Source organism: Echiichthys vipera (genome assembly GCF_963691815.1).
Source record: "Echiichthys vipera genome assembly, chromosome: 7".
NCBI lineage: Eukaryota > Metazoa > Chordata > Actinopteri > Perciformes > Trachinidae > Echiichthys > Echiichthys vipera.
In genome coordinates this window covers 2,576,187-2,823,066 of record NC_139832.1, presented here as the reverse complement: position 1 = coordinate 2,823,066, position 246,880 = coordinate 2,576,187, and the positions used below count along the sequence as shown (strand labels likewise).

At 46.5% G+C, this 246,880-nt stretch overlaps 8 protein-coding genes across 10 annotated transcripts; 3 read left to right on the top strand and 5 right to left on the bottom strand.

Annotated features, from left to right (window-relative positions):
- The first annotated feature begins 16,156 nt into the window (after positions 1–16,156).
- Positions 16,157–109,716, top strand: pot1 (protection of telomeres 1 homolog). Of its 2 annotated transcripts, XM_083916127.1 has the most exons (20): positions 16,157–16,189; positions 33,580–33,707; positions 35,546–35,618; positions 38,716–38,816; positions 46,044–46,148; positions 48,631–48,705; positions 49,845–49,971; positions 52,237–52,367; positions 56,241–56,537; positions 58,608–58,763; positions 86,780–86,976; positions 87,067–87,155; positions 90,027–90,053; positions 91,786–91,942; positions 93,080–93,288; positions 93,410–93,545; positions 93,909–93,994; positions 94,907–95,001; positions 96,502–96,607; positions 97,494–97,811. In XM_083916127.1, exons 2-20 carry the CDS (start codon positions 33,588–33,590, stop codon positions 97,628–97,630), a joined length of 2,424 nt encoding a protein of 807 aa, XP_083772253.1. In that variant the 5' UTR covers positions 16,157–16,189; positions 33,580–33,587; the 3' UTR covers positions 97,631–97,811. The 2 variants fall into 2 exon arrangements, with proteins under 2 accessions (XP_083772253.1, XP_083772254.1); XM_083916128.1 differs by lacking the exons at positions 96,502–96,607; positions 97,494–97,811 and adding an exon at positions 108,625–109,716.
- A 3,501-nt stretch (positions 109,717–113,217) lies between these two features.
- On the bottom strand, positions 113,218–142,410 carry LOC310949045 (uncharacterized protein; the record flags this gene model as incomplete). Its single annotated transcript, XM_083916377.1, has 9 exons — positions 142,243–142,410; positions 138,606–139,569; positions 138,302–138,391; positions 137,812–138,221; positions 124,561–124,718; positions 121,299–122,251; positions 120,860–120,949; positions 120,436–120,770; positions 113,218–113,419 (listed from the first exon to the last, which is right to left on the bottom strand). The coding sequence occupies exons 2-9, from the start codon at positions 139,548–139,550 to the stop codon at positions 113,218–113,220; spliced, it is 3,183 nt and encodes a 1,060-aa protein (XP_083772503.1). The 5' UTR covers positions 139,551–139,569; positions 142,243–142,410.
- On the top strand, positions 134,683–137,470 carry LOC310949912 (CXADR-like membrane protein). The gene is made up of 5 exons (XM_083917523.1): positions 134,683–134,813; positions 135,076–135,342; positions 136,131–136,373; positions 136,673–136,789; positions 137,002–137,470. Exons 2-5 carry the CDS (start codon positions 135,204–135,206, stop codon positions 137,091–137,093), a joined length of 591 nt encoding a protein of 196 aa, XP_083773649.1. The 5' UTR covers positions 134,683–134,813; positions 135,076–135,203; the 3' UTR covers positions 137,094–137,470.
- A 2,439-nt stretch (positions 142,411–144,849) lies between the features above and the next one.
- LOC310949911 (hyaluronidase PH-20-like) lies at positions 144,850–148,839 on the bottom strand. The gene is made up of 4 exons (XM_083917522.1): positions 148,803–148,839; positions 147,499–148,417; positions 146,862–146,951; positions 144,850–145,374 (listed from the first exon to the last, which is right to left on the bottom strand). Exons 2-4 carry the CDS (start codon positions 148,405–148,407, stop codon positions 145,045–145,047), a joined length of 1,329 nt encoding a protein of 442 aa, XP_083773648.1. The 5' UTR covers positions 148,408–148,417; positions 148,803–148,839; the 3' UTR covers positions 144,850–145,044.
- A 4,771-nt stretch (positions 148,840–153,610) lies between these two features.
- Positions 153,611–167,562, bottom strand: hyal4 (hyaluronidase 4). Of its 2 annotated transcripts, none has more exons than XM_083917519.1 (4): positions 167,435–167,562; positions 157,479–158,468; positions 155,965–156,054; positions 153,611–155,528 (listed from the first exon to the last, which is right to left on the bottom strand). In XM_083917519.1, exons 2-4 carry the CDS (start codon positions 158,433–158,435, stop codon positions 155,031–155,033), a joined length of 1,545 nt encoding a protein of 514 aa, XP_083773645.1. In that variant the 5' UTR covers positions 158,436–158,468; positions 167,435–167,562; the 3' UTR covers positions 153,611–155,030. The 2 variants fall into 2 exon arrangements, with proteins under 2 accessions (XP_083773645.1, XP_083773646.1); XM_083917520.1 differs by lacking the exon at positions 167,435–167,562 and adding an exon at positions 163,624–163,646.
- Positions 167,563–188,307: 20,745 nt separating this feature from the next.
- Positions 188,308–191,585, bottom strand: hyal6 (hyaluronoglucosaminidase 6; the record flags this gene model as incomplete). The annotated part of the gene is made up of 3 exons (XM_083917521.1): positions 188,308–188,799; positions 190,330–190,419; positions 190,650–191,585. The coding sequence occupies 3 exons, from the start codon at positions 191,583–191,585 to the stop codon at positions 188,308–188,310; spliced, it is 1,518 nt and encodes a 505-aa protein (XP_083773647.1).
- Positions 191,586–207,537: 15,952 nt separating this feature from the next.
- On the top strand, positions 207,538–228,721 carry wasla (WASP like actin nucleation promoting factor a). Its single transcript, XM_083916177.1, has 11 exons — positions 207,538–207,924; positions 212,631–212,765; positions 213,265–213,351; positions 214,207–214,303; positions 215,472–215,495; positions 222,349–222,550; positions 222,977–223,019; positions 225,658–225,811; positions 226,943–227,586; positions 227,704–227,812; positions 228,593–228,721. Exons 1-11 carry the CDS (start codon positions 207,820–207,822, stop codon positions 228,652–228,654), a joined length of 1,662 nt encoding a protein of 553 aa, XP_083772303.1. The 5' UTR covers positions 207,538–207,819; the 3' UTR covers positions 228,655–228,721.
- A 173-nt stretch (positions 228,722–228,894) lies between these two features.
- Positions 228,895–244,273, bottom strand: lmod2a (leiomodin 2 (cardiac) a; the record flags this gene model as incomplete). The annotated part of the gene is made up of 3 exons (XM_083916376.1): positions 243,867–244,273; positions 239,096–240,313; positions 228,895–229,452 (listed from the first exon to the last, which is right to left on the bottom strand). The coding sequence occupies exons 1-3, from the start codon at positions 244,134–244,136 to the stop codon at positions 228,895–228,897; spliced, it is 2,046 nt and encodes a 681-aa protein (XP_083772502.1). The 5' UTR covers positions 244,137–244,273.
- Between the last annotated feature and the right edge of the window lie 2,607 nt (positions 244,274–246,880).

Sequence of the window (246,880 nt, the reverse complement as noted above, 5' to 3'; positions counted from 1 at the left end):
CACATTTTTTCTGCCCCGCTGGAGGAAAAAACAGCGACTTCCGCCGATACTTTAAACACCTCTGGAGCTTCGCCAGTGATTTTACAGAGCGCAGAAACTTACTCTTACATTAGAGAGGATGCAGCTTTAAGTGGAGTCTCCCCCTGCTGGACATTAGAGAGAATGCAGCTTTAAGTGGAGTCTCCTCCTGCTGGACATTAGAGAGAGTGCAGCTTTAAGTGGAGTCTCCTCCTGCTGGACATTAGAGAGAATGCAGCTTTAAGTGGAGTCTCCTCCTGCTGGACATTAGAGAGAATGCAGCTTTAAGTGGAGTCTCCCCCTGCTGGTGATTAGAGAGAATGCAGCTTTAAGTGGAGTCTCCTCCTGCGGGACATTAGAGAGAATGCAGCTTTAAGTGGAGTCTCCTCCTGCTGGACATTAGAGAGAATGCAGCTTTAAGTGGAGTCTCCTCCTGCTGGACATTAGAGAGAATGCAGCTTTAAGTGGAGTCTCCTCCTGCTGGACATTAGAGAGATTGCAGCTTTAAGTGGAGTCTCCTCCTGCTGGACATTAGAGAGAATGCAGCTTTAAGTGGAGTCTCCTCCTGCTGGACATTAGAGAGAATGCAGCTTTAAGTGGAGTCTCCCCCTGCTGGACATTAGAGAGAATGCAGCTTTAAGTGGAGTCTCCTCCTGCTGGACATTAGAGAGAATGCAGCTTTAAGTGGAGTCTCCTCCTGCTGGACATTAGAGAGAATGCAGCTTTAAGTGGAGTCTCCCCCTGCTGGACATTAGAGAGAATGCAACTTTAAGTGGAGTCTCCTCCTGCTGGACATTAGAGAGAATGCAGCTTTAAGTGGAGTCTCCTCCTGCTGGACATCAGAGAGAATGCAGCTTTAAGTGGAGTCTCCTCCTGCTGGACATTAGAGAGAATGCAGCTTTAAGTGGAGTCTCCTCCTGCTGGACATTAGAGAGAACGCAGCTTTAAGTGGAGTTTGCTTCACTTTTCAGGCTTGTAAACGACGTCCGTCTCTTTTATAACGTCTTTTCGACTTGAATCAACGAAGTCATTTTCTAATCAGAGTGTAGAAGTAGAAGATCAGTGCGGTGGCGAAGAACACCAGGAGCAAATGGCAGGAGTTGAGTTTTCATTAAAACTAAATTATGACTGGTGTGTGAACTGCAGGCCAAAGTAATCAGAGCAAAATCAACGCCAAATTGCCTCCAAAGTTACAATATGACCAGCTGCTGTCCTCTCTCCACTCAAGAACAATGTTTTCCTCTAAAATGTCTGACGCTGACTAAAGTGACTTTCAAAGTTTGTCACTAGTTTGGTGTTTTTACATTCCTCTCCTTAAGGAGGAGACGTCTGTGCACTTCTCTGATTCAAATGAACCCAGGACATCTTTAGTTATGTACGTCACCAATCCATAAACCATCTAATAGGGGAAAATATTAATGCGGAAAATATTAATTACATTCTCTACAATGTAAACAGAGCAGTGCCGCTGCTCCCCTGTGGGCATTTACTATAGACTACACGCTGGTGTGGTGGTGAGCACTGTCGCCTCACAGCAAGAGGCGTGTCTGCGTGGGTTTTCTCCGGGTTCTCCGGTTTCCTCCCACAGTCCAAAGACGTGCAGGTGTTGGGTTCATTGATGACTCTAAATCACCCGTAGGTGTGAATGGTTGTCTGTCTCTGTTCGTCTCTATGTGTCCTGTGATAGACTGGCGTCCTGTCCAGGGTGGACCCCGCCTCACGCCCCATGTCAGCTGGGATCAGCTCCAGCCCCCCGTGACCCCGACAGGGACAAGCGGTTGAAGATGAATGATCCTAGCGTCCCACAGACAGCTCGGTTATAACACAACTCAGCCAGGCTCTGTGTGATTTGAAGATATAGAACGTCAAAATAATGTAAAAATGTGCTTTTGTATTGAATTTGTTTCTGTTGCAATGTTGAAAAACTTGCAGCTGAACTGCGTTACGCCCATAGACTGTATAAAAAATAGGTCCATCAAGGTCCGTTCTCTCAACTTATCCAAACTGTGCTGCTGTTGTTTCAGATGTGAACTAAAGACCTGCAGAACATGTCTCGTTCATGGACTCACAGCGGTGCAGCGCTGCAGAATGCAACTTGGATAAATGTACTTATTAATCGATCCTTGCCTGTTGTTTTACTCTTTTAAGGTGACAGAACTTTACAGAAACGTTGTTTTAATGTGGAAAAAGTTCCACATTACACCTGAAATCAGTCTTGACAACCGTTGACTGATAAACTCTTAGTTCTGGGAGCTGCAGCAGCCGAGTTGAGTGTTGCGGCTCTGTTTTCCACTCTGCGGAAACAGACGGAGGGTTTGTTTGGGCAGCTCCATCATCGGCACCATTATGGAAGTTGCAATATTTGTTTAGTAGTTTAATTAAAGTTGTGCGTATGACAGGGACGCTCCTCTCAGTCTGATGCCGCTGTGATGAGCTGTGTTGTTCGTTCCAACACGCTGATTGGGTTTCATGTGAAAGATGAAAGTCATCCACCTCACACAGGATCTCAATTATCATACTTCAACAGTGGAGCTGAGCTAAGAGAGAAAAATGGCTCATTATTGGAATTATTCTGGTGTAAACATTTGATTAAAGACGCTGCGTTACGCTCCGCTGCCCAGGAACTCGCATTTATAAAGAATTTCTGAATTAATTGAATGAATCCAGGAGGACAGCTTCGCACCAGTTCGATTTAAATAATCTCACAAGCTGGTTTGTCAATCACAACTGAAGAGGCTTGTGAATGTTCTCATTCGTCCAGGTCATCGTTATCCTCAAAGCAATTTCAGTCAAAAACAACTGGACTGGTTGTTTGTCTAGGAAGACGTTTCACCTCTCATCCAAGAGGCTTCATCAGTTCATGTACGCATCTGACCAGGCTGGGACTGGTCCAACTAACTGGTGTGGAGATCCAAGTATTTAACCTCTCACAAGGCCGATGATGTCACTGAAACCCTTTGTGCTCCAAGTGCCCACGCCCGTCGTTAGAGTGAGAAGAGGTTTCTCTGGATTTCAACAGTTCGTCATCCTGAAATATTTGTGCAATCACAGCAGTGGCGCTGCACGCAGATCTGTTGTTTGTCGTTTTGCATAACCACTACAAAATGTGCTGAATCCAGAGGGAGACGTGCTCTTCTCCTCCTGTTAGATCACAGAGTTGCAAACAGAGAGTGAAGACGTTTGCACACTTTGAAACCTGTGGAGCTCATGTTTAAGTCAGACTGTCAGTTAACACGTTCATCTCCCCACGCAGGAGAACTCTGGAGGTGAAAAACATCATGACACGTGTAGATTTTGAGCTTTGTTCAGACGGGAATGTCACGCGGGTTTTCTGCATGAGTGAAGTGCGACACAATCTGACCTAACACAGCGCGGAGACACTTAAACGCAGCGCGTACCTGACGCAACACAAGTGTGGAAGTGTTGGAAGTGTTGATCTGGAAGTGCATGTGATAAAATTGATGCTTTTCGCAATGAAAGCACTGACATTCGATGGTCGGAAAGCTCTGTTCAGTGAACGCCAGGAACCAAAGTGTTGCAGTGCGGGTAAAGCTCGGGTCAAGTTGTGAAGGAGCAACATTTTTCTGCAGATTTGAGCCCTGCAGTAAATGTTCCCAGACCTCAGATTATTATTCACAAACACAGGTAGAAGCTGCCGTGAGTCATGCTAACAGGAATGGGATCTCTCAACCAACCTTGAAACTTCAACGCCAATTGATTTTCTTGGGTATTTTCACCTCGGTTGAAGGTTTCCAGGCTCCTGTGTGGGTTCAGAGAGCTGTCAAGCTTGTGTCAGATTACCTCTCTGCAGCATTAAGCCACACTCCAGTTAAATATGAGTTGGTTGTTTTGAAAAAAAAAAATCAGAACGGTAAAGAGATTTCATTGCTTACTCCAGGTAGGGAATGAGTCCTTACCCCAAGTGAAGGAGTTCAAGTACCTCGGGATCATGTTCACGAGTGAGGGGACGATGGAGCGTGAGTTTGGCCGGAGAATCGGAGCAGCGGGGGCGGAGCTGCAGTCGCTCTACTGCACCGTTGTGACGAAAAGAGAGCTGAGGAAGGCAAAGCTCTGGATCTACCGGTCAATCTTGGTTCCTACCCTCACCTGTGGTCATGAAAGCTGGGTCAGGACAGAAAGAACGAGGTCGTGGGTACAAGCGGCCGAAATGTGTTTCCTCAGGAGGGGGTCTGGAGTCTCCCTTAGAGAGAGGGGGAGAAGTTCAGCATCCGTGAGGAACTCGGAGTAGAGCCGCTGCTCCTTTGTGTTGAAAGGAGCCAGTTGAGGTGGTTCAGGATCATCTGGTAAGGATGAACCCTGGGCGCCTCCCTAGGGAGGTGTTCCAGGCACGTCCAGCTGGGAGGAGGCCTTGGGGAAGACCCAGGACCAGGTGGAGAGATTAGATCTCCCCACTGGCCTGGGAACGCCTCGGGATCCCCCAGTTAGAGCTGGTTAATGTGGCCTGGGAAAGGGAAGTTTGGGGTCCCTGCTAAAGCTGCTGCCCCCGCGACCCGACCCCGGAAAAGAAGCTGAAGATGAGATGAAATGAGATGAAATTTCTCTGAGCCTGAATGAGTGTCACAACTCAGCCCTACTGCAGAGAAAACAGTGCAGGTGATCTCCAGGAGAGAGTTTATCAGCGCCATACAGATGTTTGTGCTCGGTTTGATGCCTTTTACATGCTTGTTTACCCTTTAGCTCTTCAGCCCACGGTACACTGGTATCCTTTACTTCTGCAGTGACCGCGTCTCAACTGCATTAATATTTAACGTCGCCTAAAAACTTTAAATGGGAGCTAAGCGGGCCAATCTTTAATTCCAAGGTAAATAATTGATGCTGTTGGAATCTGATGCAGCGCAGAGTTTCAGTAGCTTCTCCATTGGAGGAAATTTACATCCGCTTACCCACTGATCTACATTTCCCATCAGGCCTGGAGAGTGCCTGCCAAATCCTTCACTAAACAGAGAGAGAGTGGAGCGGTGTGGAGTTAATTCATTGTTTAAGTATTGCACTTCTGTGTCTGACTCATGGTGATAGTTTCCTTTTTTTCAGCAGTGAATAAGCACAGACAAACATTTATCTCCAGATGGACAAACCTTTTATTTGAAATAGCTCCCAAAAAAAGGTTAGCTCAGATGCAGTGGCGGCTGCTGGTCGTTCAAAGAGGGGAAGCTCATTATTCCGGCCTACATTATAAATGTGTTTGTTTATTTATATGTAAATTCTACCCTTCCGTGACCTTGTCGTACCAACTAGGCGTCTACTCCAGGGACTCGACCAGTGTCCTCTCAATGGCAGCAGAGCTAGGCTGTTTAAACAGCCTTGGCCCAGCTGGAGCTGCTGCGCCAGGCTACTGTGAAGTGAAGAAACCGCAGAGTGACAGAACAGAGTCGCTAAACACAACGCTAGTGGTTTTTAACAAAGACAAAGTCTCTGGGGATCGGTCAAGTCTCCGGATCAGTTCAGAACAACGGATGAAAAACTTGGAAAATGCTCCGATGGATGTTTACTCTTCAAGGTCGCTGATTCGCTCATTTAGCTGTCATTAAAAAAAGGATTCCGCCTCAGAAAGCTCATCCAATCATCATGCAGAAGCTGAGTGTCTGGGCTAGGCCACTGTCCCATAGACCCCCAGAGACGCTGAACGTCCGATGGGCGGGACAAAGCCCAGCATTTATCCAATGAGCGTCTACTTTGGCTGCAGTGGAGCAACCCGCTCTACGCTTCCCCATTGAAGTCAGTAGAAGCTGAAATTACTTTGGGGACATTAGAGAGAATGCAGCTTTAAGTGGAGTATCCTCCTGCTGGACATTAGAGAGAATGCAGCTTTAAGTGGAGTCTCCCCCTGCTGGACATTAGAGAGAATGCAGCTTTAAGTGGAGTCTCCCCCTGCTGGACATTAGAGAGAATGCAGCTTTAAGTGGCGTCTCCTCCTGCTAGACATTAGAGAGAGTGCAGCTTTAAGTGGAGTCTCCCCCTGCTGGACATTAGAGAGAATGCAGCTTTAAGTGGAGTCTCCCCCTGCTGGACATTAGAGAGAATGCAGCTTTAAGTGGAGTCTCCTCCTGCTGGACATTAGAGAGAAAGCAGCTTTAAGTGGAGTCTCCCCCTGCTGGACATTAGAGAGAATGCAGCTTTAAGTGGAGCCTCCCCCTGCTGGACATTAGAGAGAATGCAGCTTTAAGTGGAGTCTCCTCCTGCTGGACATTAGAGAGAATGCAGCTTTAAGTGGAGTCTCCTCCTGCTGGACATTAGAGAGAATGCAGCTTTACGTGGAGTCTCCCCCTGCTGGACATTAGAGAGAATGCAGCTTTAAGTGGAGTCTCCCCCTGCTGGACATTAGGGAGAATGCAGCTTTATGTTGAGTCTCCTCCTGCTGGACATTAGAGAGGACGCAGCTTTAAGGGGAGTCTCCTCCTGCTGGACATTAGAGAGAATGCAGCTTTAAGTGGAGTCTCCTCCTACTGGACATTAGAGAGAATGCAGCTTTAAGGGGAGTCTCCTCCTGCTGGACATTAGAGAGAATGCAGCTTTAAGTGGAGTCTCCTCCTGCTGGACATTAGAGAGAATGCAGCTTTAAGTGGAGTCTCCTCCTGCTGGACATTAGAGAGAATGCAGCTTTAAGTGGAGTCTCCCCCTGCTGGACATTAGAGAGAATGCAGCTTTAAGTGGAGTCTCCTCCTGCTGGACATTAGAGAGAATGCAGCTTTAAGTGGAGTCTCCCCCTGCTGGACATTAGAGCTGTGAACTGTGTTTAAACAGCATATTACAGCTGAAGACTCACATCGACGCGAGAATCATCTGGGCTCTTCGGCTCTAAATCTCTGATTGGCCGACTCCCCGGAGACTTAAAGACGTCTAACTAACCACCTCTGTCCGTCCAAATGCCTTGACATGACACTCCACTGCTGTCAAACACCCACTCACGTCTCACACTCTCCTGCACCCGGCTCCATAATGATGCCTCTCCTCTGTCTCGTTATATATCTGCACCTCTGGTCCAGCGGCAGCTCATAAAGAACAACGCTTGTTTCAGTCCGGGCCCTTCTGCCGCTCAGAATAATGATTCTCTGAGGACGAGGTGTCGACACCTGGAGCCACGGGAGAGCAGCTGCGAGTGTGTACGGTCAGCGTTCTGCTGTAAAACCTCAATATTATCAAAGAAGAGCACATTATACTGTGTGTGTTTGCTGAAAAAGGTTTAAGGGTGAGAGCTGCAGGTGTTAAATTAAATACAGATTTTTAATTTTTGGATTGTTACTCCAGGTAGGGAATGAGTCCTGACCCCAAGTGAAGGAGTTCAAGTGCCTCTGGATCTTGTTCACGAGTGAGGGGACGATGGAGCGTGAGTTTGGCCGGAGAATCGGAGCAGCGGGGGCGGAGCTGCAGTCGCTCTACCGCACCGTTGTGACGAAAAGAGAGCTGAGGAAGGCAAAGCTCTGGATCTACCGCTCAGTCCTGGTTCCTACCCTCACCTGTGGTCATGAAAGCTGGGTCAGGACCCAAAGAACCAGGTCGCGGGTACAAGGGTCTGAAATGTGTTTCCTCAGGAGGGGGGCTGGAGTCTCCCTTAGAGAGAGGGGGAGAAGTTCAGCATCCGTGAGGAACTCGGAGTAGAGCCGCTGCTCCTTTGCGTTGAAAGGAGCCAGTTGAGGTGGTTCAGGATCATCTGGTAAGGATGAACCCTGGGCGCCTCCCTAGGGAGGTGTTCCAGGCACGTCCAGCTGGGAGGAGGCCTCGGGGAAGACCCAGGACCAGGTGGAGAGATTAGATCTCCACACTGGTCTGGGAACGCCTCAGAATCCCCCAGTTAGAGCTGGTTAATGTGGCCCGGGAAAGGGAAGTTTGGGGTCCCCTGCTGGAGCTGCTGCCCCCAAGACCCGACCCCGGATAAGAGGCTGGAGATGAGAATAAAAGGACCAGAAAAGGAACTATATCATGATACATATCATTATCGAGGTATGAAATTACCTCTATTGGGATATTTATTTCAGCCATACTGTTTAAGTGAGATAAAAAGTGCAAGCCAAACTGAGACAAAGGATATATTAGAAGTGCAACTACCTCAAAATTGTACTTTGGCTCCAGTACAACGTTTCCCCTTTTGAACCCTGAAACAAAATAACAGGTTCAGAAACTGTATCCTAAAAGTTTTCTCCGAGTTTTCCTCTCAGTCACGAGTCACGACTGACATCCATCAGTGAAACGAGTCTGGAAAAGCTGTAGTGGAGGTAATTGATCGCAGAATTAATACATGAGTTAATACTAAAATTGCAAATAACATTTTTATGGCGTTAATTGCCGCGGGCTGATACTAGTGTGTGTGTGTGTGTGTGTGTGTGTGTGTGTGAGAGAGAGAGAGAGAGACTTCAGCGGTGGATCGTTTCCTTGATCAATGACAATGTGAAGGAGCGTGATAACAGCGACATTAATGAGGAGAGAAGGTCCGGATCATTACAGACACGAAGCCACGGAGAAGCCCTCACATCCAATCAGGCAGACAGACGCACCAACACACCAACAACGGGAGTATTCATTCTGAAAAACGTCCTCGGCGTCCGAAACCACAATCAACAATAACCCGCCACACGATTGTTCATGCGATGTGCAGAAGATATTAACACTCTCCCGCTCTGATCAACGTCATATATCAGCGGTTTGCTGGATGTTAGCGTAGGAAACGTACAGTAAATCAGCTCTGATGGTGAAATCCAAATACTTCAGAGGGACATAATGAAGATGCGGATGGTCGTGATATTTGGTACAAACAATAAACAGTATGTAAATGGTAAATGGACTTATAGAGCGCCTTTCTAGACTTCTGACTACTCAAGGCGCTTTCACACTTCTGTCACATTCACACTGTTGGCAGTGGACATCTACAGACCATCTAATCTGACCATTCACACCACATTCACACAACCATGCACAGCACAGGGGGCAATTCAGGGTTCAGGGCGCATTCCCACTGTGCCTCTGTCCCGTGCTCCGTGCTTTAGGGTCCTTGTCCCCCCCTCCAGGCCCGTTTGTACTCACACTACCTGGGCCTCGGAGAATGCTTCTTGCTGCCTATACGTCATCACGCCGTAACACGTCACACGCATTGATGACGTCATGGCGATGCGTGGCTTGGTTTCCAGATCTTTCCATAGACCTCGGAGTTTTTGTGCGTCTTGTCGACTGTTTTTGAATCTTTTCATCGACCAAATCTGCAGTAAACACTCCACCTCCGCATCACACCAACGTGAACCTTTCACCGCCATTGTTTTAAATGTCCGCGCATGGTCCCTCCTTCTTTTCTCTACGTCCCAACAGGCGCACAGGAAATGACCTCAGAACCGCCGTAGGCCTCGTGGATGGAACGTCTTTATTTTGTACTTTGTTCTGTGCCACGTTTCTCGTCGATGAGTTAGGGCGGCAGTAGCTCAGTCCATAGGTGACTTGGCTGGGAACTGTTTGGTTGCTGGTTCAAGTCCCTGTGTGGACTGTGAATGGAGTGTGGACAGATGGCTGGAGAGGTGCCAGTTCATCTCCTGGGCACTGCTGAGGTGCTGCTGAGCAAGGCACCGAACCCCCAACTGCTCAGGGCGCCGGTCACTAGCAGCCCCCTCGCTCTGACATCTCTCCTTAACTGCATGTATATAGGTTCTGTCTGTGCATGTGTGTGTATTTCGTGCCTGTGTGTAACATGAATAATAATAAGAGTGAAAAAATACAATTATATAAAGTAATTCTTCTTCTTCTTTAATAAGTTCAGTTTTTGATCCGCGAACCTCCGCATCTGAGTCCTCATTCCCGCCTGGGCCTGACCGTACGACTCTAAAAGTTGTGAGTACAACTTTAATTTCTACGAATGCGAAGTCTCCCCTGTGAACACGAGCTCACTTTGTGGGTACGAGTACAGAAAGGGTTGAAATGACGTCACATAGGTCAATCTTAACTGATTGTATTCTGTTATTAACTGATTTTATTCTAATACCTTCCTTCCCCTATGTAAAACCCGTTGGATTGCCTCTTTTAAAGCTTCCAACTTGCCACCGTTTGTGTGAAAGTACGGCCTCACAGCATTGCTGCGGACTCATGTTTAACACTGAATTACGAGCATCATAAAGACTTTGTCCCACAAGTTAACACCCTGATCTCACATAAACGACGCTGTCATAAATCATCAAATGTATCCTGCAAACGCATGAAAAGAAGAGAGAGAGAGAGGCACAGGCGGGATAAATCATATTTCTCATGTAGAGACCTGCTGACATGAAGGTGGAGCAGACTGCAGTTTTTTTTTTTTTTACACTGGGCTGCTGTCGGTTTAATGAACAGCTGTGACCGCAGAGAGGGGGCTCAGGTTGTCTGGATCACAGGTCGACGCGCCCTCGGCTCTGTCTCTGCGGTGATAACACCAAATCCCACCACCGCTCCTCGGGGCCCGGCCTGAAACTCAAAAGGATGATGGAGCTCATCTGTGGGGTGGACAGGGCGAGTAAATCACCACCTCCTCTTGCTCCTCCCCCTCCTCCTGGCCCCCTCAGCTGCCGGGAGGTGGGCGTCAGGAGTTATGGACTTATTTTTGTGTATTCTGTGTTGGTGCCGGGTGATCCTGGTTATGTTCATGGGATTATTTATGAGAGTTGGGAAATGTTTTTTGGGTTAGTTTCCCTGAGAGAGAAGTGATTAGAATAAATTTGAGGATACTTTAAATTATATTGGAGCAGACACAAGAATAGACAAGACTATAGACCAGGGGAGGGCAATCCCGGTCCTGGAGGGCCACTGTCCTGCATGTTTTTAGGTTTCTCTCTGCTCTAACACACCTGATTGGGATATTAGGGTAGGGACAAACCTAAAACATGCAGGACAGTGGCCCTCCAGGACCGGAATAGCCCACCCCTGCCATAGACCGTATATAAATTACAAAAGGTACAGTGTACAATTTAAAGTTACATTATCATGAACATAGGGTGAGAAGTTCAGCATCCGTGAGGAACTCGGAGTAGAGCCGCTGCTCCTTTGCGTTGAAAGGTGCCAGTTGAGGTGGTTCAGGATCATCTCGTAAGGATGAACCCTGGGCGCCTCCCTAGGGAGGTGTTCCAGGCACGTCCAGCTGGGAGGAGGCCTCGGGGAAGACCCAGGACCAGGTGGAGAGATTAGATCTCCACACTGGCCTGGGAACGCCTCAGGATCCCCCAGTTAGAGCTGGTTAATGTGGCCCAGGAAAGGGAAGTTTGGGGTCCCCTGCTAAAGCTGCTGCCCCCGGCGACCCGACCCCGGATAAGAGGTTGAAGATGGGATGACATGAGATGAGATTATCATGAACAGGTAAATTAGCTCTTGAGACCAAAACTGTTATCCTGCAGGCTGTAAATCTGTCTGGGGCAGGGTCGGTCGTCCTCAATTGGGCGGTTGGATCCCGCTAGTTTTAAGTCTTCTTTAATAGAGATAGCATTAGCAGTAGCTCAGTCCATAGGTGACTCGGCTGGGAACGAGTCCCTCAGCCGGCTCGAGTCCCTGTGTGGACCATGAATGGAGTGTGGACTGATGGCTGGAGAGGTGCTGTTGAGCAAGGCAACGAACACCCAACTGCTCAGGGCGCCAGCAGCCCCACTGGCTGCCCCCTCGCTCTGACATCTCTCCATTAATTGCATGTATATAGGTCCTGTCTGTGCATGTGTGTGTATTTCAGGCCTGTGTGTGTAACATGAATAATAACAGAGTGAAATAATCAAATTTCCCATTGCGGGATTAATAAAAGTTGTAATTTTTCAACCGGGTCTGTGTCACATTAGCAAAGGGCACCACTGACCCGAGCTCCCAGCCCACCCGCCGGCAAAAAGCCACCAGATGACTCATGGAAATGAGTTTTTCTGAGCACTATAAAGACTTCTTGTCCGTGTTGGTTGCTGTGTTTCGTGTGTTTCTGTTGTTTCTGACAATCAGACAATCTCACATGCATGCCTTCATTAGTGATGGGCCAGTGGTGCGTGCGGAGGTGTGAATGCACAGTAGGTAGAGTTTCTGTCACTTCTCCTTTGAACAAGCGACTGCAGCACCACGAATGTCTTCAAGGACAGGCTGAGAGTCTGCTGTGTTATCCGTTGGTACGATTTAAAGGCGTCACGACTGCAAAGACACACAAAAGGACACAAAGCCGTTGGAGAGAGATCAGGGCGGCAGTGGAATTCAGCCCACCTACAATTCAGAACAGGTAGAAGCCCTTTGACTTTAGACGTGGTCGGGTGACACAACGAGTTTCTTCAGTGCAGACTGAGACCTTACAGAGATAAGAGCCGTACACTATGTAAGTACGGAGGAACAGAAATTGTGTTTATCTTGTCCCCGGTGCCGAACGAAAAAGTACAAAAGGTTCTGGAAAGATCAGCGAGATGTTTTCAGAAACTTGTGAGCACTAGGAGATTATGGAAATGCGTTTAGCCCAGGTTTAAGGTGAGTCTTGTGGAAGGTTTTGAGAGTTTCTAAAGCTAATGTTTCAATATAAGTGACTAACAGATTGGTGTGAACTTGAACTACTTCTCTAAAAAGCTCTACAAATTATAGTTTGATGTTTAAGAACTCACTCAAGGCTCTACCATGTTTGTCTGCATGTTTCTTGGTGCAAATAAAAAGGGTCTATGTAAACCTAAATGTCATCTCAGGTTCCATGTCCTAACAGGAAGTACTTAAAAGACCTGTGTCCGTGGGGTTTCATGCAGGCGAAGGTTGCGTTCCTGTAAGCAACAGGTTCCAATAGGCTTACAACAAAGTTCTTGAGTTCTTCCAAGACCTGTTTCCTTGACGAGTTCCTGTAAATTGTGGTTTCTAAATTAGTTCTTAGGTTACAACTAAAGGTTCTGTCATGAACGGTCCAGAGATAACGCACTAAAAGGGTACGAAGACACGGACACGAAGTAAAAGTACAAACAAAAGTTTAATAACGCTAACAAACTGAAAACACTACAGGGGAAAACAGGCGATACAAACAACGAGACGGTCGTGTCAAGATCTGGTTCTGTCAGTACCCTCCTCTCTTCCGTTCTGTGTGAGTTTGTCTCCCTCTGTCTGTGTTTCCCTGCATGTGTCTCTCCCTTTACTTGTGTGTAGGTCCGGTAGGCGTTTCCCCCAAAGCTGCAGCCTGTTATGCTGATTACCTCTACACCTTAAATACCTGAAGCTGACAGGCATGCAGCACCGCACCGTCGTCGACCCTGTATTGGTACAACTATTCCCCCCGGACTGGCGTCCCTCTTTCTCGTTGTGGTTTTCACGCTCCCCGTAGTAAGTTGATTAATCGTGTTTGTTTTCCGTTTCTCCGTAGTTCCCGTTTCCCGTCCGTCTCCCTGATCTTCCGTCGTCTTCCTGTTCCTGTTATTCCCGTGTTCGTGTAGTTAGTCTTTGTGTTTGTATTCTCTGTGTGGTTTTTACGTTTGTCCGTCTATTATATTAAACGTTTATTTTGTAACTTTACCTTTTTGTCTGTGTCTGAATCGGGTCCACTTTTTGTGTTATACCTGAACTGTTCATGACAGGTCGAGGGAGAACAGGAACGAGGAGACGACGGACGAATCAGGGAGACGGACGAGGAAACAACAACACGGGAAACTACGGAGAAACAGAAACAAACACGATTAGATTAACTCAGCGACAGGAAGCGTGATAACCACAACGAGAAAGGGAATGCAGGTCCGGGGGGGGGGGTAGTTACCAAAGAATGGATACAACGGTCCGGCGCTGCATGCCTGTCCGCTCAGGGTATAAATAGTGATCCAGGTGATCAGCGTAACAGGCTTTGTTTTGTGTGTAGGGACTCTTCTCATGCTGCTGCAGAGGTTTGCTGTTATTTTCAGCAGCATTAGAGGTTAAAAAAGACCTTTGAATGCCTTCACCGTGCTGCCCCGAGCTAATCACTGTTAGCCACGTCCGGCTGTTAGCGACTCCCATGACAAATTGGGTTGAAACTTGAAGCTCAAGCTTTACCCTTTACACCAAGTGTCATGGAACTTCTTTTTCCGTAATCCTGATGAGAAATAGTCAAACAAAGCTCCTCTCCTCTGCAGCGGTAATGAATAATGCAACATTCAGACTACACATAATCTGCAAACAACAAGATACAAAACAAGGTACACGGTAGAACGGTGCAATAACAAAGGTATAGTGCAAAAAAGAGAAAATCTTTACCGTTCCCTGTTGATGTAAGAGACACAAAACTCCGTAACATGCATCACAGTATGCTTCAGGTGGATCTGTGGAGACGCAGCACCTCATCTGGTGGACATCCGAGGGTCAGATAACCTGCAGCGTGATCCGGAGGTCAGCGTGTACAGTATCCATCAGGACCAGCTAATGACACCCACACCTCCTCCTCCTCCTCTTCCACCCCCGGGCAGCAACAGGGCAAAATAGAACAATGTCAAAGTTGTTGTTTACCATCGGGAAGAAAGCTTCATGTATGCAGTTTATTGGGGATATTCTTCACAGAGCGGGACGGTTGATTAGAAACATAAAGCAGGAACAGAACCTCGGGCCCGCTTCTGTGATGTGTCTCTGCAGGAGAAACTCATTAGTGCTGAGTAATGAGCCTCCTGCTAATACAGCAGCAGAATTATGCTCTCTATCACAGGCTCGCTGAGTGTTTGGCATTTTTCAATTTAATTAAACAGTCAGTAATCTGGTTGTAAAAGCTTCTGAGGTTTCCATCTATAATGTAACACGGATATGACACCCGTGATAGCTCAGAGTCGAGCGGCTGTTTGATGAGAGGGAAGTTGTCGTTTCTGCCCCTCGCATAATGATGCGGAGTGATCCAGATGTCCGCAGAGATATCTCAATAATTACAGGACAGATTGATATGGAATTTAGTCTAGTTATTCGTGCTCACCAGAGGACGACTCCCTGGCTTGTCTTCTATCTCATCTTCAGCCTCTTATCTGGGGTCGGGTCATGGCGCAGCAGCTCCAGGAGGGGACCCCAAACTTCCCTTTCCCGGGCCACATTAACCAGCTCTAACTGGGGGATCCTGAGGCGTTCCCAGGCCAGTGTGGAGATCTAATCTCTCCACCTGGTCCTGAGTCTTCCCCGAGGCCTCCTCCCAGCTGGACGTGCCTGGAACACCTCGCCCAGGGTTCATCCTTACCAGATGATCCTGAACCACCTCAACTGGCTCCTTTCAACGCAAAGGAGCAGCGGCTCTACTCCGAGTTCCTCACGGATGCTGAACTTCTCCCCCTCTCTCTAAGGGAGACTCCAGCCCCCCTCCTGAGGAAACACATTTCGTCCACTTGTACCCGCGACCTGGTTCTTTGGGTCCTGACCCAGCTTTCAGGACCACAGGTGAGGGTAGGAACCAGGACTGACCGGTAGATCGAGAGCTTTGCCTTCCTCAGCTCTCTTTTTGTCACAACGGTGCGGTAGAGCGACTTGTCTTCTAGTGCCACTGAATACAATTTAGATGCACTCCGCATAGTTGCTCAAAGTACGGACGAGGTCTTTCCCAAGGCATTTTGTTCGGGCTAGAGGTTACGGTCAGGGGCAGGGTTAGGGGGTAGTACTAGGGTCCAAATAGACCTATTTGCCGGGGAATTCGGCACTGATTGTGAAAAAAATCGAATCCCAACTGGGGCCCTTCTGTGTGGAGTTTGCATGTTCTCCACGTGCCTGCGTGGGTTTTCTCCGGGTTCTCCGGTTTCCTCCCACAGTCCAAAGACGTGCAGGTGTTTGGTTCATTGATGACTCTAAATCACCCGTAGGTGTGAATGGTTGTCTGTCTCTGTTCGTCTCTATGTGTCCTGTGATAGACTGGCGTCCTGTCCAGGGTGGACCCCGCCTCACGCCCGATGTCAGCTGGGATCGGCTCCAGCCCCCCCGCGACCCCGACAGGGACAAAAGGTTGAGGGTAAATGATGAATGATGATGAATTATGTATAGCCATTTTGGGGATTTATTATCATTTATTACTGATACAACTTAAAATGTATCTATTTATTTATATTTATATTTATTCTATCTATTCTATTTCTTATATGTGTTCCTTGTTTTACATTAGATTATCTATTGTTTATGTCTTTATTTCTGTTTTATTGCTGATATAAATAAAGCTCTCCTGGGTCCCTACGCGCATGCGCACTACAGCGGCGTGTCAATTCGAAACCAAGCGAGGGAAAACGGAACTCCTGCAACCGTAAGTTTTTATCTCTTATTTCCATTTAATGTCGTGTTTAATCCCACACAATGACTGCTAAAGATGGACTTTTAACCACGATGGCCCCTTCTATCACCTGCATTCTTCTAAATGCAGTAAATTAGTTTGTAAAAGCTTGTTTAGTGACAGTTTGAAGCCTCTCAAAGCTGCTAAACCAGACCCAATGTAGATATTCGCATGTTTTCGGTTGGATTACCGATTTGCACAATAACACACTTCTTACAGTATGATTTTATACTTTTATACAAATCTGTACATTACATTTAAAAATTCGGCTTACACTTGGTTCACATTCTGAACTGAATAAACTTAGTTTTTGTTGTGTTTCTTCTCAGTCGTACGTGCCCCCCAGCATCATGCTACGTTACCACCGCTTGACAACCGAGGGGAAAATTGATATATTATTAAATTTAACGTTTGGTTTTATGAATTTTACAACTGCCGAATTTACCATTAAAGTCCGTTTATTCACGAGGAATTGTACATAATCTTCTATTTTCGGTGTATGGTTGGTGAGAGTCGATACAAGTTTAAATTGAAGGTCTTTTGAATGGGGTTCGTGCTAATCTGCGGTTGTTGCTAGCAGGCTAACTAGCTAACAGGTTAACGGTTAGCAAACTTAGCTTGTTGTAGCCGAACTTAAGACACCTTAAGTATCTTTAACTGTACAAATAACAAAGGTAAGAGGTCACTTTACATGTTAGCATTAGCTTAGTTGTTTATTAGCTTAAAAAAACAAAGGTATGAGGTCATTTTTCGTGTTAGCATTAGCTTAGTTGTGTATTAGCTTAGAGTGCATCACTTGACTTGTGACAGGTGGATCCCAGGTTACTGATGTGGTGGCTGATGCTAACAGCAGAGCTTTTCTGTGTGGACTGTGCTGTAAGCTTTTGTATATTTGTATTTATTTGTTCCTTTCATTAAAATGCTTATTCATTACATTATACACACAATGATACATTTATAATTCATAATTAAGTTCACTTTCTACATCAACTAGTTCAAAGTTTAGTTCACACATTTGAAATTAACTAGTTCATAGTTCATAATCCAACTTTTAAAACTGAATTCACAGTAGCAAAAATTAAAGAAGAATAGAATTAGAATTGTCTTTATTGTCTTTGATCCAGTACAACAAAATGTACAGCACAATCCCTTAAAAGTGCAGAAATAATTTCACATTAAAAGCATCAAAAAGAAAAGACTCGACCTTTAAAGACACATTTAAAACGACAAGCTTACACACCCACGCACCAACACACGCACCAACACACCCACCAACACACGCACCACCAACACACGCACATACACACACACACACACACACACACACACACACACACACACACACACACACACACACACACACACAGCTTAAGGAGACAAAACAAAAAGCAGAAGAATTATTACTTTATTAATCCCGCAAGGGGAAATTCAATTCACAATTCACACACACAGGCTTCGAAATACACAGACATGCACACTCAACAGGACCTATATATATAGATGTCAGAGTGAGGGGGCTGGCGCCTCGAGCGGTTCGGTGCCTTGCGCACTAGCACCTGGGCGGTGCCCAGGAGATGAACTGGCACCTCTCCAGCCACTAGTACACACTCCATTCACGGTCCACACAGGGACTCGAACTGGGGACCCTCCGGTTTCCCAGTCCAGTAGATTGCAGAGACCCTGTGCACCATGTAGCATCATAGGTAAAGGTATTTGCGGTAAAGGTATTTGCGGTGTTCAGCACTGTTGTAGCTTTTGGATAAAAACTGTTCTTAAGTCTGTTAGTCCGAGCATTCAGAGATCTGAACCGTCGAGGCAATGACTCAAAGTATTGGTGACCCGGCATCAAAGCATCAAATAGAGTCATAAATAGTTCAAGTTATTATTTCAATATGTTGCTGCAAGTCATTATTTGCAGCAACATATTGTCCATGGCTCTCAGCAGGAAACTGGTGGATTGTTACTCCAGGTAGGGAATGAGTGCTTAACCCAAGTGAACGAGTTCAAGGACCTCGGGATCTTGTTCACGAGTGAGGGGACGATGGAGCGGGTTCTCCGGTTTCCTCCCACAGTCCAAAGACGTGCAGGTGTTGGGTTCATTGATGACTCTAAATCACCCGTAGGTGTGAATGGTTGTCTGTCTCTGTTCGTCTCTATGTGTCCTGTGATAGACTGGCGTCCTGTCCAGGGTGGGCCTCGCCTCACGCCCGATGTCGGGGTGTACCTCGCCCCCCGCGACCCCGACAGGGACAAGCAGTTGAAGAAATAGTTATATGACTTTACTCCAAGCATTGTTTTCTGCATTAAATGTTCTTTAAAGTTTGGAAACATACAGTATATGCAGATAGATACAGATGTGTCTGTGATGGGACATTATCGGTGATGCTCAAACAGCTTTTATCTAAACTCTTAAAATAAAGTAAACACTCTTTGAGCAGCAGGAGCAAAAGAAGACATCACTGCGCCATAATGGGCCACTTTAAAGCTTATTCTCCTCTTATTTCTTCCACGTCCTCCGTTCAAATAGGTTGTGATTGTGTTAGGAAACAGCTCCGCCGGTTCTTTACCGCTGGCGTTTTATTGAGGCGCTGCTTGGTTAATCAGATGGAGGGATGACAGCGTGGAGCCTAACGACTCAGAAAATGGACTTTTGCTGTTTTACAATGTCTTATTTTGGAGCATGTGATTGGAAAGTGCATTACAACTTACTTTACCTTCTGAAAGGAGAGAGGCTGCAGACTGTGTTTCGTAAAAGTGACAGCTGCAAAAGAAGTCATTAAGATGATTTTCTGTGGGAGTTTATATTTGAGTGCTAACGCCTCGTTCATGTCATGTTGAAGTCACCTTAATTACTAGTTTATGACGTGTAAAATGCCATTTTTGGTATAAACAATGTGCCACTAACTTATATAAGTGCCTGAAAACAAAACAAATGGGTGCTTTACATCAGGCGAGACAGTGGTTCAATGTAAATGAATCCAGATTTAATGGTTATGGTGTTAAATTGTCGGTGCGCAGTATTTTAATCCTCACTAGACCAACTCTGTAATTACACAACCATCTTGAGGACCCGAACACTCACAAGTCATTAAAATGGGAATCTTTCCCATATCCACTGTTGGCTGCACACACAGCCGGGTGACAGCCCATTACACCTGCACTCTGTCGGCTCCTGCCTCCTGCAGTCACCTGTACTTTGGTTTAACACAGTCAAAGTCAGGACCTAGTGTCAGTGTGGACTGAAAGCTGGAGAAGTACCAGTTTGCTTCCTGGCCACTACACCTACCGAGCCTCGAGCAGGGCACCGAACCCCCACCGACTCAGGTTTAGTTTACTCCTGTTTCTCTTTTTGCGATCTTTGTGTGCAAACTGTAAAATGTATTCAGGAGCACGTTTGCTAATAACCTCACACAGGGTGTTAGCTCCAAGTCCCAACCAACCACCACAGCGACTTCCTGGTTGATCCAAACAGGAAGTGCCAAAAACGTCAGTTCTCTGAGTGTCCACTAGGGGCAGGTTTCATAACATAGCAGTTTCTCATTGAGCCCCATGTTAAACAGGCCGTTTACACAGCATCATTAAACCTGTTTAAGGACAAAAGAACATTCTAGTCTGTGTGTTTAGCTCAGATCTCCATGACAACACTGAGGGGGAGGGGCTAGTTTTTATTTTATTGGAGGTTAAAGTTTATGAATAATTAGGGGCGTGGCCTCTTGAGTGACAGCTAGCCTCTGGCCCTCACTTCTAAACGTCAGCCAGATGGATGTACCTCCCTCCCCCCAGAGTCACATACATGCCCTTTTTTGGTCAGAGGAAATGAGGTGGAGTCAAAGTCTGCCAAGATGGCGACTCCCGTAGGCGAGGACAGTTGGATCAAGCTGAGAGAACGGACCTCGACGGAGATGCTACGTCCATTTTTATACAGTCTATGGTTAGCTCCCATGATTTTTGATTGCTGGAGCCGATCCCAGATGCCATCTGGGATCGCCGTGAGGCGGGGTCCACCCTGGACAGGACGCCAGTCTATCACAGGACACATAGAGACGAACAGAGACAGACAAACATTCACACCTACGGGTGATTTAGAGTCATCAATGAACCGAACACCTGCACGTCTTTGGACTGTGCGAGGAAACCGGAGAACCCGGAGAAAACCCACGCAGACACGGGGACAACATGCAAACTGCACACAGAAGGAACCCAGCCGGGATTCAAACCAGGATCCCTCTCGCTTTGAGGAGACAGTGCTTACCACCACCCCACGTGCCGCCCTTCGTCCAGCCTTAGATGAACGAGTGAAATCCAAAATGTGTCCGTAACAGAAGTAAGGCCAGGTGACAGGTGACCAGAACAGGAAGTGGCTGTGTTGTCGTGGTTATTCATCAGAAACACAAACACAGCTCACGCTCACTGGGGACAATCCTCTCTCCAGATCTATTCCTGGAGTTGGTTTTCTTTCTGCTTCTGTTGAGCCTCGCTCTCTCTCTCTCTCTCTCTCTCTCTCTCTCTCTCTCTCTCTCTCTCTCTCTCTCTCTCTCTCTCTATCTCTCTCATCCCCACAAAAAGAAGAGAAAGATTATGCAAATGCGTCGGCTGAGCGAACACACAGAGTACGGCGTGTGATTTTTGACGCACAGTGGCTGTTTGTCACGGAGGCAGCGTCTCATCACTGCTGTCACACTCCGTCTGACATGTTTGTCTTCCCCTCCGCCGCCTCGCTCCGGCCTGATTGGCGGAGGTCTTTTTTTGGCAGGATGGATTAATTTGCACCTTCTTCTGCTGTCTCGCTTGATTTCTGGCACAGAGGCGTTGCGGAGAAAAACATGGCAGCTCACAGTGATAAAGGAGGTTCGGTTTCACTCACTCACTGTTGTAGTAGTCGCATTTCATCGCTCTTGATGTGTGCCTTGCTTTACTTCCTCAGCGGGATCAGCTTATCATCTTAATGTCTCACCCCATGCACAGAGGTTGAGTTAACTGAATATTTCCCGTCATTTTTAACGCTGGCAGAAATATCTTAAGGACACCGAGGGGGATCTAACGTCACTTTAACTCACCCCCTGTCCAGTTAACCAAAAGTGTGTCACAGGAGAGTTTAACAACAACATGATGGTGAAGGATTCGGTATCAGAGCTAAAAGCAAAAGCGCCTGTATGAACTCGGTGCTTATAGGGAACCTGATAACATTAATGAGGCAATCTGTGAACTGTAAACTCCGGTGTCGGCCTCGCAGCCAGGAGCCGCACCTGCTCCCCTTTGGAAGCTCAGCCGGAGAAACCAGAGATAAACAGAAAGCACTGATTGCTGTTAGTGGCACAAGACTACTTTAAAATATAAAAAAGAGGGACAGCAACAGCAAAATGTGCACATGTACAATAAAAACATGTACATATTTCTGTTACGTTCAGAACCGGGACGAGTTTCAATGGTCACAAAACGAACAAAACCATAAAGAATTATAAAACAAATGTAAAAAATTAAATGAAATAAAGATTGACAAGAAAGCAAACAACAAATGTGAAATAATAATAAAATAAAAAGAGAAATAAAGAAGTAAAATGGACGTTAATTTGTAGAAAAGGTTTGTAGTTGTTGCGCCTGGTTGCTGGCAGAAGCAACGGGGGCTGTCTACCTCTAATGCACCTGTAGTGTATTCGTTTGCGTGACGCGCAGACAGTGATGTAAGTACCCATACAGACATGCACCAAGTGGGCCAATGGCGAAGCAGTTTATGTTGTTTAACTGCGGGGGCGTTGCTGCAGTCGCTCTACCGCACCGTTGTGACCAAAAGAGAGCTGAGGAAGGCAAAGCTCTGGATCTACCAGTCAATCTTGGTTCCTACCCTCACCTGTGGTCATGAAAGCTGGGTCAGGACCGAAGGAATGAGGTCGTGGGTCCAAGCGTCTGAAATGTGTTTCCTCAGGAGGGGGTCTGGAGTCTCCCTTAGAGAGAGGGGGAGAAGTTCAGCATCCGTGAGGAACTCGGAGTAGAGCCGCTGCTCCTTTGTGTTGAAAGGAGCCAGTTGAGGTGGTTCAGGATCATCTGGTAAGGATGAACCCTGGGCGCCTCCCTAGGGAGGTGTTCCAGGCACGTCCAGCTGGGAGGAGGCCTCGGGGAAGACCCAGGACCAGGTGGAGAGATTAGATCTCCACACTGGCCTGGGAACGCCTCAGGATCCCCCAATTAGAGCTGGTTAATGTGGCCCGGGAAAGGGAAGTTTGGGGTCTTAGTCTGGTGATGCGAGGCTAAAGAACCGGATGAATGTGTTCTGGGGTCTTTTATGTCACATTTTCATTATAAGGCTGATGTGTTACAACCGTACCGCGTCTAGGAGCGGTACACTTGCAGTCCATGGGCCGTTGAGGAGAGGTGGGCTTTTGTAAAGTACGAGCATGTGCACAAACACGAGGCCTACGGCAGTTCAGAGGTCATTTCCTGTGCGCCTGTTGGGACATAGAAAAAAGAAGGAGGGACCATGCGCGGACATTTCAAACAATGGCGGTGAAAGGTTCACGTTGGTGTGAGGTGGAGTGTTTACTGCAGATTTGGTCGATGAAAAGATTCAAAAACAGTCGACAAGACGCACAAAAACTCAGAGGTCTACGGAAAGATCTGGAAACAAAGCCACGCATCGCCATGACGTCATCAATGCGTGTGACGTGTTATGGCGTGATGACGTATAGGCAGCAAGAAACATTCGCCGAGGCCCAGGTAGTGTGAGTACAAACGGGCCTGGAGGGGGGGACAAGGACCCTAAAGCACGGGGCACGGGACGGAGGCACAGTGGGATTGCGCCCTTAATGACTCAAAATATAAGGTGACTAAAAATGTCATTCAGTTTTGGCAACCAAAAGCAGAAACCTGGCTGCAGCCTGGTTTTAAAAGCTAGTGTTGAACCCTTGTCGTATGTAAAAGATGAATGACTGGAAATTAAATTCTATCAAATTTATCTGTATAATGGTTAAAAAATGAAAATGACTGGTAATAAAAGATTATGATAGAATTTTTAAGGCCCACAGTCCAATGCAACCGCTGCTCCTGCAATACTTTTACTGACATTCGACATTGCTGGAAGGTATGTTTAATGCAAAATACCTCTGTGCATTTAAATGGCATTATTAAGTTGTCATCTTCCGTGATCCGGTAATTACAGAGCTGCTGATGCTGTCGTCTCCTCTGACAGCTTCGGCCCTTTGAGTGTTTCCCGGCCAAAAAGCGAGATGAAATTTTAGTAGGAAATAAATTTTTCAGCGAGGTGGAGCTCATTAAAACCCCAAACCATCTCCATTAATCCAATAAAGCCAGCGACTGTGGGCCCTGCAGTCAGCAACTCACCAGCGTTTCAGTTTTGGGGGGAAAATCTGCTTCGCAGCGCAGAAACGTACATCATCGGTGTGTTGTTTTCTTTCTTTTAGTCTTGAGGTGAACTTGTTGTAAGTCAGCAGCAGCAGCAGTGACCTGATGTGCCCAAAAATCTAGTCTTCTTTTCCAGGTAAAGTGTTAAAACTTACGTCTGAGGGCGCACTCACACTGTCCTTCCGCACCGCGTGCTTTAGGGTACTTGTCCCCCCTCCCTCTCCCCCCGCACCCCAGCCCCGTTTGTACTCACACTGCCAGGGCCTCGCGCAAATGCTTCTTGCTGTCCATACGTCATCACGCCGTAACACGTCACACGCATTGATCGCGTGTCATCCGACCAAATCTGCAGTAAACACTCCAACTCCGCATCACACCAACGTGAACCTTTCGGCGCCATTGTTGTTGTTGTTAAATGTCCGTGCATGGTCCGTCCTTCTTTTTTCTATGTCCGAACAAGCGCACATACTGCTACCACCGTAGGGCTCGTGCTCGTGCTCGTACACGTGCGCACGCTCGTGATCGTACATGTTCAAACGGCTCTAAAAATGCCAACCTCTTTCAAGCCGTGGACGCCCCGCTGTCCGCAGTTATGCGCGGAACGGGTGCACTCGCACTGCTTAAACGTAATAGGCTTTAGCTAAAAAAGCGGTTTTGGCCCGGTACAGAAGGACAGTGTAAGTGCGCCCTTACAGGGGAAACACGTGCACACTTAATTCTCCTTTAGACGGATGTCGTGAATAAAAGATTTCTCATAATAGTGAGGTTGTATAAAACAAAAGATGCCTGCACAGAGGAGGTGGGCCTCAAAACCACCTCCTGGTAACGTCAGAAGAAATGAACTTGGACTTATAAAGCGCCTTTCTAGTCTTCTGACTACTCAAGGCGCTTTCACAGTGTTTGTCACATTCACACTGATGGCAGTGGACATCTACAGACCATCTAATCTAACCATTCACGCCACCTTTACACACCCATGCGCAGAGTTGATTGGTGGAGCAACCCTGTAACGCCGTCTCTCTTTTGCCGTTGTGGCAAAGGACCCTGCAGACGGGGTCTTCCAGCTCCGGTGTTTCTCTTGCTCTCGCCGTAGTGTGACTGACTCCCACACCGATCAGCTCGTTGTGCTAACCTTAGTACGATTACAGAAACCGCTACAGCCGTTGTTGTTGCTCTAAGCACAATGTCGTGTTCATACTGTGGCTTTAATAAACAGCTGACTTCTGTCCTCCTCCTTCCCTGTGCGTGTGCATGTGTGTGTGTGTGTGTGTGTGTGTGTGTGTGTGTGTGTGTGGTGATGTTTGTATTCCTGAGCCTGTGTCAGCTTCTTCTTATCAGCTGCTGCTGGTGAAAGTAGGTTCATCTCTCGCCGCCCCCTGGGAGGATTACTCCGATGCCTACTGCAGAGGGAGCACCTCCAGTCTGCATGGAAAAATACTTTTTTTAGATCTGTGTTTTCTACCCGGGGGGCGCGGAGATAAGACAGGCGATTTGTGGGGATGCAGAAAAACATATCTCTACTTCACAGAAGTGGCGATACCATTGTGCGTACCATTGTACCTCCTCCAGTTGTTATGAAACGCTGAATATTTAAAGCCTCTTCTGATGATGAAGCAGAGGAAACAACATGAAAAAGAAGAGTATTATTTCGAATAACAGCCGATTCTGGTCAGGACTAATGCTGTCAGGATTAGCATTAGCGTCGGCCAGCCACATCCATCCGTCGCATTTGTGTCAACTTGATATGCTCCATTTTTTTAGCTCTTGATCTCCACCAACTCCAGTAAAATATCTGGTTTACTGAGCGACAGTAGAAATTTACGACCAGCAAAGCGAGTGAGGCAGCAAGTGACACACAGACTGATCTGATCAGTTAATGAAGTTATGTTCATACACCGCCTTGAGTTCTGTAGGCTACACGGCGGCTAACACAAGTACTATGCTAAGACACCACAGCTCTCAGTTGTGCCTCGTTATCGTGGACTCGTAGATTGTCTCGTCACAACCCTTATTCTGAATGTATATTTTCTAACGCTCTCGATCTACCGGTCAGTCTTCGTTCCTACCCTCACCTATGGTCATGAAAGCTGGGTCAGGACCCAAAGAACCAGGTCGAGAAGTTCAGCCATCTGTGAGGAACTCGGAGTAGAGCCGCTGCTCCTTTGCGTTGAAAGGAGCCAGTTGAGGTGGTTCAGGATCATCTGGTAAGGATGAACCCTGGGCGCCTCCCTAGGGAGGTGTTCCAGGCACGTCCAGCTGGGAGGAGGCCTCGGGGAAGACCCAGGACCAGGTGGAGAGATTAGATCTCCACACTGGCCTGGGAACGCCTCGGGATCCCCCAGTTAGAGCTGGTTAATGTGGCCCGGGAAAGGGAAGTTTGGGGTCCCCTGCTGGAGCTGCTGCCCCTGCGACCCGACCCCGGATAAGCGGATGAAGATGAAACCATGAGATGAGATGACAGTGATGGTGCTGTCCATTTACCTTCTGTGTGACACTGAATTGGAAACAGCACATTGTAATTTCTGCATCTATCATTGATTTAACATGTGTTCCCCTAAAATTTGGTCTGGTTGTGCCGCTCCGTTGGGGCCCACAGTGGTCCTGGTGAAAACCTTAGTCTGGAGCCCTGGAGACACTAAGCGGCTTAAAAAAACCCTGTAACCTTTTGTTTTCATGGAGGAACTGTAATGCAGAGACAATTTCACAGTGTCAGTGTCCAGGGTCTGTCCGCCTCGTCCACAGAGAGCCTGTGACTCGGTGCTGAAGTGTGGTTTTAAATGTTTTTTTAATAAATGGGGTTCTTTGAGCGCTGCAGAGCTGCTCCCTCGACACGCTTCCCCTCCGCTCTGCACTCGCAGGCTGCTCCCGACCTGATAAAACCCCCCTGAAATCACCTGCTGAGCTTGTGTGACTTATTTATTTTTATTTATTCAAAAGGTGAAGCTGCTGGAGCGTGCGTCTTTGGCAGCTGGAGGTTTTATGGCGTAGGAAATGAACCCTCAGTTTGCAGCCAAACACACTGAGAGCACTGAGAGTTCACCTCTGTGCATAATTAATGAAAGTGCTCAGAAATATGGGAGATTGTAAAATAGCAATTAAATATACATATTTATGTTTTAGCTTGAGTCCCAGTGGATGGTTTGTGTTTATAACTGCAGATTCAGGTAACTGCTCTGCGTCGGTTCATCACTATGAGCCTAAATGACGACACCGGGTGCTACGGTGTGACCACACGGACCTACAGACTGCTCGTTGATACATGACTCAGTCAGACTTTGGGTGATATAAAGATAAAGAACTTCAAAGTAAGATAAAAATGTGCTTTTGTATGGATTTTGTTTCCATTGCGATGTTGAAAAACTCGCAGCTGAACTGCGTTACGCCCACAGACTGTATAAAAAATGGACGTAGCGTCCCCGTCGAGGTCCGATCTCTCAACTTGATCCACTCGTCCTCGCATACGGGAGTCGCCATCTTGTCAGACTTTGCCTTATTTCCTCTTACCAAAAAAGGGCATGTATGTGACGCTGAGGGGCTAGCTGTCACTCAAGAGGCCACGCCCCTAATTATTCATAAACTTTAAAGCTATGGTCCAAGATAAAGAACGTCAAAGTGATATAAAAATGTGCGCTTGTATTGATTTTGTTTCTATTGTGATGCTGAAAAACTCGCAGCTGAACCGCGTTACGCCAAAAGACTTAGCCTTGAGGTCCGTTCTCTCAACTTGTTAAGTAAAAGTGCAATGAAACGTTAACGTTCAAGTCTGAATCCTGAGTCCCAAAATTGAAAATGAATACTCACCCAACAAACGAATATCTAAATATAAAGATAAAGAACGTCAAAGTGATATAAAAATGTGCTCTTGTATCGTTTTTGTTTTTATTGCGATGCTGAAAAACTCGCAGCTTAACTGCGTTACGCCCATAGACCGTATAAATAATGGACGTAGCGTCTCCGTCGAGGTCCGATCTCTCAACTTGATCCACTCGTCCTCGCATACGGGAGTCGCCATCTTGTCAGACTTTGACTCCGCCTCATTTCCTCTGACCAAAAAAGGGCACGTATGTGACGCTGAGGGGCAAGCTGTCACTCAAGAGGCCGCGCCCCTAATTATTCATAAACTTTAAAGCTATGGTCCAAGATAAAGAACGTCAAAGTGATATAAAAATGTGCTTTTGTATTGATGTTGTTTCTATTGCGATGTTGAAAAACTCGCAGCTGAACTGCGTTACGCCCATAGACTGTATAAAAAATGGACTTAGCCTCGAGGTCCGTTCTCTCAACTTGATAAGTAAAAGTGCAATGAAACGTAAACGTTCAAGTCTGAATCCCGAGTCCCAAAATTGAAAATGAATACTCATCCAACAAACGAATATTTAAATATAAAGATAAAGAACGTCAAAGTAAGATAAAAATGTGCTTTTGTATGGATTTTGTTTCTATTGCGATGTTGAAAAACTCACAGCTGAACTGCGTTACGCTCACAGACTGTATAAAAAATGGACGTAGCGTCTCCGTCGAGGTCAGATCTCTCAACTTGATCCGATCGTCCTCGCCTACTGGAGTCGCCATCTTGTCAGACTTGCCTTATTTCCTCTTACCAAAAAAGGGCATGTATGTGACGCTGAGGGGCTAGCTGTCACTCAAGAGGCCGCGCCCCTAATTATTCATAAACTTTAAAGCTATGGTCCAAGATAAAGAACGTCAAAGTGATATAAAAATGTGCTTTTGTATCGAGTTTGTTTCTTTTGCGATGTTGAATAACTGAACCGCGTTACGCCCATAGACTGTGTAGAAAACAGACATAGCATCTCCGTCGAGATCCGTTCTCTCAACTTGATCTACTCGTCCTCGCCTACTGGAGCCGCCATCTTGTCAGACTTGCCTTATTTCCTCTTACCAAAAAAGGGCATGTATGTGACGCTGAGGGGCTAGCTGTCACTCAAGAGGCCGCGCCCCTAATTATTCATAAACTTTAAAGTTATGGTCCAAGATAAAGAACGTCAAAGTGATATAAAAATGTGCTTTTGTATTGATTTTGTTTCTATTGCGATGTTGAATAACTGAACCGCGTTACGCCCATAGACTGTATAAAAAATGGACTTAGCCTCGAGGTCCGTTCTCTCAACTTGATAAGTAAAAGTGCAATGAAACGTAAACGTTCAAGTCTGAATCCCGAGTCCCAAAATTGAAAATGAATACTCACCCAACAAACGAATATCTAATTATAAAGATAAAGAACGTCAAAGTGATGTAAAAATGTGCTCTTGTATTGATGTTGTTTCTATTGCGATGTTGAAAAACTCGCAGCTGAACTGCGTTACGCCCACAGACTGTAAAAAAAATGGACGCAGCGTCTCCGTCGAGGTCCGATCTCTCAACTTGATCCAATCGTCCTCGCCTACGGGAGTCGCCATCTTGTCAGACTTTGCCTTATTTCCTCTTACCAAAAAAGGGCATGTATGTGACACTGAGGGGCTAGCTGTCACTAAAGAGGCCACGCCCCTAATTATTCATAAACTTTAAAGCTATGGTCCAAGATAAAGAACGTCAAAGTGATATAAAAATGTGCTTTTGTACTGATGTTGTTTCTATTGCGATGCTGAAAAACTCGCAGCTGAACCGCGTTACGCCAAAAGACTTAGCCTTGAGGTCCGTTCTCTCAACTTGATAAGTAAAAGTGCAATGAAACGTAAACATTCAAGGCTGAATCCCGAGTCCCAAAATTGAAAATGAATACTCACCCAACAAACGAATATCTAAATATAAAGATAAAGAACGTAAAAGTAAGATAAAAAAAGTGCTTTTGTATTGTTTTGTTTCTATTGCGATGTTGAAAAACTCGCAGCTGAACTGCGTTACGCCCATAGACCGTATAAAAAATGGACGTAGCGTCTCCGTCGAGGTCCGATCTCTCAACTTGATCCAATCGTCCTCGCCTACGGTAGTCGCCATCTTGTCAGACTTTGCCTTATTTCCTCTTACCAAAAAAGGGCATGTATGTGACGCTGAGGACCGTATAAAAAATGGACTTAGCCTCAAGGTTCGTTCTCTCAACTTCATCCAATCGTCCTCGCCTACGGGAGCCGCCATCTTGTCAGACCTTGCCTTATTTCCTCTTACCAAAAAAGGGCATGTATGTGACGCTGAGGGGCTAGCTGTCACTCGAGAGGCTGCGCCCCTAATTATTCATTAACATTAAAGCTATTGTGTATGATTTGGAATATTGGTAATTATTATTAACAGCGTTTATACGGTGATTATGGTCCTGTAGACACATCTACACAGTAGGATTAGCAAAAAGAACCAAAAAAACAGCCGTAGGCCTGCATAGAAATAAACCAAAGAGAGCCACCCGGTCTGCGATGCTCCCTCCATCCAATCTTCTCCTCTCCCCTCGTCTTAGCTGCTCCTCGCCCCCCCCCCCCCCCCCTCTCTGTAAACTCTGTGGAGATCCAGGTATTTAACCTTTCACAAGGCCGATGATGTCACTGGAACCCTTTGTGCCAACGACCGCCATTGGAGTGACAGTCATTTCTGGGAAGTTGGTTCTGACTTCGTGATGACCCAGTAGAGCAATAACGACTGTGTACATCTGTAAAAATATGTATAAATGACTTATATTAAATACATTTTACTATATTAATCACCGTATATTTTGCTGACTGATGTGTCACTTAAAGTCGAAGCCCAGGTGTTTGTTACCGTGCTCCATCCTCGTTCAGGTTGTTTTCTAGCTTGTTCCCAAAGCTCTGAAGCTAATAAATCTCTTATCGAATCAGTAATTTCTCTTGGTTTTTATTATTATTATAAAACAACGCTGGCAGCAGATCATATCAGTGTAAAGTCACTGTTAGTTTTTGTCCAAAATGAAACTTTTCAGCCCATCATATCATCGTTTTGATCGTATTTATCGACTCAGGGGCGTTCCTGTCCGTGTGAGAAATGAACGTCAGCTTAAACAGCTGAGGCGCAGAGCTTTCACCAGCAGCATCCGTCCGACAAAACATCTCGCAAACACATTACCACAACAACAAATGTAATAATGGTCGTTTAATAGGTGCATACTATGACTTTTCATCAGGGGAACCTCATGATTGATGATTACCCCATTTAAGATGGTTTGTTTTTCACTGAAGAAAGTTTCCTCGGATAACGTCTGTTATGATTTTGATTTATAAATAAAATGGGGGTGGTTAGCACTGTCGCCTCACAACAAGAGGGTTCCTGGTTTGAATCCCTGCTGGGGCCCTTCTGTGTGGAGTTTGCATGTTCTCCCCGTGTCTGCGTGGGTTTTCTCCGGGTTCTCCGGTTTCCTCCCACAGTCCAAAGACGTGCAGGTGTTGGGTTCAGTGATGACTCTAAATCACCCGTAGGTGTGAATGGTTGTCTGTCTCTGTTCGTCTCTATGTGTCCTGTGATAGACTGGCGTCCTGTCCAGGGTGGACCCCGCCTCACGCCCGATGTCAGCTGGGATCGGCTCCAGCCCCCCACGACCCCGACAGGAACAAAAGGCTGAAGATGAATGAATAAATTAATGAATTATAAATGATGTTCACTTTTTCCTTCTTAACACTGTCAGGTGACGTCACTCCAGTGTGTTTCAGTGCCGTTTTAAGACTTTTAGGCATCATTTTATCACCGAGTTAACATCGTGAATCACACTTTACTTTGGCCAGGACAGTGGTTACGTTACATTTTCATACTGTCCCACTTCTACTCCCTAAATTGGACTTTGTTCATTAAAACAATAAAGTCAAGTCAGTTTTATTGTCAATACTTCACATGTGTTATACATACAAAGGAATCGAAATTACGTTCCCCGCTATCCCATGCGTAGACATACATCCAGACAAGAAAGAACATGACACCACCAGGGCAGACAGGACATGACAACAGTAAAGTGCAAAGACATACAATAAAGTGCAGAGAGCTTAAGGGGCGGCAGTAGCTCAGTCCGTAGGTGACTTGGCTGGGAACCGTAGGGTCGCTGGTTCAAGTCCCTGTGTGGACCATGTATGGTGGCTGGAGAGGTGCCAGTTCATCTCCTGGGCACTGCCAAGGTGCTGTTGAGCAAGGCACCGAACCCCCAACTGCTCGGGGCGCTGGTCACTGGCAGCCCTTGCTCTAATATCTCTCCTTAATTGTATGTATAGGTCCTGGTTGTGCATGTGTGTATTTTTCGGGCCTGTGTGTGTAACATATATAATAATAATAAGAGTGAAAAAATTAAATTTCCCCGTGCGGGATAAATAAAGTAAGAAGTACTTTATTTTATTCTTCTTCTTCTAAGGCTTGTTCCTTAGAATAGCAGGGTACACATATTATAAATAAAATAACAAGAAAATGACAAGACACAGTAACAGGGTAAGAGGTAATATGAATACTTTGCTTTGTTGTCAGTGCAATTTCTGTAGTGCAAAAACAGTCATTTGGTGTGGGGGGGTCAGATCTCTAGACTCCAGCCAGTCTGAGGTTTCTGGTGGCTGGGGCCGGGGCTGAGGGAGTGAGAGAGTTCAGCAGTCTCACAGCCTGATGGTTGATGGTTAAAGAACCCTTGATCTAAATCAGCAAGCTTTTGAACAGATCTGAACAACAACAACAACAACCGTTATTTCTACCATGTGTGGATCCACTGAAGAGAATCACTCTGGTGTCACTGTCCCAAATAAAAACAGTCTAAAATCTCAGACTAATGTTGGTGTACGAGCTTTTTAACTAGCTGATTAGCTGCAGGTGCGGGAGAGTCTCTGAACGTGCAGCTCTGTTAGGGTTAGTGGTGGTGGTTGGGGGCAGACAGACTGACTGTAGCAACGTATAGCAGCTGTAGGGCAAATCCAAAAATTTGTCCCTGGTACCTTTTGCACCGAGCAACTTTGAACTCATGAATGAATCACTCATCGTGCTGTAACTCAGGCCGTGGGCTCCTCCCCTCTGGTCGAAATCAGGAGGTTTATTTGATTAGACTTTCCTTTTTTTTCCTGGCTGTGTTTTCCGCCTGACTGAGCGGCTGACTGCACGGCCGAGTGAACAGCTCGTTGTACCTCGCAGGCTGTTCCCGCTCCGCCGTCCTCGGTCCACGAGGTACCACCGAGGGACTCGCCGGTCGAATCTGCAGGATATCAAGCTAACGGGCTCTGACAGGAAGCAACTACCTGCTGGGAACGCGGCCAACACTTTCCCGGGTGCCTCTAAAACCCCTCGCAGACTTTAACTCTCCTGCCACGCTGTCGACACGGATCTGGTGTTTGCTGTCAGAGGGTTTATCCGGGTAATGAGTCGTCTGTGTGCGGAGGACAGTGGAAACCAAAGAACCTTCAAACCGGAGATCACAGGCCGCATCAGTGTCTGTCAGCAGCTGTGCATCCTGTCTTCTCTCCGACGGACGACAGATTGAAGCCTGAAACCACTGACATTCACTTCTGTCCAGAGAACCAGAAAAACATGAACGGTTTTCAGATGAAATCATTTTTAACAAACATGAAATTACACCAGAGTCTGAAGTCCAACCCAGGCTGTTGGTAGAGCTGTTCGGACACGGATACCAGGTCATTTAGGCCCCATAACAACACTCGCGGGGGAAAACAACAGCTTTCTCAGATGTGCCTTTCGTTTAGACGACCACTGTGTTTTAGGGGCTTGAAAACGCAAAACCCTGAGACCACCCTCCACCCTCCAGAGTGGAATTTCACACTTTTGCGTCACCGTATGCACGCAGATTTCCCCCCAAAGACGCTCGTCTAAACGCGCAATAAAAAGTGAGAACGCAACGCCACTTTTGTGTTCCCTTTGTAGACCGTCTCCGTCTAAACAAGGCCTTAGCCCCCTCAGTTGTGACCAAATGTCAAACTAGAAGAATAAAAGAAAAGCCATACGATATTTCATTTAATGCACTGGTGTCAAATCCATTCAGGCATCCGTCGTAGTACCGGGAAAGAAAGAAACGCTACTGGAACATCTCTATTTTGTTGGTGCAGTAATACATTTGTCCTTTTCTCCTCCCTCAGGTGACCTCATGCCTGTCGTCGTGCTGTCGGAGGGGGGCGGGCCGGGTGCTCAGGTACCGACATGCCTGACCACGATTCCCATCTCGCTCATCACCACCTGCACCGACTGCTCCAACAAAACAGTCAAGGTTCGTTTCTACATTTACTCAGAACATGTACAGTACAAGATCTGAGTACTTATTCCACCTGTGCTGTATCTACACTACTCTCTTATTACCTGCAGCAAAAAGTCTGTATAACACATTTGACTCTGATCAAACAATTCAGCCACAAATAAGGAAAAGGGAACACCTCCTTTTCCCCGCAGACATTGCAGGGAAGCACCTGCACGCTTGTCTTACAGGTAGGTTTGATGACTGCAGGCAGGAAAGCGTATGGATCTGTCACAGTTCATTCAGAACGCTGCTGCTGATTTAACCGGAGTTCACATCGACCCCAGTTGCATCACTCGCTGCTGCTCACTCAACCAGCAACTAAAGACAAAGACCTGCTGTGAAGCTGCTTTCCGTAGTCCCGAACACGTCCTGTGGATTTGTCTGCCTGTGAATTCTGACCTGCTTCTCAAAATGTCTTCTCTGCACCACAACGGTGCCGTGTGTGTGTGAGGTATAATTTACAACAACCTCCCGCCTGTGTGCCGAGTGGCTGCGCTGGAATAACACAACACAACACCACAACGACGGCCACAGAAATGGAGCCCTCAGTGTTTTGGTTGTTATGGGTGTTAATTGCTAAATTAGAGGGGGAAACATTACAATTTTAAATTTCAGAACGTCGCTTTTAGGTCTGCAAATGGATACTTTTGATTTTTTAAAGTGTAGTTGTATGAGGAGCTTATCCTACCTACACTTTATGATATTATATTACCTACGGTAGATAAGAGATGCACCGAGCCGAGACCCAGATCGTGTATTGGCTCTTATGTTTTTGTGCGTCTTGTCGACTGTTTTTGAATCTTTTCATCGACCAAATCTGCAGTAAACACTCCACCTCCGCATCACACCAACGTGAACCTTTCACCGCCATTGTTTTAAATGTCCGCGCATGGTCCCTCCTTCTTTTTTCTATGTCCCAACAGGCGCACAGGAAATTACCTCAGAACCGCCGTAGGCCTCGTGCTCGTACACGTGCGCACGCTCGTGCTCATACATGTGCAAACGTGCTTTACAAAAGCCCACCTCTCCCAAACCGGCTGTGGACGGCAACCATGCCACTCCTAGGCGCGGTACGGTTGCACTCACACTGGTCAAAGGAACCTGACTTTAGCCGTGAAACCTGTTTGGGCACGGTACGGATGGACAGTGTGAGTGCGCCCTCAGTAACCGCTTGAGGCTGCGGTAGAACAGCAACTTGCATTGTTCTGGCCTTGAAGCGAACAAAGAGAGGCTTCAATTCTCTCTGCGTCAACTAAAGCGTACACTTTAAATATTGTAACATACATTTAGCGGTCGCCCCCGTCCACATCAGTACTTGTCTTAATGTCTGTGTTGGGACTCCTGAGTGCTTCTTTAAACGGGGCACTCTCCGACCTCCATCTACTGTAGGTAACACACAGACTACGGTTAAGTTCCTCATCCAACCGCACTTCAAAATATCTGAACTTCCTCTTTAAGGAATAAATTTAAGAGTTCCAGTTCAAGAGTGTTTTCCTGCACTGATATCCATGTTTGCCTCTGTGTACCCTTCCCATTCCCATCACCTGTCACTACCTGTTCATTAGTTTCTCCTTTTCTTTTATCTCGTTTTAGAGAAGTGCGCCGCTGGAATATATTTATGAAAACCGAGGCAGCGGAATAATCTACCTTCTGTCTCGCAGCTCCTTTTCCCCCGAGGCGCTCATCAACGCCGCTCACTTCTCTGAAGTGGCTTTGATCAGCTGACAATGACTTTGTGCAGAGCTTCAGTGAGACCTAAACGCTTTTCAATTTGTCCCTAAGTTACAGTCGCTGTTTTTTTATTCCTCCAGGGGAAAGTGGTTCGGAAATGCCCGCTGGTGTGTTTAGCGTCTGACAACGTCATCCTGAAGACTGTCATCCAAGGTAACACTGGTGTGTGTGTGTGTGTGTGTGTGTGTGTGTGTGTGTGTGTGTGTGTGTGTGTGTGTGTGTGTGTGTGTGTGTGTGTGTGTGTGTGTGTGTGTGTGTGTGTGTGTGTGTGTGTGTGTGTGTGTGTGTGTGTGTGTGTGTGTGTGTGTGTGTGTGTGTGTGTGTGTGTGTGTGTGTGTGTGTGTGTGTGTGTGTGTGTGTGTGTGTGTGTGTGTCAGCTGTCCATTTGTAGCCAAGCAGCTGCCTGCAGGGTTCTGTGTAGGGCTGCATCTATCAAATGTATTTGTAATGGAGCGTTCTACCCATTATTCCATCGATTACTCAGGTAACAGGATAAAAAATAAATATATAATATAATAAATATATAAATATAATTTAAAAAAGTATAATTTTGTGTGCAAATTTGTTATAAATTGAGTTATTTTGCAAAAAAATATATTCTGTGTGGGGTAGACCTATTTAGTGTGCTGACCTAATAGGGGTGTGTGTGTTTGTGTTTGAGGGCGCACTCACACTGTCCTTCCACACTGGGCCAAAACAGGTATTTTTTTTTTGAGTGCAACCGCTCCGCGCATAACTGCGGCCAGCTGGCCGTCCACGGCCCGTCTGAGAGAGGTGGGCTTTAGTAGAGCGCGTTTGCACGTGTACGAGCACGAGGCCTACGGCGGTTCTAAGGTCATTTCCTGTGCGCCTGTTGGGACATAGAAAAAAGAAGGAGGGACCATGCGCGGACATTTAAAACAATGGCGGTGAAAGGTTCATGTTGGTGTGATGCGGAGGTGGAGTGTTTACTGCAGATTTGGTCGATGAAAAGATTCAAAAACAGTCGACAAGACGCACAAAAACTCCGAGGTCTACGGAAAGATCTGGAAACAAAGCCACGCATCGCCATGACGTCATCAATGCGCGTGACGTGTTACGGCGTGATGACGTATAGGCAGCAAGAAGCATTCGCCGAGGCCCAGGTAGTGTGAGTACAAACGGGCCTGGAGGGGGGGACAAGGACCCTAAAGGGCGCGGTGCGGAAGGACAGTGTGAGTGCGCCCTGAGTGTGCAGGTGTGCGTGAGGGGGAGAGGGAGTGAGAGAGAGAGAGACATGAAAGTGTCTCGATGGCTTATTTGATGTGTGCAAGTGTCCAAAAAATGGGATGATTTTGAGCCACAGTTACACTTTAAGCGTAGATTTGCCGTCTTACACTACGGCCCCTTCATTCAATATGTGGAAGACACACAAAATATATATATGAGACACACACAACTTACAGTGTATTTGTTTCTTCGCTAATAAATATGTGAAATACACAAAGGTTTGATTGCGTGCAGCAGGTAAATGAGCGCTTGTGCTGCTGGAAAAATCGGACTGAATCAGTCCGTAAACAAAAATAGGAGCCCAAAGTTGTGCATTGTAGTCCAGGGTTGATGGTGCATGTGTGTGCGTGCGTGTGAATGTTTGTGTGTAAAGCTGTTTGGATTGTAGTACAAGCACACAGAGGCCAGCATGTCCCATTGTTGCCTTGTCTGTGGCCTTCTTATCTCTGGGCAGCCTGATTAAAGAGCCGCAGAGAGCTGAGGCTCTTATTGTGGCGGCGCACATTCTTTCTTTTATTCATTTAAACGCTCTGACACCCCGCCTGTGTCTCCAGCTGCAGGATGAGCAGGGCCACCTCCCCCAGTATTGTATGGTTTATAGACAGCCTGACAGTTTTGCTACAGTGTTTGACCCGCTGGTGCATTGTGGGGCTGATTTGTGATGGTGTCACTATTGTTTCTCCTATTTCAGTTTCTTTTGTCGTCCTGTTTTTAGACATTCGTAAAATCCACTGTCATTCCGATGTGTTATTGTCCCATCAATAAACTAGACTGTTGTTGTTCTCTGTTTCCTGCACGATGCAGAGAACCAGTGAGCCGTGCTGAACAGATGAGCGTGACACGGAGCCATCTGAGAAGCAATATGGGGAAGCATTTTAAATTCAACTCTGCAGATGCCGTCGAATGCAACTGTCTGCCTTACTGTTCTGCTCATCTGTCACTCAACTGTTGCACTGGAGGCTCCACCAGTGAACAAAACTACATAATATAAAGAGTCTGCCACTCTTTGCAGTGCACTCACAGAGAGAGTGTGCACCTGATGGCAGGGCAAGATGCATTTGGAGGTCACCTGCACAGTTATTATAAGTGATTGTATTGTTTCTCTATAATTTGGCCAAAATATAAAACAATAAAGACCCTTGGGGATCCATAACCATTTTTAGTTACCAAGTGAGAAGGGTTCACCCCGGGTTCAACTCCACTACGCCGTGAAGACGGGTGCCCGGGCTTAGGGACCTCGGTGTGAGACTCAGGGACCTCCATCAGGACCCTGCCCCGCACTCTGCGGATCTACGGAGGTTTCCAGCCTCTTTTATATCTAAGGCTCTAATTTGACGGATTAGTGATAAAATCATAGTACCGTATTTTCCGCACTATAAGGCGCACCACATTATAAGGAGCATAGAACAGACGCTACAGTGGAGGCTGGGGTTACGTTCTGCATCCATTAGATGGAGCTGCTCTAAAGGGAACGTCAACACAACAGTCAGGGGAGGTCGTCTTGTTGCTTCCTCCACTTCGGCACCATTGATTGGTTCATGTTCAACTCTCTGGCTGCTGCTCTATTCCCGTGTTCTGCTGCGTGACTAATGGCCTTGAGTGTAAACTCTGCGTCGTAAGCGTGTCTCTTAATAGGAGCCATTTTGGGCTCTTTACACAAACACACACATGGAAATGAAACGGCACGCTTCACGCAGTCGTATATCTCAACATGCACCGCGCGTTACTTCTTCTACGGTGGAAAATAGAGTCGGCGGCTGCTCACCGTAGTTGGAGACCTGTTGTGGCTCAATATTGGTCCATATATAAGGAGCACCGCATTATAAGGCGCACTTGAGACATATGAAGGTTTTTAGGTGCAACTTATAGTGAGGAAAACACGGTAAATTGTGACTTATTGTCTATAGATTCTCCACCTGAACGCCGAACGTCAATCCGAATGCTAAATCTACGCTGTTGCTTTGCGTGAGTTTAAAACTTGTGCTGCGTTTGTTTTTTGCAGAAGAAGTTTCTCCGCCAAACTCCTCGTCTCAGAACCCGTCGATCAACGTCATCCTGTTCGGAGAGTTGGCCGAGGACTTCAATCAAGCCGTCGATCAAGGGGTAGGTTTGCCGTTTTTGGGTTCTTTTTCCTCTTGAAATGATGTTATTTATAAATAAAAAGGCAAAAACCTATTTATTATCAATATATTATGGATATCCACAACATTATATAAGAGAAAACCTCCTCATGGTCTCTTACGTTCCTGGAAAAACTGAATACCTCTCTTTTTAAAACTACATTTGTAGCAGATTTCTCAGCCCTGAAATGTGAATCACACGTTAAATGTGGATCCAAAGTATATTTAGTGCGTGCAGACGTGCTTTTATGACAGAGTGTGAATGGAGATGATGGTGGTGACGATGAATCTAATTAACAGTTTGACTTATTTCATTTTCCCTTTGCTTTGTGTCACCTGAGTGTTAACGAGGCCTCCCGGTGCAGTTGTTCCTCTCAACCTTCCCCTGACAACCCCACCTTTATCTGGAAGTCCCATGATGCTTTGCAGAGAATATTTAGGGATGCATTCGTTTTTTTGGGTGTAGTTGTTGTGATAAATGGAAATTCTCAGATACTAAACACAGCTTTTTTTTACCTAATTTCTAAAATGATCGACTCTCTGAAAACAGGACTGAACGGGGACATTTGGGACGGGACCTGGAGCTCGATGCAGGGTTTGTACGGGTGTTCAAAATCCTTAAACGCTTGAATTAAAGTACATTTTCAAGGTTTGAACAGTGGTTGGATTCTGGGTGATTATTATTATATGATGATTTACCACAAGGAACATACGATCTCCATATCTGAGTGACTGAAAACAGCATTTTCTGGCATTTTTGCATGAAATAGAACTTTTCTCAGATTCTCAGATGATCAGAATAGTTTCTGATTATATTTCTTTGGAGTTAGTTTTCCTTTCATTTGTCGTCCATCTGGAGAAAGCTGTCTCAAACATCATGTTGGTTGTTTACAGGACAATAACATCTAATTTAATGTGATGAACAAGTGCAATAATGAGTTTACTGAAGACTGAGGATTGTTCTGGATACAAATCTGGATGTTACCGCAGCTGTTTGGTGCTGGAAAAGCGTGAAAAAGCAGCTTGCAATGCGTGAGAACTGCTGTGATTGTACTTTGGAAAAGGTGCAAGAACCCCGTATGTGGTATTATCGGGGTGTTAATTATGCTAATTTACAATTATCATAAATCAGTCAGTCAGTCAGTCAGTCAGTCAGTCAGTCAGTCAGTCCCATCATTACATCAATCTATCCATCCATCCATCAATCATCCATCAATCAATCCATCCATCCATCAATCATCCATCCATCAATCATCCATCCATCCAACCATCAATCAACCAACGAACAAACCATCAATCAATCCATCCGTCCGTCCGTCCGTCCGTCCGTCCGTCCATCCATCCATCCATCCATCAATCCATCAATCTGTCCGTCCATCCATCCATCCATCAATCCATCCATCAATCCATCCATTAATCCATCCATCAATCAATCTATCAATCCGTCCATCCGTCCATCCAACAATCAATCCATCCATCCGTCCATCCATCCATCCATCAATCCATCAATCAATCCATCAATCAATCCGTCCATCCATCAATCAATCAATCCATCCATCAATTGACCAATCAATCCATCCATCAATCAATCAATCCATCCATCCGTCCATCCGTCCATCCATCAATCAATCCATCAATCTATCAATCCATCAATCCGTCCGTCCATCCATCCATCAATCAATCCATCCATCCGTCCATCCATTAATCCATCAATCAATCCATCAATCTATCAATCCATCAATCCGTCCGTCCATCCATCTTTCAATCAATCCATCCATCCAACACCCAGAAACAATAGTTTTCTCTCTATTGTCGTTTTGATGCCTGAATAAACACAGATGGTCCTTTGAGAAAGCGTTCAATGTTTCATCTAAAAAATAAATTTAAAAAAGTGTCCAATGTTTCCCTGGAGAGAGAAATAAATTACCGTTTGATCAAAACCGTCCTGTTTCTCATTTTAAATGTCGTTAACGCTTCATATTAATCTGAATATGAAACAACTTTACAATTTCATTCTTCCTTATGAGAAAGTGATCCTTCCCGTGAGACGAAAACAACCAAACAAACTTCTTTTTGTGGTTATTTTTTCCTCTAAATTAACTTTGTATGTTTCACTCAGAGTTTGTATTATTATTGTTTTAGTCTTTGGTTGATTAATCCGACTTTTTATTGTTGCTGTTGAGCTTCTTCTACTATTAAACCACGTTTTAGCAACTGGCTCTGTTTTCTACCCCAAACCCGTCACTCTGCCTGAAATAACATGTATTTTACTACAGTACATTTACTATATTTAACTGATTTAGGTCAGTTATCAGGCCCTACGATAGACTTGCGTCCTGTCCAGGGTGGACCCCGCCTCACGCCCAATGTCAGCTGGGATCGGCTCCAGCCCCCCGCGACCCCGACAGGGACAAGCGGTTGAAGATGAATGAATGAATGTCAGTGATCAGGGGGCGACACGGTGGTGTGTGTGGTGGTTAGCACTGTAGCCTCACAGCGAGAGGGTTCCAGGTTTGAATCCCGGCTGGGGCCCTTCTGTGTGGGGTTTGCGTGTTCTCACCGTGTCTGCGTGGGTTTTCTCCGGGTTCTCCGGTTTCCTCCCACAGTCCAAAGACGTGCAGGTGTTCGGTTCATTGATGACTCTAAATCACCCGTAGGTGTGAATGGTTGTCTGTCTCTGTTCGTCTCTATGTGTCCTGTGATAGACTGGCGTCCTGTCCAGGGTGGACCCCGACTCATGTCCAATGTCAGCTGGGATCGGCTCCAGCCCCCCAGCGACCGCGATAGGGACAAGAGGTTGAAGATGAATGAATGAATGATGTCAGTTATCAGGGGGCGACACAGTGGTGTGGTGGTTAGCACTGTCACCTCACAGCGAGAGGGTTCCTATGTGTCCTGTGATAGACTGGCGTCCTGTCCAGGGTGTACCCGACCTCACGCCCTATGTCAGCTGGGATCGGCTCCAGCCCCCCGCGACCCCGACTGGGACAAGCGGTTGAAGATGAATGAATGAATGTCAGTGATCAGGGGCGACACAGTGGTGTGTGTGGTGGTTAGCACTGTAGCCTCACAGCGAGAGGGTTCCCAGTTTGAATCCCGGCTGGGGCCCTTCTGTGTGGAGTTTGCATGTTGTCCCCGTGTCTGCGTGGGTTTTCTCCGGGTTCTCCGGTTTCCTCCCACAGTCCAAAGACGTGCAGGTGTTCGGTTCATTGATGACTCTAAATCACCCGTAGGTGTGAATGGTTGTCTGTCTCTGTTCGTCTCTATGTGTCCTGTGATAGACTGGCGTCCTGTCCAGGGTGGACCCCGCCTCACGCCCGATGTCAGCTGGGATCGGCTCCAGCCCCCCAGCGACCGCGATAGGGACAAGAGGTTGAAGATGAATGAATGAATGATGTCAGTTATCAGGGGGCGACACAGTGGTGTGGTGGTTAGCACTGTCACCTCACAGCGAGAGGGTTCCTATGTGCCCTGTGATAGACTGGCGTCCTGTCCAGGGTGGACCCCGCCTCACGCCCGATGTCAGCTGGGATCAGCTCAAGCCCCCCAGCGACCGCGATAGGGACAAGAGGATGAAGATCTATGAATGGATGTCAGTTATCAGTGCCCTTGTGAGTTTGGAGAAGCCCCTCATTGAAGCCGGCTCCTTTAAGCCTGAGACGGTTGAATGCAGAACCGTTTTTTATAACATGAATATTCATGTCGTGCTGATGAGATTGCATTATGTTGTTTTCATAAAAAAACGAGGCTGTTTGGAAGGCGTGTCTGTGGAAATCGCTTCTTTCTGCATCACAAAGCACATGATGCGGGTGAGCTAATGAGCCGGGAGATTTGTGTGATTTGTTGATGAGTATGACTTTATTCCGTCGGGTGAGAGGAAATCATTTACATATGGTGCGTTCTGAGGAAGTGTGCGCTGCGTGGTGAATTAATATTCTGTGCTTTGACAAAAATAAACGGTGAAACAGACCTAAACACAGCGGTGGAGAGTCATTTAGTATTTTGTACTTCACTTTATTGTTCTACTCTACTACATATCAGAGGGAAATATTGTAGTTTTTACTCCACTGCATTTATTTAATAGCTACTTTACAGATTAATAATTTAATTCAACATGGCTCTCAGCAAGAAACCGGTGGATTGTGACTCCAGGTAGAGAATGAGTCCTGACCCCAAGTGAAGGAGTTCAAGGACCTCGGGATCATGTTCACGAGTGAGGGGACGATGGAGCGTGAGTTTGGCCGGAGAATCGGAGCAGCGGGGGCGGAGCTGCAGTCGCTCTACCGCACCGTTGTGACGAAAAGAGAGCTGAGGAAGGCAAAGCTCTGGATCTACCGCTCAGTCTTGGTTCCTACCCTCACCTGTGGTCATGAAAGCTGGGTCAGGACCCAAAGAACCAGGTCCAGGTCCAAGCGGCCGAATGGGTTTACCTACCACCACCTAGAAATCTGAATCTAGAAATGTATTTTCCTGTACTGTGCATTTTGTTTCTTTTGCTGTGGTATTGAAAGAAGTGTCGAACGTTGTTTTTTAATACTAGTACAGTATCAACCTGACTGAGTACTTCTTCTACCTCTGAACCTTTTTGTTTTCATAGGTAGATATTGACAAAAGTACGACAATAACACCCAAGTCGTAATAAACCGATACAATTTCTGGTCAGTACTGCTTCTGCGATGCCTTTTCATGTATTTGCATCAAGTGATTACCACTCTAACAGTTTTCATCGTCAGTGGCAGAGTCCGCCATTCCTGAGCTAGACTCAGGCTGCATCTGCACATTAAGGCTTCACCGGAAACAATGCATGGATATCAGCCTCATTATTTTACCGTCTCCTGCAGCTACACTGAGTTCTCCCAGAGCTGCAGTGCGGTCTGACTGCCAGAGTTAATGTTCCGGTATAAGTGGAGGCAAAAATGCTCAGGGCCGTTTGTATTTCTTTTAAACCAATCTCAATCGTCTTTGGGCGACGCTGAGCATCAACGGTGCCCTTGCAAAACAAATAGCTGGGATAGTGGAAGGGCCTGACATCCAGTGTGGTGTCGTATATCAGGTGTTATAAAGCTGCTTCATTTTAAAGGAGCAGCAGAGGCCTTCAGGTAGTGTAAACATGTGAAAGGCCCTCTCCAGAGCCAGTGTTGGGTTCGTTTGCTCTGGGCTACTGTAGAGACATGACTGAGGACGGGGACAAGGACCTGCCCTGTACGGAGATACAGCGGGTCATCAGAAGGAAACAAAAACACTTTTTCATGTGAAACCTTTTCAAATCACTCCTTAGAACCCGTTAGTATAGACTTGTATTATGTGTTTATTTACCATCATTGTGTCTTGCTTTTGTCTGGGGCATACTCTTTAGCTCTCTGTTGTTTTGAACTCTGAGAATCCTGCTTTTGCTTTACTTTGGCTTAAAATTCTCTATAAATGGGTTTTTATTATTACCATTATCCTTCCATGGCTCTCTGGAAACCGGCTGATTGCTTACACCACGTAGGGAATGAGTCCTTACCCCAAGTGAAGGAGCTCAAGTACCTCGGGATCATGTTCACGAGTGAGGGGACGATGGAGCGTGAGTTTGGCCGGAGAATCGGAGCAGCGGGGGCGGTGCTGCAGTCGCTCTACCGCACCGTTGTGATGAAAAGAGAGCTGAGGAAGGCAAAGCTCTGGATCTACCGGTCAGTCCTGGTTCCTACCCTCACCTGTGGTCATGAAAGCTGGGTCAGGACCCAAAGAACCAGGTCGTGGGTACAAGCAGCTGAAATGTGTTTTCTCATGAGGGGGGCTGGAGTCTCCCTTAGAGAGAGGGGGAGAAGTTGCATGTACACTGGTGAAGCAGCCACAGGAAACACAAACCAATGCATTTGTCACCAGTAGGTCCTCTGTGGTTTCTGCTCCAGACCTTTAATATAAGACCGCTCTTCAAGTCAAATTCAAAGTCAGCTTTATTGTCAATTCTTAACATGAACAAGACATACAAGGAATCAAAATGTTCATATGCGTAGACTAGACGAGACAAAGACAAGACACAATTTGTAAAGTGCTGTAAACAAGCTAACTGCAGGTGTGGCACATTGTGTTGTTATTTTAACCTGATTTGATCATTTTTGTTTGTGTTGGCGACACGGTGGTGTGGTGGTTGGCACTGTCGCCTCACAGCTGGGGCCCTTCTGTGTGGAGATGCATGTTCTCCCCGTGTCTGCGTGGGTTTTCTCCGGGTTCTCCGGTTTCCTCCCACAGTCCAAAGACGTGCAGGTGTTCGGTTCATTGATGACTCTAAATCACCCGTAGGTGTGAATGGTTGTCTGTCTCTGTTCGTCTCTATGTGTCCTGTGATAGACTGGCGTCCTGTCCAGGGTGGACCCCGCCTCACGCCCGATGTTAGCTGGGATCGGCTTCAGCCCCCCCACGACCCCGACAGGGACAAGAGGATGAAGATGAAAGATTGAATGAATGTATTTAACAAATGTACAGTGTCCTAGAGTGCATAGAAAGGTGCCTATAAATAAAATGTATTATTATCAACCAGAACCGAAATGTCACGGTTTACAACACTGTCGTCTGCTTTAAAGAATAGACGACCCACAAATCCTTAATGTACCAGGGCTCTTGGTGGGACGGCTCGCCTCGTGCGGCTCCCTTGAACTTTACAAACAAAGTGACTCATCGTCTGCTCTCAGTCCTCTCTGATACGGTCACATGTGATGTTGTTTACGGAGCTGCGAGTCTGTTTTTGACCTGGAAGAGGACAGCAAACACATCAGGGATAATCCTCCCGTCGGCAGCATCTCCCTGTGTTTTCCGTCTCCCCACAGCGGCATCTTGATGGAAGTCAAATCGCCGTAAAGCTGGTTTGAAGGCAGGGAGTCATCGCAGGCTGAGCTGCCGCGCTCGCCTGTAGATCACAGAGGTCTTGTCAAGCTGCGTGTCTCTCTAACGTGATTATTGAGACTATCTGCTGTCCCTTTTGTCAGCCCTGAGCACGGGCGTTAAAGCTGTCTCAGGGGGCAGCTGACACGCCGAACAAAAGACAATCTCCCCTTTTCACACCAGCTTATCATCGGCGGCTTGTTGTGACGTCTTACTTACCGTCTCCCAACGAGGCAACATCTGCTGCTTCAATCTGTCCTCCCTCTGGGAAGAAGGATGCATATTTATCTCTCCTCACTCTCCGTTTTTTAATCCCAGATTCCTCTGCTTGTTGTTTCCCCTGCAGGACGTGGTCGTGGCCTCTGGCTTCACTGTTGGCAAATCTCCCACAGCTCACAAGGACAAGCTGCACCCCTGTAACCTGCTGCTGTCGGGAGACGCCTGCGTTTACGTGAGCACTTTCAGAAATCTGAGTAATATGCACCGTTTATATGTATGCATACAAAATAGGCTGTTTCCCACTGTACGGTTCATTTGCACCCTGGGGGCTCTCAATCTCGGGCGGCTGTAGCTCAGGAGGTAGAGCAGGTTGTCCCCTGATTACAGGATCGGCGGTTTGAACCCTCCTGTCAACATGTGGAAGAGCAATATAATGAACCTTAAATTGCTCCCCAACGGTCACCCCGCACCTTGCATCGGTGTCTTTGTGTGTGAATGAAAGGCCCATTTATGCACCTTTAACATATGATGTAACCACCAACTTCGCATGCCTCCATGTGGCTTTACGTTGGCACCAGATGGCAGCGTCACAAGTAACAACAAGCATGTATGGATAGAACTGGCCCACCAGGGGCCCATAAAGACAGAGGCCCTGACTCATAAAATGATGCAAAACAATTACAAAGACATATAAAACAACAAAAAACTGACTAAAAATGACCACAAAGTGAAATGAAATGACTCCAAAACGACTAAAAGTCGACTCTTCCTCTGACATGTCGAAGAGCAAGACACTGAACCTTAAACGGTCGACCCGCGCCTTGCATCGGTGTCTTTGTGTGTGAATGAAAGGCACGTTTATGCACCAATGAAAGAAGATGCGTTCATTTCAAACGATGTAACCACCAACCTCGCATGCCTCCATGTGGCTTTACGTTCGCACCAGATGGCAGTGCAAAAGTAACAGCGAGCAGGGACACGCCCAGGGGCCCATAAAGACAGAAGCCCTGACTCATAAAATGATGCAAAACAATTACAAAGACATATAAAACAACAAAAAATGGACGTAAACTGACCACAAAGTGAAATGAAATGACTCCAAAACGACTAAAAGTCTTTGAATTTGAATTCTTGTTCCTCTGACATGTCTGAGCCCAGGGGCCCATTGTCTCAGAATATGTCCAAGCATGCATGTCATTGTCATTTTGTACCTCCTTAAGAAAGTGTTGTTTAACTCGGGTTGGAGGGTTATAGGTAGTGATGCACCGATCCAGTTGTTTCCAATCCAATCCGATACCTGGGCTGAGCGTAACGCCCGATACCCAACACCTGACCCGATCCTCCTGTTGAATGAATAAAGCGTACACCTGTCCATGTGAGTGAAGGCATCAGGCTTGACGTAAACATTTAGCCTTGTTAAAAACTGTACTGCTGTGTGATATTCATAAAAAAGAAACGACCGGATCAGTATACTGGATCCGCCTCAATCATCTGATATCCGATCCTGCTGATCTGTCAGCGTCAGAGCCGATATCAGACCCGGGTCTCTGTTTACCTGCTGATGAATCTCATTCGCTTCTCGTGTTTCTTTACCCGCGGGCTCAGTCATCACTACCTTAACCACTACAACAAGACTCCCCAGACTCACAGCTGTTCATTTCACACGTTGTGTTATTCTGCAGAAAACCGAGGCCGGCCGTGCTCGCAGTTTTAACGAGGCACTTCTTTCATTATGTCGAGAGAAAGAGCTTTGTTGTCTTGAGATTGAGAAGATTATTAGAGTGTTTTTGTGCACGCACCGTGAGGGTTGGTGTTTAATTTAGCCGTACTCATTAAAGGAATTCTATTTAACTTCTTATCACAAGGAAACAAAAGATGGTTTCCTCTTAAAATGTTGGTTGGTACAAATGTGGTGCACCCATGTGATGATGTGTATCCATCGATCTGGGCCAAACATTCTTAGGGCGCAATCACACTGTCCATCCGTACCGTGCCCGCACAGGTTTTACGGGTAAAGTCTAGTTCGTTTGACCGGTGTGAGTGCAACCGTACCGCGTCTAGGAGCGGCACGCTTGCCGTCCACGTCCCGTTTGGGAGAGGTGGGCTTTTGTAAAGCACTTGTACGAGCACAAGCGTGCGCACGTGTACGAGCACGAGGCCTACGGCGGTTCTGAGGTCATTTCCTGTGCGCCTGTTGGGACATAGAAAAAAGAAGGAGGGACCATGCGCGGACATTCAAAACAATGGCGGTGAAAGGTTCACGTTGGTGTGATGCGGAGGTGGAGTGTTTACTGCAGATTTGGTCGATGAAAAGATTCAAAAACAGTCGACAAGACGCACAAAAACTCTGAGGTCTACGGAAAGATCTGGAAACAAAGCCACGCATCGCCATTACGTCATCAATGCGTGTGACAGGTTACGGCGTGCAAGAAGCATTCGCCGAGGCCCAGGTGGTGTGAGTACAAACGGGCCTGGAGGGGGGGACAAGTACCCTAAAGCACGGGGCACGGGACGGACGCACAGTGGGAGTGCGCCCTTAAACTTGGAACATAAGTAATAAGAGGAAACGACCTCTTGATAAAGATAAGTTTCTCTTTTTCTCAGGATAACAAAGCATGTTTTCTCTTTGTTCTTTTCTCGATCTTGCATTTAAAAAAAAAAAGAAGAGCCTGTAGTCACACCACTGTAACCGCCTCTCTGTCTTCATCCTTCAGGTGTCCCGCATGCCGCCATCTCCTAACCCCAGATCCCCGGTGGCCGTCAAGAGGCAGGCTGCGCTCTCCGCTGAGGTCAGAGTTCAAGGCCTTGCTTAGCTGAAGAGGCTTCTGGAGTGTGTGTGTGGGTGTGGGAGGTCTTGTATCTGTCAGGATGCTTTATGTCAGCTGCAGGCTGTCCCAGAGACACCGTGGCTGGATCCCCAGACCTCTGTGTCTGTGTGTGGTGGTGAGGACGTGTCACCGTTTGATACCAGAAGTCTTTAAAGCTTTATACTTCGTAGGGCCCGACAGATAATGGGATTTTTAAGAGTGATACTGATTTTTTTGAGGGGGAAATTTCACTCAATATGGCAACTGATAAACTGTGACCTGTTGAACTGAAATGAAAATAGACATTTTCTATGTGGATTTTGCACTGATACGACTAAAATAATATCTCTCATATGCTTCGATCAGTCGTTTCTGAAGCTTTGAATACTTATTAGCGACACAGTGGTGTGGTGGTTAGCACTGTCACCTCACAGCGAGAGGGTTCCTGGTTCCCTGTGTCTGCGTGGGTTTTCTCCGGGTTCTCCGGTTTCCTCCCACAGTCCAAAGACGTGCAGGTGTTCGGTTCATTGATGACTCTAAATCACCCGTAGGTGTGAATGGTTGTCCGTCTCTGTTCGTCTCTATGTGTCCTGTGATAGACTGGCGTCCTGTCCAGGGTGGACCCCGCCTCACGCCTGATGTCAGCTGGGGTCGGCTCCAGCCCCCCGCGACCCCGATAAACCTGATTATTAATTGTTTGAAACATCAGTTGTGTCTCAGTTTGCCTTCATCACAGCCTGAGGTGATGTCGAGATCAGGATGCTACACATTCACCTCACTGTTTGCACTGCTAGCGTGTTAGCATGTTAGCCTGCATGGCTGGCAGCTGTTATAAGTTTACATTGTCTTGTGATGTTGTGATGATGAATGGGACATGAGACGTCACATCATGTACCACCAGCAACGCTAATGTTTTACCTTAGATATTTCGCCCCTCTGCAGTCCCTTAAAACACGACGTCATCCTAATGCTAGCACGTTAGCATAGTTCAGCTGTTTGAAAGTGTGGCTGTATGAAGTGCTTATCGATAGTTAGTGCGTTACCTGCAAGACATGGAGGTTAGCACGCAGATATCCACACTGAACTGTCCCATTTTTAACCCGACTTCTGTTTCTCCTCAGGTTTCCAAGACGACCAAGATTCCAAAATACACTTACAACCGACTGGACGAGCTGAAGCCCGGCTCCGTGGTCAACGTGTACGGAGTGGTGGTCTTCTTCAAACAGCCGTTCAAGAGCCGCGGCACAGGTACATACGTTCACTTTGTTGTGTTTGTGCAATCATGTGTCATTTTTTACCATGGTCCCCATATTAGTTTAACATGTTAGCATGCTAACAGTTGCTAATTAGCACCGAATACAAATCACAGCCAATAGAAATGTCAATCGTTTTTTAAAGAAAAGAAAGAAAGAACACGACGTTACAGTTAATCCTGTCCGTATGTTTTGAGTTGAGTGAACTGCTGAGATTCTTACAACAAAGTCAAAGTAATATAAGGAACATAAATTAGAGCTTAATGAAAATAAGGTTCCCACATTAGAAATAAGAAAAGTCTTAATTTAAATAGAATAAACGTTACATTGACCAGCTCTAACTGGGGGATCCTGAGGCGTTCCCAGGCCAGTGTGGAGATCTAATCTCTCCACCTGGTCCTGGGTCTTCCCCGAGGCCTCCTCCCAGCTGGACGTGCCTGGAACACCTCCCTAGGGAGGCGCCCAGGGTTCATCCTTACCAGATGATCCTGAACCACCTCAACTGGCTCCTTTCAACACAAAGGAGCAGCAGCTCTACTCCGAGTTCCTCACGGATGCTGAACTTCTCCCCCTCTCTCTAAGGGAGACTCCAGCCCCCCTCCTGAGGAAACACATTTCGGCCGCTTGTACTCGCGACCTGGTTCTTTGGGTCCTGACCCAGCTTTCATGACCACAGGTGAGGGTAGGAACCAGGACTGAGGGTAGATCCAGAGCTTTGTCTTCCTCAGCTCTCTTTTGGTCACAACGGTGCGGTAGAGCGACTGCAGCACCGCCCCCGTTGCTCTGATTCTCCGGCCAAACTCACGCTCCATCGTCCCCTCACTCGTGAACATGATCCCGAGGTCCTTGAACTCCTTCACTTTGGGTGTATTTGGATAGAATTCAGATTAGTTTGATTTATTATTACGACTCGTGTTTTCACATCAGTTTGAACCTGAAGCGGCAGGAAACAGTTAAAATGTTTGATCCTCTTCAGCACCACGGACAGCGACACAGAGCACTCGTGTTTCAAAATGTGGGGGAAGATTGATAGTTATTGGTAAACAGAGACCCAAACACATAAAGCACATCTGCTCCTCTGAGACCGAAACGAGCTGACGGACGGAAAGGAGGAGAAATCGCTCATGAAGTGATAAAAGCTGCATCATCGCTGAGAGAGAGAGAGAGAGAGAGAGAACACACAGTTCTGTCTCGCAGTATTCATAAAACACACTCAGAGAGGCAAAGTGTTTGTATTCAGTTCATGTGTTAATGATCCGATAATAGATGTCTGAGTTCAAACAATGCATTCATCTAATCCACTAAACCTCAGGAACGTTTGTTCCTTTGTTAACACACACATTCACACACACACACACACACACACACACACACACACACACACACACACACACACGAGGAAGTGCAGGCAAAGCTGTTCACCTGAGGAGCAGGCGAGGTTGAACACGCAAGAAGAGTGTCAGAAGTCTGAAGGAAGAGAAATGGAAATGATCGAATACTAAGTCTGAGTCAACCCGCAGCCGTGCAGCACAGGATGATGAAGTGTGTGTGTGTGCTTTGGTGTGTGTGTGTGTGTGTGTGTGTGTGTGTGTGTGGGGGGGGTTATTGTGTTTTTGGGATGATAAAGAAAAAGCAGCATCCGGGGCTGGAAACGGTCCAGACTTCTTCATCACTGTGGATCCTTCAGGCGACTTTGGAAGTAAACCCAGATATTAGACGAATCCATCTGATCAGACACCGAAGAAACACACACACACACACACAAATCAGATGGTAACACAGCAAACCTTTTCACCCACCTCAAGAAACTACATCCTAGCGTGTCCTAACAGCGTCATCGTGTCACATCGACGCTGTCTGTCCGCACTTATTCACTGAACGTGTGGAACAAACTGTAAAATATGCGCCTAAAAAACAGAGAAATGTCTCATGCAACCGCTGACTACACACACACACACACACACACACACACACACACACACACACAAACCTTTTCCCCCACCTAAAGAAACTGCATCCTAACACTTGTGTGTGCTGAGAGTGAAACAGTGAAAATGTCCTTCTGTGTAAATCACACTGGAAATATATAATTATTTTTATGTATTATTATTATTATTACAGGCTGTAAAACGAAAAAATTTACTATTTCAAAACGGTATCATGACTTTCTATAAGCACTGAACAGCTCCTACTTTTTATTTTTATTTTTTAAACGCGTGTCTGTCAGAGTTGTGACCTTAGGACGTTCTTCTCCCCGCAGACTTCTGCTCCAGCTTAAAGATCACCGATCAGTCCGACCAGAAAATCGGCTGCACCATCTTCTGCGAGAAGCTGGAGGATCATCCCAGGATCTTTCAGATCGGAGACATCGTCCGCATGCACAGAGTCAAGGTTCGGACTTTTTAGCTTCAGACTGTTCTTTTTGGGCCGCGCTCACATTAACCCTCCTGTTGTCCTCGGGTCAAAATGACGCCACTGTGTTAAAAACCCCCAAAAAATCCCCTAAACGATATTTTTTTAACTTGAAATTTTACGACTTTTCCTCGATCGGCACCAACAGTAGAAAAAGTGAAATGTAGCTTTTATTCACATTTCCATGTGAGCTACAAAAAAAGGTACAAAGGTCGTCCTGGGGTCAAAATGACCCGGGAGGCACAAAGAGTTGAAATCAAGGTCAAAGAGTTATTTACAAACCACAGAATGTAACAATGTTTGAGTTGTTTTAATCAGTCGCAGACGTAACAAGACAGATCATGGGGTCTTCTCTCGGACTGCTGTGCCTTTGATCAGTCTCAGATCAATGAGGAGCAGACGTGAACGAGACAGTAGCAGACGTAAACAACACACAGGTGTTATCGCAGACTGCAGAGATTATAAAGGTGCTGCAGACGACAGGGCCCCGAACTCTGTCTGTGCTGGAGCCGTGAGTGTGCGTTACAACGCTGAAGAGGCTCTAGAGCGAGACAACTGTGATTCAGAAGAGGAAGTGGAGGATGCATCAGAAGAAGAAGATGGTTAGGACCCAGAGCATGATGAATCATATTCAGAAGAAGAAGAAAACCCTGAAGCTGGAAGAGACTTGGCAACATAACATGGTCCTCAGCAGCGTGTGACCAACACGGCAGGCATGCAGAACAGAACGTCATAAAGATGACCCCAGGACCCACAAGGTATGCCGTTTCTCATGCCCATGACATTGTCTCTACACTCTACCTGTTTATCACACCAGCAACAGAAAAAATAATCCTGGAGATGACAAATCTGGAGGGTTTTCGCAAATACGGAGACAGCTGGAGAAAGATGGATGAGACTGACCTGCAGGCCAACTCAGGGCTGCTACTCTTAGCCGGTGTGTACAGGTCCTGAGGTGAGGCTGCAGCTAGTCTGTGGGATGCACAGAGTGGAAGGCCAATTTTCCGAGTCACAATGCCACTCAAACTCTTTCTCACCCACCCAAGTCTTCTGTCCAAAGGTCGTTGTCCTTTCCATTTCAATGTAAGCTGAACAAAAAAAGGTACAAAGGTCGTCTTGGGGTCAAAATGACCCGTGAGACAAAAAGAGTTGAAATCAAGGTCACAGAGTTATTTACAAACCACAGAATGTTTCAATGTTTAGTTGTTTTAATCAGTCGCAGACGTAAACAAGACAGATCATGGGGTCTTCTCACGGACGGCTGTGCCTTTGATCAGTCTTAGATCAATGAGTAGCAGACGTGAACGAGACAGTAGCAGACGTAAACAACACACAGGTGTTATCGCAGACTGCAGAGATTATAAAGGTGCTGCAGACGACAGGGCCCTGAACTCTGTCTGTGCTGAAGCCGTGAGTGTGCGTTACAACGCTGAAGAGGCTCTAGAGCGAGACAACTGTGATTCAGAAGAGAGGAAGTGGAGGATGCATCAGAAGAAGAAGATGGGGAGGACCCAGAGCATGAGGAATCATCTTCAGAAGAAGAAGAAAACCCTGAAGCTGAAAGAGAGACTTGGCAGGATAACATGGTCCTCAGCAGCGTGTGACCAACACGGCAGGCACGCAGAACAAAACGTCGTAAACATGACCCCAGGACCCACAAGGTACGCAGTTTCTCATGCCCATGACATTGTCTCTACGTTCTACCTGTATATCACACCAGCAACAGAAAAAATAATCCTGGAGATGACAAATCTGGAGGGTTTTTGCAAATACGGAGACAGCTGGAGAAAGATGGATGAGACTGACCTGCAGGCCTACTCAGGGCTGCTAATCTTAGCCGGTGTGCACAGGTCCTGAGGTGAGGCTGCAGCTAGTCTGTGGTGGCTTGCGATGCCAAATCAAGCTACGCTTGGAAAATGCAAGTCTATACCGGGAAGCCGACCAGTGGATGCCCAGAGAAGAACCAGGGGATGCGAGTTGTGCTTGATGTGACAGAGGGACTGAGGGGTCACAATCTGACATGTGACAATTTCCTCACATCTTATGAACTCGGACAGCAGCTCCTGGAGAGGAAGATCACCATGGTTGGTACAGTTCCAAAGAACAAGCCTGAGCTCCCACCTGCACTGCTTGCGTCCACCACTCTAGTTTCTCACCTCCCAAAGAAAAACAAGAATGTAGTTCTTCTGAGCACACTGCACACAGACGTCCACGTTAGCGATCGTGAGGACAGGAAGCCGGTCATCATCCTAGACTACAACCGCAACAAGGGAGGTGTGGACAACCTGGATAAGGTGATTGGAACAAACAGCTGCAGAAGGATGACTGCCCGCTGGCCCCTGGTCATCTTCTACAACATCATTGATGTTTCCTCCTACAATGCCTTTGTGATTTGGAGACAGATCAACCGGACCTGGATGTCTTGTAAGCAGAACAAGAGGAGGGTGATCCTGGAGCAGCTGGGAAAGGCACTTGTAATTCCACTCATTGATAGAAGGAAGCATGTCCCCTGCACAGAAGCCTCAGCAGCAGTAGTCAAAGCTATTCGGAGTGCAGGAGCTCCTGATCAACCTGAGGATCCAGCTACCACAGCCACTTCCCCAGCCAGGGCAAATAAGAGGAAGAGATGTCAGTTCTGCCCTCAAAAGAAGGACTGTGAAACACAGACTGTGTGCTGCAGGTGTAAGAAATACATCTGCAAAGGCTGCACACTTGCATTAGTTGAATGGGTTATGTTGTTGTTCATGTCTTGTATTGTACATTGTCTTCAATTGTTCAAACTGAGTCATTGGGATGAATGAAAATGCATTCAAAACTCCGCTTTTGCACATTTTTCTTTTCTTAAGCTATAGAAATGAAGTGAAGAGGTAAAACTCAGTTATTCACACATTTTAAATGACAAGTTGTTTCTTCAAGCAAGATGAAATTTGGTGTTTAAATTCAATTAAGCTGCTTATAATAGGGGTTTAGTGAAGACGGGACCCGGAGGACAAAGGGTGTTTACAGAAAATGAGGACAACAGGAGGGTTAAAGGATATGTGGACAAAAATCAGGCTTATTTTAGGGCAACTTTCATGTGTGGTCCTAAATCTGATCAACAGTTCGATCATGTCATTGGTAACACAGAGTCACTGTCCACTACAGTCTGGTGAAAGATCATTGTGCATCGTGCATATACACACTGCACGATGATCAGCTGTATCAGTCAGGCTGTTTTCGGGGACACGGGACACGGCAGATCAAAGTTAACCACGTACACTTTAAGTTTTTGTCCCACACCTCCTCTGCTGCTCCTAAAAGATGCTGTCGGGTCTCATCATCGTTGCAGTTGTCGAGAGTCGTTGTAATTGGTTCTCCACATCCTGCCTTACTGTGCTGTGATTGGCTAATACTCGTTGCCTGGGCACGTCGTTCTGATTGGATGCTATGAGGATATGATTGGCAACATTTATGTTTGGCTACTTCCTGAGGGCGTAGGCACATTATGCACATTATTACAGTGCTTTTGATCTGTAGATATTACTATTGTGAATATATATATATATTTCTGTTTTCCCAAATATCTTTGTTATCTGTATAATATTGTTGATGTTAAATATGTTGATTGTAAAGCTGCAGCTGTCCAGAGATGGACCACCAGCCGCCACATGCCTGTGTGACGTTATTGTGACGTATTGATGTCAGATACAGGTCACTTTAAACCTTAATGTGAACGTAAAAAATCAGAATAGAGCATTTAGCCTTGTAACAATAACTTGTGTTGCCAGATTAAAATGTTATTTTGTAAGATAGGAACTAAAACATCCTCCGGTATTTAACGAAATCCTTGTATAAACTGTTTTCTCTTGACAGACTCAGTTCTTCAATAACTCGATGACGCTGATCAACACGTTCGGTTTCTCCGCGTTGACGTTCGACGGGGCGGAGGGCGGCAGCTTGGATCCACGGACCTCCAGCCGCTCCTTCCACCTCGACGAGGAGGACCGACGGACGGTGGAGGAGCTGCGATCCTGGGCCTCCTCCAGCCAGGCTCTCCTCCCTCCAGTTCCCACAGTCCCTCTGTCCGCCGTCAAACCCAAAGCCTACTTCGACCTGACCTGCCAGCTGCTCGCCAAAGCGCCCATCGACACCACCTGCACCCTGCTGAGGGTAAGTAAAGCTACAGGCGCATGAACCCCAGAAGTAAATATGTATACTCCTGAATATAAGACGTGTTTTTTTCCTGGTAATTCTCCTGAAAAGGGGGTGTTGCGTGTTTTTTGGGTCTGGATTTTAAAGGTTGAGTAAGTTCTTCTATCGACACAGTCACTGAGTCACAGTGTGAGCGTTACAGATAATATTCAGTCGCAACCGCGGGTACAAGCAGCAGAAATGTGTTTCCTCAGGAGGGGGGCTGGAGTCTCCCTTAGAGAGAGGGGGAGAAGTTCAGCATCCGTGAGGAACTCGGAGTAGAGCCGCTGCTCCTTTGCGTTGAAAGGAGCCAGTTGAGGTGGTTCAGGATCATCTGGTAAGGATGAACCCTGGGCGCCTCCCTAGGGAGGTGTTCCAGGCACGTCCAGCTGGGAGGAGGCCTCGGGGAAGACCCAGGACCAGGTGGAGAGATTAGATCTCCACACTGGCCTGGGAACGCCTCAGGATCCCCCAGTTAGAGCTGGTTAATGTGGCCCGGGAAAGGGAAGTTTTGGGGTCCCCTACGTCCCTACGTGCTCACACCGCGGCGTCACCGTCACCAGGAAGCTTCCCTGGAGGCTGTTTACCGTCCGCCTGTATCCATTTGTTCTTCCCGTCTTGTTTTTATCACCTGTTCTTTGTCTCGTCGCCGATGTTAACTCGACAACTCGTCGTGTCAGGAAGCTTCATTTCCGTCTCGTCTCCTTTTGAACCTGCTTTCATGTGGAGACCGAAGCAGTTGATGTTGTTCCCCGTTCTCCTTCAGTCTTCGTCTGTGTCGTAGTTAAAGAAATCCACTTCACAGTCAGGCGGTCTGGTGTGTTTCATCCCCGTCCCGAGCTGTTTTACCAGCCACCTCCGTTTTTTTCAGGACAGAAATGAGGCTGTAAGTGCCGGCTGGTTTCCTGCCAGTGCGGCTGATAGAGGAGATAAATTTGAACAGGATTTGGCAGCCGGTGAGCGCTGGTCTGCCGCCAGTCTGCTCCCACTGATTTCTAAAGCTGCTCCGAAGGGTGCTGCCTGCTGTTACGTAACAACACATTCAGACCGGGAGAGGATGTTCTCCAACCACAACAGTTTATGTGAAGAAGAATACATGTTTATACTTGTACGCAAGCACCTGAGATCATCGTCAACCAAGAGTTTGGGTCTTTGCCCTCAAATGAATCGCTGTGCAGTGAACAGTGAGATGCTTCAGAATCACTTCAAGTCATGATTAAAGGCCTTTGTGCAGCAAGTCCGTAAAATTCGTCCACATTTAAAGATAAATACGACCTCTGTTGTAAATCAGAGTGTTGCCGACGTCCGAGTACCGTATTTTCCGCACTATAAGGCGCATAGAACAGACGCTACAGTGGAGGCTGGGGTCACGTTCTGCATCCATTAGATGGAGCTGCGCTAAAGGGAACGTCAACAACACAGTCAGGGGAGGTCGTCTTGTTGCTTCCTCCACTTCGGCACCATTGATTGGTTCATGTTCAACTCTCTGGCTGCTGCTCTATTACCGTGTTCTACTGCGTGACTAATGGCCTTGAGTGGAAACTCTGCGTCACCACGCGTTACTTCTTCTACGGGGGAAAAAAGAGTCGGCGGCTGCTCACCGTAGTTGGAGACCTGTTGTGTCTCAATATTGGTCCATATATAAGGAGCACCGGGTTATAAGGCGCACTGTCGGCTTTGGAGACATTTGGAGGTTTTTAGGTGCAACTTATAGTGCGGAGAATACGGTGGTTATTAGTGTTGACATGTTCTAAAATGTAATTCAAGATTCAAGAAACTTTAATTATCCCGAGGGAAATTATTGTGCAACAGTTTCAATACAAAGATGGGAAAGGATCAGAGTAATGAGATAAAACGCCTCAGGATCCCCCAGTTAGAGCTGGTTAATGTGGCCCGGGAAAGGGAAGTTTGGGGTCCCCTGCTGGAGCTGCTGCCCCCGCGACCCGACCCCGGATAAGAGGCTGAAGATGAGTTGAGATGCAATCATCCTCTGGTCATTTCCATTACTCCTATTTTGTACTTCTGACACTCTTCTACTTTTTTTTCCAGGTGTGGGACGGGACCAAGTGTCCTCACACTCTGCTGAAGGTGATGGTCGAGCCGAACGTCACAGAGGGACGCTCCTCCTTCTGCAAAGAGACGGAGAACCTCATCGCCAACATCCTCGTCTACGACAACCACGTCGAGTCCGCCCGGCAGCTCAAGGTCAGAGCAAAAACAAAGAAAGCCGACAGATGAATTATTGTGTTCAATCTCAGGAGCTCAGTGATGCACTTTGAGTTAAATCTGAACCCACAGACGTCATATACGCCTACCTCTGGGACGGCAGAGGACTTGTTTACAGGTTATAAATAAATACTTGTCACTTCATATCTTGACTCTTAATCATCAGGTTTCAGGAACAAAGTAATCCAGTGATTAGTGCTAATCAATTTAGTCTTGCTCCTGTGTCAAATGTCCTTGTTAGTTTTTATCATATTTAATCAACCTCATCCTTCATGTAGAGTGATGGAGAATGCATAAAGTGTCTGCTCTCAGTTTCTTTGTAGTGAGCCAAATTCATGGTAAATGGACTTATAGAGCGCCTCTCTAGTCTTCTGACTACTAAAGGAGCTTTCACAGTGTTTGTCACATTCCCCCGTTCACACAGACATTCACACTGATGGCAGTGGACATCTACAGACCATCTAATCTAACCATTCAAACCACATTCACACACCCATGCACAGCACGGGGAGCAATTCAGGGTTCAGTATCTTGCCCAAAGACACTTCGACATGTGGACCTGGGGAGGTGGGGATCGAACCACCGATGTCTCAAATGGAGGACAACCCACTCTCTCACTGAGACACAGTGTCGCCCACTGTGACCCCGAAACAACCCCAGAACATCTTCAGTAAGAGCTTCAGGTTATATACATTAACCCGTGTATATGTGGCCTCAAGAGCACGCCAAACCTGTGGGTGTCAGTGTATAGAGAAGCTCAATGATCCACCATCACCGCACCTTTGACGCAGGTGCAACTTCGGGAGCAGACTGCGACGTCGGCTGCTGGAAACTTTATTTCTCTGTTGCAGACGTGCAACCGCAGTTTTTCAAACTCTCCACTCTGGCCTATGGGCGGGCGGTACGGCAAAAAATACCATATCACGACTTTGTTACCGTAAAATCATGACTTTATAATTTTTCTACATTGATTTTGAATCATTTTGCATCCAAAGTTTTTCCCTGTGTAAAAATGTGGCCCTAAAAGAGAGAAAGTGTAACGGAGCATTTAGGAAACAAAGAACCTTTCTGAACAGATTTGAATCCGTTTGTGCAACTTTGTAAACTTGTGCCAAAGGAGATTTAAGACCAAACTCTGCCTGAAGCTGCTGTTTCCTCTGCTGCTGTGGTGTGACTGATCTCCTCACTGCGTCACTCTCAGCACACTGGTTAGGATGCAGTTTCTTTAGGTGTGTGTGTGTGTGTGTGTGTGTGTGTGTGTGTGTGTGTGTGTGTGTGTGTGTGTGTGTGTGTGTGTGTGTGTGTGTGTGTGTGTGTGTGTGTGTGTGTGTGTGTGTGTGTGTGTGTGTGTGTGTGTGTGTGTGTGTGTGTGTGTGTGTGTGTGTGTGTGTGTGTGTGTGTGTGTGTGTGTGTGTGTGTGTGTGTGTGTGTGTGTGTGTGTGATTAGACATTTCTCTGTTTTTAGCCGCATATTTTACAGTTTGTTCCACACGTTCAGTGAATAAGTGCGGACAGACAGCGTGGATGCGACACGTTAGTCTGACGCTGTTAGGACACGCTAGTTTCCTTTTCCTTTTTTCAGCCATGTCTTCCCAAACAAACATGATCACATACATCACTGCCTGTAGTCCGCTAGGATTGGTCGATGGGCGCGTCTTTAGGGAGGTGCATGAGGCGGACGAGCCAATAGTGTGATTTGAGTCAGTGCTCGGTGCAGAGCAGAGATCAGCAGTGGACAGAATGAGCCCTACAGACGAGACTACGATCTCTCTTTGCTGTGGCAGATCGTCAACACGTCCTGATTAGGGATGTCCGATATTATCGGCGGATATTGAGTGAAAAATGTAATATCAGGAATTATTGGTATCAGGTTTTTAGAACCGGTGTTTGTTCTGTAGGCTTCAGCGTTTCCGAGTCTTCCTTGTTTCGATATTGTCTGTATTGTTGTTTGAGGCAAAATATTCTCCCTAAAAACACAAACAAATAAATGAATGGCACTTTTTTGGCACTTTTTTCACGAACTTGTTTTGCACAGACTGTGTTTACATGTGAAAAGCCATGTTGCATCTATGTATGTATCCAGTGGGTCATCACAATAAGATTAGGCATAATGTGTTAGTTCCATAATAGGTGGTATATCATGTTGTTATCTAACAATTTTGGTGTAAAAAGACTTCATATATCGGTATCGGAAATTAAGAGTTGGACAATATCGGAATATCGGCTATCGGCAGAAAAGCCAATATTGAGCATCCCTAGTCCTGATTCTTCACCATCAGATATCGTCAGATCGCCCACCCCTACTTTGGCCAGAGGGGCAAACGCAGGGAGATGTCTCTGTTTGAAAAATACCCGTGTACGTGTAAACTGAGTCTTAGGGCGCACTCACACTGTCCTTCTGTACCGGGCCAAAACTGTTTTTTCAGCTAAAGCCTAGTACGTTTAAGCAGTGTGAGTGCACCCGTTCCGCGCATAACTGCGGACAGCGGGCCCGCTTGAAAGAGGTGGGCTTTTGTAGAGCCGTTTGCACGTGTACGAGCACAAGCACAAGCCCTACGGCGGTAGCAGTATGTGCGCCTGTTCGGACATAGTAAATAGAAGGACGGACCACGCGCGGACATTTAACAACAACAACAATGGCGGTGAAAGGTTCACGTTGGTGTGATGCGGAGGTGGAGTGTTTACTGCAGATTTGGTCGATGAAAAGATTCAAAAACAGACAAAAAAAACCAAAACAAAATAACACGCATCGCCATGACGTCATCAATGCGTGTGTCGTGTTACGGCGTGATGACGTATAGGCAGCAAGAAGCATTCTCCGAGGCCCAGGTAGTGTGAGTACAAACAGGCCTGGAGGGGGGGACAAGGACCCTAAAGCACGGGGCACGGTGCGGAAGGACAGTGTGAGTGCGCCCTTACTTTCTATGCGTTTATGTGCAGACTGTATCTGCTTCTGTGTGCCATCTGTTCCCTTAGTTACGCAGAAGCCTTCATACCATTGTAGCAGGTTCAGTTAATGTTGTGTGTATTGTGTTTTGAGTCCTTATGTATGTGAATGAATAGAAGTCTCTTTCCAGTTCTGTCATTGGTTATCTGACAGTTTTTGGTTGTTACCATGAACCTCAGCCTCTTCTGTTGACTCCAATGCTTCGATGGTGATGTGGTGAGGTGACAGACTCATCTTCGGTTTGCACGAAGCAGCAGCAGCAGAAGATTTAACTACCTGCTTGGTTCGCTGTGAGTACCTGGCACCTAAATTGGTTTGACATGCTGTGGAAGTACTCTTCAAATGCAGACGCGCCGTAAGCTCTTAAATCAAGTGCGTGACAACAAACAAATGAAATGAAAGTATCAGAAAGTGTTTGAGAAAGAAAGCTCTCAGCCTCAGTCAACACTTCTGGCAAATACAGGATAAAAACAGGTTGTGTGTCTGTGGAGCTCTCTCAGATTGCGGAGGAAGGCGGAGGGACTGTTCCTCGTGTTACCTGCTGCCTGCACACGGATTTATCAGGAAAAGGAATCAGTGAGGAACACCACAGTGTTTCTGTTGGATGTTCGTTTGAATGAATTATTATTAATTCAAATAATTCATCAAATAAGCCATTAAGGGCGCACTCACACTGTCCATCCGTACCATGCCCGAACAGGTTTTACAGGTAAAGTCTGGTTCCTTTGACCAGTGTGAGTGCAACCGTACCGCGCCTAGCTGCAGCACGCTTGCCGACCACGGCCCGTTTGGGAGAGGTGGGCTTTTGTAGAGCACGTTTGCACATGTACGAGCACGAGCACGAGGCCTACAGTGGCTCTGAAGTCATTTCCTGTGCGCCTGTTGGGACATAGAAAATATACTCTGGCTTCACTAACTACGCTGTTGCTGCTTTGTTGTGTGTGTAGGGACTCTTCTCATGCTGCTGCAGAGGTTTGCTGTTATTTTCAGCAGCATTAGTGGTTAAAGAAGACCTTTGAATGCCTTCACCGTGCTGCCCCGAGCTAATCACTGTTAGCCACGTCTGGCTTTTAGTGACTCCGCGGAATATCTCTGTTACTAGTTGTTCCATCAAATTGGCTCTCAATGGCCTATTTGATGTGTGTAAGTGCTGAAAAAGACCATGGGGGGGATTTTTGCGCCGTAATTTCACTTAAAGACGTAATAAACTAGAAAACCAAGTAAATTCAAATCCGCAGATCCGTCGTTAAAGTTCACCCTGGACCTGCAGAACCCTGTATGTGAGAGAGTTTCTCTTCACCTCGTCCCTCCTGACTGCTCAGTGCAGCGTTGACCTTTGTCATTGTGTTAATATTTATTTCACTCTCTGTGCAGAACAAACCCGGTTGAGCTCCGCAGCTCGTTGAGCCCGAGGCTTCAACTGCACACACAGTAATCGCTGTGGATTTTTGAAAAGGATGCAATCTGATATCGCTGTTCGCTCTTATCCATCCCTCTCTCTCTCTCTCTCTCTCTCTCTCTCTCTCTCTCTCTCTCTCTCTCTCTCTCTCTCTCTCTCTCTCTCTCCTGCGTTATAGCAGCTTTGATCCCCTCAGCGCTGCAGACGGAGACTCATTAACATACAGCTGTGGATCTCTGACACAGATCTTTTACTTCAACATCTACACAGTGTCACTTTTACGTTTAGGTTTAATAGTGTTGTCATTCAGCACCTGTGACGGCTGCCGTGTGATCGGTGAGGTTGGAAACAAACAAACCTCTTTATTCGGAGGTCAAACTGAAAGTGAGCACACCTTAAATGTCAGTTCTGATCCCACGCTGCACAGGAAACACGTGCTCTCACCTCTATGTTCAGTACAGCAGGGCAAAGTTGAAGTGTATATATTATCAAGGCACAATAACAGACCATAATAGGAATATAATAATGCAATATGACAATGAAATCACTCATCATCATAGACAATAGATGAACCATCTTGTTGCTCGCTTGCTTGCACTCGATAGTCAAAACAAGGAGACTGAACGTGACGGACCGGCATCATGTTTAGCCAGAGAATCTGAGCAGCGGGGGAGGTGCTGCAGTCGCTCTACCGCACCGTTGTGACAAAAGAGAGCTGAGGAAGGCAAAGCTCTCAATCTACCGGTCAATCTTAGTTCCTACCCTCACCTGTGGTCATGAAAGCTGGGTCAGGACCCAAAGAGCGAGGTCACGGGTACAAGCGTCTGAAATGTGTTTCCTCAGGAGGGGGGCTGGAGTCTCCCTTAGAGAGAGGGGGAGAAGTTCAGCATCCGTGAGGAACTTGGAGTAGAGCCGCTGCTCCTTTGCGTTGAAAGGAGTCAGTTGAGGTGGTTCAGGATCATCTAGTAAGGATGAACCCTGGGCGCCTCCCTAGGGAGGTGTTCCAGGCACGTCCAGCTGGGAGGAGGCCTCGGGGAAGACCCAGGACCAGGTGGAGAGATTAGATCTCCACACTGGCCTGGGAACGCCTCAGGATCCCCCAGTTAGAGCTGGTTAATGTGGCCCGGGAAAGGGAAGTTTGGGGTCCCCTGCTGGAGCTGTTGTCCCTGCGACCCGACCCCGGATAAGAGGCTGAAGATGAGAGAGAGAGAGAGAGAGTTACCTGTTACTAATGGGAAGCCAGTGTGCTCGGTGTGTTCACTGCAGTTTTCAGCGCTCAAGGAAAATTCGGCACTACTGTCAGACTCGTTTCCTTTTCCTCCCTGAACAGAAGAAAGGTTTCTTTTCTCAGGCTGCATCATCTGTTTTATAGCTAGATTGCAATAAAGGGACAAATTCTCATCTTATTCAGTGGTTTTACTGGTTCACTTGAGATCAAATTGGACTGTATGTGACCCACAAACTAAAATGACTTTGACATCCCTGATTTAACTCCTTAGATTGGATCTGACTTTGGACAAATCCATGCAAGTCTTTCTAGAATGATTTATCTATGTCTGCTGGGAAGAGTGTGTGTGTGTGTGTGTGTGTGGTCGTGTGTGTGTTGACTGTAACAGGGAAATACATCCATCTTTATACAGGTCTCTGAGACGTAAATTACATCATGTCGGTCGCAAAGTCACATTGAATTACAAGACAAATCACACACACACACACACACACACACACACACACACTGTTGTGTAGTTGCAGGTTCTCTGATGTCGGTCCTGTTTATTTCAGATGATTTTTTTAGTACAATTATACACAAATTTGTAAGCAATTCTAGAAAATGAACATCAGGCAGTTCTTTATGTGGGGCGCCTGTGGATCAGTAGAAGAGTGGGTCGTCTTCCATTCAAGAGTTTGGCGGTTCGATTCCCACCTCCCCCGATCCACACGTCAAAGTGTCCTCGGGCAAGACACTGAATGTGACAAACACTGTGAAAGGCGCTATATAAGTACAAGTCCATTTACTATTTATGAAATAAAATGCTATATGACATAACTTCTAATGCTTTCTGCATTATACATCCTGTGAAAAAGGTTTTCTTATTGTAAAAACATAAACGCCCGTACAGGTAGATACCGAGGTCCTGCCAGACCAGAAATGGTTGTTTCACAGAACACAGAGTCAGTAGAAACTGATTGTTAAAGGGTATGGGCCTTAAAAACATACCTGGGTTACAGTCAGTCCTCTCCCAGAGAGTCCCATTCAAGGTGCATTAAAGGCAGGACAAAGGTCACGCACTACATCACAGATCTCACACTACACACACCGGAACATCCCATCTCCACACTGGCCTGGGAACGCCTCAGGATCCCCCAGTTAGAGCTGGTTAATGTGGCCCAGGAAAGGGGAGTTTGGGGTCCCCTGCTGGAGCTGCTGCGCCCCCGACCCCAGATAAGAGGCTGAAGATGAGATGAGAGACCATAATGGATGAACCATCAGTCAATCAAACTCTCACTTAAGTCAATCAGGAGAAGAAAGAAAACGTCTTCAGAGTCGTTCTCGTGTCGCAACGAAGAAAAACTCTCCAGTTCTGATGAAGCCGATGCTATTGCAGCATCTAAGGGCGCACTCACACTGTCCTTCTGCACTGCGACCCGGGGTTTAGGGTATTTGTCCCCCCCTCCCTCTCCCCCACGCCCCAGCCCTGTTTGTACTCACACTGCCAGGGCCGGCCAATGCTTCTTGCTGTCCATACGCCATCATGCCGTAACACGCATTGATCGCGCGTGTGTGGCTTTGTTTCCAAATCATTCCGTAGACCTCGGAGTTTTTGTGCGTCTTGTCGACTGTTTTTGAATCTTTTCATCGACCAAATCTGCAGTAAACACTCCACCTCCGCATCACACCAACGTGAACCTTTCACCGCCATTGTTGTTGTTGTTAAATGATGCTGGCCGCAGTTATGCGCGGAGCGGTTGCACTCACACTGCTTGAACGTACTAGGCTTTAGCTGAAAAAACGGTTTTGGCCCGGTACAGAACGACAGTGTGAGTGCGCCCTAAGCTTACCTCTTTAGGAGCCGCCATTGTTGTTGCCTCAACTGCCAGTAGCACCTCACAGCACGCCGATTGGCGGTTAGCTCTTCATCTGAACACAAACAAATAACTTGGAGCGTGACGAGATGTATTTTTTAAAGTTGTTTCTCTGGATCATTTCAGAAGTTTTGATACTGTTTGTTTTGGGTTTGTCGTCTTTTCAAAGTCGAGTCCTTTGTTGTCTTTTCCTCAGATGAAGAGAACAGGAAGTTTGAACGATTCTCTCACCATTTCTTTCATCGGTTAAATGTTTTTTAAAGCTTCCACTCGAGTGTGAAAGCTCTTTTTCCTTAAATAACAGAAATCTTAGATCTTTCAGTCACAGCCATAAATGCCCCTTTCTTTCTTTTCATGTGATTCACGGGGTTCCAGCACCTTGAGTTCTTTGTACTTTTCCGTTTTTAAACATGGGTAATCAGAATAGAGTGGCCTGTGGAGCTGTACATTGGCTGAATCAGCAGGGGAAATCTGTCCTTTTCACTGTTCAGGACACCAGCCTGTAATAATCACAAATAACTGTACTCTAAGAGGGGAAATCACTGAATCATAGCTGTGGAAACCACACTCCCTGACCTCCTGCTGCACAGCTACAAGCCCACACAACCACAGCCGCAACCGCTGTTTGACTTCACTCACTCCGGATATGTTTAAGGATAATTGAGTTTGCACTTTTTTTACTTGCTCTTCGTCTTTTATGCTAGAGTCGTCTTGAGGGCCACCACGCACCTGCCAGGCTTTTATTCATAGTGTTTACTTACAGAGGAACTTCTTCTTTGTTGACCTGGACCTTGACTTTAGCATCGCTGAAAGTTTAAAACCGCTTCAGATCTTTTAAAGCCTCAACGCCTCGGATGTTCGAGTGCTGGAGGTTTGGTGTTTGCTCTCAGCTCCATAACAGCAGTGTGTAATGGATGCGCTCAGTAGCTGAGATGATGGAAATGATACATGTGAAAAAGACAAACGTACACCTTCTGTTCTTCCGAGGTGGACCATTAAATTAACTAAATGAAATGGTAACAACCGCCCACGAAATCTTCCCAAAAAACAACGACCGGCGATTTACTCAGCCTTCGACAAACGATATAACTAATCACCGGTGAATCTTGGTTCCTACCCTCACCTGTGGTCATGAAAGCTGGGTCAGGACCCAAAGAACCAGGTTGCGGGTACAAGCGTCTGAAATGTATTTCCTCAGTAGGGGGGCTGGAGTCTCCCTTAGAGAGAGGGGGAGAAGTTCAGCATCCGTGAGGAACTCGGAGTAGAGCCGCTGCTCCTTTGCGTTGAAAGGAGCCAGTTGAGGTGGTTCAGGATCATCTGGTAAGGATGAACCCTGGGCGCCTCCCTAGGTAGGTGTTCCAGGCACGTCCAGCTGGGAGGAGGCCTCGGGGAAGACAGGGACCAGGTGGAGAGATTAGATCTCCACACTGGCCTGGGAACGCCTCAGGATCCCCCAGTTAGAGCTGGTTAATGTGGCCCGGGAAAGGGAAGTTTGGGGTCCCCTGCTGGAGCTGCTGCCCCCGCGACCCGACCCCGGATAAGAGGCTGAAGATGAGATGAGATAACTAATCATTGGGGATTTTTAACACAGTTTATCATTAAACCGGTAACTGTTTCATCCCTCACAGTCAGGATATTAGAATAAATGTAATTCTAACTATTTATCCAAACTTTTGTGTTGAAAATAAAAATGAATTTACGGCTGGAAATCTTGAGAATCTCTATAATTCAGACTCAACCACAGACAATCTGTCCTTTTGCACATTAGTCTGGTATTGTTGATCTTGTATATATTTCACTACTGTAAATATTAACTTTTGTACATTTCAATGCACATAGTTCTACCATGGAACGGTGGTTAGCACTGTCGCCTCACAGCAAAAGGGTTCCTGGTTCGAATCCCGTCTGGGGTCCTTCTGTGTGGAGTTTGCATGTTGTCCCCGTGTCTGCGTGGGTTTTCTCCGGGTTCTCCGGTTTCCTCCCACAGTCCAAAGACGTGCAGGTGTTGGGTTCATTGATGACTCTAAATCACCCGTAGGTGTGAATGGTTGTCTGTCTCTGTTCGTCTCTATGTGTCCTGTGATAGACTGGCGTCCTGTCCAGGGTGGACCCCGCCTCACACCCAATGTCAGCTGGGATCGGCTCCAGCCCCCCGTGCGCCCCCGATAGGGACAAGCGGTTGTAGATGAAGATGAATGAATGAGTTATATATGTACAGTATATAATTATATGTATTCATATTCTGATTTTGTAATATACTGTATGTTGTCGGTATAATATTTGTTATTTGTATATCTGGAGTTTTAAACTGTGATTCTGAATCCACCAAAGAGAGAGATATTTTCCACGTTAGTCGTATTTATTAGACTCATGGCTTCATCTCGGCACATCTTGGGCTTAACATCCCTTTAGTGAAGCTGATGAATGCCATAAAAATGTTTCCATATCTATGTAAGTCCGTCTCATAAACCAATACAATCAAAAGGCAATCTGACGTGATTCTACGTTTGTTTAGCACAGTGGGAGCTGGAGAATTAATCAGTGAAAATTCACTTTTAATGGTGAAAGAAAACGGCTCAGATTTGCTTGATTTACCAGTTGTTTGCCGAAGTGAAGTGAATTCCTTCTCAGTAATTTCCCAAATTATTGCCGTGCAAAGTAGTCGTATGACAGTTGCTATGGAGTCAGTTAAACGCGGAGCCGACGAGGCTAAGTGGGGTTTATTTTAAAGCTCTGCACTTTGTTCTAATGACGCGCATCTACACTCGACCCTGGAGGCGTTAAAGAGCTCTTCACAGTCAAAACGGAGCCGGTTCATTACCCAGACTATCTTTAACCACAATGCAATGCTGTAAATACGCGAACCCATTATTCATCGTAAAGCAACAGTCGAGCTAACGAGTTTGAAGATGCGTGCAGAATATCATCATTTAGAGGTTTGAGTACAGCATGGTGAGAAATGTGACCACAACCTGAAGCCTCAGAGGTGCAGGAGAGCTTACTGTCTCATAATGAGGTTCACATTTAAGGCACACTTCAATATATGAGTGTTTACGCGCAAGTTCACAGTCGCTCAAACTCACCATCCTCTCATTACCGCGCCAAAACCAGGAAGCAGTTGAGCAGAAATGACATTTTCCTGTAAAAAAACAACAACAGAAGACTGTATACACAACAATTAGCTCAAAGTAAGTAGAACCGAGTCATCAGTTACTGTCATCAGTTACTGTGCAATGAGGCAAATTAATGCATTTTTAAGTAGTTGCATGTGCAGCGGCGCCTTCCATCACTTCAAAGATTCACTGGTGTTAATTAAGACGCAACAGCGATTCATATTGATGATCAACTTCCAGTGGAATTATTTTTCGCATATACAATCAGTGGGTAACAGCTGTTCATTGAACACCAATGTGAATATGTTTTATAATCATGCATCTTTTCTGATGCTGTCAGATATTTTATTGATATTGTGATAACTGTGTAATACACAGATCTAGTTTTTAGAGGGTTTTGTTGAGGATCGGGTTCTTGGAGGTTGGGTTTTTTGAGTTGTAGCTGGGATCGGCTCCACCCCCCCCCCCCCCCCGCGACCCCGACCCCGGGATAAGCGGTTGAAGATGAATGAATGAATGTTAAACATCAGGCTTTTGGAGTGCTGAAGAATCCTATTTAAGACCGGGTTTTAGTTGTATCCTGGTAATGACCAGGTTTGGGTTTTTGGATTTTGCAGTATCCAGGATACGATTGGGTTTTTGGAGTGTCCCTGATACGATTGGGTTTTGGAGTGTCCCTGATACGATTGGGTTTTGGAGTGTCCCTGATACAATTGGGTTTATGGAGTGTCTCTGATACGATTGGGTTTTGGACTGTCCCTGATACGATTGGGTTTTGGACTGTCCCTGATACGATTGGGTTTTGGAGTGTCCCTGATACGATTGGGATTTTGGAGTGTCCCTGATACGATTGGGTTTTGGACTGTCCCTGATACGATTGGGTTTTTGGAGTGTCCCTGATACGATTGGGTTTTTGGAGTGTCCCTGATATGATTGGGTTTTTGGAGTATCCAGGGTACAATTGGGTTTTTGGAGGATCCAGTATGCCATTGGGTTTTTGGAGTGTCCAATTAAACAGGAGATCTGTGGAGTTCAGGTTTTTTATTTTTGGCATACGGACCAGGTTCTGGACATGCTTTTGGCCGTATAGTGTTTCCTCTTCCTCTTTTCTGTACAATCCTTGGAGCCATAGCAGGTTTCTGTCCTTTCAGACATCAGAATCTTTGGAAACACTTGAGCCGTCTGGACATGAGGCGTAAATGTAGCAAAAGATATGTGTTTTTATATGTAAACAAACTAAGAAGTGTGGATGTTGCCTTTTCTGCAAATATACACAAAGTAACTTTCTACTTAAGATTACAGGAATGTAGTAAAAAGGGAAATGGGCTTGTTACCGGTTTCAAGGTATACCACAGCTCGAAAAGTTTCAAAACCACTAAACAAACACACTCTGTCTCTGTATGTGTGCAACAACATTAAAAATAGAATCAATATTGTAGCATTATTTAATATTGCTCATTGTAGCGAGATATAAAAAATTAAATGCTTTGTGTTCAGTTGGGAAAAAGTTGTTTTTTTACACAGACATTTCAAAATAATACATTTTAGAGCTGTAATCACAATACTGCAATACCGTGAAACTGTGATATTTTTGCTGAAGGTTATTACACCGTCATATTTGTGAATTCCACCATACCAGACCATCTCTGAATATTGTCTGAGCAATCAAATCTCAATGCCTCGTGTGTGCATTCACACATGTACTTAGAAGTGTCTACTTGTAAATGCACTTGTATTTGTGCCTTTCTAGTCTTCTGACTACTCAAGGAGCTTTCACTGTGTTTGTAACATTCACCCAATCACACAGACATTCACACTGATGGCGGTGAACATCTACAGACCATCTAATCTAACCATGCACACCACATTTAGTAATTCGGGGTTCAGTGTCTTGCCCAAGGCCACTTCCACATGTGGACCAGGGGAGATGGGGATCGGACCGCCAATCTCAAATGGAGGACGACCCACTCTTCCACTGAACCACAGTCGCCCCTCACCTGTGATTGTATCATCCAAGATGCACGTTATTACCAGGTCACAACAGGGCCAAACAAACACAGCCTGAAGAAAAGGGGAATACACTCCCCATGAAGTGAGAGTCGTAGGAGAAGAAGACTGTTGGGTGTGGAAACTCTCAGCTGAGTCGTATAAATTTAACCAGTTAACAAATGTTTTTGCTCATGTTGAGTAAAACTCTGATTTTGAGTTGGTAATTGAAGAGGAGTGGTGTAGTTTGTCTCATCAGAAATTGCCTCTCGGTTCCCAGAGTGCCACAGTAAAATGATTGTGATCATTCGCGGGGTTCGGGGGATTGCAAAATGACATTAAGGATCGGGATTTAATGCTAATAAAGCACGCTGCCATGGCAACACACACAAACACTGGAAAACAAGTTAAAAATCCAATTTTCCAACAGTATTCTCTCCCTGTCATGTGTGCGCTCTGCGGTGACATCGACTAAACTATTTCACATGTAAATAATACATTCGGTGACGACGTTAAACTGTTTTTACCTCTATTGCAATATTTATTATTGAAGGAAAGAAGATAAACATCAATATTACAGCGGACTCTAAGCACATTCGACTGACAGGAGGATCCACACAATCAAACAAACCTCAATCTGAACTCTAGGCGGTGAAGAGGAGTGCACTGGAAACACATTGTGAAGCTCAGAGTGATGTATCATGGGTAAAATGTCCCTTTGATTGGATTTCTTTTGACAGATGACTCTTAACACCCGTCAATCAATTTCGCCTCGCACTCTCAGCGCGACTAACACTGATAGCCTTTCCACTAAAGAAGTGTTTGATAAGGAATATTTCCCCCAATTACCTCCGCTGAATCATCCGCGGCATTGTGTAAAATTGACTGAGGCGTTTGCTGTGAGGAGAAGGCCATTTGGAGAGAAAGGAGCCCGTTATGATGAAAAGAGCGACTGAGAGCAAGAAAGCGGGGAGGAGGATTGCTTTAGTGGCTGTGGTGTTGCCTCCTCAGTCACTGATTCACACACGCAAACACACACAAACACACACACATTGATGATCCTTTGAGTAGTACTTGTTTAAGAAGGGAAGAAACCTTCCGCGGAGGTAATCAACGCAGCGAAATGTCACATTTCATTGTCCGTTTGTTAACACCTGCATCTGCAGAAACACTCAGTAATCTGTGAGTACAGGGGGATGAAGAGCACGTAAATTACAGTGTGCTAATTATTTCTTTACGTACGTTAACACATTTTGTTCCTCGTGTTTTTTTACACATGACACTTTGACATTGTCACATTTAAAGGTAATCTAATAAAAGCTTCTAAATGCTTCTGTTACGTCTGAGCAGATACAATACTTTGCATGTTTGCGAGGGTCCACTTTCGTCATCTGGGATCAATGCAGACGAACAGATGCCCCACATTTAATGCTGGTGCAGAGTAGATGTGCCTAAAAATGGTCCATCTGCACATAAACTCAGAGGAAGTTAATTCGTACTGAAGTAGAGATCGTGCTCGTACTAAATATTTATACCACAGATTTTCTTTCCCGTTTATTTGAAAATCTGATTAAAGATCTACTTTTTTTTTTATAGCTTCATACTTTCAATACAATTGAATGTGGATATTTTACCATTTTTGAAACAATCTGTAATGAAAAGTATCAATAACTTTGACAACCTTAGAGCGCACTCCCACTGTGCCTCCGTCCCGCGCCCCGTGCTTTAGGGTCCTTGTCCCCCCCTCCAGGCCCGTTTGTGCTCACACTACCTGGGCCTCGGAGAATGCTTCTTGCTGCCTATACGTCATCACGCCGTAACACGTCACACGCATTGATGACGTCATGGCGATGCGTGGCTTTGTTTCCAGATCTTTCCGTAGACCTCGGAGTTTTTGTGCGTCTTGTCGACTGTTTTTGAATCTTTTCATCGACCAAATCTGCAGTAAACACTCCACCTCCGCATCACACCAACGTGAACCTTTCACCGCCATTGTTTTAAATGTCCGCGCATGGTCCCTCCTTCTTTTTTCTATGTCCCAACAGGCGCACAGGAAATGACCTCAGAACCGGCGTAGGCCTCGTGCTCGTACACGTGCGCACGCTCGTGCTCGTACATGTGCAAACGTGCTTTACAAAAGCCCACCTCTCCCAAACGGGCCGTGGCCGGCAAGCTGGCCGCAGCTAGACGCAGTACGGTTGCACTCACACTGGTCAAAGGAACTAGGCTTTACCCATAAAACCAGTTTGGGCACGGTACGGATGGTCAGTGTGAGTGCGCCCTTAATCTGAATTAAATGGACGGGCCAACTGATCGTTAGCCTCTCTAGAACTACTCGCCAGTATGGCTAAAAACATCCCCTGCGGTTTACTCTGGTGTAAGATTTTGTTTGTCAAGATGCATTTACTTTCCTCGACCAGAACAAAGCTGGCAGCGGACGGCGTAGGCATCCATCATTTCTTCTCCAGGATAAAAGATGTTCTCAGGGTCTCCAGGAGGATGATCTTCCTCTGAAGGTGCTGACACTTCTGCTAACACTGATAAGTTCGCGGTGGTGCCCTGAACGCTTCCAAAGCGGCTTTCTTTAACCACTAAAGCTGCTCAAGATGGCACTAAACCTCTGCAGCAGCTTGAATGCATAGAAGGAAGCACCAACAACTCAGTGGGAGAACCAGGAATTTATTAAAAAAGACTGTTTTACAAGTCTGGGCCTTACCAGTAGGTTCATGTTGACCGTACAAGACGATTACCGAATGCACTGAAGATCAGTTAGGGCTGTGCCTCAGTGGTGGAGTGGGTCGTCCTCCATTCGCGAGATTGGCGATTTGATCCCCAACTCCCCAGTCCACATGTTGAAGTGTCCTTGGGCTAAACCCTGAATTGCTCCCCGTGCTGCACATGGGTGTGTAAATGTGGTGTGAATGGTCAGATTAGATGGTCTGTAGATGTCCACTGCATCAGTGTGAATGTCTGTGTGAATGGGTGAATGTGTCAAACACTGTGAAAGCGCCTTGAGTAGGCAGAAGACTAGAAATGCTGCTGCAGAGGTTTGCTCAGACCTCACCCTTCCTTGTCGGGGGTGCTAAACATCACCTTTAGCTGTCCGGGTAATAGGAGCTTCATTCAGAGTGTTTTTGAGGTCACAGCCAGACTTTTCTTGGTGCATTCAGAGCCCAGACAGTCTCTCAGTCTCTCTCCCTTCCCTGACGGCTGAATGCTGAATTCAGCAAAATTGGATTTTAAACTAAACGCTGGTGAAACTCATAGTTTTTGTGTGTCTTGTTTCCGTTCTCAGAGTCACCCCTCATTATTCACACACACACACACACACACACACACACACACACACACACACACACACACACACACACACACACACACACACACACACACACACTCCTGTCTCTTCCATCTCTTAGTTTCACTTTCTCCTGACTCTACCATTCTTCTATTTATCTATTTATCTCCTTCTCTCCCCCCTGCAGTCCTTCTCTCTCTCTCTCTCTGCCTCAGCAGAATCTCTAGCACAGATGTTTACCTGGTTACCTCTGCAGGTGCCTCATTTTCTCTTCCTGCTGAACCTGAACCTGTCTCCAGTCTGAATCCCCGTCCCTCCACCTCACCCAAGAATAAAAAATATATATATTTATGCGATACAGAGTCTGGGCACCAGTGTCAGAGTCAATGTGGGCAGGATCAGCCGCTTCACACTGACTCCTTTATAACGTTTGTAACAAGTCTGTTTCCTCTGCTGCTGTGCACATGTGCCAAGACCCTTGTGATGTCACACATGTGCCAAGACCCTTGTGATGGTACACATGTGCCGAGACCCTTGTGATGGTACATTAACTTGCAATAAGTTTAATGGCACATCAGTATCTGTATCTCTTTCACCGGCACAATGCAACTTTCGGATTTCGGGTCGACACCTGTGCACAAAAAACTACCTAAAAATCGTCTGCTGTCACCTTCCCCCCTCCAGAGCCCAGCTGTCTAGCGTAGCGCATGTAAGCCTGTCTGTTGGCTGCTACAGCGTGTGTATAATGTGTATAATGTGTTGATGTCATGGCCCGAAAAGAAACTAAAACCAAGAAAGCAAATGTTTTGTCGGAGGAGACCAATGAAATAAAAAGGGATAGTGACAGAATCTGAGGGCAGATGTTCACTCGCTGGCGTGAGCTAAAGGAGGAAGAGGGATTGGATTCACCACCGGTGGACACTTGGTTCCCATGTTGTTGGACTACGCAAACGATTGCACTTTGATGTTTTGGCATCGGAAATAAAATAATAGCAGGAAACCGGTGGATTTCTTACTCCAGGTAGGGAATGAGTCCTTACCCCAAGTGAAGGAGTTCAAGTACCTCAGGATCTTGTTCACGAGTGAGGGGACGGTGGAGTGTGAGTTTGGCCGGAGAATCGGAGCAGCGGGGGCGGAGCTGCAGTCGCTCTACCGCACCGTTGTGACAAAAAGAGAGCTGAGGAAGGCAAAGCTCTGGATCTACCGCTCAGTCCTGGTTCCTACCCTCACCTGTGGTCATGAAAGCTGGGTCAGGACCCAAAGAACCAGGTCGCGGGTCCAAGCGTCTGAAATGTGTTTCCTCAGGAGGGGGTCTGGAGTCTCCCTTAGAGAGAGGGGGAGAAGTTCAGCATCCGTGAGGAACTCGGAGTAGAGCCGCTGCTCCTTTGTGTTGAAAGGAGCCAGTTGAGGTGGTTCAGGATCATCTGGTAAGGATGAACCCTGGGCGCCTCCCTAGGGAGGTGTTCCAGGCACGTCCAGCTGGGAGGAGGCCTCGAGGAAAGCCCAGGACTGGGTGGAGAGATTAGATCTCCACACTGGCCTGGGAACGCCTCAGGATCCCCCAGTTAGAGCTGGTTAAGGTGGCCCGGGAAAGGGAAGTTTGGGGTCCCCTGCTAAAGCTGCTGCCCCCGAGACCCGACCCCGGATAAGAGGCTGAAGATGAGATGAGTTGTTTCACTCTAAAGACTGATTTGAGCGTGCCACTTCTTTTGTTTACACTAAATGTAATAAATAATGTTTGCACAGATTACTAATGTCAATCCTCTTGGACTCGATGTAATGATTAAAGTCTGCAGAGCTTCATCCAGCAGGAGGGACATTTGTATTCAGCCGCTGTATTTGAGAACGGCTTCTTCTGTTTGCGTTAATGACCGCACCCTGAAACACTGTGTAGAAAGTTTGATTGTTGTCTTCATGTTGTCTTTGCGATCTCCTCAGTCTGCGTTCAGCTCCGACAGCTTCTGCTCATTATCTCATTTTTAGCATTCACAGTCGACCGAGTGCACATTTCCATATGATCGAATGTGTTTTTGGGGGGGTCATGCGCTAATGCGGCGCGCTCTTTACTCCCACACTGTCCACATTCACACTGACGCTTCATTACACAGCTCTTGTCTGCGTGGAGCGTCATCCCATGTACAGATCATTTATTTAGAGATTACAGCTTTGGACAGATTTATATGTGTGTGAGCGTGAGTGGGTGTAATGGCTACTTTGAGGAAACAGAGGTTTTTTTGCTCGACTGACTTCTCTTTGCTCTTCTTTCAACTTTTTAATCAGAAATAAAAACACATTTCATGAGTAAAGAGGTCTTCAGTCAACAGTTAGAATAATATCTTATGCTGCTGAAGGTTTTTTTAAATGTTGTGGGGGACAGGACTTTCCTGGCGCCCTCGAGGACGTCTTTCTATTATTCATGAAGGTTGATAAGGAACCAGAGAAGGTCTTGAACACTTTGAGAGAGACAGTAAATTAAATGGTGGTTTGTTTAGTGGTTTAGTCACAGCGTAGTTATTTAGCTTCCCACTAAACATTGGGCATCGGATAGACGTGCAGATCGCGTCTATGTTGGGTCCGTCGGTCCATGACCAATTCTGGACATCTATTCGACGTCCAAACTAAAGGTCGGAAAGCGACCAAAATGTGTTTCCTCAGGAGGGGGTCTGGAGTCTCCCTTAGAGAGAGGGGGAGAAGTTCAGCATCCGTGAGGAACTCGGAGTAGAGCCGCTGCTCCTTTGCGTTGAAAGGAGCCAGTTGAGGTGGTTCAGGATCACCTGGTAAGGATGAACCCTGGGCGCCTCCCTAGGGAGGTGTTCCAGGCACGTCCAGCTGGGAGGCGGCCTCGGGGAAGACCCAGGACCAGGTGGAGAGATTAGATCTCCACACTGGCCTGGGAACGCCTCAGGATCCCCCAGTTAGAGCTATGTTGATATCATACGGACTTATACAGAAGCACAAACTATCACTTCACCTCGTAACGTTTTCAAGCTTCAAAGGTCAATAATTGATTTTGAAACTCAACTTTTTAAAACCAACGCGGACAAGAAGTCCTTAAAGTGAAACTCTCTCTCTGGCTGGTCTTCTGCCGTGTTCAAACAGGAAGCGATAGAAGCAGCACAAATACATACAAAGTTAATCTACATAATTTTAAGACGGGCGGTGCTTTACTCGCGTTACTTGCAACGCGATAGACGCGGAAATCATTCGATATTCGCGTTTATCAAGCCATGGCTCCAACGTGCGAGTTGAAAATATTGAACCTTTTGGCTTTTTCTTGTGACGCTGTGGCGAGTCAGCGTATCACTTTACACTTCACTTATTAAGCTTCATGGAAACGAATAATTTAAGCCACATCACAAAGTGAAGATGACGTAATTAAATTAAATGAGTGAGGGGATTGTTTAAATCGTCCGCTCGTGACCACATGAAGTTGAGACGCACTAACATCCGTGTGATTCAGCTCTTCTAACCGATTTCCCCACAGATCGTTATGAAGACATCGTCTCTAAATGACCTCAAACATATCTGACATTTCTTTAATTGAATGAATTAACTACTGTAAACGCTGATACTGATATCAGCCGTGACGTGACACACGCCGTGCCGAGACATCAGTTGGACTCTTGTCGCTATAAATGCATTTAAACACGATGGTTATGTTCTGTTCTTGTTTTACTTAAGGCTCCGAGTGCAGTCGAGGTTTATAATCTGAAATAAGTCGTTCCTCAGTCGTTCACGTCCCCGTATCCCCATCAAGTTGACTCTCCAGCACAAAGGGCCTCTCTGTCGAGTTAGGCTGTATCCGTCTGGCTCTTAAAACCCCATTTCCTGCTGCTCCATAAAGAAGCCAGTGTGAAATGAACGGCTTCTTCTTCTCAGCGAGGGCACGAGTTTCTTGGCTGCTTTATTGAGCCTCGGCTTGACGAGAAGCCGTAGAAGCCCCAAAGCAATCTTTTGAATTTTAAGGAATCCCTTTTTTTACCGAGCAGCCGAGCAGCACTAATGCCGTGAGACAGCGGCAGCGGCGTCTTGGCTGTCGGGCAGTGGGCGGACGGTGGAGTGTTTAGTTTTCTCATACAGATCAAGTACTTACAGAAGCCACCACAGGCTGCTCCACTCTTCCTCTCTTCCCTCAGCCTTAAAGAAGAAAATGTTTGCAGGGGGAAGCTGCAGGGAGCCATTCTCTGTCAGACTGGCCGATCGTTCACAGAGCCGTGGACCGTTGTGTGTCCTACGGCCCCCGAACGCCCCCCCACCCCCGTGCACATGCTGATGGCGATAATGTGCTCATTATACTAAATGTGTTCTCTTCTCAATGATCCGTTCGGTCAAAACACGAAGCTCTAACGACACCTCTGATTCGCCTGATGCTGGTTACTTTGGCAGCACGCAGATATTCTCAGGTGATCTCGTTCTTATGAAGACTTTAAATTATCCTAACCTCTCACAGGAAGTGGAGAAAACCTCTCTCGAACGATATGAACACGTACACATGCGTTTTTTTAAATGAACTACATTTATGTGGTACTTTATATAACATAATATTCAATGAAATGGGCATTAAAGATGCACTCCTTAAGATTCCCATTGATTTAATTGTCTTTGTCTATCGAAGAGTGAGTTAAAACAATGGGGATTGATCATGTGACCCACTAATGAAAGACCTTCTTCCTGCCTTTTTGCTGAGTATTGCAATATCTGTGTGTCTGTGGAGACATTCGCAGGATGGATGTAAATACGCCGCCATGTTAGTGACGCTGCTGACAGCGATTGGTCTGCCGGCCCAGATCGTCACTTAGGGCGCACTCCCACTGTGCCTCCGTCCCGTGCCCCGTGCTTTAGGGTCCTTGTCCCCCCCTCCAGGCCCGTTTGTACTCACACTACCTGGGCCTCGGAGAATGCTTCTTGCTGCCTATACGTCATCACGCCGTAACACGTCACACGCATTGATGACGTCATGGCGATGCGTGGCTTTGTTTCCAGATCTTTCCGTAGACCTCGGAGTTTTTGTGCGTCTTGTCGACTGTTTTTGAATCTTTTCATCGACCAAATCTGCAGTAAACACTCCACCTCCGCATCACACCAACGTGAACCTTTCACCGTCATTGTTTTAAATGTCCGCGCATGGTCCCTCCTTCTTTTTTCTATGTCCCAACAGGCGCACAGGAAATGACCTCAGAACCGCCGTAGGCCACGTGCTCATGCTCGTACACGTGCAAACGTGCTTTACACTAGACTTCTCAGATGGTTTTGTGTAGCAATAAGCAACTGCGGCGCCATTAACACCTGTACTTGTGGGCCTGCTGTCACGTGGTTCCCAGATCAGATGAGTCACACTCTGGTCTATACTTAGTGTTGCTTTTCTCAGCTGAATTTCTGCTCATTATAATCACACCTGGCCTCTCAGGACCGCTGCACACGATTTAATGTGTGTGTACAGACAAGAAGTCCGACCAGGCGAGATCACATAGCACCGCCTTCACTCTGCTCGCCGTCTGTCCTCCGCTCGTGTGTGTTTTTTTTCACAGCCTCGCAGCGTTAGTCACTCTCTCTGTTCTCTGTACACCTGTTTCTAAACTCCAGCTATGGTAAATTCTGCTAAACTCTCGTGTAGCTCTGAGGAAACACAGCCAAACTCCCGAGGACTTACAGTTGTTTTTTCCTTTTTCTCATTCTGCTAAACACCCAGTTCCTCGGAGACTCAATAAAGCCAGCGCCGAGTCTGGGATTGTGTAAACAAAAACACTGTCTGTTTGGTCTCATTGTTAGCTTTCCGCCACAGTGGGATTTAGACGGTGTTAGTTATGATTCATACTCAAACGGCATGTTTTCTTACTGAGAAAGTGCTCCTGAAGAACTAAGTCTAAGGGCGCACTCACACTGTCCTTCCGCACCGCGCCCGTGCTTTAGGGCACTTGTCCCCCCCCCCCCCCCGCGCCCCAGGCCCGTTTGTACTCACACTACCTGGGCCTCGCGCAAATGCTTCTTGCTGTCCATACGTCATCACGCCGTAACACGTCACACGCATTGATGACGTCATGGCGATGCGTGGCTTTGTTTCCAGATCTTTCCGTAGACCCCGGAGTTTTTGTGCGTCTTGTCGACTGTTTTTGAATCTTTTCATCGACCAAATCTGCAGTAAACACTCCACCCCCGCATCACACCAACGTGAACCTTTCGCCGCCATTGTTTGAAATGTCCGCGCATGGTCCCTCCTTCTTTTTTCTATGTCCCAACAGGCGCACAGAAAATGACCTCAGAACCGCCGTAGTCATCGTGCTCGTGCTCGTGCGCGCACTCGTGCTCGTACATTTGCAAACACGCTCTACAAAAGCCCACCTCTCTCAGACGGGCCGTGGACGGCCAGCTGGTCGCAGTTATGCGCGGAGCGGGTGCACTCACTGTGGTCAAACGCACTAGGCTTTAGCTGAAAAAAACGATTTTTGGCCCGGTGCGGAAGGACAGTGTGAGTGCGCCCTAAGTATAACTTCATGGAAACCATTTATTGGTTCAGTTTGGATGAAGCGCGCCGATACAGCAACATGATGGTGGTGATCACAATAGGGGGTGGATACGTTAATCAAAGCCACTACACGCTGTCTGTTTCACTTTCGTCGCAGTGAAGCATCCAATCGAGTATCCGCGAAGGTCGGACATGACGACAATGCCGACAATCCTACAACAGCAACTCCATCCATGGAGAAGAAGTGAGCACATCGTTGTTCACTGAAGGGAAATAGGAGGCTGTTGCTTTTCAGATATTTATCAAAGCATTTTAAATCTCATGCGACCAAATCATCCTTTTCTTAGAGCGTATTAAATAGTTTGTAACGAGCGTTAAAAGCAGCCAAATGACTCCCAGATTATTCACGTCTGGGAGAAGATGGCTGACTGAGAGCCGAAGCTAAATGCACCAAAAGGTTTCACTTGATGTCATCGTGAAGTCTTATTTCATTTTCTGTCCTTTTTTTGGAATATTTTTTCACTTGAGCTTAAAAATGTTCACACCTCCTGGAGAGATGTGCATCTGTTCGCACCCCCGCGCATCATTTTATTGACTTTACACCAATTCAGAGCCCTTTTTAAAATTCGCCTTGCGTTCAGTGTGAACTCCACTGAAGTGTGTGACATCTGTGACACTTGATAAGTCCTTCTATCAAAGTGACAAAGGCTGCTTTTACTCAAGTGAACCACAAACAACTTTGTTATGGTTCTGGAAAGTTTGTCTACGTAATTAAAAGACGGCAACAATAGCTGCGCTTACATGGACGATATTTCCTCCACCTGATTAAAATCATCGTGATGAGAGTTTCAAACTTGATGATTTACATCAGGGGGTGTCAAACTCAGGCCCGTGGACCAAATCTGGCCCGCGGTGTAATTATATTTGGCCCACAAGATCATATCATGGTTCTGTGAGAGCTGGCCCGTGAATATTAAGCACATCCACGTCTACTTTTCTGTTAACAACCATGAGCATCCATGCTACCAGTCTCTGCAGACACACTGAATCCACCCCTCCCCAAAAACGACCCAAAGAAAGATGGAGGACAGGATCTTTCAGCAGTTGATCAGTGTCTGAAGGTAAAGAGCTGTTTGTCACCGTGGCTGTAACCAAAGAATCAAACAGAAGAAACACCACGACAAGAACAAGGACCTGCACTGGAAAGGTCCAACGTTACACATCTGGAGAGAAGGACACACATACACATTTGCAGTCTCTTTTGGTTTTATTCAGTAAAGAAAGATGAAAACACCACAAAAAAGTGATGAAACAACTAAAAACGGACGCAAAACACCACAAAAACGTGAAAAACTGTCTAAAAACAGACGCAAAACACCACAAAAACATAGAAAAAAAGACCAAAAACAGATGTAAATACCACAAAAACGTGGAAAAAATGACTATAAACAGACGCAAAACATCACACAAACGTCAAAAAATGACTCAAAACAGATGAAAACTCCCCAAAAACGACCCCAAGAAAGATGGAGAACAGGATCTTTCAGCAGCGGTGGGAGGCAGATGATCTGTGTGTGAAGGTAAAGAGCTGTTTGTCACCGTGGCTGTAACCAAAGAATCAAACAGAGGAAACACCACGACAAGAACAAGGAGCTGCACTGGAAAGGTTCAACGTTACACATCTGGAGAGAAGGAACACATGCACATTTGCAGTCTCTTTTGGTTTTATTCAGTAAAGAAAGATGAAAACACCACAAAAAAGTGATGAAAGAACTAAAAACGGACGCAAAACACCACAAAAACGTGACAAAACGACCAAAAACAGACGCAAAACACCACAAAAACGTAATAAAAACGACTGAAAACAGATGAAAACACCACAAAAAGTGAAAAAACGACTAAAAACAGATGAAAACACCACAAAAATGTGACAAAAAACGAAGAAAAACAGACGAAAACTCCCCAAAAACGACCCAAAGAAAGATGGAGGACAGGATCTTTCAGCAGATGATCTGTGTCTGAAGGTAAAGAGCTGTTTGTCACCGTGGCTGTAACCAAAGAATCAAACAGAAGAAACACCACGACAAGAACAAGGAGCTGCACTGGAAAGGGTCAACGTTTCACATCTGGAGAGAAGGAACACATGCACATTTGCAGTCTTTGAGTTTGTCCCAGTTTTTAAATTTGGCCCATGAATTGGAGTTTGACACCCCTGGTTTACATGGACCCTAAAAAAACTGATCCTTTGAGATGTGCGTTTCAAATCTTGACACCTGTTTTTTCTCCAGGTTTCACGCCGTAGAAATAGAACCGGACACTCCCACTAAAATCCCTGTTTCCAGTGCAACTTCCATAAACGTCAGTATAAACCGGCTCGTGGCAAGTGGTGGAGGTGAGGTTCTGCAGCAGAACAACCAAAGGAGCAGTGACGTTGAGAAACTCAGCTCACAGAGAGACTCAGTTCTCTGCTCAGGATTACTCCACGATATCTTTGCATAGAAAATATTCTTTTGCCTCTGTATTAATGTTCTGAATGCCGAGTCCATCTCCTTTTGAAATGATCTCATTTCCAACATCAGAAATGGTCTTCATCAGCTCTTCATCAGCTTCAGCTCCAGCTTTAATTACGCCAACTCAGCTCTGCCAAGTCACAGTTTGGGAAGGGAACAGAGAACTGGACAGAAACATCTGATCAATGTGACGTTAATGAGTTTGGAAAACTGTGATCTGACATAAATGGACTTGCACTGTTCTGTGAGGGAAGTCAGCGTTGGAAAGGAAATGTTCAGATTCTGATGAAAAGATCTGATGAAATGTATTTCACATGAAGTTCGAAGCTTATTGCTAATGTCAGCATGCTCACATGCTAAATTAGCATGATAGCCCAGCCAGCTATCAAAACTTGGAAGCTTGGATTACAGCGCACACAGAGTGACTTCTTCCTCTCCTCCCGACACCATTACTCTACTATATCTTTACATAGGTACTTGAACTCCTTCACTTGGGGTCAGGACTCATTCCCTACCTGGAGTAAGCAATCCAGGTGCTGATCCTCATCCCAGCCGTTTCACACTCGGCTGCGAACCGATCCAGTGAGTGCTGAAGGTCACTGACCGAAAGAACGAGGTCGCGGGTACAAGCGTCTGAAATGTGTTTCCTCAGGAGGGGGGCTGGAGTCTCCCTTAGAGAGAGGGCGAGAAGTTCAGCATCCGTGAGGAACTCGGAGTAGAGCCGCTGCTCCTTTGCGTTGAAAGGAGCCAGTTGAGGTGGTTCAGGATCATCTGGTAAGGATGAACCCTGGGCGCCTCCCTAGGGAGGTGTTCCAGGCACGTCCAGCTGGGAGGAGGCCTCGGGGAAGACCCAGGACCAGTGTGGAGAGATTAGATTTCCACACTGGCCTGGGAACGCCTCAGGATCCCAGAGTTAGAGCTGGTTAATGTGGCCCAGGAAAGGGAAGTTTGCGGCCCCCTGCTGGAGCTGTTGCCCCCGAGACCTGTCCCCGTAAGTGAACACACGGCTGACAGAGAATCTCCGGTTTTGTTTTGCATGCGTGAAATTAGCATTATGCGGCTGTTAAGTCTGATGTATCACTCTTTCAAAATAGGATTTCCGGGTCCAAACGCTTACGATCACCTCTTTTCTCAGTTAAGGCGCACTCACACTGTCCTTCCGCACCAGGTTTTACGGGTAAAGTCTAGTTAGTTTGACCAGTGTGAGTGCAACCGCTCCGCGCCTAGCTGCGGCCAGCTTGCCGTCCACGGCCCGTCTGAGAGAGGTGGGCTTTTGTAAAGCACGTTTGCACATGTACAAGCACAAGCGTGCGCACGTGTACGAGCACGAGGCCTACGGCAGCTCTGAGGAAACTCCGGACGATCTCCTGACGGGTTCATGTGTGAAAAAATCCACTGAATTTCTTCTTTGATTTCTCTAAACTTGCATAAACGATAAAGAGCTTCTCCTTGTTTTCGTCAGTTTCAAAGTAACATCCAGTTACGTGGACGTAACTCTAGATTAAGGGATAGTACCACATAATAAAACGCTCCCATCTGAGTTGGGGCAGGTCTACAGTCCTCCCCAGTTCATCACTCAGCTCTTCATGTGGATCTTCAGAGGAGGGGAGGCCTCAGGAGACCAGCTTTTAATCCGCCCTGACACGGACTCAAACTCCACTCAATATACGGAGAAAATGGATTTAAAGGAAGCTTATAGAGGATTCACTTTCTGACTCATTCTTCTGCTCTCCGGCTATAATGCAATTAAAGGCCGTATATATATATATGTGTGTGTGTATCTGGGTCTTATATTGACTAAACCCTGTCTTGTAAAAACATAATAAGGGCGCCTAGTGTCATTTCTGAACAGAGCGAGCACGTCTGACTCTTGATCACTGAAGCGTTTGCTGATGATGAGAGTGGGGAGAGATTTCTGTGGACTGCAGGCTCGTCGTGACAGAGGGCTGAAGGGAAAGAAAATACTAAAATGACAAACCTCCAAACCAAATCCTGAGAGCAGCCTCTGAATCACTGTCACCGCACTGACTGTAAGTCTGGTGCAACAGCTCCATCTGCTGGTGGATGAAAGCTGATGAGGACTGCACCGTCACCGACACAGGGTGAACAGTGATGGAGCGTGGATAGATTCATATGAAGCATGTTCACTTGTTGGCAGAGAGGAGTTGGAACAGATATATTAGAAATGAATGCGTGTGAGTTGGGAATCCATGGAGGATTGTCACCAACGCTGCCGCTCTACGGAGCTTTTCAGCCTCTTGTAGCTCATAGTTTTGGTTTACTGTCTGGTTCAGTCTCAGTGTTTCCATCGGGGGCGGCAGTAGCTCAGTCCATAGGCGACTTGGCTGGGAACCGTAGGGTTGCCGGTTCGAGTCCCTGTGTGGACCCTGAATGGAGCGTGGACTGGTGGCCGGAGAGGTGCCAGTTCATCTCCTGGACACTGCCGAGGTGCTGTTGAGCAAGGCACTGATTAACTGCATGTATATAGGTCCTGTTTGTGCATGTGTGTGTCCTTTATTAGTCCCGCAAAGTTCCCCGTTGCGGGACTAATAAAGGTATTCTTCTTCTTCTTCAAAGAAGCTCTGATAAACCCACTATTGCAAATCTTGCCTCGTTTCCTGGAAGACCTGCATATGAATCTGTTCATAGAGATTCATAGAGATCAAAGATAGAGCTGAAAGAAAGGATATTGGACTAACGATCAAAACATATGGGCTCTATTCACGCTGTGACGCAGCAGAGAGTGCGTCCATTAAAGCTAATTGAAGCCGCGACATGAACCACAGAAGCGCCGATCCATTTTACCAGACTCATCTATTTTTTTCCTCTTAACGTGCCTCTACGCGGCACTCGGACAGGTAAAGACTAAGTCAGACAAAGTCTTTAGGTGCAACTTATAGTGCGGAAAATACGGTACATTGAAATCAAGATTCAAGTTCTGAGTTAACCCGGCAACAGAAGGCGCTGTTGTGAATAAAACGGTGTCATCTGTACGCGGTACTGCTTCTAACATTTACACCTAATTCATTTATAAAACCTGTAAATAAAAGTGGCCCTAGCATAGAACCCTGTGGCACACCTTTGTCAACTCTCATAGAGCTGGACTACCACTGAGATAATTAGCAAACCAGTTACGCTACTTATCAAATCCTATAGAGTCTAGTGTTTGACAGTTTGTCCTGTTTGTCCGATCAGCCCGGGGACTTCCTGAGGATCTACAACCTACGAGCGATCCCAGGACCCAGTAAGGTGCCGGGCCTCACCGCCAGCCAGGAGGAGGAGGAGGAGGTGGAGGTGGATCACCTGGCCTTTCACCTGCATGGAGGGACGGCGTACGGCAGGGGGATCCGGGTCCTTCCAGAAGACAGCCCCGACGTGCAGGAGCTGAAGAGGTACGGCAGGAGATGAGAGACAAATATACCTAAAAGAAGTTTTTTTTACTGTATTTGTTTGTAATTTTCTTCTGGCTCTTGTACGTGTAGAGTCATGGGGGCCTTCCCAGAGGATGACGAGGACGTGCTGAATGACTCAGAGTTTTTGGAGGTCTGGAGCACGCCACCGGAGTCTCCCGGTATGAATGGATATTGAATTGACCTCTAATTTATTTGTTTTTCCACTGAACCATCAAATATCACTAGACGGACTCACTATCCGGCTGTTAGGACGCTACGTAACACCCTTTCAAAATATGATATCCGTGTCCGAGCCTCGTATTTCTACAACGCTGCAACGCCGTGTTCCCTGTTGAGTTTTAAAAAAAACAACGTAATTGTCATTTCACCTCTTTCTTGTCGAAGAGAAAGGTGTCTTAAGGCTGCACTCCCACTGTCCCCCCGCACCGTGCCCCAGGGTCCTTGTCCCCCCCTTCAGGCCCGTTTGTACTCACACTGCCTGGGCCTCGGCGAATGCTTCTTGCTGCCTATACGTCATCACGCCGTAACACGTCACACGCATTGATGACGTCATGGCGATGCGTGGCTTTGTTTCCAGATCTTTCCGTAGACCTCGGAGTTTTTGTGCGTCTTGTCGACTGTTTTTGAATCTTTTCATCGACCAAATCTGCAGTAAACACTCCACCTCCGCATCACACCAACGTGAACCTTTCACCGCCATTGTTTCAAATGTCCGCGCATGGTCCCTCCTTCTTTTTTCTACGTCCCAACAGGCGCACAGGAAATGACCTCAGAACCGCCGTAGGCCTCGTGCTCGTACACGTGCGCACACTCGTACACGTGCAAACACGCTTTACAAAAGCCCCCCTCTCCCAAACGTGCCGTGGACGCGGAGCGGTTGCACTCACACTGGTCAAACGCACTAGGCTTTACCCATAAAACCTGTTTTGGCCCGGTGCAGAAGGACAGTGTGAGTGCGACTTAACTGACGAAAGAGGTGATCGGAAGCGTTTGGATCCGGAAATCCTATTTTGAAAGAGTGATACATCAGACTTAACATCTGCATAATGCTAATGTTAGCTTATCGTATCTTTATGAGCCTGAGAGTCTCACGGAGCCTCTAGCATGGCTGTACACCCTCAGTTTTGGTTAAATTCATTGTTTAAAAGACACGACACGGCCTCTGTGCATCTGTTCAGTCAGACGAGGGGGAGACTTAACAACCGCAGCTGAAACGCCTCCAGTGCAGACACGCGCGGCCTCGTTTTGTCCCAGTAAAGCTCCTTTGTAGACTCTGCTTATAAAATGACAGAAAAGGAAAAATCAAATCATTTTCACGGCCGGACTTGAATACAAAAGAACTAGGAATGATATGAGTGGTGGCCGCCAGCTGGTCTTTGACTCAATGGGAAAACCTGTTCGCCAGCAGCGTAAATATGAGCGTCCCAACTGCTCACACAGACCCGTTTCTTCTTCACTGAGGGGGAAAACGGACGGACGGACGGACTGAAGCTGCGGGGAGCTGCTTCCATTAGCAGCAACCTTCAGAAACCTCACGCTTCACTGGGGATAAGATAAAAAACAGCCCCAACTCTGACAGTGACCTAAAGGTTTCCACACAGACGCACTGAGCCTTTCTTTTTAATGGAAGAGAGTTCTTTCAGACCTGCAGGCCCCGGGTCTGTTATGTAACTCTGAGTGGATTAAATATGTGGGACACCACCTTTTTTATTTCTAAACTTCTTTATCAAACCAACCCTAGAGAAGTCCCTGGTCGTGGGGCTACACCAGGTATTTGCGTGCAGTGCGTCACATCAGCAAGAATGCACATGTAACCAACATGATCCTGTACGAGGGAACACCAAGGGTGAGTGGAAAGATCGCTGTAAGGAGAATGAGACTTGCAGGGCACTGCCAAAGACACCCAGAACCGTCAGCCAGCGAGCTGGTGCTGTGGGAACCGACACGCGGGCGCGGGTCAAGAGGACGTCCCACACTAACATACGTGGACGTACTCAAGAGGGACGCAGGAGCCCAGAGTACCAGACTGGAGACAACGATGGACGGCTCGTCTGAGGACGACCTAGAGAGACCCAAACAATCTGCCTTTGTGCAAAGTAATTCAGCGTATATCAGGACCCAACTCTTAAAAATAAGGGGCGTTTCTCTCCTAATTTTAGGACTCCTAACTCTTTAGGATGAGTGTAATTCACAAAGCATTTAAGAAGAATAATAGAATTATTTCTTTATTAATCCTGCAAAGGGAAATTCAATCGTTTTCACTCTGTTATTATTCATGTTACACACACACACAGGCCTGAAATACACACACACACACACACAGGCATGAAATACACACACACACACACACACACAAACAGGACCTATATACATGCAATTAATGGAGAGATGTCAGAGCGAGGGGGCTGCCAGTGAGCGGCGCCCCGAGCAGTTGGGGGTTCGGTGCCTTGCACAACAGCAGCTCTGCAGTGCCCAGGAGATGAACTGGCACCTCTCCAGCCACCAGTCCACGCTCCATTCATGGTTCACATAGGGACTCGAACTGGCGACCCTACGGTTCCCAGCCCACCGAGTCACCTATAGACTGAGCTACTGCCGCCGCGTTTGATTTGAGCGCTAACCGTCGCTCCTAAATCTATAAAACCGTCACTCAGAGTTAATGAGGAAGAACCTAACACGGCTGCATACATTCTTATTATAAAGCATATTCCAAATGTGACAACAAACACTTCCAACACTTAATTCAGTGTATGTTCTTGTTAATTCTCTTTCTCTGGAGGCTTCTTGTTCCTATAATGCTTTTATATTTGTTTGTTTTTACTTCCTGTGAAAATGAACTGCATTTCCTGAACACACCAGTTGAGTTTCAGTAGGAACAACAGTGAAAATACAAACTTTTATCAGCTTTTAATGTGGAGAAAGTCGGATTTCAGCCTTCAGATCAGGCAGTTGTTGTTCCCGCAGCTCGGGCACAGAGCCGGCGTTACTCATCTCTCATTGATTTGTGTTTCTCTCTTTTCTGTGTTCAGATGCTGAGTCAGCGGAGTGCAGCACGGGTGAGAAACACGACACGCTGATCACATTTCATTTGTTTCCTTCCTCCGTTTGTTTCCCGCAAAAGTCAATGAAGCAATAAGACGCATCGTGCTCTGAAGCTTCATCTAAATCTCTCCGATGGCGACGGGAACTCTGGGAATCGGAGAATCTGCAGAAGCATCCGATTAAGTTTCCAGAGGCTTAGTTTTCAATTTAAAGAGCTAAAGGCTGCTGAAAGTTTATAAGAGCGCACTCACACTGTCCTCCCAGACCGAGACCTGGACTTTAGGGTACTTGCCCCCCCTCCCTCTCCCCCCGCGCCCCAGCCCCGTTTGTACTCACACTGCCAGGGCCGGCCAATGCTTCTTGCTGTCCATACGTCATCACGCTGTAACACGTCACACGCATTGATCGCGTGTGTGTGGCTTTGTTTACAAATCTTTCCACAGACGTCGGAGTTTTTGTGCGTCTTGTCGACTGTTTTTGAATATTTTCATCCGACCAAATCTGCAGTAAACACTCCACCTCCGCATCACACCAACGTGAACCTTTCACCGCCATTGTTGTTGTTGTTAAATGTCCGCGCATGGTCCGTCCTTCTATTTACATGTCCGAACAGGCGGACATAACGCTACTGCCGTAGGGCTCGTGCTCGTGCTCGTACACGTGCGCACGCTCGTGCTCGTACATGTGCAAACGGCTCCGCTAAAGCCCACCTCTTTCAAGCGGGCCGTGGACGGTCCGCTGGCCCCAGTTGAGCGCGGAGCGGGTGCACTCACACTACTTAAAGGTACTAGGCTTTAGCTGAAAAACCGGTTTTGGCCGCGGCCAAAAGGACAGTGTGAGCACGCTTTAAATCACCAAGGTATTAAAGTTTGTACGCCTGAGTAGGATGTCTGATGTTTGAAAGACCCGGAACATCTGATGATCTCAGGTAACGTCACTGATGATGTGTTCAGGTGCATTAGAGGACTGATGCATTCAAGAACTGCACGTCCACACTTTACTGCTGCAGCTCTGCTCCGACAGATGAAGTGTTAAATGAGGAATGTGCTGCGTTTTCCGTTCTTTCTTCTTTAAATTGGTCTTAAAATCCACTTATTTACTTAGATATTTGTGGCAAAACGTATTTTTTTTTATATTCCAGACTTGAAAATTCATAAACTTTAATCCAACGTCCGCTCAAAAATGTGTGTTTCTTCTGTCTGGGTCTGAATGACACAGGATCAGGAAGTATAGGAATTGAACTCTGTGTTTGAAATCCTTGAAAATGCTTGAATTTTAATGTTTTTTCAAGGTTTGGAAAGTGCTTGAAATCACATCCACATTTCTTTCACAACAAAAAGCCAGAGAATCGAATTTTAATTTCACTTCTTATCCTTCTGGCGTTACGGGACACAGTTTCAGTTGTTTAAAGCACAAAACCGTCTCTTTTAACTTGATAATATTTAATGTGTATGTGTTCCCAGAATAATGTGATGGATTTAACAGCTGTAAGGTGCTGGAAACCATGACATTGACCTTGAAAGTGCTTGAGTTTAACCTGTTTAAGAGGTTGTACGTTAAAGATGTGACCGTTCAGAGCTCGAAGTGGTGACGAGGTCTAAAACAAGTCTGGAAAGGGTCTTAGAATAGTCTTAAAAGGTATTAAATTTAACTTCAGAGGCTTTATGTTGATTTCAATCTATGTAGCATTGAAAGAAACATTTAAAATCCCCCCACCTGTGATTAACTGTTCCTTTTGCGTGTCAGAGAGAAGCTGCGGCCACAACACGCGGCCGACGACGCTGTCCGAGCTGAAGCGGTCCGATCCGGGTCGAGTTCACCACGTCAGGGTCCGGCTGAGATCCTACGAGCCGCGCAGACTCCACCAGGCTCTGAAACTCTACTGCAGCAAGTGCACGTCGATGTAGGGGCACGCACACACACACACACTGTCAAAGTGTCACTATAAGTATGTCATGTTCTATGTAAGTATATTTTTTATGGCTTTCATTTTGCCTCCTGCATCCTGAGCTGTTGCCCACCTTTGGAAAGGTGCACGAACCCTACACCCCGTAGGCTCGGACATGAAGGCACGAGGTTGAAGCTCTCCGATGTTTAGTCGCCTTATTCACGCTGCTCCTCGTTCACCGCTCAACCTCGGGAGAAGCTAGGAAGTAGTCACCGTGATCACAACCTAGCGTGAGTGCGAGCGTGAGCACGAGATGAGCGAGAGCACGAGATGGGCGAGAGCGTGAGCACGAGATGGGCGAGAGCGTTAGCACGAGATGGGCGAGAGTGCAAGCGTGAGCGCGAGTGTGAGCACGAGATGGGCGAGAGCGTGAGCACGAGATGAGCGTGAGCACGAGATGGGCAAGAGCGTGAGCACGAGATGAGCGTGAGCACGAGATGGGCGAGAGCGTGAGCACGAGATGAGCGTGAGCACGAGATGAGCGTGAGCACGAGGTGAGCGCGAGGTGAGCGTGAGCACGAGATGAGCGTGAGCACGAGATGGGCGAGAGCGTGAGCACGAGATGAGCGTGAGCGCGAGATGGGCGAGAGCGTGAGCACGAGATGAGCGTGAGCGCGAGATGAGCGCGAGCGTGAGTGCGAGATGGGCGAGAGTGTGAGTGCGAGCAGCGGTGGGCGAGGCCTGATCCAGAATTTCTCAATGAGGGAGAAACAGTCGATGCAGAGTCAGAGTCGCTTTTACAGACTTTAAAACATCGAATGCGATGCTTTTCTCATCCAGACGTCTTAAAGAGACTTAAATTTTTCACTAAATTTATCCTGAAATTGCTAAAATATGACTTTCTGAAATGATATTGCAGGATTTTATGTTTTTACGAGACCGAAAGGGGAAAGATTCAGAAGGAAAGTTGCCGTTTTGGGCAAAGCTCCGAACTTTTTTTTGTTGTTCCGAACGTAAAGATTTCTAAACTTCTTCAGATTCGGAGTGAACAGATCGAACGGCAGCGGAAGACAAACTGATTATGACTCGTGGACTCATCATGCATCGTTCTAGATCTTGTGAAATAAAATCTGTGATCCCCTCTGACCTCAGACGGGACGTCCCAGATGATGAACTGGTGGCGGGTTTCTTCTCTGAAACGTCCACTGACTCTGGACCCTGCAGCCCCCCGCTGTGGGCGCTCTCCGGGCAGGTCCAGGCCCCCGGAGACTCCCCAGGATCCGCGAATCGAGTGGTGACGGTCCACCTGTCCACCCAGCTCATGTCTGAGGGCAAAACCAAAGAGCTCATCTTTCTCACGGGTAACAAACACGCTTCATTTCCCTTAATCTGGTCTTTTGTTTTGTTTTGTTTTGAGCAAATTCAAAATGTGAAAAGAACTGAATTGAACACCCGTTGACGGAGAGTTTTGGCGTCTTGCAGGTTCCACTTTGGAGGAAACATGTCGACTGGCGGCCGGCTACCAGAACATCGTCCCTGTGAGGTCATCGGGAGGTCAGCTGGCTCTGCTCGACCTCTCCGCGCCCTTCCTGTTCAGAGGCAGGAAGAGATACTACGGGTCAGACACCGACAACACCGCATGAGCTTCCTCAAAATCACTCAGCAGCTGCGTTTTCTGTGAATCAAGCAGACAGTTCATCTTATTTCCTGTTCAGTGTTAAAGGCCGTCAACACCGAGAACTCAAACTGTAACGATAGTGACACTGATGAACGTTAAAGCTCTGTGAACAGCTGCACGAAATCAATACAATCACCCCGACAAACCGCTCTTGTTCCTGTTCTGAACGTAGTGAAACCAAGAAAAAGCTGCAGATGTTTGTTCAAACTTCTGCAGATGAACGCTCAAAGCCATGTTGTCTCATCACCGGCCTACACGGACCTTATAACGCGTTCCCTTTGCGGTTTCCTGCGTGTGTTTCAGGTGTCAGGGGTGCTCCGAGGCCGTGCTGAGGGAACCTTTGTGGGCTGAAGGAGTCGAGCTGATCGACGAGAAGATCGTTGCAGAAGGTGAGACGAGAGCTGGGTTTGGATCTCTGGACTGTCGGAGGCTTTTCCTTTCTGAGCGTCTTTCTCAGTGCTAAAGGCGCTTTATAGAGTCCAGGTTACATTCATTCACACTGACACACACACATGCTGCCCTGGGGCAGACTGACGGAAGCGTGGCAGCCAATCAGCGCCAACGGATCCTCCGACCACCTCCTCAAACATAAGGCAGTCACACACATTCACACGAGGGGAGGAGGGTGAAGTGTCCTGCCCAAGGAACCAACAACACAAGTAGGGCATCGAGTCAAACCACCGACCCTTCGGACATTTGCCGACTCGCTCTACCAACTGAGCCACAATCGTGGGGCTCAAGCCACAATTTTGAACATTTGAAGACATCACCGTGAGCTCCAGGGAAACTCTTAAGCCAACATCCACTCAAAAATGTGTGTTTCTTCATCAGAGTGTGGGTGTGAATGACGCCGCTTCAGGAAGCACAGAATTGAACTCTTGCAGACGACCTCTGTGCCTGAAATCCTTGAAAATGCTTGAATTTTGATGTTGTTTCCATTTCACACGTGTGTCCGTCACATTATCGAGTCCTAAAAGTTCCTTCTCTTGTGCAGAAAACGGGTCCTTTTATCGATGAAGTGTCCAAGTTTCCCCAGAGTCACGACCTCAGAGGTCACAGAGTTTGTGTCAGCCCACAGAGATCGTAAACGCGCTGGTTTTTGGCGGTTTCACGTGTTCGTGCTGTGACGCCCCGTCGTGTTGTCGTCAAACCCCCTGAGCCGCTCGCTCCTTTACACAGTGTTGTTTCTCTCGCTCCTCCTGATTCAGCAGTTTTGTAAAAAACCTCCTTTGTTCTTGCTTCAGGTTCTTTCCTCCTGAAATAAATCACACACCCTTTTAAACGTCTCTTCCTGTCCGCAGCTCTCGGCGTGCAGCTGCTGCAGTTCGTCCTGCTGATGAAGCTCCAGCTGCAGGACGCCACCGACACGCTGGACGCCTTCCTGTGGAGGGACGCCGTGAGTTACACATCACATTTACCACAAAACTGCTGACTCTGGATCAGAGATTAGATCACAAAGAGATTATAACGGCTAACTTTTACCAACACATGACGCATCAGGAAGTTTGTGTCATTACTGTAATGGCAGTTTACGATGAAGCCGACAGGTGGCAGCAAAGGTGGGTCCACATCAACAACCGTGCGCGTCTCAGATCAGAACAAACATTCATCGACCTTAAACGGTGTTGAGGGTCATAAACTGGGTCTGACCGTAAAGATGAGACTGAATATTTCAACATAAAACAATATTTAAACAATGTGTTATTGGAAAAGGGCAATTGAAGTCAGTAACTCGTAACATTTTAAGAAAAGAAGCTGTAATATTTTGTGAAAAAAGTGGGAAAAATACAACTTTTTGGTCAAAATCTTATGAGTTTTTGACCAAAAAGTCGTATTTTTTAAGAAAAACAGTCGTAATATTTAGGGGGAAAAAAGTCGGATGATTGTAATACAACAGTTGTAATATATTTTAAGGCAAGAAGCTGTAAAATTTAGTGAAAAAAAGTCGTAATATTTTAAGACAAACAGCTGTAATATTTAGGGGAAAAAAGTCGGATGATTGTGATAAAACAGTTGTAACATTTTAAGAAAAAGAGAGAGGTCCTCCTATTTCAATATAAAACAATATTTAAACAATGTGTCATTGGAAAAGGGCAATAAAAGTCCAAATAAAGTATGTTTTGAAAACTAAATTTTGGAGGATTGTGACAAAAAACTCGTAACATTTTAAGAAAAGAAGCTGGGGCGGCAGTAGCTCAGTCCATAGGTGACTCGGCTGGAAACGTTTCAAGTCCCTGTGTGGACCATGAATGGAGCGTGGACTGGTGGCTGGAGAGGTGCCAGTTCATCTCCTGGGCACTGCCGAGGTGCTGTTGAGCAAGGCACCGAACCCCCAACTGCTCGGGGCGCTGGTCACTGGCCACTGGCAGCCCCCTCGCTCTAACATCTCTCCTTAATTGCATGTATATAGGTCCTGTTTGTGCATGTGTGTGTTTCGGGCCTGTGTGTGTGTGTGTGTGTGTGTGTGTGTGTGTGTGTGTGTGTGTGTGTGTGTGTGTGTGTGTGTGTGTGTGTGTGTGTGTGTGTGTGTGTGTGTGTGTGTGTGTGTGTGTGTGTGTGTGTGTGTGTGTGTGTGTGTGTGTGTGTGTGTGTGTTTGTTTGTTGTGGGATAAATAAAGGAATTATTCTTCTAATATTTTGTGGAAAAAGTGGGAAGATTGTGACAAAAACTCATAAGATTTTGATCAAAAAGTTGTAATATTTTAAGAAAAAGGTCCTCCATAAACAGTGTTGAGGGTCATGAACTGAAAACTCAAACAAACATCTTAAAGTAAAAAAAAACAAAGCAAAAATAAATAAATACCCACGACGAAACGGCCCGAGACAGTTTGTAGAAAGTGTTTTTTAATGTTCCCGAGTGATTCAGATGTTTTGCTTTTTCTGCGTCTGTCATCAGGAGACGTTCTTCGGCGTGGCGGCGGAGGACGTGGCGGCCAATCAGGAGGCTCAGGACAGCGTTCGCCAAACAATGGACGCCCTGTGTCCAGCAGAGGGCAGCACCGGTACGTCTGTCAGACACAGACCACAAAGTTTAAATGTTCTAATGGAACAAATCATCAACGGGCTCCTTCCTTTGGGATTGACTTTGATAATTGACTTGTGCGGACGACCTGTCAACACGGACCTGCTGCTCAGGCCCAGACTCTTTTAATAACCTCTGGCTTCACTAACTCAATGTTGGTGCTTTGTTTTGTGTGTAGGGACTCTTCTCATGCTGCTGCAGAGGTTAGCTGTTATTTTCAGCAGCATTAGTGGTTAAAAAAGACCTTTGAATGCCTTCACCGTGCTGCCCCGAGCTAATCAGTGTCTCCATGGTTTAGTTGATTATGATCATGCGGAAAAACACCATGAGGTCCATTTTCGTCGGACTTACACTTTAAATAAATCAGTGATAATAAAATAATTGAATGTAGTCATTTGTTCCATCCTCTTCTATCCTAAATTCACCAAAAGTTAACATAAGATAAGGGCGCACTCCCACTGTGCCTCCGTACCGTGCCCAAACACGTTTCATGGCTAAAGTCTGGTTCCTTTGACCAGTGTGATGCAACCGTACCGCGTCTAGGGGCGGCACGCTTGCCGTCCACGGCCCGTTTGGGAGAGGTGGGCTTTAGTAAAGCACGTTTGCACATGTACGAGCACGAGCGTGCGCACGTGTACGAGCACGAGGCCTACGGCGGTTCTGAGGTCATTTCCTGTGCGCCTGTTGGGACGTAGAAAAAAGAAGGAGGGACCATGCGCGGACATTTCAAACAATGGCGGTGAAAGGTTCACGTTGGTGTGATGCGGAGGTGGAGTGTTTACTGCAGATTTGGTCGATGAAAAGGGTGGTTAGTTGGATATTTCACCTGTAGAGTCACGTGTCTCAGGTGTTGTTTGTTTCCTCAGGCGAGCGTCCGTGGATGGATTTGTGTCTGACAGCATACCGAGCCGCGGACGACAGCGTGGGTCAGACATGCTATCAGATCTGCCACAGCACCGTCACCAAGCCCCCGCCCATGCTGTCCAACGCCAACCGGGCCTGAAGCACCTGCAGGTCAGAGGTCACGGAGGGGGGAACCGGAGTCCTGCAGGAACAAACCAAGCACAGTTCGACCTGTTTTTGTTTGGGTCATTTTATACATCACATAGTTTTGTGGTTTTTATTTGTTTTTATTCTGTAAAACGAAACAAATGTACATAAACTGTTTAAAACTGCCTGTTAATAAAGTACTTTTTTCTACTAAACTCTGCCTTTTGGACCGAGACAAGAGGGACTGCTTCTTTGTGGTTGCGGGTACAAGCGTGTGAAATGGGTTTCCTCAGGAGGGGGGCTGGAGTCTCCCTTAGAGAGAGGGGGAGAAGTTCAGCATCCGTGAGGAACTCGGAGTAGAGCCGCTGCTCCTTTGTGTTGAAAGGAGCCAGTTGAGGTGGTTCAGGATCATCTAGTAAGGATGAACCCTGGGCGCCTCCCTAGGGAGGTGTTCCAGGCACGTCCAGCTGGGAGGAGGCCTCGGGGAAGACCCAGGACCAGGTGGAGAGATTAGATCTCCACACTGGCCTGGGAACGCCTCAGGATCCCCCAGTTAGAGCTGGTTAATGTGGCCCGGGAAAGGGAAGTTTGGGGTCCCCTGCTAAAGCTGCTGCCCCCGCGACCTGACCCCGATAAGAGGCTGAAGATGAGATGAGATGAGATGCTTCTTTGTGGTGTTACGGCGCCATCTGCTGCTCGAGTGACAGCATGACGCGCTTAAAACACTTCAGCACAGACACACGTGGATCTGTTGTGTCTACACCTTCTCTTAACGTGCTTATTCATATATCCTTATGCTTTGTATTCATTATCTGTAGCAGGAACCACAACTACAAACATTTTCAGAACATGTCGGCGTCGTACTTAAAGCTGATTTTGTTCCTTTGTTCCTTCATGATGCTGCCGTCGGCCTCGTCTGCCGGGGGATCATCCTGTCCCTGATCCTCTGATCTTCTCTCCTCTCTGTTTGTATCATTCATGTCTCATCAATGCATGTTACTAATTCAACTTCTTCCCCAGAGTTGTTTGTGCTTTGTTGTCTCGCAGGTCTGATGGTGGTGGTGCCTGCTGCCGTGGTCCTGCATGACGCTTCCTGCTGCTGTTATAATCTATCACCTTAGCTGTGCTTGTGTCTACTATTCTGCTGTATTAATAAGTCACATTCACATTACTATAGATATTATCATATTCATTCATTCATCTTCAACCTCTCGTCCCTGTCGGGGTCGCGGGGGGGTTGGCTGGAGCTGATCCCAGCTGACATCGGGCGTGAGGCGGGGTCCACCCTGGACAGGACGCCAGTCTATCACAGGACACATAGAGACGAACAGAGACAGACAACCATTCACACCTACGGGTGATTTAGAGTCATCAATGAACCGAACACCTGCACGTCTTTGGACTGTGGGAGGAAACCGGAGAACCCGGAGAAAACCCACGCAGACACGGGGACAACATGCAAACTCCACACAGAAGGGCCCCAGCCCGGATTCGAACCTGGAACCCCCTTTCTGTGAGGTGATATTATAAAACTTACATAGTTACTGTTAGTTTCGTCGTTGCTTGGATCTCTGGGACTGTCTCTCTGAGTCTGTCTCTGTCCATCTGTCGGTCTTTCTCTCTCTCTCTCTCCTTCTCTTCCTCTCTCCGGTGCAGACAGATGTGCGTCCTCCACAGAGCTGGGTCTGTCTGACGTTCCTGTCTGTTATAGTGAAGGTTTTCGTCTCCACCGTACTCTACGGGGAATTGTTGGGTCTCTGTAAATCATAAATAAGTCATAGAGTGTGGTCTTTACCTACTCTGTAAAGTGTCCTGAGATCACTTTTGTATACATAAATAAGAAATTAAACTAATCTAACAGTGGGTTTTATGATCTTGTAATCAGCAGCATAAATACATTTATTTTTAGTAAATGAATAATCCAGGTCTCAGTTTCACATGTTGCAGATCATCAGAGCAGCAGCAGCAGAGTGTCGCTGTAATCCCGGGACTCTGAGCCAGGGGGCGCAACAGACCTGTAAGTATTCACTCACACAGTCAACTGTGAGCATTTCTGCTTTTCTTTATTTCTTTATTTCTTCAACTTTGCCCCAAACTGCAGGTGCATGCTGGGACACTTTTCTGCAGCATTATTTAATAACCGTGTGTTTTTACGTCAGTTATATTAAGACACTCCAAACACCATCATATAACATCATAACTTACTCCACTAATGCGTGTAGCCCGTGTGTATTTGTGTGTAGTTGTTGTGTAACATGCATTTATATTTGTGTTAATATAATAAATATAATATGAAGATCGTTCAAGATGGCTGCCACTGCATTTCTCTGCCTAAAGGCCTGATGATCAAAAATCACGACTCTATGGTTACATCCAACATGAATCAAGGTATGGAAGTTTGAGCTTTGTTTATCCACAAGTGTTTTCATGGATACTGTCGACTGTTGACTGACAAGAGGACCAGCTACAGTCACATCTCTCCTCTTGTTATAGATCCAAAGTAAGACGGGAAACGTCAGATGTTAAAGAGTCTCTGGACTTTATGTCCAAAGACATCAGTGAAGTGATGAAGCAGCAGAAAGCACCTGCAGGCCTCACGGGGCAGATCCGGGAGCTGAAGGCTGCGACCAAACAAAAAGACCAAAGGATGGAGCTCCTGGAACAGAGGGTGGAGGATTTGGAGCAGCACATGTGTGTGAATGTAATTTATCATCGTGTGTTCAATGAGCTTTACACTCAAACTGCTGAAGACTCGTTTTATCTTTGAGGCTGAAGTCAAACAGATTTTAGGGGGTTTGTCCCTGAACTCCACATTATGAAGGGGTTTCTTCTCAGCCAGTTTCAAACTACTTCAGTTTATATTGAGGATATTTTCGCAGCTTTATCAGACGAACCTTTGTGACGGGGAACAGAAGCCTCGTCCGAAGCCTCGTCAAAGCCGCCAGACTCCAGTGACAAAAACAATCATTTTAATCTCATCTCATCTTCAGCCTCTTATCCGGGGTCGGGTCTCGGGGGCAGCAGCTTTAGCAGGGGACCCCAAACTTCCCTTTCCCGGGCCACATTAACCAGCTCTAACTGGGGGATCCTGAGGCGTTCCCAGGCCAGTGTGGAGATCTAATCTCTGGGCAAACACTGGCCAACTCGCTCTACCATTTACTGGCTCGGTAGCATTTGACTGTCGGACAGTTCTGTCATAATAAAGTGGATTGGCTACCGTGAAATTATTTTCCACAAACTGCATTTCCAAATTAAAAAAACAGATAAATGCAAAAATAAATACATGCATATATAGATAAATAACTTCATTCATCTCATCTTCAGCCTCTTATCCAGGGTCAGGTCTCGGGGGCAGCAACTCCAGCAGGGGACCCCAAACTTCCCTTTCCCGGGCCACATTAACCAGCTCTAACTGGGGGATCCTGAGGCGTTCCCAGGCCAGTGTGGAGATCTAATCTCTCCACCTGGTCCTGGGTCTCCCCCACTGTTGACTATTGAGTGACAAAAGGACAAGCTACTGTGACATCTCCTCTCTTGTTATATATCCAAAGTAAGACGGCAGACATTAAAGAGTCTCTGATGGCCACCATCAAACAAAAAGACCAAAGGATGGAGCTCCTGGAACAGAGGGTGGAGGATTTGGAGCAGCACATGTGTGTAAATGTTATTTATCATCGTGTGTTCAATGTAATGAACAGGCATTTTCATGGGAGGAACAAATACATACATAAATGCATGCGTACAATATATACGTGCGCTACAAAACTGCAAATCTTTAGAAGAAATGAATGTTTTTTACTAAATAAGTGGGAATTTTTCTGGCTTATTTTAATAAATACACTGAGTAGAGGGCTTAAGTGTGACTTCATCAAAATGGCCAAAACTTCTTTACATTTTTTAACCTTTTAAAAGTTTGTTAAATCAAAACATAAATGCGTTTTTAAAATGTGCCATTCACGCGTGAAAACCCCACGCAGGTGACGGTTCAGTGTGTTAACTCAACAGTTTATTATCGGATCAGAGGCTGTTGGGCAGATGATGACGCCCCCCTCCTCTCCCACTCCCACCCGCCTTCCTCCTCCTCCTCCTCCTCCTCCTCCTCCTCTCTGCCTCAGACGGAGCTCGGCGTCTCCCCCGGCCGCATTAACTTGCTCCGGAGCGGCTGTGCGCGCTGAAGCTTCATCGGGACGGTTTCGGAACCTGCTCCGGGCGGGATCCACCCGTGAACCGCAGCTCCTCCACCTCCACCTCCAGCTGCGGAGGATCTGAATGGTCGGTTCATTTTTTTTTTTAATGCACTTGAAGTGAAGTTCTTCCGCTCTGGTTTTGGTGATGCCTCCAAACTGGAGCCGCTCCGGGACGCGCCCAAACCCGACAGGTGCACCTCTCACGCACCACCGAAGAAGTGTGGAAGCTGGTTACGCGCAGGGATGAAGGAGAACTGATGTTTTTCTTTTGTTTGTGGGAGTTTAAAGTCAAAGATCTGCGCTTTTTTCGACCGAATATCAGAAAAAAGGCGATGAATCGATCATTAGAGTTTGATTTGACTGCTTAGACAGAACCACACCATGCTGCTTCCGTTCTCCAGGCTTTTGTGTGTGTGGCTGTGCAGCGAGGCCGTCGCGACTCAGCTCCACTGGGGGAAAACAAAGACGGCTCTCAGTCCTCATGAGGAGCCCACCCCCGCGGACCGGAATGCGCAGAGCCGGAGATGGCGTTCAGTCATCGGGGAAGACTATGAGGGCGCGCGCGGGGTGAGTGCGCAGGCCTCGTGGCTGGATACTGTAAAGCCGCCGTCCTCCTCTGCCCCGCTGGGGACACGGGTCCCCCGGCGCGCTGCGCGTAAAAGCGACGCGCAGAAGAAAGCGCCGCGAACACGAAGAGTGCCCGGAGAAACTTTACGCACGGATGTAAACGAGGCCGTTGATCCGCGGAGTGGAGGATGCAGTCCGGGAGAAGTGCTTCGACAAACCCCGCATGGACACGCGTGTATCCTCGGGGGGAACGGGCTCCACCGGCGGCAGAGACGGAGCTCGGACCCCGGCAGGAGGAAGCGGAGCGAGCCGCTGCAGGACGGAGCCGCCATGGCGCAGGAGGAGGCCGAACCCCCCTTCGGACTCAACACCACCGACTATGAGGAGGAGTACTCTGCGCCGGACTTCCCTGACGCCACGCCGTTCGCCCCCGTGCACCCGCGGACCACACGGAAGCACGTGAAGAACCCGTTCTACCCGGTCACCGCGGAGTCGTACGGAGCGTACGCGGTCATGATCGCCGCCGCCGTCATCTTCAGCGTCGGGATCCTCGGGAACGTGTCGGTCATGTGCATCGTGTGTCACAACTACTACATGAGGAGCATCTCCAACTCGCTGCTGGCCAACCTCGCGCTCTGGGATTTCGTCATCATCTTCTTCTGCCTGCCCCTCGTGCTGTTCCACGAGCTCACCAAGGACTGGCTGCTGGGGGAGTTCTCGTGCAGGATCATCCCGTACCTGGAGGTGTGTGTGTGTGTGTGTGGGGGGGGGGGGGGGGGAGGTTCTGGGATTGTCTGAGTGTGTGTTGTGTACACAAATTAAGTAGTAAGAAATGACCGGCATGCACAGGGCCAGCTGTTTAAACACATGTGTTAGAGTGCCCTCTTCAGCAGCAAGGATGGGCTTTATGTGCCCTTCTTTTCCTTTTTGCCCCTGCCCTTCAAAGAGTTGTGCACGCCCCTGCTAATGTAAGCGGTGGAGGACAACACCCACAGTCCACCTGTGCACAAACACTCAGCAGTGTGAGTGAAGCTGATCAAATCCAAGGTTGGATGGAAGGAAAGTAACCTGAAGCAGGGGTGTTTCCAGACTTTTGGAGCGGGATGGGGGCACAGTTAGGGGGCCTCTGACCTATGCCGGGGTGGCCCATGACCTATGTGCTTGTGCATTTACCATTTCAGTCTGTTCTCATTCACGGTTCGTATGATACTGTACGAAAAGTGATGCAGGAAAACACAGGACTGTCACCCAGGGGACTGAAGTCTGTGTAGGACTAAAGCAAACCACAACCTTTAATCTGATCCGAACCAAGTCGCTTTAATGACTGACCCAAAATCTCCAGTCTTTGTTTTGTAAACGTAACGAAACGTAACCGTAGAAATCCACCTCCCGTCACCATTTCCAGCCTTAAATAGAACCTCGTATTTTGCACGATAGCCTGTTGATGAGAAGACGATTCCTCACCAATGGCTAACGACTCACCATCGACCCGTTTGTTCTTTGTACTGGGAGCAAAATTTAATGCATCACAAAAGAAGAGTTTATTCCTCAAGAATGCCTAAAAATGGTTAAAATGACACCAGAATACACCATTAATGTCTAAGTACAGCGGAAATGGACCCCATGGTCTTTTTCAGTGTGAAAACACATCAAATAAACCATGAAGACAGTTTCTTTCGTTGATCAACCAACTATAGAGAAGGTCCGGAGAGACGCTAACAGTGATTAGCTCGGGGCAGTACAGTGAAGGCATTCAAAGGTCTTTTTTAACCACTAATGCTGCTGAAAATAACAGCAAACCTCTGCAGCAGCATGAGAAGAGTCCCTACACACAACAAAGCAGCAACAAGAGGTGGAGGGTTCAGGATTCTGCAGGTCCAGGGTGGACTTTAATGACGGATCTCTCTCTCTCTCTCATTCTCTCTCTCTCTCTCTCTCTCTCTCTCTCTCTCTCTCTCTCTCTCTCTCATCTTCAGCCGCTTATCCGGGGTCGGGTCTCGGGGGCAGCAGCTTTAGCAGGGGACCCCAAACTTCGCCTCCCTACTGAGGTGTTCCAGGCACGTCCAGCTGGGAGGAGGCCTCGGGGAAGACCCAGGACCAGGTGGAGAGATTAGATCTCCACACTGGCCTGGGAACGCCTCAGGATCCCCCAGTTAGAGCTGGTTAATGTGGCCCGGGAAAGGGAAGTTTGGGGTCCCCTGCTAAAGCTGCTGCCCCCACGACCCGACCCCGGATAAGAGGCTGAAGATGAGATGAGATTAACATGCATGTGTCAGTGCAGGGGGTCGTTTGTTCTTCATGTAGAGAGGAGGGAAGTCCAGGTGCACGTCCTGTCCGACAGACTTTAAAACAGAAAAAGGAAAAGTTGATCACTGCAGACAGTGTATTCCCCCTGTTTGCACCGGCCTGGTGTGACTCCAGTGTGAGTGAAAGATGATAAAGTGTCTGGTTTCTAAAGTGCGGCTGGAGCTTCTGCAGCGTTCTGTATTTACAGACTCCCTCCTCGTGTTAATCCTGCAGCACAGCTCAGCAGAGACACGCTGAGCGGGGAAACACAAAGAGGGAGCTTTACACTCAAACTGCTGAACACTCGTTTTATCTTTTGGCTGAAGTCAAACAGATTTTAGGGGATTTTGTCCCTGAACTCCACATTATGAAGGGGTTTCTTCTCAGCCAGTTTCAAACTACTTCAGTTTATCTTGAGGATATTTTCGCAGCTTTATCAGACGAACCTTTGTGACGGGGAACAGAAGCGGTTAGCTCCGCTCTCGTCAAAGCCGCCAGACTCCAGTGACAAAAACAATCATTTTAATCTCATCTCATCTTCAGCCTCTTATCCGGGGTCGGGTCGCGGGGTCGGCAGCTTTAGCAGGGGACCCCAAACTTCCCTTTCCCGGGCCACATTAACCAGCTCTAACTGGGGGATCCTGAGGCGTTCCCAGGCCAGTGTGGAGATCTAATCTCTCCACCTGGTCCTGGGTCTTCCCCGAGGCCTCCTCCCAGCTGGACGTGCCTGGAACACCTCCCTAGGGAGGCGCCCAGGGTTCATCCTTACCAGATGATCCTGAACCACCTCAACTGGCTCCTTTCAACGCAAACAGTCATTTTAATAATAATTATAATTTATTTTATTCATGGGCGCCTTTCTGAACACTCAGGGTCGCTTTACAACATCGAATCAAACAATAAAAACATTCATTAAAGCAGTAACTTATAGGGTCATTACAGTCTTAACATCCATTCATCTTCATCCTCTTGTCCCTGTCGGGGTCACGGGGGGCTGGAGCCGATCCCAGCTGACATCGGGCGTGAGGCGGGGTCCACCCTGGACAGGACGCCAGTCTATCACAGGACACATAGAGACGAACAGAGACAGACAACCATTCACACCTACGGGTGATTTAGAGTCATCAATGAACCGAACACCTGCACGTCTTTGGACTGTGGGAGGAAACCGGAGAACCCGGAGAAAACCCACGCAGACACAGGGACAACACGCAAACCCCACACAGAAGGGATCCAGCTGGGATTCAAACCAGGAACCTTCTTATTAAAGCTAGTATGCCTGTCTGAAAAGACAGTTAGTAATTATTCTTTAACTAAAAATCCCTAAAGCAGGAGATTTGAAAGTGCAGAGAGTGGCTCCAGGCTGCCGTCGAGGTTTAAATGTGAAGCGTCTTTTAATCTGATCGGCGTCGACAAGACGACACCTGCTGGAGACGTGACCTCCTGCAGCCAATTAGGGGGAAGATCAGGATTAATGAAGGCTCTCTCAGAGCGATTAGGGGAGACAACAGGACGAGGAGGGCGCAGATTAGAGCTGGAGGAGTTCAGACTTTTTGGTTCATCACAACTTTTGTCCCGAGTCTCTTTGTCTCGGTTTGAACCTTGTGCGTAGAGATGCAGTGGAGCAACGATGCGTGCTGTTTGTTTTGATGGATGGTCCGGCTGCACTTGCATGTGAGTGCATGTGAGAGCCTATGGAGACAATCCCCCATTATTATAAATAGAGCTCCGTTAATTCAGAATAGTAATTTGACACGTTTTGCCTTTTACAAGTGTGTGTGTGGGATTTGGATACTGCAGCGGAACAGATTCAGGGTTCTCACACGTCGTGGTAAACCTGTAAAGTTAGAGACCCCTTATCGAGTCATGGAAACACCGGGAACTTGATTAAAAGGACCTGGAAATAATCTACGTTGTCCTGGAAGATGTTAACAGTGTTTCAGCCCCTCACTCCGCTCACCTACACTAACTTGTTGGTATGAGGTGCACGATGGGACACCTTTTATTTCAGCTCCCATGTCGTCAGAACGGACCTGCAGCAAGTCCTCAGGAAGTGCCCCGGGCATTGAAGCCAATTTGACTAAGGGCGCACTCCCACTGTGCCTCCGTCCCGTGGCCCGTGCTTTAGGGTCCTTGTCCCCCCCTCCAGGCCCGTTTGTACTCACACTACCTGGGCCTCGGAGAATGCTTCTTGCTGCCTATACGTCATCACGCCGTAACACGTCACACGCATTGATGACGTCATGGCGATGCGTGGCTTTGTTTCCAGATCTTTCCGTAGACCTCGGAGTTTTTGTGCGTCTTGTCGACTGTTTTTGAATCTTTTCATCGACCAAATCTGCAGTAAACACGGCTAATGACGTCAGACAGGTGACACAAGAGGAAGGGCAAGTGACCTGGCATGAGAGGAGAGTTACTTTTCAAAATAAAACAGGAAGTTCACAAAACAAAAACCCAAAGACAGGACAGACCTCACCGCGGCGTGACAATTATTCCCCTAACCGGGGTAAGAACGTTTTCAGGTTCCTGTTGTGCACGGAAACGCACCGATCGACTTCCACGGTGACGTGAGAGACGTGTTTCTGTAAACCCGTCACAGCCCCAGTGGGACGACCCGCTCCGCTCTCAGGGTTTGATCCATTTGGTGCGATAACATCTAGAAAGTGTAGAAGAGCCGCGACATTAAATCCGTAATCCCCATCTAAGTGAGCCGGAGCAGGAAACAGGAAGTAGTCTGCGTTGGCGTTGTTTGTAAACCCCCCCCCGCTGATGTTGACGTGTTTTCAGACTGCACTTAACCATCAGCAGCAGTCGAACATGTTTTCAGTCTGGAAACAAAAGGTCGTCTTTGAGTTTAAGCTTCTTAGCGGCTGCAGCTCTTTGTTTGACCCACATGAAGAGCGATCGTCACCCACGTCACCAACTGTCAGCTTTTGTTTTTCATATATTTTTACTTTGGTTTCAACTCTCCTGCAATTTAATCCAAAATACATTTAAAAAAACAACAGATTTTGTCCCTAAACAAACATAAGATTTTTAAAAAGAGAGAGAAATTCAAATAAATCGTCTTTAGATTTTCTCACTTTTGTAAAAATGAATAAAAAAAAAGTGAAATGAGGCGAAAAACCACAGTGTTAAGAGCTGAGATCAGTCGAGTCGTCCGCTCTGTTTAACTGAGCGTAATCACACGAAACAGCAGGAGGATTAATCTGACAACACACACTCACGCACACACACACACACACACACATACACACACACACACACACACACACACACACACACACAGTAAGCCTCAGAGCTGATATATCAGACTAAGACGAAATACAGCAGAACAAACATGTCTGCCAGTAGTTTAAGGTCATTTAATTCAAATTTAACTTAATTTTTAACACTTTATTCGTAATTTCATACAAAGCCACCAAACAGTCATATTCTCTATTTTACAAATAACCAAAACAATCCCAACAAGACAAAGACAAAGAGCGACTGACTCATTTCTCAAAATATGGATTTTATTCTCAACCCTTCACGCGTCTTAGGTTTAAGTTAAATTGATTTACTGTTGCATAGACTGAACCTGGCGAAGGCGTGTCCTGCCTACTCCGTCTCTGATTGGCTTATTCTGATATTCTCACCCTAACCCAAACCAATCAAACGGCAACGAGTAAAAACCAATCAGAGGCAAAGAAGGGCAGGTCGAGCCTTCGCCATCCTATGAAAAAATAATAATAGCATGCATGAGTGGAGCCAATATCTCCCTGATACAGATGCCGCCATCTTGTACATTTTAAGCCAGAGTCCATCGACCCGACCGACCAATCACGAGTCGGCCAGTGTCCCCTCTGTGACATGGAGGGGGCGGGACTTATGACCAATACTGCAGCCAGCCACCAGGGGGCGATCACATGCTTTGGCTTCAGAGACTCTTTGAAGTGTGACCTGACGCTCCTCTTTCTCTCCCCAGGTGTCTTCTCTCGGGGTCACGACCTTCACGCTGTGCGCTCTGTGCATCGACCGTTTCCGCGCCGCCACCAACGTGCAGATGTACTACGAAATGATCGAGAACTGGGCGTCCACCAGCGCCAAGCTCGCCGTCATCTGGGTCGGCGCTCTGCTGCTGGCGCTGCCCGAGCTGCTGATCCGACAGCTGGTCACAGAGGACGGCGACCCGCCCGACGTGACGCCGTGCGAGCGCTGCGTGGTCCGGATCTCCACTGACCTCCCGGACACACTCTACGTCCTGGGACTCACCTACGACGGCGCTCGCCTCTGGTGGTACTTTGGCTGCTACTTCTGCCTGCCCACACTGTTCACCATCTGCAGCTCGCTGCTCACCGCCCGTAAGATCCGCCTCGCTGAGCGGGCCTGCGTCCGCGGCAGCAAGAAGCAGATCCAGCTGGAGAGCCAGATGAACTGTGCCGTGGTGGCGCTGGCCATCCTCTACGGCTTCTGCATCATTCCAGAGAACATCTGCAACATCGTCACCGTGTACATGGCCGCCGGCGTTCCCAGGAGAACCCTGGACATCCTGCAGCTGGTCAGCCAGATGCTGCTCTTCTGTAAGTCCGCGGTGACGCCGGTGCTGCTCTTCTGCCTGTGCCAGCCGTTCACCAGAGCCTTCCTGGACTGTTGCTGCTGCTGCTGCGACGAGTGTGGCGCGCCCCGCACCCCCGTCACCGCCGCTGGCGACGTCGACAACGAATGCAACACCACCGAGCTGGAGCTGTCGCCGTTCAGCACCATCCACAGGGAGCCGTCCACTTCCGCCGCCTACAGCGTCGTGGGGACGCACTGCTGATCAAAGGTCGACAGCGTGTGATCGGTGGACGCGTTGACACATCAGGCTGTGAACTCCTGTCGGACACTTCCGTATTTACAGACGGACAGACTGAAGACTGTTCGTCCATTCACCGTTTACAGAGTTTCTATATGAAAAACACGGAGTTAGTTCACAGCATCCGTGTGTTTAGTTGTTTTTGATGAACTCACCAGTGTTTTTACTGAAGCTGCACTCAGTCTTTGCTCACTGTCACTGTTTTACAGGAGCCGACGTGAACCCGGAGCACACGGTAGACTCAGTCGTGATCACAAACGACGTCTCCAGATACGAGATAATTACATTGGGTAACGCTTTATTTTACTTGTCTGTAATTTCCTCTGAAAAAAAATATTCTTTCCGTCAGAGTTCATGGCTTTTGCATGTTCATCTGACCTGGTGCGCACTCTTAAGTGTTTACGTTTGATTGATTTATGGGTCATGAACCAATCAAACGCCGTCTCTGTTGCCCCGGGAAACACTGACTTATTTCAAGAGGCATTTTTAGAACAGAGGAAATGTTTCATAATTGTAACCAGGGCTTCACAATATGAGGAAAACATGCTTTAGGTAATAAAGTGTAGACCTTACGTGTGCTCAGTTCTGCCGTTCTGCTCCGTTCAGTAAACTGCTGAAATTCAACAAATTGCCGGTTCGGACAAATTAACTGAACACAAAAAGCTCAGTTATTTAAACAATAAGACAATAATTATATGTTGCCAGTTTTCTAAAGATAAAAGATGATTTATTGAACTAAGAAACCTCCTTTTTTCATGTGTCCACGCAGCAAGAAGTAGGAACGATCGTAGTTCTCAAAAGAGACGGACAAGCCAGCTAGCTAGCTAACCGGTTGTCCGTCTCAGGAGCTGCGGTCGAACGAAGCGGTCGGGCAGCAGCGGGGAGTGAGGCGAAGGGTCCAGCCCGCTTACGTCACTTCAGCGTTCCCATCCAGCTGTTCAATCTGACGTAACACCCTTTCAAAATAAGATTTCCGGGCCCAAACGCTCCGTTGAAACAAAACAGACACAACGCAGCTCGTCGCCAATCGTATCAAATATACCAGATGTTTGACGATGGGTCAGAGATTCACGTCAACTCGACTACCGTTTATGAACGCAAGACAAATCTATCAAAGGCTGCATGGAAAGGTATCTGTGGTCTGCCGCCATGTTGGATCCGTAGATGTAAACAAACTACAAGTTGGTGTCACGTAGACGTCGTCATCATCTTGCCGCGCTTCTCCGTTCTGTGATTGTAATCACGTCTTTCTTCTGTTAGACGTCTTTTTCATCGATAAGAAAGACGTCAAATGACAATTACGTTGTTTTTTAAAAAAACTCAGATCCGTTCAAACCAACAACGGAGAGCACGGCACTGCGGCGTCGGAGAAACGCGAGGCTCAGAGCGGACGAGCAGACGGATTGATGGTGCGAAAGCAAATAGTAAACAAAGCCCTTCACGTTTGTAGTTGTTGGACGACAGCTCCTTTCAGGGACTCCCCAGAACTGTTTGCTCCGAAAACGCCTTCAGTTCCTTTAAATACAAAACAAAATGAGTTAATTACAGATCTTCAAAATAAAACGTTACCTTTAACGCGCGTCCGTCAGCCGTGGCTGTTCTCAGCACCTGTGGTTTTGGTCTTCTGGGTGTTTTCTGTCTCTGTGTGAGTGAGTCGGACAGTAATACACTGAAAATGGCCGTTGATTGTTGATTGTTGTTGTGTTTGATGATGATGATGATGTTGTGAATCAGCTGCTTTTCACTCTGACGGCAGAAAACTTGCACTCTGCTCAGTATGTAATGTGACTGTCACTGTTGTTGTTGTTTAGCCACATGAGAAACGTCGCTTTCATTAAAAAAAAACACTTGGAAATGGATGTTTTTGAAGCCTGACGTGCATTTTAGATCATTCCACCAGCGTTTTAATCTTATTTGCAAAGTCGGAGCTGCTGCTAGAAGAGAAACAGAGAGAGGAACTGATGAACGCTAGAGCAGGAAACATGTTTATACACAGACGAAGAAGCCGAGTGAGACTCTCCATCGCCGTCCATCTGCAGGACACAGACGCCATTGTTGGTACAGTTCAGACTCAACACAACACGTCCTCATCCACGCACAGTTACAGTCGGTCCAAGCAACTCAACCCCCTCAGACACGGACAGGAAGCAGAACCCCGTCAATGCAAGAATCATTTAATATCAAAACATTTATAATATAAAAATAAAAAACATGAAAACAAAAATCAGTAATTGCAGATTATTTATTTGCTGCGTCACCTCAGCTGTTTGTTTTTTTTTCCTCTCGCCATCGTTTCGTCATCGTCGACGACGCCCAGCCCGGGGAGCACACAGCGTGCCATTGTCCTCGCCTCCCGTTGTCGTGACGACGGAGGGAGTCTGGCTCTCAGCTGGCCGCCACAGTGAACAGTGCTACAGTACCACGGGCAACACATGCAGGCTCATTTGTTGTGAGAGAAGTTTTCTGGACTGAGCCGGAGCCGTCTGGCCTCAAAGAACACTTCCTGTTCAGTATTTTTATCATAGGAATGAGAAACAAGTCCGTATGAATCCTGAAACACTTCAAACACTTCTGCGTGAATACCAAACGAAACCTTTCCCAAAAGGCGACCGGCTGTAAAACTGAAAGAGTCCCTGATGCTATGAGACTGAAAATGGCTCCGGAGGTCCGTATTTCTAAGGGCGCACTCACACTGTCCTTCTGCACCGGGCCAAAACCGGTTTTACGGGTAAAGCCTAGTGTGTTTGACCAGTGTGAGTGCAACCGCTCCGCACATAACTGCGGCCAGCTGGCCGTCCACGGCCCGTTTGGGAGAGGTGGGCTTTTGTAGAGCACGTTTGCACATGTACGAGCACGAGCGTGCGCACGTGTACAAGTTTTGCCCCGTGCTTTAGGGTCCTTGTCCCCCCCTCCAGGCCCGTTTGTACTCACACTACCTGGGCCTCGGAGAATGCTTCTTGCTGCCTATACGTCATCACGCCGTAACACGTCACACGCATTGATGACGTCATGGCGATGCGTGGCTTTGTTTCCAGATCTTTCCGTAGACCTCTGAGTTTTTGTGCGTCTTGTCGACTGTTTTTGAATCTTTTCATCGACCAAATCTGCAGTAAACACTCCACCTCCGCATCACACCAACGTGAACCTTTCACCGCCATTGTTTGAAATGTCCGCCCATGGTCCCTCCTTCTTTTTTCTATGTCCCAACAGGCGCACAGGAAATGACCTCAGAGCCGCCGTAGGCCTCGTGCTCGTACACGTGCAGACGTGCTCTACAAAAGCCCACCTCTCTCAGACGGGCCTTGGACGGTTATGCGCGGAGCGGTTGCACTCACACTGGTCAAACGCACTAGGCTTTAGCTGAAAAACCTGTTTTGGCGCGGTGCGGAAGGACAGTGTGAGTGCGCCCTTAGACAGAGTTTGGACAAATCTCCTGTTTTCTCAAAAATCTTGGACTTTTCTTTCCCTCCATCCTTTGAGTTAAATTCATAACACATTTATAATTTGTATTTATAGCCGCGGATAATGACATAACATTCTTGTCTAATTGTATTCATCACATAACCATCCCAAGGGGACTCTTTGTATGTGAACCACATTCTTCTCTAATCACCCGTCTTGGCTTTGATTTGCTCTCTGGCACCGAAGTTGCGTGTTCCAGTCTTTTGTAAACGAGGCTGGCGGCCCCGGTCTCTGCTCCAGTAATTAGACAGCCCCATTCATTCAGAAACAATGGGGCGACGGGTACACTGAGGCTCTGCTGCCGAACAGGCTGCTCACTGACCTTCTCCAAACTGCTCCCAGGGCTGTTTTCTGGGAGGAGACGGACGTCCTGGGCGGGCTGGGATCGCCGCCCCCTGATTGGTGGACATGCGCCAGGCTTCCACGGCAACCAAAGCACTTGTCCTGGAAGGTGCGGGGATGTCTAAACATCAAAACAGACATAACAATAAAAACTTACAAGCGTCAGTACAACATAAAGCCCTGTGCAAAGCAGCCGTGACAATGCACCGACAACTGTCTGCAGCAGATAAAAGGCACGAATAATGTGCTTTGAAGCATTTTCAGAATAATCCGCAGCACATTTTGTGGAAGTCTGACCAGTAGTTGTCAGGATATCTTAACTGCAGATGCACTTTTCCTTCCTCCCCCTCCTGCACTGTGACGGCGTCTCTGCAGCTCTGAGTCTGCTGCATCCCCTCGAGCCCCCCCGGCTGAAGAGCCTTAATGGAGGCCGACCGCAGCTGCTGTCAGAGAGCTGCACTGATCTAATTCACTCTTAATGTTCCCTCCAGACATCTGCTGCAGCTTCCTCTAACAAACTCCTCACATCCGATCTGTTTCTCCACATAACAAACTGAAGCTCTGCAGGCTGAGGTGTCGCCTCCTCACACAGCCTGCTGCTGACTCGCAACACGAGGAGGCAAAGAAGAGAAACTTCAGGCTGTTTCTGACGTTCCCGAAACACTGCGAGGGACGAGGGTTGTTTTTAAAACTGAGATTCAACCAAAACCGACACACAAGGGAGATGAAGCATGCAGTACTTAGGGATGCATAAGTACAGCTTAACGTTAATGTGATAAAAACTGAAGAGGCTCAACAGACTGAAACAGGAAGTGGATGAAGAGAGAGAAGAGAGTCTGCAGGCGGAGTAACGAGGGGTCTCAGTGAGGCCGTCCTTCGTCACAGTGGAGCTGTAATGCTAGTGTCTCTCTGTCCTTTGATCTTCTCCGTAACTGCTCATCCGATGGACTTCACACTTGGCGGATGTGTTACTGTCTATGTGACATTTTTGTTCGCAGTGCGTAATCAAGAAGAAGAGACCCCTGTTAACTGTTTCAAGATCAGACGAAGAAAGAGACAGGAGACGTTACACTGTACCGCATCTCTGGTCTCTCGTGTCTGATGACAGTTTATCCTCAGGAGGCAATGACTAACAGGCTTTCCCATGTGGCCAGCACATATCTGCTCCAAGATCTTCCAAGCGGCGGCCATCGTTTACGTGAAATGCGATAATGGAGTTGAGAAATTTGTGTCTGTAAACGGATATAAAGAATAATAAAAAGCTAAATCGTCATCAGCCAACAGCCGATGGGCTTCGTGATTGCACTTCGGCCGATGTGGTCCAACTCTTTTGCTGGTTTACCTGCACGCAACAAAGAATGCTAGGACTACACATGGAAACTAGCCCGGCTAACGCAACCAAATCTCAAGAAGATTTGGTCTGGGAACCACTCGTTCATTATCCCGTATTTGAGGCGCGGTCATGCAGCCCAGAGCCGTTTATTGGACGCTACGAATGTCTGTCAAATGCGTCTGTACGTAGCTCATAGCCAATCGTATCAAATATACCAGATGTCGTATGTAGAGCGACGGAAATTCGACGATGGGTCAGAGATTCATTTCAACGCGGCTATTACCGACAAATCTCTCTAAGGCTGCATCGAAAGGTAACTTTGCGTCTGCTGCCATGTACCATGGATCCGTAGATGTAAACAAACTACAAGTTGGTGTCACATAGACGTCATCATCCTGCCGTCCCTCTCCGTTCTGGGCTTGGAATCTGTTGGTCGATATAACGATGTAGCGGTCATTGCAAGCATCAGCGATGTACTGTAACTGCGGTGTGCTGTGCAGGACTCAAGGCAGCGTTGAGTGTGAAGTTGTTTCGATGTGAATTTCTCCAGAAAGCCGTGAGCACCGAGGAGTGGACCTGTTCCCCACAGGCACGTTTTGAACCGTGCGTCATGAACGTTGAACCGTCAGTATTTGACATCTTGTTTGTTTAATCTGCCATTTGTTTGTGCGTTATGTGCCGGACCGTCCGAAAAGGTACTCCGGCACGTCACGCCCAGTTTAACAGCATTTTTATTTTTACACTTCAGTTTTAGTACAAATGAAAGAAACAGGATATACTGCGTTAAATAATGAGCTTTAGTGCCGCTCGCAGGTGAACTTCAGCGTCAAGAACAACGTTACATTCTTAAACGTACGGGCTACATCAGTGTGAAGGTGATGAAGAGTCTGACGCTGCGAAACGACTGAATTGTGAATGTTTTGCGGAGACAAACAGCATCATGTGAGAACGCTAATGTGTGCTTAACCCCTCTGAGAGATCAGGGTCAAAGGTTACAGATGATTATGAGGAGAGACGTGAACGCGGAAAAGGATCAGAGAACCCAATTATCACCATTGAAAGAGCCTTTTTATCAAACCGTCTGAGTCAGCATCCGTAATGTATCTGCTCTGACAGAAAACAGAAGCTGGAGTCGTTTGGCACATCGCCGCCCGGCTGTTGATGCTGCGAGCATATTTCCTAATTGTGTGTCCCCTGACGGTACTGGGTGAAACATGGGGGAGCGGAGGGGGGGTTGAACTCCCTCAGTGAAGAATCAGTTTGGGCAGCGGGGCGTTCAGTCACAGCCGGTGACCTAGAAATGTTGCTGCAATCCCCAACAAAGGAGAAGAATCGGGACAATAAGGCTCTTATTCCCCTCCGGGCGGCGGCTTCCATCTCACAGAGCAGATTATACAGGGGGGGGGGGGGGGGGGGCGACAGAACCGGGCCGGGCCGGGCTGGACCGGGCTGCCAGAGCAGAGAGGGCGATGGCTCCACCAGGAGGAGGCTGTGATTCAGTGAGCGATCGTGCTCGTACAAAAGCCCACCTCTCTCAAACGGGCCGTGGACGGCCAGCTGGCCGCAGTTATGCGCAGAGCGGTTGCACTCACACTGGTCGAACGCACTAGGCTTGACCCGTAAACCTGCTTTGGCCCAGTGCAGAAGGACAGTGTGAGTGCGCCCTTACATGGCAAAGGGCTGGTAAATAAGCCAAACCTGATTCAGTCCGGGTCATTTGGTGTTGGCAGATGAGATCATATCTGTGATCTGTAAAGAATAAGCTCTTAAACCAGCTTTTCAGACATGTACTTGTGTTTGGTTTATCCAATTTGTTCAGACTTTTAACATCCAGCAGGCCCAACTGACCGTCGTCAAGATGTTTTCAGCCACAAACCTGCAGGTCACAGCCGACACCAGGAAGAGAGGCCAGACATGAAATATTCATCCAGCGTGGACAACAGGCCGGCTGTTCATCAGAGCAGCTCCGTCACTCCCAAACCTGACTCTTCTGAGAGACCAGCTGATGCTGACGAGTCCTGAATATGGATGAGAGGACGTGAAATGAAGCCAAACATGTGTTGTGACATAAAAATCCCACTGTGCTCTGGAATTCACTCATTCACACGACGAAACAATGAGTGCGTGTGTGAGAGCCGAGCACATTCCACACGACAGAATATGTTTTAGTTCACAATGAACACTGTATTTACTCCAGTTCAATGTTAATTCAACTGGACACAGCCAGGCTAGCTGCTTCCCTCTGTTTCCAGTCTTTATGCTAAGCTAAGCTAAGCTATGCTAAGCTAAACAGCTGCTGACTGTTACCTTATTTACCAACAGGAAGACTTTCTTCTAGAAATAAGCAACTTTATGAACTTAAAGGGGAATTTAGGTCATTTCCAATACCACTTCTTCATGTATCTATGCGTAACTGTATTGAGTGGAGCTGCAGTGAACCTGCTGAACCTGCACACCGACAATATCCATCCACTGAAAGAGTTCAGGCTCAGACTGTTCTCACAAGTGTCTGACTGGATTATGGAATAATGGAGAAGTTTCCGTTCTCCTGCCATGCTTTGGTGTGTAGCTACTGATGCAGGGTCACACTGCAGCTAATAGCATTAGCTTAGCATTAGCAAGTGTGTCCACTCTTGGAGCAGCATGTCTCTGTAGTAAAATGGTCTTTGGTCAGACGTCTTCTCCTCTTTGTCTGGCGCTAGTGTCCCCAGTCAAACTGCAGACCCGATGGTCTGAAGGGAAAGTGTATCTGGAGTTATTAGGATCCATTTGGAGACAACTAGACAACTCCTGCGTGTCTGCGTCCAAAGGGAACGTTAGTCTGTGAAAGCTGCGTGAAGTGGAGCTCCACATGTTGACACAATTGGGAAGTCTACGCTTCACAACAAACTCTCCTCGCCGACGGTTCCCTCTCTAGAGTTCCAGATGGTAACCCTGGATCTGCCAACACATGCTAAAACTCTTGCAAGACTCGCTTCCCGACCTCCTACAGTACACTAACCTTAACCTTAACCTTAAGTTCAATGCCTTACCCCAACCATCTAACATTAACCATTCGATATTATTGCCTGTGTAATGAGTCCTTACCCCAAGGGAAAGAGTTCAAGTACCTCAGGATCTTGTTCACGAGTGAGGGGACGATGGAGCGTGAGTTTGGCCGGAGAATCGGAGCAGCGGGGGCGGAGCTGCAGTCGCTCTACCGCACCGTTGTGATGAAAAGAGAGCTGAGGAAGGCAAAGCTCTGGATCTACCGGTCAGTCCTGGTTCCTACCCTCACCTGTGGTCATGAAAGCTGGGTCAGGACCCAAAGAACCAGGTCGCGGGTACAAGCGGCCGAAATGTGTTTCCTCAGGAGGGGGTCTGGAGTCTCAGGATCCCCCAGTTAGAGCTGGTTAATGTGGCCCAGGAAAGGGAAGTTTGGGGTCCCCTGCTAAAGCTGCTGCCCCCGCGACCCGACCCCGGATAAGAGGCTGAAGATGAGATCAGATGAAATGATTGAAATCAAATCTGGCTGAAATGCAAGAAAGGAAAAGAAGAGCATTAGCACAGCAGCCAGTAAATGATGCAACAGTGAAGAAGCTCTGGATTACAGCGAGAGCTTAAATACAGAAATATGTGAATATGAATGTACACAGGACGTGAGGTGATCGTACTGACTGTGTTTGTGTCTCTACACTCGGCCGTGTGTCCTCCAGGCAGCGGCAGGATTATATTCTGTTTTCCAGTTTTGCTGTCAGAAACATTTTCCTCTTTCAGAGTCTCCACTGCTGTTCCTGATTTCACAAACAACAAGGATCTGAGAGACTCCTGCACACGGAGCTCTGCATCGACACAGAGGATAAGATTATCCACGGCTCAGTTTGAATACTTCAGTATTTACACTTTATGCTCTAATTATTGTACTTTCTACTCCACTGCTTTTATTTGACAGCTTTTCGATTATTAATGAATGAATGCATGAGTTTATTTTAGTTATACGTTGAGCCTGTGAATGTTCTCATGTGTCCAGGTCGTCGTTCTCCTCAAAGCCATTTCAGTCAAAAGCAACTGGACTTGGTTCTTTGTCTAGGAAGACGTTTCACCTCTGATCCAAGAGGCTTCATCAGTTCATGTACGCATCTGACCAGGACCAGGACCAGGACCAGGCTGTGACTGATCCAACTAACTTGTGTGGAGATCCAGGTATTTAACCTCTCACAAGGCCGATGGTGTCACTGAGACCCTTTGTGCTCCATTACTTATACATTATAAAGCTGCTCTGCCACCTGGTGGTCGTCCGTCTGTACTGCATCTGTCTGCTGCAGCAAGACGACAGGTACAACCACAGATATAACCGGATTAAATCCATCTAATTCTCTGCTAATAAACAAAAGATGAGCTGAAGACAGAGTCCAAAGATGCTCACAGACAATAGAAGAAGAGTTGACATCATTGGAATAATTGTGTTTTACAATATAGATTTAAATTTTAGCCTTTCAAGTTAAAAGTCAGCTGAGATTTGGAGACATTTACTTTGCTGCTTCACATAAACTGGAACTAAATGTGACTTTGTTTGTTTCATTTCTGCCGGAGGAAAAAGTGAGATGACCAAAGTCGTACGGATTCATCCTCTGGGGATGATGAATGTCTGTATTTAACCCTCCTGTTCCCCTCAAATCTGACCAACAGCGTTAATCCTCGGGGTCAATTTCACCCCCAGCAATTTAAACATCCAGAAAATCCAAATTAAAGTTGTTACTCAAGTTTTAACGTCAGGTATTCTGTGTGTTAATTAAACACAGCATCCCAAACACCTTCTTATCGTACCTCCAGAATACCTCCAGTATAACGGGGCTCAAATATACAGAAAAACATTAATTATTATTATAATATTGGTCTAAAATTGGATCGAGGGATGTTTACTTGTGTGTGTTTTAAAGTAAGTATATTATGTTATTTATAGTATTTGGTATTAAAGTAAAGTCCATTATCAAGGCGAGTAGCGGTCAGGGTCAATTCGACCTCAGGAAATACAAACAATTTCAAACATTTCTAAATATTTAAATGACAAAATAGATAATGATTAAATTATCAAACAACCCGAAAGAACAACGCTGCGACACGTACGTGTACAGGACAATGGATTCATGGTTTTCTCAGTTGTCCTCATAAAATCAGGAAAAATATAAAGAAAAAAGAAATGACGTCAACTGTGTGTTTAGAGATGTTGTAGCTGTTATCTCTGTGACGGATTAGTGTCAAAACACACGGAGTGAAATGTTCCCATTCACGCCATCGTCCGCGGTTAACCGTAACGTAACCTGCCGTGAAATGTGACATCAGGAAAGAAGAATTATGACAAAAACGTAAGATACTGAAAGCTTTTTATTGAACGCTTAATGCGTGTGTGTGTGTGTCTTGCACTCTTTCCCTGCTCTCTTCACCCCCCTGTCACTGATTCTCTCTCAAGACCTGGGCATATTACAAAGAAAACATATAAATACAAATAAAAACTTCATCTGCAACATTTTCTCACGTGTTGTTACAACAGACCCAGACTTTTACCTTCTAGCTAACGGCTAAAACACTAGCACCAGTAACCTGACATGAAACATCATAATAAACATGATTAAAGATGATTTTAGCTCCACAGCAGACGGAAATACATGAAGTAAAAAGGAGGAATAAGGACTAAACTAAGCATGCGGAGAGTGAATCAGCTGATTCTTAGCTTGTTCCTGATTTGAGGAATTAAAAATGTTACGAGCGCCGCCCCTACTTAAGTTTCATACATGGAAATTCAACATATGTAGCACATATATTACAATTCTGTATGGGCCTCGTTGATGGCGTTTGAAGTCAGGACGGATCGGCACGGCTCCTCGCTGTAGCACATGCAGTCGAAGTTGTCGTCGAACCAGCTGACGTCGTCCTGCGAGAGGCTCCCGGTGACGGTCAGCCGGTCGGCGCGGCTTTTCCGCTCGATCTGGTAGCGACGCGGGTCCAGGTGCAGGAAGACGTCCTCGTCCCAGTGCTTCCTCACACAGCGCCCTCGGCCCTGGCACAGCGCCTTGCTGCAGAGTCGCGCCGCCGTGGTGACGTTCACGATGTACGGGTTCATGACGTGATCCAGGTGGCGTCGAGCGTCGAAGCAGGTGTCCTAAAGGATTTTTGAGATATTTGGTTCATAGTTTTAAGGTAAAGTTACAAAGAATGCGTTAAAAACCGCAGATTGATGCGACTGTCTACCTCTGTTTTGGTGACCTGCATGTCTCCCCAGGAAATGACGCTGGCGGCGCCGAGAGCAGCGGCTTCTCCGATGGTACTCACCAGATCGAACTGCAAAATAAAAAACCATCAAGGGACGAGCGGTGCTGTTGTCTTCATTCAACAGAAGCACTTATTGAGGTTCAACATTAAAATAAATTTGTCAAAATCAAAAGTAACCAACGTGTGAAAACTGCCAAGCTTCAGTCGGCCTGTGTAGTCAGTTTAACTCAGGGTTAGGTTTGTTGCATCAGTCAGTTCACAGCTGACATCAAGCATCAGTACTTAGCCTCTAAATTAGGACAGCAGACTCCTGCCAGCCAATCACACATCAGTATTTAACATACACCTACTGTATGTATCCTGTTTTCATACTGTATCTAAAAGTGTGTCTTTTTGAGCGTTCACAGGTGTGTCTGACCTTTGACATGTAGTCATTGACGCTGTCCTTGTACACCGGACGGATGTAGGCGTGGATGGGGATGGAGTAGTTGCTGTTCGGGGGCGTCGACACCCTGATGGCCTCCTGGATGCGATGCCGGACGAACTGCCGGGCCTGCTCGGTGTCTCTGACCATCAAATCCAGGTAAATGGAGGGAAAGAGAGCCGTGGACTCTTTCCAGAGCCACAGCAGTTCGTCGTTCCTCTTCTTCTCAATGGCGGGACACTCTCCGGTGTAGCCTGCCATGTCCTTTTTGTAGTCGTAGTTGTAGCAGTCGGGGTACAGGTAGTATCCCCAGAGTCTGTTGGGCCTCATCCTCTTCCCGATGCGAAGGGATTGGAGGAAGTACCTCTTGGCAGCGCGTTCAAACACAATCTTGGCCCGGTCCTGCGCCTCGTCATCGCTCAACAACTCGTTGTTCTTCTTGACCGTTTCAATGGAAATCTTTCTGTACATGTCTTTGGTGCCCCAGTTTCTGATCCACTGTGGCCTCCACTCCTCAAAGTCAAGCACCGCGAGGCCCGGCTGGTCCTCGGGCATGTAGTACTCGATGTCATCCTCGGCCAGATCGTTGTGCTCCTCCAGGTCGATCAGCTGCGGCAGGCCCCCGTTGTGCATCTCGCCGGTGTGTTCGTTCAAGTAGGGGAAGATGCCGAAGCGGTCGGTGTAGAATAAGGAGATGCTCTGGTTGGTCGCCGTCTTCAGTGTGCTGGTGACCATGTGGAAGTACGAAAGGTCAAGTGGCATGCCAAAGCGGATGTCACAGAGCTCCGTGGGGGCGTTCCACATCAACATGAAGGGCTGGCCCGGTTGGATGGGAGGGTCCGTCCTCGGTAAGGCTCGGCCGGAGCACAGCAGGGCCGACAGGGTGATCAGGATGGAGATGAAATACTGTTTGTCGTCAAGCAGTTTGAGTTTGTTCATTTTGAAATCTGATGAATGAAGAAAAGGAAACATAAGAAAGTCAAATGGAGCTCTGGCATCTCTTAAATAAATCTAGTTTTGCTTGGAAACTTCGAACTCTGATTTCAGACTCGTGTAGCTCTCCTTCCACTTACTTTTGTGGTTCTTTCCAAAAGACACAAAATTAAGACATCAAACTAAATCTCAACAGACAGAAGATACAGGAACTATTTCTTTCTGCTTCATATAATGTATTAAATATATTGTTTTGCAGATATAAAGCAGAATTTAGCCATTTTAAACTCCTTAAAACCTCATCTTCTGTTGTATATTCAAGAATTGCTCAAACTCAAAACCTCTTGATACTCGTGAATGTTTCAAAAGGCTGAGTCTCGGGGAAATGTGTCTCAATAACGCGTCACATATGGTATAATACTTTTCCATCTGATGAAAAGGTGCAGCAATCGAGAGTCTAAATATTTCACTTATTGGAAACACTGAGCTGAAGAGTGTATAATATACGACTTAGGTCCAGACTGACATACCTCAACAACTATTGGAAGGGTTGAAATTAGGTGCAAAGCTTTGGCTTAATTGTAATAAGTTTGCTCATGTGCCAACATCAGGTCAAGATTTTAATGTGTTCATTGATTCGGTTTATGACCAAATATCTGCAACACTAATAACATTTTACCTTTTTCAGTGCTAATCGGCAAATATCAGCATTATCAGTTGCTAAACTATGATGGCAGGGCACAGTGAAGTTAACCTGTTCTTCCCTGAAGCCCCCGCCGGCGGGGGCTATCACGCAGTATAACAACATCCCCCTCTGCAGCAACATGTAGCTTGCATACAGACAAACATGCTGCATACCCACAGAAAGCTAAGAATCTCTTCTACACGCTCATATAAACCATTCGTATGACCAACAAACAGAGTTACAACACCGATCAATCTATTACTATTTATTTATTTCTTCAAAAACTGTTTTCTCTTAGACCCAAAATGACATTTAAATGAAATGAAATGAATTTTACAACATGGTACCTAAGAAATCTCAAATGGCAATAATGGTGCCAAATTGTGCCAAATTATGCCAAACTTGAGGACGCCTATATATTTCTTTACTAAAACCTCTATAATTTTTTCTCTGCTTTATTTCAGCAGCATCAAACTCCTCACAGGTGATGTCCAGATGTTGTTCCATGGCTTTATTGAGTTTTTTGGCGACTGTGGCATTATTTTCAAAGGGATATTTATATAAAATTAAATTTTTTTTAGACAAGGGAAGAAATTCTTCCATTTATGCTGTGTCCCATCTGCATTTACTCTGACACACTTGCATTAATAGTGCTGCTTACACTTCTGATGCCACCTCACAAGTGTTACCTTTTTTTTAATACCAAGATAATTCACATAAAGCTTGTAATTACAGAGATAAACCCTATTTATTCTGAGCATGTCATTTTCGAGCAGGAACCTCAAAAAGGGACTCAAGAAGAACAGGTTACTAAATTCATTTACATCCCTGCCCATTTCTATTCAAAGTAGATATAACGTCTACTTTAGTAATACTTGGGTTCGGAAAACACCAATAAACCTTTGAACCCAATTGACATAGAAATGAGACGTCGTTACCAACCTGCTCCGGGGGTCCGACTTCCTGCCGTCCAAAGTTCAAGTGAGTCCTGAAATTATTACCTGCAAGTCAAAAACGCCAACTTCGCTCTTCTCTGCGTGACTGAATAATTCCTCTTTATATAAGCTGTTGCAGGGGCTTCGATTACAGAACGCTTGTGGAAACTTGTCAGTGCAGAATAATTAGCCGGCCCGAGGTGTTCTGTTTTTAATTAGGACATTAGCGTTAATTAGGAGGGGTTCCGACCTGAGGACCAGCTCCCCTCCCTCCCTGCCTGGAGGAAGAAGCTGAAGGAAAACTTACCTGGTTTTATCGTCACAGTGATGAATCACACGGAGAAGAAGACGTTCGGTGGATTCCACAGAAGTTCATTTTCAGTTACGCCAGAAGAATGAATGACATTAAATGGGATCTGTACACACAATCCTCTGTTTAGCCTGTTTAACGTTAAGGGGTCGCATCTGGAGCTCCTCGCAAGTCCTGTTCACATCATCTCCTCCATCATTGTGTATGGTGTGTTTGGGCTTCGACTGTGGCTCAGTGAAAGAGTGGGTCGTCCTCCATTTGAGATATTCCGGTTCGATCCCCACCTCTCCCTGTCCACATGTCGAAGTGTCCAAATTATTGTGCAAAGAAAAAGCCCGTCCATACCCTGCTTAACTTTATATCTGGTTCTGCAACGTTGGCCATCTGGCTGACCCGCAGAAACCGGGCACAAACTGTCGGCAATGTGGAGCCAGTGTGGGTCCTGAGAGGACTGCTGAAGGCCCGACTGCGGGTAGAACACGCTTATTACAAAATGACTGGCACTATGCAGGTGTTCAAAGATCTCTGGGCTGTTGAGGAGGTGTTGTTCTCTGTGGGGGAAAATTGGGAGCTGAAAATACACATCTGAGACTCTCATTGGTTTGTTTGACCATGTTTTTGTGGTTTGTTGATACTGTCATCCTGAGGCAAGTGAAAGAGTGAATTTTTGTTTTTTAAGTGGTTCAATAAAGGGACTTTTAAAAACCAAACCATGTCGAAGTGTCCTTGGGTAAGACACTGAACCCCGATTTTCTCCCCGTGCTGCGCATGGGTGTGTGAATGTCTGTGTGAATGGGTGAATGTGACAAACACTGTGAAAGCGCCTTGAGTAGTCAGAAGACTAGAAAGGCGCTATATAAGTACAAGTCCATTTACCATTTACCATGTGTGTGGTGCACTTCCTAGAACAAGGTGCACTGACCTTTTGGCCTCATTTACACCAGGAATAAACATGGGATTTGTGTCTGGATATCTGGTAAATTGAGCTTTGCACCTGGTGTTAAAATGCTTTCTCGTTATCTTGAATGTGTCCGCAGTGTGATCGGATTTCAATTAGCTAATTTCTCAGGCACAGCTGGACGACTAATGGATGGACATGGTGCATCCTAGGTCACAGAAAGCGATGTGGGTGCATGGGTTTCACTTCTTTTTCATTTCCTGAGGAAGAGGACGTCTAAGTCAGAAGGATGAGTTAGAGTTAGGTGACCCCAGGTTTTTTTAATTTACAGCATGGATGTATTTCACCTGGATGTGGTGCTGCTGTTCAGCCTTAAGGCATTTATGCTCTGCATTAGATACGAATGTGGATACGGACGGAGACTTCTGTCCGTACTCTGCGTACATTTCGTCTGTATTTCTGCACGTATCCTCGAAGCTTGCAGATGCTTACCAATACGGACAAAACGTTGCAGTACAACCAGATATCGTGGAGGCATTGTCGGGCACTGTACACCAAAATGTGCCGGAAATAGCGGGAGTGAGCGAGTCATCAGAAGCCCCAAAGGACGTCCTGAAATACTGAAAGTGACGTTTGCTGTCAATTTCTCTTATTTGTAAAAGGTTCACAAAGACGTGCAGGTGTTGGGTTCATTGATGACTCTAAATCACCCGTAGGTGTGAATGGTTGTCTGTCTCTGTTCGTCTCTATGTGTCCTGTGATAGACTGGCGTCCTGTCCAGGGTGGACCCCAGAACACGCCCGATGTCAGCTGGGATCGGCTCCAGCCCCCCCGCGACCCCGACAGGGACAAGAGGCTGAAGATGAATGAATGAATGAATGAATGAAACTCAATGAAGAGAAGAAGTCATCGTAAAAGGTTCACAGGTTCGGTCGTTGTTTGCTTTGCTCGACAGAGCGTTTGGACCCGGAAATAGTATTTTGAAAGGGTGTTAAAGACCAGATAATGTACTACACGTACAACAATTAACCACTGTCATTCTGGCTAGTGGCTCTGTCTAAGACTTGGCTTGGGAACCAGAGGGTTGTTGGGTCAAGTTCCCATATGGACGTAGGGAGTGTGGACTCCTGATGCGCTACCCCCTGATTGTGCTGTGTTTATCAAGAGGGGATCCGCGAAAGATACATCTCAACTGCAAATTATCTTGTGTGGATTGATAAATCATAAGTAATTTCAGTAATAATGGTTAATTTAAATACCACTGACACGTATTTTGACCGATCTGAGACCACATTACCCCTAAAGCTTTAAATTCTTGCTCAAAGACGAGAAGGGAATTTAGAAAACCCACATTTTTTCTCAGCAGACATAAAACATGTAATTACATAAAAAAAATTGTAATGACTGCACTTAACGAGGGGCGTTAGGGAGTTGATATTGCAAATGCTCTTCATCACTCAGTGTTTCTCATTAATCACCTAGACTGTGGCAGCCGACCGTAGTCTAATTTGTCCCGCCACAGTTTCATAATGAACCAAAAATATGTTTACACTCATAATAACATCAAAGACTTCGAACGTTGACTTTTTGCGCTGTTGCTTCTGTCATTCCTGACGGTGTCGAAAACCACAGGGGAGAGTTGGAGTCGCCGCTTGTGTGTGTGTGTGCGCGTGGTGGAAGTAGACGAGGGAGCGAGTGTTGAAGCACCGATCGTTAATGACAAGTCAAAATATCTGCAGTTGGACTTGGTAAATGGACTTGTACTTATAAAGCGCCTTTCTACTCTTCTGCCTACTCAAGGCGTTTTCACAGTGTCTGTCACATTCACACTGATAGCAGTGGACATCTACAGACCATCTAATCTAATATAACCATTCACACACATTCACACACCCATGCGCAGCACGGGGAGCAATTCAGGGTTCAGTGTCTTGCCCAAGGACACTTCGACATGTGGACCGGGGGAGATGGGGATCGAACTACCAAGCTCTCGAATGGAGGACGAGCCACTCTGTCACCGAGCCACAGTCGCTCCACAGTCGTTAGAAAGGTCACTCTTATTCAAACAGAACGAGAAAATAATAAACGACATTCATTTCACCGCTCACCTCCAACATCCGTCCAGAAACTCCCCAAAAGGCAGGACCTCGACTGAGTTCAGTGCGTTGGACCTGGACACCTGTCGATCAAGCAGACCCAATCCCAACATTCATACCTATTTTTTAACCTTCATATCTTATTTTCATATCAGTGTCTGAATTTGTTGTGCTGGTGGGACTGATATGAAACAGGTTATTGCATTTCTGACTTTATCTTGTTTTTATACTCGTCGGTGCTCCAGACATGCAAGTGTTTGACTCATACTTGTCTTGGTCTTGTGTGTTGGTGACCCCCTGGATGTTATCACAGAGAACTTTACGATGACGCTTAGCGTATCCTTTACCACAAACGCAATGCTGATTGGCTGATGCACCACAGTCACGCAAATCAATTCTTGCATTGGATGCAATGTCACATGTAACACGTCGCCTTTCTTGTAATCGCATCTGTGCGTTGACTTTGTACGTAATCTTGTAGCATCCATCACATGCGGTCTGAACGCAGCTTAAGACAAGTCCAAGTCAAAACCGGCACAAGACCAAGACAAGTCTGAGTCAAAACACACTAGACCTGTCTTGGTCTTGTGTGTTTTGATTCAGACTTGTCTTGGTCTTTTGTGGCGTTTGATTCAGACCTGTCTTGGTCTTTTGCGTGGTTTGATTCAGACTTGTCTGGGTATCCTGGTTGTTTTGACTTGGACTTGTCTTGGTCTTGTGTAGTTTGATTCAGACTTGTCTTGTTCTCGTGTGTTTTGATTCAGACTTGTCTTGGTCTTTTGTGGGTTTTGACTTGGACTTCTCTTGGTCTTGTGCGTGTTTTAACTTGGACTTGACTTAAGCTACGTTCAGACCGCATGTGACAGATGCGACAAGATTACGTACAAAGTCAACGCACAGATGCGATTACAAGACAGGCAGCGCGTTACATGTGACATTGCGTCCAATGCAAGAGTTGATTTGCGTGACTGTGGTGCATCAGCCAATCATTATTGCGTTTGCGGTAAAGGATATGCTAAGCGTCATCGTAAAGATCTCTGTGATAACATCCAGGGGGTCACCAAAGTCACCATGGTGGAGTGAAGCGTACGTTCGGTTGATCCACGAGGAGACCTGCGGTGTGCCAGCTAACCGCTTTACTTGTTATGCTTTCCGTCGCTCCAAACTCGTGATCCAAATACGATCAAGTGGCGTTTCCTGCGTCCAGTCTGAACACAGCTTTAGCCTTGTTCGTGTTTTGACCCGGACTCGTCTTGGTATCGTGGTTTTTTCGACTCAGACGTGTCTCAGTTTCTTTTGTTTTGGTGTTTTGATACAGATTTGTTGACTCATTTGAATATTTTTCTAAATCCAAAAGACTGAACTGAGCGACTGAAGTTTTATCTTGTCTTATCTTGGTCTTGCGTCCATTAAGTCTCAACACAAGAGATTTATCAGTGAAACCAATAAAACAATAGTTTTCACAAAAGCATTCATTAAGGGGCTTTTTGTTTTTTAGTTCAGCTAAATCATTATTGTGTCTGATGTGGATTAAGGTCACATTTAATAATGTAACTTGCAAAGTGCGTCATTTTTTCCACATTATGTTTTTCTTAAATAAACAGAAATTGCTGATGTAATGTAGATAAGGGCATAATTTCATCAAATTACAATTTAATTTGCTTTAATGACATAATGACATCTGTGTATCAGCAGGAGGCATACTTCAGAAAAACATTAAACTGATTAAACTCAGATGAGCAGCAGTGTGGGTGAACATTTAGGAGCGACCTATCGACACATACAGGCTAAAAGGTAAACTGATCATAGACCACATTACCCTAAAGCTCTATCAGCAGGACTTCAGACAGTAGATATTTCTCTTGTCAGATACAGCACAGGCATAAAAACGTAATAGCATCATAATGGCAGCACTTTATTCAGTGGTGTTAGGGTGTTGATATTGTGAATGCTGATTTACTGACACACCTAAAAGGTAAAGATCCATCACTGATGTTAATCATTTTAGAATGTTTCTTTAATCTATAATAACTAAATCAGGGCTGTACTCAAGTCTGTTTGTAACCCTGGTATCTCGGATTTGTCTCAGTCTGGGGGATTCGACGCAGACTCGTGGTCATGGGGGTTTTCACTCGCGCTGGTCTCGGTGGCAACGGGAGATAACGTCTCAGTGTCACCAGTCAGACAACGTTCGCATACAAGTCCCGTCGGACACAGTTTCCAGTCTTTTTGTGGTGCTTTCAGGGCGCACTCACACTGTCCAACCGTACCGTGCCCAAGCACGTTTCACGGCTAAAGTTCAGTTTGTTTGACCAGTGTGAGTGCAACCGTACCGCGTCTAGGCACGGTACGCTTGCCAGCCACCGCCCGTTGGGGAGAGGTGGGCTTTTGTAAAGCCATTTGCACGTGTACGAGCACGAGCGTGCGCACGTGTACGAGCACGAGGCCTACGGCGGTTCTGAGGTCATTTCCTGTGCGCCTGTTGGGACATAGAAAAAAGAAGGAGGGACCAAGCGCGGACATTGAAAAAAACGGCGGCGAATTTAGCCAAAAAAAAAACTGTCCGACTGGTGACAATATCTCATTAGGCCTATTTCTGATCCGGGTCATCCCTACTTTTCCCCGGGTCCTATCTTCCCTGGTCGTATAAGCCTCTGCCTTCGCTGATTTAATTGTATTTTGTTAGAGTTGGAGTTTACGGTTACAGTGACGGTGAGGGGCAGAGTTAGGGGGTAGTGTTAGGGTCTACAAAGACCTATTTGCCGGGGAATCTGGCTCAGGACGTGTGCCAATGTTCCCCGGTCACATCCAAAAGGGGGGAACATAGGGACATAGGTACGCTCCCAACCATAGCTATCAGCCTGAAAGCTAACATTACGCTAGCATGATTCATTTCATTACATTCACAATAGTCAGTAAATCAGTGATTAATCAGTAAATATTGATATGTTGGTATGGGCTGTGAGATGTTTGCCCCTTTGTGTCACTTACTTCTTGGCGGTTGTGTGTGACAGTCGCCATCTTGTGGTGTTCAGAGGAAGGACTACATTTCGTGCCAGCTCGTATTGTTGCTGTTTAAACGACGGCGCATTGATTTAGAACGGTGAACAAACGCTCTCACCCTGCAGCCAATCAGAATCGAGTATTCAGCCCAACGCGCGAGACAGTTAGCGCTTGTTACCGGGCAACAGAGAGAGGGAAAGCGGGTAAAACTGCTTTTATTTCCACTTTATACTCGATTAATTAAGTGTTTTTTCGACCCGAACCAGAGCTGCTGACTGTCGGAGCACTGGAAAACCAAATTCAGACGATTCTGGTGAGTTAAATATTGTTTCTGTCCAGTTTAATTGAAAATACCGGCTTTTGTCAATGGAGTCTGGTGCTCTTGAGACGACCCTATATGCTCCTTTTCACATCTTAACTCGGTTAATTAAGGATTCATTTGTGACCAAACTATAGTTTCTGAATGTTGGATAAATGGAAAAGACGAATTAATTCAAGTTAGGTGAGTTTAATTGTGTTTCTGTCCATGTTTGAATGAAGTTTGGGGTTTTATAGGGCGGTAAAATCACTGCTTTTGTCAATGGAGTCTGGTGGACTATTTCTTTGCACATATTAACTTGATTAAACAAGGATTTATTTATATTTTTTAACCAAACCTAGCTCTAGTTTGCCAACTAGGTGTCTTATAATAATGTTATTTAATAAGATCATTACTTATATCCAGCACATTAATCAAACTTAAGATGATAAATGCATCTGTCAGTTACATCAGCAGTAGCCTACTTGAGTGTAAATGCTTGTTTAATACTCATTGTTTAAGCTCAATTATAATTGTTTTTGATAATCACATTAAACTGTACATTATCAGTAGCATGCAACATCTATTTCATTCAGACAAAATGCCTTTAATCGTATTATTGTCATCACAGAATGACTGAAATTTAAAAAAACAGCCTCTTTACAGAGTTTTGCTTCAACGCTAAACAGGAAAGGTCAAGTTTAGCCTGCTCTTGTTATTTTAAAGACTCAAACAGTGCTGTTGTTTTTTGTGTCTCTAATTAGTATTATTATTAGTGTTGGTGTTTTTTACGTCTTGTCTTCTGTGTGTTCAGTATCTGTAGTTCAGTCAACTTAAACACAGTGAGCCTGCAGAGTAGATGAATGTCTCCCCCCCCCCCTGCAGGAGAACAACCTGAAGTCTATTAAGGGCGCACTCCCACTGTTCCTCCGTCCCGTGCCCCGTGCTTTAGGGTCCTTGTCCCCCCCTCCAGGCCCGTTTGTACTCACACTACCTGGGCCTCGGAGAATGCTTCTTGCTGCCTATACGTCATCACGCCGTAACACGTCACACGCATTGATGACGTCATGGCGATGCGTGGCTTTGTTTCCAGATCTTTCCGTAGACCTCGGAGTTTTTGTGCGTCTTGTCGACTGTTTCACACCAACGTGAACCTTTCACCGCCATTGTTTGAAATGTCCGCGCATGGTCCCTCCTTCTTTTTTCTATGTCCCAACAGGCGCACAGGAAATGACCTCAGAACCGCCGTAGGCCTCGTGCTCGTACACGTGCGCACGCTCGTGCTCGTACATGTGCAAACGTGCTTTACTAAAGCCCACCTCTCCCAAACGGGCCGTGGACGGCAAGCGTGCCGCTCCTAGGCGCGGTAAGGTTGCACTCACACTGGTCAAAGGAACCAGACTTTACCTGTGAAACCTGTTTGGGCACGGTACGAATGGACAGTGTGAGTGCGCCCTAAGTGTACTTCCGAACAACTATGAAATACTTTTACTTTACTTGACTATTTCAAATTTATGATACTTTATATTTATACTCTTAAGTATGATACTTTGTACTCCACTGCATTATTTGACACCTTCAGTCACTTTGCAGAGTACTATTCATACAAAATAAATCAACTGATAACCTTTGATATATGACGGGTTAAGATACTCAGGAGTCTATAAAGTAACACACGTCACACACACAGAAACCAAACAACCCACACCAGCCCTGGCAGAGGCCCTAGGGCCGTCACAGCATTAATGCATCAACAATTATAATATCATTATGAAAATGGCCCATTCTGCTGCAACTAATGATAGTTTTCTTGATTAATTGATGAGTTGTTTGGTTTATAAAATGTAAGAAAATTGTGAAAAATGTGAGAAATCAGTGTTTCCTAAAGCCCCACGGTGACTTCCTCAAATGTTTTGTTTTGTCCACAACTCAAAGATGTTCAGTTCACTTCACAGAGGAGGAAGGAAACCAGAAAATACTCAAACGTGAGAAGCTGCAAACAGGATTTGGACTCAAAAATGAGTCAAACTGATTCATGATTATCAAAAAAAGTTTGTGATTTAATTTAAAAGTTGACAAATAATCGATTTGTCTTTGTAGCTGTTTTACGTCATGAGTACTTTTACTGTTGTACTTTCAGAAAGTGACGCGTTGATGCTGCTCTTGTACTTTTACTTAAGAAGACTGTTACTTGCACAGTAGCACAGAATATTTCTATGGTGGTTAGCACTGTCGCCTCACAGCGAGAGGGCTCCTGGTTCGAATCCCGGCTGGGGCCCTTCTGTGTGGAGTTTGCATGTTGTCTCCGTGTCTGCGTGGGTTTTTTCCGGGTTCTCCGGTTTCCTCCCACAGTCCAAAGACGTGCAGGTGTTGGGTTCATTGATGACTCTAAATCACCCGTAGGTGTGAATGGTTGTCTGTCTCTGTTCGTCTCTATGTGTCCTGTGATAGACTGGCGTCCTGTCCAGGGTGGACCCCGCCTCACGCCCGATGTCAGCTGGGATCGGCTCCAGCCCCCACGACCCTGATAGGGACAAGCGGCTGAAGATGATTGAATGAATGAATGGATGATTACTTCTCCCACTGATTATAACATGAAAAGACATTTTAAAGCTTTCTTGCCTTTCCGTCCTGACAGTGTTATTCACTGACAGATCACTGATCACTAACTTAAAGTTGGTTAAATAAAATAAAAAATTGCTTTTTATGGCGTTAACTACTTTTGCCATGTTACTGTAGCTTAGCTGCTTCTTTGCTCTGGGGGGAAATCCAGTGTTGTGAAGCTTAATTTAATGTAGATTTACTGCTCACTTCACTTTCTAAGAAGCTTTCCCAACACTGATTTAATTTCCCCGGTTTAAGAAACCAGAAGTTGTGTGTTTGAGGCGGCGATGTCACATTTCCATGTGATAAAAATAAACAGACGCACGAAAACAACCTCATCATTTCGTCCTCCCGTCATCAGACGACATGAAGGCTCCGTCGGACTCTCTGATCCTCGGTAAGTCCAACGTCAGTTTCAATGGTTGAATGATGAAAGTGAACAGTAGCTAGTCATTAAAGTGGGAAATAGTCATTGTTAAAACTAAATCAGTGAACAGGAAGTAGCTTTCAAACAGTAACTGTGAACAGAAGCTAACTATTATTGAACAGTAATACAATGAACGTTAACTAGATAGCAAACAGGAACTAGTTATCGAAGAGTAACTAGTTATTGAAATGGTAACTAGTTATTGAACAGTAAGTCATTGAATAGTAACTAGTCATTTAAAAGCAAGTCGGTGCACAAGAAACTAGCTAGAGAACAGTGTCGAGTCAGCAAACCGTAACTAATCATTGAATGGTAACTAATTGTTGAGAAGTAGCTAGTTAGTGTCTTACATAATGACAGTAAACAACAATAACCAGTCAGTTAACAGTAACTAGTGAGTGGACAGTAAATAGTCATGTAGACTAGTAACCTGTAACTTGGCGAACTATAGCTAGTTGCCAAGTTACAGCTAGTTGTTGAACTGTAACTAGTCAGTGTTGTGGCTTACATGGTGACAGCAAACAATAACCAATCAGTAAATAATAACTAGTGAGTGAACAGTAAAGTCATCAGACAGTTACTAGTTGTAGATTAGTAACCTGTAACTTGGCGAACTATAACTAGTTCCCAAGTTACAGCTAGTTGTTGAACTGTAGCTAGTCAGTGTTGTGGCTTACATGGTGACAGTAAACGATAACCAGTCAGTAACTAGTCAATGAATGAAAAGTGAGTAACTAGGCGCTGTCATTTACAGGTTACATGATGCCAGTAAACAGTAACTAATCATTGGTTAGTTACTGTTTACTTGGCTAACTATAACTAGTTCCCAAGTTACAGCTAGTTGTTGAACTGTAACCAGTCAGTGTTGTGGCTTACATGGTGACAGTAAACAACAACCAGTTACTGACTAACTAGTTACTGAGGTAAGTAAGTCAGTAACTAGTCAATGAATGAAAAGTGAGTAACTAGCCACTGTCATTTACAGGTTACATGATGTCGGTTAACAGTAACTAGCTAGTTAACAGTAAGATTGTCAGAAGAACACATGAATCACTTTGATGGATTTGTCCTGCGCGTTAGTGACGGCAGCAGGAAGTTCACACTTTCTGCATTTCTCCTTTTTCAGTGTGGTTCACTTTTCTCTCCTGGCGTGTTACTGAGGTTTCTGTTTCCCCACAGCTCCATTATGTAGACAGTGACTTTCTCTCCAACGTTTCCCTTTGACGCGATGAAACTCTGCTGCCCTCTCTGACATGAATTAACCCTGTTGTCCTGTTGCAGGCCTGAGCGTGCTGCTGTTTGGACGGGCTGTTTCTGAAGGTGAGCTGATGGCACCCTGATAATGCTAAAGAACACTTTGTCCGTCTGTCCTCATAGTCTACCTCTTACCTTATTGTTTGCTTTACTCCTGTTTCTTTCCAACTAAGCCTGTGCATGTTCTCATTTGTCCAGGTCATCGTTATCCCCAAAGCAACTTCTTTCAAACTGTTTAGTTACATTTAAACACAAGGAGGAAGACATTAGCTCAAACACACACATCTACCAATTATCACTTGTCTGTCCGCGTTGTTTTGTCCTGCAGTTTTTCTGAACGTCAGTCCAAACCATCAAGTGTTCTTCAGGAAAGACTCTGTCTCCCTGAGTTGTGTTGAAGATGGACAGACAGTAGAGGGATGGACAGTGAAGAGGATAACAGGAGAACAGACACAGATGTGTGGTCAACAAGACTTTGGGACGATTGATGGTTCCTCCTGCGTGGTTTTACAGCTCTTCCCATCAGACGGTGGAGTTTACTGGTGTGAAAGCAGAGCTGGACTGAGGAGCGCTCAGGTCACCATCAGCGTATCTGGTAGAGAAGCGTACCTGTTTCACCCTGTGTTTTAATGAAGTCTTATCTGTCTTTATTTGGCTCTCGTTTAGGGATTAAGGGCGCCCTCCCACTGTTCCTCCGTCCCGTGCCCCGTGCTTTAGGGTCCTTGTCCCCCCCTCCAGGCCCGTTTGTACTCACACTACCTGGGCCTCGGCGAATGCTTCTTGCTGCCTATACGTCATCACGCCGTAACACGTCACACGCATTGATGACGTCATGGCGATGCGTGGCTTTGTTTCCAGATCTTTCCGTAGACCTCGGAGTTTTTGTGCGTCTTGTCGACTGTTTTTGAATCTTTTCATCGACCAAATCTGCAGTAAACACTCCACCTCCGCATCACACCAACGTGAACCTTTTGCCGCCATTGTTCTAAATGTCCGCCCATGGTCCCTCCTTCTTTTTTCTACGTCCCAACAGGCGCACAGGAAATGACCTCAGAACCGGCGTAGGCCTCGTGCTCGTACACGTGCGCACACTCTTGCTCGTACATGTGCAAACGTGCTTTACAAAATTCCACCTCTCCCAAACGGGTCGTGGCCGGCAACCGTACCGCGCCTAGACGCTAAACAAGCCTAAACAAACTAGACTTTAGACGTGTAGCATGCTTGGGCACAGTACGGATGGACAGTGTGAGTGCGCCCTAAGTCTGTATTTATGGGTTTCCAACCAACGTCATCAGTGGGATGCATGGACTATCTCTGTCTGTATGGCAGTGGTCTAATTTAACTGTATGTCCGTGTGGCTCTGGTCTCTGATTTCTCTTTCAGGTCATTCTGTGATCTTGGAGTTCCCCGGACTTCCTGTGATTAAAGGAAGTGATGTCACCCTGCGCTGTAAAACCAGAGATGGTTCCAAACAACTGTCATACTTCTTCAGCAATGACAGCTTCATTGGATACAATAACGCTGGAGAGTTTACCATTCGGGATGTGCAGCAGTCTCATGAAGGTCTCTACTCATGTTCTACTGGACTGTTTTCAAGGTCTTCGAAGAGCTGGCTGAGCGTCAGAGGTCAGGACACTAACACCCAACTTCCATTTTAGTGTCCACACGAAACTTACAGCCACATTTACTCGCTGTCATCATTTGTCTTGTTCATGTTACCCATTAATGGATCCCTTCCTAATGAGCTTACCATGCAAGTGATCCATAGGACAGAACCCACAGTCCTTCTCATTCTGTGCAAAGATGTATTTAAGGATTATATAAACAGCAGTTTCCTCTTTGTATTTCCTTGCTGAGCTGTAGTGGAGGGATAGTAACACGAAGAGAGAATTTCATACTAAAAACACCACTACACTCATGTGAAGGCTCTTCTCCAGATCCTCCTCGTCTGTCTGTGGCCAGGCTAATCTGCCCTCTGGTGGTCATCTTTCTGTACTGCATTTCCACCGCTCTGATGGTGTCTATCTACTGCAAGAGGAAAGGTAAAACCACACACACAAGGTGCATTCAGTTCCACATTACACACTGTCTTCTCTTAGTGCGTGTCCTAATGACCAAATGTGCCGTGTACAATGCACCTACTGTATTTTAGTAATTGGTAGCATTTCTTTTTTTACCTTCAGGATAAAGGCAGGGTGTTACTATCCTGCTTCAAATCCCTAACTCCATCCATGCTTCTTAACTCCGCCCACAGGAAACAAACCAGGTGTCTCCATGGAGGTGGACCCCCGAGTTGAGGGCGGTCGGGGACCAGCAGAACATTACGTCACTGAGCATGATTTCTGAACTGAAGAGGATGTGTTTGTGTGTTGAAGCTGCACAATTTAGATCGTTTCACATCAGACATTTAGCCATAGGAACTTAATGTCTCTTGCTTTCCTGTCACTCCTTCAAATCACTCTGCTTTGAGCTGAATGCTAACATCAGCACCATGTTAGTGTAGCGTATAAGCATGCTAACATATGCTGAGTAACACTAAACACAGAGTACAATTGCGGCTGACTGTATTTTTAACCTTAGTAGATGTCAAGTATTTCGATCTGAGAAGCTAACCTCATGGCGGCGCTACAGAAAAGGTCAGATCACTAAAGTCATTAGGGTTCATCCTCTGGGGATTATGATTGTCTGTACTAAAGTGTTGAAAGCTCACAAACAGGCTAAGAAGTGGGACATGAGTTGAGATCGATTCGTCGAAAAAGCTGTATGTAGTTAAATAAATTAAAGGCAAATGTGTTTATTGGAAATTAGCCAGTTTGTTTGTTTTGATGTTAAAGGGAGAAAACCTTATGCTAAGACCTTATTTTAATAATAATAATGATAATACAAGTGTAGCCATGTTTTAGTTTAAAATGAACGTGTTTCAAAAGAAAGTTGTGTAAAGGAAAAAGAGAGATTTTGTCAAACTGAAGTAAAAATGTCTTTAATGAAAACAGACAAAGGAATAGGCTGAAATATCAGTGTCATGGTTCTTTAAGTTAAAGTATCAGGTCTGCTTTATATTCACATCACAACAATCTTCAGACTGAGTAGTATCATCACCAGCAGGAGGGGGCGGGGCCTGTCAGCACTTCGACCCCTCGGAGTATGTACAGCCTGTTGGATGACGTTGAACACTTTAACCGATCGGCACGGCTTCTCACTGTAGCACATGCAGTCGAAGTTACGGTCGAACCAGTTGACGTCGTCTTGCGAGAGGCCACCACTCACAGTAAGTGGCCCGCCGCGGCGTTTCCGCTCAATCTGGAAACGGCGCGGGTCAAGGTGGAGGAAGACACTGTTTTTCCAGTGCTTTCTCACACAGCGACCTTGGCCCTGGCAGAGCGCCTCGCTGCAGAGTCGCGTTGCTGTGGACACGTTCAGGAGGTACGGGTTCATGACCTGCTCCAGGTGGCGTCGAGCATCGAAGCAGGAGTCCTACGGGATTTGAAATATTAAGTCAGTTAGTGGCTGTTACATTAAGTTGTAAACAAACCCAGAGTGATGCCACTTTCTACCTCTGTGTCGGTGACGTTCATGTCTCCCCAGGCAACAATGCCGGCAGCGCCAAGAGCAGCAGCTTCTCCGATGGTGTTCACAAGATCGAACTGCGAAATGAAAAATTGTCAGCCAATCAGAGGAGAGCAAGAAATGGCTTTTGACTATGACATGTTACAATGACATGTGACAATGTGATTGCTGTTGATGTAATAATAATCAATTGTAGATCAATATTGAACTACGCCTACACAGTTCATAACATATTGTGTCTAAATGTGATGGAAAAGTGTGTCTTTTTGAGAGATCACAGGTGTGTCTGACCTCAGACATGTAGTTATCAACGCTATCTTTGTACACTGGGCGGCTGTAGGCGTAGACAGGGATGGAGTAGGAGCTGTTGGGGAGCATCGACACCCTCATGGCCTCTTGGATACGATGTCGGACGAACTGCCGGGCCTGCTGGGAGTCTCTGAGCACCAGCTCCAGGTAGATGGATGGAAAGAGAGCTGTAGACTCTTTCCAGAGCCACAGCAGTTCGTCGTTTCTTCCTTTCTCAATGGCGGGACACTCTCCGGTGTAGCCCGCCATGTCCTGGTTGTAATCGTAGTTGTAGCAGTCGGGGTACAGGTAGTAACCCCAGAGTCTGTTGGGTCTCATCGTCTTTCCAATGAGAAGGGATCGGAGAAAGTACCTTCTGGCTCCGCGTTCGAACAAAATCTTTGCCCGGTCCTCCGCCTCATCATCTGTCAATGACGTGTTCTTCTTCTTGACCGTTTCAATGGAAATCTGTCGGTAGATGTCTTTGCTGCCCCAGTTTCTGACCCACTGTGGCCTCCATTCCTCAAAGTCAAGCACAGCTAGGCCAGGCCGTTCGCCGGGGATATAGTACTCAATGTCATCCTCAGCCAGATCGTGGTGTTCCTGCAGGTCTATCAGTTGTGGAAGGCCCTCGTCGTATATTTCACCAGTGTCTTCGTCAACGTAGGGGAAGAGGCCGAAGCGGTCGGTGTAGAATATGGAAATTCTCTGGTTGGTTGCCGTCTTCAGTGTGCTGCTGACCATGTGGAAGTGGGAAAGGTCAAGTGGCATGCCAAAGCGGCTGTCACAGAGCTCCGTTGGGGCATTCCACATCAACATGAAGGGGACCCCCGGACGAATGGGAGGGTCCGTCCTTGGTAAAGCCCAGCCGGGGCACAACAGGGACAACAGGGGGATCAGGATGGAGATGAAATGCTGTTTGTCATTAAACAGTTTGAGTTGGTTCATTTTGAAACAGTGATCCAATCTGTCAGAAAAAAAAGAAACGGAAACACAAGTCAGAAAAATAAGGAGGTCGGATTGATTTCATGCAGCTCTTAAACAAATCTAGTTCTGCAGGGAGGTGAGTCAACTTTATCCTGATTTCAGAAGCTTATAGCTCTCACTCTATTTTTGTTTTTTGATCTATAAATGTTCTCCCCAAACGGAACAAAAATTATACCTCGACAAACCAATTTTGAACAGTTGGTGGTGCACAAACGAGAACAAACACATTTGCGATATTCCAAGCAGTTCACGTAAGAAATGTTTCCTTATGTCTAACAATGTATTTAAGGTTTTGCAGATGCTAGCATGGCCGTAGAGTCTTCTGCGAACACTAGGGGAATAACTTTGCCTGGGTCAAAACTCTGGAATCCGCTCACTCCACCAAGTAGACAGATTCATCCGTCAAGGTGACATGAATGAGTGGTTTCTCCAGTAAGCGCTGCGGGGGGAATAACAATTAGCCCAATAAGCACCAGGGGTGAGGCTAACGATGATGTCAATCATGGTCAACCTGTGTAATAGATGTCTCAATATCGCCTGACATCGTAGCTAGTTTTGAGTTCGATCCCCTCCACTAAAAAGAAACGTTGGCGATCCTCAACCAACTCTGTGTATTACAAAATGGGCGGTATGCAGGTGGAAAGCCCTATTATGGGAGTTACGCTTGGACCCAGCGGTTAAGCTAGCAATGAAAAGTAGAAGTAGTTTATATTTAACTAATATAAAATCAAACCTTTGTCAGTGGATAATATTTATATCAGCTAATTTTCCTGCTATATTCACAAACATCACATACTTAATTACTGGTGCTTTAAAAAGTTAGATTTTTAGGGTCTATAAGCATGTGTGTGTGTGTGTGTGTGTGTGTGTGTTATTTTTGTAGATCAGTGTTTGTGTGTAGAACTAGTTACAAGTCATTGATGCACAATACCTGGGAAGATAAGTTAACGCTCCTGCACAGGTAAACTGTCTGATTTATCGTTGTGGACTGTGCAAGGACTTCTAGCTTTGCCTCAAGAGAACAGAAGAATTTTGCAGCAACTAACATTGCGAGAAAGTTACATTTCACACTAAGCTAACCACTTCTTTAAGTCGCTCATTTTTGCAATAGCTGAACTTAGACTCAGACTTTATTATAAAAAAAAACCCAACAACAATCTAGATAACATGGTATAATGCATTTGTTTCGTTGGGGACGGCTGTGTCACACAAATGTGGTCATAAATTATGAAATGTGCCAAAATGCCCAAATTGCCAAAGTCAAGATGTTAACAGTGTTTGTTGCAGACACCAAAGTGTTGCCTGCAGAAATTCCCATCTCAAGTGGAGTCGGTGTCAAATGCAACTTCCTCGCCCTTGTGAAATCCAAATCATTTAAAAAAACAACAATTTAAAGATATTTTTTTACTATTAAATTGTAGGATGTAGGTATAAGAATGATGTTAGTTAATTTTTTGACTTGTCCTGCGAACTTTTACTGTAGTAAGTCAGTTTCAGGGCTTCATTTCCCACATTTCCCTTTTTCAGCCAAGCCTTAGTTCAAGTTAAAACTTGGAGCAGTTGTTTGGAACCACATCCTGAAAGGGAAGATTTACGTGTTTGTTAATAACCTGAAGACAAAAGGCGGACTCGGTGTTGTTGAGGTATGAAACTAAAGCAATATCACTTAGCAACCTCTCCCTCCTTGTCAAAGACTGTGAACCTCTTAATCAAGACACAATAAATTTGATATTATTGCAGCTTTGAGACCCAACTGCTTTTGAATGTCCTTCAAAGGAATAGTTAAACATTTTTGAGGAACACGCTCGTAGGTTTTATTACCAAAAGTCAAACTGTGATCCGTCTTATCCATCTCATCAGCAAGGAAGCAAATACTTTCTTAGACGATTAACACGACTTCATGCTTGCTTTTGTTTTGTCTCATACAGTTTTTCACCAAATTTGTTTTCGTGTTAATCATCTGAATGTATATCTGTATAGAAAGCACCACGGTCAGCCTTTACCGACTTGACTGAACGATCACAGCAGGTCATTCAGACTTTTATATCAAAATATTTGTATATTTAACAATCTATGTAAGAAAACAATTATGTCATCCAACATCTGTGCTGATATCAATGTATTTTTGGTACTTGTGTAGCATAATAACATCAGGAAGGTACAAAACAAAGAGTAAACCGAAACCAGACACTTACACACACTTACTTCTAATAATAGTCACCTGTCTAAAGGTTACCTAAGTCAATATTTGGCGTCTGAAAGAAGTCATCTCCCATTTGTACTTTTAAGCATTCTTACAAGATAATCTGTGCATTTAATGATTCATTAAATTTCCATTCATCTGCTCTGCTGCATGGACTTGGTTTGTGCTCACTGTTAAACCCGCTGACTGATAGTTTACACCCTCTGCACAACGTTAGCTCCAGGATCTTTACGAGGTCACACACTCTGAGGTGTGTCTACAGTGTCTTTGTCTCAGGGCGGCTACAGACCGCTTTTTTATGAGTTCTGTAAAAAGTCAAAAGTCAATCAATTTAATAAAAACGTTACAGCTGCTGGTGAATTTGAGGTTAATGTTCGGGTTCGGAAAACACAAATAAACCTTTGAACCCAAATACGACAGTTAAGTAGACATCATTAACTTCACACCAACCTGCTCTGGGGGTCCAACGTCTTGCCGTCCAAACTGCACACTCAGTCAGTCGTGAAATTACTACCTGTTACTCATAAACATTAACCTCGCTCTTCTCTGGTAGTTTAAATAGTTCTTCTTTAAATAAGCTGTTGCAGGAGCTTCAATTACAGGCTGAACACTTGTGGAAACGTGTCAGCGCAGAATGATTTGCGAGCATGGGGTGTTTTTTATTGGTACAACCGAGGTGAGGACGAGCTGCCCTCCCACTCTGCCTGGAGGAAGATATCCGAGGAAGCTCCGGGATGAGGACTAACGTGTGGACAACTGCCGCTCGTATCTGAGACCTCTGTCAGGACACGCAAAGAATGCAGTGAGAGTTTTAAGTTGGTCAGCAGTGGTTGGAAATGTACTGAGCTGAGGGAAACTTACCCGGTTACATCATCAGACTGGTGAATCACACGCAGAAGAAGATCACAGATCAAAATCGACTTCAGCTCAAAGTTAATATTAATACGTTTTCAGTTGGATTTTATAAACAAGGGTCTAAGTTTTGCCAGAAAATGAATGAATGAAGTCACTAATTTTGATAAACACAAGTGTTTGACTGGGTAGAAAACACAAATAAAATCTAAAAATAGTGCAGTCTTTCGAATGTTGGAGTGTTTATTTACTGTCTTGAAATTAGAAGTAAAGCGTCCGAAACTAATTAACATTATGGGTTTGCAGCTGGCAGCCTCTCAAGCTAACGACACATTAGATCCTTTGTTGTTTATCAATCAATCAATCCTTTATTTGTTAGGGACAGTGCACATTAATGAACAACGATAACATATCACTGTAAAAGTGCCGGATTATAGCAAAGATGCTAATTTGCATCCGGCCGACAGTTGGTCATGATTGACGTTTGGTTGACGGTGAGCTAGTTTGTCAAGCGATCGTCCAATCAGCGTTGGTTTTGAGGCGTGTTTAGGTTTGACGCAACGCTCGCTAACAATTTTTCCTCTGTGATCCTTCTGTTGGAATATGGACCGGGCAGCTGAGATTCAATACTTCAATTAATCCTTTATTTGTTAGGGACAGTCACATTAATGAACAACGATAACAACATATCACTGTAAAAGTGCCGGATTAGAGCAAAGATGCTAATTTGCATCCGTAGTCCCTGCTAAAAAAAAGTAGAAATACTACTAAATAACTAATTAAAATACAAATAGAAGAGACAAGACACACTGCAAAATACATGACACACTCAGGAGGACACCAGACCCACACAGGATAAAACAATGAAATAAGACGTCATGTGCAATATGATAGAGAAGAGTCAGTGGTCGCACTTTTGGTTTGATTTAAGCCACTTTTTGAGTCGACCTTTAAAAGAGGAATATGTGGGGCGTTCCCTTATTGTGGAGGGAAGACTGTTCAGGACCCCCCCCCCCCCCTACAACAGACAACACATTCTTCCCAAATGCAGTGCGCCTTTGGGGGATCTCACAGTCTCCTCTAGGACAAGCCCTGGTGCTCAGACCTTCCAGCGTCCTTTTCTTTATATATCGCGTGTTAGAACTTCATAATGCATGGATTAGCTGAAAGTTCCAAATTGTTGAACTTTGACCCCAAGTTGCATTGACCTTTTGGCCCCATTTACACCATATTTTACCCATTTCAATCCAGGTCTGTGTCTGTGGGCATTGTGTTCAGATGAATGGCCTTGGGCGTATCTCTGTGTAAGAAGGAACAGAGCATCAGAGATAAGCGGCAGATCTGTGTCACTTTGTTTTGACTGAGACCTAGTCTTGGTTTCAGAGGTGTTTTGATTTGGATTTAACTCGTGTGGCCATTTTGACTCGGACTGGTCTTGAACTCATGGATTTTTTAACGCTAACAAGTCTTTGTCTTACGGGTGTTTTCACTCTGATTGTCTCGTACTCGTGGGCATTTTGACTTAAACTGGTCTCAATTCAGTGGGAGTTGGGTTGGTCTCAGATTTGATGGTGGAGGATTTCTCTAAGTCTCAGGTGTTTTAACACAGACTTCAAACAAGGCGCACAGGGCGGCTGTGGCTTAGTGGTAGCGTGGGTCATCCTCCATTCGAGAGATTGGCAGTTCGATCCCTAGCTCCCCGGGTCCACATGTCGAAGTGTCCTTGGGCAAGACACTGGACCCTGAATTGCTCCCCGTGCTGCACATGGGGGTGTGAATGGTTAGATTAGATGATCTGTAGATGTCCACTGCCATCAGTGTGAATGTGACAAACACTGTGAAAGCACCTTGAGTAGTCAGAAGACTAGAAAGGCGCTATAGAAGTACAAGTCCATTTGCCATTTACCAAACAACAATTAAAACCACCATTTTAACTGTGTAGCTTTGTGCATAACTGTGCATGATATCAGACCTGTATACCTGTCATAGCTTTTAAAACTGTACAATACTGTCCTTTCTAATATCTCAGTACTGGAGTGATAATTTAACAACAAAATGAAACATTTGGGCAGATTTAACTTGTTGTTTCCTGTCATATTGCAAACTTGTCTAATTCCAAAGGACTGTACTGAAGGATTGAAGTTATATCTTGTTTTGGTCTTGAGTCCATTTCGTCAATGGAACAAAAAACAAATCGAGAAGAAAAATGTTTCCAAAAAAACATTTATTTTGGTGCCTTTTGTGTTTCAAATTGATCAGTATTGTGTCTGATGTGGGAAAGACTTAATTATGTAACTTTATAACATAGTTTATGTTTTTGTGGATAAATGAGATCATAATTTAATCAAATTACAGACAATGGTCTTAATGCTGATCTGTGGATCTGCAGGAATCAACAGGTTAAACCCAGATGAGCTTGATTTTGGTTGGACGCGACAGTTTGGGTGAGCAGCTCCGCCCCGCGTAGCACTGGCAGGTGAAGTTTTCGGCCCAGTCGTCCAGGTCGGCGGAGGAGGGGAGACCGATCGCCACATACTTCCTGTCAGCCCGCAGAATGCTGAAGTGGGCGGGGTTCAGGTGCAGATAATGGGCAGAGTCGTAGTTTCGCCTGATGCAGCGGCCCTTCCCCTGGCACAAGACCTGGCTGCAGAGCATCGCGGCTGCAGTCACATTGGCGATGTACGGGTTGAAAGTTGACGTCAGGTACTCGGACAAAGACTGACAGTCAGCCTAAAGGGAGCAGGTGGAATATATAGGTGAGACTTGGGTATATTAGGACAGAGAGAAAAGATCAGTTACTGGTCAAGTTGTGTACGTTTAGTCACATAAACTGAATGTTAAATGTTTAATTTTAGTACACTTTGGGCGCACTCACACTGTCCTTCCGCACCGCGCCCCGGGCTTTAGGGTCCTTGCCCCCCCCTCCAGGCCCGTTTGTAATCACACTACCTCGGCCTCCGCGAATGCTTCTTGCTGCCTATACGTCATCACGCCGTAACACGTCACACGCATTGATGACGTCATGGCGATGCGTGGCTTTGTTTCCAGATCTTTCCGTAGACCTCTGAGTTTTTGTGCGTCTTGTCGACTGTTTTTGAATCTTTTCATCGACCAAATCTGCAGTAAACACTCCACCTCCGCATCACACCAACGTGAACCTTTCACCGCCATTGTTGTTGTTGTTGTTAAATGTCCGCGCATGGTCCCTCCTTCTTTTTTCTACGTCCCAACAGGCGCACAGGAAATGACCTCAGAACCGCCGTAGGCCTCGTGCTCGTACACGTGCGCACGCTTGTGCTCGTACACGTGCAAACGTGCTTTACTAAAGCCCACCTCTCCAGACGGGCCATGGACGGCCTGCTGGCCGCAGTTATGCGCGGAGCGGTTTCACTCACTCTGGTCAAACGCACTAGGTTTTAGCCGAAAAACCTGTTTTGGCCCGGTGCGGAAGGACAGTGTGAGTGTTTGTTTCTTAGTTAGAAAAATAAACAAATGTCAATGTGCTGGTGGCACTAGAGGAAAAGGCAGAGGATTACCAAAGTCAGTATGATATTCTGGAGAACCCACATGTCTGCACAACATTTCAATGGACAATCAATCCAATGGTTTCAGTCTGCACCAAAGTGGTGGAGTGACCAACAGGCCAACCAGCAGACGGTGTAAAAAAGCCCCTTAACCAGTTAATTTAAAATGTATTGTAATGCCATGCACAGGATACAGCTAACACCAAATAAAAAGCGTTATTTCACATCTGTCACTTGAGATAACAAACATTGCAGCATCATGGCTGTCAGTTCCTCCTAAAACAGGAAACAAAGGCAGGTTAATTATTTGCTGATTAAAGCCTGGTCATCTGGGTTCCCTTTTTTTGAGATCTGTGAAGACTATTACTATACAGTATGTTATAATGGCTTCAAGATCTGGATTATTTTCCAGCGTCTCTCTGCTTTATCTCAGTAGTTTTATTTTTTGATACTATCCCTTCACTTCAGCTCAGGAAGGAAACGTCTGTAAAATCAGAAACAGGGAAATTGGTACTAAAAAAGACTGTTAATTTTCTCCTATATTTCTTAAAGTATAGTCACGTTAGGAAGTCACTTGGGATTAATGATTAGATGCTTGTTTTAAACTTACATATTGGCATGTGACTATGAAAAGATAGACTTAAAATATCCTTTAAATGACAGGGAGCAGACCAGTCCAACTCGTGTGTCTACCTTGTTGTTGTAGTCTTTGGTTCCTCCCCACATTACAACCCCTGAAGCTCCCAGAGCTGCAGACTCTCCTACGGTGCTCACCAGGTCCATCTGAAAGAGACAAGGGGTTACTCTGAATCAACATATGGAGGCATGAAACTTGCATCCGATGGATAAGTCATTTAAAAAGCAGTTCAGGTCTGGTGTTTCGCTCATTAACGGCTGTTTCCCTCTAAAGTAACCAAGTCCATCAGAGTGTTCAGTGCAGCTGAATTAAAAATGGGGACCCATATCTACATTTACTTCCATTTAAAATAGCCACAAAGATGTTGCCATGCGTAGATAAGATGTTCTCTGATGTGCAGGTTTATCCCAAGCCAACTTGCAGGAATAAAAACCCTTAAAATAATGTTTTATTTAATCAACATGACATGCCTTAACTGCTCCTAATGTTGTTGATAGGACATATATGTCAATCACTGCTGTGGGGTAATATTGTCCATGTTGTTTTCCTGGTTTGATTCTGCAGACACTGGAGCTCCTGAATACAAAGCTGAAATCTGGGAAGCGTCAACATGGACGAATCATTGCACACTGCCTGCTGCCAACTGCCTAATCAACTTAAGGTAAGTAACTTAAAAGTTTTTAAAGTAATCACCTGGGTCTCAAACTTCTGGGCCTGGTCGCGATACAGCGGCCTGGAGTAGACGTAGATCGGCGTTGTGTATGGACGTTTAGGCAGTGCGGCGACCCTCAACGCCTCCTGGACACGGTTGCGGACATAGAGTGCGGCCTTGGGGGAGTTCCTCAGGGTCTGGTGGAGGTAGACGGAGGGGAAGAGGGCCGTGCTTCGCTCCCACAGCCACAGCATCTGGTTGTTCTGCTTCTGGATCTTTGCAGAGCACTTCCCTGTGTAGCTGGACTTATCCCAGCCATAGTTGAAGCAGTCAGGGAACAGGTAGAAGCCCCAGCGGCGGCTCGGACGCTCACCGATGCCGAGGCTGATGGTCTTCTCCATAAAGCGCTGCCCAGCAAGTTGGAACTGGTCCTTTGCCAATGTGGAAATTTTTTTCGATGACAGGAATGGGGCCATCTGCAGGGCGTGAGTGATGGACAACTTCTTATAAATACGTTTGGATCCCCAGTTCTGGTCCCACAGGGGGCGCCAAGACTCCCAGTCGATGACAGCCAGTCCGGGAGACGAATCCTGGGAGATGTAGCGATCAATTTGACCTTGAGCCTTGGCCAGATGCTCCGTCAGGTTGCCGTTTTGAGGGACTCCGCCTCTGTAGCGTATGCGTTTGGCTATATCGACTTTGGGGTAGAGGCCGAGGCGGTCCTCGTAGAAAATGGTGAGGAACTGACCTGGAACTGAGGCGGGTGTTGTCACCGCCTGGAAGGCCGCGGTGTCCAGTGGAATAAGGAGTTGTCGACACTGATCAGTGGGGGCATTCCATATGGCCACAAAGGGGTGGTCATGGATCAGTGGAGGCTCAGTAGGGGGCAGAGCGAGGATGCTGGTGATAGAGACGATGATACAGAGGCACGACAGGAAGGACAAGGCCATTTTGATGGCGCTGGACAAACAGGAAACACACAAAATTAATACTCAGTTCCAATTTGATCCCTGACTCCTTTGACTTATCCACTCAGCGTCCATCTTCGCCATATCAACAACACAATTTGTTGGGACAATGCTTCCAATTCTGACCGTCAGAGTGCAGATCACAGATTATGTTAAACTTTGAAATTAATCTAAAAGATTAACACAAAATCAGAAGTCAGCCGTCGCTACACGTTTTGCAGAAACACTAAAACTGATGCCGCATTTTCAAGACGTTCAGATTGATTACAAATGATTTAACCATATCCAATAATGTCCTTTATCATACCAGATAAAGTGAACGTAATAGATATCTCAACAGTTTTGCGGTATTTCTACAACATGTCATCAGTTCCTACCTGTTGCTCTCTCCTGAAGGACTGTTCACTGTTTCTAAACTTCTCCACGTCTCGGTTTTATGCTGCTTCATGTGTCAGAGGAAACTCTTTCTGCACTGTCATTGATCGTTATCTGACCGATGTCCTGACGTCTGTCTGGACTCCACATTCAGTCGCTCTACTGACACTGTTTGTTATATTAACACCCTTCTTTTCTGTTTTTTGTAATACTGCTATTGCAATTTTGTTGTGGTTTTACATAAATTTACAATTTAACGCAGCATCTCATCTTCAACCACTTATCCGGGGTCGGGTCTCGGGGGCAGCAGCTTTAGCAGGGGACCCCAAACTTCCCTTTCCCTGGCCACATTAACCAGCTCTAACTGGGGGATCCTGAGGCGTTCCCAGGCCAGTGTGGAGATCTAATCTCTCCACCTGGTCCTGGGTCTTCCCCGAGGCCTCCTCCCAGCTGGACGTGCCTGGAACACCTCCCTAGGGAGGCGCCCAGGGTTCATCCTTACCAGATGATCCTGAACCACCTCAGCTGGTCAGCTTTGTCTTCCTCAGCTCTCTTTTCATCACAACGGTGCGGTAGAGCGACTGCAGCACCGCCCCCCGCTGCTCCGATTCTCCGGCCAAACTCACGCCCCATCGTCCCCTCACTCGTGAACAAGATCCTGAGGTACTTTTAATGGAGCAGATGCAAATTAATACTCAGCACATATGAAACAGTTAACATGAAACATATGAAAGAGGTTTCATAGTCATAACTTTCACAGTTTAAAAACATATAAGAGCTGACTTTGGGGTCTCTATGACAGTCAGTGGGAGTAATGACGAGGAAGGAAGACTAGACTTCAATTTATTAGTTTAAGTAAAGAAATAAAAATCTTTATTTGTTCTTAAACAGATGTTTTCTTAATTATGCATTTACAATAATGGATAGTTTGATGTTGTCATATGTAAAATACACTTTTTATTTAAGTGCACCAGTGCCTAAAAGCAAATATATATATATAAAAATCTTCTCCTCGCCCGCCGTTGGTGCGCAGGTGGTTGACCCTCTCTAAGCTCAGGTCCTCTACCAGAGGTCAGGGAGCTTGAGGGTTCTGGGCGGTATCTTTGCTGCACTTTTCTGGACTGAGATGTCCGAGGTTGTTCTTGAATCGGCTGTAACCTCCTCCAGCTTGGGGGTCACTGCCCCTAGTGCTCCGATCACCACGGGCACTACTGTCACCTTTACCTTCCAGGCTCGCTCCAGCTCCTCTTTGAGCCTTTGGTATTTTTCAAGTCTCTCATGTTCCTTTCTGCGGATGTTCCCACCGCTGTCTACGGAGTTCCACCTGCTTATTTTTGAATTGATGGGATAACAGTGTTAACAGCCGCTTGTGTGAAATTAAACTACGGCAGAGTAGTGTCCTTCATTTCGCGTGCAGTCACCTTAATCGTGAGTTTTGCTTAACTTCTCTTTTTCTGTACATTTGTGTTTGTAAGGGCACACTCACACTGTCCTTCCGCACCGCGCCCCGGGCTTTAGGGTACTTGTCCTCCCTCCCTCTCCCCCCGCACCCCAGGCCCGTTTGTACTCACACTGCCTGGGCCTCGCGCAAATGCTTCTTGCTTTCCATATGTCATCACGCCGTAACACGTCACACGCATTGATAACGCGTATGTGGCTTTGTTTCCAAATCTTTCCGTAGACCTCTGAGTTTTTGTGCGTCTTGTCGACTGTTTTTGAATCTTTTCATCGACCAAATCTGCAGTAAACACTCCACCTCCGCATCACACCAACGTGAACCTTTCACCGCCATTGTTGTTGTTGTTAAATGTCCGCGCATGGTCCGTCGTTCTATTTTCTATGTCCGTGGACGGCCCGCTGTTATGCGCGGAGCGGTTGCACTCACACTGTTCAAACGCACTAGGCTTTAGCTGAAAAAACAGTTTTGGCCCGGTGCGGAAGGACAGTGTGAGTGCGCCCTAAGAGCGGAGTGAGTGGTAGACGTTCAGCTTTACCTCTCGTCTCTACAGGCCCTCGAGTTTGTTAGCTGCCCCTGGTAATTCAGTTATCATTCTGGTTTTGTATATTGATTCAATCATTAGCTCCGCATAGGACGTTGGTTTGGTTTGTTTGTCGGGTGGATTACGTAAAAAATGACTGGCCTGATTTTCAGGAAACATGGTGGAAGGGTGTAGCATGGGCCAAGGAAGAACCCATTATATTTTGGAGTAGATCTGAATCTAGGGACGGATACACAAATTTCTGTTTTTACTTTCCTTAACAAAGCGAGGGTGGACATGGCTTTGGTGAAGGGCTGTGCTCTGAGTGATCCTTTATTTTGTATTTGGTTTCCTTTGTATTTAGAGACTTAATTTGTATTTTAACTAACTGGTATTTTAAGAGCAGTAAAATAACTATTTTAAAAAACTACAAAAGACCTGGTGGAGCCTTCTTTATGTGTTATAGTCTGTTTCATTTGTTTGTTTAATCCTCTTGCACCCACTGTGGCGTTCGTTGCTTCCCTTTTTTCCATTGTCTGTCATTTAATGTAAATGTGTGTGTTTTGTCTGTTTTCTGGTTAATGCTAGTACAACCAAACTGAGGTCATGTTTTCATAATTTACAGTCTGTGGTTACATCCTCTCCAAAGTGTTTTGCACATAAGGACCTGGGCTTGGCCATAATGTTCTGTCAGTGTTGCTTCATATCACGAAAGGTCTTCGTCAGTGATGTTGACCCACAGCAGTGACTCTGTGATCAACGACTCATCCTCATGTTCACGTTTGTTCTAAAGCCTTTTTGGTTTTAATGGCCGACCCTAGAAGAGGAGAACAATCTTAAAGCATTTTAAATTTGTCAAACAGTCTGCGTTTGACTTGTTTGGCTCAAATGAAACACTCAAAGGTTTTTGAATGTGTGGTATTTTTCATGAGTCACTGTCGGTGAGAGAGTCAGAGAATATCTCCGTCCGCGCCTCTTCCTCTTTTCAGGTCTGAAAAGTTTGTTGCTTTAGACGTGAAAAGAAGAAAGTGATTCTGAGGAAGTTTGGAGGGTTTTTCCATTTCTTAGGATATAATTTGGTTAGCACTGTCGCCTCACAGCGAGAGGGTTCCTGGTTTGAATCCCGGCTGGGGCCCTTCTGTGTGGAGTTTGCATGTTGTCCCCGTGTCTGCGTGGGTTTTCTCCGGGTTCTCCGGTTTCCTCCCACAGTCCAAAGACGTGCAGGTGTTCGGTTCATTGATGACTCTAAATCACCCGTAGGTGTGAATGGTTGTCTGTCTCTGTTCGCCTCTATGTGTCCTGTGATAGACTGGCGTCCTGTCCAGGGTGGACCCCGCCTCACGCTCGATGTCAGCTGGGATCGGCTCCACCCCCCAATGCGAGGCTCTAATATATGTGACATGCTCATGTTGCACAAAGAGGAAGTGTCTGATTATGCAACATGGCTGCCAAAAGCTCCCTTGAAGTCTTCTCTCTACGTATAAATAAAGAAACTTCGGTGTACTGACAAAAAAAACTTTATTTGCAGTGCATTTACATTCAGGTGCATTTACATTTCATGTGTTGCATAGTCCTTGTTGCATATTTGGTTTACAATCTTCAGATACATAAAAAAAATACACAGTAAGTGCAGGAAACAGGTTCTGCGTCATGACGAGTGAAGTGAAACTCTTCAGACCTGAACTTCACCTGAAGGCCGATATGAGATGAAAATACTGATTCAGTTTAAACCAGGATCAGTGTCACAGAGACGTGTGACGGATGCTACATGTTTAACTTTATAGACCAGAAAACGAAAGAAACTAAACCTTTATTAGACTTATTTGAGATGACGTGACACCGAACCAGGTTTCAGGTTACACCTCGGCTCTGGATTGGAACAAACTTGTTTGTTAGGGTCTTCAGAGACCAAAATGATCGATATGACTTTTCTTCTCCTCTGCTGCTTCTGTGGTTAAGGTTTGGCAAAGATGAGGTCACTAAGGGCGCACTCACACTGTCCCTCCGCACCGTGCCCCGGGCTTTAGGGGCCTTGTCCCCCCCTCCAGGCCCGTTTGTACTCACACTACCTGGGCCTCGGAGAATGCTTCTTGCTGCCTATACGTCATCACGCCGTAACACGTCACACGCATTGATGACGTCATGGCGATGCGTGGCTTTGTTTCCAGATCTTTCCGTAGACCTCTGAGTTTTTGTGCGTCTTGTCGACTGTTTTTGAATCTTTTCATCGACCAAATCTGCAGTAAACACTCCACCTCCGCATCACACCAACGTGAACCTTTCGCCGCCATTGTTTGAAATGTCCGCGCATGGTCCCTCCTTCTTTTCTCTACGTCCCAACAGGCGCACAGGAAATGACCTCAGAACCACCTTAGACCTCGTGCTCGTACACGTGCGCACGCTCGTGCTCGTACATGTGCAAACGCGCTCTACAAAAGCCCACCTCTGTCCGCAGTTATGCGCGGAGCGGTTGCACTCACACTGGTCAAACGCACTAGGCTTTAGCCGAAAAACCGGTTTTGGCCCGGTGCAGAAGGACAGTGTGAGTGCGCCCTAAAACAGCTTTGCTATGGAAAGATTACGGTCATGGTTAGAAGTAAAAACCCAATTATGTCAGCCATCCACCCTTACCTTCTCACCAGCTGTTTCACACTAAGCCATAGACTGTATATAAAAATGTACGGCTTGACCACTCCCAAAATTGGAGCTAAAACATCTCTATACCCCCACCCCCCCATCCACCCCCCTTTGGATTGATCCAGTTAAAAACCAATCCAGAGTTTCAAAGTAACTGAACACATCAACAAACAGGTAAGAGCATTTTTCCTGGACTCTGTTCAGTACAATGTATTCATCTCAAAGACTTTCTACTAACCACTGAGAGCTGACTGAGTCACGTATGTGCCATCTTTCCCATCCTGTTCAGTGTTACGTCATACCTACAGTACTACATCAGCTTAACGGACCGATCGTTCCGCTCAGCCACAACGACATGAGATATCATCAAAGACTAAACAGTCTGATTTGATTTCTCCTAAACTGAAAAACAAACCTGGGTGTCAAACTGATCCAGTAAAGGGCCGTGTGGCTGCAGGTTTTCATTCCAACCAAGCAAGAACACACCTGACTCGCCGTACTCAATCACCTGAACTGTCTTCACACAGTTGATTTGTTGGACCAGGTGTGTTTTTGATTGGTTGGAATGAAAATCTGCAGCCACAGCGACTCTTTACTGGATCAGTTTGACACCCATGATCCATACTTTCTTAAATCTATATTGAAAGGATACAGATGCATAACATTTTTACATCAATAGCACCTACGACACGTGCACGCCGTGTCCCGACAGGCTCAAAATACTGTACCTGGAGTTTTCTGCTTCAAGGGTATAATGTAAGTACAAAAAAATACACGCTAAATGTATAATATCAAGTGAAATAACAGCTTATTGGTTTCATGCTACAGAAATATGTCTTTAAAAACACCACAGGCCAAGTGTCAAACGTTAGTGATTATTCTCCTACACATGGCGGTGTGGTATAGTAGCACCCTTTGGTTTCCATTGGCTGTCATGTCTCCACAAAGCAAACTTGAGGATCACCCTGCTGCAAACTGTAATCCTGCTAAACCAAAACAAACCACAAAGCTTTAACAAAAAACCCATTTAGTTTTTACTTGCTCCCTCGGATCCTCGATGATCATCTCTTTGCTGGAGTCCACAGTTCAACAAACATTTACTGAGATAAACGTTCCTGGAAGAACGGATGCAGTTGTTGGGTAAAGAGGCAGTGCAGATTGTTGCAGAGTTCAAAGTTCACCCAGTTGAACAGCATTACTAATTATCAACCAAACCTTCATCCGTCAACAAGCCAAACCTCATGTATGTGTCATTTAAAGTGCCATCAAACTCCTTAAAAAGGAAGTGTTAGGTATCTTTTTTTCAAAACACGTTACTTTTCAACACAAAGTTCCTTTTCCACTCAGCAGTGACCACGTCAGCGGAGTTGTTAATGTCCGTGATCAGTGTCGTCCGCGTTGCTGAAGGAATCTAAGATGTGGGCAGTGTTTCAGGCTGAAATGCCGACTATTTAGATCCACTGATAATAACTGGTTCATCTTTGGAAAAGGCGTCTGGTGGAGCATCAGCTGAAACAGCAGCACTCTGGGTCTAATTAAAAACATCATCTGTGTTGAAAAGTAACATGTGCACAGCTGTTTTGAAAGAACGACTCCTCCGTTTGTCAGAGTGCATCATACGACCGTCTTTGCTAACGATAGGTTCAACAGGAGCATCAACAACATCAGGTGAAAGCTGAAGCTGTCCAATGGCGCCTCACTCTGCACTCCCTCCCCCTTATCGCCCTGCTCGCGCTCCCACTCCGTCCTCCGCCTCTCCTGCTCGTCCTCCTCTTCCCCCCACGGCCCCTCGTCCTCCTTCACCTCGTTGATGCTGTCGCAGCGCTCGCCCTCGTGGCCTTCGTAGCAGTGGCAGTGAAACCTCTCGGTCAGCAGCTGCAGCTCGTGCTGCGAGTGCCACCCAGTGACCGCAAAGTCCCCGTCGCTGGAGGGCTGGATGTGATAGCTGGAGGCGCTCAAGTGGAGGTAATGGTGGGCAAGGGGGTCCCGGCGGACGCAGCGGCCGTTACTCTGGCACAGGTAGTCGCTACAGACCTCGGCGGCTCGCGTCACATTGGTGATGTACTGGCCAAGACGGTGGCTCAGGAAGGATTTCACCTTGGTGCAGTTATGCTGTGGAAACAACAGATAATATTTAAATGTGCAGTTCACAAATTTCATACAGATTTCTGAAAAACAGCTACAAATTCATGTGAGAACACTCCCTGAGATTCTGAGACAGATGCTGTTTGGATGAACTCTTGTTCCATGCAGACAGGATCACTGCAGGCCGTAAAAACATGCACTCGTGGTGGTTTCACAACACACCGCGACCACATGTCGTCAACTCTCTATTGTCTGTGACTATAGTTACTGCTGCGGTTTGTTTGGCGTCCAAAACAAATCGAGAAGCTCAAGGTCAGACTTCTTTATGGCACAAATTAGTAGAAGAAAAAGTTTAACAGCTGCCCCAAGAACACATACAGTTTGCTTGTATTTTAATATTCTTTGTGTATCAATCATTAGCTGTCAGGTGTTTCTCCCTGTGAGGACACCAAAGGAAACCCACCCTGGACGAGGTCAAGTTCAGATCCCCCCAGATGACGAACCCTGCAGCCCCCAGAGCAGCGCTCTCCCCGATGGTGTGCATCAAGTCTTTCTGCAAGAAAACACGCAGGTACAGATGTCACATCACATAGATGTACATCACACATCACACGTCTGTCACACTGTCACTGTTACATATCAAATCATCCAACACACCCGGCCCAGAGTCCAACACAACAACAACTTTGTACAGGAGACATTTTATACATTAAATAATTGAATTATCAAAGATCAATATCAAAAATGATGCTGTTTTTGAGCGTACTTCATTTCCTTTTTATTGAATGTAATGAATTTGTAAAGACTATAACTTAATATGCATTTTTAATGTGATCAGAGAGAATAATGATGCAAAAAGCCACAAGACGGTGCTTCTGATTCTGTTCAGGATCAAGTGAAGAAGAACTGAAGTATTTCTCAAATAAGTATAAATTAAAGGATCAAACATCCACTTTTCCCACTGTAGATAGCTTATACCTGCATGACGCAGACATTTCCCAGACTCCTCGATGAATCAACAGACCATTAAATAAAAACTCCCTCTGGTGATGGTGTGTGTAGTTTAGTGAGAACAAGGAAACCACAGCAGTCTGGGTTTGTATTTAGTGACTGAACTGCTTTTCCCTGGATCTCCAGTAGATGGCAGTAGTGAAAAGGTAAACTCTGACTTTCAGTGTTGTTTTATGTCACAGACTTATATTTATATGTAGTTATAAGTTGCATTAGTTTGATGTTATGGTTTGTGAAGCTTCTCCACAACACAATAAAAGATGGGTAAGTCACAGTGGAGGAATGCAACTGAGTATCATTTTGAGGTACTCTAATATTTCCTATGTCTGCTACTTTTTACTCCTATTCCACTACATTTCAGGTGGAAATATTGTACTTTTTACTCCATAATTGTATTAAAATAGAAGCAAATTTGGTCATTTTACAATTCAACCTAGATAACATGAGGTTGTCTGTCTTGATGGTTCTTTTATGGCGTTGGGTGTCACAAGCTTTCATCACCAGTGTCAGTGTCAATGTAGAGGAGAAGCTAAAACTGACTCAATAGCAGCCGTTCACTGGACAGTCTTGAGCTCTCTGCTGCTCATACTGCTGGTGACAGTAAGTACGAGCAAACCTTGCATGCAGGGCTGCTCCATTCCCAAGAAAATTGGAATCATTATTGAGGTCAGGCCGTTCTTGCCTTCGTGCAGACATTTGAAAAACAGTATGATTGTTACTGGTAAAGGATATTATTTTTATTAGAGTGACAATTCATGTACCAGGCATGGAAGACTTAATTTAAAGTCACATTGAAGCAGAAGTCAGAGCTTCCTCATTAATGTGATGTTTGGTGACTGGAGAGCTAAAAAGTGGTTGTGACTCAACAGAGAAAGCTGTGCAATATGGAGCTGTAGTTGCATGGCAACACAGTCATACTGATCCCACGCTAAAACAAGTACATTGTTGTGATAACGTTGTTCTTACCATGGTGAGGAAGGCCAGGGCCTCGTCTCGGTAGCCCAGCCTCAGGTACACGTAGGTGGGGAGGTCGTACTCCTTGGAGGTTAGCGAGGCGATGCGGAGCGACTCTCGGATCCTGTGCTGGGAGAAGTGCAGGTTGCTGATGCTGTTGGTGTGACTTTTCCTGATCGCCACGGAGGGGAAGAGCGCCGTGCTGCTGTTCCACAGCCACAGCAGCTCGTCATTCCTCATCCTCTCCAGCAGAGGACAGAAGCCTGTGTAGTTCTGCTCGTGCAGGTTGTAGTTGTGGCAGTCGGGGTAGAGGTAGAAACCCCAGAGGCCGTTGGGGCGAAGGCGTGTCCCCAGCTGGATAGTCCTCTGCATGAACGCCTTGGCGCTCTTCTCAAAGCGCCGCCGTGCCAGCTCTTCCACCTGTGCGGCGGTCACATTAAAGTACGCCTTGGCAGTAAGCTCCCTTGACTTGCGCCGGTAGATGTCCTTCTTGTGCCAGTTACGGCTCCACTGAGGCCGCCAGAACTCCCAGTCTATGACAGCCAGGCCACGGAAGTCCTCTGAGGGGATGAAGTGGTTGATGTCCTGGTAGGCCTTGAACAGGTGCAGGTCCAGACTGCTGTTCTGCGGTAGGCCGCCATGCACCGCGGTGCCCTGCGGCGTATAGTGGGGGTAGTAGCCCAGCCGATTGGCGTAGAATATGGTGACGTTCTGGCCTGTCCAATCAGCACGTGGGCTCCCGTGGATGTGGAAGAGACGGTCGGCGTTGGTGGTGATGTTGTACTTTATGGTGCACATGTCCAGAGGGGCATTCCAGGCGGCAATGAAGGGCTTACGGCCAATCAGAGGCAGCTTAGCGGGTTTCTGACCGAAGGCTGCGTGGAAGAGCAGGAGCAGCCAGGAGCAGGTGAGGGCGACGGGTACGGCGTGGTCGGAGGAAGATGCCCCACCCACTGGCACCACAGGCATCCTGGGGTTCAGGTTCAGCAGCTGTCAATCATCCTGAAGAAGGGTGGGGAGGGAAAAAAAATTATTGAATATGTTTCTTGCAGCAATTCACTGTGCTAACAGCCAAAACACTAAACCCAAAGCTTTTAATAACAGTGTGAAATGTTTCAGCCCATCTGTAGACGTCTCTTCGACCTTCTAACTGCTTTTTTATTGTCCGATGAGTTTATGGAAGTCACAGCTGGATGAGCACAACAGATCCTCTGGATGTTCCACTGTCACTTACATAAACGTCTGTTTTACAGTCAGCGTTAAAGCAAAACAGCGGCTCATGAAAGCTTTTGCATTTGCTTTTGCATGTGATTTTATGAGCGGATAGTTTATCCATGTCCAAGTCTGTTAAAACATCTGGGATGTAGTCGCCACTCTGACATTCTGCAGAAATTTATTTTCCAGATGTCGACGTTTCATATAAAATCGCCAAATTTTGACTTGGACACTTCATTGGTGACAATTCCATAAATTAGCTTTTGATATTTTTGCTCTTTATTGAAATTCAGTTATTGCAGAAATCCTTCCATGTTGATTTAAACGTTTCCATTTCGTTCCCTGAACATTGCTGTCCTCTGAGACATGAATCGTTCTTGGCTAATTTCCATGGCACCCAGGGGTCAGAGGTCACAGAGAGGAAGTCAGTTGACAGCCAGGGATCAGAACGAGGACTTCAGCTGAACAAACCGCTGTTTTCCTGCCTACATCGAATCCTCCTCTGACCAGAGCTGAAGCCTCAGGCCATAATGACAGGCTTCCCTGCCAAATGTCTCAGTGAGGTTCAGTGTTCGCTGCGTCTCTTCGTCCCATTTAAAGCTGGTGGAACTAACATCCAGGGAGAGAGGATAGAAAGAGACCAATCAGACGTCTGAATCAGTTTCTAGTTTCGTTCTGTGTCGTGCTTTGACCTCACTGGTTGACTTTTCATCAATACACTGCAGAGGTTGACTCCTTACTTAGCCTCCAGACATTTTTTGGACTTTAATAACTTAAAGAGTCTATAACTTTTATTAAAAAAAAACCAATATAAACATATATGTATTGTATACATTATTTATCGTAACATAACATCTAAATGTTTGATAATATTTCCTTTTAGTTTACGTTATGTTTACAAATATAATTTCATACTTCTTGAAACTAAAACTAAACTAAAAGGAAAAGAAAAAGTACTATCCCGCTAAACATTGGGTGTGTGATAGAACTGCTGGTCGTGTTTATATTTTGTCCGTCGGTCCAATTCTGGACATCTACTCGACGTCCAAACTAGGTCCACTGTTTGGACGTCCATTTGACCTTTGGACGTCTATGACAGGTACAGGAAATGTACATGATGTGTTGTTGTTTTTTCTGAGCCAGTAAATGCAGGTCAGGAGCAACAAGCTAATGTTTGCGTATATGCTAACATCATAGGCGCAACAGGTTGTTGCTGTATATGCTTTTGCTGAGCTGTGGCTCAGGTGGTAATGTACAATAGAGGTAGTGTGCGCAACTGTGGCTCAGTGATAGAGTGGGTCGTCCTCCATTCGAGAGATTGGCGGTTCGAGCCCCACCTCCCCAGGTCCAAAAGGTCGAAGTGTCCTTGGGCAAGACACTGAACCCCAAATTGCTCCTCGTGCTGCGCATGGGTGTGTAAATGTGGTGTGAATGGTCAGATTAGATGGTATGTAGATGTCCACAGCCATCAGTGTGAATGTGTGTGTGAACGGGTGAATGTGACAAACACTGTGAAAGCGCCTTGAGTAGTCAGAAGACTAGAAAGACGCTTTTTAAGTACAAGTCCATTTACCAAAAGTGTACAATAAACCGTAGGATCATAAGATGTCGAATCTATGGCCTGAAGCGACGTGTTCTAGTGTTTACAATCCATCTCAACAACCACCTGTTCAGGAATTCAAGTTAACCTTTTGCAATATGTGCCAATGTTTTTTTTATGTTAACAAGGTTGTTCGGTTTTCAGTTGCCTAGTAAGTATGCTCACAAATTATACCGTCAAAAGTCACAGTATTTAAGACTTCCCATGTTGAAAACACAACCTCACCAGTTCAGTCTGAAGCTCACGGTACTTAGTGAACGATCTGTAGTTCAACATGACAGCAGATGAAAGTCCTAACTCTGTTTCATGTTCGTTATTATTCTGGGGAAGTATGATTAAGTTTATGGGAGTAGTATTTTTTCTGAGTTATGTTGGTTTGGAATCAACGTTTGTTCCTTTCTTTGTGTTCCTGCCAGGTTTTCCCGTAGGTTTGGGAAATAATGTGACCGCTGCACTCAGTGAACGCAGATCATTTTTCAAAGTAGTGCAGTGGTTCAGTGAAAGTATGAACGCACGTTTGGATTATGGCTCTCGGTTTGAGCTGAGGCCACTTCCAGATCAAAGATGATTTATTGATATGAATGTTTGTGATTATTTTCTCTGTAAGTTTGAAATCTCTGAGCTCGACTCACAGCTGATCCTGGTTTGGAGACATCAAGGTGAGACAGATCTCTGGGATCCTACACTGTCTGTGGATACCCTCAGGGATCACTGTTTATGGATAAGCACCACTCGATATGCAGGAGCGGTTAGAACAAGGGTCGTGCACCTCTGTGGAGACTTCATCCTTACATTTTTGCTATATTAAGCATTCAATCATATGAACAGTGATTGCATGTCAGACTTGTCACAATCTGCACGATTTTAAGACTTTGGTAACATGGAACCACATTTTGGTTTCTGCCTTTTTTGTGAACTTGTTTGTCAGTGTCTTCCAAAACAACTCATGACATTTACAAAAACAATTCATGTAGGCGTTTTCTGTTCTGTCAGCTCTGTGGTTTGGTTAAGTTTACGCAACTGAAACTACTCGGTTAAGGTTAGGGAAAGATTATAGACTTGGACCAACAATCACTGTCCAAGACAAGATGCGAAAATTCCTGCGCTCTGTTGTGCGTCGACTGTTAACCGCCGTGCATTAACTGAGCAAACCCAATCACATTTGTTCCCCGAAACTGCACATCCTAATTATTGTACATTACTACTAGGGATGCACGATAATATCGGCATGCTATTGATATTGCCAGGTATTGACTTGTATTTATCTTTATTTTAAATGTATTATCGGATATCAGCTAACACGGCAATATAATAAACCAATCAATAAACAGACTGCTGCTTCTTTGATTACATCAGATTAAATGCCCGACAGCGGGAGGATTACAGGCACAGCACAGTGTGATACGTAGGATGTATCTTACCTGTCTCGTTTAAAAGAAATCGTCATAAATAATGTATGTTTATATTGGTATAGATATTGGTCCAATCGGTTATAAAATATTGGCATATCGGCAAAAAATCCAATATCCTGCCTCCCTAATTACGATCAAATTGCCTGATTCCATCGGCCTTAGTGTGATAGAAGCATAAGCCGTGATTAGACCAGTGTAGATATTGTAGCTGCATTGATTAAAATGTTGAAGTAGGGCTGCAACTAAAGATCATTTTGAGTCCAAGACCAAAGGACTGAAACAATAAATCCATCGTCAAAATAGTCCTTAACTCATTTTCTGTATAATCGGCTAATCGTTTCAGCTCTAGCCACAGAGAGGTTGCTTGTCAGGAATAGTTTGGTCGTCCAAGTACTTGAACAACCAGTCAGTGCCATCGTGTTTCAGGTAAAGACTCAAAACAAGCCTCAAACTGCCGATGGCCTGATCAAAACTGCCATGTGACCAAAGTCTGGGTCCGACTGGGAGGCTGAACTGGACTGAGCCTTCATGTCCTCCAGTCAGTTAGATTTTATCACTGAGGGAGCAGCCTCAGATTAAACACACTGCAGTTCATGTTTAAAATCTGGCTTCGTGTCAAAGTGAATTATTTATTCGGAGGAGCTCGGAGCTGCGGGCCGGTCTGGCATCGATTAAGATAAGGGTTTGTTGATGTCTGTGGTTCTTGTGGAATGGCTGCATCCATTCAACACAAACGAGAAAGAGAAACCGTCTAATTTTCAGTGTCTCTGTTGGAAAATTGGGGTGAATTTGAGCCACAGTTGCCAGTGTCTGAAGTGTAGACGGTTCTCCTGCCTCTCAGCACTGTCCCTGACCCAGATAGAGATGCCGGGCAAAGGTCAGGAGGACGGTACGATGTTGTCACAACACCTCGCAGATTCATTATTGTATTTATTGGTGTGTTCACGTGAGGACTGGAGCCAGTTGGACTCAGAGAACTGCTGTACGACCTCGACAACCTCATCAACTCTAGGTTGAGTTCATTTCACACCAGTTACTCCTGGATCACGAGTGAATTTCATGCCCAAAGAAAGCATCTTGAAGTCAGGAGTAAATTAAGCTGACAGTTTGGTGGATTCATTTCCAGGAGGATGGAAAGATGAGTATGTTTGGCGATGCCAGGAAAGAGGGTGAAGCATGTTCTCAGTTTGATGTTTGGGAATCGAGCCGAACCCCTGATGGAGGGCTGTAGGACGGGAGCCAAAATAACAGATCTGCTCACACATACCATCTGTCATGTAAATATTTTCCAACAACAACCAGACGCTGTGAAAGCTTTGGACGTTTGTGCTGCTGTCCGGTAATCTAACAGACCTGTACCCGCGGATCCTAAATAGATACAAGTCTCTGCACGTTGATCTCTATGGAGATGAATTGGACAAGTGTCCTGGGTGAAGAAAACTCTACCTGAAAACTGATTTGGAAATGTTGTATGTGTTGAAACTTGTCGTACTTGTTGTTTTTTATTATATCATTAGTCAAACATGGAGATTCCTTCTAACAGACCTGTACCCGCGAATCATAAATAGTTGGCCCAAGTAAATCCTTATCTACTTTGAAGGTTACTTCTAAAAGTAGTTGCGGTGTATGCTAATGGCATCACTCTACCCGATGATGTGTGGAATTGAGAACAATGTGCTTGGCGTTCAGTCCAGCTATAGCGCCCCCTAGAGGCCGAAGTGTTCATTAGGGCTTTAATATAAAAGTTTGGACTCAACAAAACGCATCCTGATGATTTAACTTTTCTTTATCAGTAGTGGAACTAATAAAATATAAAGTTTGTCCTGAGGGTGGTGCTAATAAAAAACTCATATATCTTAAAGGTTCATCATCTAAAGGAGCAGGATGGAGATCAGGACGTCTTATCACACAGAAGCATCACACCGTGTACCTTGGCGACTTCCATATTTGCGAAGTGTGCGTCGAATAATGCACTGTGATCATAGACGTAGCATCTCCGTCCAGGTCCGTCCTCTCAACTTGATCCCATCGTACTCGCCTATCGAGTCGCCATCTTGTCAGACTTTGACTACGCTGTGAAAACGCAAACAGTAATGAAAAACTGCTCTATTATGAAACCTGCCCCTAGTGGACACTCGGAGAACTAGGGGCAGTATTCCTTATAGGAAGAACCACTCCGTTTACATCTTCGGTCTGACATCGTCTGCACTCCGTAAGGGAGGGGAATTCAATTTCCGCTAACCAATCACAAGAGACTTCTGGTCCAAGCTTGCTCACTTTGGCTTTAGCCCAATGCTAATTTGAATGGGGATAAAATAATTAGATCATGCGACTCTTCTAGACTTTCCAAATGTTTTCGGACCAAATGGATCAGAACTTTGAAACAAGTCTTATTGGCGAGATTGTGGCGTATTAAACAATATTTCCAGCGTTTTACAGCCACAACAGTAGTAGTAGTAGTAGTAGTAGTAGAACTCGGTTGTGATTGGCCATTGATGGTTTGTCATCAGTAAGCCCGACGCTCATTGATGTTTTCTATCATTCGAGAGACCGGTTCCATGTCCCAAAGCCAGACGAATAAGTCAACTCAGTGGCGTTGGCGGATTCAAAGGAATGGACCCAGGAAACCTCTGAGCACCATGAATATTCAGATCCAATTTCATGGTAGTGCTTCAACTGAACATGAACCATGAAAATCCACAACTGCACACTAGCTTCTCTCGTCCATCACCTCTTCAAACGCTCAGTAACACGGCTCCGCATCAGGACTTTCCATGAATCACACACACACACACAAAGCTGGTCGAGCCATGTTAACCAGAGCGAAGAGAAGCATTTCAACAAATATTCCTGGTGACTGAGTGTGGTCATGATTCATGTTCCTCACACGAGAGCCTGAAAACAAAAGCTGGAGTACGTGAAACCGCCGAGGCTGAAATCTTTCCACTCAGCGGAGCCAAATGCTAATCACAGCGCCTGGTGAGCACCGTGGCTCCAGAAACCACGCTGCCAGGACGAAGGCGATTGGCTGGTTTGGGTTTGGAGAGGATTTGTCAGATGGAGAAAACAGATGGATGACCTCAGAGGAAGAGAGAAAACACAACTAATGGAGACTGAAATATTGATATCAAAATAATCTGATCTGTTTCAAAGGGATCTACATGATGAGCCTCTCGACCGCCTCCTGGATCTTTGTTTATCCTGAAGGTCTTCACTGTTTCCAAGATATCGCTTCACTGTCATCTCGATATTAGAGCTCTACTCAGTCTTAGCAACTTCCTGTTTGCTCGCTGTCGAGGATAGAAGATTCACTTTCATGACGTTAATGCAAACATCTTTGGTGACGACTAAGGAGAGAGGTGAATAAATATGTTTTATCATTGGAGACGATCAATGAGACAAACTTTATTGATCCTGAGAGGGGATTCAAGTGTTGCAGCAGCACAAAAAACAACATAATTACAGATAAATAGGGAAGTTGTATTTATATATATTATTATTATTATTAATAGTAATAATACTCATAATAGATACGGCTCAACCGTAAGCTTCCAGCAGTGAAAATCCTATTCATATTCTACATCAAGATTTTGATCATTAGCCAAATTGTCTTAAACATTAAATGTAGATTTACCAGAAGCTGTGAAAGTGTGAAACGATGGTTTAAGCTCCCGTAGAAGTAACAAGTTTGTATGATATCGATTTTGTTTCAAGTGTAACTCAGGCGATAATCAAACCCATTGTCTTTTTTGGCATAAATATACATCAAATGGTCGAGACAGTTTTTTTCATTGATCGCCTATTAACAGAGAAATCCCGGACAGTCGCTAACAGCCAGATATAACGAATACTGAGTAGCTCAGGGCAGAGCGCTAAACCGTCCAAAATAGTAACCACTGATATTTCTCAAAATAGCTGCTAAAACGTGTAGCATTGTAAAACAGCCTTTTTTAATAACTCAGGGTTCTCTAACTACGTTGTTGGTGTTTTGTAGGGACTCGTATGCTGCTGCAGAGGTTTGGTGCCATTTTGAGATTTATGAGTGATTAAAAAAGCCACTTTCGACGGGTTCAACGCTCCGCTCCGAGCTGCTCAGTGTTAGCCACGTCTGACAGGGATTTCTCTGTTAATAGTTGATCAACGAAAAAAAAACTGCCTCAATGGTTTATTTGATTTATATTCATGCCGAAAAAGTTACACCTTAAGAAAAACATGTTTAATTTGCGATGTCATGGAGACGTACTACACTACCCACAATCCCACAAGAGTAACATCGATGTCTCTGATCGATGGAGCTCAGTGTTGCCACGGAAATGTTGAACAAACTTGCAAACAGCTCTTGAGCTACTACCACTGACCTGTACCTTTTACGTTTTTCCACCCCCGGCAAAATTGTGCTGAATCAATTATTTTATGGTCACGATTCATCCCGTAGTTCGTTAAAGTCACTGTTCAAAAAGTAGGCGCTTCAATTTAACTAGAATTTCATCATAACATCATAACAACAGTGAGCTTAAGATACTTTACATACGGAGTAGGTAGAGTTCACACACTGACTTATGGTATATCATAGGGATGTAAGTTATAGTGTGAGGTCAGTTTTAGTGAAAATGTTTTTTATTTCTTTGAAGATTTTTATTTAAAATCATTCAATTTTAGGATAATATTAATTTTGGCACATGCACCATCACTGGTAATATAAACAGCATCTACAATGTGAATTTGAGGCAGATAGCAGTTACGATATATGAACAAAAGGCCCCTTGTTCTCTCGATTACCACAGCAACTACTAAAAAATATTATAATATTTCATCCCAATGTCTCCTGTTCTCCATGACAATAAATTTATAATAAGCTGTAATAAACTGTGCATCGTTGAAGGAGTATAACTTATTATTGGAACGAGCTCTTCTGTTTGTATCAGACACCAGAACTCCTCCATTCACCTGCACCGCTGATTCCACCGACTCCACACACGCCACGATTAGTTTAGTTTACTTTTTAAGTTTCTTTTTCTTAAATAAATAATTAGCTAATAGTCTCATGTGTGCATCTCCTTGTTTTGTCGTGGCCGTGCGTTCCGGTTTATGACAAACGAAGCACCAGAAGGCAGAGCATCCCTCACATGAAGTCATCGCTGCTCGTCTCATTTCACACACAATCCTGAATCAAGCCGCCCTCTTTTGATCTTTAACCCCAGACACATTAACCCCGCGTCTCTCTGCGGAGAGCCGAGCTGAAAAACACGCTCCCATAAACACAAAAGAACTTTTTATAGCTGGCTGGGATGAGCTCAAATCCAGCTGATCTCCCGTGTTGTCGTCTCTTCTCGCTCGCTCTGTCTTTACGAGTCGGAGCGTCTGCTGAATGACTAAAACTCCACCTAACTGCGACCTTTTTAATGTCTTCATCACAACTGATGTTTGCGGCTTTCGAACACTGTCAAAACACCTCTCGGAGACTTTTAAAAATGTGCTGCTGTGCGTCCAATTTCTACAAAGTGTCTCCACTGCGAGGGTATTGTTAAGGGTGAGCCAACATTCCTGGCATTGCTCTCCCCCTCCTCCTCCTTCCCCTTCCTGCATCACCCAAAACAGACGCTCGTGCCATGTTGTAGCACCCAAAGTTCCCGCCTCCCTCAGGGTTTAAAAATACTCTTTATCGTCCTCTGCGGCAAAAACAAAAGCTGCAAAGTCGTTCAGCCTGATACGAATATAGTTACCTGAGTTTACCAGCTCACCTGTAGATGCTGCACACGACCAATAATGAGCAGTCCAGGGGGATGTGGAGGTCTCTTCTTCGGGGTCACCGCAGGGGTCATGGTGGCCCTCTGCGGCGCACGTCCGACAGCGTTGCGTTCATTCCCTCTGTGAGTCTGAAACACAAGCCAGCCAGCCAGCCACACTTATATAGAGCTCGTAGAGGAGAGGAGAGGGAGGAGAAACCACCACAACACAGCGATTAGAGAGAGGAGAGGGAGGGAGAGAGAGAGGGGGGCGAGAGACCTAGAGACACACTGTCGAGAGAGAGAGGTTTTAAATCCCTGTGAGTTTGCTGAGCTCCTCTGAGGTTTTGAGCCTCTCTGGAAGAAAAGTCTCAACTCGTCCACTTCAATCAGCATCAGACAGGAAGACACCGTTGTCAACAACAATTGTCCGTGCGCGAATGTGCGCGTTTAAGTGCGATCGCGTAGATTCTACCCCGCATGGGTAAACGCCACATCTCCGTCTTCTCTTTAATGTGGGTACAGCAGGCGGAGGGGAATTCTGACATGCCATTTCATTCGAGTCTGTTGTGTGTGCAGGGGAACAGGGAAGTCCAAGTCGTAAAACTGCTCCGAGTGTTGGAAAGTTTAAACGTGTGTCATGAACAAAGGCCCCAGAACAAGCTCGTTAAGTGTAACATGAGTGTAGATTTGTCTCCAGACCCAATTGTTCTGTTTCAAAAATTGGTATTTGACTTTTTCAATAAGAATAAATCCACTTCATAAAGGAGAAAGACACTCTACTCTGTTTCATTTTAATGTTTGGAACGAGACCAGACCAATCTGCGCGCTCATGCTTCATTTGCCCTGGCAGAGGCATCTCCTCTTCACCCTCGCGTTCGGATTTCCAGCGACTTGAGATGTGACGGGCCAATCACAGCCTTGTATCCAACTCCTTCTCAACCCCAGCTCGTCACAAACCATTCTCCGCATCACTTTTGAACTCTCCAGGTCAGGGGTCTGCAACCTTTACTATCAAAAGAGCCATTTTTGCCTCTTCCACCAGATAAAATTGGTCTGGAGCCGCAAAACACATTTGATGTCACAGCTTATAAAGGTTTTTATAAAGTTACTGTTGACATTTTATTCCTACATTTTATTACCTGTCCTAAAATTGTGGTTGTTTGCTAATTTCTCACCAAATATCAAGCACACAGGTAAGCCATCATCATGTGAAAGCAAAATAATATCCACAAAACACAATTTTCCTCGCTATTTTTTTTTTGGGGGGGGGGTTATCCACCAGCACTGCCGGTCACCAACTCAAGATTAGCCACCTGCAGGGAAAGGCGCTGGGCCGTAGACCGAGGGTGTGACGTATTTTCACGTAATATTATTTTTCCCTTGTCCACTGTGCAAAAAAACACTTTATTTACACGTTGTTTATATAATTATTTGGCAAAGCTACAGGGAGCCACTGAAAAGGGGCTGAAGAGCCGCGGGTTGCAGACCCTTGCTCCAGGTACTCGGCCTTTCGTACATGTCAAACTGTGACGCTAACGTTCCTCTGATTTAAACACGTGGTTAATGTTGTGAATTCAAACTCAACTATGTCTACGGAAAGAATCGTAGTCTGGGTTTGTTACATTGCGTAAGTTAAGTTGCTCTCTCAATTTATATCGTAACAATGATACATATAATATCAAATGTTACAAGCCTCAACAAAAAAAGGAACATTTATTGAACTTAAAAAAATGCAACACGGAGCTGCCTGTCGACGCCAGTCTGTAAATAAAGTCGGGAACACATCGTCCGACGCCAATACACGTAAAAAGTATCTGCCAGCCGCTGTATCGGTCTATCACTGGTTAGAAGTACGCAGGGCTGCATTCAATATACTGTATATGAACATTACAGGTGCAGTTCCTGAGTTCAGAAGGATTTGTAAGTGCTTTAAGGGCGCACTCACACTGTCCTTCCGCACCGCGCCAAAACAGGATTTTCGGGTAGAGCCTAGTGCGTTTGACCAGTGTGAGTGCAACCTCTCCTCTCCACGGCCCGTTTGGGAGAGGTGGGCTTTAGAAGAGCGCGTTTGCACATGTACGAGCACGAGCACGAGGCCTACGGCGGTTCTGACGTAATTTATTTGCGCCTGTTGGGACATAGAGAAAAGAAGGAGGGACCATGCGCGGACATTTCAAACAATGGCGGCGAAAGGTTCACGTTGGTGTGATGCGGAGGTGGAGTGTTTACTGCAGATTTGGTCGATGAAAAGATTCAAAAACAGTCGACAAGACGCACAAAAACTCCGAGGTCTACGGAAAGATCTGGAAAAAAAGCCACGCATCCCCATGACGTCATCAATGCGTGTGACGTATTACGGAGTGATGAGGGGGTGATAAGTACCCTAAAGCACGGGACACGGTACGGCTGGACAGTGTGAGTACACCCATAGTAACTAAAGCACTGGAGCTGAGAGGTCTGAACACGCGGTGACAGTGTGAAGTAGTAGATGCTGCATTTCTTTCTCTCTCTGAACATTCAGACAGGAAACCTCACGAATGCCAGTTCAATAAGTGAAACCGCATAAACTCAAAGGCCCCTGAGAACGCAGGAAATCATCAAACCGTCCCATGACAACACACATCTATTCATTTTTCTGCTGCAGTTTTAACGAGCATCTTCATCTCCATGTCTTTTTCTTGATTTGTATTCTCACCGGTCGGCGCAGCAGGGTGTCACTGTGCTGATTAAATGACTTTACATGTGGACCCGGCACTTTAACCCAGGCCGCGCCAGCATTCCAGTGGTTAACCGCGCATATTTACAACCAGGAGACAAAAGTCGCAGTGAACTCGATCCCTGCGAGTCCCTCTGGTGAATACACACATGGATTTTCCCCTTTTCAACTGTGTTTTCATACTGGAGTAAATATGTCATCCAACTAAACATGTTTACAGTGATTTTCATTTGTGGAAAGAAATGCAACTCGCTTTGTATTTTTTAATTGTGCACGATCATGTGAAAATATAGTAAATATAGGAGAAACCCGACTGACTGTTGCTACATCTTAGATCATTGGTTTCGTTATGAGCCTGGAACAGGACTAAACATGGGACAGGTCTGCTCCGTGTCCCCAGAGTCAGGACTAAACATGGGACAGGTCTGCTCCATGTCCCCAGAGTCAGGACTAAACATGGGACAGGTCTGCTCTGTGTCCCCAGAGTCAGGACTAAACATGGGACAGGTCTGCTCTGTGTCCCCAGAGTCAGGACTAAACATGGGACAGGTCTGCTCTGTGTCCCCAGAGTCAGGACTAAACATGGGACAGGTCTGCTCTGTGTCCCCAGAGTCAGGACTAAACATGAGACAGGTCTGCTCTGTGTCCCCAGAGTCAGGACTAAACATGGGACAGGTCTGCTCTGTGTCCCCAGAGTCAGGACTTAACATGGGACAGGTCTGCTCTGTGTCCCCAGAGTCAGGACTAAACATGGGACAGGTCTGCTCTGTGTCCCCAGAGTCAGGACTAAACATGGGACAGGTCTGCTCTGTGTCCCCAGAGTCAGGACTAAACATGGGACAGGTCTGCTCTGTGTCCCCAGAGTCAGGACTAAACATGGGACAGGTCTGCTCTGTGTCCCCAGAGTCAGGACTAAACATGGGACAGGTCTGCTCTGTGTCCCCAGAGTCAGGACTAAACATGGGACAGGTCTGCTCTGTGTCCCCAGAGTCAGGACTAAACATGGGACAGGTCTGCTCTGTGTCCCCAGAGTCAGGACTTAACATGGGACAGGTCTGCTCTGTGTCCCCAGAGTCAGGACTAAACATGGGACAGGTCTGCTCTGTGTCCCCAGAGTCAGGACTAAACATGGGACAGGTCTGCTCCGTGTCCCCAGAGTCAGGACTAAACATGGCACAGGTCTGCTCCCTGTCCCCAGAGTCAGGACTAAACATGGGACAGGTCTGCTCTGTGTCCCCAGAGTCAGGACTAAACATGGGACAGGTCTGCTCTGTGTCCCCAGAGTCAGGACTAAACATGGGACAGGTCTGCTCTGTGTCCCCAGAGTCAGGACTAAACATGGGGCAGGTCTGCTCCGTGTCCCCAGAGTCAGGATCTCATTACATATGTGTATCTGTATGTCATTTTAAATGTTCTGTGTGAAGCACTTTGAATCCCCTTGCTGTCGAGTTGCGCTGTACAAATAAATTGGACTTGACTTGACTTTTGAAAGTCTCACAGAAAAGTCTGGAACAGGGCCCTCGGGCACGACTAGATCACTACGAGACATCAGCAGCTGCGTTTCCTTTAAATCAGCAGCTACTGCGCGCCAACCTCAGATGTTTTTCCCTCTCTCCTGGATAATCAGCCGTCACTGACACCCTCAGATCTGCTCCCAGAACTCAGCAGCTGCAATTTTCTCTAATTTGCTCCCCGAGCTCACCTTCAAATTGTATTCTTTTTAAAACAAACACACACACACACACACACACACACACACACACACACACACACACACACACACCTACCTTCAGTGTTTGTGTCATAGTCGGTCCAGGCGAAGGTCACATCGGCAGCCAAATGGTAAATGGACTTGTACTTATACCTTTCTAGTCTTCTGACTACTCAAGGCGGTCAGTTTTCAGTTAATGGGGAGCGCACCTGTGTTTCCCGCTTTGACTGTCTTATTTTTTTCCACAATCAATGTCAAATTCCCCGGCAAATAGGCTTATGTAGACCCTAACACTACCCCCTAACCCTGACCCTAAAAGTAACACCTAACCCTAACCCTAAGGCAGAGGCTTATGTGACCGGGGAACGTGGGACCCTTTTGGACCCGTGTAACATAGGGATGAATGGTAAATGGACTTGTACTTATAAAGCGCCTTTCTAGTCTTCTGACTGCTGCAGTCGCTCTACCGCACCGTTGTGACGAAAAGAGAGCTGAGGAAGGCAAAGCTCTGGATCTACCGCTCAGTCCTGGTTCCTACCCTCACCTGTGGTCATGAAAGCTGGGTCAGGACCCAAAGAACCAGGTCGCAGGTACAAGCGGCCGAAATGTGTTTCCTCAGGAGGGGGTCTGGAGTCTCCCTTAGAGAGAGGGGGAGAAGTTCAGCATCCGTGAGGAACTCGGAGTAGAGCCGCTGCTCCTTTGCGTTGAAAGGAGCCAGTTGCGGTGGTTCAGGATCATCTGGTAAGGATGAACCCTGGGCGCCTCCCTAGGGAGGTGTTCCAGGCACGTCCAGCTGGGAGGAGGCCTCGGGGAAGACCCAGGACCAGGTGGAGAGATTAGATCTCCACACTGGCCTGGGAACGCCTCAGGATCCCCCAGTTAGAGCTGGTTAATGTGGCCCGGGAAAGGGAAGTTTGGGGTCCCCTGCTTAAGCTGCTGCCCCCGAGACCCGACCGGGGAACGTGGGACCCTTTTGGACCCGTATAACATATGCATGAATGGTAAATGGACTTGTACTTATAAAGCGCCTTTCTAGTCTTCTCACTACTCAAGGCGCTTTCACATTGTTTGTCACATTCACCCGTTCACACAGACATTCACACTGACGGCAGTGGACATCTACAGCCCATCTAATCTAACCATTCACACACATTCACACACCCATGCGCAGCACGAGGAGCAATTCAGGGTTCAGTGTCTTGCCCAAAGACACTTCGACATGTGGACCTGGGGAGGTGAGCATCGAACCGCCAATCTCACGAGTGGAGGACGACCCACTCTTTGAGCAACAGTCGCCAAAGGGGCGCTCCTTCGCTTGTGACGGGCTGTGGTCGGGGATTACGTGCGCTGCGTTTCTGTGTAGGAGCGACGCGAGAGAGCAGTTTGTTGAGGGTGACGAGAAATCGGAGGGAACACTGAAGTGGTGAAGTCATCTGCGTTTGATTGTGACGCGCAGCTGCGACCGCTCAAATACACTCTTCAGTAATTGTGTCACTTTCAACAGTTTGGGAATTTTCTTTTTGGTTTAATCCACAGGAAATTAGCCGTCAGCCAACTTTCCCCTCAGCTGCTAAAAGGCTGTTTTCCATCAAAAGAGCCGCAGGAGCCAAAATGTTGAGGAACTACAAACGTCCCTCAGCTGTTAAATTGGACTAATGATGAGGGTGTGAAAAACATTAGGTCTGGCGCTCACTGACACAACAACACATGGAGCTGGAGCCGCTGTGTGTTGCGTTCACATAATGTGATCTGTGATTCTGACAACTTCCAATTTGATCGATGCATCAAGACTTCTCTTCGTGGTTTGAGGCAACACTCAGGGCGCACTCACACTGTCCTTCCGCACCGCGCCAAAACAGGTTTTGCGGGTAAAGCCTAGTTCGTTTGACCAGTGTGAGTGCAACCGCTCCACGCCTAGCTGCGTCCACGGCCCGTTTGGGAGAGGTTGGCTTTTGTAAAGCGCGTTTGCACATGTACGAGCACGAGCGTGCACACGTGTACGAGCACAAGGCCTACGGCGGTTCTGAGGTAATTTCCTGTGCGCCTGTTGGGACATAGAGAAAAGAAGGAGGGACCATGCGCGGACATTTCAAACAATGGCGGTGAAAGGTTCACGTTGGTGTGATGCGGAGGTGGAGTGTTTACTGCAGATTTGGTCGATGAAAAGATTCAAAAACAGTCGACAAGACGCACAAAAACTCTGAGGTCTACGGAAAGATCTGGAAACAAAGCCACGCATCGCCATGACGTCATCTATGCGTGTGACGTGTTACGGCGTGATGACGTATAGGCAGCAAGAAGCATTCTCCGAGGCCCAGGTAGTGTGAGTACAAACGGGCCTGGAGGGGGGACAAGGACCTTAAAGCACGGGGCGCGGTGCGGAACAACAGTGTGAGTGCGCCCTCAGTGAGTAATTGAGACATAAATGGTCATTTTAAGGGTAAAGTCTTCCTCCTGACTCACAATAGTTGGATGCTTAAAATTTTACGTCTGTGGTTAAAGAAGTTAACGTTCTCACAGAACTCAAAACTTGAGACTCACGGATTAGCTCTGGGCTGAACGGTGAATGCATAAGAGGTCTTTTTTAACCACTAATACTGATCAAATTAACAGCAAACCTGTTTTGAAAGACTCACCTACTGGCCCCTGTACCAGCTCCTCTCATAGTAAAGTCCATTACAGTGGATTACCAAAATCAATCCCAAAGGAAGGAGCCCATTGGTGCTTTGTTTTGAATATGGAAAACTCTAAGTACACACACTTCGTTCTTTCATTGTCCTCATACAAATGTGTGTGTGTGTGTGCGTGTGTTTGTGTGTACGTGTGTGTGTGTGTGTGTGTGTGCGTGTGTGTGTGTGTGTGTGCGTGTGAAACCACATTCCCACAGTGGGTGGTGGAGGGGTGTATTTGGATTCCTCTGGCCTGCCGTTCTGATCCTGACTGCAGATTAATTTCCACCACCTCAGTGGATGAAAGGCCCACCATCACCGCCCCCCCCCCCCCCACACACACACACACACACACACACACTCACTCACTCACTCACTCACTCACTCCTGCACGCAAACCTCAGCGTCCCCATCTGAGCCTCCTCACCCACATATGGACCGCGTTATGAAAATGTCTGGGCTCAGACTGCGCGGATCCTCCAGCTCGGTTTAATGGCCTCAGCTGTAATGAGGCATCGAGTTGCCCGGAGGAGGAAGCGATGGTTCAGGGTCGGTCCGCGTTCGATACGTGCCGTATAATGTGGCGTGATTTCAGGAGAAAATGAGCCGATTTTCATCTGTGAAACGTGCGCGGCGCCGTGCTCCTGCAGGATGGCGGTCGACAGAAATTCAATTTATTCTTAAAAGCACGGAAACTGAAAACTGGTTTCTGTGGTTTTAGCAGATGAAGATCATCATCCCTTCATCGTGGTGACTGTTTGAACTTTTGGTTCCCCTTTTACTGTCATCTCGTTTAAACCCAATGATACTGGTTTATGGTGGAGAGCGAGAGACGTTTTGCACATGCTCTTCATTGATGTGGTCAGCTGTCAGATGCATGTAGAAAGGTGACTTTTCCTCATTTTGGTCACTTTAATCGTGATATGAAATGAAGGAATGAGAAGGCTCCAGTGCTTCCTGTCACGCAGCAGCATCAGTTTCAGCGTCCTTCCTCAGATTCCTCTCTCTAAACCTCCCCACACAGATTAAAAGTCCGGGTAGGGAATGAGTCCTGACCCCAAGTGAAGGAGTTAAAGTACCTCGGGATCTTGTTCACGAGTGAGGGGACGATGGAGCGTGAGTTTGGCCGGAGAATCGGAGCAGCGGGGGCGGAGCTGCAGTCGCTCTACCGCACCGTTGTGACGAAAAGAGAGCTGAGGAAGGCAAAGCTCTGGATCTACCCTCAGTCCTGGTTCCTACCCTCACCTGTGGTCATGAAAGCTGGGTCAGGACCCAAAGAACCAGGTCATGGGTACAAGCGGCCGAAATGTGTTTCCTCAGGAGGGGGGGTGGAGTCTCCCTTAGAGAGAGGGTGAGAAGTTCAGCATCCGTGAGGAACTCGGAGTAGAGCCGCTGCTCCTTTGTGTTGAAAGGAGCCAGTTGAGGTGGTTCAGGATCATCTGGTAAGGATGAACCCTGGGCGCCTCCCTAGGGAGGTGTTCCAGGCACGTCCAGCTGGGAGGAGGCCTCGGGGAAGACCCAGGACCAGGTGGAGAGATTAGATCTCCACACTGGCCTGTGAACGCCTCAGGATCCCCCAGTTAGAGCTGGTTAATGTGGCCCGGGAAAGGGAAGTTTGGGGTCCCCTGCTGGAGCTGCTGCCCCTGAGACCCGACCCCGGATAAGAGGCTGAAGATGAGATGAGATCTCAAAAGATATGTTACAATGCGTCCTGACATCACCGTCATCATCGTACTTCTCTGGTCTTTTTGTCCGACCATCAGACGGAAGGAAATGGACATCATGACTGTGGCTCTGACCTTTGACCTCCATGAACTGAAGCTTAGTCTGCCGTAGTGTTAAACAACGATCTTCAGGAGTGACCTCTCATGCAGTCCTGCGGTTTCTTTCAAACATCAGTGAAGTTCTGTGTGTGTGTGTGTGTGTGTGCGTGTGTGTGTGTGTGTGTGTGTTATTGCAGGGTTGCCAGTTTTCCCCAGCAGTCGTATTATTGTTTCTGGTGCCATCTTCGCCCACCGACCTAACTGTGCATTTTACGGCCCTCGCGGAGCTTCACAGAGTTGTTGTGTTGACGTAGGATCGGGATCTGAGAGGTTGACTGGATTCAAAATCAACAGCCTGACGCCAGGCTGCTTGGACGGCAGCCACGTCGGTGTTTTTACTGGAGGAGACGGCTTCAGCTCAATCTGAAGTGATTCTCTTTTTACAATACTATAACCTGCCTCATAGTGGTTCAGTCTGCTATTAGGAGCATAGAATAGGTTTGTTTTAAGAACTCAGTCAGATCTGTTTGACTTTTTGTTACAAAGTCTTTAAGTTCATTGACATCTTGGGTGATGTGCATAAAAATCCTGGTTTCCACAGAACAAATGCCAAATGACCCCTGGGCTGTTTCCCTTAACACTACCAGTTTCCCCCAAACCTACGGTTTGGTCCATGACAAGATATTCCCAAAACTACCGACCAGACATGCATGAAATGTGCCTTTTGTTCTGCTTAACTTTCTTATAGAATAGCACTGGGATTTACAGACACGGATGCAATGTAGTCCAACACCTAAAGGGTCCAACACTTTGTCGATTTGAATCCAGTGTTGCATAGCAGGGGCAGGGATGCTCTGCGGGATGGAGGGATTACCAAACGGGCGACTGTGGCTCAGTGAAAGAGTGGGTCGTCCTCCATTTGAGAGATTTGCGGTTCCATCCCCACCTCCCCCGGTCCACATGTCGAAGTGTCCTTGGGTAAGACACTGAACCCTGAATTGCTCCTTGTGCTGCGCATTCGATCCAATTAAAATGATTTGCGGAGCTTCCTGCCTGTCATCCGTTTCACTTGGGCTGCTTATGCTGCGTTCAAGTGTCATGGGAAGCCCCAAGTTTCGGACCTCCAACTAGGCAAAGTGCACTGGAAAGCCTGTCAAAGTGAAACTCCTACTAGCGAATTCGGGGTAGTTCGATTTTGAGTGCAAATTCAGGAGGCTCATCTCGTTCTACAGTTTGCAGTAGCTCAGTCCATAGGTGACTTGGCTGGGAACTGGAGGGACACCAGTCCCTGTGTGGACCATGAATGGAGCGTGGACTGGTGGCTGGAGAGGTGCCGGCTGTTGAGCAAGGCACCGAACGCCCAACTGCTCAGGGCGCTGGTCACTGGCAGCCCCCTCGCTCTAACGTCTCGCCATTAATTGCATGTATATAGGTCCTGTTTGTGCATGTGTGTGTATTTCGGGCCTGTGTGTGTGTAACATGAATAATAACAGAGTGAAAAAACGGATTTCCCGTTATAAAGGAATTCTTCTTCTTCTTCTTCTTTCATTGGCAGAAAGAACGGTTCAAATCCATCAGATGAGGGAAATCTGGAAAGATAAAGACACGGATGGCAGCATGCGGTAAGGAACCTGTTTCTATCTTTCATCAGGCTCAACAGATGATGTCATGAGTAAAATTTCCAAATCACATTAGGTCACCTAGTAACACTAGTCCTGCATGAATGGATCGATTGCCATTAGACTCGTCCCCAGAGGACTGAGCCTGATTATTGGCGATCCTCTGACTTTACCTGCAGCGCCACCATGACATTGACATTTGCAGTTTGTAGTGAAATGCTTCTGCTAGCATTGCTCTCCGCTCTTCGTCTTGTTGCAGAAGATATTAAAGATGTTTATTACAGCTCAGAAAAGTCTTCTGCTTATGAAAACTATGCCAGGAACACTTCAAATACAATTTATAAAAGCAGGTTTTCATCCAGAATTGTTATATTGCTTCTTTTAAACCATGTTTTATCAACTAAAGGAGAAAACCTAAAAGTTGTTGGCTGCTTTCTCTCTCCTCAGATCCACTCCTTTGGAAATTCAGGAGAAAATTATGTGTTTTCCAAAGCTCATCCGTCTTTGCTTACAGAGCGCAGGAAGTGGATGTTTTTTTTCCATCTGAGGTGGTTTTGAGAGGTAAGACGTCACATCAATCTGGATCATCGGTCGTCAGTGTTTAGACCTTGTTGATTGTTTGTGTACGAAGGTGGTAAATGTTTACCTGGCTCCCCTCTCAGCCTGTAATCAGCAGCAGCAGATGGAGCTAATGGAGAGGTAGCAGAGAGGTGACGAACAGCTGATAAACAGCCAATCAGAGCTGCAGACTGAAGCCGGCCACAGGTCAGACTTTGAACTCACTTTCTGTTCAATCATTCAACAGTCTGAGTTTTAAATTTAAGATTGTGGATCCATTTGTTTAAATGGAGACGGACAACGAGTCTCTAGAGCACTGGATGTAAACTAACCCACCTCTAAGTATGGAGAGACAGATTAAAACATTTGTTGACAATAACACCAAACGTGACCTTTAAAGCCCCGAACACACCGACCCGACATTAACACTGGTGGACTGGTGGTGACCAAGGCCGACTGTTGTGTTGTCTCACATCACCTGAGTCTGGGGCAAAAAGTGGCACTTGAACACACCTCAAAGACTACAGCCGATGGCCAATTAGCACGCTCACCATTTTGAGCCGGTGTTATAGGAAATCACTCTTCATACCAGCAGGCAATGGTACTCTGTGTTCGTCATTCAAAAAGTGAAACCGTCAGACCAACAGGACAGAGATAAGATACTAGTTATGCACTCTAACGACACAACTTGATGTCGAAATAACGGATATTTACATGCGCAAGAGAACAATAACATAAACAATTACAGTATGAATGGTATATGCTAAAGAGCTCAATGACTAATGAAATAATCTTACCTGAGCAACGCATAATCGGCCAATAAGCCACTGACGTTTACTGACTAGTGCCGACTAGTGCACCCACCGTTAACTCACCGTTAACCTGACTCTGTCATGGATGGATTGATTTGCCTGATTCTCATTTGCTCGGCATTTCCATCTGGGAACTCTGGTTTGAAGATCTTTAGGGAAGGGGAGAAAATCCTGGTTTCTGATTGGATAAACCATCTGTCTGTCACCAACATACGGGCCAAATCAACCAATCAGACCACTGAAGCGTGTGATGTGCTAACAGCGTTGAGGCAAAGCTCAGAAAGGAAACAACATGTGGGTAAAGGATATTTTCCCTTTGTGTTTAACGCGAATTTACGGATCAAAGGCCCAATTTTAGGAGCCCGGTCCATATTCAACAGAAGGATCCAGAGAACAAAGAGTTAGCGAGCGTTGCGTCAAACCTAAACACGCCTCAAAACCAACGCTGATTGGACGATGATTGACAAACTTCTCCAAATTTTCTCCGTTGCACGTTACCAGACTGATCTGCAAGTAAAATACAATGGAGGTCAGAGATCAGGATGGTCTCAAGAGGCTAGCTGACCGTCAATCAATGGCCAACTGTCGGCCTGGTGTGTCGATGCCTTAACAGGCTACAACATGCAAAAACGTCATTTGAAGGCTCTGTCCTGTAACTTACAGATCACTGGTTGGAGTGAAAATGTCCTCAAACTTCAGAGAGACCATAAAACCGGCGTTGGGTCTTTGGCAGCTCCAGTGCAGACGAGCTGAACATCCAGAGTGACTGCTGACACCGCACTAAAGCAGATTACGGTTATTAGCTGAAGTAGAGGCGCTAACTGAAGTCTGTGGGCTGTAAAATGACAGGTGTTTGGTTTCTGTATGTTTAAGACGTATTGAATGATGAACCTCAGGAGTTTATTCTATAAAGAGGATACAGAATACAGTGATTAAGAGAGTGAGAGCATTTAAATGTGGTCGTGTAAAAAACGGTTAAAGGAAACAAACCAGTCCGACTATTTTCAGATCTAACTTTCACTGACAACAGAACGTTTCACTGTTCTCACATTCTCAGGTTTGCGTTTAAGGGATGGACGGTAAAAAGACGCCGACAGAGGATTGTGACTTGCAGATGCTGAGGCTGTTTACTTCCTCGGCTGTCAATCATCATAATACTATAATAACACCGGCAGAGTCGCACTGTCAGAAGGAGTCAGCTTCAGCTCTGCCAACGTCACATTTACTCCTGAGGAGATTTGAAGGCTGTGAAATCTGCTTCAGACATTCATTGTCCACAGAGGATGGATCCCAGTGACTCTGGTGACTTTTCATTTAGCACCACCAAAAGGGCCAAACACAAGCTCGTTGAAAATCTCATGAAAGGATGCAAGTCAATTCAGTTTAGTCAAAAAATAAGTCCAGCAGTGGGGTTGCCAGGTTGGTCAGACCCGGCCCAGTAGCTCCAGGAGACCGGAGTCTGTTTGAGCCTGTTTGAACCCGTCCCCTCCAGAAAACCACAGCATAAAAACAAGGATTAGAGGAGTTTGACTGACAGTTAGCGTTAGCCGTTAGCGTTAGCCGTTCCAGCTAAGTAAACATGAAAGTGATGTTAGCGATCAAGGAGAAGCGTAGCCATGTGGGCGTGCGTTTGAATGGCGTTCCTCTCCTTTCCCTCAGTCCATGGAGTGAATGCTCGGCCTATAGTGACTCTGGTTGTTGCCCGTCTCCGCTCACTCAGCTGCTGGGACAAAGAACGCCCCCTTCACTGAGGCTCCCAAGCAGCTGCAGGACTGTCAAACTCCATTTCACCCGGTGCCGGTCTACAGTAGCTGCACCCAACAACAGACAACCCTGGCAACCAGCAACGCCCAACGCTATTGGCTGCTACAAGTCATTGTCAAACCCCGTCAATATTAATTCAGACAATAAAATAAGCGATACTTTCATTCTGTACCCCTCAAAACGCCCTGTTGGTGTATTCTTTTTTTAAATATTGCTTTTAATAAAGATTTTACATATTCAACCATTAATTAATTATGTTTTTAACATTTTATCACATAACATATCACTATTTCAGCATATCGATGCATCAGCCAGCCCTATGAAGCCATCACATGAAGTCTTTGCTGAGGTTGTTCCCCTCCTGTCGACGTCTCTGCAGGATTCTTCCTTTGTGTATGTTTTGTTTATTTCCCGCCTCTTCTCAGAGCTGCAGAACCCGTCAGCTGACATGTAATCACTCATCACAGCTGCAGACCACGGGCTGACCTCCGACCGAGTGTCTCAGCTGATCACCATCATCATCAAGAACAATCAGCAGGCAGGAGGTCGAAGCCCACAATCAAGAACTCAGACAAGTTGCGTATTAACTCGTCTCTTTTCGTCCTCCAGCGACAGCGAGCAAACTGCATAATACACAAAATGTCATGGTGATGAATTTGAATGATTATGGGAACACAGAAAAAGCTTCTGACCACTAAGTACCAAAGAGTGTTAAGATGCAGTTCCTCCACTTTTCACTAGATGCTGCTAATTAAAACTCTAAACTTCCAACTTCTGTCCACAAATAGAAAGTCTAGAGACAATTTCACCTTTATGAATGATGTCTGAGACACCACTTATCTCCAATCTACAATGCTGCCCTTTCATCCCTTCCCAGGAGATCCAACAATCTAACCTCAAGGAACAACTGCTCACAAATGGCCTCCTGTGACTCCAACGACTGTCGTTTCAGACTCAATAGAGCACTAACCAACCAGACCTACTTCCACCAACCACTGGACCAGGACCAGGCTGGGACTGGTCTAACTAACTGGTGTGGAGATCCAGGTATTAAACCTCTGACAAGACCGATGATGTCACTGGAACCCTTTGTGCTCCAAGTGCCAACGACCGTCGTTGGAGTGGAAGTCGCTGGTGGGAAGTTGGTTTGGACTTTGTTAGTGCTCTATTGAGTCTTAACAACAGTCAGCGGCAATGCTGCCCTTTCATCTCTTCCCAGGAGATTCAACAACATCTAACCTCAGAGAACAACTGTTCACAAATGGCCTCCTATGACTCCAACGGCTGTTGTTCAGACTCAACAGAGCACTAACCAAGTCCAGAACTACTTCCACCAACGACTGCCACTCTAACGACAGGCGTTGGCACAAAGGGTTTCAGTAACATCATCGGCCTCGTGAGAGGTTAAACACCTGGATCTCACACCAGTTAGTTGGACCTGTCCCAGCCCCGTCCTGGTCCAGTTCCAGCCTGGTCCTGGTCCTGGTTCAGTCCCAGCCTGGTCCTGGTCCTGGTCCTGGTCCAGTCCCATACTTGGTCCTGGTCCAGTCCCATCCCAGTCCTGGTACTGGTCCTGGTCCTGGTCCTGGTCAGATGTGTACATGAACTGATGAAGCCTCTGGGATGAGAGGTGAAACGTCTTCCTAGACAAAGAACCAAGTCCAGTTGCTTTTGACTGAAATTGCTTTGAGGAGAACGACGACCTGGACACATGAGAACATGCACAGGCTTATGAATGATGTGTTTTTCTCTGGTGTGAATTTCGCTTCATCCCGTTTCAGATCCACCTAATCTCTTCTTCTCCTCCTTTTGCAAATCAGGATTTCCGCGCTCCAGAGAAAGACGGTGACAAGTGGAACAACCGAACTCCAGACTTCAAAGTTTCTCTACAGACGCCACAGAGGGATTTTTTCCACCGTGCTGCCACACAACGGTAAATCAACTTTGAGAAACAGCGCTTGAAATAGGATCAATTCACATTTCTGCATCTGTTTATTCTTATAGAAAAGGACTGAAACCGTTAACTTCTAAAAACTGAAGGTTAAACATGTTTTTGAGCTCTGGGTTTGGGTATTTGTCATTATTTCAAAAACAACACGGTCAGGAGTGAGAGAATGTGGCTCCTGAGTGGAGCTGACAGTCTGGGTGGAGTGTGTGGTGGTTAGTCCTCCTCTGCGGAGCTGAAAAAACACTAAAAGCTGCTTAATTGTGTTTTTGCTGGACAAACTGCATGTTTTTATACATAATGAAACATTCAGAGTCACTGTTTTATGGCAAAGGTTCATCCGAAGGTGATTAACGGATGAACATGTTTTAAAAAGAAAAGAAGTACCGTATGTTTCGGATTAAAAGTCGCTCCTGAGTTTAAGTCTCACCGGCCGAAAATGCAAAATAAAGAAGGAAAAAACATTTATAAGTCGAACTAGAGTTTAAGTCTAACACCAAGAAACGACATTTAATCTTGAAAGGCAATTTAAAATAAAACAAACAAACAAAAGCATCTGAGGGCGCCCTCCCACTGTGCCTCCGTCCCGTGCCCCGTGCTTTAGGGTCCTTGTCCCCCCCTCCAGGCCCGTTTGTACTCACACTACCTGGGCCTCGGAGAATGCTTCTTGCTGCCTATACGTCATCACGCCGTAACACGTCACACGCATTGATGACGTCATGGCGATGCGTGGTTTTGTTTCCAGATCTTTCCGTAGACCTCGGAGTTTTTGTGCGTCTTGTCGACTGTTTTTGAATCTTTTCATCGACCAAATCTGCAGTAAACACTCCACCTCCGCATCACACCAACGTGAACCTTTCGCCGCCATTGTTTTAAATGTCCGCGCATGGTCCCTCCTTCTTTTTTCTACGTCCCAACAGGCGCACAGGAAATGACCTCAGAACCGCCCTAGGCATCGTGCTCGTACACGTGCGCACGTGCTTTACAAAAGCCCACCTCTCTCAGACGGGCCGTGGACGGTCAGCTGTCCGCAGTTATGCGCGGAGCGGTTGCACTCACACTGGTCAAACGCACTAGGCTTTAGCCGAAAAAACTGTTTTGGCCTGGTGCGGAAGGACAGTGTGAGTGCGCCCTCAGTCGCACCCCGGGCCAAACTATGAAAAAACTGCGACTTATCATCCGAAAAATACGGTACTGTGTTTAGTTTTATGTGGCAATTTGCCGTGATATAAAGTTCTCAGCCGTGCAGTCATCAAATATAATGCACGGCACTGACAAACTAGTCTGTCATAAAAAAGTTATGTCAAGTCATAAAATGTGCATTTCCACAGAATTAATTCCATCAGTACCAAAAAGAAACGTCATACTTCCCCCTCTACTTTCTTTAAACCGGGATTAGAGACGTTAGAGGAGTTGAGCAGAGGAGAGTGAAGCTCGAGTTATGTTTGAGTCAGTGTAGCTGCTCATGTCTGTGACCTCTGTGCAGGCGAACATGAGCACACAGGCTGTGTGATGGGCACTATCTGGACACGTGAGGACAAACCAACGTATGCAAACAGCATTTGTTGTGTAAACAGGACACGCTGTCCCCTGGAAAGGACGGCACTTGGCCCGCCCTTCTGTAAGGTCTCGAACCTTTAACCCAGCAGATCAGACTGTGGTTGGCCTGGACAGCTTCCAGGTCGGATGTTTATGTGTTTGTTTTCCAGCTGATGCTCAAGATTGTTCTGAGGTTTGGTCCACACATACATGATTGGGGTGTTTTTTCATGTGTTTTGGGCTTTTGTCCACACGAAAACTGCATTCTGGGTAACAGACACTGTGTTTTCAGTGTTGTCGTGTTAACAGGGAAAAGTTTTTTGGTAAACCCTGTTTGCATAAACACGTTTGCGTGCGGACTAGACTCTGATGTGTCTAATAAGGATGAGACAATCCAGCTTTTCTGTGATTGTGTGAAGCTTCCTGTCTTGTTGTCACAGTGAGGTCGCCAGGTCTAGTACCATCAGCAGATGATTGAATAGTTGTCATTATGAGGCAGTATGGCCCTGCTCTTCCCCGATTTTGGCTCTGTAGGCTGTCGGTAAGCTGGATCAAACATCTGAGTCACGCAGCTGCTCAACTGCGGTGCTGTCAGATGAAGAGGGACGGAGTATTAAAGACCACAAACTCCACTCAAGGAGGTGGATCCGTCAAACACACAGGACTTGGACTCGAGAGAGAAGAGTTCACGTCCCATCCGAGACTAAAAGACATAAAAGTGACTTTAAGTTAAGGTTGAAAATGTAGAATCTTTATTAAAAGCTATATTTTTTTAAATAATGCACCCACAGGCTGTTTTGAGGGGTACAGAATGAAAGTATTGCTTTCCCAATAGCGTTGGGTGTTGCTGGTTGCCCAGGGTTGTCTGTTGTTGGGTGCAGCTACTGTAGGCTGGCACTGGGTGAAATGGAGTTAGCCAATCGTGCAGCTGCTTGGGAGCCTCAGTGAAGGGGGCGTTCTTTGTCCCAGCAGCTGAGTGAGCGGAGACGGGCACCAACCAGAGTCACTATAGGCCGAGCATTCACTCCATGGACTGAGAGAAAGGAGAGGAACGCCATTCAAACGCACGCCCACATGGCTACGCTGCTCCTTGATGCTAACATCACTTTCATCTGCACTTAGCTGGAACGGCTAATGCTAACGGCTAACGCTAACTGTCACTCAAACTCCTCTGATCCTTGTTTTGATGCTGTGATTTTCTGGAGGGGACGGGTTCAAACAGGCTTAGACAGACTCCGGTCTCCTGGAGCTACTGGGCCGGGTCTGACCAACCTGGCAACCCGACTGGTGATATTATTTTTTGTTGTTGCGACGACGATCTCAAGACACTAGATGGCGGTTTTCTGCTCATTCTCCATATTCAACCTTTAACTTTCTTACATCACAAACTTAGTATTTTAACCACAACCACAATCTTTTCCAGAACCGACCTAGACCAAACCAAGTGAGGTTAGTTTGGTCTGAAATCACAACGGGACTCCCACATTCTTAAAAAGTGGCACCAAGGGGTCCTAATGGCAACCTCCCACCCCACATCTGTAAGGCTGATAACCAGGAATATCAAAACTGTAAATCCATATTTCCACCCATCACCTACTGGGCTCAATAATAACTGAATTAAAACAAACTCTAATAAGCTGCAGTTCTCTTCAGCTGCAGCAGATTAGAGATGAAACTTTAAAGACCTTCATTTATAATCAGCTGCCTTCAACACTTCTGTAATCCTCAGTTTACTCTGTTGTGACACTTTCTGCTGAGTCATGAAGCTCCAGTTGCAACAGAAGCTTCTCCTCCCTCCTCTCGTGACCCAAAACAGTTGTTTGACGCTCGGCCGTCCCTCCCTTTCCCGTGGGACAAACAGAGACTATTGTTAAACCGTCCCGCCGCAGCTCGCTGTGACTCATATGACTGACTGCACCATCACCACCCAACTACAGAATCACTGATGACTGCAATGTCAGCCTCGTTACAGCGATTACACCGAATTAAACAAAGTAAACAGAGGGGACCGACTTCATGGATTTTGTTTTATTGATTGTTTTCTTTGGTTTTTGTGGAAGAGTAATGTTTATTTTGTCCCAGTGCTGCAGAAAATCAACCCCACATCACTTTCCCTCCCTCTCTTTCTCTAGTTTTTCAGCAAATGAGTCAAATTCCGGCTAAATGATCAGAAATCAGGTGCAAAAATAAGCAACTAGCTCTGTCTGCAACTGGCTCCTGGTTGTCAAAGATCTCCTTAGTTAGTTTCAAACGTTTTAAAAGTGATAAATATTCCTGCTTAGACGATCCTGCATGGCACACCTACCAACTGTTCTCCATCCGTTATCTGTAACCAACAGATGTTGGTCTGCAGTGACTGTGCAAACCACTGCTCCACCCTGTCGCCCTGCAGACTGCTGAGAGATGTAAACATTTCATTCATTCATTCATCTTCAACTGCTTATCCCGGGGTCGCGGGGGGCTGGAACCGATCCCAGCTGACATCGGGCGCGAGGCGGGGTCCACCCTGGACAGGACGCCAGTCTATCACAGGACACATAGAGACGAACAGAGACAGACAACCATTCACACCTACGGGTGATTTAGAGTCATCAATGACCCGAACACCTGCACGTCTTTGGACTGTGGGAGGAAACCGGAGAACCCGGAGAAAACCCACGCAGACACCACTACACCCCCTTGTAGCCCGATGTAAACATTTATTAGTGGTAATTATTCGAGCTATCTCTTTTAGTAAGAAACAACACAGAAGCATAATTAGAACAGTTTTGAGTATACCCCCCTTCTGTAGGCTGAAACATCTGTGGCTTGCAGTTGTATATAAGATTCACACTGTCAGGCCCAGGCAGGAATGAGGACTCAGATGCGGAGGTTAGCGGATCAAAAACTGAATTTATTAACTTGACGACGAGAAACGTGGCACAGAACAAAGTACAAAATAAAGGCGCCCCGTCCAGGAGGGAAAAACAATGGAAACACGGGAATTCAAAAAACGCTACACTTACTTTGACAAAACAAGAAATGCTATCACCAGAACATGGAAGCAATAAACTCGGAGTCACGAACAAGACTGTAGGAAAAGTGAGAAGAGTCCCTACACACAAAACAAAGCACCAATGGGCTCCTTCCTTTGGGATTGACTTTACTATGAGAGGAGCTGGTACAGGGGCCAGTAGGTAAGTCTTTAAAACCCTCTTTTAATAAACTCTGGCTTCACTAACTACGCTGTTGCTGCTTTGTTTTGTGTGTAGGGACTCTTCTCATGCTGCTGCAGAGGTTTGCTGTTATTTTCAGCAGCATTAGTGGTTAAAAAAGACCTTTGAATGCCTTCACCGTGCTGCCCCGAGCTAATCACTGTTAGCCACGTCCGGCTGTTAGCGACTCTCCCGGATTCCTCCGTTAACTCTGAGTTGTACTACAGGAACAGAGATGTAATTGATAGGTTATCCATGCACCATAAACAGTGTCAGTATTGAAAGTATGAAAGTACTTTTGTTGTTGTTGTTGTTGTTGTCACAGCCTTAGAAACAAATTAAGATGTTTCTATGGACGTTTTAGAGAAACTTTTTTTAGTGTGTTCAAAGTGTTGTTTGTGAAATATTCCTTTTATTTAGAAATCTTCTTTCAAATCATCACTAAGACACATTAAAGGAAGTAAATCCAGCTACTTAGAACGGACTCTACTTGTTGAAGTCGGAGGTTTTTCATTCATTTCAATACAACTTTCCTGTGGACGTTGGAGACACAGCAGCACTTCAGGTCCGACCGTCTAAAATTAGTTCTTGGCATCTACAGTATCAGACACTTGATAATCAGACAGAGTCCCAGGAACATGATGATACACAGGCAGGAGAAATGGAGGGACAGGAGACGCAGGATGTCTCCCAGGAGGCTGTTCTCCCTGGGGTGAGGCAGAGGGATAGCAGGCTGAGGTGGGGGAGGTGGAGGAGGAGGATGGGGCGGAGCCTGTGGCATCTCGCAGTAAACACCTGTCCAGCCCTGGTAGCACTGGCAGGTGAACTTGTGCTTCATGTCCAGGATGTCGTGGTTGTTGAGGTGGCCACTGACATGGAAGCGGGGGCCCCTGGGCGCCGGGTTTCGCCGGATGTGGAAGAAGCGTGGGTTCAGGTGCAGGTAAGCGCCTGAGTCCATGCTCTTGCGGACGCACCGGCCGTTCTTCTTGCAAAGCGCTTTGCTGCACAGCTTGGAGGCGGAGGTAACGTTGATGACATAATGTCCCAGCGGACCGTCGATGTACTTCTTTACCGTCAGACAGTTTCTCTGGAGGACAAAGGAGACAAGAGACACCGGCATTATTCAAAAACATGCAAAACCTTTTCTGTCCAAATAGGAGAGAAGGGAGTGTTCGTAGTTTCCAGGACTTCACAGTGATCCGTAAAAGATTTCAGGAGTTTGACGACAGACCATGGAAATGTTTAACTCCAGTGAGAATTGGCTCCTTTCTTTTGAAAATGTCCTCTTCAGTGATATTTATATAACTCGATTTACAGTCAAGTCTGCTGTAAACAGGATGTTAAACAATCCACAGAAACCAACGGAAATTCTTGCGACTTTCACACATAAATTAGATGCTGTGTCTCTGTGTCTCCGGGTTTTTGACTGTCAGAAAAAAAATCACTGTTTTTGGAAATGTTCAGTTGTGGAGCAGAGAATAAGGACGTTTTAAATGATGAGGCCTTGTTTTATGCAGAGTGACTGCATGCTCTCTATTAACATTTGTGGCTCTCTAATGCTTTGTGGCTTTTTATGTAATGCATACTATAATATAGGGGTACGTCTATAGCATAACATGGCTTCAGTTTTAGGCTGTTACTTTGATTTGATCTTAAGTGAATTCGAAGATTTTTGTATTGAGTTTAGCTTCGTGAGTTTCGTAAACATCTTTGTAGTGCATGTTGGCGAACGACGTGTGCACCACTTAAATCAGTTCTAACCCTTTGTCTTTACTGCAAATATCATGTCAGCATCACAATCTGGTGCTGGTAGAATTAATTCAACACTGAAGCAACTATACTGGTTGCATCCAATCAGTTAACTACTAAGCAGCCTGCAGCATGGCGGACAGTGACAGACTCCTCAAGACCCAAGACGTCCCTGTGTCTTGCCTCCTAGCTGCTGGGCATAAGCAGAGAGAAAATCTGTGGGATTAAACCAGAGAAGAGTGTGCTGCTCTCTGGCTCTGGACACAGCACGATCTGGTTCGCCCAGGTTGCAAAATGTAAATAACTGTAATTATTCAGCCTTATTGGTCATGACCGAAAGAACAAGGTTCGGGTACAAGTGGCCGAAGTGTGTTTCCTCAGGAGGGGGTCTGGAGTCTCCCTTAGAGAGAGAGGGGGAGAAGTTCAGCATCCGTGAGGAACTCGGAGTAGAGCCGCTGCTCCTTTGCGTTGAAAGGAGCCAGTTGAGGTGGTTCAGGATCATCTGGTAAGGATGAACCCTGGGCGCCTCCCTAGGGAGGTGTTCCAGGCACGTCCAGCTGGGAGGAGGCCTCGGGGAAGACCCAGGACCAGGTGGAGAGATTAGATCTCCACACTGGCCTGGGAACGCCTCAGGATCCCCCAGTTAGAGCTGGTTAATGTGGCCCGGGAAAGGGAAGTTTGGGGTCCCCTGCTAGAGCTGCTGCCCCCGAGACCCGACCCCGGATAAGAGGCTGAAGAGTGAGTGAGTGTTATTGGTCTTAAACCTTGTGTTTACATGAATACTCCACAAAGCCACTGCAGACAGCTGAATAAATAGATTATAGATAAGAGATTCAACAATTTGTTCTGTAATACTTTTAAGTGTTACCTGTGATCGTGCATACTCTGATGATCCCCAGAGGACGACGCCTGACGCTCCCAAGACAGCACTCTCCCCGATGGTGTGAACCAGGTCGCTCTGAAACATGACAGGGGCATTTTTAGCCTTGTAAAAACATGAATCCAACTATAACTGTTCAGTCCTTCTCTTCAACTTCTTCATAGTCTACAAATGCTCTCGGGGCTACAAACAGGCTGATACGTGTCTGAGAAAGCATCATTAAGGTACGTTCTTTACTATAATAATGATACTGTAAAGCATTTTGATTAATTTGTGAAACAATTCAAACTAAGAACTGAAAACCTTACCTCTGTAAGAACCACAAAGGTGTAGGCGTAGAAAGGTCTTGAGTAGACAAACACGGGCAATGTGAAGTCTGTACGGGCGATGGACGCGATCCTCATGGCTTCCTTGACTCTATAGTGGACGAACTTGACAGTGTTGGGGGAGGACTTGAGCTCATAGTCCAGGTAGATGGACGGGAAGAGGGCCGTGCTCTCCTTCCAAAGCCACATCAGGTGGTCATTGCGTACGTGCTCAACGTTGGGGCATTCGCCGGTGTACCGTTGGGGGTGCTGCTTATACCCGTAGTTGTAGCAGTCTGGGAACAGGTAAAACCCCCACAGCCCGTCAGGTCTGCGACCTTCAGCCAATGCCAAGGTCAGGTTCATGAAGGTCTGCCCAGCCCTCTCAAAACCTTCCTTTGCTTCCTTCTCCACCTTGCTCTCCGGCCAGTTTGGGTGAAGTTTCCGGATCTGTTCCTTAGACTTGTTGCGATAGATGTCCTTGGCGCCCCAGTTTCGGACCCACTGAGGCCTCCAGTTCTCCCAATCGATGACACCCAGGCCTCGAAAATCCTTGTGGGGGATCAGCTTGTCAATGTCTGCACGGGCCTTGCTCAGGTGTTTGGAGATGCTCTGGTTCTGCGGCAGTCCACCATTGATAGGGACCCCAGAGCTGGAGTAGTATGGGTAGTATCCCAAGTGGCTGTGGTAGAATATGGTGACATTTGGTCCACTTAGGGTTTCATTCAGGTTTGCTACGATGTCAAACACACTGAGGTCCAGGTCCACCTTGAATCTTAGGCGGCAGGACTCAGTAGGAGCATTCCACACTACAACAAAAGGGCGGTGAGGGATCAGAGGTGCCCGGGCCGACTTCATCGGGTCACCCCGAACTTGGAGCTTTACTCCAACGCCAACCCACAGGGCCAGTGCCAGGAGACGGAGCCCCATCACCGCCATGGCCCCTGATTCCTCATGTAGCAATTAGTGGTCCTGCACAGGCAGAGGAGAGAATTGACATGTTTGGATAGAAAATAAACACATTATGTGGTTCAGTGAGCATAATCAGCCAGGCCTGTGAGGGGACACATGAGTGATGATCACTGAAGTGAATGCACCAAATTCCACAACACAACAAAAACACAAAGCTCCCCTGTTCTCAGGGGGAGCGGGACTGTGATGAAAAGGATGCAGGTTCAAATCCCATAGCAGCAGAGACAGCATGAACAGGGAGAGAGATCTGGATAAGCTCTCCCCTCTCTCTTACTTTTCACCCTTTAAAACTCTCACCAGTGACTTAGAGACCTGGCTTACATTAAATCTGTACTTTTTATTTAGGACATACATCTTCAAAGCTTAAAAACCTTAGGGCTTAAAACCCCATTCTGTATACACTCAGTTACACATACTCAAATACATGGTTAGTCTCTTTGTGGCTCTGCTGAAACTGAAACTGCTCCCTCCAGTTCTTTATGTAAGAGCCCCATCTAATTGCTCCTGGCGCCCCCTCATATGCAAGTAATTCATATTTCAGTTTTTCCAAAGTCGGGGGATGGGATGGAAGACATTGCGACCCCACTCTTGGGAAACACGGCCACCGAGATTGCCTCCAAAGACGCCACGGAAAATCTCCCATCATTCTGTTTGCGGGCTTGTAACCAGAGCAGCAGAGCAGGAAAAACCACCGGCGGGCTGAGGCATCTCCGATCATTTCAACTTTTCACTCAGCTGATGTTCTGTTTTATGTTACGGCACGAAAAACTTTACGATCGCAGTAATCGTGGGTATGGATCAGTGACCGGAGAGCTGGAGAAGAAAGTGGAAGAAGTTACAGTCACCAATAAATTGTCAAAATGTTTTCTCAAACATTTTGAAACGCCTTTAATTTCTCATGAAGTTCCTTCGTGTCCGTCTCAGCTTAGGAAAGCATTTCTTCAGGCTCCCACCGGGTTTCATAATCCTCCCAGCTTGATGGTTTTTCTGGTGATGCTGATCCAAGACAAACAGAGTGCGGTGAAGCCACTCAGGCTGTCCTCCAAACCACCGAAAGGCCTGGAAACACGGAAACTCCAGACCACAAGAAAGACCCCCCAAACTGACATGTGAGACTCAGTTTGATGTTTTGTCTCAGGCAGACACGGCGAAATGGCAAAAAGCAGCTGAACTCCGACTAACTGGATCCATATGAGGACGAGCGGGAAACTGTCAGTGCGAGCCAACCCTCGTGATTGTTAACCACGCTCCTGGCACGGCTCCCTTAAGGACAGAAATGTTGGTCCACCGCTTTGGTCCAGACTGGAATTATACCTACTGGATGGATTGTGATGAAATTGAGTTTAGACATTCATGGTCTTTGGAGAATGAATGGTAATAACTTTGGTGATCCCTTAAATCTTTATGCAGCGCCATCATCACATCAACATTTTGATTTGTTTATTACTTTGGTTTATGACCAATTGCCTGCAGAACTAACAACATTCCCGTCAGCCTCAGCCTTAATGTTTAACACTTATCAGTTAATGAGGAGCGTACCTGTGTTTCCCGCTTTGTCTGTGACCGCGGAGCATCGGATACTTTTCACAGAAAGGGTCCTATGTTCCCCTGTCTCTTATTTTTTCCAAAATCAGTGCCAAATTCCCTGGGATAGGCCTATGTAGACCCTAACACTGCCCCCTAACCCTGACCCTAACAGTAACCCCTAACCCTGACCCTAACCGTAACTGAACTAAATCAGCAGAGGCAGAGACTCGGGGAACCCTTTTGGACCCGTTTAACATAGGCATGAATGGTAAATGGACTTGTACTTATAAAGCGCCTTTCTGGTCTTCTGACTACTCAAGGCGCTTTCACAGTGTTTGTCACATTCACCCGTTCACACAGACATTCACACTGATGGCAGTGGACATCTACAGACCATCTAATGTAACCATTCACAACACATTCACACACCCATGCGCAGCACAGGGAGCAATTCGGGGTTCAGTGTCTTGCCCAAGGACACTTCGACATGGGTACCGAGGGAGAATGGGATCGCACTGCCAATCTCTCGAATGGAGGACTACCCACTCTTCCACTGAGCCACAGCCGCCCATGTCGGTCGGTTGATGGCGGGATGACCCCAGTAAATGTTAGCATGCTAACACACAATTACCTAGAACGGGAACCAAACATTGTACCTGCTACACCTGCCACAGTCAGTGGATTCACTCAAAAGAGTAAAGTAAATCTAACTCTCTCGAGTTGAACCTTAACCGTGACACATTAACTCAAGTTGTTGACCAATCTACTCTGACAGCTGAACTTTGAGCTAACAGAGAGTCTAAACTGGAGGAAATATTGAAGCTTATCAGCTGTGATGCACTGTTTTATTTCTTTTTCTAGATTTTCTTTGTCTTTTTATGCTTTTATTTAACAGTGTCACAAACATCCTTTGTTTAAACTGTCTTGTCCTTTGGGCAACTCAGCCAATGAGGTTGCTGACACTTAGCAAGTCGGCCAGATGGGCTAACCAGACAGGAATGCTAGCTAAACAGTAGCAGTAGCTTTATTAGCTTATTTCTATTCTGCATGTAGCGGACTGTTCCTTCTTGTGCTTTAATCATTATCATTCTATGTTCAGAGCTGGTGTTCGATGGATCTTATCTGTGGCGTTTTGGCGGCGGTGTGTGCAGATGTGGAGATGTTGTATTCAAAGGTCTCCGGCTGGTCTGGATGGGTCTGAGTGTGTGTGTGTGTGTGTGTTTAAATCAGGACCAGCTTGTACAGTGTAATCTGGAAAATATGAAGCCAGCCGTGAATTAACATTTAATGGTACAGCGTTAATGTCCAACAACCAGAGACGGAGTGACTGTCGTTATTAAGCAACACCACACATCATGGCGTGCGTGTGTGTGTCTGTGTGTGTGTGTCCGTGTGTGTGTCTGTTTCTGTGTGTGTGTGTGTGTCTGTTTCTGTGTGTGTGTGTGTGTGTGTGTGTGTGTGTGTGTTGGAGGGGGGGGGCTTTAAAACCACAGAAAGTCTGAGTCAGACTGCTGATTCGACTCTCAACATGTACGTAGATTATTTATGTGTAGAGTTATAAATGTGTCTACAAGACCAGTGTGTGTTTAACAGTGATGGCCGTGCATTAAAGCCAGATTTAACATATTATCCTCCAGACTAGAGGTCTTCATTGACTTGATCCAAACTGCAGCGGAGCCGAACCCAAACAGCAAGAACAGCAACACTGGCATTATGCTCTACCAGCTAACAAGCAGCTGGGGTTGAAAACAGCAGCAATGCACGTACATTTACTCTCCGTTTGCCTCCTAAAACACTGTTTTCTCCTGTCATGAGGATGATGACTCACGTCCCCTGGGGGGTCGCCTTGGAGACCTTTGGTCCAGAATATAAACACTAGCTGAGAACCCGAGGATGGTATGGATCTCATTTATGAGTGGGCGATGAGACAACTGGGTTTTTGTGTGCTCATATGGAGTTATTTGCGTAATCATTTCTCAGCTAAATCTAACTTGCGTGCATGCAAAAAAAAGTTTTGATTTGTTAAAAATATCTCATCAGTGGCATGGTGGTTAGAGCAGTCGCCCCACGTAAAGAGGCTGAAGGTCCTCAAGGCAGCGGCCGTGGGTTCGACTCCAACCTACAGCCCTTTGCTGCACGTCTCCCCCTCTCTCTCTCTCTCAACACATTTCCCGCCTGTCCTGTAAATAAAGGCTTAAAAAACTGCCGAAAAATAGTCTTAAAAAAATATATATATCCCATCACGTGCTCAGAATTGCTTTATAACTGTATAATCCCCCCCCCCCCCCCCCCCCCCCCGTCAGGTAAGGAACAGTGGAGATACTGTATCCTGAGAAAATGTCACTTTGTCACTTTATATCACCACTTCATCACTGTATTTAGTTGCACTGTAACTTAGTTCAGTCAGAAATGCTGCTACACTTTAACACTGTTATCACTTATTGCTCTTTATCACTTATTTAGTTTGTACTTATTTTATTTCATCTGCTGCTAAACTGCACGCTGCGTATTGTTGTTTATTCTATAAACCTGCGGTTAACCACAATGTCTGTTGCACTCTGTCACATTTAGTTATTGTTTGATTTCTTTTACGTTAGCTTTATTTTGATTATGTTGCATTATGTTGATTATTGTCACTCTGATCCTTTCCCGCCATTGTATTGAAACTGCTGCACAATCATTTCCCTCGGGATAAATCAAGCTTCTTGAATCTTGAATCTTGAATAGTTGAATGTACAAAAGAACAAGATATATATATTTATATATTTATACATTTCTGGAAACTTTAGTTTGACTCTAAATGACCCTATGAACTTTCCTCTTGAGGCAAACGTTACATTTGTAGCTGGACTGCTGGTGAGGTAATGATCAGGATGTTGTTTGTTCTGTCCAACACTTTTAAAGTGTAGCTGTAAAATATTAAGTTTGTGTCACAAACACAAATGTTTTCAGCCTCAGCTTCAAACCAAGTGCTTGTTGGACCGTTGACACATGATCGAAACAACCTTCTTTACTGTATTTGGCGCCCCCTGAGGCCTTCACGCTCCGTCACTATCAGATTATATTTGGTTCATTTCCAGGCTTCACTGGAGTCTTGATTATGTTCACGTGTGGTTTTTAAGACTGCGGTTCCTCTGCTGCAGTTTCCAGATGTGATTTCATGGTTTCATTAACACCGGCGCACACACACTTCACTGCTGCAGTGACGACAAGTCAGTGCGTTTTACATTCGACGTATTTGTCAGTAAGACCGTCCGTCCACCTTACTCTCTGGATCACAGCATCTCAAACTGTATTAAAGTGAATTAGAGAACCACAAACTTTTCTCTACAGTTATGATGCAATAGCTTAACCCTCCTGTTCTCCTCAGGGTCAATTTGACCCCATTTAATGTTTAACATCTCTAAATAACGACGTCTTTCTTTGTTTTTTTGCTTTATATTTATGACTTTTCCTCATTTTATGGGGACAACTCATAAAAAACCTAAAATTGGCATCATTATATATATTTGTACTTGTGTCATCGGTGTTCCTTTGGGTCAGTTTGATCATCTGGATGATTTAATCATTATTATTATTGTTTATTTTACAATTCAAATATTATATGAGGTCATATTCATGCTGCTGTCCTTGATAACGGACGTTACTTTCATTCCAGATGTTACAAATAACACAAAATAGCACTTAAAATAACAGACTTACTTTAATTCAATTCAGTTTTATTTATAGAGTCAAATCATAACAAAAGTGATCTCAGGACACTTTACAGAGTAGGTAAAGACCACACTCTATGACTTATTTATGATTTACAATTCCCCTGTTTAATTAATTCAACTTAATTAAAGTTAAATTAAATCAAAACAAATTAAATCAAATCAAAACAAATTAAATTGAATCAAAACAAATAAAATAAAATGAAACTAAAATAAATTAAGTTAAATTTAATCAAAACAAATGAATTTAAATCAAATTAAACTTAACTAAATTAAATTAAATCAAAACAAATTAAACTAAGTTAAATCAAATTAAACTTAACAAAATTAGACTAAATTAAATTAAACTTGATTAAATTAAGTTAGATTAAATCAAAACAAATTAAATTAAATCAAAACAAATAAAATAAAATAAAATCAAACTAAAATAAATTGAGTTAAATTAAATCAAAACAAATTAAACTAAATTACATAAAATTAAACTTAACTAAATTAGACTAAATTAAATTAAATCAAAACAAATTAAACTAAATTAAATCAAATTAAACTTAACAAAATTAAATTAAACTTGATTAAATTAAGTTAAATTAAAACACACACACAGAAATCCCTCCATGCAGTTTAACATCAGTGATTATTTTCATTTAGTTAAATAAAAACATAAAGTACCCGACTTCACTTGAGTCACACATTGATTATGATCATTTTCCAGATGTTTAAACTGCTGCGGTCAAATTGACCCCAAGAATAAATGGTGTTAGTAACATTTGAGGGCAACAGGAGGGTTAAACAATAGTAGATCATTTTCTCTCATGGACATTTTGAGTGCAGATCTTCTGGATCCTTGTTTGGTTCTCAGCATTTCATTTAACTTTAAAAATAATTGCTCTGACCATTGTTTAACCCAGTGGTCGCTTAGCAACCGTAACGAGGCACAGCAGCTCTGCCAAGTTTGGGATTTCTCTGCATGCATGAAACGGCGTTCGTTTGGCTCGAATGAGGAGAATGATGCCCCGGATCTCGAGTACAAGGGCAAAAGTATAAGAAATGGGTCAAAGTGTGTGTTAATCGGCTTAAATGTAGCATGTTTTAGCATGTCAGGCTAAGCATTCACCCCTTTGTAGATGTATTTTGGAGTAAAATTAACATTTTCACTGCAGGATAACTAGTTTTTCCCCGACAATATGTAACGACGCTGCACAGACGTTTGCCCTGGGTACATACGTTTTAGCCTTGTAGCATCATTTGCTGTTTGTGAACTTACATAATTGAGACCGTCCTTTGTACAGAGTTCTCGTTTGATCATGAATCAGCTTGAAACATGAAAAAGTCAGCTGGAGACTTCGTTTTCAACCAACTCACATAGTGTTAATGTTAGCATTAGCTTGCTCTAGCACCTTGTGACCAAATCTGCTACTTATAGTTTGATGATTTTAAAGAAAAAGGCGGTTTGATGATGAAGATGACCTACCTTCTTGTCCCTGCTGACCGCACAGAGGATCAAGGCCCCCTGTTGGATGATTTCCTCGTCTCCTGTATTTTAAACCTCAGATACAGACGTCGACCATCTGATAACCTGCTGAACTGTCTCAGTCCCCCTCAGTCCCTCTCTCGAGGGCAGAGATGCCCCTCTATTGTTGGTTTGGCCCCTCCTCATCTGTGTCCAACAGCATTCTCCCATACTGGAGCAAACAGCAGATGAAGTCCTGGGGCTGGTTTCACAAAGATATTTCAGTCTGCTCTTTGGTGTTTGGCCTGTTTTACAGTCGTTTTGCAGCTAGCCACCCCGCCCCAGACTAACTCTGGACGAAGAACTGTTTTATTCATATGAATTTAGAAGTCTACCTAAAGTCTGACTAGCAGTTAAATCTAAGCGTATGTCAGATGTTGTCCACGTATTTGTTACTGTAGAAACCTGCCTGTAACAACAAAGAAGGGAATCATGTGACGTCCTAGTCCACGTAAGAGGGAGGGTCAGATTAGTGTATACGGCCAAACCACAACCTTGTGTTGCCTCCACTCACGTAGAGGTAGGTTTAGTTTTAGTTGCGATGTTCCCTGCTTTTCACAGAATGGGTACGTTCCCTGGTCGCTTATTTTTTCTAACATCTGCGCCGAATTTCACGGCAAATATGCCTTTGTAGACCCAAACACTACCCCCCTACCTTGACCCTTTCAGTAACCTCTTACCCTGAGAAATGCTGAATTAAATCAGAGAAGGTAGAGGCTTATGCATCCGGGGAACATGGAGATGACGCCCTCATGAATCTGTCTACTCTATTTTAATGCAAGCATGGCAACATACTCACAACGACAGTGTCAACATGATGAAGTTAAGTTTGTGTGACCGGGTTAATTTAGCTCGTTAGCATGTTGGCATTTGCTGTTTGGCACCAGGAACAAAGTACAGGTGGAGCTGACGGGATCATTATTGCTTTTGCAGTTATCTGGTCAAAAACCAAAGTACTGTGAGCAGATAATGGTGCCAAAGGAAAAGTCAATGAAGTCTTCAGAATTCATTTTCTGGGAACTAAAAAAACACACCCCAAAGAATTAGATTTTGAGGTTCATGGGGTCTTGAGGGTCCGAGATTCCCTGAGATCCATGTAGACATTACCCCACCCCTGAAACTCTTGACCATACACTGGAGGTGGCCACTCAGAATGTTTCATTTTCTGTATTTTTCATATTCAAACTATATTCGAAGATTTAATTAAACCATACTTGCAATTTCTAAATCCGAAGATGTTGTTTCACCACATTGCGGTGAAAAAAACATTTTCTTCAAGGAACAATAAAAATGTTTTTGCGCTTTATATACTTGCATGTTGGCCTCACAGTAGTCAAATTAAAATAACCATATGTTGAATATGTAATATAATACACTCCTAACTCCCTAAATCCCCAGAGCAACTACAGAGGACATGACATCAGTGTCTTCAGCGATAGCTACGGCCCTGATTCCTGACACTGTCGTGACCCTGGGAAAGGTGTTGTGCTCGAGGTTTACACACCTGTCCGTCTCCATCCAGCTGAGAAAACATTATTATGATTATACAGCCTCTCCTCTGCATCAGCAATACCGAAATATACAGAATCGTCAGTTTACGGCTGAAAAAACAGACGGACTCGACACCAAAGCTGACTTTATATCACACTTCCTTTACCGCTGTCACGCAATATCATCTCAACCTACCTGGGGAGTAGCTTACACACAATGTAGATACCATCCAAGGACATTCCTTCAGCTCAGGAGAAACCACTGAGCAGGAAATGCAGATGTTAAAGACTTTTCCCTTTACACCGGCTTCTGGCCCTCAAGTAATGAACCCTGTTACTTTGCACAGCAGTCAAATTCTCTCTAACACGAGATCGCGAGATCTTCGCCTATTGCTGATTGCCGATTCATGCTCAAAGAATCTGCTGGTATCAAGGGTTAGTTCCTTTCATGCAGGGGCAGTTGTGTGTCCGTTGTGTGTTCAAGTTCAAGTGCGACTTTTTGGTCAAGACACAGGCAGCGCAACAATCAGCCTTAGGGCGCACTCACACTGTCCTTCCGTACCGTGCCCAAACAGGTTTTACGGGTAAAGTCTGTTTCCTTTGACCAGTGTGAGTGCAACTGTACCACGTCTAGCTGATGCAAGCTAGAGAGGTGGGCTTTTGTAAAGCGTGTTTGCACATGTACGAGCACGAGCGTGCGCACGTGTAAGAGCACGAGGCCTACGGCGGTTCTGAGGTCATTTCCTGTGCGCCTGTTGGGACGTAGAAAAAAGAAGGAGGGACCATGCGCGGACATTTAAAACAATGGCGGTGAAAGGTTCACGTTGGTGTGATGCGGAGGTGGAGTGTTTACTGCAGATTTGGTCGATGAAAAGATTCAAAAACAGTCGACAAGACTCGCAAAAACTCCGAGGTCTACGGAAAGATCTGGAAACAAAGCCACGCATCGCCATGACGTCATCAATGAGTGTGACGTGTCACGGCGTGATGACGTATAGGCAGCAAGAAGCATTCTCCGAGGCCCAGGTAGTGTGAGTACAAACGGGCCTGGAGGGGGGGACAAGGACCCTAAAGCACGGGGACAGTGGGAGTGCGCCCTTAGTCAACGCTAGTTTTTTTGATGTCTTGGCGTGTTTGAGCCTTTAGAAACCGTTTCTGAGAGGACTCCAGCCCGACTTTAGACTGCTGGAGTGTCCGTTTTCCTTCTAAGCAGCACATTCACAGATAAGTCTGGCACTCATGAGTGACGACTCTACCACACACAAAGTGCAGCCGAAGCTCGGTTTTATAAGCTGTGGAGGTGAAGCAGTTCGTGTCAGCTGCAGAAATATTGGAAATGCTGAGCAGAGCGGGTGGATGTTAGTACTGGACGCACAGAGCCGGAGGAACAGGAGAGGGGGGGGGGGGCTGTGGTTTTCACAAAGCTTTGTCATCAGTCCAGAGTATTTACATTAAACAAGCTAGCATGACGGCTTTCAGACCTCCCTCACACCCGCGTAAGGTCATGACCATCTGCACTTAAACACAGAAAGGTTCAGATGAGGATTATTGTGTTATTTGACTGATCAAATGATCACAATATAACAGTGTAAATGTGCCTGACATACGCACATATGAGCTGCACTAATGGAACATTTTGTATGCATTGATCTACTTTGATCTGGAGTCTGTGTGCCCTTTAAATTGTGCTCTGAGCTAACTTTTTAGCTCTGGAGATGTCAATGTTTGTCTTTTTGGCCACCGCCATTGGTCCAGACCATCCACTGTAAAAAAGATGTGTACGTAGCCCCCGTTATCTCACACATTGGTTTGTGGTCCACCGTTCTGAAGGATGCATCTGCTGTAGACTTTTTTTTATAATTGGATTATGCTGGAAAAGAAGTAGTTTGAACAGCACGCCCTCCTGTTTATAGCAGTTGTGAATGGCCTTGAACACTTGAAGACAGTGGCGTGCACAGACTTTTTGAAGGGCAGGGGTGAAACGGGCAAAAAAGGCACGTATAGCGCATCCTTGCCACTGAAGAGGACACTTTAGCACAAGTTTTGGTTCCTAGAGGACACTTTGGCACACGTTTGGGCTCCAAGAAGGCACTTTCACACACGTTTGGGCTGCTAGAGGACACTTTAGCACATGTTTGGGATCCTAGAGGACTCTTTATATCACATGTTTTAGGATCCTAGAGGGCACTTTAGCACATGTTTTGGGCTCTTAGAGGGCACTTTAACACACGTTTGGGCTCTTAAAGGGCACTTTAGCACACGTTTTGGGCTCCTAGAGGGCACTTTAGCACATGTTTTGGGCTCCTAGAGGGCACTTTAGCACACGTTTTGGGCTCCTAGAGGGCACTTTAGCACACGTTTGGGCTCCTAGAGGGCACTTTAGCACATGTTTGGGCTCCTAGAGGGCACTTTGACACATGTTTGGGCTCCTAGAAGGCAATTTAGCACATGTTTGGGCTCCTAGAGGACACTTTAACACATGTTTGGGCTCCTAGAGGGCACTTTGACACATGTTTGGGCTCCTAGAAGGCACTTTAGCACATGTTTTGGGATCCTAGAGGGCACTTTAGCACATGTTTTGGGCTCCTAGAGGGCACTTTGACACATGTTTGGGCTCCTAGAGGACACCTTAGCACACATTTGGGCTCCTAGAGGACACTTTAGCACACGTTTGCGCTCCTAGAGGACACTTTAGCACACATTTGGGCTCCTAGAGGGCACTTTAGCACATGTTTGGGCTCCTAGAAGGCACTTAAGCACACGTTTTGGGATCCTAGAGGGCACTTTAGCACGCAGTTTGGCTCCTAGAGGACACTTTAGAACTTTAACCCTGTGCAAGCCAGTGCTTGAAGGCAGGGTAAAAAGCATCTAACATAGAGAGGAGGGAGACCTAATATTGTTTAAATACAGCAAAAATGAAGGCCATTTTCAGAATCAGACTCTCCCTGCATACATTCAAAGTGTTGCACTTATTTGTAGTTGTGTGAATAATGGAAAATAGGGCTTTTATGTTCAAACCCTACCCAATCACTGTGTTAAGTGGCTGTGATCGTCAGATTGTCTGATCTGTGGATGAACTCGTGGACAGGAAACAGCACAGACAGACAGGGTGACTCCCATCATGGCTTTCCACAGCCGTGTTGATTAGATTACACCGGCAGCCTGAGAGCAGAGAGCCCAGGTTACGTCCAGGAGGACTGTGGGAAGAGGGCGTTGTTACAGATGCTCTTCACACTCTGTCTGAACCGTTTTGTTTAACTGATGGAGTTTAGTAGATTTTGGTGATGTAGGGCATCAACAAACTCTTTACTGAACTAAAAAAGGGAAATATATTTAATATTAGCTGTGTTATATTCTGTGTTTTAAGACTTTGAGACTTAAAGCAAACCAAATTTGCAGTTGTGAGTAATAATGGTCAGATACAAAGATGAATATTTTATTCATAAACAGAATGAAACGGACAAAAAGAGGCAGGTTTCATGTTTTACAGTTTCCATTTAGCATCTACAATCGTGTGTGTGTGTGTGTTTGTGTGTGTGTGTGTGTGTGTGTGTGTGTGTGTGTGTGTGTGTGTGTGTGTGTGTGTGTGTGTGTGTGTGTGTGTGTGTGTGTGTGTGTGTGTGTGTGTGTGTGTGTGTGTGTGTGTGTGTGTGTGTCATGTGTTTAACAAACCTTTTATTCCAGAGGGGAGCTGAGACAGCCCAGCGTCTATCGCCATCTAGTGGTGCCATCTTTGAACTACAATAACAACATACAGAGACACTGAACCTTTATTTATGTATGTGCATGATTGTGCATAATACAAGATTAAAGGGAAACCCAAGGGAATCCGATAAAAACACTATTAAATGCCAAAGAACAGGAGCTGCCACAGCCAAAATAATCCAGATTCATCTTTTAAAACAGACCAAAAACTGTATTATTTCTGATTTTGTTTGCACCCAAAGGAGCAGAAAATAGACCCGGATGTAAAGCAGCCGCGAGAGTTTCAGGTTCTGAGGAAGAGGCGACTGTTTTGTCGTCTGTGTCCAAAAACAACAAGATGTCATTTTGAGGTTAGAAATCCACGAGCTGAAGAGATGAGACGGGCGGAGGGAGAGGGACCAGACGAACCCGTTTCCCGGGGACAGTCTCTGTTTCTAGTTGGCCTGTCCTGGGCTGGGAGGAGGTCTCGGGGAAGACCCAGGACCAGGTCGAGAGATTAGAGCTCCACACTGGCCTGGACCCAAAGAACCAGGTCCAGGTCCAAGCGGCCGAAATGTGTTTCCTCAGGAGGGGGTCTGGAGTCTCCCTTAGAGGGAGGGGGAGAAGTTCAGCATCCGTGAGGAACTCGGAGTAGAGCCGCTGCTCCTTTTTGTTGAAAGGAGCCAGTTGAGGTGGTTCAGGATCATCTGGTAAGGATGAACGCCTCCCTAGGGAGGTGTTCCAGGCACGTCCAGCTGGGAGGAGGCCTCGGGGAAGACCCAGGACCAGGTGGAGAGATTAGATCTCCACACTGGCCTGGGAACGCCTCAGGATCCCCCAGTTAGAGCTGGTTAATGTGGCCCGGGAAAGGGAAGTTTGGGGTCCCCTGCTGGAGCTGCTGCCCCCGAGACCCGACCCCGGATGAGAGGCTGAAGATGAGATGAGATCAAGAAAAGACCACAAAACGGGGCAACTCTGGGCAACAGAGCCTACTGGTCAGAGTCTCAATTGTGTTGTGCTTGTTTGTTTACAACAGTTACCACGGTCAAAATACATGAAACTGGAATTTCCCCTGTTTTTTATGTCTTATCATAAATTGGAGGAGGAGACTCCACTTAAAGCTGCATTCTCTCTTATGTCCAGCAGGAGGAGACTCCACTTAAAGCTGCATTCTCTCTAATGTCCAGACCAGAAAGCAGGGGATGTATTAGGGCGGGGCTTTACATGAAACTGTGGACATCAAAATAGCCGTGAACTTTGGCTGCTGTGTGTGTTAAGGTATCAATATTTCACCCTTTCACAGTGTGTTCTCACCTCATCACACTTCATGGGAACATTATCGTAGCCTGAAAATGTCTCGATCAGCGTTTGGTTGCGCCTTGCTAACAAAGCTAGTGCTAGTGTCAGCTGGAAACTTATGGGAATCCGGCCGTTTTCAACCCGCTCTGTCACTGCGGTGAACTGCGCCAGCGATCAGAGCTACATGCTAAGTTTCCCTCTTTAGCTTTTAGCTTAGCTTGGTTGAAATCACAGCGGCGTGCATCTCCTCCCCAGCTCCGGCCTCTTGTCCGAATATGGCCACATCCGGTTTCAAAAATCCAGGAGAGCGACGGCCAAAATGACGACCTCCTGGCTTCAAAACGGTCGGCCACAGACCAATGGGTAACATCACGGTAGCTTTATACATCCATCTCTTTAACGCCGTCTATGTTCAACAGCTGCTGATTCTGTTCCCGCTCCAGACGATGAATCCATTTTCATTTTGAGGACGTTATGACCTTTCCCCTCGTAACACCCTCAAGATCTCTAATGTCCACTCCTGGTCAAGGCTTTAGAACTACATAAATCACCAGGATGTTGCCGTCCAGTACTTCCAGATCGTGTCCTTGATAAACACTGCAGCCTCTGCGGGACGGGAACAGGACGTCACCCTTGTTATACAATGCAAGTTCTGTGATAGTCGTGAATGGTCCTTTAACGGCCCTCGTTTGGCCTCTGCTCGGTGTTTTGTACAGCAGAGTGTAGAAGCAGCTGGTCTACAGATTAGTTTGGTGTTAATGCCGCTGACGGGCTTTAACCCTGCAGCAGCCGGGCGGGACCTGCGGGACGCCGACATCTTCCCATCTGCCGCCACCGTCTACACAACACCCCCCCTGATTTTGTTTGTGTACCTAAAAAGTGAATTAAAGTTCATTTGCCCAGACTTTTACGTCACTTTTAGAGATGATGAATGTCTTGTAGTTCCAACTATCTATACGTATATATTATCTTTATTTATATTTTACCCTTCTGGAAGGCAAAGCTCTGGATCTACCGGTCAGTCCTGGTTCCTACCCTAACCTGTGGTCATGAAAGCTGGGTCAGGACCCAAAGAACCAGGTTGCGGGTACAAGCGTCTGAAATGTGTTTCCTCAGGAGGGGGTCTGGAGTCTCCCTTAGAGAGAGGGGGAGAAGTTCAGCATCCGTGAGGAACTCGGAGTAGAGCCGCTGCTCCTTTGTGTTGAAAGGAGCCAGTTGAGGTGGTTCAGGATCATCTGGTAAGGATGAACCCTGGGCGCCTCCCTAGGGAGGTGTTCCAGGCACGTCCAGCTGGGAGGAGGCCTCGGGGAAGACCCAGGACCAGGTGGAGAGATTAGATCTCCACACTGGCCTGGGAACGCCTCAGGATCCCCCAGTTAGAGCTGGTTAATGTGGCCCGGGAAAGGGAAGTTTGGGGTCCCCTGCTAAAGCTGCTGCCCCCGAGACCCGACCCCAGATAAGAGGCTGAAGATGAGATGAGATGTAATTTGCCGTGTCTGGAATACACTTGAATTTCGTTGTATGTGAAATGACAATAAAGAGATTCTGATTCTGATTCTGAAAATCAATGGAGCTGTGATCATGTGACGCACTCTACCTCCCCCCACCCCCGACCATTACACGTTATATCAACGTCCACATACTCATGGTGTGTTACATCACCTGCACATATGCACATTTTATATTCTACATCCATACCCTTTCAATGTCTTCTTGTTTTTCAGCTGTTACTGTTCAATTCTGTGTTTTCATGTATATATTTTTATATCAATGCACCAAATCACCAGGTCAAATTCCTGTCATGTCATCGGTTTATATACTTTATAATAAATAAAGTGGATTCTGATTCTGAAGCTTTCACTACTAGTTAGCGATCAACAGGCTCAGAACCTCAGCAGAACTTTAGGCCACTACTACACCCCCCTTTATAGAAAAACATGCATGGAGTGTTGTAAAAACAATAAATAAATAAAATAAAATTATATCTAGGACCTTCCATGATCACGACCTGGGTGGGAACTGGCTGCTGGAGATCTACGGGGGTGGATACAGGAAGGCAAACCCGCACCTCGGTTAAAGCGAGACCCTCCAGATCAATTGGTGACTTTTTAATTTTATTATTATTTTTATAAAATACACCAACAGTGAATCAAACCATATGATGAGCATCGCATTAATAACATTTGGATAACAAAAATATGGCACAACAAAATAAATGCATTCATAATTTTATTCCTTTTGTTTTTATTATTATAATAATTATTGTTATTATTTCTAATCTACATTTCTGGACCCTTTGGCCCCGCCCCCTCTCTGCGTCACACCATGGCCCCGCCCCTCTCTGCGTCACGCCGTGGCCCCGCCCCCTCCCTCCGCAGAGCTGCATTCCTGCTGCCACAGCGGACCGAACCATTGTTTCCTAGCAACGACATTTTAGCTTCTCAACGGAGCACAAAACACTTTAAACACACATTTATCTCTGAATTAACGTTGAATACGTCTCTGTGTGTGTGTCTCCGACAACTTTACCGTGTAATTAACACAAACCGTGTAAAGTTAGCAGAGTTCACCCGGGCCCGCGCACCCCTCCGCTCCCTCTTTAAAGTGGTCCGCCCCGCCGCGCTGCCATGTTGGATGTGCGCATCGCCGCTGCGGCTGCAGGACTTTCCCAATGAAAGTTGAGCGTTTATCCGCGCGCACACACGCAGCGAGTGCTCCATTTAGCATTTAAACCCAAAACGGACGAGTTAAGTTTCTTTCTGTTGCAGGACCGAGCCCGGAAACAGCCCCCCTCGGCCCTGCTCCTCCCCCCCTAGCAGCCCGGAGTGGGACCCAGCGGAGATGATCCGGCTGCAGGCCACAGCAGCAACCGGAGCCCGCATGGATTTGCTGTAATTAGCAGCGCTTTGCATGCAGAGTCCGTGCAAGGAGGGTCCACCGCATCTTTCCGGGGGTGTTTACCAGAAGACTTCGGAGCCATGAACAGCCACCCTCCGGCCCGCAGGGCTGTTAACGTCGGCTCCATCCTCCTGACCCCGCAGGAGAACGACTGCCTGTTCGGCTACCTGGGGAGGAAATGCGCCGTAAGTCCCCCTCCTCCCTCCTCGTGTGTTTGTTTGTTTGTTTGTTTACCACCTGCAGGTGCAAAGATAACATAATGTTGTGCGGGAACTTCAGCATGTGCTTCTGCTGTCTCCGGTTTATATGAAGTAGGGGTGAAGCGGTTTGTGCGCCGCTGCGGCGTTCAAACTCCGGGGCCCCGGTGTGTGTGACCCTTCACACTCCAGTGAGTTCAGCTGGGGCTCCATGTTCCTCTGCTCTGGGCTTTGGATCATGTTGCATTAGCTTCAATTTAAAGAAGTGTTTAGAGGCAAAACACTGGAGCTGCAGTCTTTCAGGTTTGATTGACAGGTTTTTAAAATGCAGGAGGAACCGCAGCATCCAAACACAAACAATAATAAATATATATATAAAACCCTTTATTCATATCACAATATTCTCCATGCATCAGTAACTGCGTGTAATGAGTTTTGTGTCAGTGACATGGATTTTTTAATATTTTGAATATAATTATGAACTTTTCTGGATTCTAAAATCCAAAACTTTTGATTATTTCTTAATTTAATGAGCATTTTCAATGCAAAAACAGCTGGTTATAGCTCCTTAAATGTGAACATTTGCTGGTTTTCTTTAGGCAGGAACACCAAGCACACCATAAAAGAACTAGTGGTGACAAATACTGATGTCTCAAGATCGTAGTCGCAACAACAAAAAAGAAGTCCAGCAGTGGGGTTGCCAGGTTGGTCAGACCCGGCCCAGTAGCTCCAGGAGACCGGAGTCTGTTTGAGCCTGTTTGAACCCGTCCCCTCCAGAAAACCACAGCATCAAAACAAGGATTAGAGGAGTTTGACTGACAGTTAGCGTTAGCCGTTAGCGTTAGCCGTTCCAGCTAAGTGCACATGAAAGTGATGTTAGCATTAAGGAGCAGCGTAGCCATGTGGGCGTGCGTTTGAATGGCGTTCCTCTCCTTTCTCTCAGTCCATGGAGTGAATGCTCGGCCTATAGTGACTCTGGTTGTTGCCCGTCTCCGCTCACTCAGCTGCTGGGACAAACAACGCCCCCTTCACTGAGGCTCCCAAGCAGCTGCAGGATCGGCTAACTCCATTTCACCCAGTGCCAGCCTACAGTAGCTGCACCCAACAACAGGCAACCCTGGCAACCAGCAACGGCCAACGCTATTGGCTGCTACCATGGAAACAGAATGGGACAGAAAGTTAATATTAATTCAGAATAAATATATTTTATTATGGAAAAGCAAAACTTTAATTCTGTACCCCTCAGAACGCTTTGTGGGTGTATTATTTTCTTTCTTTTAATAAAGATTCGTCATATTCAACCTTTAATTATGAACCAATTCCGCTAAAGAGCTAAACGGCTAAAACAATATTCTTACCTGATGCCACAAGTCTGATCCCACGTCTCACGTCATCAATGCGTGTGACGTGTTACGGCGTGATGACGTATAGGCAGCAAGAAGCATTCTCCGAGGCCCAGGTAGTGTGAGTACAAACGGGCCTGGAGGGGGGACAAGGACCCTAAAGCACGGGGCACGGGACGGAGGCACAGTGGGAGGGCGCCCTTAAAGTAAAAACATCAGCTTTCCAAAGGGCAGCAAGGAATCGTCGAGTCGCAGCATTTGCTTCCACGTCATCTTTCAGTCATTCAGGGTTGTTGTGTCTTTGTTGTGTGTTCTTTATACACTCCAGGGTCACTTCACGGTCACTTAACAGTCACATGGGTTTTTATCATTCCTGCTCTTCTGCACCAAATCAGAACCAGCTGCAACAGAAGTCCTCGCAGATGAGAACAAAAACAAAAACTCATGAAATGCGAGTCTGTTCTGGAGGTGATGCAATGAGACGTTGCAGGACGAGTCAGCAGGTTTTAATGTCAGGAGCTTCGACCGCAGGAAGCAGCTGCGTGCAGAGTGAAACACCTGAGCTCCGAGGTCACGACGCTCGGTTAAACTAAGACTGCTCTATCCACAGAGCTGGGCATCACACACACAAACCATTTGGTAATGCTTTAACTAAGGGTGCACTCCCACTGTGCCTCCGTCCCGTGCCCCGTGCTTTAGGGTCCTTGTCCCCCCCTCCAGGCCCGTTTGTACTCACACTACCTGGGCCTCGGAGAATGCTTCTTGCTGCCTATACGTCATCACGCCGTAACACGTCACACGCATTGATGACGTCATGGCGATGCGTGGCTTTGTTTCCAGATCTTTCCGTAGACCTCGGAGTTTTTGTGCGTCTTGTCGACTGTTTTTGAATCTTTTCATCGACCAAATCTGCAGTAAACACTCCACCTCCGCATCACACCAACGTGAACCTTTCACCGCCATTGTTTGAAATGTCCGCGCATGGTCCCTCCTTCTTTTTTCTACGTCCCAACAGGCGCACAGGAAATGACCTCAGAACCGCCGTAGGCCCCGTGCTCGTGCACGTGCGCACGCTCGTGCTCGTACATGTGCAAACGTGCTTTATTAAAGCCCACCTCTCCCAAACGGGCCGTGGATGGCAAACTCGTCGCAGCTAGGTTCGGAGTGGTTGCACTCACACTGGTCAAACGCACTAGGCTTTACTCGCAAAACCTGTTTTGGCTCGGTGCGGAAGGACAGTGTGTGTGCGCCTCTGATGAGCTCTTTCTTTGGCCAAAGGGGAACACAATATACTGAATTACCTTTTTTTTGCACATTCTGTTCATATATTTCTGCTTTTCAATTACGTATTTACACATATCTCACATTGTTTGGTCATTTTTCTGTTGTTTAGTTATGTGTTAGAGATGGAAAAAAGCCAAAATTAAGTTTATTATCTTTAAATTTTGGGGGCATTTTATTGCAGGGGCCTGTGTGAGATTTCTTAGGGCATACTTTTGCCCTTTTCTCCCCTTTAATTTTGTTCAACACCGGCGTCCACATCACACTGATCGCATGAAACATGAAACGCGTTTGTCAAACCATCCGTTGTTCAGTCCGTCCGATGTGAGTGATTTGGAAACGATCATGAGTGAAGCCGTTCTCAGATGCCGAGGTGCTCGCTCATCTGATCGTTTGTGTTTAATGCTGCGTACTTTCCCTTTAGTGAGCATTGACAGTCTCTAAATGAGCTTTTAACGGCCGACCTCTGACCTTTGCTGTGATGCTGAGCGCTGATGTCACGGTGAAAAGTGTTTCCTGCTGCTCTTCCGACCCGCGCTCATAAATCACAGAGGAGGAAACCGGCCCAGTGGCATTTCCTCGTTCCTCCCCCGGCGGCCGAGGTTTGCGCTCTGCTGCAGACGGAGAAATCCAGGCAGGACGTTTAACGGTGCGACTTCTGCAGAGACATCGAACCAGAACAGTCCGAGGACGGCACCGAGGACGGCAGCTGGTCTCTGTTTCCTGTCCCCGCAGAAGTGAAGGTTAAACACGTGGAGAAATGTCACTGTGAGGTGAAAGAGCTGGTGTTCAAATCCGTTTACGCTGAACAGTTAAACACACAGTGCCCCAGTTTTACCAGGACAGTGGACCTAAACATGCAGACATGGCAACAAAGGAGTGTTTTCACTGCCCACGTCAGTCACGTGTCCTCTGGTCGGGTGGTTCCTGGTTCGACCTCTTGGTTCCAGTGAAGTGAAATCCATGTTTCGTCCTCCTCGCTGCCCCAAAGCTCTCAGTTCTGCGTTTGAATGACCAGACACGCTGAGGACAGCCCGTCCCGGTCGACAGCCGTTCCTTTGCGCAGGGAGAGAGCGTGCAGTGAGCATTCAGGCAAGGTAAGGGGCGAGGAGGCACAAGTCACCATCACCCCGGGCCTTTCAGACTAGATGAGGCAGTCTGGCGAGAATGCAAGAGGTAGTGCGTTTAGGCAGTGGTGGAAGCCCAGAGTTGAGACCGATTCAACGTAAGGAGCAACACAACCAGCCAAAGCGTTGACTCGTCACAGTGTGTTTGAAATTTAGAGTTTCTTCTAATCAGACAGATTAGTTTTACAGTAAGGGCGTCTGAGCCTCTGCGAATGGTTCTTGCTGCCTATACGTCATCACGCCGTAACACGTCACACGCATTGATGACGTCATGGCGATGCGTGGCTTTGTTTCCAGATCTTTCCGTAGACCTCGGAGTTTTTTTGCGTCTTGTCGACTGTTTTTGAATCTTTTCATCGACCAAATCTGCAGTAAACACTCCACCTCCGCATCACACCAACGTGAACCTTTCACCGCCATTGTTTGAAATGTCCGCGCATGGTCCCTCCTTCTTTTTTCTATGTCCCAACAGGCGCACACGGTTGTCTGTCATGTCCACAGTGTCTCAAAGTCAGAACCGCTCTGTCCCTCTACATCTACCTTTCATCTTTTTTCACTCTTGTCTCACGAGCGCCTCGCTTGCACAGAAGCGGCGCACCTTCATTCTGTCGTGTGAACTGTGAAGTACAAACCCAACAGGCGTATTATCAAACTCTATTTGCTTTATTCTGCACATTTGAACATCCATGGTGTAGAAATTTGCATGTGTGACCTGCTCTCTGTTCTTCTCCAGGTGAAGCGTGTCGTCTTCCTTATCGCTGTTCTCAAATGCTTTGCATCGTGTGTTTCCTCTTCGCGCCTCGTTCCTGCTTCTGTCACCCGTGTGCAGAATGACGACTTTAACCTGCTGCATGATGATGACTATTAAATGTACTTTATTTGTAATAAATGGTGCAGCTGATGATGTTCACAGCCCCGTCTTTTGTCCTCCGTGTGTCTTCAGACTCTGTGTTCGGCGGTGGTGCAGGTGTACGGCGCGGACCGGAGCTGCTGCTGGGTGAAGAGGTGCTGCGGAGTGGCCTGCCTGGTCAAAGACAACCCGCAGAGGTCCTACTTCATCCGAGTGTTCGACATCAAGGTCAGTGCTTCACCGCATGTCAAGCTTTCACTGAAGGAACACGTCAGGAGTCGGATTCGTCAGATGGTGCGAATGAAACGCTTCTTCGTAATAAACGGCACTAAAAATCCTCCTGGTGTGGTGGTTAGCACTGTCGCCTCACAGCGAGAAGGTTCCTGGTTCAAATCCCGGCTGGGGCCCTTCTGTGTGGAGTTTGCATGTTGTCCCCGTGTGTGCGTGGGTTTTCTCCGGGTTCTCCGGTTTCCTCCCACAGTCCAAAGACGTGCAGGTGTTCGGTTCATTGATGACTCTAAATCACCCGTAGGTGTGAATGGTTGTCTGTCTCTGTTCGTCTCTATGTGTCCTGTGATAGACTGGCGTCCTGTCCAGGGTGGACCCCGCCTCACGCCCGAGGTCAGCTGGGATCGGCTCCAGCCACCCGCGACCCTGACAGGGACAAGCGGTTGAAGATGAATGAATGACTGATTCTTTCTCCGTCTTGTGTTCTTGGTTCTTGCAGGAAGGGAAAACCATGTTTGAACAGGAGCTGTACCACAGCTTCTCCGTCAGCAGCTCCAGATCCTACTTCATCTCGTTCACAGGAGACGTAAGTAACGTAACGTAACCAGGTGTGATAATCAGCGTTTAAACGTGGTTAAATGTTCACGTTACGGTCCCGCTCCCTCTTTACACACAGACGGTAACGTGACGCAGCCACAGGCCTTCAGGAAGTGTCTGCTCTGTGAGCAGGCGCTGCTGTTTCTCAGGATACATTAATCACACAGCTCTTCTTCTTCTTCCTCTTCTTCTTCTTCTTCTTCACCTCCTTCTTCTTCTTCACCTCCTTCTTCTTCTTCCACCTCCTTCTTCTTCTTCTTCCACCTCCTTCTTCTTCTTCTTCCACCTTCTTCTTCTCCTTCTTCTTCTTCACCTCCTTCTTCTTCTTCCACCTTCTTCCACCTTCTTCTTCACCTCCTTCTTCTTCTTCCACCTTCTTCCACCTTCTTCTTCTCCTTCTTCTTCTTCACCTCCTTCTTCTTCTTCTTCCACCTTCTTCTTCTCCTTCTTCTTCTTCACCTCCTTCTTCTTCTTCTTCTTCTTCCTCCTTCTTCTTCTTCTTCTTCACCTCCTTCTTCTTCTTCCACCTCCTTCTTCTTCTTCTTCCTCCTTCTTCTTCTTCTTCTTCTTCTTCCATCTTCTTCTTCCACCTCCTTCTTCTTCTTCTCCTTCCACCACCTTCTTCTTCTTCTTCTTCCACCTCCTCTTTCTTCTTCTTCTTCTTCCTTCTTCTTCTTCACCTCCTTCTTCTCCTTCTCCTCCTTCTCCTCCTCCTCCTCCTCCTCCTCCTCTTCTCCTTCTTCTCCTTCTCTTCCTCCTCCTCTTCCTCCTCCTCCTCCTCTTCTTCTCCCACCTCCTTCCTCCTCCTCCTCCTCCTCCTCCTCCTCCTCCTCCTCCTCCTCAGAGCTGTCAGATCGGCCTGAACTTCGCCAGTGAAGAAGAGGCCAAAAGATTCCGAGCCGCCATCAACGACCTGCTCAACCGACGACAGCGCAAAACCGGTACGTTTGCCCGCTCCGGTGTGTGTCCTTCCTCTGCACTGTCTGTGTGTGTGTGACCTTTCACCTTTCACACCTGAGCTAACAAGACCTCACCCTCAGTCCCAAACCTGTCTGCTGCACTCATGTCCAGCTGCACCAGGGCCAATCACATCAACCCAGGACCTAAACCCAGGGAGAGTTCATCTGTGTATCTGCACCTGAAGGCTCATGTCTGCTCCGATATCATGTGACGTCGAATAGAGACGCGCGTTATCACGTTCTAATCTACTAATCACCGCCTTCATGCTTTCACGCGTCCTTTACGTTGGAATGGACGTTGAGCAAAACATCCTGGAGAAGTCGTCGCTCAGATTCAAAAGTTACTCCATTAGTTGTCTTTATTGTCATTGAACCAGTACGACAGAATTTACAGTACACATTTAAAACGACAAGCTACACACACACACACACACACACACACACACACACACGCACACACGCACACCGCAGCAGCTTAAGGAGACAAAACAAAAGACAGTAGATTGCAGAGACCCTGAGCAAAGAGCATCATGTACCGTCATAGGTGAAGGTATTTGCGGTGTTCAGTGTTTAGTGTTTCCTCAGGACATGAGTGAAGGTTTGGTTTGGGACGTTTTCCTTCTTCTCTCTGCTGCCGTGAGCTCGTTGTGTCTCCGCTGTGAAGTCTGTCTGCGTGTTGGAAACATCTCTGCAGTGAGGGTCCTCTTTGGCTTCCTCCTGCTCCTCTCAGCTCCTCTCAGCTCCTCTCAGCTCCTCTCAGCACGTCGGCCTCTTTGAAGTGCACCGTTCAAACTGTGGTGATGGCCGAGGGACACAGAAGGCTTTAGTGTGCGTGCGTGCGTGTGGGTGTGTGGGTGTGGGTGTGGGTGTGGGATTACGAAACGCCCTTTTCAAAGCTTCTGCTCCTCTTCTTCTGCTCATGTCAAAGACTTCCTGAACTGTCTTTCTGAAGACCTGACGCAGCATGTTTCCTCAGACGGCGTCGCCCCCCGCAGGCCTTAAAAACAAAACGCCGTCTCCTCTTTAGACGCCACAGACTCGCACTAACTCACCCGCTCACCCTCTTCTCTCGCCTCTTATTAAAAACTCTAAAGATCTTCCATCTTATGTGTTGATTGAAACTATAATTGTGTTAATTTTTTTCTTGCAGAGAAGAGAGCTGACCCTAAAAATGGTACGTTGAACTCCTAATGTTAAAAACACGAGGTTCAGTTCCTGGACGTGCAAAAATAAACGTCCTCTGGAGACTTTGAGTGAAAGCTGCAGGTCTGTTTGGACCCGTGCACGTGCTCACCGACTAAAACCAGGGTGCGTACACTTGTATCCGCACGTCTTTAACAACAAAGCTAAAGAATATAAATTTGAATATTTAAAACTCTCTTATCCTTCTGGTGTTACGAAACAATATTGTCGTTGTTTATAGCCTAATACCAACTCAACAAGTGAAATAATCATTTTCAATATGTTTGTATTTGTAGACGTATGTAAGTTACCACAGCTGTAAATTGCTGCAAAAGCTTGAACATGGAGCTTGAAAGTGCTTGAATTAGAGCTCAGAAAAGGTGAACGGACCCTGTAACACAGACACATGTTAGCTCAGCTCACCACAGGCTGAAGTCAGCTGTTGTAGAAATATGGGAATTGTTGACAAAACCCATTTTCAAATAGGATTTTATTAATAAATAATATTGTTCATGATAGAATAGGCCCTCCTGGGATGGCTCTGGGAAAATAGCCGATGCTAACAGTTAGCATTCATCAAAGTTCCACAATAACACGAACAAACGTACTAGTGGAGGCCGCGTTAGACCCGAAACTCCCAGGTGACGTTCATCAAACACACTGTCCCGTTGATGAGTTTTTCTTATATGGAGGGGTTACTCGACCTAAGCGCTATCGTCACCTCCGTGTGCGAGCGACGTAGCTTCCCCAAAGCAGTTTCAACTGTGTAGCTTCCTAATATCACAAAAATTAAGTAAACACTAAACTAAAGGACAGAATTGATCATTTAAAATAAGTGATCAGAGTGCTTCTTCAAGCGCCTCCATGCTCAAAAACATGTGGAAACTCCGTATTAAGAGGATATGACTGGATGTAAGCACACGTTTTACAGAGGCTCGTGTTCAGACAGGATTAGTTCGACCTGAGGGATTTTTCTGGACCGTTTTAAAGAAGGTGAATTTTTTTTTTGTCTGACATTCTCTGGGCGCGGAACATTTTTACTCGCACTGGTCAGGCCGTGAAGTGTGCTTGGGCACGGTGCAAACGGACAGTGGGTGTACGCCCTCAGTGTTTGGATTAAAGAGGTTCAAACTGTCGTTACTCCGACAGTGCTAACTCTGAACTAACCTTCTGCTCCTGTGGTCAAGTTTGAGGAAGAGCGTTCCAGCTCGTCAGCGGCTGCATCATTGTGCACCTGACCCCGAAACAGAAACTTGTTCCTGTTTCAATCTGCACACGTTTTAATGCTGCAGTTTCAGCTGATCTCTTCTCTTCTCACTCAGCCTTACAGCATCAAAGAACAGTGAAACATGTATAGCAGCCGTCTCCGCTCTCGTGGCAGCGCACAAACTGTTGAACGGTGCCGTATGAATCCAGCAGACCGTGGCCGTCGAGCTTCTCCTACAGAAGTAGAAGTCATTTGCGTGTCTGGATGATTGGGGAGGGTCGAGTCGTGGCGTTTCCTGACGCGCCGGCGGCATCATTTCACAGACGCCTCGGCTCCCACACTGTTAATCTGGTCAGCAGGAAGCCCATCTGTGCCATATGTAGACCACATGCTCTCTGTTGTTGTTCCCTTTAAACCCTGTTGTGGTGCACATTAGGCCAAATCCCTAATCCCCACAGTTACTGCTGCGCAAGATTAGTTTGGTGCATTTCATCGTTTCCTCAATTGTTGTTTTTTATCAGATGAATCAGCATCAGTGTAAATGGGCCACAGTGCAGACACGTCGGTCACACTGATGTTAGTTTTAGAAAGGTTGAAATGGGTGTGTGTGTGTCTGGGGTTAAGGGGGGGGGGGGTGTGGGTGGGGCTGGGAGTACTCAGCCGGTTCACCCCAGTGGTCAATCACAGTACTTCAGCATCTTGGGGCGCACTCACACTGTCCTTCCTCACCGCGCCAAAACAGGTTTTTCGGGTCAAGCCTAGTGCGTTTGACCAGTGTGAGTGCAACCGCTCCACGCATAACTGCGGCCAGCCGGCCGTCCACGGCCCGTCTGAGAGAGGTGGGCTTTTGTAAAGCACGTTTGCACATGTACGAGCACGAGCGTGCGCACGTGTACGAGCACGAGGCCTACGGCGGTTCTGACGTCATTTCCTGTGCGCCTGTTGGGACGTAGAAAAAAGAAGGAGGGACCATGCGCGGACATTTCAAACAATGGCGGTGAAAGGTTCACGTTGGTGTGATGCGGAGGTGGAGTGTTTACTGCAGATTTGGTCGATGAAAAGATTCAAAAACAGTCGACAAGACGCACAAAAACTCCGAGGTCTACGGAAAGATCTGGAAACAAAGCCACGCATCGCCATGACGTCATCAATGCGTGTGACGTGTTACGGCGTGATGACGTATAGGCAGCAAGAAGCATTCTCCGAGGCCCAGGTAGTGTGAGTACAAACGGGCCTGGAGGGGGGGACAAGGACCCTAAAGCACGGGGCACGGGGGGGACGCACAGTGGGAGGGCGCCCTTGGAAACGTTTTCCCCAGCTCACGGGTGTATCTGTCACCACTTGTAGACAGAAGTCCACAGCGTAGACCAAAAATATGTTCTTCATTTTAGCCGACTTAACAAGCGCGTGGCCTAAAGCGAGACAATCTGAGAGGAAGAAGGAAACACATCCGTCTGCTTTCAAAGTGTGGATTTTCCTCTCTGTGTCCGTGACGGCGTTTAGGTGCATCAACAAAGCTGTGAGTCATGGTCCCGGTGCTCTCAGAGCTTTAATTTAGCTCTTCTTCTTCTCCTCTGCAGCTGTGTTCTGCGTGTCGTCCCGGGAGACTCGTTTACGTTCATTAAGCCCTCTGGCTGTCGGCAAACACTTGACGCCGCAAAGAGCGGGATTAACATCTACTGAGCAAACGAGTCGTCTCCTCAGTCGGCTCCACGGATTTGCGCCTGCGATCGTTCCTTTCATCGCAGTTTCTCTCCAGAGGTGCGGTTTACGTTCTGACATTTCAGCTGTGAAACCCGAGGCCCACAGAGGGACGTTGCTGCCGCTCTGTTATGGAGAAGACGCTTGTTTGCCTCCCCACTCCTCCTCCTCCTCCTCCTCACACGTTAAAAACACACTTGTCTAATGAGGAAGCTGCTCGCGTTGGCACTTCACACCCCACATTGTTTGGGACTCCCTGTTACCTGAGGTGAACTCAGCCGCAGCTCCTTGTGTCCACATGTGTTGTTCATTGACGAGCTTGAACGCAGGAGCTTGAATGGATGCAGCCAAATAGGAAGTGGAGTTATAAGATGTTTCCGGTCGGGTTTGTTTTTTGGAAAAGAACACAGAGTCTTAGTCCTTTTTTATTAAAGCTGCTCACGACCTTTTGTCAGCACAGTCCGGAGAGTTCTGCGTCCTGGAACGCAGGAGAACGCCGCTTACCTCGGCCGTACCACACTTTTAGTTAGTCACAGAAGAATCGAGCTTCTTCTCTGTTAAGTCACAACTCGGGGGAAGTGTTTTGTCTTTGCCGTAGCTCGGGAGGTCGAAGGGTTCATCTACTCACCAGAAGAGCGGCGTCTCCTCCAGCCCTCATGTCAGAAGTGTCCTCGGGTAAGACGAGTCCGAATCCGTGTATGAATGAGTGAATGTGGCGTGGACCGTGAAGTGCTTGGAGTGGTCAGTAAGGTTAGAAAGGCGCCGTACAAACGCAGGTCGTTTACAATTGATGGCTGATATCAGACAGAACTCGTTAACAAGACGTCCCTTTAGCTCAAGCGCAGTGTTGTGAACGCCGCCGCCGCCGCTGCTGCTGTTGCTGTAGCCAGGTTTCCATGAAAATTACGACGTTGCAGTTCGTAACCCATTTATGAGTAGAGATCCGTGGGCGCAGTTCGTACGTTTTGTCCGCCAGAGGCCGTCCATTGGCAGGGAAATCAGGTGATGTTACCTTTTAAATATCGAAAACTCTCCAGTTCGTGACGGACAGAGTTGCCACCTTGTTGCAAATATTCTGGAGCTGTCCTTTCATCTGTCCGTTTCGCTCTCTGTCCTGACGGAGACTTGGCTCTTTAATCCTCCCTCCGCACATCCGAGCAGCTTTACCCACGGGCACGCTCAAAAACACGCTCTCAGGACTGGAAAACGTCAAATCCACCGTGTTTCAGGAACATTCACAGGGAGAAACTGCAGACTCGTGATTTAAAACATGTGTGTCTATGTACTACCTGTCCTGCTCTGTAAGCGACTTTGGGTCTTTGAAAAGCGCTATATAAATTAAATGAATTATTATTATTATTATTATTAAAACCTCAGCATGAATAGGAAGAACCTCGTGGTCTGGACGCAATTTGATCTTGTTTTTTTCACGTACTGACCTTGTCTTTCCTTTGTTTGCCTGATACCAAGCATTTAAATACGTCTTTTAGTCTCTGACGTATGGTTTGGATAAACTGGGCGTACTTTTATTTGTTATGACGTACATGATGTTTTTGTACATATATAGATATACTCCATAATCTTAAACAAACTCTACGTTATGCCATTATTCGCCACATGGCCTTTATTGGCGCACTGCGGAGTAGAGTTGATGCTAAAATTAACACCCTTTGTATTAAATTGAGCATTGATTTTGAACTGGGACTCCACTCGTAGTGAAGTGAGACACCAAGAGGTTCACACCTGTAACGCTTTTCTACTTAACCGTTCTTGTCATTGTCAGGGTTGGATGCTAGATGATTGAGAGAGACAAAAAACGACCACATGGAGACAAAAAACGACCACGTAGAGACAAAAGACGACCACATAGAGACAAAAGACGACCACAGAGACATAAAACGACCACGTAGAGACAAAAGACGACCACATAGAGACAAAAGACGACCACAGAGACATAAAACGACCACATAGAGACAAAAAACGACCACAGAGACATAAAACGACCACATAGAGACAAAAAACGACCACGTAGAGACAAAAGACGACCACGTAGAGACAAAAGACGACCACGTAGAGACAAAAGACGACCACGTAGAGACAAAAGACGACCACATAGAGACAAAAAACGACCACATAGACAAAAGACGACCACGTAGAGACAAAAGACGACCACATAGAGACAAAAAACGACCACATAGAGACAAAAAACGACCACATACACAAAAAACGACCACGTAGAGACAAAAACGACCACGTAGAGACAAAAAAGACCACATAGAGACAAAAAACGACCACATAGAGACAAAAAAGACCACATAGAGACCTAAAACGACCACATAGAGACCTAAAACGACCACATAGAGACAAAAAATGACAACAAAGAGACACAAGGATGAAAAAAGATGAAAATCGACCACAGAGAGGAACGAAACGACAACATCCAAGTGTTAAATGACGTAAAAATAGATACAAAATCAAACAGAAGGCGGTGTTTTCAGTGCTTTAAGTGCAGAAGACTCTCAGTCAGAACCATACCGGTGTTCTCCGTCAGTACCCGGCCCGACGCGGCACCGCCCCCTGCAGCTCTGGTTGGAAGTGTAGGAACAGCCACCCTGTCCGTCCCCGGTCCCCGCGGAGACGGCAGATTTGAGGCGAGCCTGCTGGTCCTGGTCAGAGACGTCCAGCATTCGTGGGGAGCCCGGGGATTTGGACTGGGATTAGCTGCGGATTAGTGGTTTATGTCAGATGCTGCTGCGGTGGTTTGTGGAGATTACGAGGAATTCTTGGACCGTCCGGAGCGTCGGGGGAGCGGAGCAACAGCCGCTCCAGCGTTTTACATCAGAGATGAGTTCACAGCTGCACTTTAGCCTTATTCAGCCCTCAGGGTCCAGGTCACTGAAGACGTACTGACGTCCGCAGGGTTAGGAGGGGTCGGTCACAGTACTACAGTCGACCCTGCCGGCCTCCGCTGAAATTCCAGGTGCAATATCACGGCCTTGGAAGGTGTTAAAAAGCATTTTCAAAGGCCGTAAATAAGTTATCTTGCCTTGGACGATCATTTGAACTGTCAAATGTTTTCAGGAGATGTGAAGTATTCAGATTTTTAGAGACGACAATCCCCCCCCCCCCCCCCCAATCACACACACACATAAAATACAGTTATTAACTTTATATTTTCTGTTAACATCTATGATTTTTAATGATAGTGCAGCCGTTCCAGATAAAGTTTAGTATCCCATGTTAGAAAAAAATCTCATCTTCTCTCTTTATTGTTACAAAACAACAACAACAACAGACACAACTGCAGTGAAACTTGATTTCCTCTTTTAACTCTGGCATCAGTGTGAGTGCGACCTTAGTTTCCCTTTTAAAAGAAGAATTTGTCGGCCGTTCCTTGATTGTGGAGGGAAGAAGCGAGTGCAAAAACTGACTGGAACACATTTCTATTAGTTAATTAAATTAGTTTGTTGTTTCCCGTCTGTTTTGAATTCTATTTTGTTTTGTGTTTAGGTGAAAAAAGCTGTTTTATTGACTTCGGTTCTGTGTAACTCACCTTGTCCTTTAGGTGGGGCTAGAGGGAACATAGGTGGATTGTTCAAACCTGAAGGGTTCATCCTCTGGGGGGTGGGAATAAGATCCGGACCAGAGAGATGGGGAACTGTGGCTTTAACGAGTCCTCTCCGGCTCAGCCACTGAACCAGGTGCGTTTGCTAATTGGTTCCTCTCCTCTGGCTGTGGAGCCGCGCTGATTGCAGTCAGCTGCTTCAGCGACTGAGCAGGAGATGACTGTTGAACCCACCTCTGATCAGAGCACAACCAGCTCGTTCCATTTTTAATATTTATGGTGTAGAAGAGTTTTACTGTACAGAACGGAGCCCGGCTCAGGAACACTTCTCCTCCCTCCCCTCCCTCCCTTCCTCCCGCCCCCTGTGTGCAGGTCCAGCTCTGCACATGGCCACGGTGGACATCAAGAACCCGGAGATCAACAACGTGCGGTTCCACAACTCCCACAGCCACCAGCAGCCCTACCACCTCAACAACATGCTGAGCCACAGCGCGCTCCACAGGAAGGACAAGAAGACCAAAGGCAAGAAGAAGAAGCTGACCAAGGCCGACATCGGCACGCCCAGCAACTTCCAGTGAGTCCCTTTGGATATTACAACAGTCTGAAACCCAAAGATATTCAAAAGGTTCATTTTGTCTGTAATTGGGACTCTCGAAGACAGAATGAAGAAGAATAAGTTTTAAAAGGAAGCTGAAGCCTGAAAGTGACGAACGAGTAACAGCCTAAAGTGTCCCGGTCTGATCCAGCCGTGACACTCAGCAGTAAACATGTTACGTTGGTCTGAGAGCGCTCAATGACCGCACTGTCTCTCTGACTGATGTCACTCTCTCTGATGTGTGTGTGTGGGCTCACTATTTAGCATGTGCACGTGGGCGGCCGACGTGTGCACATGCTAAATAGTTATGTACTTGTGTGTGTGTGTGTGTGCGTGTGTGCGTGTGTGCGTGTGTGTGTGTGTGTGTGTGTGATCTCACCACATGTCTGTCCCGTCTTTCTTCAGGCACATCGGTCACGTGGGCTGGGATCCAAACACAGGTTTTGATGTGAGTACGCCCCTTCTCTCACACACACACACATACGCCCACACATACGCCCACACACACATACACACACACACACACACACAGGAGCACAATAGTGACCTGTGTGTGCGTGTGTGGCTGCATGATGATGTCACACAATAGGCTCTTTTTGCTTCCTGCTCATTTTCACAAACATCTGGCTGCGTCTCAGAAGCTCCGCACGCAGACACAGAACGTTCCAGAGAGAACGGGGCTGCGGCCTCATCGACTCCACGCAGACACAGAACGTTCCAGAGAGAACGGGGCTGCGGCCTCATCGACTCCACGCACACACAGAACGTTCCAGAGAGAACCGGGCTGCGGCCTCATCGACTCCACGCACACACAGAACGTTCCAGAGAGAACGGGGCTGCGGCCTCATCGACTCCACGCAGACACAGAACGTACCAGAGAGAACTGGAGAGAACAGCACCAAGTGACGGACTGTACGTGAGTCACGATGTACAGATGATGTCAAACATCCGAGCTAAGCGACCACAAAGGAACCCGCAGAGGCTGCTGAGGAAACTTGAGCGGTTTCCCGTAGCAACCGGCTCCGGTGATGCGCGTCGTCGAGTTTGTTCCACTAACGAACGTTGTGCTCAGACCGACGGGCTTAACGAGCCGGAAGGTGAACGTTCAATGTCTACGTTCACCCGACCTACCGAGCGTGCCGAGCGTTCACGAGGAGCATGTCACCCACACGCCGCAGAAGTCCCAGAATGCACTGCAGCGTGACAGGAAGAAGAGGAGTGAAGGTTTCCTCCTGAGAGGACACGCTGCAGAGCTGCAGAGCTGCAGAGGTTCAGGGCTGCAGAGGTTCAGGGCTGCAGAGCTGCAGGGCTGCAGAGCTGCAGAGCTGCAGAGCTGCAGGGCTGCAGGTCAGCGTTGATGGGACGCAGTGGAGCGGTTTTTGTTTGCTGTCAGGTTTGTGTTCTAGTTCCACGCGTTGGCCACCAGGTGTCACTCTGTGACAGAGGAGCAGAGGGAGCTGGAGCTCACAGCTGCTGGAAAAGCTGGATAACACTTACAAACAGCACTTCATATCACAACACATACTTTTGGTTGTTTAAAGCTCAGTAAAAGATCATTTAATGTGCTGAAGAAGTGCAATAATCAGAGCACTGTGTAAACTGCATGTACCTTGTGTACATGTATCATGTCAGGTGCTGGAAAAACACCTTGGAAAGTGCTGGAATTTGGAAATTTTGGAAAATGCACTTATTCTGCATCCTCATGGTTCCCTTACGCTCGAATACACGGAACGACCGGCGAACCGAAGCCACGTTTTACCCCGATGGGAACGCACCTGATGTAGCTTTTGTATCTGTGGCTGAACTGAATAAATAGAGAGAATAGAATGAGGTCGTCGTAGCAGTGGTACAAAACAATCAGAAATACAAAATATAAACTACAATAACAGAACAGTATCACAGATTTAAAACACTATATTATAATATACTAAGTGGATTTTAAGGTGCAACATGAAGAAAGGTGCATTTTTAATGACAGTGGTAGGATTTCAGTATAAGTCACTTAAATGATGTGAGTGTGTTTCCTGAGCATGAAAAAGGTGTTAAACGGAACAAAGGGAAGAATTCAAACGTAACACGCCTTTTTAAACCCACCTCATGTTTCTCTGAGGAGTCTCGGTGTCTGAAAATCCTCCACAGCTGTCGGACTATTCAGGAACTCTGACTCTGGATCAGCCTCAGTCTCCATAAGCCACCAAAAAATATGATCAAGTCACTCAGAGATGGTTTAGATAAGAGCAAGGAAACTAAAGGAAAGAAGTGAAAATGAATCAGCAAACAAACAAAAGACGAGAGTTGTAAAACGTGCCTGAGCAGCAGCGTCCAAGGGTCTAGTTCGGTCCATTCATGGGCTCCCACTCCCACTGTGCCTCCGTCCCGTGCCCCGTGCTTTAGGGTCCTTGTCCTCCCCTCCAGGCCCGTTTGTACTCACACTACCTGGGCCTCGGAGAATGCTTCTTGCTGCCTATACGTCATCACGCCGTAACACGTCACACGCATTGATGACGTCATGGCGATGCGTGGCTTTGTTTCCAGATCTTTCCGTAGACCTCGGAGTTTTTGTGCGTCTTGTCGACTGTTTTTGAATCTTTTCATCGACCAAATCTGCAGTAAACACTCCACCTCCGCATCACACCAACGTGAACCTTTCACCGCCATTGTTTGAAATGTCCGCGCATGGTCCCTCCTTCTTTTTTCTACGTCCCAACAGGCGCACAGGAAATGACCTCAGAACCGCCGTAGGCCTCATGCTCGTACACGTGCGCACGCTCGTGCTCGTACACGTGCAAACGTGCTTTACAAAAGCCCACCTCTCCCAAACGGGCCGTGGACGGCAAGCGTGCCGCTCCTAGGTGTGGTACGGTTGCACTCACACTGGTCAAAGGAACCAGACTTTAGCCGTGAAACCTATTTGGGCAGGGTACGGACGGACAGTGTGAGTGCGCCCTAACATATACAGTTCATATTGTGGGGTATCCTTTCTTCCTTCCTTGTTTAAACGAGTGTGGCTGCACACAGTCATCAGTGCGTTAAGCTGACATGTCGTCTTCTGAAGCGTGACCTTTGTTTTTCCGTCCACGTCGCAGCTGAACAACCTGGACCCGGAGCTCAAGAACCTGTTCGACATGTGCGGCATCTCCGAGGCCCAGCTGAAGGACCGCGAGACGTCCAAGGTCATCTACGACTTCATCGAGAAGAAGGGCGGCGTGGAGGCCGTCAAGAACGAGCTGAGGAGGCAGGGTGAGAACACACACACGCACACACACACACACACACACACACACACACACACACACACACACAGAAGTTCCTTTAATGTGTCAAACTGATCTTAAATGATGATGAAGCTCTGCAGCGTTTCATCAGTTTCGCCAAGGTCGTCCTTCAAAACGACTGGATTTTTCCTCCCCAGCTGTTTGTTCGTCTTTAAAAGGTTTAAACACGCGGATGATTTGTGCATTTCTTTTATTTAGAGCTGTAAAGTTTAGTCCTGTTACTGATCGACTGACTCGTCAGGTGGAAGGTGATTAGATGAACTCTGATGAACATGAAGATTTTTTTTTTGGGCGGTTTTTCAAGCCTTTATTATAAAGGACAGACAGGAAATGGGGTGAGAGGGTGAGAGAGAGGGGGAGACAGGCAGCAAAGGGCCGCAGGTCGGAGTCGAACCCGCAGCCTCTGCCTCTTTACATGGGGCAACTGCTCTAACCCCTGTCCCACCGGCCGCCCCGATGATGGACGTCTTTGCCGTCGAGAACCGTCTTCAGGGTCGTTCCTCTTCTCTCAGTGGAGAAATGCTATCATGATGCTATCATGAAGGCGGTGACGTTGTGTCTAAAGTCCGATTCCTGGGCCCATGGCGGTCGTAATCGTTCACAGGTTTGACCGCCGTCGTCTTGTTCTGTTCGACATAGTGCTGGACCAGGGCATCGTAACATCTTCAGGCTGCGGATTTAAAATATTCACGAGTATCTAGAAATATAATCTACAAATCCAGCATCAAAATAAACCTGTGACAGTGCGTTTTTACTGCAGGTGTCACTCCTCTGTCTCCCCTCAAGCCCCGGAGGACCAAACCATTGTAAACTGTGACATCAGAATCTCATATGGTGGCGTTCCCTAACACCATCACAGCGTCCTCTGGGGGGTTTTGGATCCCCTTCCTGCTGAAACGCGCTCGTCTGTAGTTTATTGTGTTGAAGTCGTTGAAAGCGTAGCTGTGCTCCGTGCTTTGGCGCCGTTCAACTGCATTCAGACGGGAAAGTGACGGACGCCAGCGCCCGCGCAGATCCGCGTCCTCAGAGGAGGCGTTCAGTGAGGTCGGCATGTGTGTGATGTCACCTGAGCTCCTGTCTTTTCTCCCCCCTGCAGCACCCCCTCCGCCTCCTTCTCGTGGCGGTCCGCCACCTCCTCCTCCTCCACCCCTGCACAACTCGGCTACGCCCCCTCCTCCCCCTCCCCCGTCCAGAGGGGGTCGGGGAGCCCCGCCTCCCCCTCCTCCGTCCAGAGCCCCCGCCTCAGCTCCTCCTCCTCCGCCTCCCTCAAGACCGGGAACTCTGGGTGCCCCGCCCCCTCCGCCTCCTCCCACCAGGGGAGGTCCCCAGCCCCCTCCTCCTCCCCACCACCACCACCACCAGCACCACCACCAGCCTCCCCCTCCTCCTCCTCCTCCGTCCTCCTCGCACTCCTCTATCTCCCCTCAAGCCCCGCCCCCTCCACCTCCCCCAGTGGCCCAGCAGTCTACGGTAAGCGCCGCCCCTGCTCCACCTCCACCGCCTCCTCCTCCTCCTCCCCCTCCAGGCCCCCCTCCCCCTCCAGAGCTGGACGGCGTGGGTGTGGGCGGAGGCGGAGACTCTCCTCATTCGCCGAGCCCCGGCGGGAAGTCGGCGCTGCTGGAGCAGATCAGAGGAGGAGCTCAGCTGAAGAAGGTGGAGCAGAACAACCGAGCGCCGTCCTCCGGCGTGGGACGAGACGCCCTGCTGGACCAGATCCGACAGGGAATCCAGCTCAAGACTGTAAGGCGACCACGGCGTCCACACATCAACGGCGCCCATTTGAGCGACGTAAATGTTGAAATAAAAGTCCGGTTGATCCCGTAACAACCTGGACCGGGTGTGTTTGTGTGTCTCCAGGTGCCGGATCATCCAGAGTCCGGACCGCCGACGTCGGCTCCGACCGCCGGCATCGTGGGCGCGCTCATGGAAGTGATGCAGAAGAGGAGCAAAGCCATCCATTCCTCAGGTAACGACGCTGACGCTCACACGTGACCGTGACGTCCAAACACACGTTCAGTTCATAATTCACTTCCAAGTGCACGTGGTTGAGGCGTTTGAGGACGTGCAGAGGAAAGACGCTTTTCACTTCAGTGTTACTCCGTCGTACTCCACCGCGTCCGTCCTTCCCCCGTCACCGCATTTACCCACGCCATGAGACTGACTGTTATCAGTGCGCGTGATTGTGGGTGAATCTTCTCTGCTGACGCTCTGTAGGAAAGCAAATCCTCAAAATGTCGGACTTTTCCTCTCCAGCAGAACTCTGAACTCAGATCATTTGATCAGTCGTTTGGGTTTTATACGAGTAAAGTTCCCAGTTTGGAAGAGACGAGTTCAAACTTTCAGCTACTTTCAACGCTTAAACTGCGGCTGCACGAGACAACGTTCTCTCCAGATTCAACCGTTTAACCTTTAAGTTTAGCTTCTTCATCATTCTAAGTCCTTTATCCATTACGTTAAGGGCGCCCTCCCACACACACACACACACACTCACTCTGTGGCATTTTGTGAAACGATGGAAGTTTTGTTCTTAACGTTCGGTTGTTTTCGTTTTGTCACGTCATTCCGTTCTTTCCCGCGGGAGGAAGCGTCCGCAGCGCTCCGGTGGGTATTTCAAACGAGCGTCACGTCGCGCACATGAAGAAGAAAATCTTACTCACCCATTCTTCCATATCCTGACCTGAGTTCATTGGCGTAAGTGTTTCTATTGTCTGGATTTCCACGTCTTTTGTCTTTTGTCTTTTCCCAGACGAAGACGAGGACGACGACGAAGACGAGGACTTTGAAGACGACGACGAGTGGGACGACTAGCCCCTGGAGCTCCTCCCGCTCCTCCTGATAACACTAAAACACCCTCTAAGAATCTTCCAGCATCTGACGAAAATTGTAATGTAAATGTTGTACGAATTAGCTGAATATTTATTTTTGCCTCTTTTTTTTTTTATCATCATAATCTGTGCAATACCTCATCTGTTACACCCGTCACGTTCGTCACGCGTCCTCGTGGTGAAAGACTCTCTCTCCGCGGGGCGTCCCGTCGTTAGAAAGCACTTAAACGCCGCCATCACACGGCTGCATTTCATCCCAACAATCAACCGTAGAGAACAGGAGCTCCGGGTGCTCTGCAGGCTCCATGTGCTCTGCGTGCTCCGCAGGCTCTGCGGGGTCCGCATGCTCTGCGTGCTCCGCGTGTACCGCATGCTCTGCGTGCTCCGCGTGTACCGCATGCTCTGCAGGCTCTGCGTACTCTGCAGGCTCTGCGTACTCTGCGTACTCTGCGGGCTCTGCAGGCTCCGTGTGCTCTGCGTGCTCTGCGTGCTCCGCGTGCTCTGCAGGCTCTGCGGGCTCTGCGTGCTCTGCGGGCTCCGCAGGCTCCGTGTACTCTGCGTGCTCCGCAGGCTCCGCGTGCTCTGTGTGCTCCGCGTACTCCGCATGCTCTGCAGGCTCCGCGTACTCCGCATGCTCTGCAGGCTCCGCGTACTCTGCATGCTCTGCGTTCTCTGCGTGCTCTGCAGGCTCTGCAGGCTCTGCGTGCTCTGCGTGCTCTGCGTGCTCCGCGTGCTCTGCAGGCTCCGCGTACTCTGCGTGCTCTGCATCCTCCGCAGGCTCCTGTTGGGAAACGTTTTGTTTTGGCGCCTCATCACAGACACTGTAAAGGGAGAACGCACGTGCGACCAAACAGGCAGGATCCTCTTTGCGTTTGACGGCGGTGGGTTCGGATGCGACAGAACACTATTTTCTTACCGTGCTCGTTTTTTCCTTCGTACCTCCCGAGTTTCTTAATAAATCGTAGCGTAGTCGTGTTATTTTTTCATGAGTCCTTTGACCAAAATGTGGCGTCTCGGTCGCCTCGCGTGGGGTTTCAACTTTATTAAAGCCGTTTATTTGCACACACTTTCTACGATAGGTCAGTTTTGTTTTTGTGTGTTTTTGTTTTTTTCAGGTGTGCGTTTGTCGAGTCATTTTTTTATTTTGTTACCGTGACAACGGACAATTTTAGAAGCTGAAGGTTTTACAATAATGTGACCTTTTAAAACGGGACTACAGACACGACTGACGAGGTTACACACACACACACACACACACACTCTGTGGCATTTTGTGAAACAATGGAAGTTTTGTTCTTAACGTTCGGTCGGTCGTTTTCGTTTTGTCACGTCATTCCGTTCTTTCCCGCGGGAGGAAGCGTCCGCAGCGCTCCGGTGGGTCTTTCAAAAGTGCGTCACGTCGCGCACAAGAAGAATCAAAAATCATTCATCCTCTTCCGTCCTTCAGTTTCAACAAACTTCTCATTTTATGCAACGCGACTGTAAATGCCTCGCGACGGAGAATAACTTTAAAAAAAAGCAAATAATAATAAACCAAAAGTGGCGTTTACAGGCCGCCCGCGGGCTCGCCGGCGCCCGCGATCGTCCGTCTGTAACCTGAAGAAAGAGAAAACCTCCGACGCTCATTTTAAACTGTTCGTGTTCCGGTTTTTAGCGTCCTCCAGCGAGGATCAATGCTGCGCCGAGAAGCCGAGACACTGACGGAGAACCTGTGAAAAGGGGTGGGGGGGGGTGAGAACACTAAATTGTATACTTAAATAAATGTTAATATTTACAGAGAGACGTGTGTGTCGTCAGTTTGTCGCAGCGGTTCTGGAGCTCGAAGCGTCACGACTGTTCGAAACCCCAGATTCTCCTGCAGCTGAAGTCGGTCGAACACTTTCTTTAATATGTTCAAATGTATTAAATTTAAGTTTTTTTATACAAAGTCAAGTTAAAATTCAGTGGGAGCTGCAACATCCTGATTCAAATGTTTAATATTTAGACATTTTGTTCATGTAATAGTCACTGAATAGAGAGAGAACATTAAATTATATATTTACAAATTCAATTTAAACGATTTAAAGTCACTGAGAGTCAAATTTAATTAGTATTTCAAAGTTAACGTCAGGGGGAGAAGTTCAGCATCCGTGATCTGGTCATCTGGTAAGGATGAACCCTGGGCGCCTCCCTAGGGAGGTGTTCCAGGCACGTCCAGCTGGGAGGAGGCCTCGGGGAAGACCCAGGACCAGGTGGAGAGATTAGATCTCCACACTGGCCTGGGAACGCCTCAGGATCCCCCAGTTAGAGCTGGTTAATGTGGCCCGGGAAAGGGAAGTTTGGGGTCCCCTGCTAAAGCTGCTGCCCCCGCGACCCGACCCCGGATAAGAGGTTGAAGATGAGATGAAGTTAACGTGCAGAGTAATTTCTAGTAAATGTAACTTTTCCTTCTCATATTTGCGATCACAGTGTCGACTATGATGCGTTATTAGTGAGAAAAATGCAATTTTACTGATAAAAATCTATCCCGCAATGCATCATGGGAGTTTGCGGTGAGTCTTATCTCGGGAACAGAAGCTCGTAGAGAGATGGAAGTTGTTTTTTTTTATATGTTTTCATGTGCGGGCTTTCCAATGGTGCCGCCCCCGAGTGCGTCCGACCTTCTGTTCCCGAGATACGGCGGAAAAAGACTCACCGCAAACTCCCATGATGCACTGCGGGATAGATTTTTATAAGTAAAATTGCATTTTTCTCACTAATAACGCATCAAAGTCATCAAGTGTGATATATCAATGTGTTGGTCTTGATATCAGCTGAAATCCGTACTGATGCGTTGTTAAGCTTTGAACTGGACCTTTAAACAGGGGGATGAACTGAAAGACTGATATAATAGAATGACGTAATGCTGTAATGTCCTATTAAAACCACTTTAATTGCTCTGATGATCATGTCTCTTGGCGTCTCACAGCGAGAGGGTTCCTGGTTTGAATCCCGGCTGGGGCCCTTCTGTGTGGAGTTTGCATGTTGTCCCCGTGTCTGCGTGGGTTTTCTCCGGGTTCTCCGGTTTCCTCCCACAGTCCAAAGACGTGCAGGTGTTCGGTTCATTGATGACTCTAAATCACCCGTAGGTGTGAATGGTTGTCTGTCTCTGTTCGTCTCTATGTGTCCTGGGATAGACTGGCGTCCTGTCCAGGGTGGACCCCGCCTCACGCCCGATGTCAGCTGGGATCGGCTCCAGCCCCCCTCTGCGACCCCGACAGGAACAAGAGACTGAAGATGAATGAAGATGAGTGAGTGAATGTCTTATTATAGACGTATAACAGGACGTGTCAAAATGTGTGAGTGAAAGACGTCCATAGACTTTACACACACTCAACTGTTGTAATGAGCGACAGAGTGGGTGAAGGACGAGTGAGTGGACAGCAGGACCTTCTCCTCTCACACACACACACACACACACACACTCGCTGCTGCGTCTCTCAGCACTTCATTTCCCTCCAATTAAACTTGAGTCCAACATTTCTGTGGCATTTGATCAAAGATGTGAAATGTTCTAATGAGGGAGGTCACAGTCACACCCTCCCTCCGTGTTTACTTTAGTGTGTGTGTGTGTGCGCGTGCGTGCGGACTAGATTAGAAACAAGAAAGTCGTTTCTCTGCCAGCTGGTTTCAGATCAGTTCACACCGACTGTGTCATCTTTATGTACAGTGTGCGGTCACATGTGGAGTCTACACACACACGTTTATACGACACCGTTCTGTGACTACGTAAGAAAACAACTGGATATAAATACTATTAATCCTCGATCCCAGAATCTAAACATAAGTAATAACTGTTCATAATAATACGGATTTACCAGCCCGGTGTTATAATGACGATAACATTCAGACGGTTGGTGCAAACTCCTTTTTCAACAGGAAATAATATGTGATAAATAAAATATATCACAATATTTCTAATGGTAATATCAGAAACTATCAATGGTTTACTTACTTACTTACCGTATTTTCCGCACTATAAGGCGCACCACATTATAAGGCGCATAGAACAGACGCTACAGTCGAGGCTGGGGTTTGAAGGAGTTTTGTTCGGGGATTTTATTTTGTCAGGATCACTTTCGTGTAAACTGTTTGTTGTAATACTCATTTTGTCCACAGGAGGCACCATTCCCTGATGTTGTAAGGCTGATAAACCTACATAGCCTCCACAAAATCCTCCTTTCACTATCAGAATCCGATCTGTTCTGTCAGATAACATTACGCGAAGTATAGAACAGTTGCATGATCGAATTATTTCACCTCTGCTCAAGTTAGCATAGCACTAAACCAGAAGTTAGCCGGCTCTGATGGAAAGTCCCTGGTGATTGGTCAGGGAACATCTTTTCCCCCTCCGGCATGGAAATCGGTTCAGAGTGAAGGCCACACACAACGTCTGATATCAGGCAAGCACTTCGACCTCTTGTGGCCGAAATGATCTGCATCGTCAGCATATTGTTTGGGTTTTTTAAAAACGTTTCACCCGTTGATGAAAGATGTTATTTCTTAATTCATAAACACACAGAAAGAAAACAAAGTAGATCAGACTACCGTATTTTCCTGCACCATAACGCTACAGTCGAGGCTGGGGTTACGTTCTGCATCCATTAGATGGAGCTGCGCTAAAGGGAACGTCAACACAGGGAGGTCGTCTTGTTGCTTCCTCCACTTCGGCACCATTGATTGGTTCATGTTCAACTCTCTGGCTGCTGCTCTATTCCCGTGTTCTGCTGCGTGACTAATGGCCTTGAGTGTAAACTCTGCGTCGTAAGCGTGTCTCTTAACAGGAGCCATTTTGGGCTCTTTACACAAACACACACATGGAAATGAAACGTCACGCTTCACGCAGTCGTATATCTCAACATGCACCGCGCGTTACTTCTTCTACGGGGGAAAATAGAGTCGGCAGCTGCTCACCGTAGTTGGAGACCTGTTGTGGCTCAATATTGGTCCATATATAAGGAGCACCGGATTAAAAGGAGCACTTGACACATTTGAAGGTTTTTAGGTGCAACTTATAGTGCGGAGAATACGGTACTTACTTAGGCCTTTCCATTCCTTTGGGAACAAAGGCCATTGATGAATCTTTCCCACACTCGCCTGTCTTGGTTCTTTCCAGCTGTTTCCACGTCAGTCCTCTTTCTTTAACTTCGTCTTCAGGTGTTTTTGGGGTCTTCCTCTGCTCCGTTTACCTCGTGGGTTCCCTGTTAGCGCCTGTCTGGTTATGGACTTTGTACCTTTTCTTAATGTGTGACCGCTCCAGCTCCATTTCCTCCTCAGTAGCTGTGCCTCTGTTGGTTCCTGGTTGGCGCGTTCCCACAGGTCGGTGTTATTTCTACGGTTTGGCGAGAAGATGCTGAGGACACGTCTCAGGCAGCTGTTGATCAAAGTCTGTGGTTTATTGGTGGTGTTGGTCGTGCTCCTCCAGGCTTCTGATCCGTATAGCAGTACTGATTTGACCATGGGTCTGGTTCCTTATCAAAGCTCTAGTCCCGTTAAGAGCGGTCTTTCAGAACTCTGTTATATTTCCCGATGTGTTGTCCCATACCATGAAGACACTTCTTGGGTGGACCATCCAGCAAGCCTGCTGGGCTGTCTTCGTTGACCCATAGTGGACCCTGGTATGGGTTAGGGCCCATGGGTGACTGCCATAGTGGTACAGGATGAGAAGGACTGTGATAATTCCAACCATCACTGCACCACCTTTGACCACGTTTGGTCGAGGAGCTCTTCTCCCTGGTCGAGGCATCATGGGTTGAAGCTCCATCCTTATTTGGAGTCCCCCTCGGTTATGATTAGTCAGTCATAATACGATGGCTTATAAAGTGAGTGGCCAGAGTTAAAGACTTTTAGTTTGGTATTAAGTCAATGGTTTACTGTTTAACAATTCAATCAAACTATTTCAAATGGCTATTTCTTAACAATATCATCGGATGACTCATGTAAGGGAGCGCACCCATGTTCCCTGCTCTGTTATTTTTCTCAGTCTTGTCCCGTTGCCCACAGATTCTGCATTCATTTGTAATTTCTAGAGATTATTTTAACATTGATTTAAATGTACAAGTCAGGTGAACGATCGGCTCATAAGTTTTAAAAGTATTTTTCTGAACTACATTAACCAAAATGGATCGTGTGCGTGCGTGTGTGTGCATGTGCCTGTGTGTGTGTGTGTCTCTGTGTGTCTGTGTGCGTGTGCGTGTGCGTGCGTGTGTCTGTGTGCATGTGTGTGTGTGTGTGTGTGTGTGTGTAAGCTGCAGCTGCTGCGGTTCGTAGTGGAGTTAATCCCTCCGTCCTTAGTGCAGGACACGCAGCTGCTCCTCCTCCTCTCAGGTCACCAACATGTGAAGCTGTCGTATGAACTGTGATGATGTCGTTAGGAGGTGTTGTTGTGTTTTAACAGCCCGCTGATGTCGGGTTGATATCTGTCGTCTAACCTCGTTTCCTGTCTGATGACAAAAACATATATCTGCTATTCTGAAAGCGGAGAGTCGAGCTCAGAGACTCAAGTAAAACGTGCAAAATGCTGCAGCTCGTGTTCTGACTTAAACAAACCAAAGAGAACGTATTTCTCCTGTTTTAGCTTCTTTGCTCTGGCTCCCTGTAAAATCCTTCTCCTTACCTGCTAAGCTCTTATTGGTCAGGCTCCGTCGTGTCTTAAAGAGCTCATAGTACCGTATCACCCGACTAAACCATCTCTCCCTTCCATCACCATGGGGAACGTGAGGTCGCTGGCTAACAAGATGGACGAGCTGGCGGGCCTGGTGAAGACTCAGTGGATGTATTGTGTGAGCAGTGTGCTGTGTTTCACGGAGACGTGGCTCCACGAGGACATCCCGGACTCTAACGTAACTGTGGACGGCTTTCAGACTGTTCGGGCGGACAGGAGTCACCGTGAGAGTGGCAAGAGGAAAGGTGGGGAACTTGCTATTCTTATTAACAACAAGTGGTGTCATCCTGGACACGTGACTGTAAAGGAGCGTGTGTTCAGCCCGGACATTGAGCTGCTCGCCGTGAGTCTGCCGCTTCTTGAATCTTGAATCTTGACTAGATCGCTGCGCTCTGAGAGTGCAGGGCTACTCGTCGTTCCTAGAGTCTCCAAAAGTAGAAATGGAGGCAGAGCCTTCAGCTACCGAGCTCCTCTCCTGTGGAACCGACTCCCAAGTGTTATTCTGGAGTCAGACACTGTTCCCATATTTAAGAGTAAACTTTAAACTTTCCTCTTTGATGAAGCTTACAGCTAGGGCTAACGAGTCCTTAGCAATGCTCTTATTTTTAAGATGATTGTGTCCGGACAGATGTCCGTCCACGTTTGTGGTTTAGGGGGAGAAGTTCAGCATCCGTGAGGAACTCGGAGTCGAGCCGCTGCTCCTTTGTGTTGAAAGGAGCCAGTTGAGGTGGTTCAGGATCATCTGGTGAGGATGAACCCTGGGCGCCTCCCTAGGGAGGTGTTCCAGGCACGTCCAGCTGGGAGGAGGCCTCGGGGAAGACCCAGGACCAGGTGGAGAGATTAGATCTCCACACTGGCCTGGGAACGCCTCAGGATCCCCCAGTTAGAGCTGGTTAATGTGGCCCGGGAAAGGGAAGTTTGGGGTCCCCTGCTGGAGCTGCTGCCCCCGAGACCCGACACCAGAATAGCCGTTGAAGATGAGATAGGAATTAAACCTCAAGTTGCATTTGAAAGCAGTAAAAAGCCTTCCACTCGCAGGTCTTTCTCATCTAAATCAGTCAAGGTGCAGCTTCTCAAACCGACCTTTCAATGTTTTTGTCATGAATAGATGGAAACAGAGCGGACGGTGTCGACTGCACCAGAGACGAAGTGTAACCATGACGATTTAATCAAAACAATCCGGCGAGAAAGCAAACTTTTTTTTTGACAAAACAAAGTAGATAAAAACACGACCATCGGTTTAGATGAACCACAAAGAACCAGACATCGTGACCCGTCCTGTGGTGGAAGCTAGTAACCATGAGTTTTGAAGGAACCGGGCGCAAACAAAAACAAACCAGACCATAAAACAAACCAGCGTGGTTTCAAAGCCACAGTAACATCAGAAGTGTGCGTTTTATAAAAGTGTGTAACTCTTTGAAACACCTTAAAGAACATTTCTCTGAAGAATCCCGTAAACGAGGAGCCGCTAGAAAACCTTTCATGAGTTTAGTTTTGACAAACCGAGTCCGAGCATGAACTTTATTTCTCTCCACATCAGCGTTCACAGTCGGTTTCACACAGTAACAAAAAACTAAATACATAAACAATAAAGTCTCAAACGTGCAGAAATCTGCTGCTGCTGCGTCGCCGCGTGACACGTTTAAAAAGTGACATTTCAGAGTGAAGCAAACATGAAATACTTCAGTACAAAGTGAGAAGAGTGGCGGTGTGACGAGTCGGCGAGTTCAGGCCTGTGACGGGTCCACCTGAAACCACACACACACACACACACACACACACACACACACACACACACACACACACACACACACACACACACACACACACACACACACACACAGAGTTAGAGATATTTCTGATCTGTCGGCCAACGAGCAACGTGGACCGTCCTGAGGAGACCCGGGGTGCGTTCAGGTCGACAAAACGTAGAAAAATCTTTATTTAAAACAGTGTTGGTGTGTTGGACGCACTGTTGTGAATGCAAACACACTGTCACTGTCTTTTTCGGCATTAAAATCCATCTAATAAACCATGGAGACACTTTTTTTTCGTTGATCAGCTGTGTTTGGAGAATGCTGGAGAGACGCTAACAGCCCCAAAGTGCTAACAGTGATTAGCTCGCGGCGCTGAACGCATCCAAAACGTCTTTTTTTAACCACTAATATGATCAAAATAACAGCAAACCTCTGCAGCAGCATGAGAAGAGTCCCTACACACACAACAAAGCAGCAACAACGTAGTTAGAGAACCCAGAGTTGGGTCGTCCGTACAAGTCGATTATAGAATGCACTGGAGTTCAGTTCAAGGAGGAAAGTTTTGGCGTTTATGATTCCATGGAAATGCGTTATTACTGGGCTGTTTGTGACGTTGGAATTATAAATGCCAAAACTTCAGACTTGCCCTTTAATACCACAAAAATGTACCTTTTAAAGCCTGCTGTACACCGTTTTACCGCATGTCATTCAACCCGTGCACACTGTTTTCAGATCGAGCGTGTTTTTGTTGTAGTCACGTTGACGCATTTTAGAGCTTTTCGCATGTCGTTTAACGTCCGGTTTTCGTCGCCAACACATCACATACGGACACTTTCAGGAACCCTTAGGGTGCACTCACACTGTCCACCCGAACGGGTAAAGTCTAGTTCCTTTGACCAGTGTGAGTGCGCTTGCCATCCACGGCCCGTTTGGGAGAGGTGGGCTTTTGTAAAGCACGTTTGCACATGTACGAGCACGAGCGTGAGTACGTGTACGAGCACGAGCGTGCGCACGTGTATGAGCACGAGGCCTACGGCGGTTCTGAGGTCATTTCCTGTGCGCCTGTTCGGACATAGAAAAAAGAAGGAGGGACCATGCGCGGACATTTCAAACAATGGCGGTGAAAGGTTCACGTTGGTGTGATGCGGAGGTGGAGTGTTTACTGCAGATTTGGTCGATGAAAAGATTCAAAAACAGTCGACAAGACGCACAAAAACTCAGAGGTCTACGGAAAGATCTGGAAACAAAGCCACACATCGCCAGGACGTCATCAATGCGTGTGACGTGTTACGGCGTGATGGCGTATAGGCAGCAAGAAGCATTCTCCGAGGCCCAGGTAGTGTGAGTACAAACGGGCCTGGAGGGGGGGACAAGGACCCTAAAGCATGCACCGATTCATCAGCCGAAATTCACCGTTTTGATTGAAATCGTCAAATAAGATGACGGCCGACGGTTTACCTGCTGTGTCGCATCGATTCGGTGATGGATGAAGGCTTTTTTAAAGAATCTTCTTCATGTGAAAGAAGATTATAGTAAAGGTTGTTTGGATGATTGAATTTGTTCCCATTCAAAGACGGTTAAGTTCAAAATACTCGATGTGGTTGGTTTTCGGAGGGATGCTTTGTTTTCACAGTCGTATGCTTTTAAATTCTGTTGTTTGTTGAAACAAACCTCTGCAGCATCATTATACGCGTCTAACCTCATTCATCTGTAACTCTCCTGTAACGTACTCTGAAGCAACAACACTGTGTGTGGAAATCCTCACAACACTCATCTGCTCTTCCCAGCAGCCATCGCTCTTATCAAACAGCGGCGACGTCGTCAAACTATTTATAACCTGACAGAGTCGAGGAATGACAGAGGCTGTCATCTGGCGACAGCGGGCGTTCGCACTGAGGGGGTCTAATGGCTTTTGGAGGCTAAATGATGTTTGTTGCTTTCACTCGAGCAAAGAAACAAAATTCCTTCAGAGAGAGATGAGTCACAGGAGGAAGTCTTACCCTTTTTAAGGCCCCGATGCTGCTCCCGCGGATCGCCGCCATCAGGTCGTCGCGGCTCGACCTCTGCGGCTGCATCGGGCGCGACGGCTCGTCTCGTCTCTTCTGCAGCGACGGCTTCAAGGCGTTCTTCAGGTCTTTGAGAATATCGGCGCTCTCCTTTTCGTTGGCGCCGTTCTTGAGCTTCTTTGACTTTGGCTTCCTCTGGTTGCTCTGAGACTTGGTGCTGTTTGAGCCTTCGTGCTGTTTGACCATTTCGGAGATCTTCCTCGTCGGCGGGTCCAAAGGCGGAGGAGGAGGATGTCTGTTCTGATTCTCAACACTCTTAGAGGATTGCGACGGCTTCTTCGGTGGTCTGTTTTCCGCGGTTGAACCAGGACCTTGTCCAGACACCTCTGGAGGACTCTGCTCCTTCTTCTGTTGCAGCCTCCTCTGTCGCTGTTGGTCCTGGTTGCGCGTCAGGATGCTCGTTGCCGTCATCCTCGGGCCCGGGAGGTCAAACTGGTAGCCGAGCTTGAGCAGAGTGGTGTTCTCCCTCAGCAGCTGGACCATCTCCATCTCCACCTTCCCCCCGCACATGTGCCTCTGGTTGTGGAAGCGAAGCTCCACCAGCGTCCTGTTGTGCTGCAGCGCCGCCAGAAGCGCCAGGATCCCCTGACCAGACACAAAGTTGGACTCGATGTTCAGGTTTCTGATGAAGCGGTTCTCGCGGAGCAACTTGGAGACGGCATGGGCGACGCGGTCGTCAGCGTGGGTGTTGGCGAGGCTGAAAACGTGGACGTGAGTGTTCGCGCACAGGGCCTCGGCGAAACGCAGCAAGGTTTCCTGGGAAATGTCTTCGATGTTGTTGAGGTTGACTTCGCTCACGGTGGGGTCGTCGCACAGGATCTGCTCCAGAGTTTGATCCACGACGATCGGGTTCCCGCTTTCACTCTCCGGGGTGGCGTTCAGGTTTACGTCCGCGGTTTCGGTCCTCCTCGATTCACTCCTCGAGCCTTTTGGCAGAACGTTCTTCTGAGGACACTTACTCCTGATCGGAGCCTTCTTCTTACACTCGTCTTTCTTTTCCGCCTCCGCCTCGTTTTTGTCGCTTTGCGCATTCTTCCCCTTCGGTGAAACCTTCTTCCTGTCGCTGTCCACACTCTTGCAAGAGTTGCTGGTGGTCGCTGCCGCTCGTCCCCCTCCGCTCTTATCTGAGCTTCCCTCCTGCACGATAAGAGGACAGAAAATTAGGTCGAACCCTGACATTCTCCAGCCTCTGACTTTTAATTAAGAACCCTCTCCAACGCTGGCAGACACTCATTAAAGCTGGCATTTCTCCCGCAGTCTGTATTTTTAGATCGTTTTCAACCAACACGTTAACTGGGTGACACTTTCCACATCATTATACCAGTGAGTTTGTACTGGAACAGAATAAACGTGCAGCTAAAATTAGGAGGAAACATCTTTGGAAACTTTGGTCTGAAGGCAAAAGGCTTCATTTCAAACCCACTCTTGATTTATTTCAGTTTAAATGCACAAGTATCATCGAATTCACACTTAATCACAGTGATGTGGATCAGAAAGACTTTATTCCTGGTATTGAATGTGTACTCCAGTTATCTAGTGTCGGACGTCCATGATGTAAGAGCCACAGGTTCGATATCTTACGAAATATAAAGGGAACAGATTCGTACATCGCCTGATTTCCTTTTTTGCTCTGGACGCAATACACACAAATTAAAGTGCATTGCTTTTGTAGTTAACTTCCTGTCTTAAGATATATATAAGTTGAAGAACGTAAATATATTTCCATAATTATGCTTTGTTTTGTGTGTAGGGACTCTTTTCATGCTGCTGCAGAGGTTTGCTGTTATTTTCAGCAGCATTAGTGGTTAAAAAAGACCTTTGAATGCCTTCACCGTACCGGCCCCGAGCTAATAGCCACGTCCGGCTGTTAGCGACTCCCCTGGATTTCTCCGTTAATAGTCTCAATTGTTTATTTTGATGTGTGCAAGTGTGGAAAAACACCCTGGGATGATTTTACGCCTGAATTTCACTTTAAAATCATGACGTTTGTTACGTAAACTAACGTACGTACTCAATGTACAGTATAAAACCAAACAGTGCAAACTTATCCTGGAGACGCGCTTTGTTTTGAATTCAAGCTCGTTGCTCCTCGAGTGTCGACTTAGAGTCAGACGACACTACATCGGTCCAAAAACTGAGCTCTGCAGAAGACGAGCTCCTGAGGCTGGAGGCTGTGGCGACTATCAGTGAAAAAGAAGAACATCTGAGGACTCTTCCGGGACATTTTCATGGTTGCTGCAGCCTTGCTAAGGTTTAGCTCTTCGCTCTTTGCTCGATTTTACAGAGTTTTACGACCGTTATTCTGCAAACTGAGGAGGAAGTTTCCAGTTTGTCAAATGTGCAGTAATCAGTCAGAAGGCCAACGCTCGGGTCTGAACCCTAAACGTCAAGATTTTCACCTTCCACTGGCCCAAACTTTACTGAAGTGTTGAGTTTATATTTGAGAAGGGTCCAACCTTTCTATAAGGGCGCACTCACACGCGCTTTGGTTTGAATTCAAGCTCGTTGCTCCTCGAGTGTCGACTTAGAGTCAGGCGACACTACATCGGTCGAAAACCTGAGCTCTGCAGAAGACGAGCTCCTGAGGACGGAGGCAGTGGCGACTATCAGTGAAAATGAGCAGATGAACATTTGAGGACTCGTGAGGGAGGAATAGAAAGTAAGGATGGAGCAAGACAACACCGTGACGGCGTCTGAGTTATTTCCTCCGCAGACGCAGACGGGTTTAAACGGCTGTTTGGACGGATTAAGAGAAGGACGACGAACCCCGACGGGTAAATGATCTTCATGCGAAAAATAGTTTCAGCGTTTCTTTTAAATCTCAAACTGAAACTGGATCTGAGTCTTATCCTGTCATCAGATCAGTTCATTACTTAAATACCGCACGTGTCTGTTTGTGTTAATGCTGTAATATAATAACAATATAAACTGTATATAACTGTAGCTGAGACAAACACGGAGAAATAGATTTAAACAACATGGAAATCTCTGTTACAGACGCACAATTACATTTAATCAAGTCTGCATTTAAGGACAATTCTGATATTTTGTATTTTACTTGAGTTTTTATATTATTTAGAAGAAGAAGAATTACTTTATTAGTCCCGCCACGGGGAAATTGAATTTTTTCACTCTGTTATTAATCATGTTACACACACACACACACACACACACACACACACACACACACACACACACACACACACACACACACACACACACACACACACACACACACACACACACACACACACACACACACACACACACACACACACACACACACACACACACACACACAGAGACACACAGAGACAGGACCTATACATGCAATTAAGGAGAGATGTTAGAGCGAGGGGGCTGCCAGTGACCGGCGCCCCGAGCAGTTGGGGGTTCGGTGCCTTGCTCAACAGCACCTCGGCAGTGCCCAGGAGATGAACTGGCACCTCTCCAGCCACCAGTCCACGCTCCATACATGGTCCACACAGGGACTTGTGGCTACTGCCGCCCCTAAAGAGATGCTCCAGGTGAGGCTCGAACTCACAACCTCTGCATTACTTTGCTGTTTACTGTCTTATAAGTACCGCGCGCTGGAGACTCCTGTTACTTTAAACCTCCATTTGTACATTTCAGAGACAGATATTGTACTTGTTACTCACTTTTTAGTTAATAACTATGTTGCAGATTCAGATTATTGATACAAAATATAATATATTATTATAAACGATGGTGTCTTTTTATGGATTTAGCCACCTAGTTAAACTAAGCTCCACCTTCAAAGCTGCAAAATCAAAGTGCATCAATAATTACAGCTTATTATTTGCTTTTAAAGTTTTGAATGCAGTGTTTTTACACGTTATAGAAGTTTCCAGACTGATTTCCTTGCTTCCAAACATCCGTTGGCTTCAGTTTAGTTCTGTTAAAATCAACTTTCTGCAAACAGTTGATCCCAAACATTCGACATTTAGCGTTAAAGAAAGAAACCAACTCCCCTGAGCTGAGAGCTGAGACTAACGTGGAAAAAATAGATTCAAACAACATGGAAATCTCTGTTACAGACGCACAATTACATTTAATCAAGTCTGCATTTAAGGACAATTCTGATATTTTGTGTTTAACTTGAGTTTTTATATTATTTGTGACTTTAAACTTATATTTGTACATTTCAGAGACAGATATTCTACTTTTTACTGACTTTTTAGTTAATAACTATGTTGCAGATTCAGATTATTAATACAAAATATAATATATAATTATAAACGATGGTGTCTTTTTATGGATTAAGCCAAATAGTTAAAATAAGCTCCTTCTTTAAAGCTGCAAAATCCAAGTGCATCAATAATTACAGCTTATTATTTGCTTTTAAAGTTGTTTTGCAGTGTTTTTACACGTTATAGAAGTTTTCAGATGGATTTCCTTCCTTCCAGACAGTTAAAATCAACCTGCAGAGACAGGGAACTATATAAACAGATGATCCCTCACATTCGACATTTAGCGTTAAAGAAAGAAACCGTGAGGCGGTGCAGGTGCAAACCAGCTCCCCTCACGTCTGTAGCATCCATGAACAGGAAGTCGGTTGTTTTTGTTGTTGTTTTAGTTGTAAAATCAAACCCTGAAGGTAACAAACAAACATGGATATTGTAAAAAAGGATCCTTTGGTGGTTAAAACGTGAAGTAATGGGCGTCTCACCTGTCCGCCGCCGGACTTCACGCTCTCGTCCTTCAGCAGCTTCTTGTTCTCGTCCTCCCAGTATTTCAGCAGAGCGTCCCTGTCGAAGTTCCCCGTCGGGGTTTTGGCCGTCTGGTCTTTCTGCCTCAGGCCGATGGGGACGTTGTCGTCGAGGTCGGCCAGCTCCCTCTCCAGCTCCTGGAGCTCCTCGGAGGACAGAGTGGCGAGCAGCTCGTCTTCGTCCACCTCCTCGTACTTCTTCAGCTCCCTGCGGTACCCGAAGGTACTCATGGTTCCGCTCTTGCCTTCGGACTCTCCGAACACTTAAACCTCTAACTCTCCTTCTTGCGCTTTTATCTTCTCGTGTCCTCGATTAGATCACAAGTTGTTTTCTTGCTTGAATCTCCTCGTTGACTCGTCCTCCATCAGGTTCCCTTCAGATCGGAGATGGCGTGCGCGACTGGAGGCGAAACGGAGAGTCTTCGCTCATCTACTGGTTCCAGCTTCCAGAGGAGGCTGGCGGGGAAGAAAGGGGAGGTCCGCCGTGCCGCTGATGGTCCTGTCTTTTTTTAGGGTGTTGGGTGGAGGGGGGTCAATGAGATAGGCTTACCGCAGGAATGTGAGCCCTCTGAGTGGCCTGTGCCGAGAGCTCATCAGCGACTTGTGCCTCGAAAGAAGCGAAGGGAACAAAACGCCGTAGGGAGACACCGGAGATGAAGCTCTTACGTAACGTGTCAGGGCACAGGAACACGCCGTGGTTGTGGTGTTGTCAGGGAAACACTTGTTCTCCCTGAGGAGGGTGGGATTATGTACAGTAGAGCCCCGGCTGGCCCTGAGGACGGGTGATGGTGGTCACAACAACGACAAGTCGGGACGGACGGACTCTATTATAAGTTATAATCCTGAGTTTTCTTCAAGACGTTTGATGGAACCAAAACAAAACAGTGACTGGTTAAATGGGAGGGGATTCTAGTTTGTTGTTTGGTTTCCAAGACGACCATCGGAGCTCAGTAACAACATGCGTCCGTCACTGATGAATGTTTAACAAGCTGCTTGGAAGTCGTCTCATGTTACGTGTCTGAAGCGAAAAGACCGTGTGTGACATGACACCGCTCTCATCCTAGAGCTGATGTTAATTTGACCTTTGACCTGGATCATTGCTGATCAGCGTGAGACGGAGAATGGAAACACGTTCAGTTACAGAACAGAGGACCAAACTGCTGCGTTCGGCCCTTTTTAACCCGTTAAATACAGACCTGGATATTTTGTCCACCTGACTCCGACAGTGTTTCCGCGGCGTCCGGCCTTGTTCTTCCAGAACAGGTGTTGTGTTGAAGTCTGGTCCCCGTTCGAATCGTTTTTTCTTCTTTAAAATGAAGTTAAAGTTATATTCTCCCGTAGCGCCGCCCTTCGTGGTCAGGGTTAGGGTCAGGGATAAGGCTTGGCTCAAATTTAGTTACGAGTAAAACATTCTTCAACACAGTAGCAAACACAACTATGGAAGTAAACGTGTGTCATCAGATTTTGAAATTCATTCATTCATCTTCAACCGCTTGTCCCTATCGGGGTCGCGTGGGGGTCATGGGGGGGCTGGAGCCGATCCCAGCTGGCATCGGGCGTGAGGCGGGGTCCACCCTGGACAGGACGCCAGTCTATCACAGCGGATCGCAGTTTTTGAAATTAAGAAGCTATAAAGTGTCAAGCATTGAAAATCTGTATCTTATTATTATCTTATCTTATTATTATTATTATGTATCTAATTTAACTCTTTATTTTCAACAGGGAATTTTATACACTGCAAGATATATGACTTTGAACTTTATAAAGTTGAATTTTTTAACCTTGAATTCATGAAACACATTTTCTTCCATTAACAATGCTTCACGTTCATTACAACAGTAACGTTCAGTTCGCTGTTCATGAAAACACCTGAGCAGGTTCAATGAACGCGCTACGCAACCACTCTACAAGGTATAAAACGTCAGATGTTGTGTTTACAACATAGACTGTATTAAAAAAATAGCCTCTCCGTCGAGGTCCGTTTTCTCATTTGATCCAATCGTCCTCGTCTACGGGAGTCTCCATCTTGTCAGACTTTGACTCCGCCTCTTTTCCTCTGACCAAAAAAGGGCATGTATGTGACGCTGGGGGGAGGGGCGTACGTCCATCTGGCTGACGTTTACCTCCGAGGAGAAGTGAGGGCCAGAGGTTAGCTGTCACTCAAGAGGCCACGCCCCTAATTATTCATAAACTTTAACCTCCAATAAAATAAAAACGAGCCCCTCCCCCTCAGTGTTGTCATGGAGACCTGAGCTAAACACACAGACTAGAATGTTCTTTTGTCCTTAAACAGGTTTAATGATGCTGTGTAAACGGCCTGTTTAACATGGGGCTCAATGAGAAACTGCTCTGTTATGAAACCTGCCCCTAGTGGACACTCAGAGAACTGACGCTTTTGGCACTTCCTGTTTGGATCAAACAGGAAGTCGCTGTTGTAGGGGCTTGATTTACAACTTGTTCTACTTTGAGGATGCACAGGTGTATCCTCTGCAGAAGTCTTATTAAAGAAATTAATGATGTACAAACGGAGAAATGAGTAGAGAGGCCGGTCAGCTGTCAGAGCAGAGGTGTGTCAGTGTGATGGAGTGTTACGTCGCACACTCCTTGTTTTATTACCTCGTCCTTTGCTTTGTTTTAGCGCATTAACACATCTGACCCGACTTCCAGCCTGTCTTATTTGGAGGTCGTTCGAAACAACGTGACCTCTGTCTCTTATCGGGTTCTCGTGGTGACCTGCCAGTGTGTCACATTGCTGCTGTTGTTGTTGTTTCTGCAGGTCAGGGGGTTAAATATAGAGTCGATCTGCTCTCGCTGTCTGTCAGCGAGAGAGAAAGCAGCTCACACCTCCTCACTGTGTTCACTGTGTGTGTTGGTGTTCAGCCATGTTGGAAACGTTTGTACATGTGCACTTCCTCTAATGGTCACTAGGTGGGGGTGGGGGGGCACTGTTCTCTGGAGAGTCAAAACATTATGTC

Coding starts and splice junctions, on each gene's coding strand:
- pot1 (XM_083916128.1), top strand. CDS start 33,588: ATGCCTGTCGTCGTGCTGTCGGAGGGGGGCGGGCCGGGTGCTCAGGTA. Junction 49,972..52,236: donor GTTCAAGAGCCGCGGCACAG/GTACATACGTTC, acceptor TTCTCCCCGCAG/ACTTCTGCTCCAGCTTAAAG. Junction 86,977..87,066: donor GACGTGCAGGAGCTGAAGAG/GTACGGCAGGAG, acceptor TTGTACGTGTAG/AGTCATGGGGGCCTTCCCAG.
- LOC310949912 (XM_083917523.1), top strand. CDS start 135,204: ATGTGTGGTCAACAAGACTTTGGGACGATTGATGGTTCCTCCTGCGTG. Junction 135,343..136,130: donor GGTCACCATCAGCGTATCTG/GTAGAGAAGCGT, acceptor TTTCTCTTTCAG/GTCATTCTGTGATCTTGGAG. Junction 136,374..136,672: donor GAGCTGGCTGAGCGTCAGAG/GTCAGGACACTA, acceptor ACTCATGTGAAG/GCTCTTCTCCAGATCCTCCT.
- LOC310949911 (XM_083917522.1), bottom strand. CDS start 148,407: ATGGCCTTGTCCTTCCTGTCGTGCCTCTGTATCATCGTCTCTATCACC. Junction 146,952..147,498: donor CCCAGAAGTTTGAGACCCAG/GTGATTACTTTA, acceptor TGTCTCTTTCAG/ATGGACCTGGTGAGCACCGT. Junction 145,375..146,861: donor CCAAAGACTACAACAACAAG/GTAGACACACGA, acceptor TGCTCCCTTTAG/GCTGACTGTCAGTCTTTGTC.
- hyal4 (XM_083917519.1), bottom strand. CDS start 158,435: ATGCCTGTGGTGCCAGTGGGTGGGGCATCTTCCTCCGACCACGCCGTA. Junction 156,055..157,478: donor CCCTGGCCTTCCTCACCATG/GTAAGAACAACG, acceptor GTTTTCTTGCAG/AAAGACTTGATGCACACCAT. Junction 155,529..155,964: donor TGAACTTGACCTCGTCCAGG/GTGGGTTTCCTT, acceptor TTGTTTCCACAG/CATAACTGCACCAAGGTGAA.
- wasla (XM_083916177.1), top strand. CDS start 207,820: ATGAACAGCCACCCTCCGGCCCGCAGGGCTGTTAACGTCGGCTCCATC. Junction 212,766..213,264: donor TCCGAGTGTTCGACATCAAG/GTCAGTGCTTCA, acceptor TGGTTCTTGCAG/GAAGGGAAAACCATGTTTGA. Junction 213,352..214,206: donor TCATCTCGTTCACAGGAGAC/GTAAGTAACGTA, acceptor CCTCCTCCTCAG/AGCTGTCAGATCGGCCTGAA.